Genomic DNA, 278,596 nt, shown 5'->3' on the forward strand with positions numbered 1-278,596 from the left:
AAACTTAAGTCTGCACAAAAATTTGTACAGTAATGTTCACAGTTAGCTTAATTCATAGCCAAAACATAGAAGTAACCCAAATGTTCATCAGCTGATGAATGGATAAACAAAATGACATATACCCACACAATGGAATATTATTCAGTCAAAAAAAAGGAATGAAGAACTGATGTATGTTTCAACATGGATGAACCTTCAAAACATTATGCCAAATGAAAGAAGTCAGCCACAAAAGACTGCATACTGTATGATTCCATTTCTATGAGGTGTCCAGAATAAGCACATCTGTAGAGATAGAAAGCAGATTAGGGGCTGGCCCCGTGGCCGAGTGGTTAAGTTCGCGCGCTCCGCTGCAGGCAGCCCAGTGTTTCGTTGGTTCGAATCCTGGGCGCGGACATGGCACTGCTCATCAGACCACGCTGAGGCAGCGTCCCACATGCCACAACTGGAAGAACCCACAACGAAGAATACACAACTATGTACCGGGGGGCTTTGGGTAAAAAAAGGAAAAAATAAAATCTTTAAAAAAAAAAAAGAAAGCAGATTAGTGGTTGTCAGAGGCTGGAAGAAGGGGAAAATGAGGAGTGATTGCTAATACTTAGAGGATTTCGTCCCACAGTGATGAAAATGTTCTGGAATTTAATAGAGATGATGATTGCACCACTCTGTGGATACAGTAAAAGCCACTGAATTGCACAATTTAAAAGGGTGAATATTATGGTATGTGAATTACATCTCAATTTTAAAAGACAGGATGAAGGCATGACTAGAAGAACTCTAAAGTCTAAGAGACTTCCTCCCATACCCTGCATCTCTCACCTGGGCATGTATAAGTTGCCTTCCTGCCATCACCTTGAGCCCCTCTTGGTGAGGAAATATGTATAAGGATATCGAGTTCAGACCCTGGCCAGCCCAGGGACTGAGGATGTCCAGGTGAGGGTGACTGGCGAACACCTGCTGAGATGGAGAAGCTGAGAGTCTATGGTTCTGTGAAGAGTGTGTGGTCCCCAAGCACCTAACCTCTCTCTGCACTGACTAGCACATGCCCAGCTCTGTTAGAGAACTGGATTAGTACCCAAAATCCGATACTACACCCTTGCACAAAGGACTTCATTGTCTCCCATTGCATTCTAAATAAAGAGCCTAAGCTTTAGTCCAACATTCACATCTCTCTAGAATATAATCCCAATTTACCTGTCCGGTCTCCTGTGCAATTTTCCCCCAGCGTCGCCCATCCTTCTTTGGTACATCTGGCCAAACAATCCAGTGAACCCGGACTTCTCCTTCATGCATCTAACGTGTCATTCAGCACATTACAGCAGAGAGGATGGACTTGGGATACAGGGAGACCTGGTCAGGAAGACCAGCTCTGCCACTGACTAGCTGTGTGACCTTGAGAAAGTCACTTTGACTTCCCAATGCATAGTTTTTTCATTGGTCAAAATGGAGAATAAGTCTACCTGTCTCACTCAGTGGTTGTGAGGTTTAAAATGGGGCATGTGAAGAGCTGTAGAGAACAAATTTTGCTTAGTCCCGCATTCCTCTCCCTGGGGGAGAGGCTTCCCATCCTACTTCCACCCTTTAGTTCTGTGGGCTGTCAATCATTGCAGCTTACCTCCCTGGACCAGAGCTGGGGACATGGATCCCATTGGGCCAATCAGACTCCTTCCTGGGAGTTTTCAAATTGGAGTTAACGGAAGAGAAGTAGCATCTTTCAGCTGGGAGAGCTTGGAAGATGTGAGATGGGAGTTGGTGGTGTCCAGGTGGCCCCGAAAGCCAGTGTGTAACAATGAAGCCTAGCAAGAGCTCTGGAGGTGTTTAACTTTGGGTTCTGGTTATTTCTGAGCCAGCTGCACCTCTTTGCATATTAAGCAAAATCGTCCGTCAGTTATCCTTTTCGGCCAAGCTGGATTACAATAGATTTCTGACTCTTGCATGAAGTCACCTGACTAACTCAGGGGTCAGGGATTGGGTGACCCTCACATGAGGTCATTTTCCCCCTCCATTGTTCCCTTCCTCAGAGCCTTCATCCTTCCAATTTTGTATTATCATCCTCTGATTCTTGTCTTTCCACCAGATCCAAGTCTGTGAGTGTGCAGAGAAATAATCATCTGTCTGGTCTTCCTGGAGAGCTGGCTTAGGGTTCAATCAATGTTTGAGGATGTGTTTATTTACTCACAGGCTAAGGCAACATCAGCAGAGCATCAGAATCCTTGCTAAGGGAGCGAAGCTACTTAGAAAGCTCCAGTATGGTTGCCAGAACTTCTGCCAGCTCCCAATGAGGGCTGAATTTGGACTTCTATGAACGCAATGGCCAAACCACCTTCTTTTCCACTCAGACCCACCAAACCCAAGTTTCTGGAAGTGGGGCGCGTTTGTTAAGCATCTGGGAGATTTTAATGTGACTAGAGAATCTCTGGGCTGAGTCTTTTAGGATGCCCTAAGTTAATAGTTTTACTTCATTGGACTCCTGAGCAGGGCAGTTTAGGGACCAAAACAAGGCAGAGAGCTTAGTTTTTTATGCTAATGGTCACAGACGCTTCATAATTACACGACAACACAAGTGTCCCATAATTAGCGTCTGCTGTTCTGTTCCTGGGGGTCAATTGTTCTGCAACAATGGCCATGCTCAGCACTGGACAGCCCATCCCGCTCAGCTCACTCCCGTCCACATTCCATTCTCATGAGAGAAGAGCCCAGAGTTCTCAGGACGTTAACCCTCTCCTGCCGGGACCCCAAGGACCAGCACTGAAGTGGGAGGGGTTCGTGATCTGGTGCTGGGCGTCCAGGGGGAAGTGGAAGACAGATTTTGTAAAATGATCGAGTGTTTGGGGCCAGCTAGCACTTTGCACCTAAGGCTGTGTTTCTCACTCGGATCTAACGAAGCAGAGTTTTTGGGACTAAGACACGGGAATCCTCCCGGGGATTCCGATTGTACCAGGATTTGAGGCGCATTGATTAAATCCTTACCTCTTGCAGGCTGAAGAGTTGGCTAAGAGGGCAAGGGGACTTACTCCTCATGCATGTGTGTCATTCCTACCGTCAGAATGGCCTTCTCCCTTCTCAGCGGGATTATGAGTGACAGAGCAGCAGAATGATGTGGTGACAAGAACATGCATTTGGCTTTAAAACCGATGTCAAATCCTGGCTGCCAGTCACCATCTATGTGACTTTAGGAAAGTTGTTTCATCTCTGAGCTGCATATTGCTCATCTATAAAATGAGGATAAGACTCATCTTTATTATTTGGATATTCAGATTATTTCCAATTTTGCTCTTCTTTTACAGTATTCTTGGGATTATGAGTTTAACATTCAAGGTCCTGACCAATGGATGAGATTTGGGGTGTCCATGAAAACCATCTGGGGGGCTTTTACAAAATAAAGACCAAGATCCATTGAGTTGGAATCCACAGGGGCATGACTAACTCAGGAATGGGTATTTGGAGAAAGTTCTGCAGGTCGCCCTGATGGATACTGTTTGTTCACACCCCCTATGAGAGGCCTGGAAGGACTTTGACATGTAAACTATGCGTGATTTTGCAGAGGCATCCATGTAAGTTGTGCACACTGATATGCTGGAGCAAGTTAGCAGGCAGCAAGCATAGTGCCCAGCTCAGAGCTGTCTGTCTCTTTTCTAAGCTTCACAGTGCTCTGAACACTTTACTTGATTCTCTTATTTAATCCTGAATTTGTGTTGCTTATCTGGGCCACTCCGGAGCTTCTGACCCATATATCCAGCCACCTGCCTGCTCTCTCGTCTTGGAAGTGAACAGACATCTCCAGTGGAATTTTTCCCAACTGAATTCCTGATCTTCCCCAAACCTCCTCCACCCTCAATCTTAACGGCAGCTTACTTAACAGCAACTCAGTTCTTATAATTTCTCAGGCTGAACAGTTTGAAGATATCCTTGCCATACTCACGGTTCCCCCTGGGTCCTAAGGCACCATCATCTCTCTGCTGAATATTTGTCATTGCATCTAAATGATCTCCCTGTTCTCACCCATGACCTGCTCTAGTCAAATGTCACCTTGACAAGAGTCGTTCCCTGAATACTCCACTTTAAATGAAACCCCTTGCCTCCATTCCATCTTCCTGTTTTATTTTTCTTCTTAGCAGTTACTACTAGCTCTGATAATTTTGTTTATTTTCTTATTGTCTGTTTCTCCTGGAATATGAGTTCCATAAAGGCATGGATCTTTGTCTGTTTTATCAGTGCCGGGTCCCCAGTGTTTAAAACAGTGCCATGCATATGACAGGCACTCAATATGTATTTGTTGAATGAATAAATGAATGCCCACAACATCTAGGTATTATTGTCTTCCTTTTACTGACCAGGAAATAGAAGCTCAGAAAATGTTAAGTTTTTCTCCCCAAGGCCCCACCGTGAGTGGAGAGAAAAGCTGAGTTTTGAACCCAGGACTGGCTATTCCAGAGATCATGCTTCTACCTGTGGAGGAGGGGCCGTTTTTGCAGTCTACCACAATTCCTCTTAAATGTAGCTTCTACATTTGCATTTCAAATCAAGATTGCTAGACTCTTGGGTCAACATAGAAGCTTAACTTTAAAACAAGCGAGCTTTCTTAGCCCAGTCTCCCAGAGCTCTCTGTGCTGGGCCAAGCTAACCCTCCAGAAATCCAGGCAACCATTGTTGGTACTGACATGATAAGGAATTGTACCCTCCGTGGCTTTTTTGCTCCATGTTCCCACTGGTGAGGAATCATAAGGAGAAAAATACTCAAACCATGGGAAGACCCATTTGCACAAAGATATTTGTCCCTGAATTGCTTACTTATTCAGTAGAATCCTTTAAGGTTATAAGCCTGAGCTCTGGGGCCCAATGTCAAGAGATCTGGGAGACGAGAAGGAACCAGCAAAAGATATGAGGAAGGAGCCACCTGGGAGTTGGAGAAAAGCAGGAAAGCCTTGTCTCCTGGAAGTCAAGTAAACAAGTGCGTGAAGGAGGATTCCTAGAAACATGATCAGGAAATGGTCTTATACGGAGAAAATAATGAATCACCACTGACAGATATCAAATACAACTTTAATAAATATACTAACAAATAAGTAATAGGACTTCCTGTCCCAGATTGGAAGATTTAGTATAGTAAGGATGTCCATTCTTTTCAGATTAGTCTTTAATTCAATGTAATCTCAATAAAAACACATCCTCTCAAATTAATGGGCATTTAACAAGATTATTATGAATGTAGAACAATGGGTATGAGAGAATAGAATGGCATTTCCTGAAAAGGAAGCATAACGAGTGGGACTTGCCTAGTCCTTTTACTAAAACATGTTGTAAAGCAGAGTAATGAAAACTGAGCGGAGGGAATGGAAGGGGCCAGAGAGTAGACATAGACTCGGGGACCCGTGGCTGTTCGGCACATACAACAAAGTTGATGTTTCACATTCAGGAAGGAAATGATGAATTATTCATTAGATTGTATCTAAATCAGCTGGCCATTTGGATAAAAAGTTAAGCTAGTAACTATCCTCGGGTTTTATTCCCAAATAAACTTCAGAGATAGATCAAAGATGAAAAGAGAAAAAAAATCTGTAAATCATACAATATAAAAAAACCCAAGAGAATGTTTTAGTGATCTTTAGAAAAACTAAAGGATGAGATTGACAGATTTAATTGCATGAAGATAGATTTCTATAGAGCAAAAGAAGATATAAAGTTAAAAGATAAACACCAACGTGGACGAAAAAAATACATATGAAAGAAAGGGTTAATAACATTAATTTTAATTTTGGGGTAGGAGTAAAATCAGGAGTTAAATACATACTTAGGAGGAAGAGCCTTAGACTGTCCAGCTCCTCCTTCATGCAGGTGTTCACGGCCCTGAATGCCCACTAGGCAGGGGAGCTTCCAGGTGTGCAGGCTGGGCCATGGGGAGGTTCCTAAGTGCCAGGAGCTAGAGACCCCTGGCCTCCACCACTCCTAGCTAGATGGCCCACCCTGAGCCCTCCTGCTCCCTCCCCTACCAAGGGTAGTGAGGGGGGCATCTGAGCTGGAGGGTGAGGGGCTAGGACTGGTGGTTTGGAGGGGAGCTGGGGCGTGGAGTCCGAGGGTAGGGTGGGGAGGAGATGTGCAGGTCATGAGCAGGAGCTGGGAGAGGAGTCCTGGAGGGGAGGAATGGAGGGTGAGAGCCTCAGACAGGTAGGATTGGAGGTCAGAGCAGAGGCGGGTGGCAGAGGCGGGCGTCACGGGCCCCAGAGCTATCATTCTGCATCTGCCAATCCTCCAATTTGCAATGAGTTCCCTTGGCTACAGGGAAGTTAAAAACATGTCCTGTTTTCAGGAAATAATGTGATGTGTGAAAGCCCATCTTGAGACATTAATTACCTAACTGGTTCATTCATTCAACAAATGATATGTTGGTTATTTACTCTGAGCCACACCATGCTAGGCACGGGGAATACTCTCCATGCTTGTGCGTTTATAAATTTTAAGGCAACGTGAGAACACTTGGATTTAAAATGGAAAGCCACAGAAAGGGGTTTCTTGGCCAACTCTAATTCGCTGTCTTTCAGGGGGGTCAGAGAAACCCCAGGTGTGAGTTTCCATCTCAAGTATACAGAACCTGCTGTGTGCCAGGCACTGGGCGGGGCGCTGGCAGTACAGTGCTGATGATCCTTCTGTGTGTATTAACCTAATATGAGGCCCTAACACAGGCTCACAGTGTCCAAAGTGAAATCACCTGTGGAATGACACAGCCTGTCTCAAAGCAGCTGAGATCAGTGTTTAGCATTTGATATTTGGTGCTGGGCTAAAAAAAAAAAAAAAGAAGCCATGAGGGTCGGGGAGGAAATCTTATCATAAATGCTGCTATTTAATCCACTGTCACTTTGTAAGGGTCCTGTTGAATTTTTGATGGAAAAGAGGTTTTTGTCTGGGTCCAGCTTCAGGACGGAGGGAGAGGAGCAAACACAGAGCAGAGTTGATAGTGTTTAAAAACATGTTCAAAGATTTATACTTTGTAACCCAGTTGCTGAGCAATAATGGAAGAATTCCCGACACAGCAGGGTGAGCCTGACCAAGCCCCGCCTCTGGGGGCTGGGAATCGAGGCCCCTCCTCCAGCTGTCAGTGAAAGAAAACGCACAACCCTGATGGCCACAGGCTGCTCTCTTTGTGCTTGGGGACAAGATTGAGATGTGCCCTGTGGTACGCTGTTTTTCTGGAATAACACAAACATCTGGGTGGTGTTCCGGAGAATCAGTTTTGATACAGTGGACTAGATGGGCCAACACAGCCCTGGGTTCTAGTTCTGGCTTCACCCCGGGTGACTGCTCAAGGCTCTCTGAGAACCTGTTTCCTCACATGTAAAAATGCGCAATGAGCTGAAGAGCTCCATTTTCCAGGACTCAGTGAGGATCAAATGTCGCAATCAGGGTGGGAGAGGCACTCCCCGCACACACGACTCCTCTCCATGTTCCAGTTAGAACCTCCAGCAAGGCCAAGAGCTGGATTCAAGGCTCACCTGGTGGCTTCTTGTGTCCTTGGCCACTACCACAGATCTGTACCCCACCTTCTTCACACTCCCGTTACCTTCTATGTCAGCGAACCAAAAATCTGGGTTGCCCTTCCATGGTGTAACATTGTTTTCAGGAGGCATCTTTCCAGTGTGGGACTACACTTCCCAGCCGGCCTTGCAGCTAGGGTGAGCCATGGACTAGTTTTCCTCAAGGGAAGGTGAGCAGAAGTGATGTGTCACTTCCTGGTTGGGGCTTCTGCACTCTCCTGGCCTTTATTTGCCAGCTGGATGCAAAGGACTCCAGGGCCCTGGGGGATGGTGGAGCCCAAGATAGAGGAAGCCTGGGCCCCTGAGTCACCACGTGGAGGAAAGCTCTCAGCCAAGGAGGAACAACCAGGTTGGACTCTGCAGTGAGCAGGAAACAGACATCTATTTTGAGGTTAACCCAATAAATTTGGGGTTTATTTGTTACAGCAGCTAATGTTACCCTAAAAGATGCACACTCTCCATGTACCCACTTCCCCTGGCACCCCCTCCTCTGTTTCCTTCCCTTCCAAACCTCTCAGGCATTCATAGATGACATTCAGGATAGCCGAGTCACTGATGTCATCAATTCAGTCATTGATCGAACAAATATTTATAGCTCATCTACCATGTGCAAGGAGCAAGGCTGGGCACCTGGGACACAATGCACATTCCATCGCTACCCTTCCTTGAGGAGGTCTGGTTACTGCTTCACCCCCAAGCCCAGCTGTGGGCCTGAGGCCTCATTCTCCCCCCTCGAGATCCAGCCCATTGCCCAGTCTTCTGGTCTTGGACTTCCCCTTCTCCAAAGACCATCCCATCCTCACTGCTGAGGATGCACCCCAGAGACAGTCTGCCCCTTAGTACTTCTGCTCCCTCATCGTAAATTGAAATGTCCAACTTGCAGGCCTCCTGTACATCTTCAGCCTTCTCATGGTCCCTCCAGTCCCATCCCATGGAGACCTCCAAAGCCAGAATCTCTTCCCTGTCTCATAATCTGCGCCCTCCTGACTTCCCTTCTCTCTTAATCTAGAATCAGCTCGAAGGCTGAGAGTGTCCACGGCTCCTTCGCAAATGCCTTCGCCTCTTGGCGCAGGAGGCTGGAGAATTTGGGTGGACTGGAGGGTGCAGGTTCAGACATCCCTGGCAGCCCAAGTAGCCCCTAGCGATTCTCCAGGGTCTGCTCGTTTATTCTGATTCTGGCCTGGCCTGCTTCTGGACTTGGCACCCCTCCCCCAACACACGCTGCCTGAAGTTTGGCCTGAAGACACTGTTGCCCATCCCTGGGAATAGACAAGTGACCTCACTGCCTCTTTAAGTGGAGGGATTCAGCCATGGCCACAGGGATTGGCCAGCAGAATGCAGGCTGGATTTCAACTCTACTCACCCACTTTACACAGGACACAACCTATACAGCTGCACATGGTCACTTTGGCTTTGAGCTCCTAAGCCTGGCTCACGGGGTCCTCCCTCTGGCTCTGCCTCTCCAGCTGTACCCAGGCCCTCTCTGCCATGCTCTGTATTCTCTACCAATAGCCAGCTTCATGGGATGCCCTGCACATAACAGGCTACTTCACACCACTCTGCCTTTGCTTTTGCTGTTTCTTCTGACTGAAACATTTTTCTTTGCTCAGCCAGCTCCTGGGCATTCCTGAGACTTCGTTTGGGAGTGTCCTCATTCTGGAAGCCCACCTGTACTCCTCCCGTCCTGTCTTCTTGCCTCCTGCAGCCTCCACCCTCAGCTCCTGCAGCCCCTGGATGACCTCCATCGGGCGCTCACTGCCCTCCACTGCTGTGTCTGCACACGGGTCTGTCTGAATGCAGCTCCTCTCGGGAAGAGACGACATCTGCCCTCTTGGTAGCCTGCCCCAACCCTGGACCTGGCAACAGAAGACAGCAGGAAATGAGAAAACGGCTTCAACCTCAGAGAGTGGCTGATAGGATGAAATGAGTCTATACGGACAGATTCATTTACTCATAATGCACTGGCTCAACAAGAGTCTCTGAGTACATACCATGTGCCAAGCACTGTGCTGGTGTGGTGCACAGTGAGTAAGACAGACACTATTTCTGGCTGTGCCGGAGCTCCCGGTCTTCGCCACCACATACATCGAAAGAGAAATGTGAAGATGATTCTGGTGGCAGCAGTGATAGAGGAAAGGACTGCAGGTGGTGGGGGTGGAGCCCCAGGGCTCTGGGAGCAGAAAGAGGGCCATGGGCTGCAGCCTGGGCCTGGAGCTGTTCTCCACTCACCTGTGATCTTAAAGAGCCTAGGCCTAGAAGTTGGGGCGCTGGGGTCCTGGCCTTGCTCTCAGGTGACCAGCTCAGCCAACTTGGGCAAGACACTGACTCCCCAACTGGACTGGAAGTTTGAGACAGAGGAGAGTCCAAGGCTGAATGAAACCTGAGCTCCAGATCCGATCTGAGTACCTGGGGGGACTGCCATTAGTGCGAGCCCCTTGCTCTTGGATACAGAGGCCACTCCAGAGCCAGGGCAGCCAGGACCCTTTTTGGGACCAGGGCCAGGCTGCTTGGTAAAAGTTGAAGAACCTGTCTGCTCACTCACTGCTGCTGGAGTTGCCATTTTAATAACCAAGTTTAGGAGATTCAATTAAGATTGGGGGCCGCGTCCCTCTTCCAGGGGGGCCTCACAGTCAGTGCTTTTCTTTGCAAGAGCATGAGTGGGGCCCTTTGCAGGGGTTTTTGTACGGAAAGCAGCACAGAGAGAGAAAAAAAGAAAAAACAACTTTGGCTCAAAGATGCCAATAATAGGGGATTTCTTTTCCCGGTCTCCCCATGGAAGGTTGTCAACAGTGCAGGCATAATCGGGCCGGCGGCTGCCCTGCTCAGAGAGGGGGACGTGTGCTCCTTTGTTACGATGGGCTGAATAGGATGTCCCTGCACCCAGACCTGGCCTCCCGGCTAACAAAGGGCCCCTTTGTCACCCCGGGCAAAGAGTGCTGCCGAGGTTGCCACAGCAACTCAGGGACACAGACTTAACGTGCAAGTGACATTTCAGATGGGAAGCGGGCATTCAAAAATTCAAATTTCTTTATGTACAGTGGTTTCCTTCTCAGAATATTTTAAAGGAACAATATGGCCAACGAAAGAAAAAAAATAAATAAGCCAACAATAAACAGAGAGCCGAGCAAACAAGCAGCATTGCAAGTCAGCATGCGCGGTCCTCCTCTCTGGAAAAACTGGGATGAAAAGCCTCGTTGAGGGCATCGTTGGGGCCCCTGGGTGAGCTGTGGGTTCTTCTAATCCAAAAGGCAATCAGACACCATTAAAGAAAGTTTGAAAAAAATCATCTGGAATTCCACCTGCTCGACACAGGACACTTTTTTTCCCCGTGTTTCTGTCTCCGCATTCCCTAATCGATCTTGGACGATCCACCGCATGCCAGGCCAAGAGCTGGGGTGGAGGATGCGAAGATAAACCAGGTTCTTGCTCTCCGAGGCTGATGGCATAGTGGGGTTCCCGTGGGTGTGTGTGATCTCCATCCAACTCTGCGTTCAGTCGAGGTCTATGCAGACACCCATCGGGAGGGAGTAACTGTTGCTGCGTGGGGAAGGCGGTGAGCAGGCCTTGGGAGAGATAGGGAACTGAGAAGGGATTTGCTGCCAACCGAGTGTTGGCACTTTGTTTCGATTTGCTGGATGAAATGAGGGAGGAAGGGAGGGAAGGAAGGAAGGGGGAGGAAGGGCTCTCTCTGCATTCTTTTAAAGGGGAAAGCATCGTCAATGGCAGGATGCCGGCAAACGTGTCAGACACAAATGTCTTTACACAATTGCCAGCACAACATACACGACATTTTCCTTCAACAATTTATTATGACAGTTTAATAAACAATGTTGAAAGAATATTATAGCAAACACCTATATATCCAACACTCGGATTCGGCCCTTATCATTGTACTGTCCTGGCTTTATCACCTATCCATCTAGCTTTCTCAATCCACCGATCAATCCATCTTATTTCTTTTGACACATTTCAAATGCAGACATTCTTTAACTCCCCCTAAAATACATCAGCATGTATATCATTAATTAGAGTCCAATATTTGTTTACATTTTTTCTTTTGATTTGAAATTTACATGCAACGAAATGTACAAATTTTAAATGCACCTTCTCTGAGTTTTGGCAACTGCATCCACCTGTGTAACCCCAACCTTTATCAAGATATACAACATTAGGATCATTCCCGATAGTTCCCTCATGCTCCTTCCCAGTTAATTCCACACATACACACACACACATCTCACACACCATTTTGTCATTTGTTTTTCACTTACCATTATAGTTCAATAATTTCCCCACGTTGCTTCTTAGTCTTTATGTTAATTCATTCTCCTTTTCACTCATTCCATCCTTTCGTCACCCAGGGCCTCACTGTCCCAAGCACTGGGGATGTGACCCCATATGAGACAGTAGGTAAGGTCTCTGGGGCCGTGCGGTCTGGCATTGAATCTCAGATCCGGAGTTTTCTAGGGCAAGTTACCTAACCTCTCTGAGCATCACTTTCCTGATCTGTAAGCTGGCAATGGTGACAGCAACAACCTCACAGGTAGCTGGGAGAATTAGGTGAATTCTCACCTAATTTATCTATGCTCAGTAAATAGTTTTCTTGAGAGAGTCCACAGCTGAGTGGCTGCTGTCAGCATTCCAGGACTGTGACACCCTTCTTCTTTCTCATGGCCATTAATCAAACTACTCCCTCTGTCCAGTTTTAGCCATTATAAGCCCCACTTCTCTGAACGTCTTTGGACCAGGAAATTTAGACTTCTGCTAAATAGATCTCCTGAGACCCCAGGGAAGAGATTTGGAGGGGAGTGATCAGAAAGTTGAACATCTTTTATAGTAATGGACTTGTTCTGATGTTCCCTCTAAGGCTGGGCCTGTTTACAAAGCCACCAGCAGTTGGGGAGAGAATGTCTCTATAAGGGACTTTGTCAAATGTCTTCTTCAAGGTGAGAAGTAAAACCAACTATATCTTTATTCTCCTTATCCCAAGCCTGTACATCACTGAGGCTACTAGAGGTGATGGAGAATATGGGACAGAGAGGTGACTAGGTCCTCTCTGGATATACTGGAATATCCTTATCCTTAGAAGGAGGAAACATTAGCAGACATTTTCTTAGAGAAATGAAGGAAGCTTAAGATCACCAATTCCTGAGTCCAGGCAGTCCACTCCTGCTCAGAGCTGTGTCAACTGAAGAAGGGCCCAAGGGTAGGGCCAAGAGACACCTATCTTCTTCACCTGCCTAACTCCTACTCATCCTACACTGCCCAGCTCAGCACCACCTCCTTCAGGAAGCCCTCCTTTGTGTTCCCATTCCACTTTGCACTAACCTCTATACGTTTATCACACTGTACTCGATTATTCATTTGCCTGTCTCCCAAGTTCAACTGTGAGCTCCTTGAAAGCACAAATCATGTCTCGATCATTGTTGAGTCTCGAGTCTCTGGCATGTGACCAAAAGTATTTTTCATGTACTAATTTAACTAGTATTTGCCAAACACTTTCTAAGTGCCAGGTACTTTACAGATATTATCTTTGTTTTTAAAAATGTTAATTTTTTTACCCAGTTACTGTAGAAAATTTGGAGATTAGAGGAGAATATAGAAAATACAGATTATAGAAAAAATATAGTCTGATGACATAGACAAACCTTGAGTATGATTGATTAAGAAAAAAGAGTAAAGGCATAGATAATATTACAGTAGAGTTGTTAAAACCATAAGATAATACAAAAACACCTTTATACCAATACATTTGAAAAGTTAGAGGAAATGAACAACTTTCTAGAAAAGTATAATTTACCAAAACTTGCTGAAGAAAAATATAGGACATCATGATCCAATTTTAATTAAGAAGTGGAATCAGTAATCGAAATTCTTCTTCTTCAACTCATTAGGCAAAATCAGTTCAGTATAACCTTGACACACAAAGCTTGGCAACAATGGTACAAAAAAGTTTAAGACCAATTTCAATTATTAACGTAGATGCAAAAAATTCTAAATGAAGTAATGTAAATGGAATTTAGCAGTGTATTAAAAAATAAATTATGACCAAATAGAAGTTCCAACAGTTATCCCAGGAATTCAAGGATGGTTCAACATGAAAAATATCTATTGATATAATATACCATATTAATAGTTAGAGATAAAATCCAGATGATTATTTCACTATATGCTAAAAAAAATTGTAAACTATAACTAACTCATGCCCCCCAAAAATAATCTCTTAACAGACTAGGAATAAAAAGAAACTTTATTAATTGATAGAGAGTATTACCAAAAGTTTACAGTAAGTATCTTACTCAACAGATTAATGGTGAAATGTAACCAGCGTGTTTATTGAGACCAGGAAGAAGACAAGAATGCCTGATATCAACACTTCTATTGAACATTGATTCTAGAGGTCCTGGACAATGCAATAAGAAAAAGATAAAGAAAGAAGTAGTAAGATGATTGAAAGGAAGAGCAGAATCAATCTTTCTCTCCTGATAACTTGATCATCTAAGCAGGAAAATCCAAGAGAATCTACAGAAAAACTGTTAGAACAAACAAGAGAGTTTAGTAAGCTTCCCAGATATTACAGAAATATTCTAAACTTTAATATTATTCCTGGACATCGACATATATATCAAATCTCAATGACTGAAAGACTTTTTATCAAAGAAATTAAATTCTCCCCAAGTTAACTTAATAATTAAATGTAATTCTTCTCAAAACATTAGCAGGGTTTTCTTTTTTGCTTAAGTTGAAATTTAAATGTAAGGTCAGAGAGATGCAGTGAGGTCTAGTGGTTATAAGTGTGGGCTCTGGAGCCAAACTGGCTAGTTGAAAATCCTGGCTACACAATGTACTAATGCAGATAAGTTACTTGGCCTCTCTGTGCTTCAGTTTCCTCATTTGTAAAATAGAGATAAGAGTAATAGCTACCTCATGGGGTTGTTGTCAAAATTAGTAGAAATAATAGATGTACCACCACAGTGCCTGGCACACATCAATCACTCAGTAATTCCAGCTGTTAGAGCATCTTTTTTATTTCCCCTAGGTGGCTGTAAATCATGATTTCTTTTCTTATTTCTTTTTGGAGTGGGGTTCATTTGCATTTAATTTTTCTGATTTCTCTCCTTATAATCCAGCACACGCTAATATGCAGGTGTGCACATGGCAGACAAAGGCAAGGAGACTTTGAGAGTTCTCCGGGAATATGTTCCAGATAGCTCACCCATGACAAGCTCTTTGTATTGTAAGACAATTTGCACGATGTAATTTAAACTCAAGTGTAGTGCGTCGTTGTAGAAGGAACATGGATTTCAAGTATGAATCCCAGCTCCACGACGTCCTGACTATGTGGCTGAGGTTCAGGGAGTTTTTGCTAAGCCTCAGTTTCTTCACTTGTAAAAGGTACTTTGATAATAACACCCACCTTGAAGGCTGGTGAGAGGGTCCCAAAATAAGGTGCAGGTTCTCCATGAACTTCAGTCCTCTCCCAAGGACTCTCCACCCTCCCCCATTCCTTCCCACCCCGACTTGTTCTCCCCATGAAACTCCAAAGGGTGTGAAGTCTCCCAGATGGACCTTGGCACTGCCCCTCTGGAAAGCTGGAGAGGGATTCAAGGGTGGGACATGAGGGAGAAGTCCCCTTCTTTAGAACTGTTGATGAGAAAACATCTTTTTATAACAACGAGTCACAATTTAATAGTGCTTCAGGGTTTTAGAAGTGCTCTATTATCTATTTCTTCATTGCTTCTCACAGACCAGTGGAGTAGGCATTACCACCCCATTTTGCAGAAGTGGAAACTGAGGCTCAAAGAGGTGCGGTGACTTGGCTAAGGTTAAACAAGGAGTTGAGCAGAGGTCAAGACTTGAACTCAGAGCCTTTGAGGTCTCGTGCTCTTTTGTGTGCCAGGGCTTGAGCAAATCATCTTGTGCCAACGTTTCTGCCACACATGCATTGGTCCATTTGATCTTTGTTCAGCAGACATTTTGAGTGAAAGTTGTGGGCTGACTCAGCCCTCAGCCAGTTGTCAGAAATCATGGACAGGCTGGAAGGCTGTTGGTGGGGGGGTACAATGGCCAGGACCCCAGGAATGCCCAGCTGCTTCCTCAGACAATAGCCTCCCACCTCAACCAAGTTCCCAAAGGAGATGCGCATATGTGCGCATGCACACACACAGATGGAGCACATGTGCACACACACACACACACGAAGCAAGAGTGTCTAAGGAAAGTTGCGTTCTGCTCTGTTATTAGATGGACCTGAGCACTGTCGCAGACACTGCCAGCTCTCCGTCCACATCCCTACAAACGGCACCATTCCAGCACACGAAGCCCCGGCTACTGGCCACTGGTACCTGCATGTCTTTCTCTAATGGGCTTCTCTGGCTGCCAGAGCCCCGCTCTGCCTGCCAGGCTGAACTGCCTGGGAATTAATGCCTCTGGGAGCAGCCTTCAATCAAGGCTGTGAGGAGTTGGTAGGTAAAGATGTCAACTCCTTGCCACTCAAGTGAGATAACTCTGAGGCAGCGTTCCACATTATTTTCCAGAATTCCTCGGTGGAGTTAGGCTCCAGGTGCCCGCGGTGGTAATTTGCCCTTTATTGACTGTCTTCCTTTCTTTGTCTCATTTCCCCACTGTGTGTCCTGGGATCACTTTCCGATCAACTACTTGCAGTAGGATCCTTGCCTCAGGATCTGCTTTTGGAGGACCCCATCTAAGAGAGGTGAGCTTTTCCCTGGGGACCTCCATTTTCCACACTCTAATCTGGCTTAACATATCCCACCAAATCTATACCTGAGTCAGATCTTATGCACGTTGGGTGCTGGGAAGGAAGAGACAGATTTGACTGGGCCTCACCTACATGCTCTGAGTTGTGATTCCTCTCACCAGCAAACGAGGCCCATCTGTGCCCTGGAATCTGAACAATTCAGAGGTTACCTCTTCCTGAGGAGGTGTGGTGTAGACAGGCTGGTCCTTGCAAGTGCTGCCTCCCCTGGAGGAGGGCATAAAGCAGCCCTGCCACGTCAGCCCTTGTGCGAGTCACTGGAGGCACCACGACGAGCGAGCCATAGTTTCTGTCCTAGAGATACTCATAGGGCAAAGGTGTTACTACGCTCGGGTGAAATCGACACTAATGGTCCTGTGTGCAGATGGTTATTGGAGCAATGAGTTGGAGTCTTGGAGAAGTCATCACCAAAGAGGTGTTACTTGAACTGGGTCTTAAAGAATGAATTGGAGTTTGTTAGGGTTTTCGTGGGTGAAGGAAAAAAGAATAGGGTGAAATATGTCTACACTCTTAAAGCTCCCACCTGGAAATGACACACATCACTTTGGCTCATGTTCCCATGGCTGAAGCAAGTCATATGGTCACACGTAAATTCAAGTGAGAGGGGAAGTACAATTCTACTAAATGCCATCAGGAGAAAGAGGTGGAATATTCATGATGAGACCCAAGGACTCCCACAGTTGGGTATTTAACTCCTCAGCCACAGTTGTCTTTTAGGGGTTGGTCATTTTGATTGAAAGCTGAGACCTTCCCCAGGTAAGGGGGCCATAGTTGGAGTAGGACTCATTTCCCTCTGCGATCCCATGGGCAAGTGGACGCATCTTGTATTAACCATGTCTTTTCTGTATTAGACGCTGTGATGTCTGGGGCCTTACAGACTCTGAAGGGCTGCCCCTTCTAGGGTTAGCCATTTCCTAGAGATAGTAAACAACCCACCTGTGCATGTGCTTTTCAAATATAAACCAACCAATCCAGAGCCCACATGCCCTCTTATCAGATTCTCACACTCCAGGCCACTAACCATCTACTCTACTCACCCAGGGCCAGTAACAGAAAACTAGGGACAGTCCCTAGTCCCCAGAGCCTGCTGAAATTGTTCAAACTAGCCAATCCTAAGTTTGGGCCTTGCCTGTTCCTTCCTGCGGAAACCACAATGAATGCTCTTGCCCACAATTCTTCCCTCTCTCTCTGCCTCCTGAGTGACCTTGGTGCTTCCCTGTGTGGCCCCCCCATGGTGTGGCGTGCCCTCTCCCCTTAGAAACTGTGAGTGACAAACTGTCTTTTCAATGGCAATTGTCTCCTGATCTGTTTGCCTTACCATACCTAGATAATGATAAAACATAGTAAGATACATCTATATTCTGATATCTCAGCTATTTATGATACCAGAAGCTGAGAACCGAAAGATGCACAAACAGATATCCTGGGTCCCCAAACTGGGTTGCTGTAGGCAGGGTGTGATCAAATTGGCCTGAGTCAGCTGGTCACTGGCTGAAACCTGAGACTGTCTTCTCACAGATGCCACATGGGGTCAAGAGGAAGAGAGGAAGGCTCAAGCCCCACTCCCATCCTGAGGACAACAAATGAGGCTGGGGTGTTTCTTTGGGGGAACCCAGTCATCCACTTCCTGTCTGAACAACTGCCAACACGCAAGGGGAAGCCCAAGCTTGGGGTCCACATGGCTTCTCTGCCAGGCTTCCCTGCTGGCCTTCCCAAAGACTGCCTTGGTGCTGACCCTTTCCTTAGGAAAGGGAGTGGACGTAGGTGACAGGGGTGGTGTTTGCTGCTGCTGGCAGACCCCAGAGAAGCCAAATAGCTGCCTACAGCTGCCCCATTGCCATGGGCCTCCGTGCCCTTGTAGATGTTGTTCTATTGCTCTGGACAGAGTTAGTGAGACCGAGACTGTGGTGGGCAGGGGGAAGTGCTCCAGATGGGATTTCCAGGTTTAGGTACTGCTAATTAGTCCTGCTTCTAACACTGTCATGTTGAGCATTCCTCCCTGGGCCTTATTCTTCTCATCTGTAAAACGGCCACAGTGGTCTTATTTCCTGCCCCTGAGGATTGCTGAGATTAACCTCCCTGACCCACAACAGAGATATCTACAACAAAACAAAACAAAATGAAATTGAACAAAAAAATAAATTAAAAACTACATCAAGCTACAATTAAAGGTGGAATATTGATAGATTTCCTTCTGAGATCAGGAATGAGACAAGGATGCCTGCTATTATAACTTCTTTCGAATGTTGTCCTGGCAATACTAGCCAGTGCAATGAGGCAACAAAAAGACATAAAATGTATAAGGACTGAAAAGAAAAAGTTAAAAATCTTGTTTTTACAGATGAGATAGAATATGGTATATTTTTTAAAAAGCCAAAGAGTCTACAGATTGTTAGATGTTACAGATTATTACAAATTGTTATAATAAGTGAGTTTGGCAATGTCGCTGGATACAATGTCCATTATACTAGGACATTAAATCTACTTCTATATATGTTCCAGATCTATATTGTCGAGTAACAAATCACCCCAAAACTTCATGGCTTAACTAAAGCCATGGCTTCAATTAAAATAACAAGAATCACTTATTACCTCTCATGGTATCTATGCATTTTGGACTCTGGAAGGGCTCAGCTGGATATTTCAGAGTTTTTCATGTGGTTGCAGTCAGACGATATCTGGATGGAACTGGAACATAAGGGGGCTGGTCCAACCAGGGACTGGCTGGCTAGTCATCTTCCTCTTCTTCTTCTTCTTTTTTTTTTTGGTGAGGAAGATTGTCCCTGAGCTAAAATCTGTTGCCAATCTTCCTCTTTTTGCTTAAGGAAGATTGTCCCTGAGCTAACATCTGTGCCCATCTTCCTCTATTTTGTGGGTCACTGCTGCCGCATGGCTGACCATGGTATAAGTCTGTGCCCGGGATCAAACTTGGGCCACTGAAGCTGACGCAGGAACTGAACCACTAGGCCACCAGCTGGCCCCAAGACAAGCTTTTAAAGGGGAAGTTTATTAGACTCAGCCCCTTGGAAGGAGTGTCAAAGAATTTGTTGACTTGTTTTAAAACCACCACATTGTACTGGCAACAAACAGAAAATAAAAAACCATATAAAGAGACCATTTATAATAGCATCAAAAAAATAAAACACCCAGGACTAAATCTAATGAAAGATGTGCAAAATGTCTACATAGAAAACCATAAAACATTGCTGAGAGAACTTAAAAAAAAAAAAAAACCCTAAATAAATGAAGGGACATAGCATGTTTATGGATAGCAAGACAAGATTGAAAATGTCAGTTTTACTCAAATTGATCTAAAGATTCAATGTGACAGCAATCAAAATCCCAGCGGACTTGTGTATGTGTAAACAGACAAACTGACAAAATTTTCTATGAAAGGGCAAAGGTCAAGAATAGCCAACGAAGTCTTGAAGAAAAAAGTGGGTAGACTTTTCTTTGGGACGTTACGACCTTAAAAAGCTACAGTAACCCAGACAGTGCGATAATGTCACAAGGAGAGAAAAACAGGCTAATGGAATAGACTAGGGGATTGAGAAAGGGTCCCATGCACACGTGGAGTACTTGATTTATGACAAAGCTAACACTGCAGAGAAGTGGAGGGAAAGGTGATCTTTTCGATAAACAGTGCTGGATCAGCTGGATGTGCACATGGAAAAAAAAGGAGAGGGGCGGGTGGGAAATTCCTTCTGAAGAGATACGGCAATGTATTTCTAGAAACAATGACTGCTGAAATGTATTTAGACGTGCTTTCCTTTCTGAGCTGTAATTTCCCTCTGTTGTTCCCAAACCTTTAGCGAAAGCCTGTTTCCCACACCTGTCTTGTGTTAGTGGATCTTTATGGTCATGAAGAGTGGTCCTAGATCTAGGCCAGGAACGGCAAAGCCCAAGTCAAAGTTGGGAGCTGAGTTCCAAGCTGGCTCCCCAGTGGACAGGAGGCTCACCCCCTCCTCTCTAAACAGCAGCCCATGTCCTGCTGCTACCCAGGAATCCCGCTCTGACCTACTTCTGCCTTCTGGCCCTTCCCACCTGGGTGTGTAGGAGCCAGGTACCAGAGAGCGGCGAGGGGGGCGGTCAGTGGGACGTGAGGGAGTAGAGACTGCCAGTGTAGACCATTCACGGATGAAAAGGGGAGGAGCAACCGGCCAGCCGCCAGTAGGTGACGCGCAAAGGTAGGCGGCCTTTTCTGTGGGAGAGGGAGCCTGTTTCGGTCATCTTTCTGCCCCACCATGGGAGCCAGCCCATTTCGGTCCTTCTCTCACTCCAGGACAACGTGAGGCGGGGCAAAATCTGGCCTTGACCTCAGAACTTCAGTTTCTAGGACATTTTTATGGTCCTCCTTCTCGGTATCATTAAAGGGAGGCGCGGTCCTTCTGCCTTCTCCGGGCGGTTTCAGTCCTAGATCCTCTCCAGGCAGCGGAGCCCACTCACCTGGAGCTCCCTTACTGACGCCACAAGTCCCTGCCTCAGTTTCCTCATATGTAAAGTCAGGGTTTAAGCGGAGCAGTCCCGCAGGGCCCCTCTGGAAGTGACTCAGACCAGTGGGACAGGAGGGAGGGCATCCTAAGATCAGCCTCAGGCGCTGGGCTGCGGCCCCCGGGGAAGGCAGCACCCATCTCCAAAAGCGTTCCTGTCACTGCCTTCCGCCCCCTCCCCCACGCGCCGCGTGGGGCTCAGCGACGCCCTAAGTATCTAGGGTGGGGAGGGTCCCACTTCTGGGGAGGGGCGTCGCAGGGGCTTCTCCCTCCCCTCACCCTTGGTGCCGAAGGGAGGGACGTGAAAAGGCCCTCTGGACAAGCGCGCGACCCTCCCGGACCCCCAGCGGCGGACGGCCAGGCGGGGGACCCGGTGGCCCGGAGGAGGGACCTCCCTGCGGGGCTCGGGCCCCCGGCCCTCGGCTGCGCCGGCGGCCGGAACAATAGCGCGCGGGCGGGCGGGCGGGCGGGGCGGGGGCGGGGCGCTCCTCCGGGCACCGCCCCCGGCCCGCCCCCCGCGCTCGCACACCCGCGCGCACACCGCTCCCACCCGCCGCCCGCCCAGGCACTGCCCGCGGAGCCGCCGCCGCCGCCGCGCCCGCCATGGACGTCCGCCTGTACCCCTCGGCGCCCGCGGTGGGCGCGCGGCCCGGGGCCGAGCCGGCCGGCCTGGCGCCCCTGGACTATTACCACTGCGGCAAGGTAGGCGGGGGCCGGGTGGGGGCCGAGGCGGGCGGGGCCTGCCCGCGCCTTCGGACCCCGCGCCAGCGCCGGAGCGTCCCGAGCTGGAGCGCGGGCCGGGAGTCCCCCGGCGGCTCGGGACGCGGGCACTCTCGGGGACACACGGGGCGAGACGCCGGCGGTGCCAGTGCACGGGGACACGCACACCTCAGCCCCGCCGACGGGCACATGCCACTCACACCGATACCCTCGCGGTGACGCTCGCCCTGAGTTGTTCGGATCCCAGGCAGAAGTCACCCGACAGTCACTCACACGATGGCACAGTGACACTCACACTCACCACGTCCCCCGATAGCCGCACATTCATTCACAAGCTGACACACAGTGACCGACCGTCCTACGCAGACAGCCGTGCACCTGCTTACACTGTCTGACCGTCCCACACAAGTCCCCCTGACAGTCATTTATGCACAATGACACGCACTCGCCCACGTACTGTCACACCGCCACATACGAGTCACCCATTTACACACCACGATGCCACACACCCCGTTACATGCCCCCATCCGCTATCACACCCAGTCACAACTAGGGACAGTCACACAAAGAAGTCGTTCCGACAGTCACACGCTCGCACTCGCAGTGACTCACAGGCGCACACTGTCGCCCACAGCCACCCCATGGACGGTGAGCCTCAGACACACTCATCGCCCTGACGGTCACACAGTCACACACGCAGGGCAGCCACCGCCTCCGCACCGCCGTCCCCGCCTCGGTCATCTACACTCGCGCGTCGGGGTTTTAACTTCCCGGCGCCGCCGCGCACTAATTGGGCCGTTTACCAATTGGCCGTCCCTGCCCGCGGGGCCTGGGATCCCGAGTTGGTAATGGCCAATCGGGCCTGTCCCCTCCCGGGAACGGTGAGCGGGCGTCCCTCCAGGCTGGGGCTGCCGTGAGGGCCACCCGCGCCGTTTCCGAGGTCGCCGCCCCCACCCCCGCCGGGTTTCCGCGGCGCCGCGCCGGGCGCGAAGGCAGCGCGAGCGCCTGGATCCCCGGACAGGGGGCGTCCGGCCCCGCGCCCCGCGCCCAGCCCGGGCGGGAGGGTTAGGTGCAGCGCGCCGTCTGCGTCCTGCTCCCGCCCGGGAGGGAACTTTCAAACTTAGTTGGGAAGCCAGACGGTCCGCGCGTCCGCGGGTCGGCGCATCGGTCCGGGCCCGGCGGGAGGCGAGCGCGGCTTTTCGTCACTCGGAGCCCGGATTGAACGGCGCGCGTGGGTTTCCCCGCGGCCGTGGCGCAGACGCGCGGGCCCCGCGGCGCTGCGTGGTGAGTGCGCGTCGGGGGTGGGAGGGGCGGCCCTCCCGGGGTCTCAACTGCACCCCGCAGGCGTTTCGCCGAGCCCTTTGCTGTGGGGCTGCTGCGGGAAGGGGCCGTCCCCGCGCGGAACGCGGGACCTCCCAGTCTGGGCCTCAATGAGTGCGTCCTCGGCCCTGGGGAGAGGCTCCTGGGGTCGCGGGGCAAAGCCCTCCGCCGTTCTTCCGGGGCGGGGGAGTGGGGACCAGGGCCACCGGGGCCTGGGGCGGCGTGGGGGCGGGAGTGGGCGGCAGGCGAGGTCTCGCGGAGGGTGGGGGCGATTATCTTTTGTCCGGTGACCGGCAAAGTTAGAAGCCGAGGAGGGGGATGGTGTCCTTAAGAGAAGGCCGGTTCTTGGGCTGCGTCCAGTCCGATGGAGGGAGAATTGATTAAAAGTAGCACGCGGAGTCTCAGGGAGGGGAAGACGGCTGGGTGTGGGGGCAGCTGGTCTGTCTTCTACCTTTGGCTGTGCTATTTTTTAAAATATGAAGTTGGCAAGGTTCCAGCCTCTGGTTTAGGGGCATAGTTGGGGATTGGGGATTTGTGCCTCGAAGTCTGGGAAGGTGGGTGTCCCTTGGCCTGGAGTCTTCCTTTTGGGGGTGGGGTTTCCGTAAACCCCGCCAGAATGGGGCGTCCCATCCGTGGGCCTTTGGGAGGCGGCGCTCAGACGAGGCCCCTGCTTTAGTCTGACGCCCTATAAAGCTCTGACTCAGCAGCAAGAATCAGTGTCAAACCTGGGCAGGGACGGAACCACGCAGGGAATGAGAGGCTGTTGATTCTGGTCTTCGTCTGTGATCTAGGACCCCTGCCCCAGAGCTGAGGGTGTGTGCAGGTGGACGAGGGTGGCAGGTGGGCCACCAGGGTAGGTAAAAGAAACGTTTGCCCCTGCACTTGGATGTGAGACCTGCTTGTCAGTCCTTCAGGCTCATGGCAGCGTGAGGCAGGGGAAGTTGCCCGGCTCAGCTGGGGGTGGGTAGGAGGCCTGTTGGTAGATCCCAGGTGGGTAGTTGTCTTCAGTGATTATGGTTGCAGGGTGGGCGTGTTGTGACCAGGAGCTGATGGGGAGGGATTAGGGAGAGAAATGCCCAGGCTTAATCCTTACAGCTGGTCACTATCAGAACTGGAGTGGAAACTGAGGCCCAGGTTGTAGCCATGACCAGACTGGGCCCTATAGACTGGGCTGCGGAACCAGGACACAGCCTGCACATGGGGGCCTTGGTCCCTGGAGTCCAGACAAGAGGCTTGTCTCACAGGGACCCAGGTCTGAGAAACACGAGGCCAAGCATTTGCCAAAGTGATGCCAGACAAGCTTGGGGCAGTTGACCTGGAAGGGCCCTTGGCTACCGTTCCCTTGGTGACTGTCCCCTTAGCAATCCTCTACACAGAGATTCCAGCCTCTCTAAACCAAAGTCATGAGCTGTGGCTGTTCTTTTGGTATCTTTTGTCTGAGAAAATACACAATGACAAAAAGCTGCACTGGTTTCATTTTTGCTTTGAAATAGATGTGTTTTTATTAGTCACCATGCTATTAGCATGCATTTGAAAAATAGCTTACCAGATATAAGGCAGGCACATTGCTTATTTCATGTAATAATAGTGCCTGGTAAGCACAGGGGCTTGTGGCCCTGTGGTCCCCAGGATCTGTGGCCCAAGCCTGGGAACCATGGATCCCCTCCTTCTTCCTTGCTTCACAGAAGGAGAAACTGAGTCATGGAGTAGCATACTCGCAGGTTAAAAGCCAGCGAAGAGCAGAGCTGAGGCCTGAATCCAAGTTGAATCCCAGCTTGACACTTACTTGGCCTCCTCACAAGTCTCTGTTGTGGTTTGGGGTTTAGGGGGCTGTGACATCCTTCCTCGGGTAACCGGATTCCCTTCATTTGGATTTTGGCAAGGCACCTTACCAGGCTGGGGGCATTGCCCAGGGCTCCCCGCTCAACTGTGGCAGACTAGTATGCCCTGGCCATTGGAATTGGGCAAACCTGGGTTCAGATCTCCCACTATGGCTTTGTGACCTAGGGCAAATGATTTTTAGCTCATTTTTTAACTGAGATATGATTTACATGCATTAAAATGCAAATTTTAAGTGTACAGTTCCATGAGTTCTGATGTTAACCACTCTCCCAATCCAGATATAGAGCATTTCCATCTCTCCAGAAAGTTCCCTCATCCTGCTTTCCAGTGAACACCTCCTGTCGTCACCTCTGGAGGAGACTACTTGTCTGATTTCTATTATCAGTGCTTTAAGTTCAACTGAAGTAGACTAATTATATTGAAGTTCTAGAACTCCATATGCGGCATATACATTTTTGTGTCTGGCTCCCTTTTGCTCAGTGTCGTGTCTATCTGTAGTTTGTTCCATTTTGTTGCTAAGTAATATTGCATTGTCTGAATATAGCACAGTTGGTTTATCTGTTCACCTGCTGGTGGACATTTGGGTTTGTTACCAGGTCGGGGCTATTAGAAATAAAGCTGCTGTGAACATTCTCAGACAAGTCTCTTTGTGGGTAGGGCAGGTTATTTAAAGGCTCAAATATCTCTGAGCCTCTTCGTCTCCTGAGGACAACACTGCCTGCCTCTGAGGTCCAGGAGGCTAAGACGGTTCTTGGCACACACCAGCTGCTAATTAGATATCCACAGCATCAACCACCTAGGCCCTATTCTAGTAAGATCCTTAGCATCTCTGTGTTCCAAGCATCCTTCATCCCTGGTCCCAATATCCTCAAGGCCAACCTTGGTACCACTTTCCCCAGGCAGTGCTCTGTGGCCAGCCACCTTCTCTTTCCCTCTAGTCTCCCCCAAGAACTGGCACTGCTTGGGATGTGGCATGTTCTGCCATCCGTCATTCAATCAACAAACAGTTATTGAGCACCTCTTTGTGCTAGGCACTGTGCTAGGCAATTGATGCTACAAAAGCGAATAAAAGTAAGTCAAATTGCTGCCCTCTGGATCTTATATGTTAACATGGGAAATCATAAATATATGGGTGAAATACATGGTGCTATGACTGATGGCAATACAACTGTGGGGAAAAGTGAAGCAAGGAAGAGAGTTAGTGGGTGCCAAGGCCAGGAGCTGATTTTCAGTTTTAAGTAGGGAGGTTGGGGAACGCCTTGTGGTCTAGACCATGTTTCTCAAACTGATATACACATTAAGAATCATCTGGCAAGATTTTAAAAACAGATTCCTGGGCTCCATCCCAAGAGATTCTGACTCACTTGTCTGGGTTGGAGCCCTGAGAATTTGCGTCTCTAACGAGCTACCAGGTGATGCTGCTGCTGGACCACTCTTTGTGTAGCAGCGGTTTGCTTGTTTGTATACAGGTTTTTGTGGGCTCCCAGCAGGCAGGAACCAAGCCCAGCACCTGGCACAGTGCCTGACCCATAATTGCTCAGTAAATATGTGCGGGTGGGTGATGATTCAACTCTCCACCCACACAGCTCTGGGCACAGCATCTGGTACCTGGATGCGGCTCTAGACAAGCTTAGTTAATGAATGACCGGAGTCTCCTTTTGACGAAAATCCATGAAGTGGGAGTTGCTGTTCCTGCCTCACCCGAACTTGGGATATGTGAGGGTTGCTTAGCATCCCTGGTGGGTGAGGTCCTCACAGCTTCTTTCTCTAGGGACACAGGTGGCTGTGGGCGGGTCCTGTGGAAGGAGCCCTGGGCTGAGTGAGCTCTGAGCTGAGATGGCTGGTCCTGGGGATCTCTGCATCTCTGTTAGGAAGCCTTTCTTTACATTCCATCTAAATGTGTTCTCTGTGCCCCTCCCTGAGCCTGTCCTGAAGGTCCTCTAGGACCACACGTCTGTATCTTCTCCGGGCCTCTGTTCCTCTCTGTGCAAAGGGAAAGAAAATCAGTGACCATTAGCCTTGTGAAATATGAGAGCTGTGGTATGGAAATACAGTGAAATAAAGGCTGGGCCTCTCCTTTATCACTGTAGAGAGTGGTGCACCCAGCAAGGATGAGGATGAGGATTTTGGGGGAGATGGCCCCCATATGACTCAGAGGGTAGAAACCACTGTGTCTCCCTTTACTTTGTGTTCCCAGAGCTGGCCTGTCTCATAGGTGCTCTACCGATATTTGCTGAATGAATGAATTCAAGGCTGGCCTGTTGTCCCCTGTGGCTTCAGTAACTTGGCATCTGTTTGGCTCATATAATCAGAAGATTCTGTGGTGAGCACTTGGAGTCCAGGGTAGGGCAGGGGTCCAGAGTCTTTTGGCTGACTTGGCATTCCCAGAGGGCCCTCCCTGAGTAGGCACAGAGGACAGAGCCCAGCACGGAGAGCAGCCAAGAAGCCGGGAAGAGCAGCCCTGAGTCTGCGCACGCAGGACAAGGCCCCACGTCTCACCCTTGGCCAAAGCATCCCCCTGCAGCACGGCAGCCAGCACTGTGTGATTCTGTAGGGCCATCTGTTTGGTTTCTCTGACATCCTGGAGCTGGTCTCAGGATATAAAGGCAACGCAGATAGTGGAACCCGGCAGACCCGGGTTTGAACACTGCCTTCACCATCATCAGCACAGGCAAGTTGTTTCCCCTCCCTGGGCTTCAGTCTTCTTATCAGCAAAATGGGCACATCGACACCTCCCGACCTCCCCACCTCCGCGTGGGGGTGCCTGTCTGGAGGTTTGGAGATCTGCATAGACAGCACTTGGCCCCAGCAGGAAGTGCTTTCATCTCTATTGGCACAGAGCAGCATAGTTGAAAGTTAAAATGTGAGGGGAACTTGGTTCCAGCAGGGGCTGCTGGAGGCCTGGCCACCCCAGCAGCTGCAGAGGAAATCTTCCTAAGATGGGCGTTTCCACGCCGTGGCCTCTGGATCTGATTTCCCAGCGCCTCCATTTGAAGAGGTTGCTTGTTGGAATGTTCAGGCTTCTGAATCCACAGGCAGCTGCTCCTTTGCTCTGTGTCTTCTGTTTCCTTCTCGAATCTGTGTGGGAGGGAAGGTGGGCTTACAGGGCAGAGGAGACTGGTTCAGATCGCAGCTGCACCGTTCACGGACCGAGCGGGGGGACCTTGTGCACATCATTTAACCGCACCAGGTCTCAGTTTTCTCATCTGTCCCAGGGGACAGCAATGCCTTCCTCATATCGTTGCTGTGAAGCTCAGATTAAAGTAACAGATATGGAAGTTCTCTTTAATACAGAACAGTGTTTCCCAAGTGCGGCAATACAGACATTTGGGACCGGATGATTCCTTTTGTGGAGTTGTCCCATACATTATAGGATGTCTTGTAGCATCTCTACCAACTAGACGCCAGGAGCACCCCTTCCCTAGGCATGACAACCAAAAATGTCTCCAAACTTTGCCGGGTATTCCCTGGGGGGCAAAATCGCCCCTGTCTGGGAACCACTGATCTCGAAAGTTCGGTGCAGGTAAACTAGGAGATGATGGTGATGAGAGTGGCAGAGCTTTAGGGCTCGTGCTTTCTGCCCAGTATTTTAGTCCGGTGTCTCCCTGTCGGTAAATCCCATATCCACATGGTTGGCAGTCATGTTGTTTACACGGACCAAAAACCTACATAGTGATTTTTCTGTGTGGTTTGGGAGCAGCAGTAAAAACATATGGTAAGTAATTATTAACTTAATGAGTCGTGGTAAATTGTAATTTTATGTCTTAGTGAAAACATGTTATCTAACGGGGGATAATAAATTTCAATCAGTTATCCTGATGCTTAAACTTGCTACTGTACAGTTGCAATTTCTGGAGCTTACTAGAATGAGCAACAGGATTGTGGTTTTTCGACATATAATTACCTGGTTACTGCTGGGTTTCTCAGATGTCCAGCCGGTTTCTATTGAGGGCCTACTGTGTGCCAGGGGGTTCAGCCCCATCCTGAAGACTCAGCGACTCAATGGGAAACTTTTCTTCACTAGATGAAAGGCTGTGTGGTTCTGTAATATATTGACTTAAAATTCAGAGTCATAACTAAATATATCATTGTCTGGGGAAGGGACAGTGCCAGGAGTGTGGGAAGGTTTCACACACAAGAGTCTTACAAGAAACACCAGGTGGGCTACATGGCGTGTAGAGTGGTGGGAGAGTGTTGGAGGCAGAGGGAGCAGCCATCGCAAGGTGGGTTGGCAGGTGGTTTGGAGACATGGTCAGCCTAAGGTAGGGCACCCGGCCTGCAGGGGAGCTGGGGCACCAGTGGAGATCGGTAGAAAGAGTGTCTCATCCCAGCCAGGTGGGTTTTAAGCAGAGAGGTGCCTTGGAGCCAGAGGGGTGGTGCAGAGTATGGAATACGTAATGTTGCTGGCTCAGACTGTTGTCAGTGGCTGTCTCTCTTGGTCTTCTGCTGATGCGCAAGTTTCATGACGTGTGTTTGATTCCCGCCCCCTGTAGCCAGGGATGCTCTGCTTCTCAGACTTTAGTGCAACAGAATCACCTGGACAGTCATGAAAACACAGATTGCTGGGCGCCACTCCCATAAGTTCGGATTCAGTAGGTCTGGGGAAGGGCTGACAATGTGCACTGCTAAAAAGTCAATGACTCTGGTGCTGCTGGCCTGGGAGGCACACTTAGAGAACACGGCTCTAGAGTAGAAGATGGGAGGATTTCCCCGCTCGGCCAAGGGCAGCAGGGATGTATGGCTGGCCTGGGGCGTGTGGCCTTGGCTGGGACGCAGTCATGTGTCCCAGAGTCTCTTGCCTTCCTCTGCCTCCTCGTAGGTCGTGGAGAGAGTCTCCTTCCCCTTGGAGAGAGTCTTACATTGGGTTCCCTGAAAACAGACTCTGAGGTGGAGAGTTGCCTGTGGAAGGGTTTTTTGTGGGAAGTTCTCAGGAGGCGCACCTGTAAGGGAGTGAGGGAGGCATGGTGGGGTAGAGGGAGAAGTTGGCCCGGAACGTGGCTACTGGTGAAAGCCATCCCACAGCGGGCTCTGGAGCTTTGCTGGCTCTTCAGAGTTGTTCCAAACTGAGGCTAGGGGCTGCCCATGCCCTTGATTCTTGTTCATTTGGTCATTGGCTGCAGGCAGTCCCCTTGGGTGAGCTAGTTCCCTGTGGCAGAGAGCAGGTCCCGGTGTGGGGTGCAGCCGAGAGCCCAGACACAGATATTCCCAGCAGTTGGGAGATGAATGCATCAGAAGGGGAGCACCACAGTATCCATCTCAGGGAGCTGTATCTTGGGGAGAAAACTCACCGTTTGCTTCCCACAAAATCAAGGGCTGGCATGTTGATGATTTTGAGCAACTTTGATTCACTGGCTGAAGATTCTTCTTTATCTCATGATGTGAGTGACAGCGGCAGGATAGCTACTTCTTAAGTCCAGTGGGTGAAAAAAAATTAAAATTAACAGAATGTTCTGGGGCCCAAGGAGCTTCTCTTACACATTCCAGGGTAGGATTCCCGTGTTCTTGCACTGAGATGTCACACATTTTGCTGTGCAGTGGGAAGGACTCCAGATTCATTTCTGAGGAGCTCCTGGGCCAGGCCCAAGGGAGTAGCCTCTGGGCGGGGGACCATGGCTTTCTCTTTGCACTGGAGTCACCTCTGGGCAGGGGACCATGGCTTTCTCTTTGCACTGGAGTCACCTCTGGGCGGGGGACCATGGCTTTCTCTTTGTGCTGGAGTCACCTCTGGGCAGGGGACCATGGCTTTCTCTTTGGGCTGGAGTCACCTCTGGGCAGGGGACCATGGCTTTCTCTTTGGGCTGAAGTCCTGTCATGTTCTTCAACAAGAGGCTCGTGCCCTGCCCCCGCCTCCATGTGGGTGAGTGTCCATGGCTGCTTCTTCACCATCCTCTTCATCTTCTCTGAGCTCCCAGGAGGCCCAGAGAAGTGAGTGGGTCACTTGTAGCCATAACATGGCATCTTATGCCACTCTTCTGCTTATTAACTCACTCTCAAATTCCTTTCACTCCTCTTTCATTTTCCCCTTTTATCTTGAGTCCTGCCATTCTTTTCTTTTTGTTTTTGTTCTTTGTAACATACACAGAAATATGTTAGAATATGAAGGAAAGAAGTGGAGTCCCTCTCATTCTCTTTTCCTTTCCCTGCTGCACCCCTCTTCTCCCTGGGGCTAACCCCTGAGGGGAGTTTGGCGGGCATACTTCCAGTCATAAGCGTACTTCAGTTTAACACTTCTAATAAGTTTATTGTTTCTAGTTCTGTAATCACGTTTTCATTTCACAGAATTCTATATTCTTTCTTGATTGACCTTATATCACAGTAGCCTATATTTTTTATGGATATGTGAATATCTTGAATCTTTTTGAAGATGATAATTCAATTTTTGAAAAATTATCTTCTGTTTCCTGTATTAACTCTGTTTTCTTGGTGGTTAGTTCTTCTGTTCACTTTGAGGTCTCTCTTTTGTGCTGATATTTGCTACAAATGCCTAGTGATTCTTGGTTGACATTTATTTCTAAACAGAGTCTATGAATCTGTTTTGTACTTGTGAGTTTCCTCAACACCTGTGAAAGCCACGATGGTGTGGGTAGACAATGTGAATGTTAATTTTAGGTGCCCTGGGTGTGATTTGTGGGTGCACACTCGAAGCCGGGGACTTCTATTAGAGCATAGGACAAGCTCTCGTGAGGTTGGGGACGTCTGTCCCTCTTGGAGGCCAGCAGGAACCTGTGGGCGCTGTTGCACTTTGGTTTTCCTGCCCTGTGCCCATCCCTGGGGGATCCTGAGGCAGCTCTCTCACTTTAATTAAATAATTCTTCTCCCTGGCTTTAGCCTGGAGGCCAGACCAGCCGTCAGCTTATAGGCTAACACAGAGGTCCAGTCACCTCCTCTACCCTCCTGCCTCTCTCTTGGGATGTTCTGGGGTTCCGTTAGGAAAAGAGCTTCTGCAGAGTTCTTGTGTTGGTGTGCTGGCTCCTTAGAGCTGCTCAGTTTCATTGTCAGTCTGTCTCTTTGACTTTCTACTTTTCAGCACACTCTCGATGTTTCTCATCCCCAGGCCTTTCTTGTTTTCTTATGGGCGCTTATGGAGTTATTGTGTTTTCATCAGTCTATCTGAATTATGAATATATATGTATATATTTGAGTTATGAATATGTGTATATGTGTGTGTGCGCATATCTCCTTTTTATTTTTATTTTTTCCTGGGTTTAGAAGAGAGGAGAGGTAAAAAGTGTATGCTGTATCTACCATCTGAAACAAAAAGTCCCCTCTCACTGATTTTTAAATTTTGTGCTATTTTATGGAGAAAAGTAGGGTAGAAAAAAGCACAGATTGTTCCCTGGGCGCTTAGCACATCTCAGGCTCATTCACTCATATCCTCTCATTGATTCTTCATAAGAACTGTGCTAGGCACGTGTGTCCCCATTTTGTAGGTGAGAGAACTAAGATCCGAATAGATCAGGCCACCAAATGCGGCAGAGGAGCTGGTTGGCAGAGCAGGGGTTCACCTGTGCCCTCTCTGCTCCTCTCTCCTGCAGCCTCCACGCTGCCAGGCGAGCTCCTGCCCTCTGAGAGAGGGGAGAGTGGGTCAGCTTGCCCCTTGTGTGTACTGTTGATGTGTTAGCTCTTCTGGGGACTAGGGGATTCCCAGCAGGGCCTCCTGCCTCTGTTTTCAGCTTCAAACATCATTTGCTAATAGAATGCCTACATATTACAGCTAATTAAAACGTGCTTATCTCGAAGTCGGGCGTAATTTGCAGGAATGATTTAGAAACTTGTTGGAAACGAATCCAACTCAGTAGTATAACCCAGGGTCAATTTCATGCATAAATTTTATTGTTCCATTGTGCTGCGATTTGACTTGAACTGAACTTGATAATGTGGAAGATGGACCCTGGGCCTTTTGTTGCTCATTTATTCTGCACATATTTACTGAGTGCCTATTAGACGCTACCTATATTATTTACAGAGGCCCCTCCCCCCCCAGCTTTCTCTGTTCTATGCGTCCACTTGAGCTGTAAGCTAATTTTTATGCAAAACCAGACGTGGATTCAAGTGTGATGACTTTGAGTTCAATGGAAGTGCCTGGGCTCACATCCTGGCACTTACAATCTGTGTGACTTTGCACCTGTCACTTAGCCTCTCTGAGCCTCAGTTTCCTCACCTAATCACACTTGCATCTCAGGTTTGTGATGAGGCCTCTGGGAGATCAAATGAGTTATCTCCTTCCTCATTCCTGCTGCCAGGTGCTGTTTGGGTCATCTGGGTCCTCTGTAGGACCGAGAGCACAGGCTCACCCCAGGTTTTTGTCTTTTGTAAGTGATAGAGTCTAGGGAGCTTTCCAGTTCAGAACAGGGGTGATGGTGGTTCTGGGTGGGACTGTCTCCTTTCGCTCCTGTATCAGTTCTGTTCTTTCTCATTGCAGCTTCCACAGGGACTCTTTAAGGTTCAGTGAAATGTGCAGATGCGCAAGACTCACACAGGCGACACTTGGCACCTGTCTCCTTGAAGGAGTTGGGACAGGAACCGCCGGCTGCCAACGGGGCACAGGATCTGTTCCTCTTCCCGGGGATAGTTCTCGCAGCGGTGTCTGCACTTGTCTGCGGAGGTGGCCAGCAGCTCTTCTCTTTGCCCGCCCCCCTTCCCCAGGTTTTAGTTCAGTTGCAGGAGAATGAGAGCCACCTCGGGTGGGTTTGGAAGCCACCCAGGCTTGGAAGCCTCATTCCCCAAAGGACTTATATTTTTGTAACAATTCCATAGTCTTCGCTTCAGGGGTCCCTGCAAGGGGCATGTCAGTTAGGAGAGTCACTGCACTCAGGAAAACCCCAAGTATGGCTTCTTTATCAGATATTTATAATTTATTGAGAGTTCCTGCAGTCCAGATGCAACTTCCGAATCAGGGGTCATTTTGACCATAAGCAGAGTTGCCTAGTAACATAGTTAACATCCTCCCTTCATCTGGTTTCCAGGAGACTTATTCGAGACAATTAACAAGGGTGAAATTCCCTTGCAAAAGGGAAAAGGGTTTGGTTAACCCTTTATCCTTATTCATCATCCTGTTTTCCCGAGGGGTGGTCCTTTTGGTATCTTTGTGGAGGGATGACTGAAGCCCTCAGTCTGTTGTGTAATGTATTTCATGCTTGTGTACATTTTTTGATTGATCTATCTAAGACCCTCACAGACTCTGGAGTCATATTGGCCTGGCATCAAATGCTGGCTTTGCAACTTATTAAGAGTTAATTCATTTATTCATCCATCCGTTCAGCCATGCAAAGAACATCCATTGGCTGCTGTGTGCAGGGCTTTGTGGTAGGTGCCAGGCATGAACAGGTGATTAAGACCTGGTCTTGTCCTTGAGGAGCCACAATCTTATTAGAGAGACAGGTAAAAATACACAATTCCAAATGGGTATAAGACCACCAGGCCAGGCTGGGGGTAGGCAGAGGAGGGGACAACTAGCCTGTGCTTGCAGGTGAATTGGCCAGGTGAAGAAGGTAGAGAAAAGCATTTCAGGTAGAAGGAACGGCATGTGCAAAGATATAGGAGGGGAGGAGAATGTTGAGAGATGAGGCTGGAGTGGGAAAGCTACTTAATATCTCCGGGCCTCAGTTTCCTCATCTACAAAATGGGATTAACAGTGTTTACCTGTTTATGCAAGTAAATGAGCTAATAATGTGTGTTTAAGCACCTGGGACAGTTCAGTTTAATTCCCTTTCCAAATGCCTAAGGGCCAGGCTTTGATTTTAAATGAGACAAAGAGAAAAAAAATACTGAAGGGCCCAACCGCCCACCTGTGCAACGGCAGCCTTTCCTCCAGCTGCTCTTCTGCGAGTCGTGTCGCCTGTCTTTTGGATGGAGCGCTAAATGTTTGCACGCTGTCGTGGATTATGTCTTACAGTATCGCTGAAGCACATAATTGTGTTTTCCTAATGGCTCGACATTAACAATAAGCCACGACCCTTGGAGGCGTTCTCTGGGACAGTTTTCCATCTGCTGACACCCGTGCGTCTGTCTGATGCCCTGTCAACATATCTTGTCATTTACTGCTGTGTCTTGCTTTTCTGAAAGGTGGCCACCTCCCACATGCCAGCTGGGGATGCTTAGCTCTTGGGGACGTTTACCAACCAGTGACGACCAGCCACACATCAGGATGAGCCGAGGAGCCATCCTGTCCATGATCAAGATCTTTCAGATGCAGAAATCAAATCCTGTCGTTTCTCTGTGCCGAACTGCTCAATGGCTCCCTGTTGTAGCTTGGTGAAGTCTTACCAACCTGTCACACTTCTGCTTAAAACCTTCCAGTGGCTTCCCCTGGGGTGTAGTTGGCATCAAATGCCTTTTTTGGCTTATAAGTCCTGGTGTCAGCTAGCCCCTGCCTGCTTGTCCAGTGTCACTCCTGGCTGCTCTGTCCCAGCCACCAGGCTTTGTGCTGGGAACATGGTGGTGAGCACAGCTGGCCTCCCCTCGTCGACTCATGCTAGCACCCTGGTTTTCCTGCTGTTTCCCAGACACTCCCCGCCTCCCCCCAGTGCCTTTTTTTTGCTTGACGGCTTTGCCCAAGCTGTTCCCTTTGCCTGGACTGTTCCTGCCTTCCTTCTTCACATGGCTGGCTTCTGTTCACCCTTGAGGTTTCAGCTTTATCCTCTCCTTCTCAAAGATTCTGACGCTCTCCTCTGCGCAGTTACCATTGTCCTCTATCACAGCTTCTAGGGTGTGTCTTTCTCCGTTGCGTGGGCTATCTGTGAGCTTACTTGAGTGTCTTTTCTACCTTCAGGACGGTACGCTTTCAAACCACTGGGGTCGTGTTTATTTTCTTCACTACTGAGTCTCCAGCGCTTTAGGTTGGTGTCTGCTGTGTGGCAGGTACTCAGTAAAAAGTTGTTGAGAGAATGAATGAATCAATGTGGCAGTTATATTTCCAGAGATGGCCACCATAACATATCCTGGGCTGTGCTTCCAAGAATAATTCACTCACCCTCTCTTGGCCTCACTTGTCTTATTTGTACATTGTTGCAGGGAGGATTAAACACATAAAGGTGACAGACTCAGCGTCTGAGGCTGCCAGTGTTAATAAATGTGAATTCCCGTTGTAGCAACATGCCACCCTCACTTCCTGCCAAGCCCAAGGAAGAAAGCTGAAATGGGAGTCAAGAGGGTTGATGTTTGAAATCCTCGCCCTCATGGTTTTTAATCAACGCTCGACTCTCTGGGGCAAGGGCTGGCAGACCTCAGCCACCTGTTTTGTCCACTTCCCTTCTCCCTGCAGTGGTGACCTTGCCATTTTCAGAAGGGAGGCGTCGCTCCCGGTTGCTTGGGCTGGGGTATCTGGGGCACAGTTGGGCTGGCCTTCGGAGATAACGGAATCTCTCCGGTCCGTGGGAACGTTTCTGCTGAGCAAGGACTTTTTGGTGCCTTCTCTCCTAATGTTATCTCCCCTTTGTTTTTGTTAAACTGTAATTTACGAAGATGATGTTACCTTCCAAAGAGTTTAGAAAATGGGGGGAAACCCCCCTCCTGTCCCCCATGCAGACTCCAGAACAGTGTTTATTTGGACGCTTCCCTTTCTTAATATTCAGCGCTGCAGACGGCTCCACCCCAGCCTGGTCCCTGAGAAATCCCTTCCCCATCTTTCTCTTTCCCCTTTTTACAAGGTATGATTTCCCGATTCATTATGTTTATAATTTATGTCCCACCCCCACCACTAGGATGTCAGCTTCACAAGGGTGGGGCCCTCGGCTGCTGGCTCAGAGATATATCTGTCAGAGCCGCTCTGATTGCTGTGCGTCTGGTTTTGGCATGCCCCACCTCCCTGGCAAACTCCTACATACGTGTCTTGTGAGTTTCTGCTCAGGTGCCACCCCCTCCTGGAGGCCTTCACTGCTGTCCTCTGTGCCGCTGTCCTTGCCTCTCTGGTTCCTGGAACACCATAGGCTTCCTGAGAGCTGGGATGCTCTCTGTCCCGAGGAATCAGGGCCTCGAAGGCTGTGTCCAGGAGCTTGGGCTTGTCTCAAGGGCAGTGAGAGTTGAGGTGTGTTACATTTTAGAAGAATCTTTGTGGCTGTCTTATGGGGAAAATATTGGATGGGGGCAAGAGTGGAGGCAGGGGGACGGTTGGGAGGTGACTGCCATGGTTAAGGAGAGAATTGATAATGGCTTAGGGCTATCCTATCCCACATGGTAGCCACTAGCCACACATGGCTTTTTAAATTTAAAATCAAATCAAATCTCATTCCTCAGTCACGTTAGCCGCATTTCAAGGGCTCTCTAGCCACTACGATAGCCCCTCTTGGGCCATGGAGATATGGAACATTCCCATCATTGCAGAAAGTTCCATTGGGCCCCTCTGGCTTGGACTGTAGTGGGAGGGTGGGCGTGGAGAGAAGTGGAGGGTACGGCAGATATTAGGAAGTAGAATATACGAATTTGGGGATGGGTTGGATGTGGGATGTGATAGAGAGAGTGGCTTGGGGCCACACTAGGACTCCTGGGTCAAAAGGAGTGAGCATGTTTATGGTTTTGATTCAGGTTGTCATGCCATTTTTCCAAAAGAGTCATCCATGTTCCCCAACAGCATAGGACGGCACCCATTTTATTGCACCCTCCTGGCACGGCTTATTATCTTTTGAAAAACCGTCAATTGTGTCTATCCCTCTTGCGAAATCTGCCTTCACTTAGGGTCTAACATGTGGACCATGAGGTCTTTGTGATCAGGGAATTATATGTATATTAATGCAGATTTCAATAAAAAGAGTTATGTTTGCCATTGTGGTGCCGTCTGACGCTGTTTAAATGCCTTTGGTAATATCTTCAATCAGACGGCAAATAGAAAACAGGAAAGTTAGTAATAAAAAATGAATTAGGGCGATTAGCGAAAGGTGAACCGCTTCCCTCCTCAGGCGACACACAGAGTTGACCGAGCTTTGCAGGGTGCCTCCTGTCCAAACACACGTCGGGATTATTGCAGCCTCCGGGGCTGGCCCTGGGGTCCGCTCGGCTCGGAGGACTTGGTTATTGCATTTAGTTTTGCAAAGGTCACGGACATCCCCTCAGAGGGGCTCTGAGGGGCTCACACCCTGGGTGGGCTGGAGTGGGGCCTCTGAAGAGGGGCTTCTGACTCAGGGAAAGCTAGCAGCTGCTTCCTCCAGAGCAGAGACATCAGTGGCCTTGCTCCCCCTCCCTCCCTCCTCCAGGGTCTTGGAGAGTCAATCCCATTGGCCCCTCTTTCCAGCATCTTCCCCAGGGGTGCCCTGAGGGAGCCTTTCCTAGACTGTGGTGTTGGGGGTGGGGTCCCTTCAAGGAGGAAGTAGAAGCAAAGGCTTTAATTGACTAATGCAAACACTGGGACCAGTTCCTATGGTGTCAAAGAGAAACAGAATTCTGGTGACTGAGTAAGGTGCTTGGGGTTGGAGCTCAAACCAGGACACGGAACTTCTACCTGGGTGATGATGGAACATACAGTCACCCGGAGCAGAGACCGTGAAGATCACACAGCTGGTGGTGGGGCTGGTTGTGTCCATACCAGCTGGCTCACCTCACAGTCCATGGTCAGGTTGGCTAGCGCCCATGCTAGGTATATGATCGCCACAACAGATGGGCGGTTTTGGTTAATACCGTGTTAGTTAGATGATCCCCACGGTGGGCTCGGAACTACCTACCTTAAGCCAGCACTTCTCAAACTTTGACATGCATGTGAATCACGTAGGGTCTTGTTAAAATGCAGATTCTGAGTCAGTAGATCTGGAGTGTGGGGCCAGAGACTTTACATTTCTAACAAGGTCCAGGTGATGCTGAGCTGTGGGTCAGTGGACCACAGGTTAAAAACGAAGGCCTTTGTGTCAGGCTGAGCTCCATAGAAGCAGATTCTGGGGAAGGAGATTGAGTAGGGAGTGCTCTTATGAGAAGGGGAGTGGGGGCAGCAGGACAGGGCCAGGGGAGAAGGTGAGCAAGGAGATGGTCTCAGCTGGGCACCTGCTTAAGCCCGATCCCACGGTGAGCCCTGAGCATGAGTGATACTACAGAGCTGGTCCCATATGGAGGCCGGAGTGGGGGTGGCCTTTGGTACACCCCATGTCAGCTGGTCATTGGCCGTGGGCTTCCTCAGGGAGGGGTGAGGGAGAGGTGTCATGCTTCCTCTGCTTTTCCCCCATCAGCCAGGGGCAGCTCTGCAGAGAAGGGGCAGCTGTGGGCATCAGCACTCACGGCCACTGGGGGATGAGCACACTGCCTGAAGAGACGGATCTGAGTGGGAGCCCATCAGCGTCCACATACTGTACCCTGGCCTGAGAATGGCCTTGAGGAGTGTGGACTGGGAGACAGGACTCTTGGCTCTTGTTTCCACTCTGCTGTGTGACCTTGGGTAAGCTCCTTCTGCTCTCTGGGCCCTGTTTGTGCCCCAGCCTCATGAGGTTTTGGTTGTGTTTGGTCCTTGGTCCTTGTCCTTAGGTTGTGATGGAGCCTGGGGGTAGGGATGAGTGGATGGGTCGGGGTCTGCGCAGAATGAGGCAGCTCTTACTTCAGAGCCCAAGGGAGAGGGAGGAGAGAGAAAGGAGGAGAGAGAGAGAGAAGCCCTTAGACCGGCAGTGTTCCGGGAGGGCTTCCTGGTGGAGGGAGGCATTTCGGCAGGACCTCCAAGAAGGGTAGGATGGGGACATGTGGAGGAGGGGAGAACAGAACAGGCATTTATTTAGTATCCATCACAGGATGGGTATTTCATTTATGCTATTTATTTAACCTTCACAACAACCCTTGAAACAGAAGCCGTCCCTGCTGTGGAGATGCGCTGAGGCTCCAAAGGGGAGGTGACCGGGCTGTGGTCACACTGGGATTGGAACCCAAACCTGTTTGCCAGAATCCCCATTCTCCTCCTCCAGGACCACAGCGTGTAGGGAGGGGGCGTGGTAAAGGCAGAGGGAACATCAGGCTTTGGGAACCACTGCAGACCTGGCTGGATGGGTCCAGGCTGGTGTGGAAGAGGAGGCCCCCGGGAGCTTAGAAGAACCTTGAGTGCCAGACCCTGGAGTTGGAGTCCTGTAGTGGGGAGCCACGGAGGGCTCTGGGGCAGGCGTGATGTGGGCGGAATCCAGTGTTGTGCCCCTCTCCTCTGGGGCCCTTCCCGCCCCCACGCTGGGGCCATCTTCCCACATGTCAGGCCCCCTGGATTCAACTTCTTCATCAGTGTATGTGTGTGCTGGGGGCTGGGGGGAGTCCGTCCTGGACCCTCCCTGTAGACCACTTTCTTGGCATGTGGGGTCCTTCGGGCAGAGGGGCTCCCACTTTTGTTGTAGCTGCTTGTGGGACTGAGGTCCTGGAGTCATACTGCCCTCCAGGGATCTCAGTGTGGGTGAGAGCTGGTCGCCTTGCCACTGAGAGGAGCCCACCTTCCTGCCTCGCTCCTCCGTGGCCGCCAGCCCCATGCTGTGCGTCGGGGCCTTGGGGCGAGTGGAGGAAGGACTACAGATCACTGCCCCAGCTGCAGGCAGGTGTGGGCTTCGGCTGTGTCAAGGCTTTGTGGTGAGGACTCATCTTCGGTCTTCTTCACTCTGTTCCCCGTGGCCTGAGTTTTCTCCCCCAGTCAAAGCTGGCAACACCCGGCTCTTTCTCATCCTCAAGTAAACCTCTCTCTCTCTCTCTCTCTCTCTCAGGATGTTACATAAGCTACAGTCACAACTTGGCACCTGGCACGAGATGCTGATGTCCAACACAGAAACTCTTACTGCCAAGCGGAGCGCTGGGGCTAAGATGATAGTGTGAGAAGTACCAGTGAAGTGGGGGTGGGGATGGAGGAGGAGCTACTATTTATTGAATACCTACTATGCGCCAGGCACTGAGCTAGGTGTCTTACGTATACTGTCTCATATAACCCTCACAATAGCCCTGCAAATTACGTATTATTGTTACCATGTCACAGACACCTGAAGCTCAGAGAGGTTGAGAAACTTGTGTTTGGTCACACAGCCTGTAGGTGGCAGAGTGGATCATGAACCGGAATCTCTCTAGCTCTGAAGTATTGAGCTTTATTCTGCAGCGCATGTCCCATATGCAGAGGGTCTTCAGCTTCCTCTGGGAGGTCCTTTCCCGTGTGTTCCCTGTTTTGACTCAAACCATCCCCACTGAGAAGACTTGGCGTAGGGTGTGTTATTCCCACTGCAGGGATGGGCAGACCTGGGCACAGGGTGAGTGCCCACCATGTCCAGGCTCAATTCAAAGTCATAGGCCAGCAGGGCTCAAACCCCGAGGCCTGACCCTCACGCCCCAGTTGCTTTCCACCTCCCAGGAGGCTTTGTTCTCAACTTATTGTTGTACAGACCGGACACGTGTTCTTTGGCTGTGAGCTCCTGGATCAGTTATCTATTGCTGCCTAACAAGCCACCCCAAATTAGTGGTTTAAAACTACTATTTTATTTAGCACACAATCTGTGGGTTGGCTGGGGGGCTTGCTGGGCCGGGCTGGCTGGCCTCTGCGGGGCTCTCTTCTGCATCTGCGGTCAGTTAGTTGGTCACCTGGCAGCTGGGTGATCTAGGATGGCCTTGCTCACAGTCCAGCAGTTGGCAGGCTGCTGGCCAGGGGCTGGCTCAGCTCTCCCCGTGGCCTCTCGTCCTCCCGCAGGCCAGCGCGGGCTCGTTCCTGGCGCTGTGGGGTTCCCAGCACCGCACGAGCTCCAGTGCACAAGTGCGGGTCAAAGCTTTGCTTGTGGCACATTTGCTGCTGTCTCATTGGCCAAATAAAGTAGCCTGGCTAAGCCCGCCTTCCAGGCATGATGACACAGACTCAGCTCTTGGTGAGAGGAGCAGGAACATCACTGGGCAGAGAGCATGGTGCAGAAACGGGAGGACCCATGGTCATCTTGGTAATCTACGACAGCTGCCCTCGCTCCTTCAGACAGACATTTATGGACCCCTGCTGCGCACCAAGCTCTGTGGCAGGGACTCCGGAGTGCACAAGGCAGACCCAGTGTTGTGCTTCTGTGACCTCTAGTCTAGCTAATAAATAGCCACCTAATTCAGCACACAATGTGAGTGTAACAGGTGTGACTGGGAGAGCTGTGCAAACGCAGGCGGGAGCTCCCTGACCCTTAAGCTGAGACCTGTAGGAAGACTAGGAGCTGCTGGGACAGGGGAGGCATTCTAGACAGGGAGAACAGTGTGTGCAAAGGCCCTGTGGAAGGAGGGACCTGGCACGTTTGAGCACCCAGTGAAGTGCCAGTTCCCTTGAAGGGTCAGCAAGCTTCAGCTGAGAAAGGAACTTTGGGTTTGTGGCTATCCTCTGAGCATCCCCTGTGTACGCAGTCTCAGGGGGGAGTGGGAATAGACCTTTCCACGGGCAGCTCGCTCACAGGGCAGTGGGGCTTGGTGTCCTTTGGGAGGAGGGAGAGATTCGATGCTCGTGTGGGCCCCAGAGAAACCTTTGCAGGCGAGGAGGGATTTGGGAATTGGAAAGGGCAGGGAGGTGGTGAGGGAGGGGTCAGATGTGCAGGATTGGAGGGGGGTGTGGTGTGAGTGATAAGCAGGGCTGGGGTGCTGGGTTAAGTAAGAGTTTTGGATTTAGTTCTGTTGGCTGTGATCTTTGATCCGTGAACTGAGGGCAATGGGATAGATCTGGGTGGGGAGACCTGTGGGGAGGGTGCACAGTAGGAACGCTTGGGGAACTCTCCTGACCAGCGGAACCCCAAGCCCCTATCCCCAAGCCAGCCTTGTGTCCACATGTCAGGCCTGGATGGGTGTCCTGAGGGGGGATCTGAGTGTTGAGTCCCTCTGGGGTTGGCCTGCTTGCTCCCAGGAGCTGCCTTTGATGTTCCATAGCATCTTCAACAGCTTCAGTCAAGGGGGCGCGGTTTTGGAAAAGGCACAGAGTCCCAGGGAACCAGAATAATGACCATCAGTGAGCCAGCACAGAGATGGAAAAATGGGACAGGTTAGACAAATCTGAGTTTGAATCCCTGCTCCTCACTGATGTCGCCGTGAAACTCTGGGCAAGTCACCGCCCAGCCCTGAGCCTCGGTTTCCTCATCTGAAAATGGGGCCTGTCCCGTCCCCCGTGGGCTGAGTCAGCGTTAGGGCCTTTGCATCTGCAGGCGGGCTCTTGCCTGTGGCGGCTGCGGCCGGTGCGGGGACCTCCCTTACTGTACAGAGCAGCACACCATCCCCTGCAGCAGCCCTGGATGTCAGGGAAGCTGTCTTCCCCAGAATAAACAGAAACCATGGCAACCAGCATGCATCACATGGCCGACGGCCCATCCCGCCGCCATGACCACGAGAAGGGCCTGTCACAGATGCCACCAGCAGTGGGGTGACCCATGGAGACCCCCTTTAGCCCTCCCTCCCTGCCTGAGATCGGACTGAGAAGTTCTAGAAAAATCAGTCCTGACTCTGGGTTTCTATTCAACCTCACATTTTATTATTTGATTTTATTCTTCCGTCTTGTCCCAGAAAGCTTGTCTTGAGTGAGATAAATTCGAGCGAACCTCCCTCTGTCCCCCTCCCTCTATCATCTCCTGATTGACGCCCTGGCAGGAGATGCCAGGACGCTGCTGGAGGCGGGCACTGAAACGGTGGCAAATCTACTCTGGGTGGAGGGCATGGGGCCAGCAGGCTCTGCCAGTCTCTGCAGACATCCAGCGAGTGGTGGTGTTGATACCCCACTATGGAGAGGCCACCCTCACCCGGGGTTCACCACTGGGAAGTGGCAGAGCTGGGATTCGAAGCTGGGTCTTCAGGCTTCAGAGCTCGTTTCCACACTGCCTTTGGCTGAACTGGGGCTCAGCTGCCGGTGCAGTGGGAAAAAGCATATTTGTCTGTTTCCTGTGTGGGGGCAGCTGACTTATGATGCCTGACCCCAGCGCAGGGGGGTCCAGGGTGGTGGGGAGGGGAGCTGAGGTGGCCTCGGAGACCGGGAAGGTTTTCCAGTCCTTGCGTTTCTGCCTGGCAGCCTCCTTGTGCACCTCTGGCAGGAGTGCCCTCGTGCCTGTGCTTCTAGAAGCACGGCCTTGCCTTGGAAGTTGGGAGTGGGGCTCCCTGGAGCCCCTGCCTTCTCGCTCTGCATCTGCAGCCATCCAGACTGGACAAAATCCAAGCTTGGGTGAACCCCTTGTCTCTTGGAGTCTTGGATTCTTATCTGTAAAATGAGGGCCTTGATGATTCTCTTGACAGTCTTGTAGTGAGCATGGACGGTAGGACCCAGAACCTTGGTTCCAATCCTTTCTGTGATACTTACTAGCTGTGCACATCTAGTAAGTTACTTAACCTCTCTGTGCCTCAGTTTCCACCTCTGTAAAATGGGCATAATAATTGTTCCTACCTAATAGGGTTGTCATGAGGACCAAAATTTGTAAACATCCCTGGGACAGCGTATGTCCTACTGTTAGTGTTACCTCCTGGAGTCGTTGGGAAGTTAACATGGATGTGGCAGGACCTGTCATGCGTTGTGCTTGGCAGATGCTCAGAAACTGCTTTTGTGGTTGAGGAGGGGACGAAGGAGATGGGGTCAGTGTGGAGGGCACTGGGGTAGACAAACCACTGGGCTGGCTGTGGGACCCTGGGTCATCTACCTAACCTCTCCGTGTCTTGCTTTTGGTGATTCTTTATTTATTTTTGGCCATTCATTCACAAGAACACATAACGATATAAAAGTATATATAAAACATTGCAAAATTAGAGCCAAGGAAAATATAAAGTAGAACAAATTCTAAGTGGAAAACAAAAACAGATATGTTGGCCCTGGACTCTATTATAGTCTTTGAAATTGTCTTGCAAATCTGGCTCTGGGCTTCCTGGCAGACAAGCAAAAAGGGAAATAGATTGCATGATTTCTTTGTTCATGGGAAGAGGCTTGGCAGCTCCTCATGGGAAGTATAGACTTAACCGACATTTGGAGCTAAAAGAAATTCCTCTTACCAGCCTCATGGAAGTTCTCAGACCTCAGTTTCCCCAATTGTAAAAAGGGGGGATGAATCCCTGCTCCGTTGCCTCTCTGGCTGATTGTGGGGATTATGTGGGTGTCAAGAACCTGGTGCCTGCCTGGGTATAGTGGGCGCCTGAGGACATAGTTCTCATCCCTCTGCCCATCATAGCTAGCTCCTGTCAATTTCTGGGTGGAAGCTGAAGTCAGCACAAAGTCAGCCCAAACAAATCCAGCTGTGCCAGAGTACCGTCTGGGTCAGGACCCAGTCAGGAGGAGGGTTGTGTGTGTGGTGGGTGGAAGCTGTTTAATCATAGGACAGATGCCAAGGCCAATGGGGCACTTTGACAAAATGAGGCTGGAACATGGCGTGTGCATACGCCCCACGAACGAGTACATGCAGTGGGGTCGGAGGACTAGTGAGGGCCCATTTGGTGACCACCTGTGCCATCAGACGTGAGTTCAAATTCTGGGAGGGCTGTGGAGATGGAGAGGGGAAATGGAGGCGACTGCAGAGGAGGAAGAGAGGCTGGGCTCGGTGCCCGCTCCCGTGCGCAGCGTGGCCCTGTGGTGGTCAGCGTTTTCCTCGAGGAGGCACGTGGGACTAAGCATCCATGATGTCCCAGTGGGCGTGAGGATCCAGACAGGGCGCCCGAGAGGCGCAAAGCGGCTGCAGGCACTTCCCTCCGGCGAGATTTGTTTAAGAGAAGCTTGTAGCTTCTCAGCATTTACAGGTGCTGACGGGGGCATCACAATATTGTGAAGTTAAGCAGCAGAGCCGGCTTCATTAGCAGCTTACCTGGCGAGGCTCTGCCGCCTTAGTTAGCACCGATGGCTGGATGTGACAGAGCTAAAATTGCACTTGGCAATTACCGCTCGCGAGAGGTTCTCGGAGCTGTGAAGGGAAGGTTCCATGGAAATCAACCCTGGTAATCACAGGGTTTAAAATTAGTCAGTTACTATTAAGGCTGCTCTGTCAGCATGTGTTTCAGGGTGATGCGAGGGGTGGGGGAAACTTGGGTTTTGACCGTCCTGGGTTATCTTGGGTTCACCTGCAACAGATTTTCTTTTTACGTTGGTTCCAGGACAGAGGTTTGTGAGACCCTGTGTTAATGTCATGGCACAGGGTGGCCATTTGAATGATGGGTTGTTTTAAAGTCCTTTTCTTTTCATCTGTGTGAGCTCACACCTCTTTCTAAGCTTTTGGGTTTTCTCTAGATTTGTGAGGCGGTTTTCCCAACAGCTTCGTGCCTCTCCTTGGGATGTTGTGCGTGAAGAGCTCAGCTTTTCGTTGACTCCTTGTCCCAGAGGAAGGAAAGGTGTGATATTATTGAAGGTCCTGAGCCCTTCACAGAATAATTTTTATTAATCCTTGACTAGAATATTTCAACAGCCTCAGAATGTTGTCCCCATTTTGCAGATAAAGGCAGTGAGGGGCCAGTGTGCATTTGGCTGCTGGTGCAGAGAGAGTCAGATAGAAAGAAAAAGCTTGTACACATTCAATTCTAAGTTGGCCAGGGGTGTGTAACACGGACCTTCACAAATGGGAAGATGGAAGCTCGGGTCAACTCATGGCTTTGAGCCTCAGTTTCCTCATCTGTAAAATGGGAACTTGTGCTGGGCAGGTGTGAGGATGAAAAGAGATAATGTAGGCACAGCAGACCCTCAGCGCAGGCGGCTGTTGTTATTAACAGTGGTATTTATTGTCCCCCTACTTTGTGCCAGACACAGGACCAGACCTTTCCCATAGATGATGGCTGCTTCCACAAAGACCCACAGGGAAGTCTTAAGATAAGTAAATGCAGGCTCAGAGAGGGTATAAGTTTGTCCAGGTCCTCTCAGTGAGTAAGGGGTAGGGCCAGGATTCAGACTCAGGCCATCTGGCCCCAGGGCCTGTCCCTTCTCCCTGCCCCTCACTCTGGGAACACTTGAACATCGAGACGACAGGCTGCCCTGGATGACTGCCTCAGTGGCCGAGAAGGGAGAAGCGTTAAAACGGAAGAATCTTTTCCAAAAGGCTGCAGCTCCTCCACAGGAAGCTGAGTCATCTCTCTTTGTTTTGAACCATCACCATCGAGATGCCTCAAAATCCGAAAAATGAAAATAAAAAATGCTGAGTTTTGTCTAGATGCAGTGGCCCCACCCTGGCCCCACCCCAGAAGGAACTGAGCAGAGGGTCCATGGAGCTGTGGCTCCCTCCACCCCGTACTGGGCTCCTTGGCCCAGATGTTGAGTGCAAAGCGAAGAACACTTCTTTTGGAATCCCACATGCAGGGGTTCGCCTTGCTGAGCCGCAGTTACCCCACCTGCCAGGTGGGCATACCTGCCCCAGCCCTGGCTGCCCGTGGGGCTGGCACTCTCGGGCTGAGTGAGTCGTGGTCGGGAATCTGCTCTGTCACTGCACACCTGTTGACAGCGTGAGCACAACCCCAGAATTGCTCCTTCCAGCACATGTGGCCAAGTCAAGTCCAGAATCTTCTGTTCCCAGCTCAGCTCCCACAGACTCCCTTGCCCGCACATGGTGGAGTTCCGTAAGTGTTGGATGGAGAATGCAGGGGCTTCCTGCACTTGCCCTGGATTGTCCCACCTCTCCCTCTTAGCCTACTTTCTTCTTCTCTGTTTACTTCAACTCTGCCCCTCCTTCAAATCCCACTTCAAACAACACAGACCCTTTTCCATGAAACCCTTGGACCCTTAGCTGTGAGCACTGTCTCTCTTGATACGTAATTTCTCACCTCTGTGCACGAGCTGGCATATCTTTGAGGGCAAGGAGAGTGTCCTGTTCAAACTTTGCCCTGGCGTCTGGAACTGTGCCCTGCAGGGAGCAGGAAGTAGGCAGAGGGAACAGAAAATGCTTGTTGAGGGAATGAATGAATAAATGATATTTGAAGGATTTTTACCTTCACACTTCCCTGTGACAATCAGTTATACCTTTTGCTTATCAGAGTCTCTGGTTTCCAATTAGCAAGTGTAACATTCAACAAGCAATAAGGGCTTCTTTCCATGTCAGTAAATGCCGAATGTTTTTCCTGGCTGCATAGTACTCCATGGTACAGACAGCTGTGAGCTGTGATTTATTTAATTAATCCTCTATCAATGGATTTTATTGACATTTCCATTTTCTTATAAATAATGTCGCAGTGAAGAAATAGATGTCCTTGTCCATATGAATTTGGCTTAGAAAGTCCTTTCCCATCTTAGGCTTATATAAATATTCATGGATGGTTTCTTCTAGCACCCTTCCAGCTTTGTGCATGTGTTTCCAAATCTTCAGTATGTCTGAAATTTCCATCCATCTTTCTATCACGGTGCAAAATCCGCATCTCCTTTTCCTTCAGACAAACTCCGTGTGCTTGTTCATGGCCTTGGATCTAGATACTGTGCGTACTTTCTATTTATTGAGCACCTACTGTGTGTCAGACCCTGTGCTAGGAGCTGGGACCCAGAGATGAACAGACAGATGGTCCCGGCCATCGAGGAGATCACAGCCTAGTGAGGAAGGCGAACAATAAACAGAAATGAAAAACATCAAAACAACCAACCAGAAACCATTGGCTGGAGGAGTGTGCCTCGACGGCGCTCTGGGCGTTGGCCCCCCTCGTCACGTGGCATTGGCCCCAGGCCCTTGTCTCTGCCACTTAGTTTATTATTGTTGTAAGTGTTCACTAATGAGATGATTCCCCTGAACTCTCAGTCCTGGGGACCCTCAGCTCTGAGAGGCTTCCTCTGGGACCTCTGGTGTTTCTGAAATGTCCAAAAGGGTTAAAATTGGTTCAGTAGTGCCCAGCACAGTACATGGCACTTTATAGGTCCTGTCATCCCCATTTTACAGTTGAAGAAATTGAGTCTCAGGGAAGTTAACTGCTCCAACAGGCAGAGCCAGGATTTGAACCCAGTTCTGTCTTGTTCCAAAGTCCGCACTCTTCACGGAGCCCTAATTTAACTGCACTTGTGTGAAAGCTCATGCTGGGGGATCCACAGGGCCTCGGGCCAGCCCTGTCCCAAGCCTGATGCCGCCTTGTGGAGGGTGACCTTGGCCTTTGGCCTGCTGGCTTCAGAGGAGTGGGAAGGAACCAGGGAGGCACTTACATTTTTGTTTTAAATTATAAATGTAATACATGCTTGTGGAAAAGAAAAAAAAAAAAGAAGACAAGAAAGAAAAAAGCAGCAACTGAAAATACCTCCTTCTCCTGCTCCCCAGGGTAACCACCATTAACAGTTTGGCGTCTTTTACTGTGCACATCCACACACACACAGTTACTGTTTGTATAATAATGGAATCACGTTCTTGACTTTTCCTCCCACCCGATTCCAAGTCAGCACCTATGGACCTTCCTCATTCCATCATATTCCATGAAGTGGATGTATTTCAGTCTGTTCAACCTGACCCCAGTTTTACGCATTTAGCTTGCCCCTAATTCTTCTCTGTAACAAGCAACATCCATGGACATGCACTGTGCACACGAATACGGGTGTTTCTGCAGGACGGATGTTCAGAAGTCTAATTGCCAAATGAAGTGGCGTGCAAGTTTCACACGTTGACAGGTGCTGCCAAATTGCCTCCCAAAAGCCCTGCCAGCTTGATACCTGCTCCCAGGGTGGGGTGCCTGAGGGGGGATGGCCCTTAAGCCACAAATGATGCAGAGCTGAGCTCCCTCCCCTTCCGTTCCCCGAGACCTGGCGTGGAGACCGCCTCCAGGAGCTCCAAACACACAGGCCCAAATTGGGACAGAAGATGGATTTTGATAAAAGAGGTTAAATAACAGGTTTTTCCATTTCACCTTATAGGAATGGGATGGGGGGCGGGGGTGCCGGGCCTCCAGCCAATAGAGGACCAAGAGTTGTCAGGAGGGCTTATAAAGCTTGCTATTTCTGGCATTTTTTCTCTTTCTCTGCTGATTATGCAGCAGAATCGCACAGAGGCTGTCGCGGGCGCGTTCTCTCGCTGCCTGGGCTTCTGTGGAATGAGGCTCGGGCTCCTTCTACTTACAAGGCGTTGGTGCATTGCAGGTGTGTTTCGGCAGAAGGTAAGCAGCGGGCACCCGCCACCTCCCGGGGTGGAGGTGGTCAGACCGTCGCTGCGGGGTGAAGACAGACGAGGCCGGGGTAGGGGCAGGCAGGGACCTGGACTCCTGCCTGTCACATTGTAGAATGAAGATGCTGTGCAAGGTCCAGGAGGCCCGCAGGTGACAGCCCCTTCTTGAAAAGGAATTCTGTAAGTGGCTGAGATTGGCCCCCAGAGAGCAGGTCTTGGTGCCCAGAGCATCTTAGGCACCCAGGGTGCTCAGGAAGCATTTGTTCTTTCATTCATTCATCCATCCATCCATCCATCCATCCAGCACACCCTGCAGTGGGCCTGGCCAGGTGTGGGTGTGGGGGGTGTCTGACCGACTCAGACCAGAAGCCATGATGGAGATAGCCCATGGCGTGGAGGAGCCGGGAGAGGCCTGGGTGAGGAGCGGCTGCGGGCGTCATCAGGAGTAAAGTTTGTGTTGCCTCCTCCATTGGATTTTGGAGTTTGTGGAATCAATAAAAATTCCTCCCAAAATTTGGTGAGTGCCCCATTTTCCTTTTGTCCGTTAAGGATACTGAAAAGTAACCAGTTGGGATCTTCAGTCGCCATACTTTCGTAGAAGAAAGGACAGCAAAAATGAGGAAGGACGTCGTCCCAGATTTGAGGGCAACCACATACACGCATAATAGGTGACGGAGATTGTGAATGCAGAAACCTGACTCTAATGGCATTTTCCAGCTTTAATGGCATGGTCCCTGGGGAGAGTGGCTTCGTCCTGGGAGTTGGCTGAGTTGGGGGCGGGGCTTGTTGCTGTTGCCAGGGCTGCACCAGCCGAGCAGGAGGCCCGACCTCTTCTGGTGCCCTGATTTATCACAGTCCTTGAAAATCTGGCTTTGTGCACGTGTGTCCCAGGAGTGGAAGCCGCCCTCTCAGACCTGCCTTCCCTCCCTTGGAATATCCAGGTGGACGGAGAGAGACCAAGAAACAGGAGCTTCTGTGCCCCGCTTTCAGCACACTGGGTCTGAAAGCAAGAGGCCACAGGTGCCCGGTCTGCAGGGGAAGGCTTTGGAGCCAGCCAGCCATTGAAGAAATCGCTATTGAGTGCCTACTGTGTACTGGGGTCTGGGTTAGGTCCTGGTTTCAAATCTCAGCTCTGCCACAGGTACAGTCTGTGATGTAAGGCACGCTTCTTGAGCCTTGCCCGTCTCAGTCTCCTCACCTGTGAAATGGGGACGCTGATAGCTGTCCCCGGGTTTGATGATTGTGTGTGTGTATGTATGTACACACACACACACACACACACACTCTGTCTAACACTTAGCCTAGCATGTGGTAGGACCTCCACAAATGTTGAGTGAATGAATGAGCAAATGACCCAGAATATGCAGCTCTGCTCAGGAGGAGGATTTCATGGTTCCCACTGTGTGTGTGTGTGTGTGTGTGTGCATGCATGTGTGTGTATAACCTGGGCGCTCCCCTCTTTGTGTATGGCCAGAGGCTCTGTGATCTGCTTCTCTTCTTCGGGAGCCTGAATGCAGGGCCCCAGTCTGCCTCCTGGCCCTGGCTGGTATGGATTTCTGTCTCTGGCCATATCCGTGGGCTCTTGACTGGGAGGGGAGTTAATTACAGGGACTTACTGGCTGTCTTGGAACAAATCTGACTCTTTATTTTTAACATTTCCTGAAGAGCTAACTGGATGCTGGTCACCAGTGTGGTATTGGTGGGGTCTCAGGACAGTAGCCATGGATCTGGGAGGAAGGGTGTGGAAGGGAGGAGGGAGTGGTCCTGGAACAGAAGGTGTGTCTGGAGTATTGCTGCCCCGACACACCTCCTGAGCTTGGAGAACAGAGGCTGTACCCAGGTTTAAGACTGGGCTTTGAGCCCCTGTCTCTGCTCCATGCCCGCTGTGTGATCTCAGGTGGGTCTCCTTACCTCCCTGAGCCAGTATTTCCGCACCTACAAAATGGCAGATTGTTAGGAGGATTAAACGGGACAAGATATATAAAGCACTTTGTTGGTGCTCAGTAAATAAAATACCCTCCCCTCTGGGGGAGCTTTGACTGGGGCCCGGGATGTCTGCTGGCATACAGGGTCTGGCACACAGCAGGCACCCACTGAATATTTACGGAAAAAACAAAAGTGCCCAGGGAGCGGGAAATGAGTTATATGTATGTATCCTGCTATGTAATTGCTTTGCGATCTTGGGCAAGTTCTTCACCTTCTTTTGGTCTCTGATTCCTTCAGAAAAATAATTCAGGCTGGTCCCACCCACTCCTGTTCTCCGTGTTGGAAATCAGGGCTGTGTGCGGAACGTCCAGAGGGGGACGAGCTTCACGTTGGAAGTTAATTTCCTTTCCGCAGTCAGTGGCACCCATGACGACTCTCTCCCCTGCTGCCTCGTGCATTCACAAACCAGTAATTAATGAAATCAGGAGCAGAGGCAGGGATTCGGGGCTCCTGAGCAGGCAGCCTCGGTGGCACGCACGGTGATCGCCTCGGGGGGCCTGGGGGCCACCCAGGAGTCGCCATCTCTGTCCAGCCAGGGGGCCTGGCAAGTGTGCACAAGTGTGAACAATCACAAATGAAGCTCATCATAGATGGGGAGTGGGTTCTCCAGCTTCTCCCAGACCCTGGGGGGCCATTTTCCAGGGAGGGTGTGGGGCCTCCGCTGTGGGGTGTCTGTCGAGATGGGCATTGGAATAGGAGCCAGGTGGGCCTGCGTGTGCAGGCTTCGCTCTCTTGATTTCTGGCTATGAGACTCGAGGCAAGCTACTGAGCTTCTCCGGGTCTTTCTTGCTGTGCAGAACAATTGAGGCCATGGCAACAGCAGCCCCTTAAGAGTGGGGGATCACGTAGCAAGGCAGCTTTGATTGCACGTCCTCATCTCCAAAGGTTCATCCAGAGGAGACAGTGGCTCTGAATGGTCCTTGTCTTCATTCACACGACCCCACCCCCAGACATGCCCTCCCCCATCGCACCCATCGTGGTTAACACCATGTGTCGACCCCTTGGCTTAAGTCATCATTGACCTCTCTTCCTCACTTCCCACAGATCGCTGCTCACCCCCACTGGCGGCACCCTCAGGGTCCAACCACGTTTCCCTGCCTCACGATCACCTGTCTCCTGGGCGATCCGGGGGCCTCCGCCCTGGCCTCCCTGCCTCCACCTTCCCCCTTAGCGTCTGCTCGCCTCAAAGCAGCCAGTGGATTTCTGTGACCACTCCCCTGTGAACGCTATAGGCTGGATGGTCGCTGGTAGCCCGCTGAATCAGTTCTGATGCTTTCAATATGCCCACTTGCAGGGCTGGGACCCTGTCAGAGCGCCTGTTTTGCAGTCAGCAAGCTTCTGCCTCCTCCTCCCTGCTGCTCCTTAGAGCCCCTCCTCCACCCCCCAAGCTATCAGGCTTCTTGGTGTTGTATATACGGACCTGCGTTTTGTCCAGAACGTTCCTCTACCCCTCACACTCCTGCTGATCCTTGCAGACAGAGTCACGGCATCACTGCTTCCCAGAGCCGCCTCTGATTGCCCACTTGTCCCACCCCAGCAGTCTGGGCCGGCCACCCCTTCCCTGTGTCCACCCCGTTGTAGTCCTCCCTGTCAGGGCTGTGGTGCTCTGGGGTGACTGGAGCCATCCGCGTGTGAATCACCTTTATCCTCATGCCCGCTGGAAGGCCAGACGGCACAGAGTGTCCGCTTGGGACACATTAATTAGGCAGTAAGTGCAGAGAACTCCCTGCAAATTAAAGGCCTTCAGACTAGACAGACTAGGTTAGAATCCTCTGACTGTGGTTTGATTTGTCTGTGTGACCTCAGACAAGCCATCTAACCTCTCTGAGCTTGGGAGGTCATGAGATTGACAAAACGACTCCTCTAACAGGTTTCCTCTTCATTTTCATTTGCTGGACAGTAAATGTCCCCAAAGACACCTGGAATATTTAAGTGTCTCCTCTCCTTTGCTCTGAGTGAAGCAAACCCCAAGAGGGGCCAGGCCCAGCGGCCCCCAGTACCTGCACAGAGGAGCCCTGCATAGAACCCCAAACAGGAGCAAAAATAGCAACCCCGGGGGCAACCTGCGATGTGGAAGCCACAGGAAGGAGCCGCAGGCCGAGCGGATGTCAGCTGCTCTGAGGCCCCGCTGAGGTTCCTCCAACGTGCGGGGCTCTGCAGCCCTCACGCCTGCCCTCGCCGGCTCGTCGACCACAGCATCAGATAAGGCAGTGGAAAAAGTGCTGCCTCCCTCTCTATGGGGAGGGGTAATCTCTGCCATCTGTGGGGTACACTCCATCCCCTGCTGCCTCTCTGCTTTCTCCTCCCCTCCCCCCTTGCTTGTTCTGCCCACCTTACTGGTCTCCGCCCCCCCCCCGCACACTCCCACCTTAGGGCCTTTGCACGTGCCGTTTCTTCCCCACCTGCCTGGCTCACTCCCTCCCCTCCTTCCAGTCTTGCTCCACTGTCCCTTTCCCAGTGAGGCCCGCCTTGACCATCCTATGTAAACTTGCAGACCCTCCATCCCTGCACTCCTGATTCATCTCACCTGCTCGCCTTTGTCTTCTTTCCGTAGTTCTTACAACCTCTTAACGTGCTGTGTAAGGGACTTCTTTCCTATGTTTGGTCTTTGCTTTCTGTCTCCGATGTGAGAGGCAGTCTCCAGGGATCTTTGGTCACTTCTGTATCCTGGGGCCCTGGAATAGTGCATGGCACCAAGTAGGTCCTCAGTAAACGTTCTTTTAGGAAATGGACGCGTAGGTGAAGGTGAAGAACCAGCCCCGCAATCAGAAGAGGGTCAGGCTGGGTTTGTTTGCATTCTGGTTTTGTGTGCACGCTCACACGCCTGAATGCCCACATACGTACACATGCACGCACATGCACATGCCCTCAGCCACTTTTTGAGCCTCTCAGTGTTCGGGACAGGGCTGGCCCAGGGTCGGTGCTCCTCAGTGTTTGTGGGAAGGGAGACCGACGCCAAGCCAGCGTCTGGGAGACCCTGTGCTCCAGACAGAGGGCCCGCCGCGTGTCAGGGGCGGTTCACCGGGCAGGAGAGCAGAGGTCCAGTGGGAGATGGTGAGGGGGTGGGGCTGGAGAAATCAACAGCAACCAGATCAAGGAGGACCTGGGGACCAAGGGAAAGAGGTCGGTCTTCATCCTGGGCTCAGTGGGGAGCCTGTGAAGGATTCTGAGCGGGGCAGTGACTTTGGATGATTTAGGACTGGGTTCTCCTGGCTTGATTAGATGGGAAAATCCAGTCTTTCTTCTTCCACCTTCTAAGAGTCAGCTGTGTGCCAGACATCCTTGGCTGTGCTTTTCACAAGATTTCTCACGAACCCATTACATAGATGAGAAAATGGAGACTCAAGGAACGGAGTCTCACAGAATCCATCCTCCATATGGCAGCCTGAGTTGTCTTTAAAATATAAATCAGAGCATATTACTCCTCTGCAAAAACTCTCCAAGGGCTTCCCATTTGGGGTAACATCCAAGTCCCTGTCATGGCCTCGGGACCCCACATGCCCTGGCTTCCGCTGAGCGCTCTGACCTCATCCTGGTCCCACCCTCTGCTCACTGTGCTCCAGCCGTGGTCCGTCCCCTGTAGTGAGCTTTCTGCTTGCTGACCCCAGCGACTGCACTCGCTGTTCCCTCTGCCAGCAGTGCCCTCCCTTCTTCCTGTGTGGCTGGCCCCCTCTCCTTCTTCAGGGCTCCCCCCATTTAACTGTCACCTCTAGAGAGAGACATTTTTAAATATGTTTCTCTCCCTCTTCTGTCTCTGCACTCTCTTTGTGTCACAGCATTTGTCACAACTGTAGCCAATTTTGTGTGTTCACTTGTTTGTCGTCTGCCTCCCTCGGTGGACTCTGAGTCCTGCGGAGCAGCCCGACTCCTGTTGCACATGGTTTTGACCCCTCCCAGTGTGGGGCCCACATTCCCTGGAATCCTAACCACTCTGCCTGGCATTTCAGTAGTCTGGAGGATCCATGGTGCATGTGGAAAGATGTCAGATCTGGGTTCAAATCCCAGCTCAGCCACCTAATAGCTGTGAGACCTTGGGCAGCTTCCTTCATCCTTCTGAGCCTCAGTTTCCTCATTTGTAAAATGGGCATACAGAGGGATGGTCTTCCGATGAGGGCCGAGTACATGTGTGCCCAGTGCTTGGTTCAGCTCTAAACTCCCTTATCTGAAATCCAGAAAGCTCCACAACCAAAAGTTGTTTTGTAAAGATGCTGCAAACTCATCTGGCCTGCAAACCTGACCTGTGCTGACATGAGTCTCTTTATACTTTTTGCGTAACCCACTTGCCTGAATATTCATAGGATTTGCTGCAGAAATATGAATGCATTGACTGCAGGTGTTGCCTCAGACCACACTGTAGTTCCAACATAATTGTAGAATCTTTGCTTCCTTACGTTTCTGAAATCCAAACAAATTCTGAATCCTGAAACCCTATGGGTTCTGGCAGAGGGGCTATGGACCTGCGTGTGGGGCTGCCACTGAAGACCCTCCTGGAGCACAGGAGGGTCCATGGGGGCCTCTGACAGCCGTCGCAGAGCCAAAACCCTCTTGTTTCCTCTCAGTTTCTCGGCAGCCAGAGTCTTTTCAGTCACCTGGGGTTAAGCTGGGTTTTGTTGGCTCAGGGGCAGAGGTTAGGCCTTGGGCAGGGTGAGCCCAGGTGCACAAGCATTTCTGGTTTGAAATGAAAAGGGGAAATTTTTTTCTTATGAATCATCAGAAAAAGAAATCAGAAGAAAGTGTGTGACCAAGGAGAGGAAATGAGGGTTTGTGAGCGGTGTGTCACCCCTTTCTGCTCCTGGGTGACCCCTTGCTCTTGGCAGTTTCCATTCATCTCCGAGAGACTCAGTTCCATATGGTGGAAAACATACCGGGCACTGTCGTGGTTTTATGCTGGCTCCAGTCCTGCTTCCCTTTCTAGCCATCAATAGAAATGTCTATTTTTGAATCACTGCCACTCTCTTTTACTTGTTATTGTCTCATCAAATGTTTCTTCCCTGTCCAGGCTCTGCTCACAGTCCTGCCTCCTGGTCCCACCCCTGGATCATCACAGCAGCTTCTGCTTGGCTTCCTAGATAGGCTCCAGTCTCACCTTCCCCAATCCGTTCTCCACCTGAAGCCAGAGGCCAGTTTCTAGAATGCAGCTCACCATCCGGGCTTCAGTCTCAGCCCCCCAGTGTAGCCCTGAAGCCTCGTCATGATAAGGTTCTGTCTGCCTTAGCATCTCAGCTCTCCCTGCCTCCTTGCTCAGTGAATGGCCCCTTCTCCAGTTCCCAGCCTCAGCAAATGCTGTTTCCCCTGCCTTCTCCCTTCCATCTGGTGCCTTCTCCCCTCATCTGGCTCATTCTGCTCAGCCTGCAGGTAGGTCTGCTTGGAAGCCACCTCCTCAGAGAAGTAGCTAGGCTCCCATATCCTCTGGCTCCCAGGACACTTACCACCCATATTATAATTCCTGGTCCTGTCCCCCTCACTACACCGTAAGCCCAGGAGGACAAAGACTGTGTCCCATCCATCACTGGCACCATCCCCAGTGCTCAGAACAGGAGGCTGTTTTGAGCAAGACTGGATGGATGGACTTGAAACAGATGGGCAGTGTGGTAAGGGGTGACTCCTGAGGCAGCAGGCAGAGGTCTTGGGTCCTTGTCTCCCCTCTTTCTGACTGGCTATCTGCCCAGGGGTGGCCGCCATATTGCTTTCCAGTAGGCTGGAACTCTTTTCCATGTCAGCGGTGGCATGGAATATCCCGGTTTCATTATGGTAGGTATGTCTCATGCACATTTCTCCCCTTGTCATCGAATCAAGTATACATTTTTCCTATGTGTTTGTTTTGTGGTAGATCACCTCTTCTGTGACTTTCCTGTTGTGTCTCGTGTCTTTTTGTCTGTTGGCGTCTTGCTCTCTCTAATTTGACTGAGTCTTTTCTACATCGTATATATTAACTGTCTCATAGTTGGTGCTGATATTTTCTTAGTCTGATGTCCTTTTCATTTTGGTTTTATTATGCTTCCTTCTACAGAAGATATTAATGCGTATATATTTGAATCTGTCAATCTCCCTTCCTCCGTGATTGCTTCAAGGGCTGAGCAAGTTATCCTGCTTCCATGGATCCGATAAACATTCTGTTCTGTTTTCTGATATTTTCGGATAACATGACTTTTTATACTTAACTCTTTAATCTGTTTAGAGTACATTTTCGTGGGTGCAGTGGCTATCTACTTCAGTGTTCCTGAATGGGAACAGGATAACCCTGTTCTCCCCATCCTGTTTATTAAATAATTGGTCTTTGTCTCTTTGTTTCCAAAAGGAGAGACAAAATAGAGTAGTTGTTATCAAAGTGAGCTTGCGGAGTTAAGATTTCAGTTTTGCCCATTGTGGCCATGTGACCCTTGAAAGGTTGCTTAAACTGAGCTTTTCTCTTCTGTAAAATGGGATCATAATATCTCCCCCAGAGGCTTATTGCAAAGATTGGGTGGAATATTCTGTGGAAAGCATGTCCCACAGGACCTGGCATATAATTAGTGCCCTCCTTAACCATACTGTGTTTCCATACATAGTTGGGTCTAATTCTGCACTTTCGCCTCTGTTTCATTGATTTAAAGTTCTCCTTTGACGTCACTACCACACTGCCTTAACTGTCGCTTCGCAGAATGTTTTTTCTCTGGCCAACCTGGGCAGCCCTCCATGGCTCTTCTTTTAGGACTATTGCTTCGAACTCTCACCTGTTTTTCCAGTGGCTGTTGATTCCTCTCGCCCACTCTGCAGTATAGCCCACCCCCGTGACTTGTAGATACCCCTCCACACCCTAGTCTTCTCATCCTCCCAGCTGCCTAGCCTTTGCTCACTCTGCTCCCTCGACCTGATGGGTGGTCTATCTCCACCTGTTGCCTTGTCGCCCCTGGGTGTCTTCGGTGCCAGTGCCTGTACTCCGCCTGGACCCCAGGCTTCTGTGGAGATCAGCTCTGTGTCCCCAGTCCTTTCAGAGCCTGGCACATGGCTGGGTACATCATAGGTGCTCAGGCCAGGGCTTGGGGAAGTGGAGACGTTCCCCATGTGCATGGGCTTTGATGTTAACCAGTAACTCTGGCTTCTTCTGGAGGTCTAGCTCAGGGGACCTGGTAATGGGGTAGTCATAACCCGTGGGATGCTGTTGCCAATAACTGTGATCCATCTACCAGCCCTGGCCTCGGTTTCCCAAGTGGGATAATGAGAAGGTCTGTGAGGCCTATCAGCCCTGAGGCCCTGTGATTTGTCTTGAACTGGGTGATTCAATAGTGGAGATGAGTTAGAAGAACTCATTGGCATGTGCTATGTCTTGGAGCGCGGTTTACTCTGTTTTCTGGGGAGAAAAGGCTGGTTAGGACAGAAATCCCCCCACTACCCTCCTGGCCCCTGTGCTGCAGGGTCCCCAGGGAGAGCCCATAGGGGCATAAGGGTTCCGTAGTCAAGAACAGAAGGCAGCTGGGTGAAAGGAGGGAGCTGGCCTTACCAGGGCACCTTGGCGTGTCTGCACACTGCACACTGCGGCATGCACAACCCTGCCGGTTCCAGTTCCAGTTTTCAGAGGAGTCTGAGAATCAGAGAGGTGTGGTCCCTGCCACACCGCACCTGAGTGCTGAGCCAGACGTGAACCCAGGTCTGCGGGCTTCCCAAACTGTGCTGCCCCGGGGTTCTCTCAGCTCCCAAGTCCAAGGGCTGACTTTAATACAGCCCTTGGAAACATAGCAGCAGGGTTTACAAATATCACTTCCTGTGGGATCTGGTCCTGACAGAAGGAAGTGAACTTGGTACTCCGTCTGTGTTCAGCTTTGGGGTTAGGTGCGCAAGTGCCAAGTTCAGGTGACCTAGAAAGCCTTTCTAGGTCAGATTACAATTTCAAAAGATTTTTTTCTTCTCTTCTTTTTTTTTTTTAACCGCCCCATGATTGAACGCTGTCGTTGACATATTTCCCTTCCAACAACACCAGCCCTTCGTGGCGTGATTGAGGGCTTGTTTGCAGCGCTGGGAGAAAATATCTCCCAAATCATCTGCTGCTCATTGTCTCAGTCACACTCGCTCCCCCCAGCCACAGTCCCGGCCGGCCAGCGCTCATGTGGCTTCTAGTTAATTGTCTTTGGCAAGGATCCGTTTTAGGCCTTGTTCCCAACCGCTTGGATGATAGATAATTGTCAAGCGCAAATGCTGGCAGTGCTGGGCGACCTGAGGCTCCAGACCGCTGACCGCAGCCCAGCCTCTGGGGAGGAGCCAGGAGTGGACAGCTCTGTGCCTTTGGCGGGTGGAGGCCAGGACCATAGGAGGAGCACGGCCTGGTAGTGACAGCCTGGGCTCTGGAATTGGACTCCCTGTGTGTGAATCCTGACTCCACCGCTTCTTAGCTGGGTGGGCTTGGGCAAGCTCCTTGACCTCGGTTTTCTCATCTGTAAGATGGGAGCCTTAGTACTGGCCACTTACCTCATGGGGTTGTTGTGAGAATTACATGAGTAAAATTCATAAATCAATTAAAGGAGAATGTGGCTGACAGCAAGCACTCTGTGAATGTTACCCAGATTAGCTAAAATGAAGAAATGACCATAGTGGATGCTATTGTGAGTCATCCAGATCCCTCCTCCATTGAGACTCTCGCTCTCCCCGCTGTTGAGAGTGTTGGCTGCCACTGCCTCCCAGCTGAGTCTCTCTGGGTGTTGCCTTTGGTGGAAGGAGGAGGCCTTGCCTGGGGTTGTCCCCCTCCCCCGGGGAAGCCTGGATCCAATGGCTGGCCCACTTGGGAATGCAGTGGCTCCCTGCCTCAATTTGGGACATTTCTGCAGAGCCACGCCAGCTCCAGAGCTCTCCTAGGGATAGGCTCAGCCTCTGATGTGACTGCATCACAGTTCACCTTGTCCGTCTGCTCAGCCCTGCTTCTATAGCGCTCCCCGGTAGACTGCCTGCCTTTGCTCTCAGGGTCTGCTTCCGGGGACCCCCCCCCACCCCGCCCTAAAACAGCAGGTAGCTGTCAGTGCTGAATGGATCTTGACGTCCATTTAAAAATCACGCTTATGTCACTTGCTTGTGCTTCCAGGAGCTCTGTGAGGAGTGGCCTTGGGGGTTCTGCACCGTCCCTGTCCCCCATCTCTGGGTGTGCGCCATTTACACATGACGGACATGGCTTGGCGGGCTCCCTCTGCCCCGGAGGGTCCCGGCTGAATGTTTGAAGGCAGGTCGGTGGCTTCAGGACCCTCTTCAGGTGGGAGGAGAAAGGTCTAGCTCCTGGACAAACCACAAAACTTAGAACTGACTGAACTGCCACAGGGCCAGAGAGCCTCTCTCTGTCAACCCCTCCACATACAAATAAGGACACCTGAACCCAGAGAGAGAAGGCTGGCTCAAGGCCACACAGCGAGCAGACATCTCTCCTCTCAGCCCCTGGAGGAGATGGTGCTTTGGGGAAATAGTGGAACAGCCTAGCCTTAGGAGTCAGACGTGTGGCAGTCGGTTACGGCGTTGTGGTCCAATAAATGCTTTGGTAGATGCCCCCAGGCAGAGGGGCAGCCAGTCTGGTGTGGGAGTGGGCATCAGCAGTGGCTTCCTGGAGGGGTACGGCGTGGGAGTGAAGGGGAGTTAGCCATAAAGAAAGGGAAGAGAAGGGAGGTTCAGGTGGAGAGTGCAGAGCTGCAGAGGCTAGACATGTGGGAGAACGGGGTCCTGGCAGGGAGCTCGAGGCATCTTGGAAAGGCAGAACAGGGGAGGCGTGTGAGTGAGGGCTGGGAGCCCAGGTGGATGGTTAGGTTGGCAATGGGCAGGTTCTCAAGGGCTTTCAATGGTATTGTGAAGAATTTGGACTTTTCCCCAGTGGGGAAGATGGGGCTTGAAGGAGGGTGACTTGGGCAGACCAGATAGGGGCATTAGCTTCCTGATCCCCACTGGCCCCCAAGTGCCTGAGCAAGTCTACACTCAGTAAAGAATTGTGGAGTAAATGAGTGAACGAATGAAGGAATGGGAGATGGTGCTGGAGAAAGATAGCTCCAGCTGTGGTGGGTGTAGGGGGTGGGTGGGAGCAGAGACAAGCCCAGAGGCTTTGAAGAAACCAGCTCCTGCAGGGGGCGGTTTACTGTTCAGAGCTGGGAGTGTGGGTCCCTATGCTCCCTGGCCCCACCCCAGAGAGGGCCTTTGGCGCCAGCTTTAGATGAGACTCTGGGCACACTGGGGGTGCAGCTGGGACCAGCTGAGAACACACGCATTGGCGTCTCCTGTAGCAGAAGCCTGGTGGAAGGGCATTAAAGTCATGAGCCAGAGTTGGTGGGGTCCTGGCCTTGCCCTTGGACGGTCTCATCTGACCACACCCTGACCCACTTCCCAGGCCCCAGCTCCCTCCACCCACAGGCAGCGTCTGCAGCCCCCTTGGAACCATTCCCCCTCACAGCGGCCAAATGAAAATGTTTGTTGAAAACAACATGTGCATAATTAAAGCTTAATGAGCGCTTGTCTGTTTGGAATGTGCAATTAGATTTATAATCGGGGATGGGAGCGAGCTCCAAATGGCTTTAAATGGAGCTGAGAGAGGATAATTTTTGCCATAAATCTGCGGTAATGTGGACGATATGTAAGCTACCACCAGTGGTAGATACACAGGCCTGCCAGGCAGCCGTGCTATGCCCACTGAGCTACCCTGCTTGTTGGGCCCACTTGGCAGCTGCAGCTGGCTAATGCCCTGTGGTGGGACTGACCAGTGTTCTTTGAGCTGGATCTGCTCTGGGTTGGAGAGGGAGCTCCCGTCGGTTTCCATCTGCAGTTTCTGAGCTCTGTGATTGGCTGACTGTGGGGAGATGAGGGGTTAGTGCCAAGTCCAGCTGCCCTGGTCCCCAGGGCTCTTGGCTAGGCAAGGAGTTCTGCATCATCACCATGTCATGCCTGGGCTAGGATGTGGCTCCATATTTTCTTCTGTGCTGGATCTCAGCACCTAGAACTCAGTTGACATTTCTTGAATGAGTGAATGCCTCTGTAGCAGCCTCTTTCCTTAAACAAGTCACTCTCCCTCTATGGGCCTCAGTTTCCCCATAGCTATTACAGAGAATTGGATCAGCTGTTGCTGTTGTGGACTCTTCTCTCTCCAAGGTTCTGAGTCTGGCGCAGAGGGTGAGACAGCATCTCGACCAGTGCTGTCCAGTGGAAACAGAATGCAGACCACATACGTCATTTTAAATTCTCTAGTAGCCCCATCAAAAATGTAAAAAGGAACAGGTGACATTAATTTTAATAATATGTTTTAGTTCACCCCATATATCCAAAATACTATTATTTCAGCATGTAATCGATGTAAATATATTGATGAGGCATTTTACATTCTTTTGTTGTTGTTCTAAGTCTTTGAGAACTGGTGTGTATTTTACAGTTAAACGCATCTCAATTTGGACTAGCCAGGTTCCAAGTGCTCAGTAGCCGAGTGTGACTGGTGGCCACCACACTGGACAGACAGGTCTAGCAGGAGCATGGTCAGAGCCAGGTGTGAGGGCTCTGTTTCCTCATGTGTAAAAGGAGGGCAGTGATTCCCACCTCCCAAGAGAGCCAGGTGCCTGGTGGCACTCCATCCCAGAGCTGTAGTGACCACTGTCATTTTACACCACCTCCTAATGTTTTCTGTTGACCAAAACAGGTGGCACCATCCAAGCCAACTCTGGTCAGCAGTAGGGAGGTGGGTCCTGCTCATGAGACACGCTTCCAGCCCCTCTGGCAGGCCCTGCCCAAAGCATTGTCTCCCCTTACTGGTTGATAAGGCCCCCAGCCCAGAGGTCACTGCTCTGGTTCACACAGGTTGGAAACAGTGGGGGTGGGAAGCCAGTGTGGACTTTGGGGAGCCAGCAACCTGGACTGAAGAATCAGCTTGGGTATATCCTGGCTGTGTGGCCTTGGGCAGATCCCCTAAGCTCTCTGGGCCTCAGTCATAGCACTGGATTTCTCTTTGGGCAGAATAAGAATGTGCATTATGCCCAGCAAAGCAGGAGCATCAATAAGGAGCAAAACTTTTTTTGGAGAGACGTTGATATTTGAAATTTAGGAACAAAGCATGAAAGTCATCCTTATGGGAAAAATCAGCCCTCAGTTGGACTCTTATGAAGATTTTAATTTACAAATTTTATTTCAGACTACATATGGTGGGCAGAGGCCTCAGGGGTCTTTCCCACTCTTAGGACCTCAAAGGCTGGTCTGAAGCCCCACTCAGTTTCTTCATCTACAGAAGAGGGGCAGTTACAGCAACCTCACAGGGTTGTTTTGAGGATTAAATAAGAATGAGTGTAACAGCTAACAATTATTGAGTGCTTTCTCTGTACCAGGCAATGTTAGAAGCGCTTTCTGTGTATTCATTATTTAATCCGAATGGTAGGCATACCCGTTTTCCAGATAAGGAAACTGAGAAATAGTAACTTAGTTAAAAAGTCACACAGCTTGGAAAGCAGGCCCGAGATTTGAGCCCGGGCAGCCTGGCCTCAGCCCGTGTGTGTTCCTGCTGTGCTCTCTTCCTTGCCTCGGTGCTGATGGGCCCGGAGTTGAGCACACAGCATGCTCTGCCCCCTCCCCCAGCATCTCCCTGGTCCTGATATGCATCTCTCTGTGAGACTTCCACATGAAACCGCACTCTCGGCAGGGCCCAGGGTGCAGCTGCCGCATTCACGGCCTGTATCTTCTGAGCCGCGTTTTATCTGTGCAGAATGAGTGTTCTCACGGCCCTGTAGGGGTGGGCGGGAGCAGTGTATGCTGCTTTGATTGTTTCCTCTTTAGATCTCCTTGAGGCGTGTCTCTCCGTGTCTGCAACTGGCTGGGCTGAGGGCTGTGCATCCTTGGTCTTTGATCTGTGTCTCTGTGCAGAGGGGAGGGGCAGCAGCTTCCACAGAACAACTGTTGCTTTGGTGCCTGGGGTCAAGGCCAGGTTCAGAGCTGACTGGGTGCTTTAGGCAAGCTCCCCAAGCACCCTGAGCCTTGGCTTGCTCATCTCTATAGTAGGGCAGGTCATGCACCCTTGGAATTTCCAGGGGGCTTCTAATGCGACAACCAAGTGCAGCTCTGGGATGAGTTCTGGTATACAGTAGGTGCTCCCAGCAGCCTTGAATGTCATTTCCCTGCTCTTTGCCTGGCCAGCTCCTGTGTGTCCTCTATCATGGAGCTTCCAAGTTACTTTTGAAGATGCCTCTCTGGAAAGGCCCTTCACCCTGCTTCCACTCCCCTGTGATAACCTTATCCTGCCACTGTCACATTTGTCAAGGATGAGGCCATCATTCGATGTCTGAAACAAGATGCTGAATTCATTGCTGTACTTTGCAAAGCTAATCTATCCAAAGCAAGCAAGAGCTGGGCTTCGCAGGGTTTGGGAATCATGGGGTCCTGGGATAGCGGGCTTTCAGAAGCAGGAGGTTCCGGACTGGCTGACCTCCAGCTGTGGACATGTGGCTATTGGAGTGAGACTGTAATTGATCACTTGACTTTCAGAGACTGAGTGATGGGAAAGCTGTCACTGACCAATTGGGATGGGCTTCATACAGGTTTTGTGGTTACTTGTTCCCATCCTGGGACTATGGCCAGAGACCAGCCTGTCTTCCTTTCTCAGATTTGGAGAAGAGGGATGTTTGATTCGCCCAAACTTCTCCCAAGGACTGGGCACTCCTTGAGGGCAGGGGCTGTGTCATAATCATTATGCTGTGACTGGGGTCAGGAGAATGTCGGCACATAGAAAGCACTCACCAGGTACCAGTCAATGAACGAGGACTGTTGCCCCCTCTATAACCTGCAAATCCCTTTGCTTTTACCTCTTCTCTGCCTCGTGACACACTTTATTCATGGTAAGTCCCCATGGGAGTCCATCTGGGAGCGTGTCACTCAGTACATTGTGGGTGCTTGGTCTGTGATACAACCAGGGCATTGACTGATTTCATTTTGCTTCAGCACGTTTAAATTAGATCTTAGACCCAGGACTGAGGCAGTGGGAATGAATGAGGGGACAACACGGGAGGGATGGGGTCAAGGTGAAAGGGCTGACCTTGAATAAGAAGGAGTCACTTTACCTTTTCAGACCAAAGGAAAGGAGTTCAGGATGGGTGTGATATAAATAATATCAGGAAGGGGAAAGAGTTGGGGGGGATATTTGATGGCCTTAGTGACATAGTAGACGTGGTCCTCTGCTGGACTGGGGGGGATTGTGGCTGATGAGGGGATAAAAGTTTAGCATATAATAACAATAATAGATATTTATTCAGCACCTGTTAAAAATCTTTACCATTGTTAAGCACAATGTTGCGACGTTAACCCAAATCTGATATCTGATAACAGAAATCCAAAACCTTATGGGGTCGGAATAATTAATAACTGCCATCATTACCATTTTACAAGTGAGGAAACTAAGGCAAAGAGATGTTAAATCCAAGGTCCCAAGTAACTGGTGCGGCCAGTACTCCAATTCAGGAATCAGTGTGCTGCCCAGTATATCACACTACACACAGAAGTTGAATTGAGTCCAAAGGCAACCTGGGGTGGCAGCCTTAAGCTTAGGCCCAAGAGCGCGAGTTTATAGAAGCAAGCAAGACTGTTAAGTTGGAGTGCGTAGCCAGAAAAAAAGACCTCGGGAGAGCTGGATTTCAGTAGGTAGAGAAAAGGAAGAGGAGGCCGCTCCAGGCTGATGATATGACAGTGTGTGCAAAGGCAAGGGCCCTGGAGGTCCCTGCAACATTGAGGGATGCTGTGGAGACGAGGCTCAGGCCCACTTATCCTGGAGGGTCCTGGATGCCAGGGTTAGTGATGTGGAGTCACTGCAGGGTTTTGACCTGAGCAGTTACATGATTGCCAAAAGATCACTAGTGATAGGCAGGGTAGAAGATGAATTGGTGGGGGAAACTGAGCAGAAAGTTTCTGCAGGTGACTGGATCAGGAGGATGTAGGAGCGAAGGGGTCCAGAGCCACGGGGTACTGACCGTGGGATTGCAGGGAAGGTGGCACCTTCTCCCATGATGGTGGAGCACTTGAGAAAGAGCAGGTCCATACATGTGTCATGAGTTCAGTGTTGGATGTGTTGAATTTGAGGTGGTCATGGACCAATGGGAGAGATGTCCAGGGAAAACTGTATATTGGAATCTTGGCTGAAGATGAACATTTGAGAGATGGTGCATGTTGCAACACTGAGAAACCAGGACATCGTCCATGGAAAGTATAAATAGAGTGAACAGGCAATACCAGACACACTTATCCACCACCTATCCATCCCACCCACCCATTCAACCCATTCTGTCCAGCCAGGCATCCTACTCATTCAGGCGTCTATCTGTGAATCCTGCATAACCATCCCGACCATCTGTTTGTTTGTCTCACCCACCATCCCAATCATCTTTCCACACAGCTGTCTCTTCATACTCACCCAGCCATCCCATCTCATCCATCCATCCACTCATCCCTCTCATCCCAAACATTCAGTCCACACATTCCAACCACCTATCTGCCCATTCATCCACTCACCCACCCACCCATCTCACCTTCTGATTCCATTTATCCAACTATGGTGTCATCTGTTTATCGACCTACTGGCCCATCTATCCCATTCATTCCCCAAACCACTGATCTTCTGCTCCTGCCCATCTGCCCATTTATCCATCCATCCATCTATCCATCCATCCATTCCTCCATCCCACCCATACACCTGACCAACCATCCATTCATTCATTTCACTCATTCCAGGTATTTACTGCTCTATTCACTATGGCAGTCACCAGCCACATGTGACTTTTGAAATGTGGCTAGTCTAAATTGAGATGTGCTGTAAGGTAAAATACATGCCAGATTTCAAAGACAGTGCCTCCCCCCCAAAAAGAATGTAAACTATCTCATGCATGATTTTCTATTGATTATGTGTTGAAACCATAATATTGTGAATATGTTGGGTTAAATAAAATATCATTAAAATTAATTTCACCTGTTTATGTTTACTTTTTTAACTGTAGCTACTAGAAAATTTAAAATTACACATGGAGCTTGCATTTGTGGCTTGCATTATATTTCTGGTGGACACTGCTGATTTGTACCATCCGTGCATCCGTTCCATCCTTCACTCTCTCCCTTCCTTCCATCCATTCATCCACCCACTTACCATATTTGTCTGCCCCACAGATATTTAATTTACACCTATTGTGAATCAGTGACTGTGTGGCTCATAAGAATGAGGAAACTGAGGCTTCAAGCAATTAATGAGCTTGCCCAAGGTGGCATAGATGGAGCTCGCACATCTGACTGTCTAAGATCAGGGCTCCTCAGCTTTCACCTTAGCTGCCTATTTGCTAAGTTTCCTTAAAGATAAAAAATGGATCTAGGTGTGTGTGTGGGGGCTGTTGGAATTAGGGACCCAGGACCCCTCCTGCCAAGGGGACCACACAGCATGGGGAGAGACAGCCCCTTTCAAAGCCTCTGTGAACGGAGTCCCTGTGGCCGTCATGAAAGGGTTATCCCCACGCATCCGATATTTGCAAAAATGTGGGTTCTTTCAGATTCCAAAACTCATTTCCATGACAAAACTCTTGGGAAGAGAAGATGAAGGCCTGGCTTTTGCAGAACAATCTTCCAGCTGTAATGAGGACTGAAGATGGCGATGGGAAAAGGAATTATAATTAGAATATGAAATGGGGAAAATTAATCTATTCCAGTCAGTGGTAAGAGGATGTTCTCCTGGCATTTCATGGAAATTCTTAGGCCGATATTTCCCCCTACATTTTTTTCCCCACATTTTAAAGCATACAGAAGGTTATGTGGTGTGAAAAAAGATGTTTGGCTGAGGGACTGATAAAGTGTGAAGTATGCGTAGAATTTAAGTTCTTGTGTGTCTTTGCTTTGTATGTCTGTACATGCTCACGCCATATATGTTTGCGCGTGCGTTTGTGTGAATTATATTTACACAGTTGCAGATGCACGGTACACATCGGGCATCCCCTCCTTCCTGTGGGTGCGTGCTGTGGGTGCTGTGTATCCAGGCATGTAAAGGGTCTGTGATGTGTGCACACTCATGTTTGTGCTGTGAACACCTTTGGGTTGGTTTGTGTCACCCATGGGTGTGGTACATGTGTGACCTGTGCTGTCTTGGACGCTGTGTTTTGTGTGGCATGGGCCCCCACTGGTTTGTGGGGCATGAGCTGTCCCCATGCTTGGGCACATTGCATATGTCATTGATCTTGTTAACTTACACACTCAGATTCGCTGTGGGGTGGGTATAGATGTGGGTGTTTTCTGTCTTGTCTGTGCACATGGAGGAGGATGTGGCCTTGTAGTGCCTGAGCACAGAGGCTGGCTTTGTGACCTCTCTCCTTGGCTTACAGTTTTTTTCCTCCAGAAAAGCTTCCCCAAGAGGAGGGCTGAGAGGGGAAGGCCCAGGCCTTGGTGCCCTGGAGGACAAGCCAGGGGAAGCCTGGGAGCCCTCAGGGTCTCTCTCTATCATGCCGTCCCTCTCCAAGGGCTCTGACATGGTGGAATCCTGGGGAGAGGTGGACAGAGAAGACCCCCGCCACCACCACCTCGGGGCCTCTGTTCTCAGCTGTTCAGTAAGACGGTCCTGAGCCCAGTGTGCTTCCAGGGTACCGTGCCACGCACCCAGGGATGACCTAACGGAGGCTGACCCAGGCCCTGCCTTGTGGACCGCCGCCAATTTCTCAGGTCCTCCTTGAAAGTGAGAGGCAGGCTTTACTCCGTGTGCGGCAGCTCTTTCTTGGTTGAATAAACGAGTGAATGAATAAGCCCACTTGAGTGAGGCTCTGGTGACCTCAGGGGCCCCACTGCCCGACCCCCTCCCTACCCCCAGCGTACCCACATCAAAATCCAGGTCCCTTTTCCTCATGTCTCCAATGCCATCCCCCACAGCTCGCTGTGGATAACCCCTCCCTCCCTGAACCACCAGCACGTCCTCATCAACACTGTCATGCGCCAGACCGAACTAGTCCTTGTTTATATCAGGGGGTGCAGCAGAGCCTTGATCCCCGCTGTTGAGGAGCTTCCAGCCCAGTGGGAGACCAAGCAGAAGAAGCAACAGCCCCTCTGAAGTCCAGCCTCTCCCTCACTGCACCGTCTTGGCAGCTGCTCATCCTCTCAGCCTGCGTCCTCGGCTTTAAACAGGGAAGATAAACCTGCTCAGTGGGTTGTTGTGAGGATTAAATGAGAACTTCTGTGGAAAGCGTTCTGCTCAGGCCAGGTGTGTTCATTCATTCACAGCGTCGGGGGAGAGAGCAGACCCGGGCCCCTCCTCATGCGTCGGCTCCCTTCTAGCCAGCGTTTGATAAATGGGCTGTGACACAGGGTCTGGGGGGACATCCTTCCCTCTGCTCCTTTGATACATATTCCTATATTTTTAACTTATGCCATGCTGTTGGATTACTATTGCTTAATAAAATGTTTTAAATACATGGTTAAACTTTGTCCCCCTCCGTTTCCAGTCATTTTTTCTTTTAGAGCATACTTCTAAGTTGTGTGTAGTTTTTAAAGAAGTTTTGCTTTTATCAAAGTAATAGATGGCCATGGTGACACGTCAAATAGTACCCAGGAGCTTTTGTTGAAAGCGCCCCATCTTACCCAATGCATAGTCCCGTCCTGATGCCAGCTTATGCCAGGGGCTGGGGGATTTGGAGATGACCAGGTCACAGATCCAGCCTCCATGTTGTCCCACTCTGGGGTAGAAGGCAGATGTGGAGACAATCTCTGTTGTAAGAGGGACAGCCAGAGGAGGCAAGAGAATGGCAGGCCTCCTGGAGGAGGTGCTTTCTGAGCAGGGTCTTGAAGCTTTAGCTCTAGGTGCAGGGTGGTGGATGGAGCCCTGCATTTGGGGTCAGTGCCCAGACTCCAGGCATGGCCTGGCCTTTTCTTTTGCTCATCCAGCGGTCACCAAAGGACTGTCATCCCTGGGCTGGGAAGGCACTTGGGTGTAACCACCAATCCCCCTGCCTCCATGGAGAGACTGGCCTGGTAACAGACAATGTGAATGGTGTAGTGGCTGCTTCATTCATTCATTCAGCAAGCATTTCTCCTAGGTGCTTGGGAGGCATCAGTGTATAGAGAGCCTCCATGTTAGTGGGGGAATCCAACTATAAGCAAAGAACATGGCAAGTAAGTAAATTATGTTGAATGCTAGAAGGTGAAAGGATGTATGGAGCAGAGAACAAGGTAGCGTGGAGCAAGGGACTCAGGAATGGTGGCAATGTGGGCCCTCAGCCCACGGAGATGGGGGGCTGGCATCTGAGTGGTTGTTGAGGAAAGCATCTCTGAGCGCAGAGGGTCTGGATGAGCTGATGTCATGTGTGCGTGATTGTGGGAGTGTAGATTTTTATAACCTCCACCAGGGCCACTTGGCGATGTCCGTCAAAGTTACAAATGCACACACAGTTGGTCCCAGCGATGAGACAAACTAATCCTGGAGATAAACTCACATCCATGTGAGATGATGGATGCACAAAAATGTTCGTGGAAGCAATGCTGGAATGGCAAAAGACAGGAAAACAACTCAATTGCCCATGTGCCCATCCTGTTAAATATATATGTTATGTCCATGCCGTGGAATCCTAGGTACCAGAAGACAGAATTATGTTCTGATATAAAACACTTTCCAAGATGTGTTGCCAGGAAAAAAATAAGGGGCAAAACAATGTGTATAGTATGCTGTCGTTTGTGTGAAAGAAGTGACTCTAAAATGTATATATATAGACCATCTCTGAAAGGATATCAAGGAAACTGGTGGACGTGGTGGTTGTCTCTGGAGAGGGGCAATGGATGGCTGGGAGGTGGATGGGAAAGAGACTTTTTACTCTGTTTCTTTTTATCCTTTGGGAATTTTGAACCATGTGAATATAATCTAATAAAGAAATAAAAATTTTCAATTAAAATAAAATGGGCCATGGCCGTTGGTGCCCCACCTGGATCCCTTTACTAGCCTGCACAGCCGTCTCCCGTCTGCTTGGAGCGCTGGCTGTAGATGGCTCCCAACTGGCATAGTTCTCTGGAGAACTGTCCTTGGCCAAGTGGGGGCCACTCTGCTCAGAGGGTTATGCCTCTTCCTGTCCCCCAGGGGCAGCCCAGAGCCAGTGACTGACTCACGTGGGCTACAAAAGGCCGGCCCCTTGCTTCGTGCTGGGACTAACTGTGGTGCATTTCGTGCCCCAGACTCCCCGTGGGATCAGGCTGCAGCAAGTCTCCAGCTGAGACCACATCCTTGCTTAGCTCCTTCCGCTGCCCTGTCCTGCTTTCCTCCCTCCCTTACAGGTTATTCCTAAAGTGCGCTTCTCAAAGCTCACATGCGTCTGAATCCTTGTCTCAGGCTCTGCTTCCGGGGAGCCCTGTCCGAGACACCTGTCTCAAGGGAAGGGAACTAACTGGAGTTGAGCTAAGTGCTGTACAGGTGTCAGTGCAACATCCCGTGGAGAGGGGACTACTATCATTATCCCCATTCAACAGATGAGGAACCTCAGAAGTTCAGACACCAGCTCATGACATGTCATGGAAATGGGGAGCTGGTGGTCCTTGAGCCTACTTCTCCCACTACAGCTGCTCCCTGTTGCAGGGAAATCTCCCTGAATCCAGACTGGGCAGCTTCTCAGAAACAGGATTGTAGTTCCTATACATGGTTCTACCACTGTCCTCACTGCCTGTGGCCAAGGGGGGCCTAAGGGGCAGATGTGAAGGGGCAAAGCTTCTTAGGATGGTAAGACCTGGAGGGCATGTCTGGGGCAGGCTGTCAGGACTCTAAGACTGCCGATCTTGCCTCCCTCTATCATGTGGAATTCTGGCTCTAGCTGATAGCCTGTTGGCATTTTGGCCAAGAGAGATATTTGGGTACTTCCATGGGTGGGGAGCTCAGTATCTGACAAGGCAGCCTGCCACATCTATGGATGAGGTATAAAGGGCATCCTAACTGTGATTGATGGTGCTAACCTGAGCCCTCGGGACCACAGAACAGGGCTCCTCCTCCCGCCCTAGAGGGAGCCCTGCTGAAATGGGGACTTAGGCACCCTGGGCTCCCATCTTTGCTTCTCCAGGCCCCAAAGTCCTTTTCCTTCAGAGCATTCAGTCCCCTGACCTCCTCTGGCATCTTCTCCTGGGGCCTTCTTGAGAATGTTTTACTCAGAGCCTCTTGTCTCTCTCTATTCCAGTTTGATGGTGACAGTGCCTACGTGGGGATGAGTGACGGAAACCCGGAGCTCCTATCAACCAGTCAGGTGGGTGCCCCATCCTCCCTGAGTAGGGTCTTGCCTTGGGCCGGCTGGAGCTGAGCTGCTTAGGGGTGGGGGTGGGAGGGGTGCAGAGTCGGGGGCACAGCCTACCACTGTCCTCGCTCAGAATGATCAAGAATGTCAGTGGAGTCCCCTTAAAAGGGACAATCAAACTGGGACTACAGTGTTTTCTGTAAATTATGTACCTGGCTGTTGGCTTCAAATGGACATCATTGACAACTTGATAAACCTCAAAATGTGTTGCCCACATTCCCCATGCACAGAGGGGAAACTTTCAGCAGCATTGAGCAGAAATGTCACGTGCTCCCTGGTGCTGACTGCCTCTTGCTGTTACACAGCACCCATGGGACATACATTGGTGTGGAGGTGAGCACATCCACGCAAAGGTGTGCAGGGTTCTCCCGCCCACCTGGAGTTGTCTGATGCCACTGGGGAGGGATGTGGACATGGCACGAAGAGGGGAGAGCAGAGGCTTCCTGTGCGGTCCTCCCTGGGGGCAAACGAGCCTAAGTCATCCCTGAGTAAGGCTGGCCCCAGCCCCAGCCCAGCCCTCTGGGAGCCCCAGATGCCAGCTGGAATCTGATTTCCCACTGAGAGCCTGGTCTCTGAAAATGAAGGTTTGTCTCAGCTGGGAGCATCCCCACTATAGACTGTAATACTAGAGAGGGTCCTCACTACAGACTGTGGCATCCTGGAGGATGGTTCCCTAGGCAGTGGTGCCTGCAGGGTGGCAGAAGCCCAGGGTGCTGGATGGAGAACCAAGGAGTTTCATAGCTACTGAGAAACTTGGGGAGCTGGAGGTCAGCTCCAGGGACACCTCTGTCTATGCAGTCGTGATGGTTGTGGCAGTCCAAGTTGGGCGACTGGGCCCACATTTTCCAGCTGGTGAAACAGAGGCCTGTTAATTCACAAACATTTTATGTGTCCTACTATGTGACAGGTCTTGTGGGGGACATGGTGAATAGGACCTGGGCCTGTGGCCCTTAGGGAGCACCACCAGTGAGGGGAGATACTGTGGTCCCACTGCAGTGTGGCAGCCCCACTGCAGACGCTACATCCCCTCCCCTGCCTCTGCGGGGGTGCTCGTGCTGGGGCTGCCACGGCAGGCGCCTTCTCTGGCGTATGGCCTTGTGAGCAACGTGCTGCTGCTGCAAAGCTGCCTTTATAGTGCATCCAGAAGTGCCAACCTGCAAGAAGCTGGTGGGCAAGACTCCAGGTCTTGGAAATGCTCATTTTGGAAGAGTCCACTAAAGTTATTTAATTTTCCATAATTTTCTTGGAAATGTGGTTGTCTAAAAAGACCAGAGCTTACCCCTGAACATCTCCTCTGAGCCCTTTAGTGATGTTTAAGTTGCATTTTGTTAACATTCTGAGCTTGGGCTCTCACAACCATACTGTAGTGGAGTAGGTGCTGGTTCAAACCCTGATGGAGAGTGTTGGCTCTGCGTTTCCGCCAAGAAAGGAAAGGGGGGCTCAGTGGCACTCCAGGTCTGCTCTAGGGCTTGGGCAGAGGGGTGCACAGTCCTTTGGAGAGGAGGTGCAGGGCAAATAAATGTCCCCCCCAAGTTGTTAACAACAACCTCAACTGTTCACCCTATACTCTACAGTTTGCAAAGCCCTTTTCTCAGTGATTATTTCGGCTGATCTTCACAACAGTCTGGAGAAGTAGTAGACATTATTGCTAACCCCATTTTGTAGATGAGGCAACTGAAGCTCAAGGTGGTTGATTGGCAGCCAGGAAGGAGTACAGCTGGGATTTGAACCTGCACAGCTGGGACTCAGGGCTCTACCTGTTACCTTGCTGTTTGTGGAGAGCTCTGTTCCCACCTCAAGGCTGCCACCGCCTCGCTCCAGCCCAAATATCATTTCCTCAGAGAGCTCTTGGTGACCCCCAAATGCAAATTAGGTCCCCTCCCCGTGATTCTCTCTCATGGCACCATGTCCTTTAATTCAGGGTGTTCGTCCCTATTTGTGGTTGTCTGTTTATCTGTGTGATGACTTGGTTAACATCTGATTTCCATCCTGGACTGTAACCTCCATGAGGGCAGGCTCTGGTCTATCTTCTTCATGTTGTGTCCCCCAGTGTGACACAAAGCCTGTGCATAGAAGGCGCTCAGGAAATATTTGTGTGGTGAGTGAGTGTGGCTCCTCTTCGCTGGACTTCAGTATCGCTAACAGTAGAATGAGGTGGTTGGACTCCTCAAGGATCCCTCCAGGTCTCTTGGCTGTCACTAAGAGAGTCTCCCTAACTTAGAACTTAATAAGGAAGACAGCGGGATTCCCTGAGATTGACTAAGTCCACCTGGTGGCCTGAGCCAACCTTGATGTAAACAGGTTTAGCAATTATAATCTAGACTTCTTATAGTGTATCAGTTAGCTTTTGCTGCATAGCAAGCACCCCAGAACTTAGTATCTTAAAACAACCAATATTTATCCAGTTCCTGATTCCATGGGTGGGCAGTTTGGTTGGGTTCAGCTGGGTGGCTCTTCTGGTCATGGCCAGGATGATTTAAGTGGCAGCAGGAAGTTGCCAAGTTGGCCATGGGCTGATTGGTGTGATGGACTCACTTCTACTCCAGATGGTCCCCAGCCCTCCAGCAGGCAGCCTGAGATCGTTCATGTGGTGGGAGAGGGTTCCCAGAGCAGCAAGAGCAGAGGCTGCAAGAACTCTTGAGGTCGAGGCTTAGACCCGGTACATGAGTACTTCCAGCACATTCTGTTGGTCAAAGCAAGTCAAAGGCCAGTCTAGATTCAAGGAATGGAGAAATGGCTCCATCAGTTTATGGGAGGAGCTGCATTGTTTTGCGATCTGTTAACAAACTGCCATGTATGGGAAACACATGGGATGTAGTTCGTGATTTTGCTGAGGAATCGCTTCGACTCCTCTGGGACCTGCAGCTCCCTGTGGCTTGGTGGGCCTCCACTGGCCCCTGGTTCTTCATGGCAAAAGTTCTGTATGTTTCCTTCTAATCTTTCCCCTGGAGTGCTTGCTGGAACCCACACACACGCACATATGCACAGGAACAACCTGTCACGGGGTGTGGCCTCATCAGCTGCAGAAATTATATTGTCCCAGTTACTGCAGGATTGACATAAACATGTGGGCAAACTGAAGTTCTCATGGCCAATAGAGGATTCTGAGGATAAACACTCTAACTGGCATAAACTGTATTTTATAAATACAGTTAAATATTAGATTCACCCATTCAGCAAACGTTTATTGGGCACCTAATATGTGCAAAGCTCTGGATATAGTGGGAAGCCGTTTCTGAAAGACGTTTGCTTTCAGAATATCCAGTTTCCTCATGTTAAAAACCTGCTCTTTAATGTAACCACCTCCTGAAACACCAGCTTCTTTGTTTAGAAACTGCAGCTGAGACAGAGGTCTCTATGGGATATGTATCAGCCAACTGTGTCTCTTGTAAAAACGTTCCAGCCAGCTCTTAGGGGCTTGAAGTTTCTTTTGCACATGCGCGCTGCATTGTTTGCTTTATGTAAGTCTCCACAAAATTCCTGCATAGCTGCCTTAGCTTTCACAAATTATCACTTTTTCCCCTTCCCTGGGCCTTGTGTTTCTTTCGTACCCGACTTACCTGGGTGGGCTGAGACTGGGATGCTGTTCTCAAGTGTGGCTTCCAGCCCTTCAGCAACTTCTGTGGGTGGGAGGCCTGGTGGAGATCAGCTCTTCCTCCTTTTGAGAGGAGACCCTGTCCAGGAGTTACAGGGATGGGTACTTCCTGGTGATGTCGTCTGGGAAGAGGCTCCTTCTTCCTGGGATGAGGAAAGGAACTGGGCTGGAGTCTCAGCAGACCTGGATGCAAATTCCAGCTCTTCCACATCCCAGCCAGACCCCTTATGCATGGTCAAATGGGCAGAGTAACGCCTGCCTCCTGGGGTATTATGAGAAGTATGTGAGGTGTGTGTTGTAGATTCTGTTGGTGCCTCCCCCAGATTCCCTTCACCAGGCCAGGGTACCCAGCATCCAGCTGTTGTGAATGTTGGCTGCTGATTATTCATAGCTGCCCCTTCTCTGGAGAATTGGTCTTTGCCAAATGGGAGCAGTGAACTTGGAGGGGCTGTGGGGGATGGTCTAGAAGGCCAGGTGCCTTGTCTCAAGTGGGGAGCAGCTCTGCAACTCCCCACAGAGCCCCAGCTGACTCCAGCAGAGACTACATCCTTGCTCAGCCCCCTCTGCCCTGTCCTGCTTCCCTCCCTTCCTCTCTCCTGAGTCACTCCTCAGTAGGTCACTCTCATAAGAATCCCATCTCAGGCCCTACTTCAAGGGAATCTAACCCAAGATAGTATTTAAAGTACCAGTGTTTGATGAAACTAGCTATGACTTATTTTTATTACCATAAATAATGTTTTGGTTACACTAGATGAATCTGGTCACCTCTTGTGCTCATTTACAACTCAGCGCCTTTGTATGCACTGTTTCCTCTGAGAGGAATCCTGTGGCCATTTTCACCCAACAAATGCCTATTTGTTCTTTCAGGGGCACTGCAAATGTCACCTCCTCAGTACAGCCTTCCTGGCTGTCAGTAGAGTTTTCCACTGTCACAACTCTAAGTACCACTTCTTCTAAAGATTTCCAACTTTGTCCTAAGAATTATTGAAAGAACTTGTGTGTATGTATGTGTGTGTGTGTGCGTGTGCATGTGTTAGAGAGACAGAGAGAGAGCGCACAAATGAACTGGCACGAATGACCATTTCCAGCACATTCTGTTAGTCAAAGCAAGTCACTGGGCTTTGTTAATGAGAAATAGAGAGATTGAGATTGAATGAGTTTGCTGTTTTAAAAGCTCAAAGGCAAGAGTGGATATGGGGAGATCACATGGGAGAGTATGGTAATAGGCCAAATGAAGAATGATGTCCTAGATTGTGGTAGAGGCAGAGGAGATGGGAAGAAGTGGATGGATGTGAGATATGTTTTAGAAATAAAGTTGGTGTCTTGATGATGGTGGATATAGAGGGAGAAAGAAATGGAGGAGTAGAGGATGACTCCTAGGCTTCTAGCATGAGTTCATTTTCCAGCATGGAGGTACCATTTTCTTAGTTGGGGAAGGCCTGGGGAGGTCCAAGTTTGATGAAGTCAGACTTGGACTTGTTACATTGGAGATGTTCGTCCAAGTGGAGATGTCCAAGTAGGTAGATGGTTGTATATGTCTAGGGCTCATGGGGAAAGTGAACTTTGAAGTTCTCAGCCTGTGGCATTAAAACCTTGAAAGGATGAAATTTATGGAGGGAGAGAAGAGTAAGAGGAACAGAGGACCAATGACTCTTAAATGTTGAACTCCAACATTTGAAAGCAAAGTAGAGGATGAGAAGAAGACTGTGAAATAGGTTGAGAAGCAGTGGCTAGAGAAGTAGGGGGAGAACATGGCATCTTAGAAGCCAAGGGCAGATTGTTTCAAGAAGGAGCAAGGAATCTGGGAAAAATAATGTTGGATCAACAGCTCCTTCCCTATCAAAGGATAAATTGTAAATAAATCAGAGATTGAAATGTGCTCAAGGAAGCCATAAAGACACCTGAAAAAAGCCTTTAAGGTATACTTTACAACTTTGGAGTGAGAAAGGTGTTTCTATGACTCAAAGTCTCAGAAGAAATGATTTAAAATTTTGACCATAAATTAAAATGAAAAACACCTTTTGTATGGCCAAAACAGCATAAGTCAAGTCAAAAGACAAAAATGAAAAATTGGACAAGAATATTTTCAACTCACAACATAATCAAAGACTAATTTCCCTAATATATAAAGAGTTCCTAGAAATCAATTCACAACCCTGGCAGGAAAATTGGCAGGGGATGGCTTACATAAAAGAAAATACAAATGGATCCTAAGTATATGGAAAGATGCTAAAAATAGTTCATAAGAGAAATAAATTAAAACTACCATTTTCATTTATTAGATTGGGAAAAATCTAAAAGTTTGACAGCACACGCTGTCAGAGCCCGTGTGGGAGAACAGGCACTTTTATACATCATGGAAGGGAGAGTAAATTGGTGTAACCCCTATGGAGGGCAAATTGGCAATGTCTGTCAAAATTACAAATGCATTAACCTTCAACCCAGAAATTCTCCTTTTGGAAATACGTCCTACAGATATATTTGCCCACATGAGAAATTACATATTCAGGATTATTCATTTTGGTATTGTTTATAATGACCAGAGATTGGAAACAACCCAGATGTGCCACCAGATGGGACTGGTTAAATAAATTATGTACATCTGTCCAAGGCAATACTTGGGGTGGTAAAGAAGGAATGAGGAAGCTGAAGTGACGTAGGAGTTCTTTAGATACATTATTTACTGAAAAAAGCAAGGTAGAGAACAGTAGATACAGCATGTTACCATTTTTGCAAAAAAGATAGTAAGAATGTATGTTTCTCTGTGCTTCGATTTGATCAAAGAAACTCTGGAAGGATATATGGAAGCTTACCACGGGCTGTGTACATTGTGTCTGTGTATACGTGTGTGTACCTGCATATGTGTGTTTGTGTTGGTGCATGTGTACATGTTGTGTGTGTGTTATAGAAACTAGGCAGGTGGACAGGGGTAGAAAAGAGACTTTTCTGTGTACCTTTTTATATGTCGGGGTTTTAACATGGGGATTTGTTGTAATTTCAAGAAGTTGAATAAAATTTAAACAAGAAGGAGGGGTCGGATGCTCCTGAGGGGTTGGTTGGGATGAGAGTTGAAATCCATCCAATAGTTTTAGGAAGAAGGAAGTCTGGATCTCAGAAAAAGCAGCTTTGATGTGTAGGGGTGTCGTGCAGGTCCCAGGGTAGATGGAGGAGCCGGTGTGAGTGAGGATGCAAGCAGTGAGCACAGACCACCTGCGTGAGAATCTGCTGTGGAGGCCAAGGGTGAGGGCTGTCATTCAATGAGATGAGGATTCCGCAGAAGGGATTTTTTTAAAAGATGAGAGAATCTTTAGAATGTTTAATGGTTGATGGAAGGCATCCAGGAGAGAGGGTGAAGTTCAGGGTTCAGGAGAGGGAAGGGTTAACTGATGGTTTAAGTTTGGGAGAAGGCAGGAGGGGGTGGGTCCTGCCCACAGTGGAAGCTCTGGCCTTAGCCAGGAGGCAGATGGAGGAGGAGAGGAGTGTGGTTTTGTGGATGTGTTGGCTGGGAGCAGAGGGTGTCTGCACCTGGAAGCATCTGTCTTCTCGGGGAGGCTGTTGGGCAAGTCACCTGCTGACAGTCAGGGCACTGGAGGCCTGAGGAGGTGGAGAAGGTCTGCGATATTGTGATGCTTGGGAGACTGAGCTCCTGGTGCAGGTGCTGTGGGGGCCAGACAGTTGTGTGAATCCAGGGCAAAGATTAGTCAGGCAGGTGTACCAGAAAGACACTTAAGCCTTTTTGCCCCAAAGAGATACTGAAGTAAAGGACCAGAGCAACCAAGCTGAGCAAGGAGAGAAGAGAGGAGGGCCCTGGGTCCAGAGAGTCCCCAAGGGAGGAGCTAATGGGGATGCCTTAGTCACAGAGTGGGGAGTAGGGTGGTGATTGGAAGGTGAGCAGCCGTGGGCATTGACGGGGTCCTGGGTACATCTGGGGAGTGGGAATCTCTCACAGAGTGGAGCAGAAGCTCCTGGAGCTGAGGAGCCAAGAGCCCAGGATCAGCATGGTGGCTGAGCTGAAGGGACCCAGGATGATGCTGGGGTGGGATAGAGGGAAGCCAGAGCCCAGAGCCGAAGGCTGGGAGCATGACAGGGGAGGCCAGGCAGGAGGTGGGTGGGCAGCATGAGCGGCTGGATGCTGATGGAGCTGCATGGGGCGGGGGAGGGATTTGTAGGGAAGGTGGATGGTGGTCTGGATGGGGCAGTGGAGAGAGAGGAGGATCTCAGTCCTACCTTCCAACCTGAGATACATGGGCAGTGGGGGAACGGGCAGCTCACCCGCAGAACGTGTGCGGGAGACAGGTTCCTGGTGAGGCAGGAGGGGAGTGGAAGGCATGTTCTAAGATGCGGCTGGGGAACGAGGAACTTTGTTGTTCTTAGAGTGGGAGTCCCAGTGGGCCCAGGGGCTATTTGGCGGGGGGAGTATGGCATGAAGGTTCAGGGGGCTTCCACTTGAGGTGCTCCTTGGGGAGCCCTAGGGCCTGTGGAGCATGGGGAATACCACCAATTAGGAGCACTGCCAGGTGTGAGCAGCACCCAGCACCCAGTAGGCCCTGCCTACCCACTGCTCCTTCAGCATCCCTTCCAGGTGGACCAGTAGAACGTGGGCTGGAGTGGAGTTATTGTGTCATAAAGGCCAAGATTCCCATACTACAAAACGGGCCTCCTAGCACCTCTCACGTCACTGGCACACAACAGGCACACAAGGACTTTGATTGAAGTGGATTCTTGCTCTTGGTTCTGAACACCACTGTGTTTGTGCAGCAGCCGTCCTTCATAGATAGCCAGGGATGCCTGGTCTGTTTTCTTTTCCCTTGGATCAAGTGTAGGCCTAGAATGGGTCGATGGTATAACCAGGAGGCCAGAAGACCAGGAGCCGGTCAGGGCCCGGGCTCAGACCTGCAGTCCCCGGGTACTGTCCTGTGGCCTTGAAGGCACAGCCTCCTTCCAGCAGGGGGCCTGTGTAGGAGGCTTGCAATGGGGAGAGAGCCAGGAGCTCTAAGTTCCAGGTTCTGCTCTGCTCCATTCTTTTCACCTGTGTTGGTATCTCGCTGAGCCTCAGTTTCCTCATGGGAATAACGAGGGTGAATGGTCTGTTGGCTTTTTTCAGCCGTAAGTACTGATGATGCTGATGATAACAAACATTTACTGTGGGCTTCCTTGGGCTCAGGCACTGGGGCTGCATGTTTCCCATGGCTGGTCTCATTTCATCCTCACATTAACTCTATCAGGCAGGTCCTGTTGCCGTCCCATTTTACAGGCGAGGAAACTGCAGTGCAGACAGATAGAGAGGGAGTTGAGTCTTTGAAACCAGCAAACAAACAAAAATGCTTCCCAGTAAATGCACTGAGGGGCAGGAGGCCCCCCTGCCATCGTTGAAATCTAAGATTCTAGGAGTAGTAACTCTGGCCTCTGAATCTGTGTACCTCGTAAAGGGCAAAAACGACATGGCTTTTATTGCTTTAATTAAAACCTGGGTGAAGAGCTCACGATTCATATTAAAATGAAATTGTGTTTCGCCTGCTGTGGTGCAGAGAAGGGAACAGCAGCGATTACTGCTAAGATTACAAACAATCAAAGAGAAAAGGCCTTTTGCAAGCATTTCCTATTAAAGCCACAAACATCACACTTTAAAAATAATTATGGTTGTGTTATCGGAACATGATTCATGAATTCTGAATAAATATGAGGGGCCTTAAAGGAAACTGTTTCGAGACCATAGATTTTGTTCAAATCTGATGAAATTTAATATCATTTCGCAGCTGGAGAATAAAATGCAAGGAGGGAAAAAACCCCATCCGATGTCTATGGAGGGAGTTGAGTATATGTCAGACTGAACTAATGAGCCGCCCCCCATCCGTCCCCTGCACGTGCTCGGAAAAACGGACGAGCCTCTCTTGTTTTCATTGGGAGAAGACTGCCTGGAAGGACTTGGTGCTCACACCTCACCAATCTTAATGCTGCATTCCAATGGCTAAAAGCATGTTTATTTTAAAGTTCTCGAGGCCTGGCCGTGAGATGTTCAAATATTTGAGGGCGCAGGCATGGAAGCATTAGGGAATGTTTTTGGGGTAGAGGGAACTTGGTATGCATTTTATTGCACCCTCTCCGTAATAAAGATATTTTTCATACAATGCAGTGAATGTTTACAGCGTATAGTTTTGTTTCCTTCCAACTATTATGAGAGAAATTGAATCCCTGGAAACGTTCACTCTCTCTAAATGGGATGGAAACAATGAGGATGGTGCAGGAAGTTTATGGGTTGGGGGAGGGAACAGTCATGGGTTGGAAATGTAATTTCAAGGATTTTCTTTAAAACAGCACCCCTCTCCCTCTCCCACGCCAGCCACTTTGAACTCAGCATCTTCTGTAGGGCTTTCTGTAGGGTCTTTGCTGGTGGGAGAGCTACTGACGTAACACGTTTGGTCATTGCTACATACGCATGAGCTCACCCTGCGCTCAAGAAGTAGAAATGAGGCCAGATGTGGGGCCTTTCCAGAATGGTGCTGGGTCTGTGGCTTTTGGAGGGTCAGGAGCCTGGGACTGGCTCTCTTCAGCCCCTCTCAGTGTGTGCCCTTGGGTGGGTCATTTGCCTCTTGGAGCTCTGGTTTTTGCATCCGTGAATGGAGGCTGAATGGGTATCTATGAGAGACCTTCTAGTTATGTCTATGGCCAAGGGATTGGCCTCCTCCACCCCCTGCCTGAGTCCCTAGGAGGGACGGTGGTCTGTCCAACAGGCCAGAGACTGACCTCTCCCACCTGGCTGAGTCTCCCCAGTGCTGAGGGGGCCTCCGAGATGGAGGTCAGTGGCTCTGAGCAAGGTTTTAGCCCACCAGTAGCGACAGTAAAAAGATGCTGTTGGTCAGATGGGTTATAAGGGTAATGACACGAGAAGACAGACAGACCAGGGCTCAAATTCTGGTCTTGACATTTCATGGCTGGGTGACCTTGGACAAGTCCACCAACTTTTTCAAACCTCAATTTTGTCTTTAGGAGTTCCTCAAAGTGATGTGGGGAAAATAGATGCATTTATACCCAAAGTTCTTACTCTAGTGCTTGATACATGGCAAATGGTAGTTAGCATGAGGTGCTATTAAGATATCCATTACAGATGAAAAAACTGATTTTCAGGAAAGTAAAACAACTTGCCCAAGGTCATCCACCCGGATCGTGGTGAGCAGAGGAGTCAAATGCAGCATCAGAAATATCAGGAAAGGGGAGGCCAGTCAGCTATTATATCTAATGCAAATCAAATTACATTGAGGGTTGAAATTGAGAAGATGATATTGGAACTATCTTGCTTTTAAAATGTGCCAATAAATACTCTTGCAAAATAAAAGTAGTAGAAGATGCCTCCTGATAATCGCCAACCCTCTGAAGATGCACGACCCCTCCCCACCTCTCTCCATTTGATGGCCCTCCAGCCCAGTGCCCCAGGGAACAGCTGGGCTTGCCAAGCCTCCTTGGTTCACGTCTCATTAACGTTAAGAGGCCTTCATGTGGTCCAGACAGCCAATTTCTCTGTCTCTCATATACACTGAAAGCCTGTGGCTCTGATGGGGAGCAAAGGTCCAGGCCTGTGGTGGTTGCCCCTGCCAGGCCTGTCATCCTTCATCCTGCCAGCTCCTGGGAGAGTGTGGAGCACAAGGGACTTGAGTGAGAGTGAGTTGCAGGTCTGTGCTCCAGGTCTCTGCCTTGTTCTCATTGTGTGACTGTGACCAAATTACGTAACCTCTCTTGGCCTTGCTTTCTACTTCCGTAAAATGGGGATCTTATTACCTACTGTAGGTTAAGAAAATCAGAAGTGGGTTCAGTTTAGTTAAGTAGTTTAGTTTAGTTAGACTAGTTAAAGTGGATGTAGGTTAGTTAAGAGGACTAGTTAAGTAGGTATAAGGAAACTGGCTCGGCCAGTGCTGCTTATGATAGGAGCTTGATAAAGTTTTTATTGTTGTTGGAATTTACAATTTAGAGAAGAGAAGCCAAATAGTGAAGAAATGAGGGGAAAGTTTGGTAGCTCCAGTTTTCTGTGCACACTTTTTACATAGGACTGGGGTGGAATGAATAAGGTGAGGTTTCAGGTCAATGGAAATCCAGCCCAGACTCCCTCAAGTCAGGCCAGTGCTGCGGGCCTTGGAGATGCGCCTGTTTGCCTGGTGACAGAGTCTGAACAACCACCCAGGGACACCGAGCTGGGGAGGTGGGGTGTTGGTGACTCACAGGAGCCTGGGGGAGCGGGGCTGCATGGCCTTGAGAGGAGCGTGTACCAGGCTGGGAAGGACGGGCAGAGGGACCGGTGAACCACTGTTGGCTTAAGAGAGGGGGATGGGGAAGGAGGGCCTTGTGGAAGTCTTGCTTTGCCTGGGAAATGGGATCATCCTCTTCAAAGTCCCCTCAAGAAAACCTTAAATAAGATTCTCTGTAACAGCTCCAGGCCCTTGGAGCTGCTCTGTGCCACTTTGGGCTGTTCACTGTGCTGGGATGGCCCTTGAGGGTAGGTGGGTTGTGGCTGGAGGCTGTATCTGTGTGCTGTCTAAACATGGAGCAGTTGTAGCTTTATTCTTGTTGCTGGCCTTCATAAACGATTGCCAGAGATGGCAATGGGAGAAGGACAGCAGGAGAAGGGTGAGGAAGCATTTTGAAATTTGTGAAATACTCTTCCTAAAATGTAGGAAATGGAAAAGACAGAAATACCAAGTTGGCAAGGATGTGGAGGAACGGGTGCCCTCATACATTGCTGTGTAAATTGGTACAACCACTTTGGAAAACCGTTTCTCAGTCTCTAAAGCTCTGTGAGCCAGTAATTCAGCTCCTAGGTGTTCACTCAACAGAAATGCATTCATCTGTTCACCAAAAGACACGGATAAGAATATTCACAGCAGCACTTTCCATAAAAGCACAAAACTGGAAACAATCCAAATGCCCATCAACAGTAGACTGGATAAGTGATTGCAGTATATTCTCGCACAGTGGAATCCTGTGCAGCAGCGAGAATGAGCCATTTATAACCACGTGCAATAGTATGGATGAATCTCTCAAACACCAGGTTGAGTGAAAGACGCCAGACACCAAAATAGAACATCCTGTATGATTCCATTCACATAAGGCACATGCACAGCAAAACTAATCTATGATGATAGAAATCTGAATTGTGGTTACCCTGCTGAGGGGGTGGGCAGTGAGGGGCCTTGAGGGGCTGGTAAGGTTTTCTCTCTTCATTTGGGTGCTGTTGATGCAAGTCTGTGGACTTTGTGAAGAGTCATCATTGAGCTGTACATTGTGACTGTGCGCCTTCTGTTGGTACCCTATGCTACAATAAAGAGTAAGAGAATTATCAAGGTATTTGTACAGATGTCTCCCTTTTTAGAAAGCTGGCGAGATGGGGAAAGGAACTATCCAGATTTGGTCATTTGTATCTTGTGTCTATCAGCTCACTAAGTAATGTGTTCCCACTGGGGATCTGGATGGACTAGCCCTTTACAGCCTGAGCGATTTATTTAACTTCCTGGGTGGGGAAGAATTATTTTAGCCTCATAATGGATGATGAGCTGTGAAATTGCCCGAGCCATGGCTCACCCCAGGGAAACAGGTGGTGTGGGCTTCTCTGCATCTGCTCAGCTCTGCGGGCCCCAACCTTCACTCCTGTTTCTCTGTGGACAGAGTTTTAAGAAATGTTTGAAAATATGAACATCTCAAAAAAAAATGTTTGTACATGTGCGTGCCTGTGTGTGTTTTTGTGATGCTATGTTGTGATGCCAGAAAATGTTATTTATGGACTATTTGAAGATGTCTGTGGAAAAGTGCCTCCAGGTTCAGGCACAGACACGGACATGCTTGTACACAGACATTCACGCACAAATACAATCACAGGTGCATGTTGTGCTCACCCAGGCGTGCTTGCTGATAGACATCTTTTCACTCCTTAAGCATCGCTCTGTGTCTCTGGGCAAGTTACTTAATCTCTCTGTGCCTCAATTTCCTCAGTGAAATGGAGATAATAATAGCAACTAGCTCTTCGGACTGTTGTGAGCAATACTCACACTCACACTCACACACGAATGAGATTTTTATTGTGTGTTTATTTGTTTAATGGCTGCCTCCTCCTAGACTGTTGGCTTCATGGGAGCAGGATCTGGCACATAGTAGGAGCTGTGTTAATATCCTGCGAGTGAAAGAGGGAGTGAATGAATGAACAGCTCTCGCAAATCCACTGGCACACGTGCTGCCATTTAGCCACTTTCACCTACGTGTTTGTGCACGTGCAGACGCGTCGTTCGTGTGTGTAGACATGCAGGGATACACACGTAGACAAGTCCGGAGCTCAGGAGTGTGGGTTTTGCTGCAGTTTTGAGCCTCTGGACTGGATGTCAGAACACAGGGTTCTGTGTGTGGCTCAGGTAACTCTCGTTTCTTATGTGACCTTGGGTAAGTCTTTCTACCTCTCAGAGGTCAAGGACTCCTAGCTGGGATGTGACAGAACTGGAATTTGAACCATGGTCTGTCTGGGTCAGTCTATGCTTTTAATGCCTTGTGATCCACACTGTGATCCATGGACCAGCAGCATCACCTGGAGCATCTCGGGTCCTACCCTGACCTCCTAAATCAGAACCTACATTTTAACAAGGTCCGGGTGATCTGTGTACGCACTACAGATTGAGAAGTGTGGCCTAAAGTGTACTGTGTCCCCTAAGCACTAAGAGGAATTAGGGTCCGTGCTCAGGGGGTTCATAAACTGGGAAGGACACAGGCACATGCCCTCCCTGAGGACCACCAGAGAGAGGCCATCAGAGAATGGGAGAAGAGGCAGCTGGGAGCTGCCTATGGAGACAGAATCCACATGGAAGCTCAGCATCGCACATGAGGGAGCCCAGTCCCTTCTATTTATAAAGAATAATACAGTCCTTAAAAGTACCAAGTCATGAGCTAAGCTTTTCAGTTTAAAAACAGCATGCATTAATTGTCTCGTAGTTCTTGTGGGTCAGAAATCCAGGTGTGGCTTAGCTGGGTGCCTCTGCTCAAGCTCTCTCACGAGGCTGCAGTCAGTGTGTTGTTGAGGGCTGCCGTCTCATCCAAAGGCTTGACTGAAGGAGGATTTGTGTCCAAGCTCATTGGTGGTTGTTGGCAGGATTCAGATCCCCTGAGCTAGACTTTTGAGTTGGAGACCTGGCCCCATCCCTTCCTAGCTGTGTGACTTTTAGCAGGTTTTACATCTCAGTGCTTTCATCCTCTGTGAAATGGATATAATAACACCTGCCTCATAGAGCTATTAAGACTAATAAATTCACGTATGAAAAGTGCATACAACAGGGATGCACTTAGCACATGGTAAGAAGCATTTAAATTCTTGCTGCTATTATTATTATTTTGAACAAAGCTGCAGAGAAGCAGGACAGCACAAGCTTGGCTCACAGAGGGGCCTCAATAAACCTTAGGGGAGTGGATGAGCTGTGGGTTGCAGTCTCCTGATGGGACTTCTGGGGCATATTAACAGGAACATGGGGTCCAGGCTGTAGGAGGAGGCCTTGCTCCATTCTGCTCAGAGCAGGCTTACAGTGCTGGGCCTAGTCTTTGGTGCCAGCACCTGGGAAGGCAGAATGGTGTTGTGGTGGTCCTGGAATGTCACTGGGATGAGGTACAATGGCCGGAGGAGAGGGTCCAGCACACCCCGGGCTTGCTGATACCAGAGCATGCAGTATTTGGGGGCTGCAGTGGGCTCACCGTGCCTGGTGTCAGGTGATGTTGCAGGATCTGGTCCAGGAGGCCTCGGATGCCAAACAGATATGGGACCCTGCTGTGAGGGCGGCAGGCCTGGGAAGGGTCTGAGCAGGTCGGTGTCCCTGGAGCAGCATGGACTGGGGGACTTCCCTCCTTAGCCCTGTGTCACAGGACTTCAGAACACTCGCAAAGGCCAGTCTCTCAGAACTTTGGTGCCTTCATCCCCAGGCAGCTGGCTTGGCACATTTTTAGACAATGGTACTTCTGTAGTTTTCAAAAGGTAGAAATGGAAAAGAAAAAAGCTTCAAATAGACATAATTTTTTTCAAGAAGCTATTTTAACACGGAAACAACTGGAGAGCCTACTCATCATTTTAAAATGCTTTTAAAATCAGCACTGCTTGATGTCTTCCTGTGTACCTGCAAACTGGTGGCACATACGGGAATTAAATTTGGGTTTAAAAATCTCTTGGCCCAGCACAACCAGAAGGACCTACAACTAGAATACACAACTATGTACTGGGGGGCTTTGGGGAGAAGAAGAAAAGAAAAAAAAAAAAAAGAAGATTGGCAACAGATGTTAGTCAGGTGCCAATCTTTAAAAAAAACCAATAACAGCTTTAAAAAAAAATCTCTTGGTCCGACTCCCTCTTTTCACAGGTGGTGTTACTGAGGCCCAGAAAGGGGCAGTGACTTTCCCAAGGTCACACAGCCTGTCAGAGGCAGAGCTGCGGCTCAAACACCTTCATGGGAAGATGATTTCCAAGAAGAGGACAGGGAACCAGAAGACTCTTATAGGTCAAGTTAGAATTTTGCACTGAGCAGCATCTCTAAGGGGAAGACCACTTCAGACCTTGGCTGACTTCTTAGAGCTTACAGGGTGCAGAGCCCGGCCCTATACCACAGCAGGCCATCAGAAAATGGATTCATTCAAAAAAGTATTTACTGAGTACCTACTGTGTGCCAGGCAACGTTCCAGGTGCTGGAGATGCAACTGTGAACACAGCAGTCCAAAACCCCTATTCTCATTCATTCATGTATTATTTCATTCAGCAAATGTTTATTGAGGGCCTACTATGTGCAAGGTACTTTCCTTGGTCCTTGGAATAATCAGTGACCAAACAGCAGAATTTACATTCCAGTGAAGAGAACAGGCAATAAGTATGTTTTAAAAGTCAAGAACATTGTGTGTTAGATGGTAAAAGTGTCTATGGGGAAAAAAAACATCTCTAGGACAGGGGTCAGCAAACCATGGCCCATGGGCCAAGTCTGGCCCTCCACTTGTTGTTTGTTAATAAAGCTTTATTGGAACACAGCTACCCTCATTAGTGTAAATGCTGTTTGTGGTTACTTCCGTGCTACAGGAGCAGAGTCGAATAGTTGTGACAAAGACTGATTGACTCACAAAGCCAAAAAGATTTATCATCTGGACCTTTGCAGAAGAAGTTGCTGACCTCTCCTCTAGGAGATCCAAGGGAAAGTGTCAAAAAGGCAGTTGGATACGTGGTTGTAAAAAGTATGTTATTAAAATATACAAACTTCTGCCACTTATTGGAAAAGTGAGTTTCTTTATCTGCAAAATGGGGTAATGCCTGGTGCTCAGGCCGCCCCCTCTCCCTTAAACGCTGTCCCAGGTTATCCCCAGCCTTTTTACTTAAGTTCTGCTTGGATTGCTTCCTCCTAAAGAGGAAGGAAGCCCCACCACTAATCACTCATTTTTCCAGAAACAACCCCCCTAGCTGTATCAGTCCAGAAAATGGCTTGAACCTTAGAGTGACTCAGATAACTTCCTGAGCGAAAACACAAGGGGATTATCATGTTTGTGCCCAGATATAGTTTTAGTAAACAAAACTCATGTCTAATATGACTGGCTGTCATCGTCACATTACGATACCTCCCTCTGTCTCCTCAGATCCAAGCATTTCAGGGTCAGGACCACCAGCGGGAGGGTGTCATGCGTCCTCCTCCACCCCTGTTACCATGGCTTGGAGGTTCTGCCTAGAAATAAAGGCTTCAAAAGATATTACATCTCCCCCCTCCTCCTCCAGAATCCACATTCAATTTTAACAGTATGGCTTTTTCACTCCCATTTCATTTATAGACGGTATGGGTTTTTATTTATTTATTTATTTTTAAGAAGCATTTTCAGGCCAGGAAAATGATAGCCCAACAAGAAGGCATAATTGTGCTGATTTTCAGAAGTGTGGCAATACTCCAGATCTGATGTGCTGCGAGACATGAATCAGAAAGATTCTATTAAACATCTCTGGGATGGGTGACACAGGGGTATTAGCCAAGATGATTAGTTTGACTGGGTCATTATGGACACAGACAAGCCTGACAAAATTGCATTTCATTCCCCACTGAATTCATAAAACCACTGTACACATAATAAGAAGTTATAGTGCTGGGTGCCCTGCTCCAGTTGATGGGGTTTCAGGTTTGGATAAGATGCCATTTTTCTTGTTTTGAGAGTCAGGAAACACTGAATTGAATGACAGTCCTTTAGCTGAGATGTTCTTGTACAGTGTGGGTTTTACTTGTCAAAATGGTGGGATGGTGGGGTGGCCATATAATTGTCCAAACCAGGATGATTTTAGAGTGAAAGAGAGCACTATTAAAAATTACCCCGGGACAAGAGGCATAAACCAGGACTGTCCTGGGCTAGTCAGGATTAATGTGCGTGTATGGAGAGCGGCATGAACAGTGGGAGAGCACGTGTTGGCTCCAGATAGTCAGGGCTTCTCGTTCTTGTTTCCGTAAATGCCACCCACGTGACTTTGGTTAAGCCGTTTTTCCTTTTTGAGCCTCAGTTTCGTCATCTGTAAAATGGGAAAGATGTTTAACACTTGCTCTGTTTACCCCTGAGGTCTTTTTTTTTTTCCCTCCTTGGATATGGGAGAGGGGGTTGTGTTGACTTGCTGTTCGTGTGTTTTCACATCTGTTTCCTTGTATAATTCCCTCAGCTGTTAGGTGGGGTTTTGTAGATAAGGACACTCAGGAGTAGGCAGCTGGATAAATTGCCAAAGGTCCCTCAGCAAGTAAGTGGCAGGACTGGAATTCCCCCAGGTCAGTCTAACGCCAAAGCCAGCATTCTTTCTGCAGATCAAAAAATAGTACTCGCTGATTATGTATTCCAAGAATCTTCAAGCTTTTATGGGAAAAGTATTTGAAATACGTGAAAGCATTTGGAACCCGAGAGTCCTGTATCAACATAAGGTGTTGTTGCTGTCATCCTGGGTTATTGAGTAGGCTGGACTCCGCAGGGTACAAGACAGCATGGTCCATCCCGTGCTCTTTCCTCCCTGGTTCATGGGCTCGGAAAACTGTGGTGGGGATGGGGGTTCTGTTGCCTCTCCCTGCACTCCCGTTTCCTCTGCTGCTGCTGGAGACTCTAGGATGAGGACAGGGTGAGGTGGAGTTAAAGGAGTAGAGTCAACATCTTGCTGACTAGTTGTGTTGATCTTCCACTGGCCGTGCCTGCTCTTACAGCAGGCTCTCACATGCTGGCTCTTTTCCATGAGGCACAGGGAACTGGGGATTCACTCTGTGGCTCGCCTCTCGTGGCCTGCTCTGCAGGTAGTCGTATACCTGATGACATACCTCCTGCTTCTCAGGTCCCCCTGCCCCATCAGGCTACCGTCTTGGGTGGAACCCCTTTCCACGCCGTCAGCAGCTGCCTTCCTTAGCTTTCACTTGCCTCCCAGCAATTCACACATCCCTGCCTTGCCAAACCAAGTACATGCCAACTGCTTTCTGTTTCTCTCTCTCATTCTCTCCGTCTCTCCTGGCCCTGCCATTTCAGGCAGCTCCAGCTATCGTCCTATCTGCCAAAACCTTCCAGTGACAGTGACCTCCTAAGGCTCGTAACTCTGGAGACACAAGTTGGGTGCTCCCGAGAACTTTCTCATCAGGCTTCACGAAGGAGTGAGGCGCCACTTCCCTTTTGTGCTGCACCCCTAGTCCCGACAAGCTGTGCTGCCGGGGGCTGTCTCACTTGGCCTGAAGGGGGGGGGCCAGGATGGGAGAAAAGTCACATCGCCCCCTACTCCTAGAGACTCCCCCTTAGTGAACCTTCTGCCTTTCTCTTCTACAGCGTTGGGGTGGGCAATGGGAATGGACAGTCCAAATGCCAGTCTCAGAATTTTCTGGTAAGCATTAGCTGGAAAAAGTAGAAAAACCATCGAATAATGAAAGGTACACTTCCTCAAGAAGATAGGATAACCATTAATTTGTAAATACTTGACAACATAGCTCTGAAATATCTGAAGTAAAAACTGGACAGAAAGACAAGAAGAAATTAATAAAATCACAATCATGGTGGAAATTTTTAACATATCTGTCTTAGAAACCAATGGATTAAGCAGAAAAAGAGAAATAATAGTTTTTTAGAAGGTTTAAACAACAGAATTAAGCCGGAAATAATAAAAATTTATGAAAATTAGCCTTATACTGTGTTAACAAAGGAATTCTCAATGACTTTCAAAGAATCAATATATTTTTCATTCCTTTTTGGGTATCCTCTTTTTTTTTCTTGTCAGTGGTTGACTATTTTGTTAGCCTTTTCAAAAAATCAGCTCTTTCTTGTATCTATCTAAAATTTGTTTTCTATTTTATTACTCTTTCTTCTACTGACTTTTTGTTCATATTGTTTCTATTTCTGGCTTCTTCAGTTGAGTGCTGAGTTCATTTATTCTGTCTTCTAATAAATGTGTTTAGGCAAAAAGTTATAAATCTTCCATTGTCCACCTCTCACAGGTCTTGTCAGGCAGTGTTCTCGTAATTTTAGTTGTGATTTCCTCTTTAACCCAAAAGTTATTTAGAAAATTGCTCTTAAAGTGTCCATATATTTAGGAGTGTCTGCCTCCCTCCATTTTTTTCTGCTGCCTCTTTCTTTGTTTAATAATTAGCTTGGTACATTTGGATCCTAGAATGTGGTCTATATCATTTCTACCTTTTGAAAAATGTGAGATTACAGGCACGTGCCACATAACGACATTTTGGTCAATGATGGACTGCATATACGACGGTGGTCTCATAAGATCAGTACCATGTAGCCTGGGTGTGTAGTGGGCTCTACAATCTAGGTTTGCGTAAGTGTACTCTACGATGTTCGCACAATGACGAAATCACCTAACAGCACATTTCTTAGAACATATCCCCATCGTTAAGCAACGCATGGCTGTATGGGAGTATTTAGTTCATGGTCATGTTTTTTCACTGTTCCATGGACATTTGAAAAGAATGTGTATTCTTTAAATATTGGGACAAATCAAGAGGGTAAATGGTGTTATTCAGATCTTCTATCCTTACTCATTTCTATCTGATTGATTTGTCAATTTTTGCGGAGATGTGATAGTGTCTCATTATGTTTATGGTTTTGTTAAATCTTCTTTGTATTTCTAACGGTTTCTTTTTATGTTCCTGTGGTTTATCAGTCTACATAAAAGTTTATGTCTGTCATTTCTTCTTAGTGCATTGTATCATTTATCAACTTAAGTATTCCTCATGCTCTCTTTAATGCTTTTTGCCATGAATTGTACTTAATTTGTTATTAATTTTGCCACTTCTGCTTTTTATTTGCCTGATATATCTGTTTATTTTTAACCTTCCATGTCATTTTATTTTAGGCATGCCTATTATAAATGTCATATCTTAGATTCATTTATTTTAATCAAAATATTAATTTTTTATCATTTAATAAAAGAATTGAAATCATTCGTATATATTGTGATTACTAATATTTATTCTTAATGCTGTCAGTTTGTGAAGATTCTTTATTATCGTGTTTCATAGTTCGTTCCTATTTTTTTTCTTTTCAGCTTTCCGTTAGATTGATCAGATTCTATTTTCTTTTCCCTTTTTCTTTTGTTCCTCCAATGGTGTAGAATTTCTACTTTCCCTTAGAATTATAATAAATAGCTAATAAATGAATTCAGCAAAGTTTCAGGGTGTAAGATCAATACACAGAAGTCAATTGTGTTTCTATACACCAGCGATGAACAATCCCAAAAACAAACAAGGAAAACAATTCTGTATGTAATAGCATCCAAAAGAATAAAATATGTAGGAATAAATTTAACCAAGGGTGTGAAAGACTTGAACACTGAAAACTATCAAACGTTGCAGAAAGAAATTAAAGGACACCTAAATAAATGGAAAGACATCTTGTGTTTATAGACTGGAAGACTTATTATTGGCAAGATGGCAGTACTGCCCAAGTGAGCTACGGATTCAGTGCAATCCCTATTAAATTCCTCCCGGCCTTTTTGGGCAGAAATGGAACAGCTGATCTTCAAATTCATATATAATTGCAAGGGCCTCTGAATAGCGACAACAATCTTGAAAAAAGAAGAGCAAAGTTGGATAACTCACACTTCCCAATTTCTACAAAGCTACAGTAGTCAAAACTGTGTTGTACTGGTATAAGGATAGACATATAGACCAATGAAACAGAATTAAGAGTCCAAAATGAGCCCCTACACCTATGGCCAATTGATTTTCAGCAGGAGTGCCAAGATAATGCAATGGGGAAGAAACAGTCTGTTTCCCAAATAGTGCTGGGACAACTTGATAGCCACTTGCAAAATATGAAGTTGGAGTCGACCTCATGCCATATACAAAAGTTAATTCAAAATGCATCCATGACCTAAGTGTCAGGGCTAAAACCATAAGATTCTTGGAAGAAAACATAGGGGTGACTCTTCATGACCTTGGCTTTGGCTGTGGATTCTTACATATGACATCAAAAGTATGAGCAACAAAAGAAAAAAATAAATGGATTGGACATCATCAAAATTAAAAACTTTTGTATATCAAAGGACATTATCAAGAGAGTGAAAAGACAGCCTACAAATGGGAAAAAAATACTTGCAAACCATATATCTGATAAGGGTCTAGTATCTAGAATGTATAAAAAACTGTTTTTTTAAAAAAAATTGGCACCTGAGCTAACAACTGTTGCCAATCTTCTTTTTTTCCCCCCAAATCCCCCAAGTACATAGTTGTATATTTTAGTTATGATCCTTCTAGTTCTGGCATGTGGGACGCAGCCTCAACCTGGCCTAATGAGCAGTGCCATGTCCGTGTCCAGGATCTGAACCCGCAAAACCCTGGGCTGCCAAAGCAGAGCACGTGAACTTAACCACTCGGCCATGGGGCCAGCCCCTAGAATATATAAAAAACTCTTACAACACAACAACAAAAACATGAACAACCCAATTAAAAAATGGGCAAACAACTTGAATAGACAGTTCTCCAAAGACGATAAACAAATGGACAAGAAGCACATGAAAAGATGCTCAACAACATTAGTCATTAGGGAAATGCAAATCAAAACTACAATAGGATACCACTTCACACCCACTAGGATGGCTGTAGTAAAAACAGTGAAACATAAGTGTTGGCGGCAAGGATGTGGAGAAATTGGAACCCCCATACATTGCTGGTGGGCATGTAAAATGTGGAGGCACCGTGGAAGACAGTTTGGTAGCTCCTCAAAAAGTTAAAGAATTACCATATGACCCAGCAATTCCCACTCCTAGATATGTATCCGAAAGAAGTGAAAACAGGAACTCAAATATATGTACATGAATGTTCATGGCAGTACTATTCACAATAGCAAAAAGACAGAAACAACCGAGATGTCCATCAATGGATGAATGGATAAACAAGTCATGTATGTATGTACAATGGAATACTATTTAGCCATGAAAAGAAGTTAACTACTGATACATGCTACAACGTGGCTGAACCTCAAACACATTACGCTAAGTGAAAGAAGGCAGACACAAAAGGTCATATACTATACTGTTCCATTTATATTCGAATATCCAGAACAGGTAAATCCATAGAGACAGGATGCAGCTTGGTGGGTACCAGGGATGGGGAGGCCAGTGGGATAGGGAGAAACTGCTTAATGGGTATGGGGTTTCCTTTTGGGATGATGAATATGTTTTGGAATTAGTTATAGTGATTGTAAAACATTGTGAAAGTACTAAATGCCACTGAATTGTTCATTTTAAAATGGTTAATTTTGTCATGTAAATTTTACCTCAACAAATGTTAAGAAGTTATAACAAATATATTTAAACATATTTTCCTTACAATATAAATAACTAATCGGTATCTGTAATTTAAGGGAGACACAGCTTTTAGTTGAAATCCTCTAGATTTTTAGTTTGTGATCATTCTTAATTTTATAGTCCTATCCCCTTCTACTTTAGGAATCCTTATAAGACACATTAAATCCAGCAGCCCCTCCCCAGTCACTATTCTGAATTAATATAAATGTAGTAGTTTTCCTGCTCATCACTCTTTCTAGAATCCCTTTCTTGGGTTCACTTTTCATTCTCTAGGTTCTAGCTTTGAGTCTTTGTTTCAGAAGGTATTATTTAAAAGAATACAGTATACATTTTTCCTTCCTATGGGTGAATTTTCAGATTCGTCTGTCATTTTATTTTCTTGCTGTAAGTGAATGAGTTTATTCGGATACTTTGGTAGATCATCAGCTTATCACCACAACGGGCTTCTGGTCCGTTGGCTGTTCTTAGACTGCTTCCTCTCCACCTCCTCCTCGAGGCCCAGAGGCCACCCCTTTGCCTGTTCAGTCCCCTGCCTCAAGGAGCTGCTGCCTTCACTGTTTTATGAAGACCCTTCCTCCTAGGAATTCCAGGAAGAGGCTTACCATTCTCTGATCCAAGGGCAAGCCGCAGGTTGCTTGAATCCGCCCAACATTCTTCCCTTCCTGGAACCAGTGCGTGAAGAACCTGACAGCCTCCTTCCGGATGCCCCTTCTACCCCGGCCGTGCTGTGCTCTCAGTTCCCATTCCTGAGCTGATTTGGAAAGAGAAGCACAAATGGAGGGATTGAGGGACGGGGGACTCCAGCAGCCTGAGAACAGCTCTCTATGGTGGGGGGACTCTCCCTGCTCGCGTGTTGGTAAACCCTCACCTCCTAGCCCTGCCGTTTGCCTCAGTGCCCTTCCCTCCCCGCACCTCCCTCCCCGCAAAGGACAGTCAGTTATGATTTTCATGCCCTGGTTCTGGGAAGGGAGGAATGCGGGACTCATTGAGACAACCTGTGTCCTACCCTTGGGTCAGAGCCAAGGGCAAGCAAGCCCTCTCCTGAAGGGGGGTCTTCATGGGCTGCCATCCATTTTCTTACCACTGTTTCTACTGGCATTGATGAGTGGTTTGTTCATTGATTCATTCAGCACTTTTTGAGCAGTCATTACATGCCAGGTGTTGTTGAAGAAACTGGAGAGAGAGCAATAAACAAAACAGATGAAAATCTCCTCCCTTATGGGGCTGACATTTTATTATGTCATAAATAAATTAATAAGTAATAAATTGATAAAATATGTGAGATGTTAGAAGGTGCTAAGTGATAAAAACAAACAAACGAACGTGGTTGATGGTTTGCAGTTTTAAATTGAGCAGTCAGGGTAGACGTTATGGAGAAGGGGATGTTGGAGTAAAGACCTGAGGGGCGAAGGAATGAGCTGTGTGAATACTGGAGAGAAGTGTGCTCTAGAGAGAGGGAACAGCCAGTGCAAAGGCTCTGAGGCAGAAGCATGCCCAGTATGGCCAGAGTGGCACGAACAAGGAGAAGAGTAGGAGGTGATGTCAGGGAGGTAAAAGGGATGGAGGTGGAAGTGCAGGAGCTAGACCATGTAGTCATTGTGAGGACCCTGTTCCTACTCTGAGTGAGAAGGGGACCACTGGAGGGAGGTGAGCAGAGGAGTGACATGATCTTACATTTTAACAGGATAATTGTGGCCCCTGAGTGAGAACAGATCACAGCAAGGGTGAAGGCAAGGAAGCCAGGTGGGAGACTGGCACAGTCATCCAGGATAGAGAGGATGCTGGGTGTGGGCACATCTTATACCTATTCTGAGGGTGGAGCCAATAGGATTTCCTGACAGATTTGGTGTAGGATGTGAGAGAATGAGACGAGTCAAACATAGTACCAAGAGTTTTTGGCCTGAGTAACTGGAAGGACGGACTTCTTTAACTGAGATGGGGAAGACCACGGATGGACGGATTCTCTTTGGACGTTTTAAGTTTGAGATGTCTGTTACAGTCCAAACAAGGGTGTCAAATAATGGTGGGCTGTATGAGTCTGCAGGTCAGGGGAGAGGTTCGGGCTGGAGGTATGAGCTGGGGAGTTAGCAGCATAGAGATGGTTTGTAAAGCCACGAGTCCGGATGAGATCACCAAAGTGGTGAGTGAGGGGAGTGAGTATATTTGAAGTCTAGAATCTGAGCTTGGTGACATGTCATTGTTCATAGGTTGGGGAAAAGAATGGGAACCAGCAAAGGACATGGAGATGAAACTGCCTGTGATGCAGGAAGATCAACATCTATGATGTCCCAGAAGCAGGTGAAGAAATTTACTCCCAGGAGGAGGGGGTGACCAGTTGTGTCAGATGCTGCCGAGATGGTCAAGGTGGTCAGGGGAAGACTGAGATCTGACCATTGGCTTTAGTAAACAGAGGTTATTGGTGACCTTCCCAAGCAGTTTTGGTGGATGGTGGGATGAAAATATAATTGGAGTGGGTTTGAGAAAGAATGGGTGGAAAGGAAAAGACAGCTCTTTCCAGAAGTTTGCCCGTAAGCTTTTGCTACTATTTTTAGCTTCTAGAGCTCTTACACTTTGGCATCTCTTTCTAAGTTCTTATGAGGATGCTGGTGGTATAGAGCAAATTAGGCACCATGAGTGGCCCTTTTCTGAGTTAGGAGAAGTGAGAAATAGGAATCTTGAAGAGGCCTCTGACTCAGTGTGGGAAAATGCTGGATTCAGAGTGCTGGGTTTCAATCCCAACCAAGACTTACTAATGCTTACTTAAGCCTTGTTTTCATCTGCAAAATGGAGAGAATAGTCACTTCTTTGCAGAACTGTTCTTTGAAGAATCTGTTCTTTGAAGAACAGATTAAATGGAGAACATGTGTGGACGAGCTGGGTCCAGCGGCTGGCATACAGTCGGTGCTCACTGCATGCATCAGTAGCAGGATGGGTTGGTATTGAGGTGTTGTGCGTTTAGGGTTTGATTGCCTTTGGAGGAGGTACTTACACGTTTGCATGTTTAGTTACTTTGAAGTGTGCTAATTGCCTCTTTAAATAAATTGTCATAATCGTGTTATTGCAATATTTTGATACAGCATATGCTTATTTTTGCAAAAGGCTTCTGGTCGATTGGGCTGGTTCCAGTGTGTTGAGCTTTGGTTTTTAAAGGAGGGAAATGGACTTGTGTATCATTTAGCATTCATTGGGCACATGCTCACATGCTATGTGTCAGCACCCCCAGTTCTGAGTGCTGGGCAATGGACAGCAAGATGGCGGTGAAGAGACGTGAACAATAGGTGACTGAGGGACTTACAGTCTGTCGGGAGGGACAGACGTGGAAACACCTAGGCGAAGTCTAAACTTAGAGCCTGGCACCTTCCCCATCTCATGTGCTCATTCATCCCATTCTAACTGAGCACCCACTGTGTGCCAGGCACTGGTGAGAAGACAGCCTTAACCCTGCCCTCATGGGGCCTGTGGTCTGGGGAGGAGACACAAGCAAAAGGTCAGCAAAGAGTCAAAAATAATTGCAGGTGGTAGTGATACTGTGGGGAGCACATACGAGGGGCTGTGGAGGGGGAGTGAGGGGCGGGAGTCTTGCTGTAGGATGGGTAGGGGACCGGGGAAGGCTCCCTGGGACTCTGCTTTCTGGGATGATATGGTGCCTGTGGCTGAGTCCCACCCAAAGGCCATCAGCCCCCAGCCCGTCTCGGTGGTCAGGCTGAAGACAGACATCACAGCAGACCTGCGGTGTGGGGAGTTCGGAACATTCACAGTGGGAAAAACGAGTAAGGATGCTGAGCTCGTGAGCTGCCGTATACTTGCTCTTTGTCCTCGGGGAAGTCCCTTAATGTCTCTGAAACTCCAGGCAGGGACAACGATGACAGCAGTAACGACAGACACTGAGAGGGATGGCTGTGTGCCAGGCAGCGTCCTGAGCAGTTTGCACATGTTGATTCATTTACTCTTTACAGCAACCTTGTAGTATGTTATTACCCTCTTTGCCCAGATGAAGAAACTGCGGCACAGAGAGGTTAAGTAATATGCCCAGAGTCACACAGCTAGTACATGGCAGAGCCAGGATGCAAACCCAGGCCCTCTGGCTCTTAACCACAACATCGTGCTGCCTCCTATACAATAGGGACAGTAACACCTGCCTCCAGGGTGGTCACCAAGGTTGAGTGAGATGTGTGGTTGTGGCATCTACTCTAGGACCTGGCTCATTCATCCATTCAACTAATTATTTTGAGCTCTTAGTTTATGCCAGGTTCTGGAACACAGAACCTACAAGGGCTGTCCTGGCAGAATGCACATTAAGCATTAAACAAATAATAACACAAGAAGTTAGTTAGCTGCAAGTTTGATGAGTGCTTCTAAGAACCGTAGGGCACCCGGGCCTAGTCTAGAGGGTCTCAGGGAAGTCATTTAAACAAAACCTATTGCTGAGGGATGAGTGAGAATGAGCCAGATGAGGGGACAGCGTGTGGTGGGCAAAGCTTTCTAGCAGAGGGCACATGTATGTGAGGTCTGGAGGCAGGAAGGATAACGGTGGCCAGAGGGGTGGTGCGGGCCAGGCCCTGCAAGGACTTAAGGGCCGCAGTCCAGTTTGGGACTGTAGACTTTATCCTAAGGACCATGGGGAGCCGTCAAAGCATCATCAGCATGGGAGTGATGTGATGAGATGATCCCCTTTCTGGAGACCCCACTGGCTCCAGGAGGGAAATGGATTGCGCGGGGGCAGGAGTGGGCTGTGGGAGACCAGTAAGGAGGCTGTTGCCGTTGTCCTGGTGAGAAGTGGTAGTGGCCTGCTCCAGGACAGTGGCAGCGGGAATGGAGAGAAATGGACAGGTTTAAAACATATTGAGAAGAGTTTCATTGGGTTTGAGGGGTGACCAAGGGTGAGCCCTAAGTTTGTGGCTTTATTAACTGTGTGGAGGACCCAGTGAGGGAGACGCAGGTGCCAGGTGGGGGAAGGGGCGACGTGATAGCACCTTTGCGCGTGTTGACTTTGAGATGCTCGTGAGACATCAAGTGGGAATATTGAGGGATGTTTAGATGCTCAGATCTGGAGCTCCAGTGAGTGACCAAGATTGGAGGGGGAAATGTGGCATCTAGATGGGAGCTGAAACTGACACTGGGTCAGCTCCCCCTGGGGAGAGAGTGTAGGGCAGGAAGAGAGGAGAGCTCAGGACTGAGTCCGAGAAACTCCAACACGAAAGGTTGGGGAGAGGAGGAGGAGGTGGCATTGGAAGGGAGAAGCAGAAGTGAGAAGGTGGGCAGAACATGAGGACAGCATGCCGTCCTGGATGCTAAAGGAGGGGTGTTTTCAAGATGAAGGAAAGAGATCAACTGGGCTAACATCGCTGAGGGGACAAGTGGGATGCGATTTAAAAGAAGCTGATTGGATGTGGTGCCATGGAGGCCACTGGTTGGTGAGGGCCCATTGCATACGGAGGAGGCAGCTTGCAGTGGCCTGTGGAGTAAGAATGGGAGATGAGAAGGAGGGCCACTGGGTGAGGACAGCCTTTTCAGGAACATGAGTGTGACCTGAAGAAGAAGAGATAGCGGTAGCTGGAGAGGGATGGGGGAAGCGTGTAAGACTCGAGAGAGTTGAGCATGTTTCTGTGCTCTTGGGAATCGTCCAGCAGAGGGGGGAGGCCGAGGAGCCAGGCATCAGAATGGTTAGCGAGTTGGCTGAGGTCCTTGGGACAGGAGAAGAAGGGAAGGGGGGATAAGACCATTCCATACGCAGGCAGGGAAAGTGGCCTTAGGAAGAAGGAGGGATGGCTCTTCTGGCCCCAAAACAGGAAGCAAGTTAGTGCTGATTGGGCAGGTTTGTGGTCCTGGTTTCAGGACGTGGTTGGAGCTATTTTTCTGTTTTCCTTGTGAAGTAGGCAACTGGTCATCTGCAAAGGGTGAAGGAGCAGAGAGGGAGCTAAAGGACTGAGGAGAGAAGATGGGGCTGGAGAGAGTCATCATGGAAACTAACGAGCTGGGAGGGAGTGGTTTCCAGGGGCATGGAAGACCCCACAGAGCTGATGAGCGTGATTTCTGGTGGCATTTGGCCAGAGCCATGCTCAGCTCTCTTGGTCAGGTGCAGAGGGGGCGGATGGTTGGGTTCACATCAGGGTGGGGGTTTTACTGGCCAGGTTCCAGGCATAGAGGGGCACAGAGCGCTTTCTCTCCTCTACTCATTTCTGATTACTTGGGGGTACTCCTCCCATTTCCCCTCTCTGTGCTCCCCTACAGCAGTCTCCCTTCACCAAATCGTGCACCATTCATATCGGTAACTACAGTTTTATCATTTGACACATGGGTGTGTTGTCTTGAAAGAGATGCACTTAAGGGTGAAATTACATTAACACCCACATATGTGCACCAAAATGCATTAAAATACAATCTGAAAAGCATTTCCATCACCCTTAGGTGCCATGTTAAGATGTTTGGAAGGTTTTCTTTCTCTCTCTGTTTTTTTTTTTTTCGTAGACAGGTACTAATTTTTAAGCAGGAGTGTTCGGAATGTATTTATTTGTGGAAGGGCGCTGGGAGCAGAGTGGACAGAGGCTCCTTGAAGAAGTTGCTGCTGTCACAGCAGCAGGAGAAGATGTGGATCAGACCCGGTTACCTCCTAGTGTTGTAACCTGGGCGGAGCCTCCAGACCTTGACTTTCTGATCTGTCAAATGGGGATGAATACAGGATTCTTTTAAGAATTAGAGATGAGTTATAAGTCAGTTATATCTTAATAAACCCGGGAAGAAATAGTTCAGGGTAGACCTACCTGGGGAATTAGGGAGACATGTATGTCAACGTAGACTTATCTAGGGAATTAGGGAGACAACCCACAACAGGGTAGACACAGCTGGGGACTTAAGAGACATCCCGGGTCAGTGTAGACATATGTGGGGAGTTAGGGAGACATCCCAGAACATATTAGACACACATTTGTAATTAGAGGGACATAGGAGGTCACGACTATAGACACACCTGGGGTATTAGGGACACTTACCAGTTCTATGTTATACACCTAGGAAATCGTGGAGAAAAAAAATGAGTTAGGTGTCATGCACATATGAAACACCCAGCATGAAGTGGGTGGCCCGTAACTAGTCATGAGGATTATTATTCAAGGTAACAGTAAACGTTGGATCAGTGTCCTGTGTAAGAAAATGTGCTTTTGATCCTCACAATATAGAGCGAGGGGTTACTTTCTCAAACTCATCAGTAACAAGGTCGGACCAAACCTATTTCTTGGTGCCCAGGTTCTCACCTTGGCCAAGACTTGGTGCTGCCTCTAAGGATATAAGGACCCAGATTCCAAGGATCCGTGTCACAGACGTGAAAATGTTGCCTTTCTTTGGAGATGGTGTAAATTGTGGGGGAGGGAGACCTCTTTCTAACTCTTCCAGTCCACACACCTCTTTTCTTCTGGGTCTAATCTCTTGCAGAGTGTAGAAGGTAAAGAATGATTCCCCAGGTTCACATAACCTTGATGCCAAAGCCTCACAAGGGCAGTGTGAGAAGGGAAAATCGTAGCCCAATCCTGCTCATGAACTAGGTGCAAAAATCCTAAACAAAATATCAGCAAAGAAAATCCACCAGTGCATAAGGAGAATAATACATCATGACCAAGTTGGGTTTATTCCAGAAATGCAAAATTATTTTAACATTAGAAAAACCAAGTGAAGTAATTTACCATATTAACTGAATTGAAGTCATTTGAGCCTTTCAGTAGATGCTGGGGAAAAGAGTTCAATAAAATTAAAAATCCATGCATAATTAAAAAAAAATAAACACCTTTTTGACAAACTAGGAATGCCCTCCACCTGCTATTAAATGCTTGTAAGAACCTATGGCAGATGTCTTGCTTAGTGGTAAAATATTGGGGTATTTAAGATAAGGAAAAAAGCAAGGGTGCCCACGCTCACCATTTCTATGCAACATTGTCCTGGAGCTTCCCGGCCGGTGCAGTGAGGTGGGGAAAATGAACAAATAAGGATTGGAAAGGCAGGTGTCCAGTATGGCTCCTAGCTTGTGCTCCTGGGGAAATGTTTGTACTATTTACCAAGACAAGAAAGACCAAGAGAGGACCCGCTTGGCCGGGTGTTGGGAACTGACGAGAGAAAGTTGTCCAGCTGCCCTGGAAAACCACCAGGCAGCGAGTTGGGACTCTTCATCTCCACTCCCAGCTCTTCTCCTGACCTTGCCTGGGCGGCTTGTCTCTTGGACCTGAGTTCTCCCATCTGTAAAATGAGTGGGTGTGGAAAGATGGATTCATGGTGGGCTGCAGTGGCCAGATCTGTTGGGAAAACAGAGAACAGGTGAACAGGAGCTGTCCCTACTCTGCAGGAGGGCAGGGTTTTGCATCCAGACCCTGTAGTGGGAGAGACCCCCCTGTATTGGGGGTGGGACAGGAGTCAGGTCATCTGGACTGTCTGCTTTGCAGACGATCATCTCTTCTCTCCTTTGCCGAGGGGCTTGTTATCGTGGTTGTTCATACTATTGGTCTCGTATCTTCTGCAGTTGTAAGACACTGACCCCCGACAACCTGCCCTTTTGATGTTTTAGACCTACAACAGCCAGAACGAGAGCAACGAAGACTATGAGATCCCCCCGATAACACCTCCCAACCTCCCCGAGCCATCCCTCCTGCACCTGGGGGACCACGAAGCCGGCTACCACTCGCTGTGCCACGGCCTCGCGCCCAACGGACTGCTCCCTGCCTACTCCTACCAGGCCATGGACCTCCCCGCCATCATGGTATCGAACATGCTGGCCCAGGACAGCCACCTGCTGTCAGGCCAGCTGCCCACGGTGAGTCCCTGTCCCCCACCACGGTTCCCACTGGTGATGGGGGGGGGGGCTGAGGGGGCTCAGGATGCCAGTGCCTTGATGAGGACCCTCTGCTTCTGTGCAGAGTCCAGGCTCAGTCAGTGGCTTCCATGGGGGTCTGCAGAATATGGGGGGTAGGCGCGGAGGGAAATTTATGTCTTCACACGACTTACTTCTGGAGCTCTGTTTATAATATCTTGGTATTATTTGTTTTATTATTTTTTTAATAGTGTAATCTCGTCTTTTAAAAAAAGTTTACTGGCTTTGAGATATACTTCACATACCATACAGTTCACTCATTGAAAATGTACAACTCAGTGGTTTTTAATATATTCACAGAGTTGTGTGACCATCAACACAATCTATTTTAGAACATTTTCGTTACCCCAAAAGAAACCCTGCACCCTTTCGCCATCATTCCCAGTGCCCTGCACAACCCCCTGCCCTAGGCAACCACTAATCTACTTTCTGCCTCTATATATTTGCCTATTCTGGATCTTTCATATAAATGGAATCATGTTATTTTTAAAATATTGTATCTTAAAACAGCATGTACAAAAACAGGAGGCAAGAGGGCTCATGTTGTGTTTGGGAGCAGCATGTGGTTCATTCCTTTTATTGGGCTGGAGAGAAAGGACCTGAAGCCAAGGAGGGAGAGGGGAGATAAAAGAGCTAGCAGGGCCTGGATCGTAAGGGTCCTGAATCCCATGCTAAGGAAATGTATGGTTTTCTAGCATGAATGGCTGATTGAACAATCAAGACCTGTAGAAAGTCAGTAGAGATTTTTTGTATAATAAGAAAATCTCCTTAAGGGAATTCTAGTACTTCTCCTGAATGACTATGACTTGTGTTTATTCTTGCTATTTCATTGATAGTTAGTATTATATACTAATCACAACTCTTACATTCATTCCTAAGTGTCAGGAACCAAACTAAAACTAGCTTAAGCAAAAAAGACTGAAATATCCAAGGATGGACAAAGGGTTTCAGGCATGGTTAGATCCAGGAAGTCCAGGAGTGTTATTAGGGCCGCATCCCATCCCCATTTACACATAGCAGGCATCATGGCTACTGGCAGCCAACATCTTCCCTGGCATCTCTCACGGGTGGCAGTTTGGATCTTCCAGGGAGGACCGTGATGGAGCATAGCTGGACCAACCCCTGTGTCCAGGAGGAAGCACTCCTTGATTTTGTCAGTTTGGGTCACAAATACACACACCTGTGGCAGGGAAGGAGCGGCTGCTTAATTGATTTCCTCTCAGAATCGCATGGGGTTGGGTGGATCATATTTACCTCTGCAGAGGCTGCTCAGAGGCCACAGCCAAATTGGTGGCCCAATTCTAGCAGATGCCTGGGACCTTGGGCATACAGTTTATATCCTAACAATCTTGACTGTATTTCACTTGTTTATTGTTTACTCTCATTACCACCAAATTTCCTTGCTTAAAAGAAGCTGGCATACTCTATGTGTTCTTTGTAAGCCACATCACATTTTTTGTTATTTGAAGCTAAGTGAGAAGTAAAAGGAGAGAAGGGAGGGAGGAGGAAGGAAGGCAATTCAAGCTCCACGTTTTATAATGTTCGGGGTCTGACTAAAGTGCTCGGTGGAAATTGATGTTGCGTTTCTCGAGGAATACATTCCTTTTGGGCCCATCAATAATGCAGATCCTCAGCTTCCTCTGCTCTGAGAGACCTGAAAGATTTCACAGCCATGTGGTTTTAATTCCACTTCGTTAGCATGCTCATACCTTATCTGCTTTCCTGGCTGATTTCCTAACAAAAACTTCACTGCTCCAGACTGTCCCGGTTCGGGGTTTATGGTACCACAAGCAAGGGCAGGGCCCCGCTGATGCCTCTGGGGAGGGTCGTGAGTGCAGGGTGCATATGGTGCAGTTCTGGGCCACAGCGTCACTGGCCTGCCGTGCTGGCGGTTAATGGAGACAGTGTGGGGTAGTGGTTTGTGCGTGGCTCTGGGGTCCCAGGGACCTGCCTTAGATCCTGGCTCCACCTCTCGAGCTTCAGTTCCCTTGTCTTGCAGTCATAATAGTACCCACCTCCAGACTGCAGTAAAGTGTATCTGAGATACTGTATCTAAAGCCTTAGCAAATGTCTGGCAGATAATAAACAATCAGGGAATATTTGCTATTATTATTATTAGCAATAGAAATGAATTCCCACTGTAACCAAATGGCAGTGTTTTCCTATAAGTCTCGTTTACCTAAAGGAACAGACTACAGATACCCCCTCTCTCAGGTACCTTCGTAGGGCAGCTGGTTACAGTAGCTCTGATAGTTACAAAGGACGTTATCTGTTTATCGGCGACGACCCCCTGATCGCTCCTTCTAGGAAGTGCTTTTGTTGGGCTCAGTCCAAATAGGCACTTTGCAGCCATTTTCCAGATTTCTTTAAGGCTAGCTCATGTTAAAGATGCTTCACAAATTCAGGTAGCTTTCCTTCTTCCATTAGTCAGAGTTTTCAAAGGTTCGCTGCATTTTATATTCCCATGTTATGTAATGAAGGATAAGCCAAACCATTTGACCCAGGGGAGGGCTGCTAGACCAACTTGGAAACTGGGTAAGTGCATGTCCATCTAGTAGGACTATCTGGCGAAGACAGACAAGGTGCCCATAAAGACAAAACGTTTTAAATTTGAGCTGCAGGATGCAGGGGTGTGTCTGCGTGTGGACGTGCGCGCTCTGTGGCTGATGCTGGAATTGTGTCAGCACCTGCGAGGTGTCCAGCATCATGCAGAGGGCCTTACAAACGCTTTCTCTTGTAATGCTCCCGAGAACCGCGCAAGGCAGGTGTTACCGTCATGAGGAAATGGAGGCGCAGGCCAGGTAGGTGATGGTATAGTTTCCTGTGGCTGATCTATGAAATTGCCACAAACTTGGTGGCTTAAAACACCCAGACATTGATTCTGTCACAGCTCTGGAGGCCAGAAGTTGAAATCAGTATCACTGGGCTGAGATCAAGTGTCAGGAGTGTCAGGAGGAGCGAGCTTCCTCCAGAAGCTTGGGGAAGAATCTGTTTCTGGCTTCTTGCTTCTAGCTTCTTGTGGTTGCCAGCCGTCCTTGGCTTGTGGCCGCATCACTCCAGTCTCTGCCTGTCTTCACATTGCCTTCTGCCCCTCTGCTTTTCTTATAAGGATGCTCGTGGTGGCTGTTAGGGATAATCCAGGATCATCTCCCCATCTCAAAGCCTTAATCACACCTGCAAAGACACTTTTTCCTCCAATACAGTAACATTTTCAGGTTCCAGGGCTTCGGACCTGAGATCTTTAAGGGGCCATTTTTCAACCAACCTCGGTGATCAGCTGTACAGCATCCTTTGTTGAGAGCCTGCTAGGTACCAGGCATCGTTCTGAGCTCTGGATCTGTGAGATGCCCTTGAGAAACTCCTGGTGCAGGTGGAGAGACAGGTGAAGAGCCCATTTCTGAAAATGTAGTAAATGCTCTGATAGGATCAGTGTGTAGTGCTGTGTGTGCCTAGAGGATGCACCTGGCTCAGCTATGGCGTGATCGCTTCCTAAAGGAAGTGATGACCTGATACATAGTAGGTTCTATAAGTACTTCAGGAATGAATGAATGAATGTCACACAGCTATTAAGCAGCAAAACCAGAATTCAAGTCCAGTTTTGTCCCCAATCCAATCCTCTACCACCTGCCCCAGGCTCTCCCAGCAGTTTCTCTGGTCTCACAGGAGGTGCAGGTTCACTGAGAACTTCTCTGGGAGCATCACACTGTCTCCCTTCCAAGGATACTTCCTCTCCAGGATAAGCCAGGACCTCTCAGTTTTAGCAGGTGCACAAGGGACAGAGCAGCTGGGCTGCAGGGCGACAAGTGGCACAGAGGATGCTCTGATGGCCAGGATGCCACAGATGCTGTTTGCATAGGCTGAGATGAGAAAAGGATGTCATCCCTGGAGAGGTGGGTGAGGCCAAGGCATTTAGCAGCCATCTCATTAATGCCAAGCCCCCTTGGCTCTCATCTCAGAGGCCACTGATTCCTTCTGGTCCCCTGCCCTGCCCCATGCCACCTCCTGACATGCGTGGGAGTTGGCCCTTCTGCTTTAAGGGTATGGCTGCTGGCAGGAATCATGTGCGGTATTGGAATAGGGTCCTTTCACAAAATTAAATATGCTTAAGGCTTCTCCCTCGACTTCATCGTCTTAACTGATTAAACATTCATTTCCAAGACAAAAAGAGTCAATTTAGTATGAAAGATATATTTTGCTGGTCTAATTTAAAGCACTGCACCTCCATCTGACCCCTATTTTCATAACTCAATAATTTTATCCTGTGTTGATTGTCTCATTTTGAGAGAGATATTGTATGTATAAATCAGTTTCTAAAATATCCAAAGAAACTAGAAGAGTGGAATGTATTAAGCAGCCTCTGTTAAGTCTGAAATAATTTATTTTGGAGTCGTCCTTGGGAAATGTTCGAGCTTATGGTCCTGGCTTACCCTGGAGAGGAAGTATCCTGGGAAGGGAGACAGCGTGATGCTCCCAGAGAAGTTCTCAGTGAACCTGCACCTCCTATGAGACCAGACAAACTGCTGGGAGAGCCTGGCGCAGGTGGACACGGGGCCCGATGGAAGATGAGTTCTGGCGAAGCTCTCCCTGCACCAGCCATGGGCTCTGGTGATTCGGGAAATATGAGGTTTCCCAAAGCCGAGCCCTGTGGGTCCCTGGAGCTGTGTGGTCCAGCCTCGGCCTCCGTTAGCGCAGGGATGGTACACAGCTGTCGTTCAAGCCTGCTCCTCCAGCATCAACTCTTTGCTTGCTTTCTCCGGGACCTTGGACAAGTCACTTGCCTCCCAGCTTCCGTTTTCCTGTCTATGGGATGGCGACTGGGATTCCAGCTCTGGTGAACTCACAAATAGGAATGATTGCTTTATCAGCTGTGACACACTGGACAAGTATGTGGGTTTGAATTTGGATAGACCCTCCACTGCCACCACCACAACATGCCACCGGCCTGGTGGGCTCAAATCTTATCAGCTTGGATCAGAATCCTGAGTGCTCACTGGTAGCACTTAGTCTAGATGCTCTAGGTCTTTGTCCCAAAGCACCTGGCCAGGACTGGTCCTTCTCCCCACAAGGACAGGGCAAGGGGCTGTGGTCCAGGGACCCCCATGCCAAGTGAAGGGTCTTTCCGGGCTAGTGTTCTGGGGCAGGCTATTGGGGAGAGGGCTGGGCAGTACATTAGTTACCACCTCGCCCCCTTGCTTTAGAGATGGTCCCATGAGAGAGCCACAGCCCTGGGTTAGGGCCTAGAGCCTGGGGGCAGGGCTCAGAGCTTAGGGGCAGGGCCTGTGTATTGACTCTGGAAGGTCCTTAATATCCCCCCTAACACCTACCCCCTTCTCTTCCTCTTCTCTCCTCTTCCCCTCCAATCTCCTCTCTCTCCCCTTCTCCCTTCCCTGACTTATCACTCCTCCGCCCGGAAGACTTGGTGCACCTCTATTTGAGTCTCACAAGTGGGGATGCAGGGGATCCCCTCCCGAGTCTGAGCAAAAGGAACCAAAGACCCCCAACCCTTGGTCCTCTGGACTTAGGAGCCACAGGACGCAGTAGAGACCCCTCAGTCCAACCTATTCATTTTATTGATCTTAATGCATAATTTTTGTTTTGTTTTTGTTTTTATGATTGTATCAGTTAGTTTTTACTGTGTAACAAACCATCCCAACACTTAGTGACTTAAAGCAAAAATGGAACTTTAACTATTTATCATGATTCTTTGGGTGAGTTCTTTTGATGTGGACTGGCTTGGCTGGATTTCTGGGGTCAGCTTACAGCTTGGCTGGGGCTGCATGGTCTAGAACGGCCTTGTTCGCAGCTCAGCAGCTGGCCCGATGTCAGCTGGGGTCAGTGGGGATCGCTTGGCCACAGGTCTCTCATCACATGGTGGCCTGGGCTTGTTTACATGGGGATGGTCACAGGGTTCCCAAGAGCATCAAGAAAGGGTAGACCCAGTGTGCAACCGCTGAAAAGACCTCTGCCTGCCTCACATTTGCTAATGTCCCATTGGCCAGAGCAGGTCACATGGCCAAGCCCAGAAAGAGACCCCACCTCTTGAAGGGAGAAGTGGCAGAGCCATGTTGCAGAAGTGGTGTGGATGCAGGGGGGCACGAATTTGTGGCCCTTTTGGTAATGTATTGTGATAAGGCTTTTGTGTGTGTGTGTGTTTTCTTGACGTAGAGCATCAGCCAGTAGTTAGGAGCACGGGCTCTGGGTTAGGCCAACCTAAGTTCAAAACCCAGCTCTGCCATTTGTTAACCTCCACCCTATGACCCAGAGCAAGGAATTAATTGCCCCTGAGCCTCAGTTTTTTCATCTGTAAAACGGAGGTTATGTTACTTGGCTCATAGGAACTTATGAAGATTCAATGAGCAGTGTAGTAAAGTACTCAGCCCAGTACCCGGCATGCAGTAGGCATTTAATAAATGTAAACTACTCTATTTATTAATCTATTCATTTTGCTGATGGGGTTTGGGTCGCTTCAGCCTTGAATCTACATTTGTCCAGCCTGACCTGCTAGGGATCAGCTCTGCTGGGGCAGTGGTCAGGCTGGCTTACCCGTGGGACTCATCCAAAAGGTAGAGGTTGGGAAAGGCAGGCAGAGGCTGAGGTGATGTCACTGGGGGTAGGTAGAGGGCCCCATCTTGGGGGTGGGCGGGGAGAGGGCATATTAATTACACCAGAACCTCAGTCAGAGCTCAGAGCTTGAGAACAACAGCAGGGTGACAGTTCCATGGCTTGCCAAGAAAGCAAGGGCCCCAAACCCAACTTTCTTGGCTGCATGACCAGGGGCAGGATCCATCTACATAAAACCAGGGGTTCGCAGGGGTACGTACCTCCAACTTGGGCTTTTCCTGGGTGCCATGTTTTTGTCTAATTTCCCTCTGGGGGTGGGAATGGGGGCGCTGATCTCCCAAACAGGCTTCTGAGGATCCTAAGTGGGGGTGACCGGAGGCCCAGAGGTCCCTCGTATTCAGCAGAGTCCAGATGAAGCTCCCTCCCCTTGTTTTGCAGAGGCAGTAAGCGAAAGAAATATGTCTTTTTACATTTTATAAAACTCAGAAAAATGGCTTTAAACAGCTTTTGCTCCCCTGCTATAATTATTTATTTTCAAACACTCCTGCAGGGGACTGCTCCGTTTTCTTATCCTGCACTCCTTTTTCTCATAAATGAACCATCACTTCAATAAATCATTATGAAAACAGAGACTAACACCAGCTCTGAAAGGTTGAAAGATTTATGTAACACATTTATGTTTCCCATTTTCTCATTCTGGTACTCGGCTGCAAAAGCTAAGCTAATAAAAGCTGCTATTAATATTTCTTGTTGCCTAGCAACCCCAGAGCGGGAGTAATAGCTTCAGCTAGAAAAATAGATGACCGATAAGGAAAAATTCAATTCTTTTATTATCTCAGGGGGAAATGGCCTTTTACTGGAACATTATGATGTACGAGTGTGAAGTTGAACACAAAAGATTTTTTTTGTGTGTTTGTTTTTCTATTTTTAATGAACATTATTTTACCTCCACCAACTCTTTTTAGGGCACTTTTGTTTTCTTTCCCCCACCCCATCCCTCATGCTTAATTTAGTAGCTATAGTAGTTAAGAACCTGTCAGCGTTTTTTAGTTTAAAAATGGTTTTTGCAAAGGTTTATAACTCGGTCGTAAAAATTCACTCCCTGTTAAAACTCAGGCCGGTGATAAGCCAGCGCGCAGGCTGGTTCAACGCGAACAGGCTCATGTTTGTTGAGAGATACGGCTCCTGGTTTTCACTAAGAGAAAGGTCGGAAAAGAACAAAGTGTATTCTTTTCCGTGTCCCAGTTTTCTTTGGAACACGGGATGCTGTCTCTTTTGAGACCTGTTTGCTGTGAAGTTTGAGGCGTTTTCAAAGCAGGAAAGGAGGGAGCATGGACACTGATTGAGCACCTCCGGTGTACAGACTTGGAGCCATTCCCTCCTCCCAACAACCCTCTGAAGTGGGGACCATTGTTATCCCCATTTTTCAAATGCAGAAACTGAGGCTTAGAGAGGCCAAGGAATAGGGAGCCTGATGCCACGGTGTTTCACAGCTTTGTGCTTTATTAGAATTGGGTTTCTCAGCTTTGCACTACTGACATTTTGGAGAGGGTAATTCTCAGTTGTGGGGGACTGTCCTGTGCATTGTAGGATGTCTAGCAGCATTCCTGGCCTCTGCTCACTAGTTCTGGCTTCCAGTAGCACTCCTCAGTCAAAATCAAAATAAAAAATGTCTCCAGTCATTGCCACATGTCCTCTGGGGGACAGAATCGCCCCTGCTTGAGAACCCAGCGTTCTGTTCCTTCTTCTAGGAAGGCTCTTCCCCCTTGTCAAGCCAGTGAACTCCTATTCCTGTGTCAGGACCCAGTTCAGAAGTGCTCTTCTCTCTGAGGCTCCCTGGATCCTCTGGCCTGGGAATAGGGTGAGGCAATGAGGCACTCACCCCAATCACAAAAATAAGGGAGTGCCAAAACACTCGGTAATCAAGATAAATAATATTTTCATGTTGTATTTTTAAAAGTCAAAATTTTTATCAAAGTTAAAAATCAATAAACCATGATGAACAGTAAATCAAAAATTTAAATAAAGGTGAGATCCGTCTGAATTCATGGAAATACATGGTTGTCCATTCAGATGCCCATCTGCACTACCAGCCAGGGACAGCCTGAAGGCAGGTCTGCGCTTTAAGCCTTTCTCGGTCGCCAGCATCTGGCAGGGGGCCTGGCGAGCAGATAACCCTCAATGTCTGTTTCTTGACTGAATGAATAGGAGAAGAGAGAGTCCAAGGTCACATAGCGAGAAAAAGGGTAGAGTGGGAACTTGACCCTGGGCCTCTGACTCCCAGCCCAGTGCTCTCTGCACCCTTGAGGCTGTGTGGGTGAATGGGGGTTGCCTACAGGGTGGTACCCGCACCATGGAGGATCAAAGATTCCCTGGGGCGCTCACAGCCTGGGGCAGAGGGACAGGTAACAGCAGCCATGACTTCAGCTGGGTATCCTTTTGGCTCTCCCTGTGGCTGTCTCGTTGCAGCCTCACAACCCCCGTGCCAGGCAGGAGCTGGCAGCTCGCTGATGCAGAGCATCCCCACCAACAGAGTGGTGATGGCCAGTGCCTCGGAGCGCTGCTCCTGTTCCCTGTGGCCAGAGATTCCTCATCTTGGCCTTTGGAGAGCAAGGACCACACCTTGTCCGGCCCCATATCCTCCAGGTGAACTTTTTCTAAATGAGTGGATGAATTATCTGTAACTGTAATCTGCTCACATTTATTTAGCACTTACTATGGGCTTGGCACCCATGTAAGCCCTTTATATTGGTTATCTCATTGCATCTTTTACCCTGAGAAGGAGGTACTATTATTGTTGCCATTTCACAGGTGAGAAAACAGAGGCACAGAGAAGTAAATCCTTTGGCCACACAACTATGAAACTGTCAAGATTTGAACCCAGGCAGGCTGACTCCCCAGCCTGTGTGGTCAGTATCTAACCTGTACAGCCTGCAAAGGAATGAAGGAATGAATAAATGAATGAGTGAGGGAGGGAGAGAGCCAGGATCGAGACCCACTTTATCGATTTGATTCTGAGTCAAGCCTTACTTGTTCATAAGTAACCACAGTATGAAGTGTGAGGTGCTAGCTTGGAGCTTGGAACGAGAAACAGATAAATACTGAGGAGCTCAGAGGAGAGGAGTAGCAGGGAAGGCTTCCTGGAGGCAGTGGCTTTGGGGCTGAGCCTTAGGAGCCAGAGAACAGCAGCAGAAGCCTGAGAGGAGGAAATGTCACACCTGCCTGGACTTCCTTGTTCAGACCCAATCGCCAGCCCTTCTGCTGAGATTCTGAAACAGAACAGTTGGTGATGTTTTATGATTGCTGAGGCGCCCTCTGGTACCTGTCCTCTTCATCCCCTGCCAGGCTCCTAATTGGAGCCGTGACCCTCTGGCCACGAAGTTGCAAGGGCCAGGCATTTAACTTCCAGCCCGGGCAAGATGCCAGGTTCAGCAGAGAACCTCTCCTCTGAGACACACTCTGAGTCATAAGGGAGAATTCAGGGAAAGTCACAGCAGCATTCGTCAGCCGCAGCTTCCATATTACCCGGGATAATGGCTCTTTCCTCCGAGTGCATATTCAGTACCATGTTTGGGAAAATGAGCTTTTAATGTACCGTCGGCATTGCTGAGAAGCCATCTCTGGCTCCGCAGAGTGTCTGGAGCACATAAAACTTGAGATCTATTGGAGTCATTTTCCCCCTGCTCTGGCTGGATAATAAAAAGTCAGCCTCATGCGTTCTCTCCCTCATCTTACAGCTTTGTCCATTTAGAACTCAGGGTCTTTATAAAAAGCAGCAAGACAAATAAAACTCATCTAAATAGTAAGGCTCCAGAAGAGAGCGTCGATGCACGTTGAGGCCGAGGAGCCAGGAGCGTTTCGAGGAGAAGAGCATCCTCTTGGAGGTTTCAGCACACCAGCTGGGTTGGGCTGTGGCCCCGGCTGTGATGGTGGCAGCCTGGTGTCCACGTGATAGCTCTTAACATGGCATCTGGGCTCGTGGGGTCCCTGTTCTACCCTAGTGCGTGATGTGGGGGTTTGCTCTCCCTCTCTGAGCCTCAGGTAAGATAGAGCTGATGCTGTTTACCCCACGGGTAGTTGTGAGAGTCACATGTGCTAATAAAATACTCCTGGTGCTTAGCTTTGTGCGTGGGATGTAGCCGATGTCTAATGGGGTTTGTTGAATGACTGGCTGACTGACTGGATGAATGAGTGAAAACTGTGTGGATACTACATAAACTGTAGAGTGCTGCCTGCATCACTGCAGGTGAATAATCCGGTGGGGACCCTGTAGCCTCTCTGTCTTATGGGGCAGTCCATCTTATCTCATCTAAGCCTCCTGTTGACTCTGGAGGGTGATGGAGTCCTCATTTTATCGGTGTATACCTGAGACTCAGAGGGCAAGTGGCATGTCCAGAGACACACAACCAGGAAGTGGTGGAGGCAGGACGGGAGCCTCGATCCCTTGAGCCCAAGTGTCTTGTGCCCTCAACATGGTACAGAAGCATCCCTCGCTCCAGCCCCTGACCTCAGGCCTGTGAACTAGGGGTGGGGCTCATGCTAGTCTTTCCTGTCACCCCAGAAACTGATCAAGAGATGTGGAGTCAGGAAACCCGGTTTCGTGTCCTGTCCCTTTCACCACTAATGGATTGTGAGAGGCAAGTCACTTTCCTCCCAGCCTCACTTGCCTCCTGTGTTGAATGGACAAATCCCACACGACCGCAGGAGTCGTGGAGAGGATCGGGGAGAGAGCGTCGCTAAAGCATTCATGTCGTGAATGGGCCCCGCAAAGGGTTGTTGTCAGTAGGATTGCAGATCAGGAGAGCCCAGCGGGTTGGGAAGGTGTGCTCTGGGGTCAGACAGCTGCATGTATAACCAGCTGTGTGACCTCAGCCAAGCCACTTAACCTCTCTGTGCCACAGTTTCCTCTGTTGTGGGGTTGCTGTGAGGAGTAGATGAGAAATCACAGATGGTACGCAGATCTGTGTTAGAAGGCATTCCACCTGGTCCCACAGGGAGCCTTCAAGCCTGAATGAGACCACAGAGTTGCTGGTGTTAGTACCCCTATGTGAGGTGTGAGTCAATCATGGTCACAGGCTGGGGTGGGGGTGGGGCTCCTGCTGGCCAAGGGCAGTTCTTGGAACATGGGCAGCTGTGAGCCCTTGGCAGCCAGCTCTCCAGGAGCTGATCCAAGCGGGGCTCCAGCAGCATCTGCATCTAAGGTGAGGTCCTCCGGCCGGCTGGGTCATGGCACCCGGGGCTTGTTAGAGTGGCACTCCTCAGGCCCCACCTGAGCCCCTCAGCCTGCGTTTAACCAGCACTGCAGGGGACTGTGCTCCTGCTCAGAATGGGGGTGGCCATCACCCGCAGCTGCATCCCCAGTTCTCCAGTGGTTTCAGGACACGTGGAACTGTCACTTGTGTTTCTGTTTGCCTTGAGTGTTTCATCACACCAGTGACAGTTGCAAACCTTTTCCCCAGAGAAACCAGTGGACCCACACCTCTGCCTGTGGTTCTGACTTGCCTCCTGTTGGCTCAGGCCTTGAAGCAGACGCCCTGGCAAGAGGACTGTCCCCAGCCTGTGATGAGAGGGACTCCAGGCCACATGTCCTCAGACTGTAGAAGGTCTCATCCTTGTGAGGCCTCCTGGTAATTGTGCACGAAGGGCCTATGCAGAATTGGAAACAAAATGCAATCAGGAAAAGAAAGGAAACCCCGGGCAGGGGAGGTCACGGGGTTCTGCCTACTGCCTGGGGGGAGCGTGCCTGTGTGCCAGGGAAGGGCGAGACTGAAGCCCACTCTCCGAGAGCAGGAGAGGGCAGAGTGTGAGCAGCTGGGCAAGACTCAGACTGGACGTCTGCAGCACTGGCAACAGCTGGACCAGAAGAACCGGGCCTTGGTCAAGGGCACAGGGTGACAGCAAAGAGTGGGGTCCCCGCCTGAGATCCTGGGCCCAAAGAGTCAGCCTGAGGTGGTCACTCCCCCATTCCACAGCACTCCTCTCCTCCCTGGAGAACCCCAGACCTCAGGCCCCTATGCCTTTGCACATAAGACCCATCCTCCCCTCTCGCTTTCATCTCCTTGTGAACTTGATGTATTCTTACTGCTGTGTCCCTGCCAGAAGAAGCAGATAAACTGCAGCCAGAAAATTGGGTGCCTCTTCTCTGCACATCCCCACCATTGTGACCTTGGTCGTAGTAAATGAGAACTATATTTTCCCATAACCCTCTGCAAAATGATTCCCAAACATGGTAGGGACCAAGCTCTAGTTCCCCAGCACGTGGCCTGCCACCCACGCAGGTGTCCAGAGTGTGAGTGACTAGTGGCCAGCCAATGACACTAGAGACAAAAGTGTCCTCTAGGAATAGGGGCCTGGCCTCCACTGCGGCCCCTCAACCTGGATGCTCACACTGCGTCTCTGGGCCCAGTGCCCATGGCCTACTGAGAGGGGATCAGTCCTTTGCCAGAATTAATATCACTGTCCTCGGACTTCAAGAGACTGGGTTTAAATCTGAGTTCCTCCAGCTGCTTGCCGTGTTGAGCAAGTTACCCCCACCCGCTCTGAACTTTAGTTTTATGTGTAAAATGGATATGTTAATAATTCTTACCTTACGGGGTGGTTTGGAAAATTAAATGCTGTAAAGCTTATAAAATGCTCAGCATGGTAGCCATAACAGTCTATTATTTGTCTCTAAGGACTTTGTGTGTGAGCTGCCTCTGTTTTTCTTCCCTGCCAACCCACGTGGAGAACTCTGCGTCCTTTCTAGTCTCCCAAGAAATCTACCTGCCCAAGTATTGGTGGACAAAGTCGGGTCCCTGGGGTCTCATGGGGGTCTCACCACAGACAGTTTACACATGTCTATGCTGCTCCCAAGTCCCCTTTTGGTCACATGGACAGCGTAGTGACCTCACACTTATCCCTGCCCCCATGGCATGGTCGGTGTCCGGCTCCTCTGGGTCCTGTCTCACAGTGTGATTCCCTCAGCCTCAGCATCTCCTCTGAGACGTGCAGAGCCGGATGTACCTCTGAGCTCAAGAGAACACAGGCTCCTTTATTAAAAGGACCCAGCGTCCTTAGAGGTTGGTTTAGGGCCCCCTTGGCTTGGACTCAGCATCTTTGGAGTCCACCCTCCACCCTGACTAGGGCATCGGTGTATTTCTCAATACAACCTGAAGAGAGATCTGGTTGCATTAGCTGGAGTCCACCAAGAAGCGGCACTAGACAGAATTAGACATGTAAGAGATTCGTTGAGGAGGGAGAAAGAGAAGGTGGGAGGTGGGGGGAATTTCAGACCATGGTGCAGGTCTGACACCTGTGGGAGGAGGAAAGGAAGGCAGGAGGATTGGGAGGGAAGAATCTTGGACTGCAGCACAGTTCCGAGAAAGGTTTGGCCGGTCCAATAGGGAGTCTTCAAACCAACGTCACCCCTTGGAGGAGCCGCATGTCTCACCAGGTGGCCCTGCCTCAGTAGCCTTGGTATGCTCAGTCACTGGCTGAGGGTGTCCTGTGGGAAGGGTGGCCTCAGTGAGAGCGCATTCTTGGGGCCAGAAGAGCAGCAGCTGGGCTCTCAGCACTGGTGCTCGCAAAGCGGGAGAGCTGAGCAGTGCATTTCCATGGCCATCACACAGATCTGCTTCTCCATGCAGGTGAGGGAGCACCATCTCCATGGTTCCCTGGGCCCCTCTTCCTGAAGGAGACTTAGTGGAACAAATTACAGCCCCCATTGCTGCCTTTGATCTTGGGGCTATAACTCGTACTCATCCTTTCCTGCTTTCCTTGTTAAATTCCCCTCTCCCTTGGCTATCAGCAAGGCAGATGTGGTGGCTTATGTGTCTTCCTTGCTCCTGGCAGGTCTGAGTCCTTGGCACTCATACTTGTCTCAGGTCAGAGTTTCTGCACCTGTCCATTTACAGTTGCAGTGGGGAAGGTGGCAGGAAGCCCCCAAGAGGGGCACCTGGCTTACATGTGTATTACACTCTGCCCCCACTGAGTCACAGCAGCCCTCCCTCCTCCTGCTCATCGGCATCAGTTCCTCCTACCCTGACGGGGAGTCCTCCTCTCTCCTGCTGGTTCCCAGACATAAGAAGTCCAAGGCCCCTGGCAGCAGCCATACCTATTGTGTCCTCTGGCAAGAACACAGCCCTTTTGAGGACCAGGTCCTCCAACCCAACAGAGCCCAGAATTGCAGGGTCAGGGAGCACAAGATCCCCCGGGGGACCATTGGGAGTGATGCTCAGTGGGGCCACTCCTGCTTCCGCCTCTTGGTTCCTGTACACAGGTATTCTTCACAGAACCATGTGGAGGTCTCTGACTTAGTGCAGGCACCACATCCTGAAGGACAGCAGCCCATCCTTCCAGAGTGTTGTCTCCCAGCTAGCACTTCATCTGCACCTTAGAAGGCCGTCCCTGCATTCTGTGCGGCTGGTGGCTTCTGTCGGGTGTGATATGTGACATGACCAATAGATTCCATGGGGATAGGGGCCCATTCCCACACTTCGGTCCCTGTGAAGCAGAGCCTCTGGTTGCATACTCTGCCCTGTGGGATTCCATACCTGTGGACCAGCCTTTCTGTCAGCCCCCAGGGAGTGGTGCTGGCTGAGGCTCTGCTGATGGGAGAGGCAGACCATGCCCAGAATATCTGTCCTTGAGAGGATGACCTGCTGGCCCTTCCACGATGGAAGGGGCCCAGTGTAGTCAGCTGCCCATCCAGGGGCTGGTTGGTCTCCTCAAGGAACAGCGCCATGGGGGGCTCAGCATTGGCATCTGCTGCTGACAGGGTGGGCATTCAGAGGCAGTGGTTACTAAATTGCCTTGGGAAGTGAGAGTTCATGTCGTTGGGCCCATATGTAGCCTCCGTCTTTGCCACCTTGGCTACTCCATTCACATGCCCAGTGCCGGTTGTGGGGTGGCTGGTGATGAAGGCTGGCTAACGGCAATGGGCCGAGCCATTCCTGTCCACGTGGTAGTTCAGGGCTTCTTCCGTGGTGAATGCCTCTGATTGGCAAACTGTGATTCAAAAATCACACCTTGTGTCCACTCCCATATCTCCGTCCATACCCCGGACCTCTACCCCAGGCCCAGCTTGCCTCCAAGCTCACAGTCCTTTTCCTCCCAGGCCCCTGACCAGACAGCCAGGCCCTTGGCCACTGCTGTGAATCTACATGCAGTCCATCCTCCTCATCGGTGGATTTCTGTGTTTGCCAGTGCGTCTACTAGCTACAACTTATTTATAACCCCAAAATCAATGCTCATGGTCATCTGCGGACATGTGCAGAGCAGCAAAACATTCCAGTCACCCAATGAGTACCTTCCCAGCTGAGGTCGAATGAGGCGACACTCCGCCTTCGCGTTTTGGCTCTCATCCATAAGCAAGTATCCTTTCCGTGGTCTATTTAGTGCCACGTTTTTTGCATTTTTGTGCTTTTTCTGGCTGATTTCACTGTCTGAAATGGTCCCCAAGTATAGTGCCGAAGTGCTGGCTAGTGCTTCTAAGCAAGAGAGCTGTGCTGTGCCTCGGCATGAATTATAGTGCCTTCAATTCAGTGTTGACGCGTCAACAATATATACCAAACAGCCTGTTTTTAAACAGAAACACACATAAAACAAGGTTATGTATTGATCGGTTGATGAAAATGTTGTGACCAGAGGCTCACAGGAACCTCACCCTGTGTTTCCCCTAGGAGAAATGGCTCAGTATTCGCTAGTTCAGTGTTCAAGGCAACTTTTTGGAACATAAGTACCGTGAATGATGAGAATGGACTGTGTAGGCTCCCCTCAGGCCGCTTCTCCTTCCACACAAATGAATGATGGTGGGCAGGGCTCACAGCTCCACCCACGGGGAATATCCTTCCACTCTCTTCCCTTTCAAAGCCCCCCGGGAATATTGCTGTAATGAAGTCACTGCCCACTTTTGGCTTGTGCCCACGTAGGGGACTGACCTATCTGTAAATTATACTTGGCCTTTTCTTCTTGTTTCACTGGTTGAACAAGACCTTTCCCGTTTATCGAGTGCCTATTGAGTATTATTGAGGTCATCATATAGTTTCTCTCCCATGGTATATTGAGGTGATGAACTTTATTAGTAGATTCCTCAGCATTAATATATTCTGCTTGGTTATGGGATGCGTGTATGTGCACATAGTTAAACATACATACATACACATGTGAATTTTTAAGTATGAGGCTGGATTTAAGGTACTACTTAAGATTTTTCTTTTACATTTTTTATAGTGAAATGGCTCTGTAGTTTTCTTTTCATAAGATCGCTTTCTCATATTTCTGTATCAAAATATAAATTATACTATCATCTATAGAACCATTGTACAGGTTATACCGTCTTTATAAAATGAATAGTTCATTACGCTGAGATCTGTACAGTCATTACCACTGAATTGTATTTAGTATTATCTTATAATTTTATAGTCTTTGTACCTATAATTAGACCCTGTTCATATTCCTAAAGTTGTATATTGTGGTTTCTCTCCTTCTTCATGTTCCATGAGAGGTTTATCCGTGTTATTGGTTTGTCTACTTTGTTGTATTCATTTTATTCGGAGAACTAACCATCAGAGTTATGTTTCAATTCTGTTACTTTTCTTTTTCCTTAATTTATTCATTTCCTCTTTTATGTTTATTAAGCCCTTCCTCTTTCTTTCTGTAGACGTTTAAATTTTTCATTTTAGATTCTTTAGTTCATTTACTTTTATTGTTTATTGTTTAATAATAAAAAGTTTATGGCTGTACATTTTTTCTGAGCATGGCTTTGGCTGCATCCCACAAATTTTGAAATGGAGTGTTTTTACATCTTTTACTTCTTTCTTCCAAAAACATGGCTTTATTAATCTTTATAAAAATGGCACGTGTTCATTGTAAGAGATGTTAAACACCAGCGAATACGAAGAAGAAATAAAACATCGTTAAAGTTGCTGCATCCACAGCTAACCATTATTAACCTAACTGTGTGCTAGGTATCTTTCCAGTGGTATCTTTGTGCATTATACACATAAAATTTACATAAATGGGACCATAATCTGGTGCCTTTTCCTGTACTTTTTCATCTGTTCTGTTGGAACTGTTCTGTGACCTGATGATTTTCTGCAACTGTGTTAATGGATGTATTTCCATGTCCATAATTATAGGTCATGCCCTTATTTGTGGTGGCTGCATAGCATTCCATCGTATGGATGTTTCATCGTGAACGTACACAGTGTTCTATGGACAGACAGACAGGCTATTTCTCACTTTATCGTGAAGCTCTCTTGGGACGGGTTCCTCAGGAGGTGGGAGCATGAGTTCTTGAGGGCGTTGTCTCAGGAGAGGGCGGAGAGCGGAGCTCTGCCCGGGTGAGCTTCGTAGTCCTCTAAGCCTCAGTCTGCTCGTCTGTGAGAATGGGAATCGTCATCGTGGCTGGCCTCGTAGGATGGATGTGAGAATTAACAAGGAGCCCTGTGTGGAGGCTTCAGAACTATTTACAGGTTGGGGGGTCCCTAAAGCCACGGCAAGGGGAGGGAACACGTTCCTGGCGACATGACCTGGCCATGGAGGGGTGGGAACTCTGATGGTTAAAGGTGGCGCCAGCCTGGATTCTAAAACAGCCCGTTGCCCTGAACAGCTGTACCTGCTTTGGCAGCATTTGTCCATTGCCCTTAGGAGGCTAGGCAGCAGGGGCTCGATGTTCCTAACACTGTCTCAGTGCCAGATGTCCCCAGACAGACCCCCTTTGCCAATTAATTTGTGGCAGATTAGGCAGCAGGAACCACACTAGAACTCCAAGTCCTGGGTGTGCCTTGGATCCACCATGTGACTTCAGGGCCAATCCTTGCCCTCTCTGGGCCTCCCATCCCTGCACGCTTCCAGCCTGACCACCCGCAGCTCTCCTGAGAAAGGATTTTGGAAGCTTTGCCTGCTGCCCCCAGCCGCCTCTGGGGCATTTCAATCTCAGCTTAACCAGGGACTTCAACAGGCAACGCGTTTCTCGAGAGTTCATAAAAACATGTAAACACGGGTGGGGATACAAAATATTGAGCGGGAAGGCAGTAAAACACGCCAGTGTTTGTTGTGTTGATTGAATATTCATGAGCTGACTGTTTAAATTACAGTTCACAACTGTTGCAGGGCCTAATGAATAATTTAAACGAGAGTGGCCAAAGAGATTTCAACACTGCATTAGCAAACTGCTCAGGACCAGCAACAGAGAATTTATAATTAGCTAGGAATGTCCTATAATAAATTCCTTGGAAAGGTAATTTTAATTAGCACATGTACTAATTCAGAGCATAGGATATTAAGCGTTAAGGGGGAGGGGGTGAGTAACCCTTCCTCTTCCTCACATTTCTGTCTCATGTGGGGTCCCACCACCTGCTAGGAATCTCTGAGCCCACCCTGAGAGCCCGCCAGCCCGCCACCAGGCTCTGCAGAGCCTCCATCCAGAGTCTCTCCCCCCGCCACTGCCCTGCTCCCAGCTCACTGCCCAATCCCAGCTCAGACATCCCTGTCGTGGCCTGGGCTGCCTCAGAAGCCTCCGAACTGGTCTCCTGCTTCTGTCTCTTCCCCTCGGGTTCAGCCGTGAGCTGGTACATTCCCACTGGGGCAGCCAGCGTAGCTTTCTGAAATGCAACTCTGATTCCACTTCTGCCCCTTTTAGAGGCCCTACTTTGAGGAAGCCCAGAGAGATGAAGTAGGTAATCAAGGTCATTCAGGTCCCTAGGGACACACCAGGACCATCTGACTTCAGCCAGTCTCCAGATGTGTGGGGATGGGAGAGGCATCGTGGCAGAAGGAACAGCATAAGCAAAGGCAGAGAGGCAGGAATATGCAGTGTGTGGACTGCCAGCAGGGAGCAGGATGAGCAGAGGCTTGAAGGAAGCAGGGGCCCAGCCATAGGGTGCCTCAAATGCCTGGAGAGCAGGTCCCACTTAGGGGGTCAGTATCCACGGGGCTGACCTGGAGCTTGAGGAGGCTGCCACTCTGGGGCCCAGAGCTCCCCAGCCTACCTGCTTCATTCCTTCCACATTTACTGAGTGCCCACGGGGTGCCAGGCCTGGGGCCGGACACCGGGGAAGCGGCCCCGAGCAAAGCAGCTATGGTTCCCATCTTCACAGATGGAGCGCACACAGAATCATGAACACACGCAGGGAAATGTGTAATTACAACCGTGATGAGGCCGATGAAAAAAATAACAAGGTGCCGTGAGAGGCAATCACTGGGGGGCCCTGGTTTAGGTGAGAGAGCCAGTGGGGGCTTCCTGGAGGTGGTGACATTTGAGCTGAGTCCTGGAAAGTAAGTATTGGTGAGGGAGGCAAACTGGGTTCCAGGCAGAGGGAGCTGGGCCAGCAGGGTGTCAGAGCTGCCCCGTCCCCAGAAGGAGGTGTGAGGACAGGGGTCTAGCAGAGTCTTTGGCAGTGGCCTGGGGGGCTGGGCTGGTAATGGGAAAGAGGTGTCTATGTTTGGGCGGCTCATTGTTGGAAGGGGAAATAACCCCCTTTTCTGGTCCCAAGTCTGGTCTTAAAGCTGCAAGACCTTGAGCAAGATGTGGAGTTTCTCAGCTTCTCTTCATCGGGACTCACTCATGCACGTATTCATTCATTCTATAGAGTTTTATTGAGTCCCTACTATGTACCAGGCACTCTCCCAAGCCCTGCTCCATGGACCTTACATTCCAGCGAATAGACAGGCAGATGAGATACAGAAATAAAGTACACCCTACCCACCACTCGGATAGGGAGGCAAAGGCTCGTTGCCGGATAAGTGGACACATCCTGCCAGAATGTGGCTCAGCCCCAGTGCTGCAGGCATCGGGCTCCCTTTGGAATAGGAACTGAAGATCAAATTCAGGAAGAAGGAGGAGTCACAGGTCGGACAGGTCATTTTGCTTATCGGCCTCCAAGGGTGCTGTCTCTGTCTTCTCAGCTCTCTCCTATCCATCAAGTCTGCCCCATGTGCCTCCTGACCCCCCTCTGGCCTCTTACCTTGAGCTGGAAACCTGCTGGGCCATCCTCCTCTCTCAGCCACTCTGGCTCCCCAGTGCCTGAGGACCAAGCCCTCCTCTGCTGTGATCTGACCCTCGGGACTCCCCCAGCTTTGTCCTTGCCTTGGCCTCAGTGCGCCCCAAGTCTCAGCAGCCCCTGATACTCGAGGGTGACCTCGTGCTGACTCTGGACCCCAAGCCTCGCCTCCGGTTCTGATTTAATCCCGGCAGTTTCCTGTGGTTCATTATTGCTTTTGTCCAGCGGTTTTGTCCTCTCAGTTCCTCACAAAGATATGGAAGAGATCAGCGGTCGCAGAGACAAGGTGGAGGAGCTGTGCTGACGCCGCCGTGCGGTGATATGGGCACTCTGTAACTGCAGGCGGGAGGGTGGCGAGGCCAGCCCAGCCCACGCGGTGGCTCTCTGCCTCAATAGTGAAAAGATCTCAGGCTGTGGGGTCAGGCAGGCCTGGGCTGGGATCCTGGCCCTGCTCTGTGCGAGCTGTGGACAGGGAGCACTTGACTTCACCTCTCGGAGACTCTGTATGCTCACCTGTAAAGGGGGAAGAGCAGCATGTACCTCACAGGGCTCTTTTACAAGGACCACCCGAGACTGAAGATGAGAACGTGGCCGTGTTGCGGCCCATTGATTTTGCAGTTAAAGTCCCCATGGGGGCATAACGGTGACAGGAACACCCACCTGCCACAATTGTACTTTCCCCTTAGCATCTAAATAGAAAGTCATCCTTCGGCACCTGCCTGCTGTCCCATCTCTCCCCTCACGGTCGCGGCGGAGCTTCCAGGGAGGGGTCATCGACCCTGGTTGTCTGCATTTTCTCCCCTCCCATTCACTCTGGCTTCTGCCTCCCCCTGACTGTGAAACTGCTCCACTTAGGGGCCCTGGTATGTTCCACATTGCCAAATCCACTGGGCATGTGCTGTCTCTGTCATACTTGACATTTGGCTGTGTTAGACCAGCTGGCCACCCCCTTCTTCCTGAATCTCCTCTCTCCTCTGCTCCCTCGATGGGATAATCCTGGCGTCCTCCACTGCTCAGACCACCCCTTCTTGTCCCCCTTGCAGACCCCTCCTGCTTCTGTCTCTCTCTGCCTGATTCTCCACCATTGTGTCCAGGTGCCACTGGGGACCCCAGGCCAGGTTCCACTGCTCAGTCCCTTCCTGTAAGCACCAGACCATGTAATCAACCTTTCCCCCCGCTGGAGACCCCACATGGATGATGTGCCCAAGCTCAGCCTGTTCAGAGCTGACCACCTCTCCCCACCTGGCTGGACGTGTCTCTTCTCCCATGTGACTAGCCTGTGAATATCATCAGTGATCTGGTGTCATCCTTAACCACCTGCCATGACCAGTCCCAAATCCTGCTCTCTCCTATGGCATCTCTCGTACCCATCTCTTACTTGCCATCCATCCAGATCTTCAATGGTGGGTACATCGCTTCTCACCTGGAAGCTGCCACCTGCCACTTTGCAGCCAACCTGGTCTTTCTAAAATTCAAGTCACTGCTCTGCCTAAAACCTTTCTGAGTTCCCAATGACCCTCAGGATAAAGTCCAAACGTCTTCCCCTGGCATGCAAGGTCCTCCCCGGCCTGGCCCCTGCCTGGTTCTCTAAGCTTATCCTTCTCCGCCTTCCTCACCCCTCCCCACTATCCTTCACTCCAGCCAGACTGAGGCCTTTCCAGACCCCCAGTCTGCATCTAACAACCTCAGCGTGGCCTGTGGCTGTCCTTTCAGCGCTCATCACCACTGTGACTGCATTTTGATTTGGGTGTGGAGTTGATCAGTGTCTGTCTCCCCCACGACACTGTCAGCTCCATGGGGCAGAGACCATGCCTGCATTCTTTACTGGGAATCCTTGATGCTCCACGCAGTGCCTGGCACATAGCAGATGCTTAATAAATGCAGATGTTTCTCTACATTGCGACAGATGCAGTCCTGAAAAACCTGCAAAATCCTAAAAGTAACAGAGCTTCCAAGAAAAATGGAGCTGGGGCAAATCTCTCAAGGTCTACACAACTTCGAAAACAGAGCACTAACAGAAAATCGTAACAGTCCTAATGCATGTCCTGCACAGTTTAAAAATATGTGTAAATTCATACAAAATAAACTCTCAGTAGGAAGTAGGAAGATAGCTTGATGGAAGGGGTGTAAGGACACCTTGCCATTGCTTGGTTATGGAGACAAGGACAAAAAGCACAAAGATTGGGGAGACGCATGTGGTGTGCCTTCACGCCAGAACATGTGGCCAGACAGGACGAGAGGAAGAAGTGGGGCGAATGGGCTCGGGGAATAGCACAGATTCTTCCACCGCTTGCTGAGTTCAGCTGGATTAGCGTCCTCTGTGTCCAGCGGCTGTTCCTTGGCACAAACTCTTAAGGTGCTGGAAGAATCACATGTGGCTGATGGGGACGTCCATGTGGTGCAGCCTTCCGCGGCTCACAGGGATGGGCTAGTTTTTGTCCCAGGAACACAGGCCACAGTGGAATACACTGCATTTGTCAAATGAGTGAATTAATGGTGCATTAATAGTATGTGTTGGGGTCGGCCCGGTGGTGCGGCAGTTAAGTGCGCACGTTCTGCTTTGGTGGCCCGGGGTTCGCTGGTTCGGATCCCGGGTGGAGACATGGCACTGCTTGGCACACCATGCTGTGGTAGGCGTCCCACATATAAAGTATAGGAAGATGGGCAGGGATGTTAGCTCAGGGCCAGTCTTCCTCAGCAAAAAGAGGAGGATTGGTAGCAGTTAGCTCAAGGCTAATCTTCCTCAAAAAAAAAAAAAAGTATGTGTTGTGCTGTACTGATATGGTTGGCTCACTTATCTCTCTGGAGGCCACCAAGAAGGGCCACCAAGACCAGTGGCAGTGCCTGTGCCTGCCTTCTGTGTGTCCCAGGGCCTGTGGCTCATGGGCAGTCATCGTGTAGGGCCTGGGGCTGTGACAGATCACAGGCCTTGTTTCTGCCTTCAAGGAACCGAGGATGTACCAGGTGGCATGTGGGAGTTTCCCAAAAACGCTTGCTGGAGAGATGTCTCAGCTGTCCATTAGGAGACTTTTCGTTGTTTGGGAAAAAGAAATGGGCTCTGTATTAGTCAGGGCTCTCCAGAGAAACAGAACCAAGAGGATAGAGAGAGAGACATATAAGAGGAGATTTGTCATAGGAATTGGCTCCCGTGGTTATGGAAGCTGAGAAGTCCCACGATCTGCCATCTGCAAGCTGGAGACTCAGGAGAGCCGGTGGGGTAATTCAGCCCAAGTCCGAAGGTCTGAGAAGTGGGAACTTCAGTGTCCGAGGGCAGGAGAAGATGGACGTCCGAGTTCAAGAATAGAGAATTTGCCCTTCCTCCACCACTTGGTTTTGTTAGGGCCCTCAAGGGGTTGGCTGATGCCCGCCCACGTTGGTGATGACATTTTCTTTACTCAGTCTACTGATTTCTTTGGAAACACCCTCACAGACACACCCAAAAATAATGTTTTACCAGCTCTCTGTGCATCCCTTAGCCAAGTCAAGTTGGCACCTAAAATTAACCCTCCCAGGCTATAAAGCTGGGCAAGAAGGGGTGGATTTGGGGTGTCATGAGGAGGTGGCATGTCCCCAACCTGGAGGCTGAGTGGACATGAGAGGTGAAGGAGGGAGGGGTCCAGGCAGATAATTCACTCAACAAACATTTGTTGAACTCCTGCTCTGTGCCAGACACTGTTCTGGGTGCTGGCAATAATCGGTGAACCAAACAAAGATCTTTGTCCATGTGGATCTTACATCCTGGCAGGGACAGCAAGATAAGTACCAACAAACTAATAAATAAATCCTGTAGTGTGTGCACAGGGGATCAGAGCTTTGGAAGGAAGGAAAGGGGTGGCAGCGTGAAGAGCACTGGGAAGGGGGGCGTGGTGGGGGCAGGGCGCAGGCTGCAGTGTTAGTGGGAGGGTCAGGGAAGGCTTCAGAGGAAAGGGGAGATGTGAACACAGACTTGCAGGAGGTGAGACAGTAAGTGGGGTAGGTGTCCCCCCAGGTGGGGGCAGAACATTCCATTCAGGGGCAACAGCTGACTCACAGGGTTCCCCACACTTGGCACTATTTTGAGCTGTTGTGGGGCCTGCCCTGTGCATAGTAGGATGTTTAGTAGCATCCCTGACCTACTACCCATGAGATACCAGTAGCATCTCCCAGTTGTAACAACCCAAAATATCTCCAGATATTGCCAGATGTCCCCTAGGGGGTCAAATCACATGGTGGAGCTATCGAAGGGCCCTGAGGTGTGGTGGGAGCATGCTTGGGTGTTCAAGGGGTCGCAAGGAGGTGAGTGTGCTGGAGTGCAGTGAATGGTGGGAAGAGCAGCAAGGGGAGAAGGCCAGAGTACCAGGTGGTGGGGCTTGTTCCAGGGGCTTGTGGCTTAGTAAGGACTTAGGCTTTTACACGGAGTGGGCGCTAGTGCAGGCTCTGAGCAGGGGAGTCAGGCCTGCCTCCCAGAGATGGGAAACCTGAGGACCACAGCCCCCGTCCCAACCTGAGCAGAAATCTCACACCCCCAGCAGGGCAGTCGCAGACCCAGACCCAGTGACTCAGCCACCGAAGACCGAAGTGTTTGCAAACCTTTCTTCAAACACAACATCCGCCCCGGAGGGGGACAAATTGCCTTCCATTTACATCCTTCCCTGCTGGTGTCTTCATATTCATAACAGGATGATCAGTCTAACCAGGAACCAGGCTGCTGCTTTAAAGGATAAATTAGTCTGACTCTTAACTCAATAATTAAAACTGTGATGGCGCTCGGCCTGCAGGGATAATGTACTATTATTATAGTCGTTTGTTTCAATTAAATGCTTACTGATTTTACAATAGCAGCTGGGCACCTGGGCACCACAGCTATTACTCTGAACAAGACATCTCAAATTTCGGGAGGAATTTGTCAGCGTGCGAAGGATCTCCCGCCAAGCGTGAAAGTTTATTAGAAATACTCACTGACAGGGCTTCGGGGCGAGGGGCAGGCACTGGGGAAGGCTTCCCATTGGCTCTCTTTTCTTCTCTTCGGTGCTGGAATTTTTTTCCTAAAAGGAAATAATTTTCAAATAGTTGACTCCGAAAGCCTGAGGACGCCTCAGAGAGCAGTGTGCCCCAAGGAAGGCTGGCATGGGGAGCTTTCCTTGTGACTTCTCACATGCTTGATTCTGGGGTGCCTTAGACTGAATGATGCCACACACCCCCAAGATGGCCTTGCCCTAATGCCCTGAGCCTGTGAGTATGTTACCTTCTGTAGCAAAAGGTATTTTGCAGCTGTGATTAACTCAAAAATCTTGAGATGGGGAGATTATTCTGTATTATTCCTTACAAGAGGGGGCGGGAGGGTCTAAGACAGAATCGCTGATGTGACGATGGAAGCAGAGAGAGAACAGAACATGTGATGTGGGACCAGGAGCCAAGGAATAAGGACAGCATCCGTCCTAAAAAAATAACAAAGAGACAGGGCCTCCCCTGGAGCCTCTGGAGGGAGCCACCCTGCCCACACCTTGCCTTTAGCCCGTGAGACTCAGTGCACTTCTGGCCTCCAGAGCTGTGGGGCAATACGTTTGGTTCTTTTAGGCAACAAAGTGTGTGGTCATTTGGTACAGCGGTGATGGGAAGCTACTCCCCAGGGTCTCTGCTGCTCCTCAGAGAGACCTAAGACAGCTTTCCCTGGGGAGGGGGTTCTGCTGTGCATCACAGGACTCCATGACAGTGGTCGGCACACAGACCTGGGTTCTCGCCCTCCTCCTCTGCTTAAAGCCTGTGGCCATCAACTTAGCGCCTGCAGGCATGGTCCCTCCACCTCTGCCCAACACACTGGCCCTCCGAGTCCTAGCCTCTGGATGCCCCTTGATTCTCATCTTCCACTCTTCCGACACTCCAGCCAAGCCAGGCTAGGGGTAGCTTGCAAAGCTCATCATCTCATCGTGCCACTTGTATTAGTCAGAGTTCTCCAGAGAAGGAGAACCAATAGGGTGGGTGGATGGATGGATGGGTGGGTGGGTGCATGGATGGATGGATGGATGGATAGGTGGATGGATGGGTGGGTGCGTGGATGGATGGATGGATGGATAGGTGGATGGATGGGTGGGTGCGTGGATGGATGGATGGGTGGATAGGTGGATGGATGGGTGGGTGCGTGGATGGATGGATGGATGGATAGGTGGATGGATGGGTGGGTGCGTGGATGGATAGGTGGATGGATGGGTGGGTGCGTGGATGGATGGGTGGGTGCGTGGATGGATGGATGGATGGATAGGTGGATGGATGGGTGGGTGCATGGATGGATGGGTGGGTGCGTGGATGGATGGATGGGTGGATAGGTGGATGGATGGGTGGGTGGATAGGTGGGTGGATGGATGGGTGGGTGCGTGGATGGATGGGTGGGTGCGTGGATGGATGGATGGGTGGATAGGTGGATGGATGGGTGGGTGGATAGGTGGGTGGATGGATGGGTGGGTGCGTGGATGGATGGGTGGGTGCGTGGATGGATGGATGGGTGGATAGGTGGATGGATGGGTGGGTGCGTGGATGGATGGATAGATAGATAGATAGACAGACAGACAGACAGATAATTATGAGGAATTGGCTTATATGATTATGGAGGCTGAGAAGTCCCAAGATCTGCAGTCAGCAAGCTGGAGACCCAGGAGAGCTGTCGTGTAGTTCCAGTCTGAGGGCAGAAGAAAGCCAATGTCTCAGTTCAAGCAGTCAAGCAGGTGAAGTTCTCTCTTGTTCAGCCTTTTTGTTCCTTTCCAGTCTTCAACTGATTGGATGAGGCCCACCCACACTGGGGAGGGCAGTCTGCTTTAATCAGACCACAGATTCCAAGGTTAATCTCATCCAGAAACATCCTCACTGACGCATCCAGAGTAATGTTTGACCAAATGTCTGGGCACCCTGGGGCCCACATAAAATTAACCATCACACTGCTCCATGCCTCTGTGCCCTTGCCTATGCTGTTCCTGCTCCTGAACATGCCCTCCACACCCTCCTCATCTTCTGCAAGCTTCCCCTTCAGAGTCAGCTCAGGATGTTCTCCTGTGGAAAGGCTTTCTGGCTCTCCAGGCGTTGGAGGTGCCCCTTCTCCGCTGAGCCCCCAGGGCCCTCTGTGCCCCTGTGCTGCTGCACAGGTTAAAACTGTATGAGTACATCTCTGCCTCTCTCATCAGACTGTGCTCTCTGGATGGGTGTTTTTAGTCTGTTCTTTGTCTCCTGCATCCAGCTCAGGGTCTTAGACAAAGCAGCCCTCAGGGAATGTTTGTTGACTGAATTAGTAACAGGAGCAGGCTTGGGGACCCGGGAGGACTAGAGAAGCAAAATGACCACAGAGGCAGTTCTGAAGAGGGCAGCTCAGGTCAGAGGCCCGGTCGAGAACATGAGAAAGAGGCTCAAGACAGCGATGGAAGCTCAGCGTTGGAGGACAGTGGCCCACTTCCAGGTCTCTGTCACCAGTCCAGGCCTTTCTCTGGGCTCTAGACTTCTAGGCCGCACCCCAGACCTATGACCTCTTCTTCTCCCCCCTGGACTGGCATTGGGAGCCCTGGCATTGACTTCTCACATTATTGCCTCTCTTGCTATGTCTCCACCTCAGAGAACTGCAATACCCACCCCTCATCACCACTTTGTCCCAAGAGTCTCGTTCAACTCCTGGTCACTACTCATCTTCCACATCCCACTCAATCACCCAAAAGTCTTCCTCAGGGCCTCTCAGACCCACCCAGTCTCTCCCTGCCCTGGGACCACATTCCGCTATCGACTATCTCACGATCCCCTCTCCTGGACAGCTGCTGTGGCCTCCTATCCCAACTCCATCATTCACAGGCAGCCAGAATGGTCTTTCCAAAGGGGCCTCCTGAATACGTCTCTCCCCTGCTTCAAACCCTTTGATGGCTCCCCATTAGCCTGGGAGAAGCGTCCGATCCTAGCTCTCCGGGCTCATCACCGTCAACCTCTGCTGACCTCCAAAGTCTCACAAAGCCATGCTGGGTGCTACCAGGTCCATGTCACCTCCAGGGCTTTGCGCAGGCTGCTCCCTCTGCTTGGACATCCTCTCCCCTCTTCACCAGCTACCCCTGATCAGCTGCAAGACTCAGGTGAGACTCTGCTCCCTCTCGGTAGCCCTCTTCTTCTCCCAAGTGGTTGGGGAAGTGTCTACATGGCTGTTGCACCGCTGCCTGCCCCCATGCAGGCCTCTTGAAGGGAAGGCCTGTGTTTCAGTCACCCCTGCATTCTCTGAACCCAGCATCTGGGCTTGGCCTCTGCTCCTGATCAGCTGGGTTGGCTGAAGGGCTGGTGCCTCAGGGAGAGGCTGGTCCTTGCCCCTTTCAGCAGGACCTTGCCCAACGCATGGGGGGCACAGAGAGCTGGACCGTGCTGGGTGAGGAGTTGGCAGGGCCAACAAGGGGCTGTCGTCAGCCAGGATCCCTGGAAACATGCTCTGAGGTGGAGACTGTGGGCAGGAAGTTTCCGGGAGCACTCTTGGGAACATCAGCTGCAAGGGGTAAAGGAAGCAGGATTGGCAGAGAAAGAACAAGCACCAAAATGCCTTGCCCCAGAGGCCTCAGCCAGGCCCCTCGGGAGCCCTGGAACCAGGAGGCCCATTTGGAGATGTCCTCAATTGAGTCAAGGGGGCTGGGCCTTTGAACCCCCGCATCATTGAATGCAGGCCGCTCCTTGGAAGAGGTTGTAACTGGGGGAGGCAGCTCCATCAGCCGAAGTCAGTTCCTGGAGAGGGCTGCAGCTGTGAGCTGTCAGCAGCCAACACTTGCAGCGTTGCGACCCTGAAGTGGTTACTGGGTGGCTGCACGGGTTTTAGAGAGAGGCTGCGATGCGAGTCAGAGCAAGAGCCCAGTTAGTGCCAGCGCAGGGTTTAGCCGAGGAACAGCTCACTGAGCTGAGCTGGTATTTCCTAGGCTGGGGCTGGACGGGAGGGTGGGCTGATGGTGTTGGGCCTGAGGACACAGGCATGGGAACCAGACAGCCTGTGACTCGAATCCCAGCTCTCCCGCTTACAACTAAATGACCTTGGGCACATTGCTTCCCTTTCTGAGCTTCAGCTTCCTCATCTGTGAAATGCTGATGATAAACATACCTTCCTCCCACGACTGGGTGAGAATTAAATGTTGCCACGTCAGCGCCTGGCAGACGGTAACTGCCAAATAAAAAGTAGTGCTTCCACCATTCTTTCTGTTTACTTAATATTCAGCTAACACAGTGGTTGGCAATCTATGACCACAGGCCAAATCTGGCCCTCTGCTTGTTTTTGTAAATAAAGTTTTATTGGAACACGGCCACATCGTTCATTTATGTACTGTCTATGGCTGCTTTTGTGCTACACAGCGGAGTTGAGTAGGTACGACAGAGACCATCTGGCCCACAAAGCCTAAAATATTTAATATCTGGCCCTTTACAGAAGTTTGCCAACTCCTGACCTAATAAATGGAGCAAATGTTTGTGAGCACCACCCCCATGCCGGCCTTGTGCTACTATTTTTATTCTCATTGGTGCCTCCTTTCTGGCTTCTCTCTCATTTCTCTCATATCCAGAAACTTCCATTGTTTCTGACCTCTTAGCCCATGTGGAATCCAGTTCAAGCTCACATCTTGAGCAAGTTCATGAGGGGATGAAGGAAAGGAAAACTTGGTTTGAACACCTACTATGTGCCAGGCTCTGGACAAAGAGCCTTCTCACTGGATCCTCACAGCTGCCCCATGTGAGCAGGTTCATTATCACCCTCCACCTGTGACAGAGCCATTAAGATCTGTGCGGGTGCAGTGAAGAGTCAGCCAGAATTCTGACTTTCCCACTCCAGCTGTGTGACCTGGGGAAAGTCACTTAACCTCTCTGAGTTTTAGTGCCTTTTTGTAAAATGGGAGTGATGAGAGCATGTATGTCAAAGGTTTGCTCATGAAGCTCCTGGCACCGTGCCTGGCACACAGTGAGTACTCACTAAGTATAATAGGAGGTATTATTATCCTTATGACTGTTGTTCCATCCTTTGTGAAACAGAGATATTGGCATCTGTTAGAAAAGGCTGCTCTGAGACTGTGGAAGGGGTTGTAAAATGCTGGTCAGTAGCTTGTGAATTTTCCTTTGGGGTCTGATTGTGCTCAGAAATTAAGGAGAAGTTTCTGGACCCCCTGCAACTGCGGCCCGGGCTTCCGTGAGAGCACGCGGTTGAGTAGAGCCGCACTCGCCTACAGGAGGAGCGTCCCAGTGCCGCGGGCAGAGTGTGAGGCTGTTTTTGTGACTCCCGTCCCGGCCTCAGACGCGGCGGTCGGGGTGTTGGCTCTGTGAACCCGCAGGAGGCGGGAAGGCGAGAGGTGCGATGTCTTATCCTCGCCCCGCCGTGTGTGTGCGCGGTGCCCCCGGCCCCTGGGGCTACTCTCTGTGGAGACGGCAGCTGGGGCATCTGAGAAGAACCCCTCTGCGTGCCTGCCTCCCCGAGGATCTGTTACGCCAGGTGAACCTCGTTATATCCCCCTCGGCGCCTCCTTACCGTTTGCTGCGCTCCATCCTTCCTGGAGAGGCTGCAGCTGTGGCTCCTGGACGTGTCCCTATGTTTCCAGGAGGGAAGCGGCGGGCTTGGTTCATTTCGTTACCAGACAGCTTGTAAGTGCCAGCTGTGTGCTGGGCCACCTGTAGGGCCGGGGAGGCGTGCTGTGTCTCTGCATGTAAGCAGATACTTGATCCACCCTGGTGAGCCCTCGGAGAGGCTGGGGAAGAGGGTGTGGCCAGAGGAGGGAGGAGAAGAGTGAGATTGGGGAAGGCTTCTCTGAGGAGGTGACGTTTTAGGTAAAGCTCGAAGGACAATGACACAGAGCCCACAGGGGAAAAAGTCTCCATTCTAGAGAGAAGGCCACCTTGCCCGTGGGGAGCTGTGGGAAGGGGCTGGAGAGGTCTGCAGGAGAGATGGTGCAGGTCTCCCTGGGGCATTTTACAAGGCGGGGACAAGGCAGCAGACCACAGGGGAGCTCCTGAAAGGTTGTGAGCAGGGAGTTTTATATTCCAGAAGGGTCCCTCAGGGCCCCCGTGGCCTGGACTCAAGGAAGCCATGCTGGGGGCTAAAGGAGGGCTGGTGTCCTAATTTGGGACCCCTACAAACAGACGCTGACACAGAAGGTTGGGTGCAAGGACTTTGTTGGGGGGGTGATCCCAGGACACCCTGTGCAGGAAGAGGGGAAGCGAGACTGGGAGGGAAGAAAGCCAGGAAAGGGCAGGTCGGTGAGCCGTGACCACTGTGGCAACTGGAACACCGTCCTGCCGTGGACCCTCTGAGAGGCATCGGGAATGCCACTCAGAATTGTCCCATTGAGGGGAGAGGAAGCCGAGGTTTTGTCCACAAACTCCTGCCCCTCAGTGGTTGAGGGTCACTCCTGGGGCCTCGGTTCCTCAGCAATTCCAGGCCACCTTGGGCAGAGAACGCCTTCTGGCAGAGCAATGCAAGAAGCCGTCAGCAGGTGCATTGACCCTCTGGGGGGACCTCCAAGGTAGGGCAGGGGCGGACGGGAAGCCCCTCACAGCATCTGCTGTAGCCATTAGGATGAGGCGACGGCTGCTGAACGTGTTGGGCAGAGGGGGCTGGATTCTGATTGGGGAAGGGGTCCTGTGAACCGATAGAGTGTTCTAGAATGCGTGGAAGGATGGACATTGTCTAACCACTTCTGTCTACCTCTGCTGTGAGCTCCCCTTTTTGTACAGCCTGAAATTGGCTTTAAATGAAACTCTTTCTTAGGTGGGACTTATGAATTTAGAATCATCACCAGGGTGGCAACCCCTATTTATAGGCATCCATGTGGCAGTCGCAGACTCACCCAGGGGGAGTGTGAGAAAGGAGGGAAGGTTGCATAGAAGCTGAGGAGGTCTAGTGTTTAAGGAGTGGGCTGAAGAACACCAAGAAGGACCGGCTAGAGAGAGAGCTGGACAGCCAAGAGCCAGGCGCCGGACAGAGGGAAGAGGGCCGGTGGGGAGGCAGCCGTCCCAGGACTCGGTGACTGGGGAGGGTCTTGTGGAAGGCATCGTAGCTCAGGGAGAAGGTGTCACAGTCTGGAGAAACCCAGCTCCACCTTTAGCAGCTGTGTGAGCGTGGGAAATCTCTGAACCTCTCTGAGCCTTGACTTCCTCAGTTGGGGATGACTATGTCACTCACCTTCTACAGTGGCTATGGTGATTAGAGGAGTCATATATGGGAAAGCTTAGCACTGCTTCTGGCACATAGTAAGTGCTTAATACAAATGTATCCTCCTTGATTTCTCAAAAAATTAAAAATAGAAATACCATGTGATCCAGCTATTCCACCTCGGGGTATTTATCCAAAGAACATGAAAATGCTAATTTGAAAAGATATATGCACCCCTGTGTTGATCACAGCATTATTTGCGATAGCCAAGACGTGGAAGCAACCCAACTGCCCATCAATGGATAAATGGATAAAGAAGATGTGGTATATACACATAGTGGAATACTACTCAGCCATAAAAAAGACAAAATTGTGCTATTTGGGGCAACATGGATGGACCTGGAGGGTATTATCCTAAGCAAAATAAGCCAGACAGAGAAAGACAAATACCGTATGATTTCACTCATATGTGGAGGATAAACAAACAAACACATAGATACAGAGAACAGATTGATGGTTACCAGAGGGGAAGGGGGTGAGGGGAGGGCAAGAGGGGTAAAGGGACACATATGTGCAGTGATGGATGGAAACTAGACTTTTGGTGGTGAACACGATGCTGTCTGGAGAGAAGCTGAAATATAATGATGTACAGCTGAAAATTACTCAGTGTTATAAACCAATGAGACCAATTTCTCCTCCTCCTCCTGACAAGGATGGTGGTGAGGACAATGAAAATGATTATGGTGGTATAGATAGTAATGAGGACACATGCCGGATGAGTGCTGACGGGAGGCGGGGTCTAGTGACAGTAAGGATGGACAGTTCTCTGAAGAAGCTTAGCCATGCAGGAAAGAAAGTTGGAACAAGTTTTTAGGAGACCTGGAAGCAAGGGAGATTTTCATTTAAAAACAGGAGAGAAGTTGGCATGATTTGATGCTGTTGGGATGCAGCCCACAGAGAGGGGAGGCCAGTTGACATGATGGAGGATGACTTAGACGACACCCCTAGAAGCAGAGCTTGAGACAAGGATTCTTGTGAACGTTGTTTATTGAGGGTGTGCTCTCAGGAGAAGAGGGCTGCAGGATTCAGGGTCCAAAGAGGAAGGAGCCAAGCAAGGATATGGCCTCAGCCAAGACTCGCTTCAGCCTGATCCCGCAGGGAGGTCTGGAGCACACCTGCACCGCAGAGGAGAGGGGCTGGCCTTTTGTACCCCTGTGTCAGTCACGCAGTGTTGGGGTCTGCTGCAGGCCTGGGCGTCAGGGCTGTGGGGTGTCACAGCCTCTTGAGGGAGGCAGCTCCCGTTTGGCCAAAGGCACTTCTCTGGAGAAGGGGACAGGTGCTGACCCTCCCAGAACACTGGGGATGGGTGCAGCCGCCTGGTAAGAGGGATCTGGGTTAGGCGCCTATGGTGTCTACATCAGTGGCATCCTCGAGTAGCAGGCCTCAAATTGGGGGCATATCTTTCACTTTGGGGAAATTAGGACAAAATTTTTTTAATGCCCTAGAAAATCTGGTATGTGGCTGTTCCCACATCTTGTTGGATTGTGTCTGCCAATAACCAGTCATATGTTATCGTTACATAGGGGTCTGTCTCTCTAATGAACTGTGGGACCCTGAAGGGCACTTGGGGCGGCTCTCTCGTTTCCACAGCTCTCTTGTCTGCTTATGTCCATCACAAAGCAGACGTCATGAAAGGTCTGACAATTGTTTACTGAGAATATATTTGTAACTATAGCAGGAGTGAAGTGGCTCAGCTCCCTACCCACCCTCCATGGGCACCCTGGACACAGCGGAGCCCAATTTGACATCATTCCCAGATCACACCCAATCCTGCTGTTCTATCTTTAATTTTATTCAGTAGGTCGAACAAGCATGTGCTCTTGCTGTGTGCAACATGCTAATCTAGATATTAGGACTATAAAGAAAAATCACTGGACAAATGTACAAAAACTGTCTATCTAAAGAAGGTCTATTCTGAAGATCCTACACCAAGAAATGGGGAAAAACTGACAAACTTCAATTATATAGTGTATCTATATGATGAGAAAAAATTGACATCAGGAAAGATTGCTTTTGGATGAAATATGTGATTATTGGATTTAAAAATGCAGTGAAAGTAGTGAACAACACTGCACATAATTAAATAAGCAAAAAAGATCAGCTCAAGATTTTCTCCCAAAACTCCAAGGAAGAAGTTAAAGAGCTCAAAATTATGACTGAAAAGATAAAAGATCTGGATGATTCAATATGTGTTTGATAGGAAATTCTGACCAAAGGCCAATGGAAAAGAGGAAATAATGAAAGAAATAGTAGTATAAAATATCACTTCTCTGAAGAAAGTGGAAAGTGTTCAGCTCAAAAGAGCCGACCAAGTCTTGGGCAAAATTAAATAAATACTGCCTGCATACAAAAATAGCATCATACATATTTTTCTTATTTCAAAGAAACTTTGGGATAAAAAAATTACTTAAGCAGCACATTTGATTAAAAAAAATGAATGAAAATAGATTAAGTATGGGAAACATATGGTATAAGAAACAGTGGTGTGAGCAATGAAAACAGCAAAACCTGGAGTCAATGTCTAAGTACTATTGTCATCATGGTTATGAAACTTACTGCAACTGTAAAAATAACGATTGAAATAGATGATTTAATGAAGAAATATAAATTAATAATAGCAACCTGTAACACAAACCACTGATGGAGGGAAAAATTAAAAGTTTAATTTTTCTTCTTACATGAGGAGGCAGAAAAATGATACAGTGGCATGACAATCACTAGATAAAATTGATCAACAAAAGAAAGATGGGGGAAAAATCAAGGAAGCAAAAAAATAAGCTGAGATAACTATGAACAAATAATTCTGTCTTCACAATAAATACGAATGGATTAATTTTCCTGATTTTTAAATAAGATTCTTTATATACATAATTGGATAACTATTTTACTTACTTATTCTTACTTATTCTATCATTTTATTCTGTGCTGTTTTTTGTTTGTTTTGATTATTTATATTATTTGTGCTTTCTATGCCAGGAGGGTGAAGGAAACTCCAAAAAAAAGATGTAGAGAAGATCGAGTCTTATCTGGCTCATAAAAATCTTAGGAGATTGTCGATCCTACAGGGAATGACTATGTCCTAACCTAAGTCTGATTCAAAGAAGGAAATACCCAACCAATGGTACATCTCCTCCAATCCTCTACCAATTCTGCCCCGTTCTATTACCATAAACAACTTGCATTCCATCACATTCCCAAGAAAAGAGGTAAGATGGTACTGCCAGGAGTACCATCCTCCCCTGCCTTCCTTTTTCCATCCTTCAACGAATATTTATTAAGTACCAACCTGCTATGTTCCGGGCACTTTAAGTCACTAGGAATGCAATGGCCAGCAAGATAGTCCTCCACTCACAGAGCTTCCAGAGGGGAAGAGAGACAATAAACAAATAAATGAACAAGATAATTATAGCTTGAAATACCCATTATGAAGGCAACAGTATGATGGTGGAGAATAATAGTAGTGGGTTAGGTATTTTCAACAAAGTGTCAGGGAAGGCTTCTCTGAGGAGGTGACATTCAAGAACTTAAGGATGAGGAGCCGGGTGCAGAGGCCCAGGGGAAGAATGCTCCCAGCTAAGGGAGCTGCAGGCACAGGAGCCTGAGGCAGGGAGAGCCTTCCTGTATCAGCTGAGGGGCTGAAGGAAGGAAGTTAAGTTGAGCTAGAGCCCGGTAAGTGAAGGGGGCAGTGCGCAAGCAGAGCTGCAGCATTAGCCTGGGGTCCAAGAAGGCGCAGCCTTGAAAACTGTGGTGAGTGGATTGGACTTTGTTCTAAGGAGATCAGGAAGCCGATGAAGAATTTTAAGGAGGGGAGTAGCATGGTCTGATTTACATATTTTAGGGATCCCTCTGGTGATTGGTTGGGAAATAGATGGGTAGTGGGGATGGGGAGCAGGGCAATAAAATAAGAAAAATAAGAAGCGAGATGACAGTGGTTTGGGAGGGAGAAGTGTGTAAGATTTGGGATTCATGGCAGAGGCAGAGCCAACAGAGGTGTGTCTGCAGGGGAGGGGGTGTGCAAGGAACAGGGAGAAATCGAGGTTGATGCCCAGGTTTGTGACTTGGACAATTGCTTGGGTGATGCCATTTAGTGTTTTGGTAAAACAAATTCAAGGAGAATTAAGAATTCCATTTTCAACTTGTTAAGTTTGATGTGCTTGTGGGGCATCCAAGTGAAGATGTCAGTTAGGCAATGGAACGTAAGAGTTTGGAGCCCGGTTAGAGATGACAGGGCCAGTCACACCTTGTTTCAGGGTGCATTACATAGCCAGTGATGCAATGCCAGCCATCTCCCCTCATCTCAGACTTCCCAGGACTCATCTCATTTGAGTTCAGCACTATACTTTGAAGAGCCCATGTTACTTTTATTATTTTTCTGCTTCAGATCTGTTTTTGAAGAAATAAAATATAACAGATATAAGTTAAGCACCCTTTGTATCCATCTCTTTTCCCGGAAGGAAATAACCACTATTCTGTAGTAGGTGTTTTTATGCCTTTACTATATTTTATGTGTCCTTAAATACTTTATAGTAATGTTTTATGTTTTTAACATGTACATAAAGGTATTGTGTGTATCCTTACGAAACTCTTTCCGCTCATTATTGTTTGTGAGTTCATCCACATGGGTAGATGTAGCTCCAGGCCATTTACCTTAACTCTGTCCAGAATCCCATCATGTGAAAATATCACAGATTTTCACCATTTCCCAAGTGGTGAACATTTAGATTATCTCCAGTTTTTCTGGAATCAAAAAAATGCTGTAGTGATCATCTTTTTTGTAATGTATAATTTTTGAAAGGTAATGCCATGATTCATACAAATGTAAAGTGAAATGTGTCAATTTATTTAACTCAGTTAATGAGGACACCCATAAGATATTACAGTCAGCTAAAAGGAGAATCTGATCAATAGGCACATGGATAGGCAACCAAGAATGCTAAAATAAATTTTCTATTAAATGCAAAACTGGTTGATATCTATAGAGCAAGAGAGTATAATTTTGTAACAACTCATAGAATGTTCTTTTCTACAGGGTGGTATCAATTGTACCTCTACCAGACCACGTTTATTTGCATTTTCATGGACAAGAATCAGTTGCATTCCGCCTCAGCCCGTTAGGATGGCTACAATCAAAAAAAAAAAAAAAAAAGAGAGAGAAAACAAGTGTTCACAAGGATGGAGAGAAATTGGAGCCCTTGTGCACTGCTGGTGGCAATGTAAAATGTTGCAGCCACTATGGAAAACAGTGTGGCAGTTCCTCAAAAATTGCAAATAGAATTACCATATGATCCAGCAACTCTATTTCTGAGTATATACCCCAAAGAACTGAAAGTGGGATCTTGAAGAGATATTTGTACACTCATGTTTATAGCAGCATTATTCACAGTAGCCAAAATGTGGAAGCAACCCAAGGGTCCATCAACAGAGGAATGGATAAACAAAATGTGGTATACACATACGTTGGAATTTTATTTAGCCTTTAAAAAGACATTCTGACATATGCTACAGCATGAATGAACATTGAGGACATTATGCTAAGTGGAATAAGCCAATCACGAAAGAACAAACACTGTCTGATTCCACTTACAGGAGGTACCTAGAGTAGTCAGAGTCACAGAATAGTGGTCAGATTTCATAGTAGTAAAAGGTGGTTGCCAGGGGCGTCATGGAGGGAGGAATAGGAAGTTTTTGTTTAGTAGGTACAAAGTTTCAGTTTTGCAAGATAAAAAGAGCTCTGGAGATGGATGGTGTTTATGATAACACAGCAATGTGAATGCACTTACTGCCACTGAACTGTACACTTAAAAATGGTTAAAATGGTAAATTTTGTGTTATATGTATTTTACCACAATTGTAAAAAAAATTTTAATGATAAAAAATGTTTCACTAATATCATTTTTCTACAGCTTACAAAGTTGTAAAATAGTCCAGACAAAGAGAAAGGCACACGGGGCCGGCCCCAGGGCTGAGGGGTTAAGTTCGTGCTCCGCTGTGGTGGCCCAGGGTTTCACTGGTTCAGATCCTGGGTGTGGACATGGCACCACTTATCAGGCCATGCTGAGGCGGCGTCCCACATGCCGCAACCAGAAGGACCTGCAACCAGAATATACAACTACGTACTGGGGGGGGGCTTTGGGGAAAGGAAGAGGAAGAAGAAGAAGAAAAAAAAAGATTGGCAACAGATGTTAGCTCAGGTGCCAATCTTTAAAAAAAAAAAAAGTCAAAGGCACAGATTCCTATAGAAACAGATAACCCCACAGGTGCTCTAGCCAATGCCCAGCATTCCACTGAAAGGATATTCATTTGCCCATTTCAAAGTCTTTAAAAATTTTCCATCAGTATATACATACATATATATATATATATAATCTTCTTGTGTGGGGAAGTTCTTTATAGTATAGAATATCTTGGAGTAGAATTACTAGGTTATAGGATATGTGCATCTTCAACATCCTGGCTGTTGTCAGATTATTTCCTAAAGTGTTTATCTTACTAGTTTACACTCCCAACAGCGGGGTAAACAGAAACCCAAATAGCCGGCAAACTTATGAAGAGGTGGCCAGCCTCTCTGGTAATCAGGGCGGGGCAAATTACAACAGTTCGGAGAGCATTTCACACTTAGCAGATCTGCAAAAATTCAAGTCTGCCATTATCAAGTGTCGACAATATATTAAATTACCGAGTCAGGAATATCTGGTTGAAGAAATCTAGAGCAGGCAGCTGGGAAGAAAAAAAGTGAAATGAAAAACAAGCCCTAACCGCGGAGCCCCAAGGCCCATTTGCCCTTGAGGAAATAATGTCAGATTCTTACTTTTAAGACTCATGGAAGGAAGACTGTGTACATTTTGGAGTGGAAAGGAGGATGTTTAGAGAATAGATTTAAAACCTACTCGTTTGGTTTTTGAGAGTTTTTAAAACTTTTTTCCAGCTTTATTGAGATATTACTAACATTTAACATACGTGGGCTTAAGGTATACCGTATGATGATCTGATGCGTGGATGTGTTGTGAAATGATTACCACAATAAGGTTTGTTAGTACCTCCAACCCCTCACATAATTGCCTTCCTGTGTGTGGTGATAACTTGTTTGTTTGTTTGAGGAAGACTGGCCCTGAGCTAACATCCGTTCCCATCTTCCTCTACTTTATATGTGGGACGCCTGCCACAGCATGGCTTCATAAGCGGTGCCACGTCTGCACCTGGGATCAGAACCGGCAAAGCCCGGGCCACCGAAGCGGAACTTGCGAACTTAACCACTGTGCCACTGGGCCAGCCCCTGGTGATAACTTTTAAGATCTACTCTCTTCCCTTTCAAGGATACAGTACAGTATTGTTAATTATAGTCACCATGCTGTACGTTAGATCCCCAGAACTTATTCGTCGTATGGCCGGAAGTGTGTTCTCTTTGACCACCTTCACCCATTTCCCCCACCCCGCTGGCCTGGCCACCACCAGTCTACTCTCTATTACTTCGAGTTTGGCTATTTTGGATCCCACTTATGGGTGAGAACATACAGTATTTGTCTTTCTCTGTCAGACTTATTTCACTTAGCACGATGCCCTCAAGGTCCATCCGTGTTGTCGGGAAAGGCAGGATTTCCTTCTTTTTTATGGCTGAATGACATTGTATATACACACCACATTTTCTGTGTGCATTCATCTGTTCAGGGACACTTAGGTTGTCTCCAAGTCCTGGCTATGGTAAATAATGCTGCAATGAACATGAGGGTGCAGAGAGCTCTTCAAGGCAGTGATTTTATTTCTCTTGGTTGTATATCCAGAAGTGGAATTGCTGGGTCATATGGCAGTGCTATTTTTAAGTTGAAGAACCTCCATCCTATTTTTCCATAGTGACTGCACCAATTTACGTTCCCACCAACAGTTCCCAAGGGTTCCCTTTGCTCCGCATCCTCACCAACACTTGTCTCTTGTCTTTTTGATAATAGCCCTTCTAACAGGTGTCAGGTGAGATCTCATTGTGGTTCTGATTTGCATTTCCCTGATGACTACTGATGTTGAGCTCCTTTTCACGTACCTGTTGGCCATTTGTATGTCTTCAAAATATCTAATCAAGTCCTTTGCCCATTTTTTCATAAGATTGTTTGTAAAACCTTCTACTCTTTAAAACAGTTCACTTTAAGCCTGTTTCTCAGGTTTCTTTATGAACAATATAATAATAAAATATATATTTCACGATATATTATATTAAGAACTCAGAACCCAAATCTACCTAAATGCTGTTTACAAGATGCACACTTAAAAGGATGCAGGACAAAAATAAACAGTGGAAAAGTAAAGAGAGGGACAGTGATCCCAGATAAAGCAAGATTTAAAATAGAAGCATTGATTGAGGCAAAGATACTTTTTTTATTAACGAGGGGAAGCCGTAATGAAAATATAGCCTTCTGAGACGTTAATGGGAATGAGTAGCTTCACGTCAATGTATATGAAGAAAACCTGTTTAAATTCTATAGTGAAACTGATGGGAGCACCATGGTAGTGGGAAGCTTTGACTCATCTTTCTCGAGATTTCTCAGCTAAAGCAGTCAAAACAGTGTATTGAATAGACGCAGAGAGAAATGTGTACATTACAGAGTAAACATTCTTTCAGATGTCCATGAAAATTTTACAAAAATTGATCATATCCTAAGGCATAATGAAACCCTCAATACCAAACAGATAAAATTCTAGGAGTCATGTTCTCTGACCCCAATAACAAAAGGATACACCCATAAAGACTCTTTTCCAAATAACTTTAGGATAAAAAGGAAAATCAAATCTTCAGTTGTAGAATATTTTTAAAATATTTATATGACGCATCTAAAATCCTTCTCAGGGGAAAAAAAACTCATAGTTACAGAGCAGGGCTTCTCATCCTCAGCACCACTGACATTTGGGATACATAATTCTTTATTGGGGGGGGGGTGTCCTGTGCATTGTAGGATGTTTAGCGGCATCCTTGGCCTCCACACTAGATGCCAGTAGCACCCCCGTACACACACCAGGCACTTGTGAAACCAATGTCTCCAGGCATTGCCACGTGCCTCCTACACACCAAAGAACTCTGCCCCAGATACTTCTGTTATTAAAAAAGAAAAAGTGGAAATAAGTAAATTGTTTAATTTGAAAAGCTAGATAAAAAGCAATATTTGATACCTGAAGTCAACATTAATAGAGAGGAAGGAAAAATTTAATTAATCATCAGAAAAGTTGTTAAATTGGTTTTTTTAAAAATATAAGAACTGGTTCTTTGGATAGACAGTTAAAAATATATAAACTTTTCAGAAGGAAACATTTAAAAAGCAGTATACATTCACAATACTATAATTGTAAGTGGGGATTTAACTACAGATGCCATAGAGAGGTTAGAAATATGTATGATAACATTATCCCGGTGGTGTGCTGTTAGTGTTAAAATCTGGATGAAGTAGACAATTTTCTGAAAATATATATATAATTTACCAAAACTAAATCATGAGAATATGGAAACTAAAATAGACCTATTAACCATGGAAAATATTGTGAAAATCAATCTTTCAAGAAGCACTGGACCTCAGATGGTTTTATGGATAAACTCTTTTATTTCTTTAAGAAAAATCGAATTTTTAGGTTATTTTTGCTGTTCCAGGACATAAAGAAAAAGGAAAACATCTCAGTTCTTTTTCTAAAGCTGACTGTAACACAAATGCCCACATTTGACAAAAATAACCCTAAAAAAATGAAAATTCAGAGAAACGTAAAAAAGAAAGTTCCTGAGAAATGAAGACACGCCAGACAAATTCAAACAAATACATATACAGGCAAAGAGAGAATGTTAATATCAAATGCCACTGAATTCAAGGCAAAAATGAGACATTTTATAGTAATATTAAAGTTCATCCCATAATGAAGATATAATTGCCAGTTTTCTTTTTGTGATAAAAACCAAGATCAAATTCCTAAAACAAAAACTTCAAACATTAAGGGAGATTTTAATGGAAGCAGAAAAGTTGTAGGCAACTTAGATAAGCCAAAAAGTAAGACAGGAATCGAAATACTACCATCCCCACTGATCGAATAGATAAACACGATACTGTTATATTAATCTGCCGACACAGCTTACCCTTTGCTTCCCGGAACTGTGGCATAGATACAAAATTTGGACATTTTGGGGTCCTTAGGGAAACCTTAATAAATTCTCAAAGGTGCAAATAGTACAAACCATATTCTTTGATCACTTTTATTACTAGAAATTAGTAGCAAAAGGAAGAGAAACAAACAAAAATTAACCTCTTAGAAATTTCAAAACTTCTGAAATGACTGTTGGATAAAAGAGAGAATTAAATAAATTAAATAAATACATAAAAAACAATAATGAAAACCTTACATGGTAAAGTCTCTGAGAAATGTTCAATCACACTCAGAGGAAAATGTGTAGGAGAAGAAGAAGTGATAAATTTGAGATTTGATTCTTTTGAGGAGAAAAAAAAAATCCCACATAATAAAGTGGAAAACCCATGTGCTTGCCTAATGAAGAAAAACTGAGAGGAAAACACAGATACTCGACATGAGAAATTAGAAGGGGAAAATAGCCACAGATGCAGAGGAAATAAAAATAATTATGAGCATTCAAATTGGTATGCCTCACTGAACAGTGTGTGTGCGTGTTTATAGTGTTTAGGTGAAAAGTACACACTATTCTAAATATGTGTTTAGTGTGAAAAATGCCTGTGTGTAAAAAATAGCCAATTAGAAAATATCATAGGGAATAATTTTAATAAGAAAATTGCTGACCTATAGGAAGAAAAGTGCAAAATTTTATTAAGGAATTTTTTTATGTTATGTATTTAACAAACCTTTATACGATATAGGACTTACTCTGTGCCAGGTGCATTTAATCCTTAACAACACTAGAAGGTAGATTTAATTATTATCTGCACTTTTCAGATGAAGAAACTGAGGCACAGAGAGGTTAAGTAACTTGGCCAAAGTCACCAAGCTGTCAAACACAGTCGGCTTCCAGCATCTGTGCTCTTTGCTCTCATGCTGCATAGTGAATAAATTCAGAGACACACTGGGTTCCAGGAAGGAAGACTCAATATCATAAAATGATCCATTCACAGCTGGACTGAGCTCTCTGGCAAAGGCCGGAATGCTGACCACCTGTGCGGGGTGAATGTCAATAGGATGGTAAACCGTCAAGGAGCCGTAGGCCCCCCGTACGTGCACTGAATCGTGCAAAATAGAATGGGGGCTCGCCCCTCGGGGATCCATGGGGAAACCACAGCTCAGAGTGGAGCCAGCCACCCACCACTTCTCATCCACATGCCCCTCCTCTGGGCGTGATGTGCAGATGTGATGGGGTGGCAGGGCGGGTCCTTTCTAACACAAAATGCCCTGTCTTCCTCTCTTAGATCCAGGAGATGGTCCACTCGGAGGTTGCTGCCTACGACTCGAGCCGACCAGGGCCCCTGCTGAGCCGCCCGGCGATGCTGGCCAGCCACATGAGCGCCCTCAGCCAGTCCCAGCTCATTTCTCAGATGGGCCTCCGGAGCGGCATTGCCCACAGCTCCCCATCACCTCCAGGGAGCAAGTCAGCGACCCCCTCTCCCTCCAGTTCAACTCAGGAGGAGGAGTCGGAAGCACATTTCAAGGTACTGTAGCGGTGGAAATGCAAAGCCTTAAGACTGAGCTCTCCTGTCAGCAGGGGGCTGGGCCTCTAGAAGAGTAGAGGAAGCAGACGTAGAATGGGGACAGCTAGTGGAACCCCTGGTCAGCGGGAACGGCACCTATTGGGGTTTGGAAAACCTGGCTTCAGCTGCTAAATTTGCGGAGCATCCTTGACGAGCTTTGCCCCTCTGTGCTCCCAGGGCCTGAGTGTAAAGCAGAGACAACACCAACAGATGTCAAGAGGATGGGTGAGAAAATTCTGTGAAAACATGACGTCTTTTTCCTGAATGGCCAGTGGGTCATTTCAGTGGCATAGATGGCATGGGAAAGATCCTCAGGGTCACGTCCTATGGCCACTTTGGCCTTTTAAGCAAAAATACTCTGACAAAAATGGGCAATCCAGCAGAGGGCACCTCTGGGCAGCACTGACCACATGACAGAGCACTAAAAAAAAAAACCCTCATTGAGGACATGCCCCCCCCCCCCCCAGCAGCCCTGAAGCCGGGATCATCCTGCCTCTTCAAGCACACGTCAGGCATGAGAGCTCATCACCGTCCAGGCTCTGGTCCTTTCTTTGCACTGACCCCAAATCTGCCTCTCTGTTGGAGAGCATCTTGCTTTACTGGGGCAGAAAACAGGGGCCCAGGAAGGCCAAGGATGGAAGTGATTGCTGGGGGTCTCCCACGGGGCTAGTGGCAGAATCAAGACTTGATCCCTCAACGTCCTGCTGCCCTCAGTATGGTGCCCTTCCTTCTTCATAAGGGCTTCTCACCCTTTTCCGTGGCCTTGCAGAGGCCTGGGCAGTAACCATGGCACCCGCACCATCTACCAGAGGCCCTAACCTCGTGAGCTGGGGTGGGCACCTCTGGGTCCTGGTCCAGCTTCATCCCCAGGATAAGTTGGTCTCTACGTAGGCCACGCAGGGGTGGTTTTTATTTTACAAAAATTTCTAAAACATTTCCCACGGGCCAGACACTGTTCTAAGCGCACAACAAGTAGGAGTCCGTGTAATCCTCATTGCAACCCCATGTGGTAGGTGTCATTAGTATCGCTGATTGGCAGATGGGGAAACTGAGGCACAGAGAGGTTAAGTAACTTATCCAGTGTCACAGAACTAGGATTCAAACCGAGGTGGTTGCAGTCTGGCCCCAGCATAGGTGCTCTTAACCACCTGCAATGCTGCGTCTGCTCAGCTCTACGTCACTTACAGGTGCATTGTGTCCCTTATCCTGCGTTAGGGCCTCCCCACGGTGCTGACAGCACCGAGGCTTGGAGAGGTGCTGGCTGCGGAGGAAGGCTCACGAACAGAACCGCCCTTGCTACAGACTGCCCTTCACTCTCCCTCAGACATGGAGGCCGAGTCTGTCTGCTGGCCACGGTTTCCTTGGGGTCACCTTCATCTTCTTGGTGCATAGAGCCAGTCTTCTCTGCAGCATGCAGGACCTTTGACCAAAGCCCCTGATCCCTGTGTGGCCTGAGGGTCCTGTCAGTGAGCCCCCGAGGTCTGTAGTGAGCGTTTCCATCCCCTCCCCACCCTGGAAGCCCCAAGTCAGGTGCTTGCACAGTTGTGGTCTGGAGCTGGACTGCTCCAGAAGCCAGGTGTCCAGGGTGAGGCCACACCAATGACAGTCACACTAACCTCACTGCCATCCAACCACTTCACAGGGGCCGCAGCGGGCTAAGCCCCCTGCCCCAAGTTGCACAGCTAAAATGCGGTGGAGGAGACTGAGCCTTTGTAATCGAGCATAATATCTGGGGGTTATTTTTGATCATAAGAGGGGTCAACTGTTAAGAAAAGGTATCTATCCAAAACTTGGAAATAGGTCAAAAAACAGTGACTGCACATTATTTCGATGGTGTCCCACAGCATTGTCTAGCAGGCTCACTCAAGACTTCTCTGATTCCCGCGGAGAAGGTACCTGTGTTTTGATTCGTTGTTCGTTATTGATTAGGGGGTTTCACACTCTATGAAGACAGACGTTCACTTGGGGAAAAAGTGACAGAGAGGTAAAGGATTTTTGTCTGATTACAAGGCAAATTAATTTTCCCCTGTAGAGATGCAAATGACTTCTCTCCAGTAGAAAAGATTAAAAATTCCTAAAAGATATTAACCAGTTTCTCTTTCTCTTATGTTTCTTTGGATCAACTTTACCATCATGCTGATTCTCAATGAGTTAAATAAAAAACCCAGGACTCCTACCCAGGACGTGTGTGTGTGTGTGTTTGTGTGTGTGTGTCCATTTCCGCCCCCACCGAGCGGGTGGTTAGCCCTACACTGTGGCCCAAGCTGCCTGTGTTCAAGCCCGGGGTGGTGGCCAGCCAGCCCCCCGTCATTGCCCGTGCAGTGGGCTGGACAAGCCTGTGGTGGGCCCGCTGAGAAAAGTCCAGCTCTGCCTGAGATTCGGTGGGTCCCACTGGCAGGAGGCCCTGGGCCTCTCTGGTTTTCTGACTCCTCTCACCCTGGCAGATGTCAGGAGAGAAGAGACCCTCGGCTGACCCAGGAAAAAAGGCCAAGAACCCAAAGAAGAAGAAGAAGAAAGACCCCAACGAGCCCCAGAAGCCCGTGTCAGCCTACGCGCTCTTCTTCAGAGACACCCAGGCTGCCATTAAGGGACAGAACCCCAGCGCCACCTTCGGGGATGTGTCCAAAATCGTGGCCTCCATGTGGGACAGCTTGGGAGAGGAGCAGAAACAGGTGAGTCTCCGTCCTTTTCTGAGCCATCCCCTGAGGCTTTGAGGCCCTGGCACCAAAGACAGACAGGAATGTCTGAAACAAGACCTGGCCTCTGGAACTAGCCTCTTGCAGAGGTCTTTACTGGGCTCAGTTTCCCCGTCTGTAAGCTGGGAAGTTAGGTCCCTTCCAATTCTGCTTTTTCCAGCTGCGTTCAGTAGTGACCTAACCATCCTGGACCTCTGCTTCCTCATCTGTCAATTGAGAACAAGCATCTCTATCTATCTTGTCCCTCCAACTCTGACAATCTGAGGTCCAGGCCGGAGCCTTCCTGTCCCCCTGCCCATATGCCTCTGGCCCCCTCTGAAGGGCCTCTGGGGGGAAGAGGGAGCAGAACCAGCTCGTAGGCAAATGCTGGGTGCCAGCTGTGTGACCTCAGGCTCGTCACCCAGCCTCTCCCCGGTGTTGCCCTGTCTTGCATCTTTCAGGCCTACAAGAGGAAGACCGAGGCGGCAAAGAAGGAATATCTGAAGGCTCTGGCCGCCTACAGGGCCAGCCTTGTCTCCAAGGTAACACCTGGGGTTCCTGGACACGGTGCTGGTAAGAGGGGGCCCCCTGCAGGGATGGAGCAAGAACTGAGGCCCACTGAGGTCAACACCATAGGTCTTGGAAAGGATGGGTAAGACCAACGTGGTCACTTCTCAGTGTGCCTACTGTGTGCCAGGCTCATGTGGGGTACTTGACATGCATGTCATTTCATTTAATTTTTCCAACAAGAACCCAATACTCAGAGGGGTTAAGCAACTTGCCTGAAATTCTCCAGCCTGTTAGGCGCCTGTCCTGGGATTCAAACCCAGTTTTGTCAGTTTTCAAATCTGGCCTTCACTCCTGACCACACCATCTGCCTCCTCAGTCAGCACCAGCGCCACAGGAGGCTCAGTGCGATGGTGGATGTGTGGCCCAAGCAGGGCAGGGGTGTTGTCTGGAAGCTGTTACAGAGGACATGGCTTCTGGGCTAGGCCATAAAGGGCCAAGCAAAGAGTGTTCCATGTCGAGGGAACAGCTCTTGCAAAGGCATAGAGGCTGGAGAGGAGCATCAATAGAGGGTGGCCCAGTGGAATCATTCTGCCTCACTGGCCAGGCTGAGGAGCGTGGGCTCCCCCGCAGGCAGGGGGGCCCCTGGGGTTTAAAGAAGGGGTGGTTGGATGGTCAGAGCCAAGCGTCCTGAGGACCCTGCATGATCTCTGGTTAGTCCACAGCTCTCCCCCAAGGGGCCAGAGAGCCAGCCAGGGGCCATGTCAGTGGCTTGCAAAGCCAGCTGGCCTCACGGCCCACATTCTGGCTCATCCACCTGCTCTGGAGTGACTGGTGTCTGTCTCCCTTCAGAGCTCCCCGGACCCGGGGGAGACCAAGAGCACGCAAGCGAGCCCTCCGGCCAAGATGCTCCCACCCAAGCAGCCCATGTATGCCATGCCAGGCCTGGCCTCCTTCCTGACTCCATCGGACCTGCAGGCCTTCCGCAGCGGGGCCTCTCCCGCCAGCCTCGCCCGGACTCTGGGCTCCAAGTCGCTGCTGCCAGGCCTCAGCGCATCCCCGCCTCCGCCACCCTCCTTCCCGCTCAGTCCCCCGCTGCACCAGCAGCTGCCTCTGCCCCCCCACGCCCAGGGCGCCCTGCTCAGTCCCCCTGTTAGCATGTCCCCAGCCCCCCAACCCCCTGTCCTGCCCACTCCCATGGCACTCCAGGTGCAGCTGGCTATGAGCCCCTCACCTCCAGGGCCACAGGTAAGCAGGGCGCAGTAGGAACTGCCCTTCTGGGACCCCCTGTGGAGAGGGGAGGCAGCTTGGGATTTCACATACTGGGCCTGCCACTCACCACCTGGGTAACCTTGGCCAAGGCGCCTTACCTCTCTGAGCCTCAATTACCACATCTGTGAAATGGGTCTAGTACATCTCACCCAAGATGGACTGGCTGCAGTGAACAGTTGACGAGTTGCCAGACAGACTCTTGACACTCTTAGGGTGTCCCAGGCCTGCCTTCTCTCATCCTCATCCACTTCCGCTCTCTGGCCCGAGGGGCTGGGGCCACTGTGGCTTCTGCCAGATCAGCCCCAGCCCCTGTCTGAGCCATCCACAGACACTGTTACAAGACTTGCATGGCCCTGGGAGGTCATTCAGCCCAATAACTCCATTTTACCGATTGGGAAACTGAGGCCCGGACTAGGAAAGGCCCTGAAAGCAAAGTCCTTCACCCACTCCTGCAGCTAAGGGCTGAACTTTTCAAAAGGTGCTCTAGTGGGAAAAGGAAGACGCCTCCCGGTGGAGAGGCAGAGTGGAGATTTTGTGCAAGGGAGGAAGTGTCCCTGCGAACCCCTCAGGCGCATGCACCTCCTGCGCTCTCTCCTTGGCTCACCGGCCTCCTTTCCCTGGCAGGACTTCCCTCACATCTCCGAGTTCCCCGGCGGCTCCGGCTCCCGCTCCCCTGGCCCGTCCAACCCCACAAGCAGCGGAGACTGGGACAGCAGCTACCCCAGCGGGGAGTGTGGCATCAGCACCTGCAGGTCGGTCCTCGCCCCAGCCCCACCACTGTGCGGCCCTGGTCCTGCTGGTGCCAGAGAGGGGGACATGGGATGGGAAGGGACATGCCAAGGGATGGGAAGGGCCAGGTCACTGTCAGCCCCGCAGGAGAGCCTCGTGTGTGCTTTAGGAGAGGACGAGAGTGAAGCCAGGCCCCAGGCGGACTCAGCTGGTCTGTGCAAGGCCCGCTTGGGAAACTGAGGCCCGTCTTCCATCTTGCTTTTTCTCCTGCCATCCTGGTTTTTTCCTGAGGGGTTCCGTGTGACATCTACAGAATGTTTTCTGTCTTCGGTCAGGTTCCCTAGGAGCAGAGCCTGAGGCTGCAGGGGTTTGGGTGCCCTCGATGATGATGATGACATGTTGAGGGAGAGCTGGCAGGAGGAAGGGAGAGAGGGAAGCAGAACTGGGCAGGGGAAGGAGCTGAGCGAGGGTGTGGCCTCAGCTGGAGACTCGGTCAGCCCCATCCAGCTGGGAGCTCTGGGCAGGCATCCACCGGAGACGCCATCCCATCAGGAGCCCAGAGCTTCTGTACCCTGTGTCAGTCAGCCATTGGCTGTGGGCTGCCCCAGAGAGTGTAGCCCCCCAGGTAAGGCAGGTCCCATCCAGCCAAGGGTAGAGGGCAGCTGCGAGGGCAGGAAGGGATCGAGGTGAGCCACCAGGCAGTGTTGACCGCAGCCTGGGAGGAGAGGCCGACTACTGAACTCAAGGGATCGCCGACTTTAGTGGTACCCACACCAGCCCTGCAGCCCAGCATCGCCTTGACACGCAGACTCCAGCGCCACTTGGCTTCTCCCTGGTCCTCATCCTCAGGACATCCTCTCCCCTTCAGCCCTCTTAGCCTTTCAAACCCACGCTAATTGCCCCTCCTCTAGAAAGTCTTCCTGGATCCATGCGACACCTCCTCCCAGAGTGACCTCATTTTGGCCAGCAGAACAGCAACACAGAACTGAGAGACCAGGCTTGCTCCCTAACCCCACCAACCCCCACTCCCATTCCCCTGGCAGGAACTAATCCTGCGGCTGTGCCTGGGAACTGTGGTGCCAGGCTGCTGCCCCTGCAACAGCTCCACCCCTTGGGAGGTGGGACACTAACGTTTGGTGGACAGGTGGCCATCTCTGCCGCAGGCCAGCTGCCCCAACCCTAGCTCTCGGCCTTCTGGCTCCTCCCCTGCCAAGCCTGCCAGCGAGCCAGCACACCTGGCACGGGCCCCAACTTCTGTGCCCGGCAGGAGAGTCTACCGGCAGGCGGCCTGAGCTCAGCAGGAACTCCCATCCCCCCCCTCCCCCTCACCGCAGTTTCCCTCCCGAGGGTCAGAGTGTGGAGGTCGGGGGGCTCCTTCGTGGACAGCCCAGAATGTCAGAGCTTCCCCAACATGGAGGGGCGACGACAGCAGTGCCCTATTTCATTCATTTATTTTAATTGACATATAATCGACGTATAGCGTTATGTTCGTTTCAGAGGTACAGCAGAATGATTTGCAGTTTGTGCACGTTGTGGAATGATCACCACAGTAAGCCTAGATATCATCCATCAGCACACATAGTTAATAACTTTGTTTTCTTGTGATGAGAAATTTTAAGATCTACTCTCCTGGCGAGTTTCAAATAGCAATACAGTATTGTTACTGCAGTCCCCTTGCTGCCCATGACACCCCCAGGACTTAGTTATTTTATAACTGGAAGTTTGTACCTTTTGACCCTCTTTTCCTGTTTCACTCAACCCCCACCCCACCTCTGACAACCGTCAATCTCTTCTCTCCGTCTATGAGCTTGTTGGGTTTTTTTATTCTCCACATAAGTGGGAACATAGGGTATTTGTCTTTCTCTGTCTGACTTATTTCACTCAGCGTAATGCCCTCGAGGTCCATCCATGTTATCACAAATGAGCGCCCTATTGCAAAACATAAAAAGCACCTGCCCGTCTTTAATTCTGTTTGAAATTTATACGTGAAACACTGTGACCAAAAACTGAGCTGAGAGCCCTGGCCGTGTTGGAACTGGCTTCCATGAAGGACAGACACACTGCTGCCACCTTCCCCCCAGGGTCCCGGGAGGGGTGTTAGGTTCTCCCCAGTGCACAGTCAAGGAGGGACCAGCACCTGCCCCTCACTCATCCTCAGGGGGGCAGCGGAGTCCAGGGTAGGGTGAAGGGCTAGTGAGCGGGTGTCCTGCGGCCTTGGCTCTGACAGCCCCTCCTCTCTCCCACAGCCTGCTCCCCAGGGATAAATCGCTCTACCTCACCTAATCCCGCCTCCCCCTCCTCCCTGAGGCTTGCTGGAAGGGCACTGCTCAGAGCCGGAAGGGCCAACAGCAGAGAAAAGGCCTGGGCAGAAGCAGGGTGACAGAGAAGAGAGAGCAGTGACATGCCAATGCCCCAGGGCTGAGACTCTCCCTCGACCTCCCACCAGACCGCAGAGGCAGCCCGCCGCCCGCCGCCAGCCCAGAGAACCTGCAGGAACCTTCCGCCCCCTGACCTGCTTGCTCCAGGGTTACTGTGGCCCCCGCTCCTCGCCCTGCACACCGTACCCCATGTCTGGACGTCTGGCCCCAGCCCACGCGCCTGTGGGCTGCCCCTGGAGGGGTCGCTTACCGACAGAGACCCACCCCGAGATGCCTGGGGCCGGGGCCAGCCCAGCCACGGACGTGCAAATGCGGTTTTACAGTGTGAACAAAAGATTATGACCCTATGAACTGTTGGCTCCGTGTAAGTAGTTGACTAAGTGTTTTAGAACTGTGCTGAAGACATCTGTAAGATTATTTTGTGGGGGGAGAAAAGTAGTTTCCTTTAAGGTAAAAAGCATTTTATATGACCCTTAGCACATGTTTTTAAGTTTTATCTTCAGGGAGAGGTGCACAGAGCGGCTGCCAACCCGTTTCATCGTCTGTATGGCAAGAACCGGACAATTTATAGCCACACTCGGAGGCATTGTGTGTGTGTTTTTTTTTAAACCATCTATTTAAAATTGCCAACAATGACTTTTGTCTATTTAAGAAGAAGACTCAAGAACAGAAATGCAGTGTGCCCTAAAGCGTGTGTGGTTTGGGCTTTGGTTTGGGTTTGGTTCTTGGTGTTGTTTGCCGCTGTTTCTTGGCCCTGGCGAACGTGTGTCTCGGTGCCCAGTGCTTCTCTCAGACTCCTTTGTAATAAAACGTCTGAAAAGCTGAAAACAAGTCTGTTTCCTCTTGTACTGGCTCAGCCGGGGCCAGGCCTTCCGAAGTGCCATTCGCTGGTGGCTTTGCCAGGACGGAGCCCCTGGCGTCAGTCAGATTGAGGTAGAGGTCGTCCCTGCCGTCTACCTGCCCCTGAGGTGGCTGTGGGTGACGGAGCCTCGCTGGCCTCCATCTTGCCGTCTGTAGAAGTGGCATAGTAACGGGTTGAACACGCAGGGTTCTTGTGATGGTTGAAGGGGCTTCTGGGCATAGAGTGCTGGCCGGGCAGGGAGCACTCATCAGCAGGTGACCGCAGTGCACCCTCCCACCACCCCCGCCGACGGGGCCTCTGTCTTCTGGAAGCTTCCAGTCTGTTGGAGGTGAGGGTGGGTTCAGGGTGGTGGGAGCCCAGGGGTTGGGGTGGGGGGGTACTTCTCCAAACCTGAGCACAGCAAGCATCCCAGACAGGGGACTCTAAACCAGGTTTCCCGACAAATGTTAGGTGGTGATACTTCAAAAAAATAATAGTAATTATGTGACTATTTTAACTGTATCTGGAAAAATAACAATTGCCTGGTGTGGGGGAGCTTTTGGGAGGCTCCAGCTGTTGGGCCCCATGACACTACTATTTCAACATGGACACATCCACCGGCCCTCTGAGCCAGTCCTGTGATCCTGACGGGAGCCCCCCATGGACGGCAGCCCTCAGGGCCGCTCCTTCATCGAACCCCGCCTTCTCCCAGATAACAGCCCGGGGGTGGGGAGGGGCACCATTTCTCTGTGAGCAGTTTCCTCACTGGAGGGCATTTTGTAATCCACTTTGGAAAAAGAAACAAGAAAACCCAACCAACAAACACAAGCAACCCACTGCCATGTCAGCAGCATCCTTGCAACACAAAGCATCAGTATTTCATGTGGCTACAATGTCCTCTCCTGTGGGGAGCTGGTCAGTAACACGGTGATGACTTAGTTTAATATTCGACTCTTGCTTCTACATTTGAGAAAACAGCATTATTGGAATCCGTGCAGACAGCCTGAAATAACAAGAGTGCAAGGCCATTGGGTTCTTGCTTCCAAGGCAGACACATCCACCTGCATCTCGTTGCTGTGCCAAGAGCTCAGGAGTCCTTTGGAAGTGCCTGCATGCCGAGGCTGGCCTCTCAGCTGCAAAGGATGCTCAGATGCCCAAGCAGTCTAAATACCCTGCCTACGGATATCAGGGATTGTCAAGTGGGTGTGTCCTGTGGCCCCAGACAGTGGGACAGAGCCAGTGGTCGATGGAAGGTACAAGAAGGCTGATTTCAGGGCCATGGAGTGGACGCCAACTATAGTGGGTGCTGTTAGCACCCCAACCAGATCCCTTTATCGGCCAGTGCCCATCCCCCAGCTCCTGAGTGTTGGCCGCTCACAAAGCTGCCCCCTTTGTCCCAGTCATTGCCCTGGCCAGGACGTGATGCCTCATCTCCCCAGAGCTGCCCTCCGCTAATGGAGCAGCCAGCTCTGTGGTACCGTTCACGCTCCAGAGCTTCCTCAGGATCAGGCTGCAGCAGCTCTCCAGCCACAACAGCATCCTTGCTTAGCTTCTTCCCGACCCTGCCCTGATCGCTTCCCTCCCTTTCCCAGCATGCCCCCTCAATAAATCACTCGAACCAGAGTTCCCATCTCGGGCTCTGTCTATTTCTAGAGAAATAGACCTGTGGTACTCACTGAGCACAGTGGGGCCTCATCAGTAAAGTTTCGTATTCTGTCACTGGCTCTGGCCCTACCTGCAGGTGCAAGACTGTCAGCCCCTGAAACCCACCCAAACCTCGCCCAAGGGGGACTGAGGTTCCCACGTGTTTGCAGAAAGGTTCTCCCTCCTTGGAAGTAGTGTCTGCTGCATTCTTTGTATTCCATCCTGTGGTGGTGACAGCCACAACCCATGGAGCCACCGAGAGCCCAAGGCCACAACCATGGTAAAAGCGCCAAGGCCTCTGCCACAGGTCCCACCCCCATGCTCCCAGAGCAGCCACCCTGGTTGCACAGCCTCAGAATGGACCGGGTACTGCTGTGGCCGTGGCACCCTCAACCTGCCAAGGCCAGTCTGTGGTCTGGACCCACCACACCTCGCGCACCTGTTAGCCCCTGGACCCTAGAGCAGTGCCCCTGACATTGTGAGGACCCTCAGCTCCTGCCTACAGCCTGGCCCACTGTCCGTGGAGCTCGCCCAGGGACCAAAGCCCCTTGTCCGTCCGAGTGCCAAGTGCCTCCTTCAGATTCCTCCATCTCACACCTCCCCCGACAAACACAGTGGAATCCTCGCAGGAGGCACAGCCTGGACAGAGGCCAGCCCCAGGCCCAGGAGGGAGGTATGGCAGGTCCTAAGGTTGCCCAGCGGTAATCCATCCCCAGAGGGCACCGTATGAATTTCCACATTAGACTGGAATGCGGGCATCATGGCGCGGAGGGGCCTTCCACTTAATCCTCAGAGTCCATGATGCTAAAATTCAATTTGCTGACTAAGCAAGAACACGCACGAGTGAGCAGTCAACCTCTGCCAGGCCCTCGGCTGGGCACTGGGGATGCCAAGTGGAATCAGACGCAGATTCCGTCCTCCAGGAGCTTCAGGTCTCGTTGGGGAGGCAGAGAAGGAAAATAATAATATTTAAAATTATAAAGTTGTACTTTATATTATAAATCATAAAAATATAAAAAATACTACGTGACCAGTGCTAAAAGAGGGAGGCAGGAGAATGCAGAAGAGGGGCCCCCACTCCAGCCGGGGTCCGTGGAGGCCTCCTGGGTGAGGTGACATCAGGGCTGTGCCCTGCACAGTGACCAGGACTGAGCCCAAGGACTGATGGGCTTCTAGAGGGCTGTGCTTTCCTGATCCCAGACCCCCAGAGGCTGTGGCTCTGTGCTGGTAGTCTCGAGAATTCTCTCCAGAAGAAAAGCTGAGGCTGCATCCACATAGCTGCGTGAGGATCTCTGAGTCAGGAACGGGGGCGGCCACCGTCAGGTTGAAGGCGAACCTCAGGCACGGTGCTTATTCCTGAGCCCTTGACCTCGGCATCCACCTCCTGGGGTCCGGCCAGCCCTGACTCCCGGTGTGGTGGGGTGGTGGAGAGTGGGGGGGGAGTGAGTCATGTGCCTGTGTGTTTCGCGTGTGGGGTGGATGAGGTGTGCATGTGTGGTGTGTGTGTCTGTGTGTAGTGTTTATGCATGCATACTTGGGCTGTGTATTTGTGTGTGGTGGTGTGCATCCCTTTTTCTGTGGTGTGCATATCTGTGCATGGGGTACTTGGTGAAAGCAAGAGACATGTGGACACATATGTGGTGTGCATATGTGTAGCTGGTGTGCATGTGAGCGAGCATACACTTGTGCAGTGCACCCAAAACACGTACAGATGCATGCATACACGCACCACACACACCACACACATCAAATCCACACGTGGGCACGTTTCGTACCCCCACACCACACAAAACATACACATTCACATCACACACATGCATAGCACATCGGCATGCCCACCATACACATCACACACCACATGCACACAATGCCTGTGCACACATATATGCCATGTGTGCATGTCATGCAATGACACACCACACATGTAAAAACATGCATACATACCTTTCACACACACAAGCCTTCCACACGCAGCTACCACAGGCACACAAACATCCCCCATACACCCACCCACTAGACACACGAGTGCATGTTGCACACACATGCCCATCACATGCACGTGCACACACACAAACCACCCAACTGTGCATACCCGTGCGCAGCACATGCATGGACACGCCTCAGTTAGTGTGGGAATAACGTGTTCTTGAAAGTTTGAAAGCACTCACATGCAAAAAAATCTGACAAGCTATTACAGACTCAGGGGTTTTAAAAAAATTGCCCAACCCATCAGATATTACTCAGCTCTGCTCCCCAAATTGCCCAAACCAGTAACCTCAAACCAACGAGAGGCTGGAGGGCTGTCGTGCAGAAAGAGGCCGGCCGGCGCGGTGGTGAGGAGCGGGCGCCGAGGGCACAGCCTGCCTGAGAGCGTCACTCTGCTGCCTCCAGGTGGGACGGCCTTGGGCAAGTTTCTCCCCTTCTGCATTTCCTCAGATGTAACTTGGGGATAATAATAGGCTCCTCTGCAAAGCGTTGTTGTGAGTAACAGAGTTAATACACGGAAACTTCTTAGAACAGTAATTATTATTATTGTTGTTGCTGTTGTTTAATCTCCACCCCAGAAGGCAGGTTTCGTGCATTCTGCACCAGTCAGGCTGGGCCAGGCTCGGCTGCAGGGACGACTCCGGACATCTCAGCAGTGTCACTCAACAGAAGCTTCTGGCTCCCTCTCGGGGGCTCCTCCTCCAAGCCTTCAAGCCGCGGGGAGCCAGGCCTCCTCTCCTGGATGCTCTGCAGCCGCCAGGGATGAGTGAGAGGGGGTCTCAGGGGACACCTGGGAGCCAAGGCCTGGAGGTGGCCCGCATCGCGGCTTCCATGCTCATGGTCAGCAGGCTGGAGAGGCGCTGTCGCGCTGTGCCCCGGGCAGGGAGGGGGCTGCAACAGTCTGTGAGCTCCTAACGAGGCTGTTACCATATATTATAACAGATTTTCAGATGAGGAATGTGTTGCCCAGAGAGGTCAAGTTACTTGCTGGAGGTCACATAATTTGTGGGGAGCTGAGAGTTAAGGTGACGTCTGTCAGACCCCGAATCTAGCCTCCCTCCGGGTTTCTCACACTCGCACGTGGGAAGATCCCGGGAGGCTGAGAGCTCAGGCACGAAAGCTCCGGGGCTTCTCACGAAGTCCCCCAGACCCTCGCTTTACACGCAATCCCCGCACACTTTACTTTCCGGCCCTCAGCATGCTGGGAAGGTCAGAAAACCGCTCTGGGGGCCAGCACACCAACACTGAGAAGCGACGCTGGGCGGGGTGAGGAGGCGGGAGACCAGGAGAGCAGATGCCAGGACTCGAGCATTCTGGGGACAGCGGGTCCAGGTCAGACCGCCCCACACACGCCAGCCGCCCCGCAGGCAGCAGCACAACCCCTGGGTTCAGTACACGTGTACTGAACTCAGTACGCAGCTTTGGGGAAAGAATTTCACCCAGCCTGCTTACAATTTTTCTTGTTTCGACATTTATAAATGACATAGGTGAATTATTGGACATATTTATTTCTGCAAAATGGTTTCTGTCTTGGTAAAGGGGACCAGGTGAGCTGTCACTGCCCTTGGAATAGAGGAAAAAGAAGACGACATTGGAGTCGGGGCTGGAGAGACGCCCTGGCTTAGACTGTGAATCCCAGCAGGCCAGGACCAGAGAGGCTTCAGGCACAAGGGAGGTTGCACAGCATCTGGGAAGAAGCAGAGACTGGTGGCAACAGCTTTGGGTTCTAGGACCAGCCCGACCCTCGCTGGCTCTGACACCTGGGAGACTTTCCACCTGGAGATGTGGTCTCCTCGTGTGAAGAACGATGACAGTAACAGCTCCGGCTCAGCCTGATGATTAAATGAGGAAATGCGTGCGAATTGCTGGGACGATTTAATAAATGTTTTGCACCTGCCTTTCTCTAAGCCTTGCTTTCCTCATCTGAAGAATCGGAAGACTGTTATGCATCCCACTAAACGGTTGTTAGGATCACAAGGGATCGTGTGTGAGGAAGTGTCTGCCTCCTAAAAACACAACTCACGTTCGCATTTATTATCATTACATGGTTACTTTAAGAATGTGGGCGTGAGAGCCTAGAGACCAGCTGGCCCTCCATCTCTCTGCCTCAGTTTACTTTATGCGCAGGTTGCCTGGGGCTCTCTCCTCCCTCCCCTCCAGGCTTGCTCCTGCCCCCGGAGGCACCGCAGCCCCACCCCCAGCCACTGGCCCACTCTGCCCATCTGGCCAGGCCTGCGCTGCCCCTCCACTGTGACAGCCAAAGGCTGACCTCCAGAGGTGCCTGGAAAATACAAAACAGGCTAATAGGCATTCCTTCAACAAATGTTTAATAAACTCCTATTAAGTGCCCGGTTCTGTGCTTTGTGCTGCAACAAAGTGATGAAGAGCACAGGCCAGGCCCACCCTCTTGGAGAAACAAGCCTGAAACAAGGACACCCGCCAAGACGTCTAAGGCTTGGAACCGTCATAACGCTCAGAGGGCCCGGTCTTCTCAGAGCGGCCCTGGGCAAGAATAGTAGGTGGGCCTGGTTAGATCAGTGGAAGGTGGTGAAGGAAGGGACTTTGAGGAGGTGACCTGGTGGCCCTCTGCCTGCTCCAGCCGTCCCCTTCTGTGGGAGGGGGTGTGGATGGAGCCAGGGGCTGCCCTGGAGGAGGCGCTGGTTCATCCACTTCTTCGGGAGCTCTGGGTATGTGTGTGTTGGGGGTGGTGATGTTTGGCCCCAACTAAGAATCAGTTTCTTCAACACTCAGACCCTCAGGGTGAGCCCTGGTCACCTGCACTAGGCGACCGGAAAGGTGCCAGTCAACATTTTCAGACAAACGAACAAGCAGGATAGTTTGAAATGGTGACAAATGCTCAGAATACTGCATGATAGGGTGACATGACAGTGAAGAGTGCAGGGAGCTCGTGGCCACTTCAAAGAGGGGATGGAGGCGGCAAAGCAGAGCCTGAAGGAAGTAAAGGAACAAGCAATGACAACATCAGAGAACAGAGTTCCAACGGCACACAGCAAGGCCCTGGGGCAGGAAGAGGCTGGCTCAGCAAGGAAACCAGTGTGGCTGGGGAAGGAGGCTCGAGAGGGGTGTGAGGAAGCTGGCAGGGGCACATCCGGGCCACATAAGGAGCTTGGACTTTGTTCTAAGGGCAACGAGAAGGCAAGCAAGCGAAGGAGAGCCAGGATCCCAATTGCATTTTCCGCAAACCCCCCAGCTGTTGGGAGGGGAGTGGAAGTCGGGGGCTCCTCAGGGGGCTGAGCAGTCCTGGGGGAGAGAAGGGGGTGGAGGAGCTGGCGGGCTGGTGACAGTGGAGGAGAGGGATTCGGGCGGCTTGGATGGCCTGTGCCATGGGAGACTGGACAGGGCCTCGCGGGGCAGCGGGGCAGGACAGCTGCTGGTAGAGAGATGCAGCACTGGGTGAAGTGCCCATAGTCCTGGCCTCAGGGACCTTGGCCCCAGTCCCTGCCCCAGCACACTCGCCTAGTGTCGCAGGGACCGTGAGACTAGAGGGGCGGGGAGAGAGTCAGGGAGAGTGCTGGCCAGGAAAGGCCATTCTAAGCCGCCGCAGCTGCGAAGCAGTGAAAGAAAACACTTGAAGAAGTTCTGGGGGCGGGGCTGGGCTGGCACGGAGGCCAGGGGACTCTCTGTCGCCCTCGGCTGTGGACTGAACTGCATCGCTAACCGCCGTGTGAGGGGATCTGGAAATGGGGCCTTTGGGGGTGACGAGGTTTGGATGAGGTCAGGAGGGTGGTACTCCAGGATGGGTCAGTGCTCTTGTAAGAAGAGAGCCAGCAGACAGCTGGCCTCCTCCCTCTGCCTGTGAAGGAAAGCGCTCTCGCCGGAGACTGGAGGCCCCTCCGTCTTGGACATCCAGCCGCCAGAGCTGTGAGGAAATAAATGTCCCTGTTCCGGCCGCCCAGTCTGTGGTACGGTGGCAGCTCGGGCTGACTGCTGGACCCTCAGAATTAGGAAGAGCTCTGGAGGGGCAAGGAAAGCTCCCGCAGCGCTGGGAGCATGCAGGACTGGGCGGCGGTGGGGGGAGGGGGGCGGGCTCAGAGGATGCACCACACTTCTGGGACACCCAGCTGGCATTCGTGCTGCTGTGTGACGGCAATTAGCATCTGTCCCGGGAGGAAGAATGTCAGTGCTCAGGCCTTTGATTTCAACTCTAAACCTCAGCAACACATGTACTTGCTATGCAGTCTGTACCCACACAGGCTGCCCTCCGCTTTCCACACCTCCAGCCCCCGACTCCCACCTCTGGGGTGACACTCTCAACTCTCAGCTATTTGCTCTGTTTAACAAATAAATAAATATGCATTTACTGCTATTTCTTCACTTGTACATTGAAAATATTATTTATGCATGTCTTTTTCACATCTAAGGAACACTTATAATACTAATTGAGGACCTACTGTGTGCCAGGCATGTTCCATATCAGGCCCATTTTATTTCTCACATAAGCCTGTGTCATAGTTGTCATTAAGCCCATTTTACAGATGAGAAAACTGAGGCACAGAGAGATGAAACAACTGATCCCAGAACAAGTCAGTGGCAGAGTCAAGGTCTGAAGCCCTAGTCTGTTGACCTCCACACACACGTGTATCACTGGGTTTCTCAATCTTGGCACCAGGGATATTGGGGCTGGACAATTCTTTGTTGGTAAGGGACAGGGGAGGTGCCATCCTGGGCACTGCCGGATGTTTAGCAGCATCGCTGGCCTCTACCCACCAGATGCCAGTGGCACCCCTCCCCCAGGCGTGACAACCCAAAGTCCCCAGACTTTGCCAAATGACCCCCGGAAGGTAAAACCACCCCCAGGTGAGAGCCACTGCGGCCTCAGAAGCGTTGGCTGGGCTTCTGGTTGCTGCAGACCAGTGCTGCCCCAGGCGGGAGACAGGGCTCTGCCCAGCGTAGACCTCCCAGGGTCCTGCTCTGGCTGCTGCCCTCCCTGAGGGATGAGGGGACTGTGGAACCGAGGAGATGTGCCCACCCAGAGCACTCCACCTTTCTGAACCACATTCCATGGTCTGGAACCTCGGTGGGCTTGTGGCCAGCTCTCAGAGCTGCTGGAGCGGGGCGCTCCTGCCCCTGAGAGGTGGCCAAGGGTGTCACCCGGAGGGGAGGGAGGTAGACACAGCTGGACACGTGAACTAGGTGGTCTGGACACAAATGTGCATGCTGGGCTGCAGGATGGTGGTCAGCGGTGGGAAGAAACACATGGGGGGGCTATGGACGGGGCCCTCCATCTGTGTCTTGACTCGGCCTGCCAACCTCAGGGCCAGCCTGCCCGAGCCCCCGCTGCCTGTGTACCTGGTGGGAACATGAGTGTAGGTCACACAGCTTTGACACACCAGTTTGAAGAATTTATTTACTTCTGTTTGTGGAAAAAAGAGGATTCAGGGCTTCTACGCCTCTGCCTCTGCTTCCCCTTCCCCTCTCCTCCCAGTGAAGCTCCATAATAATTGTGGTTAAATCAATTTCCGTGTTTACATTATTGTTACATAAACTAGTGTTCACTGATGGGCCAAGATGTGGACTTTCATTACGTTTTTGGCTGGAATCATTTTGTTGTTGTTTTTTGTTCTTCATGTGCTGAATTTCCCCCTACCACTCATTCTTCCCCAAATCTCACAGGGTGGGAGCTCCCTCTGCACATGGTTGGACACCCGTGGGCCCATTTGCTCTCCCTTCTCCAGGTAGCCTCCCAGCTGTCATCTGGAGCTTCCTTTTATTGTTACTGAGCAAATCCCTTCACTTTCTCTGCGGAAGGGTCCTCTCTTTTCTGGATCCCTCTATTCCTCTTTCTTGCTTTGCGCCTTTGTGGTGGTGGTGCACATCCGCCAGTAGCTTTCTAAGAAAGGTAGATGGGAAGGAAACCTGCAGTTCTGCAGACATCGTATTCTTTCTGCACACTCGATTGATGGTTGGACTGGGGAAAGACAGCCAGGTTGAAAGTAACTTTCTCTGTGAACTCCAAAGGCATCACTTCGTTGCCTTCTAGGATCCACATTGCTCTTGAAGAGTGACGATACGCCGCTTCCCATTTGTTTGTCTGGCGCTTGCATTGTGCCCCTTCTCCGGTAGCTTTCAGATTCCCTCTTTGCTGTGTCTTGAAATCGTGCCGGGATGTCCATTTAGGGGGGTCTTTTTTCATTAGGCTGGCCCTCGGTAGACCCTTCCCATCTGAAGAATGCTAGACGGCATCCCCCCTCCAGCTTCTTCTGTCTTACTCGTGCACCGTACTTTTTAACATAGAGGCAAGAATTGGGCTTTTTTTGTTGTTCTTTCTTCTCAGTGAAGAAATGATGTTTGTCATCACTAATAGTAAAGTGTTTAGTCCAGGGCCTGGCACATAGTAAGTGCTTAATTTATAGTAGCTGTTATTATTGTGGTAAATCAGAAAATAGTGATGGTGACGATTTAAAAAAAAAAAAAAAAGTCTTTTCCAGCAAGTGCATGAGTGCACTCATAGGTGGAGTGGTGGCGCCTCCTGGTGGTCGTAATCAGGAACTGCAGGGCAGTATAGCTGTCCTGGTAGAATGGTTAGGCGCCAAGTTGGGCTGAGGGTCTAGACAGACAATGGCTTTGACTCCAGTTCTGCCGTATCCAAGCAGGTAACTTAGGTCATTCACTTCCACTCTTACCCTCCACCTCCCTCAACAGTCACGACCCCAGGGAGCGGCTCTGACAATTTAATGAGACAAGATAACATCACGAGGCATGCAGTAGGCCCTTAATAAGTGCTGGCTGTGATGCTACATGATCCTAATTCTCAGAACACCGCCGGCCTCATGTTGCCAACATCCTTGCCTCTTGCAAGAAGGTGAAACGGGTAGGCACCCAGTTGTTATTTATTTTTTCTTTTATTGCATGGGGGTAAGGGAGGGTTACTGGGGCTTGGAGCCCCTGACCGAAAACACAGATCCCCTGCGGATATCTGAAATTTTACTAGAACAAAATATTCCTTTGGATTATGCATTGCTCCACCCAGATTTCTCTTTTAAGGTGAAGACTCCCCATGGAAGGATGACCACTAGTGTCAAATACCCATGGGAGATGAGTTTAGGAGCTGCTTTCCTCCCATACAGCAAGGGCACACTGGGGTGTGACACTTTGCATTGTCATTATCTCCAGCGGGACCCCCCACTCCACCCACACTCCTCTGCCCCACTTGCTGTTTCTGCCTGGAGAGGTGACTTCCTTCCTTCTCAGAGGCCAGGAGGGAATGAGGAGCCCCCTGAGGAAGGCCTGTTTGGGGTGGGAGAGCCTGCCCTCTGGCTGGTGGGGCCACCCCCAGGAGACGGGGGACTGGAGGCCAGTCCTGAGCTCACGCTGCAGGGCCTCCCGCCCCTATTTCTCTCTGGAGCAGTTGCCCCCATGTCAGCCATGCCCCTCCTCCCACACCCTGCTCACGTCTCCTTACAAGATCCTGGGGTCTTTTTCCAGCAAACCAAAGCCCCTTCTATCTGGCAACCCACGAAGAGAGGCCTCCACTTGCTCCCTGCATCCTTTCCTGCTGCCAGGCGAGAAATAAGAGCAGGAGTAACAGCTCACGTTGACGAGGCTGGCCTTGAAGGAGGCAAGCTGCCCTGTTGTCAGAGAAGCCACACGACCAAGAACTGCTAAGATGGTCTCTAGGAGCTGAGAGCAGTCACTGGCCATCAGCGAGCCAGAAAACAGGGACGTCAGTCCTACAACCACAGGAAATGAACTCTGCCAATAACCCAGGGGAGCTCAAAGCAGATGAGCCCCGAGACGGGGACGCAGCTAGCCGACACCCTGATTTCAGCCTTGAGAGCCTTGAGCAGAGGACCCAGTGAAAATGTGCAGGGCTCCTGAGCCACAGAAGCTGTGAGATGATAAATCGGTGCTGTTTTAAGCCTCTGTGTCTGCGGTAATCTGTTACACAGCAATAGAAAATTAATACAATCTGAAAACCAGGTTGTGCTAATGGTGGCAGTTAGACAGGGTTCAATTGCTAAAGACGACTCGCAGGACCCCACATGACACTGCCTCCAATCTAAGGTTTATTAAGAAAAGAATTCAATGGAGCAACAGCTTGAAGCAAGGATAAACATCACAGCTGAAGGCCACCTCACAGCTGGGTCTGAGGGCTGAGTGTGAGCTCCACTGTCCTCGCTCTGCAGCCTGCACTGTGTGCTTTCTCTCTCGGATCAGAGACCAGCAACACAGACCTCCCAACCATGGAGCCTAAGACGGAGCTTGTGCCCTGCTGGGCACGTTGGCACATTCTTGCTACGTAACCAGCCCCAACAGCAGAGCCTTTTGGGGTCCCCACCAAGACCAGGTGCCAATCATCAGTCTCACTGTTACCAACAACCAATGCCGACAAGCTGTCATTAAACTGCCCCCACACTGGCCTTGGACCTGTTCCTACAAAGAAGCACAATTGATCAGCGCATTTCATGCCTTGATCCGGGCTCAGCTCTGTGCAGGTGCCTCTCTTTCTTCAGCCAAACAGGCTAATTCCAGGCCTCCTGGAATTAACCCTCGAAGCACACAGGTTCGAGTTTTTTCTTCTCCCACCAGCGGGAACTTCCCTGGGACCAGACCTGCGCAGTGACGGACCGGCAGCAAAGCATCCGAAGCAACAGCCCTGGGGGCCTGCCCTCCCTGCTCACGCAAAACTTGCCTGTACCTTGAGGACCAGAGCGAGCCCGACCCGGAACGCGCCATTTCCTCCTGATGATGGGCTGCTGTTGTCCACTCCCGAATGTCTGCCTCGGGGGCCTGATGGCCAGGCTTTTAGTCTCTACCAGGACCCAACAGCAAGTCCTGATGTCTTTCTCTGGAGAAGAGGGCATGTCTTTGCCCCGGAACTCAGGGGTCTGCACTGTGATTCTCCTGCTGGACTTGCCAGAGGTTCCACACTGCGCCGTCTGACGAGGACTCTTCAAGTACCATTACATCTGGGCGCAAAACCCTTACACACACACAAAAGCGAGGCCTCATAAAGCCCTCCTCCATGAGTCAAGAAACCAATGCCTATTCCCAAGTAACTTGCTTTCAAACATTTTAGCAATTAATTCCAATGAAATGCCAGGAGCTCCAAGAGGGCTATGGGCCAAGCCCGCCATTACTGCCAGAGCTGACCTCTGACCACAAGGCCCCGCTGACTGGCCTGTGTGCTTGGTCCCCACATGCAGGGGGCCCCCTGTAAACTCCTTGCTCTCTCCAGTCCTGGCAGGTCTCCGACTGTCTTAAGTGCCTCACTGAACTCGTCCGTCCTCTCAAGTCACCACTTTCAGCTCCAGCTCCTAGACCCCCATCCGTTCTCCTGGACCAGCTCCTAGACCCCCATCCGTTCTCCTGGACCAGCTCCTAGACCCCCATCCGTTCTCCTGGACCAGCTCCTAGACCCCCGTCCGTTCTCCTGGACCAGCTCCTAGACCCCCGTCCGTTCTCCTGGACCAGCTCCTAGACCCCCGTCCGTTCTCCTGGACCAGTTCTTCTCAGTTCCGATCACCTGCTTCCAAGTCACCCCTTCGCCCACCCTCTGCTGTCTGGTCCCTGTTGTTCTGTCTCCTCTCCTTGTTACAGTCAGAATCACGGAGAGGACATTTAGGGTCCGGTGGCTGAGAGCAGGTTTGGAGCCAGTCTGCTCCAGGCCCAGGCCCAGCTTTGGCCCATACTGTGTGTCCACATGCAAGTCACTTCCCCTCTCTGAGCCTCCATTTCTTCATCTGTAAAATGAGAATAATAAATACCAACCTCACAGGGTTACTGTGTGGCCCATATTAAACGATCCAATTTATGTCAGTCTCCTAGGACACTGTGCACACTCCATCAACACTGCCTTGTCCTCTCACTGCCCAAGGCATCACCAGCACACAGCCACCCCCCCTTACCCTTATGGGCCAGAAGCAAATCTACACCAAAAAGCAAACAGTCCTTTTCCTTCCTCCACGCTGCCTGTGCAGGGGTTTAATCCAGGACCCACCCCACCCCCGTGTGACTCAGGTGAATCCTAATTGGTCAGAATCAGTCCACTTACCAGTGATTGGCTTAGGAACGGGCCAATGAGATGAGGGGAGAACTCTCCCAGGGCGAGTTTGGGCTCTTAGGGAAAGTTTCTTGGCAGCTAAAAATTAAATAGGAAGAACTTGTTCTCTTCCGCCTCTGAACTTGGGTATAGGGAGCCCAGACACCTGGAACAGCAGCAGCCATTCTGTGACTACGAAGAAAGTTTTCTCAAGTGTACCTGCTGTGAGCCGGGCAGAAGAAAAAGATGGAAGGAAACTGGGTCCTTGATGAAAGTCACTGTGGACCATGCAGCCCACCTCCAAACCTCATATTAGATATGATTTTCTAAAATCGTGTCCTTAAAGCTTTTCATGACTTTGGTTTTCTGTTACACGCAGCCTAAAGCATCCTGACATTGTGTGCTTAGAACATGGTTTTGCGTAATCCACTCGGAGGGTGCCCTGGTCGGTGGGTGAATTCTCAGAAGCTGGCCGTCCAGGAAAAGAAGGAGGCTGGTCGTCCCCCTTCCGCCCACTGATATCTCATTCTTGGGGGACGCTGCCCCTTGTGATCCTCTTCCTCTCTCATCCCCTTTTCCCACTGGAGCCACTTTGGAAACACGAGCCTGAGTGGGTCTCAGCACCAGCCACCAGGTGGCCCAGAGCCCAGGGCCTTTCCCCAGGGGGTAACATGGTGTCACCCTTATGAGGACATTTCCGAAGTCAGACTGCGCAGGTTTAAATCCTGGCCCTGGTTAATGTACTCAACATCTTTGACCGTCAGTTTCTGCATCTGTAAAATGGGCACAATAACAGTAGGTACATGACAGATACGTGTCTGGCACACTCGAGCCCACTCCCAGTAGATGGTGCAGGAGGAGCTACGTGATGTATGGACCCAGTGTAAAATGAGAATGTGGGGCCCCTTGTTCAAAAATTATTGAGAACTTCAAGATGGTGACAGCAGAGCATTAAACTAAGTGTGAGGACCATGAAGCTAGCTGGCCCTGGATGGTAGCACTTTTTAGTCCTCATTCTGACAGAATCACTGTGTGATTTTGAGACACTCCGTTCACTTCTCTGGGCCCGTCTCCCCACCTGAGGAGGGGCTGGATTAGATAGTCTCTGAGCCTCCTTCCAGCTCTGACAGCTACTGCTCATCTCATTGATCTACTGGCCCAAAAGGTTCATCTGGGCATGGAGCTCCTGCCCCCTTCTGGACAGCAAGCACCCCTCCTCCCTCCTCCAGCTGCCCAGTTCCCAGCAAGCCCCTCCCCCCAACCATGCCCTGCCGGGTCAGTAGCCACCTGCCCTCAGCTGGCTCATCTTCAGTGACGGGGAGCTCACTCCTGCGCTGTGGGAGGCAGTGTGGTTCTGCGGAAAGAGCACAGGCTCCGGGTTTCCATTGCAGCTCTGCCCTCCCCTCGCTCTGATACTTTGAACAAATCACTCCATCTCTCCAGGCCTCAATTTCCCCATCTGTAAAATGGGGTGATAGATCTATGTCGGAATTGTTGTGAAGATTGAATAATGAGAGCTTATTTATCATGTGCTCACTCCACGCTGGGCCTTGTTCTAAGTGCTTTATTCATGTTTTTAATGTTAAGAGGCAGGTAGCATGGTAATCATCATCCTGGAAAAGGAAATAGCAAGGTTTGGAATGTCACAGGACAGACCCAGGATTCCAACCAGTGACCCGACCTCAGAGCTCCTGCACCGAACCACACTGCTGCTCTGCCACCACCCAGAGGAAGTGGAGGGCTCAGCATGGTGCCTGCCCAGCGCCGCCTGACTCCACTGAGCGTAGGGTTTCCCTCCTCTTGGTGGACCAGCAAGACAGGGGCGGAGCAAGGGGGAGGGAGGGAGAAGTCCAGCCTCCGTAGGCACAGTCAGAATTTTGCACAAAGGAAAAAAATTGAGCTGTTTTAATTTCAGCATACATGCAAGTTTTCTGTTTTACGGTTTAGGTATTGTTTTTATTTTGAGTTACATATTAAGGCTGCTCCATATAACTCTTTCAGGCTTGAGGCCCCCAAAGGCTTCCGACCATCTGGCTGGTTTTCTGTTACGTGCAGCCAAAAGCATCTCGAGCGTCTCTCCCAGCACAGCCCAATCCTCTGTGGGTCCATCAGAGATTACAAAAATTCCCTTCTTACCACCAATCCCACATCTGAATCCCACAGCTGCTGGGCCCTCTCCCTTTCTCTGCCCTGGAAGAGCCCTGACGAGACCCCAAGGCAGCGGTCAGTGTTCACAGGCCCCGGCAATGCCCACAGGGTGGTTTCAAGTTCCCCCAGGGCACAAGACACCTTACGTGGATCCTGGACGTGGCAGAGGACGAGGACAAACTTCCTAGAGGGGCCAGTGGAGACTGGAAGGGGCACCAGCCAGGCTGTGTGCTGTGCCTGAGCCACCAGGGGACGCCCGACTCCAACCAACCTTCCAGGACGTGGAGGTTCCAATGGGGGGCTCCAGCAACGAGCCTTCTTTTCAAGCCATCCAAGATGGTTCTAATGTAGCCATCCCGCTGACCCCACCCCTCACTCCCACTTTCTGCACACACTTGCACACGCACACGCACACACAGAGCCTGTCTACAGACCAGCTGACTGGGCTCCCTGCCTCTCCCTTCCCCTGTGGGTTTTATCAAAACATGTGCAGATGAAAATGACTCCCTCCTCATTCCCACTCTCATCACTTCCGAGGTCCCACCAAACCCACCCTTCTTCCTGGGGATCCCTGGACCATTCTAAGGTTTTGAAAACTCTTTACTGCCCATAATCCACCCCATTTGATTCTCACATCTGCACTACTGTGACGAAGGCAACGGAGCAGGGATTATGGTCTTTTGGCAGAAGAGGAAACTGAGGCACAGGTGACTGACACACAGCAAGTCAGTGGCAGCAGACTCCTGCTCACCAAGCCCCTCCGGGACCTGCCTGAACTCAAGCCTGTCGATGGGCGAGGGACCCTCCCCGCCAACCGTCTTGGGGGCTGCCAGCTTTGAGAACCTTGGTGAACCAAGTCAAGACAACTGCTTTCCCGCCACTGACGTGTAGTGTGACCTTAGGCAAGTCTTTTCTTCTCTCTGAGCCTCTGTAAAGTACAAAGATGGTCTCCGGGTCCGGTTCTGACTGAGACATTCCAGACTATCTGACTGGGCCTGAATCATCTCAATCCCTTGCGGGCTTCCGGGGTCCTCCATCAAAATGTGAGAGGGCTACTGACAGTAATGCAGTCTAACAGCAATAATGATACAGTTTCCATTTCTCAACTGCTTTCCATGGCTCGGCTTTACACACATTGCTTCAGTAGTCAATGTAATCCTCACCATGACCCCAGGAAGTAGGTACTGTTATTTTCCACATTTCACAAATGAGGAAACTGAGGGTCAGAGAAGTGAAGTAAGTGGCTGAGGAGGACTGGAGCCCAAGGAGACCCAACCTCAAAGGGTAGGCTCTTTCTTCTATCATATGCTGCTCAGGGAAGCTTCTGGAAGTCTGCTTTAGAAACTCAGGGTCTGCCCTAGGAGGTCTGCGGCCTTTGAGCCACCCCTCCAGGACCGACGCCCTTCAGCTGCTCCTCACAAGGTATTATGGGAATTATAAGAGAGAGGGGAGGGGGCCTGGACCAGCATGACCCAGAGGCCCCCAGCCACTGTCGCCCTCCCTCAGCCAGTCCCTCATCCTGGGCCCACAAGCAGACACCACAGCCCAGCCAGAGCCCGTGAGCAGATGCACGTTTATTATTGCACAGACTGCAGCATCCTGAACCCTCGCCCCAAACACCAGCCCCAAAACTAGGCCTGGGAGCTCTGGCAGCAGGAGGCTTAATCCTTAGCACTGGGCCAGGCCGAAAACCTGGAGCCTGTCAGCCTGAGCAGTGCCCCCGGCCATCCCCCCACATTCCCTAGGAGGCCAGAAAAGCCCAAACACAGATGCAGAGCCACGGGCCCTGGTGGGGATGGGAGAATCCGAGAAACGCAGTCCAAGATTCCAGCCACGCCCCGAGTCCCCAGCAGTGCTTGAAACAGCAAGTGTGAAGCTGGAGGAAGGCTGCCAAGAACTGGGGGGAAAGGGAGAGCTGACCCCATCAGAAGCAAACCGCAGGTCGTAGAGCTGCCCCCAGAGGCCAGGTCACCACGCCAAAGGCCCCAGGTCCAGAGAAACCAAGGCAGAAGGGCCACAGTTCTCCATACCTCTGCTTGGATGCTGTCACCACATCCTTCCCCCAACTGAGAGGGGCTGCTCCTTCTGTCCTCCCGGGGGCAGGGTACCATAATCCCTCAGCCTCCAGCCACCCCCAGCAAGCACAAGGGCCCAGTGACCCAGTGTGGTACCAAACATCTGTAATGGGCTACATGCAAACACTCTCTTCTGCCAAACAAGCCAAAGGGCTAATTATTGCACAGACTGCACCCAGTGGGAGCCCAGACTTCCTCCTCCCTCCCCGGGAAAGGCTGTTGACAAGGAGCCTGTTTAGCACCTGCCTGCTAGTCTGCCCCAGGGAGGTCTGCCTGGGCTTCCGAGGGCTTCCACTCCTGCTCCCCTGAGCTGGGGTGTGGACAAACCAGTTCACAGGGCCTCACAGGAGCTCTACCTTGTCAGCCCCGGGGCTCCCCCAGGGTGACCCTGAGCACTCTGAGCACACTGGGAGCCCTAAATGCAACGCCAACCTTGGGCTCAGGCACACTCAAAAACAGGGGCCATCCTAATGGCCCCTTAGCCCGTCTTCCCACTCCCACCCCCCACCACCTGGTCAGTGGCTTCCCAGCTAAAGGTTCCAATTCCTTACATCTCCCCCTCTTCTATTGGTCCAGAAGGGAAGCTAACTGGACCGGTGGGAGGAGATGGGAGCACTGTCTCCTGGGATATTGAAACTGAGCATGTCCATTTCCTCTATTGTCATCCAGAACATCTGTAATCAAGGGACAGGTGTGTGCTGGGTCAAGCCTGCGAAGGAAGGGCCCCTGTGCTGAGAGTGCATCCCTTGCTGGCCCACCACAGGAGTCCTATCACTCCCCCTGCTTGCTTGGGGGCCCCGGCCCTGCAGCCAGAGGCTAAAATAAAGCAAGGGAAGGGCGGAAGAAGGGGGCTGGGATTTATTATTAACATCCTGATTTGGGGACTTCCCCCAAAACACACAAAAGCCTGGGGTGGAGGGGACCTACGGGTGGGGTGAGGGAGCATGGGAGAGGGAGGGACGGGAGCAGGTCAGGGAGCTCCAGAGACCAGGGCTCTTCCCTGGGGGCCTCCCTGTGCATTCGAGTCCTCTGGGTGCCTCCGCCACCCAGTGCGGGCGCCACGGGAGGCCTCCTTGAACGCCTGCGGTGTGGAAGTGAGCTGGACCCAGGGGTTCCAGTCCTCCTTGGCCACCCTGCGTGGCACCACAAAAAGAGGGGTCTTTGCGTCCTCAGCAGGAATTCCTGGCTCTGCAAAGAGACAGCAAGAGTGTCAGGCGAGGGAGCAAGGGAGGGAGGGAGAGCTGAGCCAGGTTCAAGGCAGAGTTCAAGCCTCAGGCTTGATCTTCCCTGGGGTAAGATCCCACCTCCTAGGCCCCCAGGGCAGCCTTGCCCCTTGGCTGTGACTCAGGGTTCAGAGACAGTCCCTGAGGCCTCCCTGGGCCCTCAGGCCGGCTTCATTCTGCTGGGGATGCTGCCTCTGCTTGTCTGCAGTGCCGTCTCCTTTGCCTGGTTCCCTCTTCCCTCCCTTCCTCCTCCCCCACTGCCATCTGGTTCACTCTTCCCATCCTTCAGGTCACTCCATCCTCAGTCCCTGCAGCCATCGTTCCCAGATCCCCTATGAACCAGGGACCCCTCGGGGCTCAGCATTCACCCCCAGGTCGGCACCGACCAGGCTAATATTGTCATTGGCTATTTAGACGGTGACAAGACAGGGAGCTCTTCTCCTTCTCTGGGACTGAGGAGGACCCTCCAGCCTACACTAAGCTAGGATCCATGAAGGGGGCCTTCGTGGGGGGCGGGGCAAGAGGCAGAAACTCCACTGGCATCATGAAGCAAGGGACTGACAGTGTAAAGGCTGGGCCGGGCAGGAGAAGGACTCCGTCCTGTAGACACTTCACCCTGAGGTCAGTGGGGGCCACTTTCCTTCAGCCCAGCCCACCTCACCTTCTTGTCATGGGGCCTTACCTAGCACCCCTCCCCCCAGCTCCATCATGGGAGAAAACCAAGTGATGGAACCAACTGACTGACAGCAGGGTTACCGGAAGAGAGGAGGGCAGAGAGAAGAGGATTGGCCGTCCCAAGTGGACTCCGTCTGGACCTGGAGGGCCGGGGGGAGGGAGTCAAGAACTGCTTTGCTTGATGTCTGACCTGCAAGGCTTTACCAAGTAAGCCGGAGGTGAAGGGTTTACTCCTGTCATGCGCTCCATTTCCTAGGGCAGGACGGAGTGGCTGCTGCACCCCTAGGTCTCAGCAGAGTGGCTGCTCAGTAAATGTTGGTCAAATGAATGAACGAGTGAGCGAATGAGTGGGTGAAGCCCCACTGCTCACTTGACAGAGGACAGGTGCTCTGCAGATGTGAGCTAATGTGGGGTGTGTGTGTGCATGCGCATGTGTGTGCGTGTGTGGAGGGCACAATCTATCAAGCTCACACTCTAGGCCCCTGCCTCTGCTGGGGGGTGGGTCTCAACTAACCGCAGGACAGACGCCCAGGAGGCAGCAGGCCCGTCCCATCACCCTGCCGCCCAGAGCTCTGTGTGCTCCCAACGCCTCCTCCCGGCCGCACCTGGTAGCCGAGGGTCAGGTCAGGAGGTGAACGAAGAGGATGGCCAGGCCGATGTTGAGCAGGATCACCATGCAGATGAGGACGGTGTTGGGGACCTGGGAATAGCGCAGAGGGGCCGCCTGAGTCCCCCAGCCTCTGAAACATGCCCCCCACAAGTCACAGCAAGGCTGGACACAGCAGCAGTAACTTACAGAAGGCTCCTCCTGAGAGTACCCCCCCCACCCCGTTTTGCTCACTGCTGTGTCCAGCAGAGGACAGCAGACCATCAGAGCCAGAGGATTCTGAGAAATAATTTACCAAATGGCTCGAGGCCCAGAGAGGAGCAGGAGCGTGCCCCAAAGTACACATTGGGCTGGGCTGCGCCTGGAACCCAGGAGCTCGGCCTTCCCCACTGCTAATTCCTCTGGAGCCGCATTCGACAGTCCCTCAGAGCCTAACTTCCCTCTCTGTCGCTTCAGTTCCCAGCTCCCAGCCTCCCATAAAAAGCCGGGAGGACAAGGACCCAAGCCCCCTTGGGCCCTTCCTCCACCCCCAGGAAGGCCTCCCTGCTACACCGGGAAGCAGATGCTGCTGGTGCCCAGCCAAGATCTCTCTGACCCGGCAGATGCACCCACCCCCAGCTGCCTAGGGCCCCTAGCGCCCCATTCTCCAAAGAACTGCCCCCTGCTGACTAGACAGCAGGTACAAAGGCCTGCCCCTGCCCGGAAGAGGCGGCGCTGCGGGGTAATTGATGCTCCCAGGTTCTCCGGGATCAGACTACACTTGACTGAGCCCACATCCCTGCTGGGGGTTGCCCCCGGCTCTATCCTGTGCCATCACCCTCTCCCTAGTCCTCTGCACGGAATCCTGCCTCAAGCTCGACCCGTCGAGGGAACCGGCCTCACCTCCTCTATCTCCACCTCGGCCTCCGCCGCGGCCGCCGCCTCCTTCCGAGCCTTCTTCTTGGCCCCGCCCTTGGTCAGCCCCCGGGCCTCAGTCTTGCGGGCCTTGGCCCTGGGCTCGGCTTTGGGGACGATGGGTTTGGGCTCCAGCTTGGCGGGGGAGTCGGGCGCGGCGGCGCTGGCCGGGGACGCGGGGGCGCTGGCCGGGGACGCCGGGGCCGAGTCGGACCCGGCGGCGTCGGGCTCGGGCTCGTCGTCGAAGGGCGGCGGCGCGGGCGGCGCGGTGCGCACGGCGTAGCTGTGGTAGCCGCGGTACAGCGCCACCTCGGGCTCCCGCGACGGCGCGGGCGGCGCCTGCAGCGCCTCGATGGCCATGTGCTCGGCGGCGGGGCGCGCAGGGCTGCGGCGGCCAGCGCCCTCGGACGGCGTGGCGGGCCGGCTGCCCTCGGGGCCGGACTCGCCGTTCCAGGCGCCCGGGCTCAGCAGGCCGTCCTTGGACGATGCTCCGGGCCGGGGTCGCTTGGGCTGCGGGGGCGTCCCGGCCGGCGACGGGGGCCCTCCCTCCGGCCGAGGGGTCTCGCGCTCATGCAGCTGCGGGCTCTCGCGGGGCCGCTCCGGGAGGCCCGCGGCGCCCGGGCTCCGGTCGGGGGGCTCCAGCAGGCTCTCCGAGTTCTCCAGGATCTCCTGGAGCAGCCGGCGCTTCTGATATTCCGGACCTGCCAGGGACAACACGGAGGAGCCGGGTCTGAACCCCCGGGCCGCCACGGGGGATCCCGGGCAAGCCACTTAACTCGCTGAGCCTCGTGTATTCACTCAGCCAGCTCTCACCTACCGTCTCCCGTGTGCCCGGCGCTGGTCTAAGCAATGTCCAGATAGGAACTCATTCAATCATTTTAATAACCCTACGAGGCTGACGCTATTACTTAACTTCCATTTTACACACGAAGAAAGGGAGCTCAGAGAGGTGAAATCACTTGTCCAAATCACCCAGCTGACAAAGGGCAGAGCCAGGACCAGCACCCAGTTTATGCTCTTAACGGTGACACTGATCTCTTTCCATTCCCTTATCTGAAAAATGGGCCTAATCATACTTAGTTCATAAATGCAAATAGAAGGATTAATTGAGTGGGAAAAAATGCATGTAAAATGCCGAGCTCAGGGCCTGGCACATAGTGACAGCTGCTGGTACAACCACCCAAGACAGAGGTAGCCGCCAGTGTCACTCTTCCTGGGACCAGCAGGGGGGCGCTGTGACCAGAAGCGACTTAACCTCCGGGATTTGTGCTCCAAGGCCTTCCATCTAGTCTCCCTTTGATCTCTTTGCTGCAGCCAGAATAAGGCTTAGAAAATACAAATCTAATCATCCACTCACCTTAAAATTCTCAATGCAGAGAACACCTGTCTCCCACCCAGAGAGCTCCCACCACTCAACCCAAGTGCAAAGTCTGCATGAGTGCCGCAGGTACTCCTTACTCTGCAGCCTCATTTCCCAGAGCAAAGAGCCTGGGGTGAGGCTAGTCTGCTGGGGGCCTCCATACCCACTCCGCAGTCTCAGCATGAGTCCCTTTGTGTCATCCCATCCCATGTTCGCACCAGGCCCCACAGTTTCTAGAACTCACAGGCATTCATGAATCTATTAGGCATCTCAGCTTTCCAGCAAGCAAAGGAAAAAAAAGTGTCCACTCCCCGGGACCTTCCCCACCCTGTCCGGCCCACCCTCTTCTTGGCTGGCCCTACCTGGCTGGTAGAAGTCTGGAGCCAGCTCCCTGGCCAAAGTGCGGGCAATGTTGGACTCTTGGTTGGCAGCCACGGCAGCCTGTTCCGCTGCCTCTGCTTTGGCCTTGGCGTGGCTTGTCCTAAGGAGACAACATGGTGGAGATTCAGGATCCCTCCAGAGAACCAGCCCTCTGCTCCTCCTCCCCAACCTACAAAGAGATACCTTGGACAGACCATCCATTCACTCAGGCTGTCAATGAGTATTTATTGAGCCCTGTGGCCCAGACTGCTGTGCATCCCCCAGACCATTTCCTTTTCTTTCTGGGTACACAGATAGACTACATTTCCCAGCCTCCCTTGCAGTTAGATGTGGTCAGGTGACTGAGTCCTGGCCAATGCATTGTGGGAAGACATTTTGTAGGCCATTTCCAGGCCTGGTCCATAAAAATCTCCCCTGTAATCCTCTATGTCCTCTCTTTTCCCCCACTGCTGATAAAATGCAGAGGAGTCCAACGTCCCTAAACAAGGCATTTAACTTCTTTTGTGTCACAGACCCCTCTGGCATCTGGTGATGCCTAATGGACCCCTTCTCAGAATAATGTTTTGAAATGCATAAATTACATAGGATTACAAAGGGATGCAATTATACTGACACACTGTTACCAAAATATCTAAAGGAACAAATTTGTAATATAATAATATATGTCCTTCTTTATTAATACATTAAACAAAATACTAGCAGGTCTATTAACTACCACAGTTTTAAAGTATACATTAGCATAAAGGATATTTCAAGGATACTGCAACAATAGTAACGTGACATGAAAATATCTGTGATTTCTATTGGTGACAAAGTCACAGATACTTCTAATACTACTGTGGTTTATTGCCTGCTTCCATAATTAAAGAAAATGCTAAATTTCAGTTAGAGGTTAAGAAAAATAAAGATGTAGTTTTCCCATCTGATGTAGACCGCTGGTACCCTGCCCAGATCCCTTCACTGGGCAAATGCACCCACCCCCAGCTGCTCAGCCGATTGCTAATGGCTCATTGCTGTCCCAGAGAATTGCAATCAAGAAGCCATCTTATTCCAGAGGTCAAAACCCCCTAGCTCCCCCAACCCAGAAAGCCCAACCAATGACTAATGACACTGCCCAGCCCCCTCCTGTCCCAGGAGGAAGCAACTCTGTGGTCTTATCCTGGGTCCAGAGTTCCTGTGGGATCAGGCTGAAGCAAGACTCCACGTAAGACCACACCCTGGCTTGGCTACTTCCCGATCTCATCCCACCTCTCTCACCCCCCTCTCTCCTGAGAGTGGTCCCTCAATAAACACCTGCACAGAATCCCCATCTTCGATCCAGCTTCTAGGGAATCTAATCTATGACAGCATCCAAGTTCATGGACTCCCTGAATTATACCCAGAGAATCCCCTGCGGACCCAGGTTAAGAAACACAGTGGAAGGAACCTGGATCCATAAGTGATTACTGCATGGAGCAAAGTCCCGGGCCCACAGACCCACTGGAATGTGGGACATTTAAGCATTAAATTTAAACACTAAATGTGGAACATTTAAACAAGTCTTCAACGTTTATTCCGTTAAGCACCTGAGATTTGGGGCATGTTTGTTTCAGCTGTTAGTCTAGCCTGACTAATAACACTAATACTAATAACTATTAGTAACTACTAAGTAGTCACAGCCCCTGACTGATGGGCCAGGCACCGCTCTAAAGGAGTTGCAGGGATGAGCTCACGTAATCTCGTGATGCCTTAGGAAGCCAGTGCTCTTACTATTTTCCCTATTTTACAGAACAGGAAACTGAGGCACAGACAGCTTCAATAACTTGCCCAAGCTCTCAGAGTCATTAAGTGCAAGATCTGGGATTCTGAACCCAGGCCAGATGACTCCAGGGCCTGTGTGCTTGAGCGCACTCTGGAGCATGTGCCACTCACGTGGCCAGGAGCTGAGGACAGAGATTCCTGTGGACGAGACAAGCCTGGTGCCTGTCTCACTGTCCAGTGAGGGGGGATGGGGAGTAAATAAACAACAAAGTTATTTAATGAAATGTAATTAAATAAAAAATTCTTCACTGCAGTTGTGAGACGTGTCATGAAGGAAGAGTACAGAATGCACTGAGCATGCAGAACAGGGCGACCTGATGCAGCTCGGCAGTGGAGGGGGCAGTCAGGAGGACTCCCGTGAGGATGTGACATTCAGGCTAAGACGGAGAAACACATAAAGTAGGCCCATAGAGGTGAGGAGGGGACAGCAAGCCAGGTAGAGAGAAGAGCATGTGCAAAGGCCCTGGGGGGAGTAAGAGCTTGTGCCTTTGGGAAACTCAAAGGTCAAATCAGTGCCCACACATGCAGACGAGTTAACTACTGGGAGAGTTGTGCGTGTGTCTGTGTGTGTGTGTCTGTATCTCAGTCTCCAGCACAGAATTGAGCCCCTGATCGGGGAGATAAATTTTATTAAGCTCCTGCCCCGTCCCAGGCCCTTTACCTATGTTATCCCTTCCAATCCTCACAACTGCCTGGGAAGTAGTTTTCACTGTCCGTACTTCACAGGTGGGGAAATTGAGTCTCAGACAGGTATCTTGGTCCAGGATGCAAAATGATGCTTAATAACACAAAATGATGCTTTGCTTACAAAGCATTTACCACATGCCAAGGGCTTTACGGAAATCCTCCTTTAATTCCCACAATAACTCTACGTGGCAGATGTTATTACTATCATCCCTCTTTATAGAGGAGAAATCCAGGCCACAGAAGGCTCGAAGGAACTCACCCAAACTTATACGGCTGGCATGCGACAGAGTGAGCTTTCAAACCAAGGCTTTCTGGGATCTGGAGTCTGTGCCCTTAACGACGGGCAACACTTCCACTCAGCAACGAGGAGTGCAGTTCCAACCCAGAACAGTCTGATTCCCAAGCCCCCGCCCTCTCCACTCTGCCACACTGCCACAACGTTTACTGGAGGGAAGAATATTTTGCTGAATGAAAGAATGCGTAAGTGAGCGCACACGCGTACGTGTACGGACCAGGGCGCAGCATCGGCAATAGCTACAAGCACGGCTTTGGCGTCAGCAGCCCTGGATTCCAACTGTGGCTCTGCCGAGGCCGCGGCCAGGGTGAGGCAAGTGAGGCATTCACCTGGGCTCAAAACTTAGGGCGATACCAAAAAACTCAGTAATCAAGATAAATACTATTCTATCGCATTATTTTTAAAAGTCAAAATTAGTGCAAAAACAATCCCTGATGAACAAGCTATGAACAAAACGTGAATAAAGACTGGATCAGACCCTGCATTTGTGTGACTCGCCTCCCTTGCCTCAGCCTAGTCCTGATCCCACTGGGGCTCTAGGACCTTGGTGAGTAGCTGTGCCTCTCTGTGCCTCAGTTTCTTAATCAGTACCCCGAAGACAATACTTCTCCCCTCAGGGAGTTGCTGTGAAAACTAAAGAGAGGCAGCATATGACAGTGTTTAGCCCATCATGGGGCTGAGTGGTGGTGGTGGCGGTGGTGGTGGTGGTGGTGGTGGTGATGGCGGTGATAATGGTGGTGGTGGTGAGGGAGGAGGAGGAGAAGGAGGAAGATGCCATTTATGACATCAAAACTGCGAGTCGTACATGCATATCCCCAGGCTCATATATGCCTGTACATGGGTATGTGTGATTCAAAGTCCTGAACTTTCCAGAAACACTTCCCTGGAAACCTGAAACCCCAGGTGGGGGGAGGAGGGAAGGGGCTGGGCAAACCTTCAAACTGAGAAAATGTCCTTTTTTGGTAACGCAAGCTGGATGAGGCTTGTTTCCCAGTGCCCGGGAAGCAGTGTTGCAGGACTCCGCAGGCCGGAACGGCAGCCTTCACCCAAAGCCCTGGAAGATTCTCGGGGATCAACTGTGAACTCTTCAGGGCAGCCAGAACAGGGCTGAGAGGGGGGAGGCCACACAGCCCAAGGCAGTGAGGGCTGCTGTGCTGGAAGGAAGCTCACTCCTGCCCGCGTCCATCAGCCTGGCTGACCGATCGAATCCCTTATCAGCCCTCCCCTCACCAGTGGCTCTGATTTCAGGAATGGCTCCCCGGCTCCCCAGCCTTCCAGCCAGAATCCCAGTGCTCTCCCACACGCTCCCTCCTCATCCCCGTCCACATCCACAGCCACCAGTCACCTACTGTCCCTTCTACTCCCTCTAAGCTCTAGAATGTGCCCACCTCTCCATCCTTCTTCACTCCTCCTGCAAAGCCCCCACCCCCATCTGCCACCTCCTTGCCTCCAGGCTCGCTCCCTACAATGGATCCTGCACGCAGCGCCACCATGAGCTGGCTTACCCCATACATCCAATAGCCTCACCTCTTGCTCAAGATCTTTGCAAGGCTACCTACCGTGCTCAAAATAAAGTCCCAACTACTTAGCACAGCCTTCAAAGCTCTGCAGACCCTCGGCCCGAGGCAGTCCTGATGGGGTCTATCTGGCAGCTCAGAGGGTGAAGGGCCGGCCAAATTGCTGTTGCCCAGAGGCCACGGCTTCCAGTCCAGTGCCACTCGCAGTGTGGTCCATGCCCTCCCAGCCCCCTCATCACCTGGGAGCTTGCTAGAAACGTAGATTTTCGGGCTCCACCCCAGATCTAGTGAAGCAGAATTTCTGGGGGAGAAGCCAGGAATCCATGTTTATAAGCTCTCAAGATGCTTCCACTGCTCTCTGAAGTTTGAGAAGCATGTGCTAGACAGACAGAGAGAAAATCCAGCTCTATTTTCGGCAGTTCCCAGCCTGCTCAACCCCCCAGAGCCTGGAGCAGTTCTCTTTAAGCACCAGGACCCTCCCCGAGTTTGGCTCCTGGAAGGGAAATGCAAGAACCATTTCTTCTCCCACCACCGGTCCTGGGGTCTGGCCTGGTGCCTCTGGGGGAGGGTCTCCTAGGAGGGCTCTGACCCTGCTGGGGGGAAGGCAAGGAGCAGTAACTGGGGCAGGGGGAGGGGCAGGGATCAGTCACTCTTCTTGATTTCATTCGGATTATCTTTCGTCAGCAGGGTTAAAAATAAGGCTGGTGGTTGAGGGACAGAGGGAGGGGGCTAACCCTAACTGAAGCACGTCTGAGAGCTCCCGCCCCGCCCCGGCCCTCAACGCCCAGTTAGAACCTCCACTAGGCACTGATGGCTTCATTGGGCCAGAGAGGGACCCTCGCTGGCCTGGCCCCTGACTCCATGCCTTTGCTCCGGCTGTTCTCCCATCTGGAAGGCTCTTGGCCCTCCGTCCACCCTCCCAGCCTTAAAGGCCAGCTCCAGACCCGCTTCTGTGTATTTAACGCAACTCGACAGAGTGCCTACTGTGTTCTGGGCACTGTGGCTACAAGAGGAAACCAAGCATCAGAAAATCCCCTGTAGAGCCACATTCTATTGTAGGGGTGGGCAAATTACGGTGGGACACCAAATCCGGCCTGCTGCCTGTTTTTGTACCACCTGTGAAGTAATAATGGTTTTTATATACTTAAATGGTTAAAAAAAACCAAAGGAGTAATATTTTCTGACATGTGAAAATTACATGAAATTCAAATGTCAGTGGCCATATAAATAAAGTTTTATTGGAACACAGCCACGCCCACTTGTTTACATATGGTCAGGAGTTAAGTAGTTGCCACAGAGACTGTATGACCTGCAAGGCCAAAAATATTGACGTTCCTGTCCTTTATAGGAAAAGTCTGCCGACCCCTTTCTAATGCACTCACTCAACAACTGTCTCTTCTACTACTCTTATTAATAATATTAATCTGTTATTTGTCGAGCACTTTGTGCCCAGCTCTGTGCTATGGCTTTACACATACGATCTCAGAGAGGGGGAGTCACCTTCTCAAGGTCACACAGCTAGAAAGTGAATCTGCCCAAGCTCTTCCCCATCACACCAAGCTGCTGCCCTGCTGGCACTGACTCTGGGCCAGGTCCTCCACATGCGGGGACCACGGATGGAGAGGAATAGGACCAGCAGCCACCTGGGGAGCTCGCAGCCTAATGCAGGTCTGCCAAGACAATCATGCAACATCTCTGAAAATCAACGGATGAACAGGGGTGCAGAGCAAAGCCCATACGCCTCATGGTGGAGCAGCTGAGGGGGCCAGGCTGGCCAGGCTGCCTCGGTGCAAGTCCTGGCTCTGCTCCTTAGACCCTTGGGCAAGGCTGAGCCCCCGGAGCCCCAGTCTCCTCATCTGTAACATGGGGATAACACCAGCACCAGCCTCGGAGAAACAGTGCAGGGACTGAGAACAGAGGCCAGGACAGACGAAGTGCCAAGAGGGGCTTGGGAAATAAATTAAATAACAAGCACAGTTTTTTGGAGGAAAAAAATCCTGAATGTACTAAATGTCACTAATTTGTTAAATGAAAATGAAAAAATACAATTGTTCAGAACAAGGAGCCCACGGCAGGTTTGCAGGACAGAGGCAGATAATCCAAGTCCCCAGCTCAGCCTCTCTGGAGGCTGCTGAGGTGGCTGACAGGGACAGTGCTGCCAAGGGTCTTCCTGGGGGGCTGCTTCCCATGCCACTGGCCTGCCCTCTCCCAAAATGGCCCCTCGCCCCGGCTCTGGACGGCCATGGCCCTTGCCCCCAGAATAATCATGGTCAGAGGAACCATGAGGAGGAGCCACAGCTGGCCACCCGCCCAGAGGGCTCCCTGGAGAAAGACCCCCTGCCCCGGCCAAGGATGCAGGCAAGGGCCCAGTTAGGGGGCCCTGACTGACAGGGGCAGTCCTCCCCACCCCACCCTCAGGACTCCATTCACTCGGCAAACGAGTGCTAAGCCCCTGCTGGGAAGCCCCTCACATAGAGGGTTAAGGGCCCAAGCTCAAGCCCAAATTGCAGACCATCACATTGTGGGTATCTGACCTTCGCTCTCCGGCCTCAGTTTCCTCAACTGTGAAATGGAGATAATAATACTTACCTCATAAAATTACTAAGAGTCCGAAATGAGATAATACAAAAGTGCTTAGCATAATAAACCAAGCACTTAACAAAAACTAGCTATCATCATTATCGTGGTTTTTGTTATTATTATAACAATACTCCCAGCAATTCCCTTTCAAAACTCTATGGACTGCCTACAAATTGGGATGTAAATATGCATTCTTGTAGAAGGATAGGTCGTCCAAACATTGTTTAAGGTTCACCCACGCTATAGCACGTATCAGCACTTCATTCCTTCCTCTCGCCAAATAACGGTCCACTGGGCGGATGAACCCTAGTTTATCTGGTCATCAGTTGATGAACATTTGAGTTGTTTCCACCTTTTGGTTCCTATGAATAATGCTGCTATGGACATTTGTGTACAAGTTTTTGTGTGGATGTGTGTTTTCACTCCTCTTGGGTAGACACCAAGGAGCGGAATTGCTGGATCATATGGTAACTCCATGTTTACCTTCTGAGGAACGGCCAGGCTGGTTCTGAAGTGGCTGCACCATTTCACATTCTATCAGTAACGTATGAGGCTTCCAATTTCTCCACATCATTGCTAACATTTGTTATCATCCATCCTTTTTATTTCAGTCACACTAGTGGTTTGAGAGGTGCCATCTCATGGTAGTTTTGATTTGCATTTCCCTGATGCCTAATGACGTTGAGTATGTTTTTATGTGCTTAATGGCCATTTATGTATCTTCTTAGGAGAAATGTCTATTCAGATCCTCTGCCTATTTTTAACTGTTTTTTTTTTTTTGGTCTTTATATTATGAGTTGTAAAAGTTCTTTTATATACTAGATACAAGTCCCTTATCAGATATATAATTCGCAAATATTTTTCCCATTCTGTGGATTGTCTTTTCACTTTCTTGATGATGTCCTTTGAAACATAGCAGTTTTTAAATTTAATGAAGTCCAATTTATCTATTTTTCTTTTGTTGCCTATGTTTCTGGTGTCCCATCTAAGACAATGATTTACTCCTATATTTTCTTCTAAGAGTTTTATAGTTTTAGCTTTTACATATAGGTCTATGAGCACTGCTTCCAATAAGAAAAAATGAGAAATAACCTAAGGGTTCATACCAGCCTATGAGGTGGGCAGCACAACCATGTTACAGATGAGGAAACTGAGACACCGACAGCTTAAGTCACTTGCCCGTTATCATCAGAATGACCATTGAGCCAGACACGGCTCCCACTCTGGAAGGATATAGAGTCTGGTAGGACAGATAAGACAAGGTGAAAAAGTCTTGAGAGCAGAACAAATAGAAGGCTAGAGGAGCAAGCCGATCTGGTGGGTTACAAGCTCATAATTCGTGTTTTGTTATTTTTATGCTATATATTATAAATATAAACGTATAAAATATATAGTATAAAATAATATGGCTGCTGGGGCCAGCCCTGTGGCCAAGTGGTTAAGTTCACGGGCTCTACTTTGGTGGCCCAGGGTTTTGCCAGTTCAGATCCTGGGCGTGGACCTAGCACCACTCATCAAGCCATGCTGAGGCGGCGTCCCACATGCCACAACCAGAGGCACTCACAACTAGAATATACAACTATGTACTGGGGGGCTTTGGGGAGAAGAAGAAGAAAAAAAAAAAAGATTGGCAACAGTTTTTAGCTCAGGTGCCAACCTTTAAAAAAAAAAGAAAAATAAATAAATAAAATATTTTTTAAAAAATTTAAAAAAATATTATGGCTTTTTGTTGAAAATTTTGGAAAATAGATTTTTTTTTTTAAGAAAAAATTGCCGTTAACATTTGGCTATTGTGAGGTGGTCAGGAGCACAGCTGCGTGACTGTGGGTGATTCGTGTAAATTCTCTGTGCTTTGACTCTTCCATCTGTAAAATGAGGATGTGAACAGCCCCTACCTCACAGGGTTGTGTGGATTATAGAGCGAATTTGTGTACATAAAGCATTTAGAACAGAGCCTGGCTGACAGCAAGCTCTATGCAAGTGTTTGGAAAATTCAGAAAGAGGATTTGTTCAAGTCAAAGTGGGGGGCATGGGTTCTGAGTCTGGGGGTCTGTGCCACCCAGAGGCCCTACGCAGAACCTCCTCACCCTGAAATCCCAGCCTGAAATCCCCAGGGCTCGGAGGCAACCTTTTCCAGATCTTGTTTTATGGTGACCCTTCTCCCCTTCTTAAGGAGGAGCCGCCAGCCCTGCTGGGAAGTGTCCTCCATGTGTGAGTGAGTGCATGAGCCCCAGCCGGGGGGGGGGGGGGGGGGGGGGGGTCAAGGTAATAAGAGGTGCTGTTTAATGAGTGCTAACTATGTGCCAGACACTTGACCTATGTGGTCAGCTGAATAATGGCCCCAAAGATATCCGAGTGTGGATCCCTGGGACCCGTGAATGTTACCTTATATGGCAAAGAGGCTTTGCAGATACCATCAAATTAAGGATCCTGAGATGGGGAGATTCTCCTGGATTACGCCACAGGCCTTAAGTGTAATCACAAGTGTCCTTAAAAGAGGGAAGTGGAGGGAGATGTGATGACAGAAGAGGAGAAGGCAAAGGACGGGAAGACAAAAGCAGAGCCTGGAGCGACACTCTTTGAAGATGGAGGAAGGGGCCACAAGCCAGGGAACGGGCAGCCACGAAGAAGCTAAAAAGTCAAGGAACCGGCTCCTCCCATCAGAGCTTCCAGAAGGACCAGCCATGCCAACAGCCTGACTTTAGACCAGTGAGACTAATTTCAGACTTTCGACCTCCAGGACTGTAAGAGAAGAAATTTGTGTTGTTTTAAGCCCCCAGGTTGTGGGAATTTGTTACAGTAGCAACAAGAAGCTAGAACAACCTGTGTGATTGCACGTCAACCTCAAGACAACCTACTTTACAGGAGAGGAAATGGAGGCTCAGAAAATTACCTGCCCAAGGCTCATAGCTAGTAAGTGCCAGAGCTGCAGGCACCTGAATCCAGGCCCGTGTGGGGCCGCAGCCTGCGCTGACCCACACATCTGCATGCTGCCGCAGGTCAAGCCCTTTCCAGAAGGGCCCAGACACAACCCAGCTTCTTCCCCCAGGGGCGTTGTGAGGCCCTGAATTTTATCCCCAGCATTCACCCTGCCTGTCTGAGAGGGCCCAGGGCTAGTGGTTACTAGCAGTAATGTCCCCTACATCCCCAAAGAAAGGCTAGTCCATCGGGGCCTGGGAATTGCCTGGCTGACTACGTATGACTGAGGTCTGGCTGCACTTCAGCAATCAGTGGAAGCACAGTTTGCTAAGAAAGTAGGTCCTGGGGCCGGCCTGATGGCGTCGTGGTTGAGTTCACACGCTCTCCTTTGGTAGCCCAGGGTTTGTGGGTCTGGACCCCAGGTGCGGACCTACACACCACTCATCAAGCCACGCTGTGGCAGCGTCCCACATACAAAATAGAGGAAGACTGGCACAGACCTTAGCTCAGTGACATTCTTCCTCAAGCAAAAAGAGGAAGATTGGTAACAGATGTTAGCTCAGGGCCAATCTTGAAGGAAAGAAAGAGAGAGAGAGAAAGAGAGAGAGAAAGAACGAAAGAGAGAGAGAGAGAAAGAGAGAGAGAAAGAGAGAGAGAGAAAGAGAGAGAAAGAGAGAGAGAGAAAGAGAGAGAGAGAGAAAGAAAGAAAGAGAGAGAGAGAGAGAAAGAGAGAGAGAAAGAAAGAAGGTCTTAAATATTACCACCAGAAAAGAGAAATGGTAATTATGTGACATGACAGCGGTATTAGATAATGCTAAAGTGGTGATCATTTTGCAATATATAACTGTATCAGATCAACACATTGTGCACCTGAAACTCACACATTGTTATATGTCAATTGTATCTCAATAAAGTTGGAAAACAAAACAGTAGCTTCATTAAACTCTCTTCAACTGAATCTTTTGAATACACCCCTTCCTGCCAGGACTCTGACTGATACGACCTCTTCAGATCTTTTGCATGTGCATATAGGATGCCTATTCCAAAATAAGTAAATATATTTTAGAAACCTAGCACCTATCAGTGGGAGGACTTTTAGAGCTATGGTTTAATGTATTCCTTACAACAACTCTAAGGCGTAGTATTGTTATGGCCACTAAATAGGCAGGGAAATAGGCTCCAAGAGGCAGTGTGACCCAGGGCAGCCACACAGCTGGGAAGTGCAAGGCTGGGGCTGAGCCCCTGGTGGCCTGATGCTGAGCCTGTGTCATCCAGTGCAGGGTGGGCCCCAGGGGACATTCCAGTCTAAGCCTTGTGTACCCCACAGGAAGAAGGCAAGGACTGGGTTAACACCCAGGTCTCCTGGACTGGTCCTGCTCTGTGCTGTGTTCTCTAATGCTTTCTTGGAGCTGGAAGGCTTGACTGAGATGGAGGCAGCGGGGTGACATTAAAAATATCCAGTAACCGCATAGGGGCGCCAACCAATGAGAATGGTGTGGAGGCCCTCCTGTTGTGCCAGGTGGTTAAACATTTAGTTTCTGGGTCCTGGGGAAGACAAGGTTCTGGGCAAGAGGCCACGAGTACAGGACAGTAACACGGGGTGGGGAGCACTTAGGGGTCTCAGGGCAGCTGCTGGTCACAAACTGGTACAAACTGGAATCTTTCAGAACTTTAACAACTGGCACGATGTTACAAGAGTGTCCGGCCAGACACTAACCCTGCACGTAAGTTTTCCTTCTTATGCCCCATCTGGTCCAGGAAGCCTTCGCCACAGGCCATCCCCAACAAATATGATCTTGACCCTCTCCTTAAGACCGCTCAGTGCTGTTCCCAGAGCTTGGAGGATAAAGTGGAAATGTGTTACGATGTTACACGTATACCACTTCATGACCTAGCTCCTGCCAGTCTCTCTGGTCTTAATCCAAACCAGCCCTCCAGACAGCCAGAAACTTCCAGTTCTTCACACGTGCCCTATTGTTTCCATTTCTGGGGCTTTTACACAGGCTGTTCCCTTTCCTGGGAACTCTTCTCCCCAGTCTTATCCTTTACGTCTTCATCTGGCAAACTCCTATTCATCCTTCAGGACCCTTCCTCAAGAAAGCTTACCCTGACTGCCGGCTCTCTGCTCTTGCAATCCCCTGCACTTAATTGCCAGACTACTTCATCTTCCTGCAACTAGTCTGTGGGCCCCACAAGGGGCAGAAGCCTCATTGCTGTGCGCCTGCCACCAGAACAGAGGCTGGCACACAGCAGGAGCTCATGGGCATCTGTTAGGTAAATGTTGTGCTGTGCGGATCACATTTATCTGACTGTGAGACTCACAGAGCTGGAAGGACCCTTAGAAACCATCTCCCCTCATTTAAGAACAAGACGGTAACAAGGAGGAGGACCCGAGGCCCAGAGAAGCCTGTGTGATCGTTTTCAATAATTGAAAATAAATCATTGTGATTGTTCCTCTGTTACAGACATGTTGGAAGGGTCACTTACCACGCGACAGGCCCTGGTCTCCTGCTTACACACGCTATATCACTCACCCGGACAACACTGGTAAGAGAAATACCAGTACTAAATCCTCAGTGACAGAGGGGGAACTGGGGTGCTGGGCACTTCAACAACCTGCCCAACGGCACACAGCCAGCAAGGAGGGGAACCCAGGCAGCCTGGCCCCAGAGTCCCTGTTTCTCCAACACCATGCTCTGCCGCCACTCCACAGTGTGGCCACGGGCACCCCGAGGGAGGCCAGCTGGCCCTGCTTCTGCCTCCTCTAGGGAGCTGGCCCAGGCCTGGGCACATGGCCGGTGCTCGTGGAAGCCTTGAGCAATCAAGTGACACAAGAGTGTGATTGCCTACCAGGTATGAACCGAGGGTAGGACCCCAGATCCCTTCCAGCCTCTTGCTCTGGGAACCGGGGAGGCTTCAGACAGCCTGGGAGTGGCCCTCTGCAGAAGGCCACGATTGTCACAATGCTCCAGGAGGGGGTGGAGCCTGCTGGCGAATGGCCTCACCTTTTGCCCACTCTGTTGCTTGGGTCCCACCCCGCCAGGAGGATGCTGAATCCCCTGGGGCACGTCATCATCACCATCACCATTACTAACAGGCGATACTTGGGGAGTACCTACTGTGTGCCCAGCACTCTGCTACGGCATTTGCATGTGTCATCTCACTTAATCCCCACCACATTCTCTAAGGTAGAGTGCACTATCAGTTCCCATTTTACAGGTGGGAAACTAAGCATAAGAAGGTATATATAACCCAACTCGCGAGCCAGCAAAGGGAGAAAGCCAGGAAATCCAGAGTGGCTACACCAAAGGAAGAAGACGGGGGGCCGGCCCCGTGGCTGAGGGGTGAGGTACGCGCACTCCACTTCGGCAGCCCAGGGTTTCGCTGGTTCGGATCCTGGGCCTGGACATGGCACCGCTCATCAGGCCATGCTGAGGTGGCATCCCACATGGCACAACCAGAGGCACTCACAACTAGAATAGACAACTATGTGCTGGGGGGCCTTTGGGAAGAAGAAGAAGGAAAAAGAAGATTGGCAACAGACGTTAGCTCAGGCGCCAATCTTTAAAAAAAAAAAAAAGATGGAAGTATCAGTTAGTGTTTGGTAAATAAATGAACAGCAATGGGACATACTGGAGTATCTGAGGAAGCCATCTGGTTTAAAGCTAATTCGGTCTGACTCTATTTTTTCAAAAGGGCCTGGCGTGGCCTGTCGAGCATGTGTTGTACATCTGCTTTAAACATTTACTATGCCCCAAAGACAAGAGTGATGCCCTTAAAGATAGGGATGTAGCTTCCCCCCGATATCGGCATTTCGTGAAGGATAAGCATCTCTTTCTGGAAACTAAGGATTAATTACTGACCTGCTGTGCTCACCTTGTGACCACCGACCTGCTGTGCCAGAGAAGCATCTCCTGACAGTAGTAACAGAGACATTCCTGTCATATGTGATGGATGCTCTTTGTTCCAAGATGGTGTATAACCACTCTGTACACCCCACTTCTTTGGTGCCCTTCCTTCCTTAGGGAGGGAAGGCCCCGGGCTACAGTCCTCAGACCTGGCTCATAATAAACTCACCCCAATTTTGATTTGTAGATTGATTATGGATTACTTGCGTTGACATGCTGGAGTCAGACGACCTGGTTTCAACCCCCAGCTCCTCTACTTTCAAGTTGAGGGGCCTTTGCCAACTCATGGAACCTCTCCAAGTCTCAGATTCGCCATCTATAAAATGGGTTAGTAGTAGCACTGAGCTACCACTAGGCTTATCGTCAGGATCAAGTGGACTGTGGCATGTGAAGTGTATATCCATTCCATCTTGACAAGTATTTTCTAAGCACCTACTGTGTGCCACGTCCCGGACTAGATCTGGGTGTACAACTATGAACAGAAGAAACCCACCTCCCGGCGCTTACCGACTAGCCTAGCTGGTGCCCTGTGTGTAGTAGGGACCCCATGAATGGGACCTGCTATTTGTGTTATTATTACTTAGAGAGTGATTTTTCTTCCCAAGGGTTGGACTTCCCACCCCAGCGAGTCTGGGTCTGCAGGGATCGCCTGCCCCAGAGCCCGCTGACTTGGCTCCAGGCGTGCTCTGCCCCCCACCTCAGCTCACTCCGGCCAGTGAGCTCACCCCACAATGGCATCGCACACGGCCAGAGTCAGCAGGCATCTCCTGCCTAAATAAGGACAAGGCGCCCAGGAGAGCTTTCTGTGAGCCGAGGAATGTGACAGCTGAGCCCGCCCCGCCCAGCACCCTCCCCCGCCTCCGGCCCCTCCCCAGGTGCAGCTCTGCTCTGGCACTCCAGCTTTTCCCAGAGCAGCCCCCAGTGGCCCTGACACCCCCCTCGCTCCACCCCAGGCTGCTCTGAAAACTGATAAGGAGCCTTGGGAAGGAATTCCAGGCAGCTACATCTGCTCCTGGGGGCTGGCACCCCTGCTGCCACACAGGGAGGAAGAAGCCACAGGGAGGGCCAAACCCAGCCCCAGCCCTGGAAAATCGCACCCCTTGTTTCAAAAAGCCAGAGACTTGACTTGGCCCCGGGCGCAGCGCCAGACATGAGGGCTCCAGAGGAGATTCCGAGCCCGCGACTGTCTTCTTGTCACCAAACCATGTCCCAGTGGTCAGGGCGGGGATAAGCCCACAGCTCCTGGTGGGGTGGGCGAGGGGGAGAGATGTCTAGCCCTGAGCATGGGATCAGGGAGGACCTCTTAGGGAAGGTCTCACTGGGGTAGTGGTTAAGGGGGAGAACTCTGGCACCAGCCTACCTGCATTCAAATCCTAGCCCTGCTTCTTCCTAGCTGTGTGACCTTGAATAAGCTACTTAACCTGTCTGCACCTCTGTTTCCCCATCTGTGAAATGGGAGAATAACAGTACCAACCTCACAGAGTTGGGAGGACTCAATGCACTGGTATTCACAAAGCGCTTAGAGCAGTAAGAGGGGTCCTGTCCTCAGGTCTTGTCTGGCCTGACCAGAGAGCTTATCACTCAAACCAGGGCAGCTGGGGCCGAGAGGGAGGCTGGAACCTAGCAGGAACCAGTGCTGTCGCAGGCACACACAACCATGTGGTCATCTCAGCCTTGACCACACTAAGATGCCAACTGAGGCTGAAGATCAGTGACTCAGTCTGTCATCTTTTTTTTAAAGATTTTATTTTTTTCCTTTTTCTCCCCAAAGCCCCCCAGTACATAGTTGTATATTCTTCGTTGTGGGTTCTTCTAGTTGTGGCATGTGGGATGCTGCCTCAGCGTGGTTTGATGAGCAGTGCCATGTCCGCGCCCAGGATTCGAACCAACGAAACAGTGGGCCGCCTGCAGCGGAGCACGCGAACTTAACCACTCGGCCACGGGGCCAGTCCCTCAGTCTGTCATCTTTGTAAGCCCTGCAGCACCGAACGCCATACCCAGCACACAGCAGGTGCACACAAGGGCTGCTGAAGTTTTGTTTGTTTTAAAGGATCTGACCTTCACATTTCCCAGGAAGAATAAATAGCCCTTACGATGAAGACATTTAAAACCAAGACTTGCCCTAGAGGCCAGAGAAAAACTAAGATTTCATTGCATTAAGAGGTATTTATTGAGCTCTTCCTGTGGGTCCATGCCTGGGCCCTGGGGTGGCAGGGGGAGGGGGAGGAAAAGAAGTGTCTCAAGGGAGCAAACTAAAGAAAGATTCCATCCCTGGTGACCAACCATGGCTGGTGGGATAAGGAGGAAGGATCCGGAGACAAGGCCCGAGGTGGAGAAAGACAGCACCAGGGAGGAGTCAGGCGGCCGGTGGGGCTGACGGATGTGTTCTTGGGAACAGATGGGATGCAGAGAGGGCACTGGGGGAAGGGCGGGGACGGCCCCAGCGAAGGCAGCGAGGTGGGCAGGAAGGGGGCATGTGGGTAGGAGAGGGCATGTCATCATGGCTAAGAACCAGGTCCTGGGACCGGCCGTCTCTACCCTTTATGCACTGGCTGACCTCTGCATTCCCTGCATCCGCTTCTCCTCACTTCCTGCAGCGCACAATGCGGCCAGCGATGCCTCCACCCTCCGGGGTTACCCAGGGACCAAACGAGGTGCCGCCTGTGGAATTCGGTCAGTTTGTAGTTCACTGCAAATGCAGAATGTAAGCTCCACGTGGAAGGCATTTTTGATGGTTTTGTTCATGGATGAATCCCCAGCACCTAGAGCAGCGTCTGGGCCACAGTAGACGCTTCATAAAAATGTGTTGAATGAGTAAACAGTAGCCATGACTATTATTATTGTCAGAATTATCACGCAGTGATAGGCCTGGTCTAGCTGGAGCAGAGGAAAATACAGGAGCCTGTTTCACAGATGAGGAAACAAGCCTAGACAGGTGAAGGGATTTGCCTGAGGTCACACGGCCAACAAGTCACAGAGCAGGAACTGACTCCCCGCCAGGCTCTTCACCCCCACCTCCCTCTGTCCTCCTTCCTGCCTGCCTTCTCTAAGCATTTCCTGGGTGCCGACTAAGGGTGGGCATCCGACAATGGAACAGGCACATAAAGAAATTTAAAACCAGAATTCTGGCCGTAAGGAACTTACAGACGAGTAGAGAAGATCTGCAGAAGAACAACCCAATCTGGAATGTTCAGGCTTCTAAAATAGGAAGCCCATAAGGAAAAGGAACATGGTTAGCTTCCCTACAGATAGGACCTCTGAGCTACAGCCTGAAGCAGAGCAGAGACGGGGAAACCAAGGCCTGGGCTGAGAGCGTGCCGGAGCCACTCACACAAGCTCTCGGCTGCTCCCGAGAGCCCATTATTCACACATCTTCCCGGCTCTGCGTTCAGTGACTGCACAGTGGCAGCCTGAAATCGAGCATAGGGCTGTATTTACACCGTGGAAATCGGCAAACCCAGGGAAGCAGGGTTCGCGTCCTCCCCCGGCCCCGCACCCCACAGCTATTTAATCAGCACGTACATCTCAGAATAGACAATAATTAGAAAAAAGTTAACTGTCTCAGCAGATTCAGACCCTTATGTTTTACCTCCTCCCTGGGCAATTTCTGCAACCCGCCCCCCGGCCCCGCCCTTTGGAAAACCAGCTACTCGCTCTCTTGACAAAAAGCTCCTGAGGTTTGCCGTCTGTGACTCCAAGTCTCCCCTCCCCTACTTAGCTGAGCAGGTCTCAGCAGTCATCTGCATAGAAAGGAAAACCTGCAATCTGCTCTGTGAAGGACTGGGGGAGCTGACGAGGACCCCTCCATGCTGCGGACACACGTCCTCCCTTCTCCGTGCATGTAGTCTTAGAAAACGATAAAGTTTTATTTTAAATTCTGAGGCTGTGGTCTTATTTCCACAGCTGTGTGAGCTGGTTAGAGAAGAAAAGAAAGAAGTGATGAAAAGGTGTTCTAAATAGAGGGAACTGCAGGAGCCAAGGCACAAAAGGGTGTGAAAACAAACGCACACACACGTGCACACACACACTTATGTACTGGGTGTTTAAGAAACTGAGAAAAGTTCAGCCTACAATGATGTGAGTGAATGAAGAGATAGGATGGAGGCAGATGATAAAGGGCCTTGAATGCATGCTCACTAAGCATGGCTGGGACTAGGTAGCAGTTTCCGCTTCTTCCTGGGCACACGCCTAGACCATTTCCCAGCCTCCCTTGCAGGAACACATGGCCATGTGACTGGATTCTGGCCAATGGAATGTGAGAGGGAGGGATGTGCCCTACTTCCGGCCTGGCCCATAAAAACCTCCCACTTGCATCCTTCTATATGTTTTCCCTTTTCACCAGCTTGATGCACAAGAGCATGACGACGGCAGAGCCACAAGACAGAGGGAGGCCGGGCCCCTGAATCGTGGCTTGGAGGAGAGCTGCCCACTGATGAGGGCACCCCACTTTGCACTTTACATGAGTGAGAAATAAACCTGTGCTTGATCTGCGCTACATCTGTGTGTTTGTTTCCCACGAACAAATGAAGGATGGAAGAAGGTGAGGGAAAAGCGGCAAGAGAGGTTCTGGGCTCCTATCCACTCTGGGCGTCTCCGATTCCAGCGCTCCCCCAGCAAGCATCAGCCGTGAGGGAAACTGTTTGTCACAAGAGGACAGGAGAGGAGGACGGTCTCTTTGGCAAAGATTCAGGAAGGCACCTGTTAGTGTGAATGCCTGACTTTCTTTCATAAGAGCCCCTCAGGCTCACTGATGGTCAGTCACTGATGAGCATTTAGTGAGTGCCCACTGTGTGCAAGGGCTGTCTAAGCTTGGGCTCCTCTCAGCTCGAACTCTGGTTCCTGGAGCATGGGCCCTTCCAAAGACTGACTTCTCTCTCTCTGAGGCTCTGTGAGGAGGGAGCAGAGAAACCTGCCCTTCAGGCCAGTGTCTCTACAGAACAGGGTGCCTACTACTGGTAGGACCAAAAATGACAGGTACTGGACACTCACTAGGTAACATTGTTCCTTTAAAATATGACTTCAGCCACCCTGATTTCATCAGTGAGAAACTCTCATTTGGCGCTTATATGTCTTTAACACGTGTCTTACACAGCCATACATCACTTAACACAGGGACACATTCTGAGAACTTCGTTGTCAGGCGATTTCGTCGTTGTGAGAACATCATAGAGTGCACTTACACAAACCTAGATGGTCGAGCCTACTACACACCTAGGCTCCATGGTGCTAATCTTATGGGACCACCGTCGTATATCCGGGCCGTCATTGATCACAATGTTGCTGTGCGGCTCGTGATTGTATTTCCGTTTTTAATAGAGAGAGAGCAGAGCAGCAAGCAGCCTTGATCCGAGCTTTCAGGAGGCAGCAGTACTGAGGGATGGTTTAATGATGTTTTGTTTCAGTGTATTTTTCTCTTTTTCTGTGTCTGTGTGTGTGTATTTGGCTAACTTCTCTTTATCTAACTGGATTTCTATTTATGGTAATAATGTAAAGTTCCTTTATAAAGATAAATTTAAGTCTAAGAAAATTAAAATGTTTTTTAAACAGTAAGGAAACAACTACCCAGGTGGTATGCGGTACATGGCTCAGGAAGGTACCTCAGTGACTGGCATTTGGGAAATCCTGCCTTACCCCATGCCGTCACACCACTGTGCCTTTGCCCATGCTGGTCCCTCTGGCTGCTCTTCCATGCTGACCTCACTGGGCTGCCTTGGCCTCAGTCGGGGCTGAAGTCATCTCCCAAAGAAACCACGGCTACAATAGCTGCACGTGGCTGGGGCATGGGAAAGGCCAAGCAAGGAGGCGGGTCTGGGACGGCTGTTTTTCCAAGGACAAGGCAAAGACAGCTCAGTGCCCCAGGAAACAGAGACCCGCAGGGGGCAGGGACTGGCCCAAGGTCATTCATCACGTGAGTGGCAGACGCCTTCTCCCCCTCACATGATGTGGATGGGAAGACAGAATGGGACAACCACCCCTGACAGCCTTTGATCCAGTAATTGTCCTTCTGGGAATCAATGCTTGAGATCTACGGATCCATGGGTGAAATGAGGTGTGTACAACTTTATCTAACACAGCAAAATTCTGGAAACTACCCAGACAATCCTGTTCAGCAACGGGGGCCTGATTAAATAAATTATGATGCAGCTATATAATGGAACACTACGTGGGTGTAAAAAAACTGACAAAGTTCTTTATGTGGAAAGCTATGAAAAGATCTCTGATATATACAGAGCAAAGAGAAAAATGCAAAGTTCAGAAGAGTACATATAATCTGCTACCTTTTGTGTAAGAAAGAGAAAAGTAGGAATCCAGATATGCCTTTGCTGAGGTTACGTGGAACTGTATGAAACCACCATTTTGTCAAAATGGTCAAATATTAGCAATTTCATAAGTTCCCCCTTAATATATGTGTAAAGTAACTCTGGAAGGAAAGGAAAGAAACAACAAACAATAGTTGCCTCTCAGGAGCGGAGGTGTTGACAAGAGGGGAACGGGCAGAGGAGACAGACTTTACATATTTATAACTGTGGGGTTTTGAACCATATGAATGGTAACCTATTAAAAAAATACAGGAAAAAATAATCCGGGCTCCAGGCGGCTTTTCTGCCGCAGGATGCGTGTCTCTCTATCACCCCGGCTGGGGTGGTCAGGGAAGAGCTGTGCAGCCCTGGGGCCCGGGAGGCTGCCCCAGGTTAGCCTCTGACAAGCCCCCTTCTAGATGACCTGCTCTGTGGCATTTCTGACCCTCTACCTGGTGGGTCAGAGCTCCTGGGCACCCCCCCACCCTTGGCCAGGCTTCCGGCAGGACCATACCAAGTCCCATGGGGTTACGGTCTGGCAGCGGGCTTCCCAGATAGGCTTGCAGGAGCTGGGCTGATGGATCAGAGCTTCAGCAGTGATGTGACAGCCCCACGAGGGATGCGGCTCAGCCAAAAGTGGCTTTAGGGATGGTCCACACTGCAGCCCCTCCCTCCCATCTGCGGTCCCACTCCACACCCCTCCCCAAGACATAAGGAGAGGCTCTCCCTGGGGTGAGTGCTGGGATTATGGTGACACCTAGGCGACCCCGGCAGAGCTCACCCGGTCTGCGCTCTCTGGTTGTCCATTCACCAGCACCAGAAGGAATCACTGACGTAAGAGCAATATTAGTTATAATAATAAAAATGACAACGGCCACTACTGAGTGATTACTACGTGCCAGGCACACGTGGGTTATCTCATTTTGCCCTCACAAGGCCCTCAGCAGTCAGCACTATACCAATTTACACCACGTTCCACAGTTGGGGAAAGTGAGGCTAGGGGAAGTGACGTGCCCAAGGAACCAGCGTTATCCGACCCCCAAACCTGAGCTCTTGGTCGCTAAATGATGCAGTGCCTCTGTTTCTCCCGCAGAAAATGGAGAAAGTGAGGAGACTTGAGAGCAGAGGCCGAGGGAAGGGCCTGGAGAGGCTGAGATGGAGCAGACTCTTGGGGTTGCTAGGATCACAATCTTTAATCTTTAAATCTCAGGGACAGACATTACTAGCTGCTCCCCAAACTTCCACTCTCTCCTTCTTCCCTGCTGATGGAAGCCTAATGTCATTTAGGGAAGCAATGTGCCCGACAGAAATATTCACCTTCCCGGGTTCCTTGCACGTAGGGGAAGCCATGTGACCCATTCGGGAGGAGATGTAAATCCCTGCTTCGGCTTCACTTCCCCGTGAAGAAAGGCTGTTGCATTTTTTTTACCTCTGCCCTGGAACGCAGAGGTGAAGCCAGGAGTGCAGTGGCCATCTCTGAGGACGAGGACAGAAGTCTCACTCCAAAGAGAGTAGGAGGGAAAGGCAGATGGAGGTGGGTCCCTGAGGGCAGCAGGGGGCAGCCACAACAGCCCTGCACTGCCTCTCTGATCTTCTCACGTGAGACGGTGAGCCCAGTGGTTAGGACACAATGGACAGGTTCCGTTACCTGCAGCTGAACACAGTTCTAACTGATACTGTCCCCGAGGGCAGAACTGGGACCAACGTGTAGAAGGTATGGAAAGGCAGAACATTCTTCTGGTTTTAGCAAATCCAAAAGTCAAAGCTGTCCAAAGTTGGCCTGGACCATCTGAGAGGTGGTGAGTCTCCCATGCCTGGAGACACAGAAGCAGCCACTGAAGGACAGCTTGGCAAGGATGACGGGAAAGGCATTCCGACGTTGGCTGGGGCTGGACCAAATGGCCTTGCATGCTTTAATCATACCCACTTTGAGAGGTGAGGAAAGGACCCCAGGAAGTGTGCCCAGTTATGTGGGGGCAAGGCTGTCGCCCTGCAGTGACCTGCAAGGCCCTACCGCGGCCTGCCCAACGGGACTTCAGCAATGAGGGATCTAGTCTACGTCCGTGCTCTCCGATACGGTAGCCACTGGGCACTTGACACGTGGCTACAGCGACCGTAGGACAGAACTTTTAATTTATTTAATTTCAATTAATTTACATTGAAATTTTCACATGTGGCTAGGGTCTCCCACATTGGCTAGCGCCCTGTCCCTGCCCCACCCCGCACTCTCCCTGGCCTCTGTCGTCCTCCCCTCTCACGCCACGTCAGCCATGCTAGAGCACTCCAAGCACACGCCCACACGGCACACAGGGTCCCTGTCCTCCAGGAGTGTAGAACCAAGCAGGGAAGACAGACGAGTAGGACAATGAGGGGGTCGGTACAGTTGAGGCAGGGCACATAGGGTACCAGGAACAATAAAACAGGGAACCCAGATGAGAAGGGAGCTCAGAGCTGCCTTCCTTGAGGAAGAAACATTTGAGTTGCAGGAGGCCTGATGAACAAGAAAGTGTTAGCAAGGTAAAGAGTAAGGGAAAAGCATTTCAGGCAAATGGAACAGTATGTGCAAAGGGCTGTGGGCAGGAAAGAGAATGGCCTTTTGGAGGAACTGTGGCTGAAGGTGAGCGATGGGGAGAGGGGTGTGAGATGGGGCTGGGGGGCAAGCTGGAGCCAGAGAGGAGGGATCTTGCGGGATGAAGGAATCTGAAATTCCTCCTACAGGCAGATGCCACTGATGCCCATATTGCAGCTCCTCAATCTTCCAGTTTCATCCATAGCTGTGGAGGGCAGTTCCACATATGGTAAGATTCCCCCAGCACCACCAGCGAGCATCCCACGCAAGCACAGCTCTCCGCCTTCTGCCCAGAGTCTGCTCAGCTGCTGCAGGAGGCTCCTCACCCCCACCTCAAGTGCAAGCACGCCCAGAAGTACAGGGGATTTATGCTCCCTGGGGAAATCTTCACTGAATGGGGGACTGGAGCCAGAGGAGAGAGTTTTGCCCACACCTCCCTAACCCTCCATGTGCACAATCAGGGTGGCATTCTGGACCAAGGTCCCTGCCCAATCCAGTCCCCGTGGCCTGCAATGATGACTGGATAACACACACTCATATTGGCTTTTCCTTCTTCCCCATCTCACACTCCCCACTCACTTCCTCCGTCCTGGCGTCACCTCCCACATGAACTTCCTGCACCCAGATCCTCCTCTCAGGCTGTGTTTTCAGGGGAATCCAAACTAAAGACCCCGTGAAAGTTTTGTTTGCCAGAGTGGCATGGTCAGGCTTACATTTTTAGAAGCTCACTCCAGCTATGGTGCAGAGAAGAGCAGAGGGCAGGAAGGGGAGTGAAGTGCTGATGAGGGGCCCTCACAGTGGTGCGGTGAGAGGTGCCAGCGGTAGTGGAGACAGAGAGAAAGGGGTAGAGACGAATAATGGGCACTTGGTCCCCCCTCAGGACCAGAGGCTCGGTGGCAAGGTAGGGTGACGTGGAGGCTTGGCCCGGACCCGCCTGGCTGCGACAACCAGCCTGACCAAGCGCCATCGCTTAAGCCCGGCCTGGCTCCGGAGACCTGTTGCAAAGGTGCTATTTTTAGAGAGCTGGGTGTTTACTTGAAGGATTTGAAGGCTGGGCTTTATTTTTAACTCCTCTCCCGGGGCAGGGCCTCACTGGTGTGGACTTAGGAAGTCAAGTGGAAGCCGGCCCGGGCTTTGGAGACCCGGGGGAGCCAAGCGGCCTGCACCTGGGGGAGGAGGAAGCTCGGAGGAGGAGCCTGTTGGCCTCTCCATGTTCCGCTCGCCCGCGTCTCTGGGTAAGAAGAAAGACTTAAAACTGCCCACAGCCTCTACTTACCCAGCACCTGCCAAGCGCCAGGACCACGCAGAGCCCTCCACACACATCATCTCACCACAACCTAGAGGCGCGGCTGTTACTGTCCCCATTCTGCAGACGAGGAAAGTGAGGCTCAGAAAGGACCAAGGACACATGGCCAAGGAACAAACAGGATTTGAACCTCAATTTCTCCATCTCCCCAGCCTATGCTCTCGGCTGCTCTGCCATTCAAAAGCACAGACAGGCCCCACGGTCCAGGCACGGACCATCAGGCTGGCAGGCTGGGAACCTGAAATGTTAGAGCTGAAAGGCCGTCCCTTCCAACAGCGGTAAGGGGGGCAGAGTCTGGATCCGAGAATTGCAAGTCTGCTTGTGTCAGTTATTTTGGGACTTTGGGTAAGTTTTGTCATCTGTGAAATGGGTTAATATAATAAATAGCACCTCCCTCATGAGGATTAAATGAGAAGATGCATATAAATGGAATTAGCACAGAGTCTGGCACCTGGCACTGAGAAAGGGGCACTGATCTTTGCCAGGCACTGTCTTAAGCACTCAATCCTTGCATATACCCACGAGGCGGGTTCTCTCATGATCCCCGTCTCAGAGATGAAGAGATGGAGGTTTAGGGGCAGGTCACTCGCCCACGCAGCCAGCAAGTGTCCAGGCCTAGACCCCAGGCAGCCTGACACTCCAGCACTTCCCCGACGTCAGCCACTCTCATGCTCGTCACTGTTACTCCAGCACCCTGTGTCCGGCCCTGCCAGGGCTGACCCCTGAGCCCCTGGCACTGCTGGGGCTCAGCTCAGGTGCCGGGGACAGGGCCACACATGGCCTCACTTGATCAGACCTTTCACTGGCATGTAGGGAAACCCTTTCTTTTGGGCAAAGGGGCATTTTTCTCCGAAGGTGCAGGCTGTTAGCCTGTCTCTTCTCTGATTTTGCTATTTATGCTGAAAAATCAAGCTGGCAAGGTTCTGGAGCCGGACTGTAAGCACACTTTACAGGGCTGAGGGAGGGGGAGACAGAAACCTTTCTTCCCACCTCCCACAGCCCTGGCCTCTGCCCAGCTGATTTATTCAATGCGACCCAGGAGCCTCCCCTGCTCCGCCCTCTGGCCACTCTCCTCTCTCTGCTCTGACCCTGAGTCACAGTCCCTTTCGAGGCCTCAGTTTCTCCATCTGTGAAATAAGCACATTGGGCAGCCTTCGCTCCAAGGTGTCCTCCAGCTCTGATCGGCTGTTTCTGAGGACTGAGGGGAGCATGTGGAGTCTTCTCTCTGGCTCTCTACTCTCCTGGTTTGGAAGGCCTGGCTCCCCCAAAAGCATTGCCCCCGCATTTGAACATCTCCCTGCTGCCAGGGACCCAGGCAAGCTCTCCTCTCTCTCGCCAGACCACTCAGCCCAGAGGCCAGCCGTGGAGTCACAGCTGCCTCGTGTATGTCACGAGAATCCAGCTCTGACAACTCAGGAAATTCCATTCACCCGAGTCTTCAGGCTCCGGGAGCAAAGGGATTGTGTCCATCTGGCAATTCTGCAAGGAGGGATGTGATGGAGGGCAGGAGCCGAGGGTCCAGGGTCTTTCTAACCTTTCAAGGCCATCCTCGGAGAGCTTAATCCCCCTCCACGGACCCCTATGTCCAGGAGGAATCTCAGGAGGTGAGCCAGAAACAGAACAGGGGCAAACTTTGCCCATCTGAGTGTGCGCAGTTGATGGTGGTCCCTGGGTTCATAGAACACCTGATCGTCCCAAATAATTTGGCAAAAATGCAAAAGACTGGTAGTGCATGGTATTGGCGAGGGTGTGAGGAAAATGGCCCTCTTGTACACTACTGACGGTGGGGGGCTTATAAATTTGGTGCAACCCTTTTGAAGGTTAATTGGGGTTCTGATAATAATTAAAATGCACACTCTTTTTGACACAGCAATTCCCCTTCTAGGAATTTAACCCATAAATGCAGATCTGTGCAAGCAAGGATAGGCAGAGACATGGGAGCACTCCAGCAAGCTAATAATTTGGTACCTCTTGCACCAATTATTTTTACATATCTATTGAACATATGTGAGGTAGGGGCATTAGACAGAAGTGGCGTGGAGTTCTGCTTGTTTGGGCTAGTCTACTTAAGGGTACTGCCGACCTTGTCAGGAGAGCGACCATCAGAATCACATTTTGACAGTGAATGTCAGGAGTCAGTCCCTTGCAAAGACCCGGGTTAATTGGTGTTACATTTCTAATGCATACCAATGATGCTCAAATGTCCCCAGAAGAATAAGGTGCCAGACTGGGCCATCCCTTTAACCAGCTCTGTGAGCAAGAATATGTATGTGTTCTTGCTCAAGCATGTTCGTTGCAACCTCATTTGTAATCATGAAAACATGAAATGTTTCAATCTCCATCAAGAGAGATCAGTTAAAGAAATCACAGTATATCCAATGGATGCATGGACTATTACGCAGCTATTAAAAAGAATAAGGCAGACTATGTGCACAAGATGAAAAAATCTCAAAACACAAGTCAAAAAAGCAAGCTGAAGAAGATCACACAGGTTCATTATATATATTAGATAGGCAGTCCCAGGTGTGAAAAAAAAACAAAAAACAAAACTGGAATAGGTAAATGGAGGAATGCCGTGAGTGAACTGTTAATAATGGTTATTTCTGACGTGCAACTGACATGGAAGGACGAGAGGGATTTTGTTGCTTCTTACTTTTTATTATTCTTAGCTTCCTTAGATTTTAAAAGTACGTTGTTTCAAACAACGTAAAAAAATGAAAAAAGATAAAGAGAGAAGCTTACTGTACGTGAAGTGGCAGAAGAGCATGGTGGCCAAGGATAGAAACTCTAGGTCAGAATCTCAGCTCCATCACTTCTGGCTGTGTGCCTTGGGACACGTTAAAAAACCTCTCTGTGCCGCACTTAGAATGCAATGAGTGAATTCTGCCAAGCACTTAGAATAGTGCCCACCACAGAGTAAGTTTGAGACTCCTTAACCTGGCATGCAAAGCCCGCCCCAAGCTGGCCCCAGGCTGCCTTCCAGCCTCATCCCTAATCTCTTCCCCATCCACTCCAGCATCCCAATGACTCATCACTCCCAAAATACACCACACACGTCCCTGCCTCCACGCCTCTACCTGGAACGACCTTTCCCTCCCTCTCCTCCATCCGGCAAACTCCCAACCAGAGGCGCCCACCACCTGCAGGGGGCCGTCCCAGACCACCCGGGACAGTCAGGCACTCTTTGCTCCCTCTAACCCCCAGTGACCGTGTCCAATCCCAGTCTATCTTCGCCACTAAGCTGTGAGTCCCCGGAGGATGCTGACCATGCTCCATCGGGTGCCCAGTGCCCCGGCCCCAGCAAGTGCTGAGCAAAGTTTGTGAAAGAAAACCAGCCAAAGGTCAGATCATGGTTAAGAGTATCTAGAACCAGGTCTCCCAGCTCTTCCATCACTCAGCTGAATGAGCAACCTTGTCTGAGATACTTAACCCGTCTGTGCCCCCAATTTCCTCATCTGTAAAATGGGAAGAATAATACCTTCCTCATAGGGTTCTTTTGAGGGTTGCTTTAACTAAGTTAATAGATGTAAGGTACTTAGAATGCTGCCTGGCTCCCAGAGATGAGGACCACATAGATGCTTATTAAATAAACAGGCTCAAACCCGGGCAATACGAAGACCTTCCCTGAGACCTAGTCCAGAGCCAGGCCCTTTCCTCCGGGGTGGGCTGTATACCCTGGTGGTGCTGGAAATGAGTGTGGGCCATACAAAGTCGCAGCCTGAAACAGCACCAGATCCATTACTCTTGTGAGTCAAAGGCAGGGTCAGGTGCTGACAGATCGTTCACGTCGGTCGGTCTCGCCAATGTCTCCTTTAAGCAAAAAGCGTGCAGACTCCAGGCCCCGCGCCCCTGGCATCAGTGGTTTGGCCTCAGACGTGAATAACACTGCTCTGTGATCAGAACTTCCCAAGATATTGGTCCCCCTTTTGTAACAGGGACACAACAGTCTTCCTTTTCGATAAATGTACATAAGTATTTTCGAGTAAGTGGATTTAAAGATTGAGATTAAAACGGTAAGTAGAAGTGTTACAGGGATGCAGCAAACATGGGACTGCGGCACGCAGAAGATGCACGTCTGGGAAACCCGGCTGTAGGGACCACAAGAGGACAGGGTGACCTCATTCCCAGGGAGACTCTCAGATCAGCCCAGAAGAAGATACGACTCAGAACGACAGCCTACACCAACTCGCACACCTTCAAGGCACAGGCCCTTCACCTGGGCTATTTCTTTGACTCTCTGCAACAGTACTTTGAAGGAGGAATTAACACACTCCCACTTGACTCAAGAAGAATGTGAGGCCCAGAGAGGTGAGGTAATTTGCCTAAGGTCACACAGCTTATAAGAAGCTGAACCCAGATTCAAACCTACATCTTTCCAACGACACAGCCCAAGCTCTTAGCTACCATGCCACGTGGGCTCCTGCTCACCTGAGAAATTCACCTCCCAGCAACTCACAAAGCCGACTCTAACCCTGCACTCAACTTGGGAATTTCCAGGCCAGTCTGGGGAGAGATGGGGGTGGAGGAGCAGAAGACAAACCATTTCAGGGGCCCTGTCTTCAGGGCCACACTGATGCCACCTGGTACAAAACCTGAGATGTCTCGAACCTCATGCCCCTGGGCAGCTGAGAACTCCCGCAGGCGCAGACACAACAACAAAAACAAGGAGAACACGAGACAGCGAAAAGAGCAGCCAACACGGATCAAGCACTTCGTCCTCCCAGCCCTGTGCTGAGTGCTTCATATCCAGTCTCTGATTTGACCCTCGTGAAAACGTTATTGTCCTTTCAGAGATGAGAGAACTGCCATCTGGAGAGAAGACGAGATATGGCAAGCAAGCAGCAAAGCCAAAGTCCCACTCTTAACCGCTCACTGTGCTCCTTCCAGAAGGGAGCCATTTATCAGGGTGTTGGCATGACAACCAGAGAAGTTTAGACACCTCCCCAAACATCCCAGCTTGCCTCCACAGCTCAGGATCCATGACCTTAAAAGGCGTTACAGAAAGAGTTCTTATCCACAAAATCCAAAGACACGAGGCCAGCTCCCCATCGACCACTTAGCAGCTATGGGGGTCTCTTTGTCCCTTTCTGCACCTCGGTGTCCCCATCTGGTCAGTGAGGGAGCTGGACTATCTCCTAGGGCTGAATGGGTCTAGGGCAACACTGTCTGGCCCGGTAGCGTAGCAGTTAAGTTCGTGTGCTCTGCTTTGGCAGCCCAGGGTTTGTCAGTTTGGATCCCGGGTGCAGATCTAGCACCATTTTTCAAGCCATGCTGTGGCAGGCGTCCCACATATAAAACAGAAGAAGATAGGGGCTGGCCCCGTGGCCGAGTGGTTAAGTTCGCGCGCTCCGCTGCAGGCGGCCCAGTGTTTCATTGGTTCCAATCCTGGGCGCAGACATGGCACTGCTCATCAGACCACGCTGAGGCAGCGTCCCACATGCCACAACTAGAAGAACCCACAACGAAGAACAACAAAGAATACACAACTATGTACGCGGGGGGGCTTTGGGGAGAAAAAGGAAAAAATTTTAAAAATCTTAAAAAAAAAAAAAAAAAACAGAGGAAGATGGGCACAGATGTTAACTCAGGGCCAATCTTCCTCAAAAAAAAAAAAATATATATATATATATAATGTGAGTCACATATGTAATTTTTAAATTTTCTAGTATTCAAAATTATTGAAAAAAGGAAAAAGAAACAAGTAAGGGGGCTGGCCCAGTGGCACAGTGGTTAAGTTCACGCACTCCGCTTCAGCAGCTCAGGCTTCATGGGTTTGGATCCTGGGCGCAGACCCATGCACTGCTCATCAAGCCATGCTGTGGCAGCATCCCACACACAAAATAAAGGAAGATTGGCACAAATGTTGGATCAAGGCCAATCTTCCTCACCAAAAACAAAGAGAAAAAAACAGTGAAATTAATTACAATATATTTTATCTAACCCAATATATCTAAAATATAATCATTTCAACATGTAATCAATATGAAAAAAATTAACCCGTTATTTTATGTTCTTTCCTTACTAAGTCTTTGAAATCCAGAGTGTGTTTCACATTTACAGCGCATCTCCGTTCAGAGCAGCCACACTTCAAAGCTCAGTAGCCACATGTGGCTACTAGCTACCATATTGGACAGCACAGGGCTAGAATCTTTTTCAATCCATAGCTCACCTTAGGGGGATGAAACTTTCCTTCCCCCGGGAAAGCTGTCCTGATCCTAGACACGGAGTGACAAGTTCCCTGTAAGCCCAGGGCAAGGAGCCCAAGGCCGCAGTGGAGAGAAACCCAAACCTGCCTGGGCCCAGGAGGCTGGTGGCTGCTGCGAATGCTTCCTGCCCCTCTGCTCCCCATTACTCAGCAAAGCCCTTGGGAGGGAGACAACTCCGCTTTTCCTCCTAACGCAAAGTTTCCCTTAATTGGAAATTCAGTCTAAGCTTAAAACCGAGCCAGGCAGCCGCCCCCTCCCGCCAATGGCACCAGCCCTGCGGGCCTAGGGAACGCATTCCTCAGACACACGAGGACTCCAGGTCTCCCCAGTGCTCCCCCGGAGCAGCACCACGTGGAGGAAGCTGGACACCACCCTCTCGCTCCGGAGACTCAGTTCCCGGCTTGGGCCTGGCAGACTTCTAGCAGGGAGCTCAACACCTTCACATTCAAGGGCTTAGGCGTTACAGGAAGCACAAGAAGAGAAGGGAAGGCAAGGGGGCAGGCAGGGGCAAGATTGTGTCCCCAAGAGGCAAGAGCTTGGGAAAATCCCTCCTTCTCCCCAAGCTTGCACAGTCTCGCCTTTAAAATCGAACACATCAGGTGATGACAGTGAGTGCTGTCACTGCTGGCTGCTCTGTGCCAGGCACTTACAGGCATTCGCTCACCTACTCCTCAAAACAACCCTAGGAGGAAAGAGGATCCAGGGTTCAGAGTGGTGAAGCAACTTGGGCTAGGTCCTACAGCTCCTGAGTAGAAGAGACAGAATTCCAACTCATAGTCTTCTGAATCAAGAGCCTAACCTCTACCTACTCTAAACTGTGCCATGTCCCGGGCTGCCCAGGACAGTCCTGGCTTGTGCCTCCAATAACTTTAGACACTGAGCATAATAATTTAAAAGGTGCCCTTTGGAAGAAGGGATAAATCGTCCTTACAGGAGAATTCCACACAATATATGTTGACACCCCTCCCTCTGGAGCTTAATTCCAGACCCTTCTCCCTCTCAAGTATGGGCTGAACTTAATGTCTGGATTCCAAAGAACAGAGTATGGAAAGGGGAACATGGCAACTTTGCAGCAGAGAAACCTGGCAGACACCACCTTAACCACGTGATCAAGGTCAACGTCATCTGTGATAAGTCACGTCAAGTTCATGGCCCTGATACGATGTGGTGGAGGGGCACTTTACCTCTGTGGTCTTCTTCCCCAAAACCTATAACCTCAGTCTAATTATGAGATAAACATCAGACAAACCCAAATTGAGGGACGTTCTACAAAATAGCTGACCAGTACTCCTCAACACTGTCAAGGGCACGAAAAACAAGGAAAGACTGAGAAACGGTCACAGGCCAGAGAAGACTCAGAAGTGACCTGTTTATAAGCCTGGCTCTGCCCCTAACCAAGAAATCTTAAAAAATTCACCTCTACCTTCTTTCTGCCTTAAGGATACTACCCGCTCGCACATCCGTGGCAATTTATAGTTTACAGAGTTTAGAGACAGCAAGATGCGCTGGTCAAAGCTTTGGGGCCAGAAAGCCGGGGGCCACAGCCCTGGTTCTCCCACTTGCTTGCCAGGTGGCCTCGGGCATATTACACTCTTCTCTGGGCCTCAGTTTCCACATCTGTAAAATGAACTCACTGAATGACGACAGTGACTAGTGATATTCACAGAGCCCTTGCTAGGTGTCCAGCACTGGAGTGGACACTGGGACGTGCCACCCAGTTTCAGGATGGAGGCCTTATTTCTCCCTGCTCCCCCAGCTGCTGCGTGCTCCCGGCTGTCAGCCCTGTCCAGCGATTGCCCCTGGCTGAGGAGGACTGTCCAGCCCCAGGACATGGTCCTTTCTGGAGGGTAGCCGGCACCCAGCGCAGAGGGTGGAAAGACCCAGATCCCTCACCTCAACCTGGGACAACTCTGAAGGGCGTCTGCACCGCAGAGCCCCTGAGGTGGGCTGAGGCCTTTGCGGAGGCTGCCCTGGGGATGGTCTCCCTCTGCCCAGACCTGCTCCCTTCCCTTCCCCACAAGCGTAGATCCTGACAGCATCCTCACAACCTCCCCGCACGCTAATCTCCATCTCAGAGCCGGATTCCCAGGGAGCTGGCCCCGTGACACGACCGTGAAGCGCTGGACCTGCCCCGTCTTTCTTAACTCTCAGGCCAACCCTATTTTTACAGATGAGACAACTGAGGTTGATTTAGCCAAGAACATACATGTGGTTGTGCCACAGAGGGGGAAACTAAAGAACAGACGGATAAACAGATCGGCCCAGGTCTCTGAGCTCAAAGACGGCAGATCCGGCCCTGAGTCTGCTTAACTTTGAAGACTGCAATGTCACAGCCTCCAGCCCAGGCCATCAGAGCCACCTGCAGGACTGCTATGGGCACCGGGACAGGTGTGTGCCTTTCACCGCCGTCCTACCACACCTGCTGTTGGCCCTGCAGCTCACTCCACATTGGCCAAAAGAGCATAATAACAGCACCTACTTCATCAACATCTTGTAAGGCTTCAACGAGTTAACATAAGACCTCAGAACAGCGACTGGCACATACGGGGCCCTTCATAAGCAGTAGGTTGAAAACAGGCCACATAAGCAACATAGAGCTGCAACAGTGAGACATCCTAAGAAGACGGCCACGCAGCTGAGTGAGAGGCAGCTTGTGACGGGGCCTGGGCCTCATCAGCTCTCTAAGGGAGTCAGGTCTGACTTGAGTCCAAAGGAGCAGTCGGAATTAAGTGGGCAGCAACAGGAAGGAAAAGCAGTCCAGGCCGAGGAACGAGCAGGAGCTAAAGCCGTCTGGCAGGAGGAGCTACAGACGGATGCTCAAAGCCCAGCGTGACTAGCACAGAGAAAAAAATCCAGGTCCAGGGCAAGAGCTGTGGAAAATGAAGCTGGAGAGGGGGGTAGGAACCAGATTACGAAGGGCCACTCACTACCTGGGTGATTTGGGACAAGTCACTTTATTTCTCTGAGCCTCATTTAGCCCATCTGTAAAATGGAAATAAAAACAGGACTGAATCTTATAAGGTCATTAAGGAGATTGAATGAGTCCATATTTGTTAAACACTTAAAATAGTGCCATGCACACAGTAGGTGCTATAAATGTTTGAAGACAACATTAGAACTTTTCTGAAGCACAATGAGAAGACACAGAGGGGTTTGAATATGGATGAAAGGGCGGGTGCTGAATGGATGCAGAGCTGGCGGATGGGCAGGTGGGAGGGGTGAGTGAATGGGCAGTGCAGATGGTTGTTGGATGGAAGTGTTGGGTGATGGCGGTGGTTAGAGGGATATGTGGTTGGATGACTGGGCAGGTGGGTGGGAGCAGATGTTGCTTCAGTGGATGGAAACAAGGTTGGAAGACAGGGTGGTTGGATAAATGGAGGTGGCTAGGGGCACGGATGCATGGTTGGATGTTAGGATGGGCGGCTGGGGGGATGGGAGCAGTTGAGTGAATGCAGGTGGTTGGTCAACGAGAGGATGGATGGGTGGATGGATGGTTGTTCAGGTGGATGTTAGAGAGGTTGAGTGACTGGAGGCTGTTGGGTGAATGGACGGGTTGTTCAGGTGGGTAGTCAAGAAGTTAAGTGAATGAAGGAGTTGAGCGGATGGATGGATGCCTGGATGGTTGATGGGTAAACAGAAAGTGGTTGAGTGGGTAGGTGGGTGGTTGGAAAGCTGGGTGGAGAGATGGTTGTTCGGGTGGCTATTAGAGAGGTTGGGTGAATGGACGGGTTAAGCAAATGGAGGATGGATGGGTGAACAGGTTGGGCGCCCGCGACCTACCACAGGTGATAAACACACCACCATATCCTGAAGCGCCTCCAACTAACCAACCCTCCAAAGGTCATGGGGGGAACACCTGACCTTGGAGACATGACCTCCTGGGTCGCCCTGCCCCGGGACCCCTTCGGAGCGGCCCTCCCCTCTGCCCCACCCCGGGCTCCTACCTTGAGAGGGCGATCTCGGCCTTCTGGCGCGCGATGGCGGCGGCGCGCTGGGCACCCTCCACGCCGTGCTCCACCTTCTGGCGGACCTTGCTGCTCTTGAGCGGCAGCACGCGGCGCTTGGTGCCCTTGACCAGCACGTTGTGGCGGTACTTGCCCTCCTCGCGGCGGCCGTCGGGCAGCGTGGTGCAGCCGTAGCCGTGGCGCAGGTTGTCCAGCCACTCGCCCTCGTAGCGCAGGCCGCTGGAGCGCTCGCTCACGCCGAAGCCTGAGCGCTTGTCGTTCTTCCACTCGCCCATGTAGGTCTCGGTGGTGGTGGCGTCGATGTCGGCCTCGAAGGGCGCGGCGTCGTCGGCGCCCTCGGCGCCCTCGCCCAGGCTGCCGGTGGAGGCGGCGTCGCTGCCCGAGCTGAGGTCGCTCTTGAGGAAGCTCACGCGGCTGCGCTGGCTGCCCACGGACGTGCGCGACTCGGTGCGCCGCAGCCGGCCGAGCAGCGCGCCGCGCGGGAACAGGCCGCCGGGCCGGGCGCGCGGGGCCGCGTCGGCGTTGGCCAGCAGGCTGAGCGCGAAGCCGCCGCGAGGGATGGCGGGCGACGGCAGCGGCGGGCCGTCCGAGGCGGGCGACGTGGGCGAGTCCGGGCCCACCGTGCCGTTGCTGTGCTCGCTGCGCAGGGACGAGAGCGACGTGCGCAGCGGCGAGCGCACCACCACGGCCATCCCGTAGGGCACGCTCTGGCGCACGCCGTAGCCGTGGCGCATGCCGTTGGTGAACTGGCCTTGGTAAGTCCCTGCGGGCGAGGAGAGGGCGCGTCAGTGGGGCAGCACGACGGGGCCCCCGCCTGTGGGCGGCGACCGGGGTGGGGGGGGGGTGCCGGCAGGAGGGGGCCAGGCCGTCCGAGGGGCGAGGAGTTTGAAATTAGGAAAGTGGGGGAGGCTCTGAGTGTGTGAGGTTACCCGAGTGTGCAAGATAGGCGTTTGCGCAGTGATGTGAATATTTCTGTTGGTGGGAACATGGCAAGGTCACAAGTGCGCAAAATAGAGTGAGGTTGTGCAAGGCAGAGCATCAGTGTATGAAGTTGTGTGAGCAGGTGAGGCCCTGGGAGTGCACGAGGTTAAACGAGTGTTCAAGGACACGAGTGGACAAACCAGAGGAGTTTGCATGATGGATGCATGTCTGTTGGTGGGAACACACCAAGATCTCTAGTGTGCAAAACAGGGCGAGGTTAAGTGAGTCAGTTTTAAAGCGTGAAGTTATATGAGCAGGTGAGGCTCTGTGAGAGTGAACTTAAATGAGTGTGCACAGGTTTTGAACCACACAAGAGAGAATGAGTGTGCAAGAGCATGAGTGCCTAAGACAGTGAGTCTGTGTAGTAACCTGGATATTTGCATTGTGGGAGTGTGCAAGGTAGTGGAGGCCCAAAGTCATGAGTGTGCAAGGCAGTGCATGCACAGAGGGTGACTGAGATCACGCAAGCGTAACATAATGGGACCTTAACATAAGGTTATGAGAGCATTCGCGGTCTTCAGTGTGCAAGGAAAGGCCAGGTTGAGTGAGGGTACAAGACCTTGAGGGTCAAAGGGTGCAAAGGTATGTGAGCAGGCCAGGCACTGTGAGGTTAAACGTGTGCATGGTTATCCTAGTGTGCAAGGTGATGCAAATGTGGAGGCTCATGAATGGATCAGACAGTGAGTTTGCACGGTAGTGTGAATGTTGGAGAGCATGGAACTGGGTTGGAAAGCATGGGAGAGTGTGTATTTGTGCAAGGCCGAGTGTATAGAGGACTTTTATGGGTGTGCATGTCAGTGTCTTTTGACAATATGAGATCATGAGTGTGCAATGCAGTGTGAACACAGTCGGGTGAGTGCCCAAGGTCCTGTGGAGGTGACATTATGGTTGTGTGAGAGGTTCTGAGTGTGCAAGGCCATCTGAGTGTTAAAGCACAAAGTAGTAGGAGGCACTTGAGGCTAAATGAGTGTGCGAGCTTGTGGGCATTAGTGAAGCAGACCAGGTAAGACCATGTGTATGCAGGACTGTGGTGTGTACAAGGAGATGTCAGCAATGAAGACCTCGCGGTCCATGAGTGTGAACATGTGACCTCCTGGGAACAAGACTCTGTAAGTGTGCCACGGTGTGAATAAGAGGCAGCACAGGGTAGTGGTTAGGAGCATAGACCCCAGAGCCAAGCTGCTGGGTCCAGATCTCCCCCCTGCCCTTACTAGCTGTGTAACCTTGGGCAAGTCACTTAACCTCTCTGTGCCTCAGCTTCCTCATCTGTCAAACAGAGATAATAATTGCTTCTTACCTTGTAGAGTTGTTTGAGGTTTAAATGAGTTACTATCTCTGAAAAACTCTGGAAGGAAAGCTATGTGTGTGATACTGTGATTCTGCAGAGTTGTGCTAGTGTGTGAGGTCACCTGAGTTGTAGGAACAAGCTGATACAAAGCTGACAAGATATCTTCCTACTCCACCCCCATCCCACCCTGCTGTGCTCCCCAGGGCTCCACCCAAAACCTCCTCCCCATCCTCCTGGGTGATCGCGTCACCTCGTGTTTTTATAACTGCTGTCTGTGTCCTGCTGACTCCCCCGCATACATCCCAGCCCCTTCCCTTCCATTCTGCAGCTCCAGACGTCAACGTCAGCCTGGAGGTGGAAGCCCCCTCGAAGTTACACAGTCACCTCCAGCTCATCATCCCCCACCCCACACACCCTTGTGCTCCCTTCTTGATCTTTCTTTCCCACTGCAGCTCCCTGGAAAGCCAGGCCTGGCTTCATCTTTGCAGCTCCCGCATAGAGAACAGGGCCGGACACATAACGTTCACTGAATGGAGAGGGGAGATTCAGAGCCTTTGTCATAAACACAAGCGGAGACTTTCCCCTGGTTAACCACAAAAACCCAATGGCCTTCTCAACAAGTCCTCTGACCCGGGGTGGCTGGGTACCTGCATCCGTCAGCCAGGTAAGGGACTCCTAAGCTCAGCCCAACAGACACGCTTCCCTTTGGGCCTTTGCCCTGGCTGGTCCCTCTGCCTGGAACTCTTTTCTCCAGATATCCTTCAAGTCTTACTGTTTTTCTCCCCCATCTGGAGTGGAAGCCCCACGAGGGCAGGGATCTTTCCTGTTTTGTCCTCTCATGTATCCCCCTCACCTGGAACAGTGCCCGGCACATACAGGTGCTTCATGAAGATTTGCTAATTGATTGGCTGAACCTGTCCAGAAACTCCATCTTGTTGTGTGACCTTGGGCAGCTCTCTTTTCTTCCGGCCTCGATTACATCGGTCAGTGACAGGTTGGATATGAAGCTCTCTAAGGTTTCGTCTAACTTTGGGACGCTGGGTTTCTAAGAACTGGGGCACTGTGACTCTGGAGGCGAAGGAGCACACGTCCACACTGCCTGGTCCCCCCCAGCACTGGCTGCTCCAGCCCAGGCTCCCACTCCTCGCCTGCCCAGCCCTTTCTGCATGCAGAGCCCCGTGAGGCTCGGGTACTGTGCAGAGGGCTCACTTACACCTCTTGGCAGCCCTGTGAGGCGGGTCCCATGATGATGCTCATTTGCAGGAGAGGAAGTCGGTGGTTTGAGAGGTTAAGCGGCTTGACCAAGGAAGCAGGATCCAAACCCAGGTCTCTCCCATGCCCAAGCTCATGCTCTGAGCCCCTCATTCTCAATCCTGGCGGCACCTCAGAAGCACCAGGGAAGCTTTAAAAAAATACTGATCCCTGGGCCTCACCGCCAGGAATTCTGGTTTAATTTGTTGAGGAGGCCCCTGGTGCTCCCAGGGAGGCGTACAGCAGGCGGAGCCACCGCGAGTAAGAGGGATGTCAGGTCTCTCCTCCCTTCCATGACCAGCCATGAAAAACCAATGATCACAGAATATCAGCTATGAAAGGGCCCGAGAGAAATGGGGAGAGACAGAGAGAGCGGAGATCTCTGGGAATGATCTCATAGAGGAAGACGCAAATATGACCTCCATTTCCCCAGTTTGGACTGATGTTCAGAGAGCTTATGTGTCTTGTCCAAAGTCACACAGTGAGGAAGGAGCAGAATTGATATGTAGATTGAGGTCTGACTCAAGCTGAGAAAGTGGGAAATGGGACTGCGTGGCAGTGCAGAACACAGAGAAATGAGAGTGTGGTGCAAAGGATGAAAAAATGGGGAGATGGATAGATGGAAAACTAGTATGTTCCAGTTTCCCAGCTCATGCACATGTGGTCACATTGTATGGGAGGCGGGGGGACAGAAAGAGACGTGGAGTCAGACACAAACTGGCTTCAAATAGCATCGAAGCCGGGGAACCTTGGACAAGCTACTTGTTCTGATTCTCGATTTGTTTATCTGGAAAATGGAAAAATAATACCCACTTTCCAGGGTTTTGGGAAAGATTAAAAAGGAGACAACAAAAAATGGAAACAATTCAGATGTCCATCAACTAGCAAGTGGATAAACTGTGGTCAACAACCACACAACAGAATACGAGTCAGCAATAAAAAGTAGCAGACTCTGACACCCACAACGTGGATGGACTGCTGATACGTACAGCATGGGAGGATCTCAGAAACGTGCCAGTGAATGAAGCCAGAGGCCAAAGAGTACAAACCGGATGATTCCAATTACGTGAGAGTCTAGAAAAAGCTAATCTGTAGTGACAGGAAGCAGATCTCTGGTTATCAGGCTGGAGTGGAGGGATCAGGGTGAACGGGCACGAGGGAACTTTCTGAGTTGATGGAGATGTTCTGTGTCTTGGTTGTGCTGGTGGTAACACAGGTGTACATTTGTCAAGATGGTGCGCTTAAAATGCATTGTATTGCATGGGAACTATACCTCGACAAAGTGGATTTAATAAATAAATAATTTGTAAATAAACTTTTAAGAAAAAAAAAACCACCCAGCACAGTGTCCTGCACATATCCATCAGGAGATCCTGGCAGCTCTCCTTTCCAAGGGAGTCTAGAATCCGGCCACTTCTCACCACCCCCACTGCTACCGGATGGCTACCGGAGCCCCCATTATCACTCACCTGGATTTTCATAACGGCTGCCACACTGGGCTCCTGCTTCCGCCTTTCCCTCTTCCATCTATTCCTAACACAGCAATCAGAGGGAGTCTGTTCAAACGTAGTAAGTCAGATCACAGCACTGCTCTGCCCCTTCTCACTCAGAGGAAAAGTTGAAGTCCTTAGTGGCCCACAAGGCCCTACCTGACTTCATCTCCATCACTCCTCTGTCCTCACCTCCTTCCGTTCTCCCCTTTCTCCCACTGCACTCTAGCCACAATGGTCTCCTTGCTGTTCCTCCCGCACAATAGCCATGGTCCTGCCTCAGAGCCTTTGCATTTGCTGTTCCCTCTGTTTGGAATGCGCTTCCTCCAGCTTTCTGCATGGCTCACTCCCTCACCATCTTCAAGCCTTTATTCAAATGCCATCTCCCTGAAGGCTCCCTGACCACTGTCTTTAAAATGATAACCTCCACCTAAGATCTTATAGCTCCCTTCTTTGCTTTCTTTTTCCTCATAGCACATCTAATATAACGTAGTTTGCTTTTTCTCTTGTTTATCGACCGTCTCCTCCCTGGAACGTCAGTTCCGTAGGGGCAGGGATTCCATTCTCTTTCGTTCGCTGCTGTATCCTCAGTGCCTAGGACAGCACCAAAGAGGTCCTCAGTATATGTTTGTTGCATGAATGCATGCATGAATGAATGAACAGTGTGTATTCTATAGCTGTTGATTCTCTCCTTTCTGCTCTCTCCATCTGAAAACAGCTCTGTGAACATGACCAGAAAGGTATCCTGTCAGAGTCACCCAAGATGACACAACTAGTTAATATGCCAGAGCCGAAACTTACATCCATGGCTGGCTGTGCTCTTTCCACTCGTCTCAGAAAAAAGAAAAAGTATGAAAGGGGAAAGCGAACAAGAAGAGAAGATGGCAGAGAAGATAGTAAGTGGGGGGAAGAGAGAAGACATCTCTGGGTTGGGAAATTAAGTCAATCAATCCACCTTCAGCTTAAATTTGGTGTGAATGGGCTGACACGGTCCCTTTAAGCCCAAGAAAAACTGAGATTGCAACAGGAGAGCGGCTCTTGGCCACCAGTTGGGAGGAAACGGCCAGTCTATATTAGGAAACTTACGAGCAAGTGGCAAGAGGCACAGACACCCAGGGGAGGCTGGGAATGGCGGGGCCCTGGGAAGGGGAAAAGCCAAGTGCTGGGGCCGTCCCCAGCCTGACTGTCTCTAAGAGAGCACAGTTCTCCCTGGGGACAGGAAGAACGCATCCAAAGAGGGAGAGAAGGAGGACCCTGCCCACAGCTGTCTGGCTAAGAAGGGCCCCTGTGGAAGGACATGCCTTCTGATACCCTTTTGGCTGTCCCCCTCACTTGGCCTTTTAAACCCTGCAGGGCTTCCCACTGCCTTCAGGGTGAGGAGCAAGACCCTCAGCAGCCTACTCGGCCTGGCGTGGGCTGCCCCTGCCCACCTCTCCTGACTCGTCTTGCACAGCTCTCCAGTCACACTCGCCTTCCCACCTCAGGGCCTTTGTACCTGCTTCCTTTCCTCTTCTTGGCATGCTCTTCTCCCTCTTCCCCTGGCCAACTTCTACCAATCTTTCAAACTTCAGCTTAAATGTGCCTGCATCCAGGAAGATTTCTTGAACCCTACACCCTGAGTACTGCCACATGACGTCATGTTACCCTGTACTTCTTGGCACTTTTCCCAATTGCAGTTAAATAATTATTAAGATCATTTGTACACCGTAAGCCTTTCCTACCAGACTTTAGCTTCCAAGAGGGAGGGAGCCATGTCCAGCTGCTTCCCACTATGATCCCAGAACCTAGCACAGTTCCCAGGCCCAAGGAAGCCCACAGTAAGCATCTGATAACTCCGAGTGTCTTCTCCTGGATGACACGCTTCCGTTCTTCCAGGGGCAGGACTCAGCCCGTGGTCACTGCTCCATGGTGATGGGCAGCGGCGGCCAGAGTGTTCAAGTCTAGATTCAGCAGCCAGCTCGAACCCGGGGAATTATGGGGTACGTGTCACAGGCTGGTGAGGGCTGCACCCATGGTAGCTACCATTCTGTCCCTCGGAGGAGGCTCTTGAATTTAATAAAACCTGCATATCGCTTTCTCTCTGCAGTCGCCCTTCTGCTTTGGATCAAATAACCTGGGTTTTAACCTTAACCTTGACACCGAGTAGTTCTAAAACATGCATGAAGTATTCAAGCCTGCTGAGCCTCAGTTTGTCTTTCTGTAAAATGGAGGTAACGATACCTATTTCCTATGGTCATTCGTTCCTTTGAATTCAACAAGTGTTTGCTGTGGACCCTGCCTTCTTGGTGCTGGGTGTGGGGGACGCAGCAGTGAACAAGTAGACAGATCCCTGCCCTCAAGGGGCTTGGAGTCTAGTGCCAGGAACAGTCTAGATTTAATCAACCATCACAAAAATAAACATTAGGCAGCCCCAGCCATGGTCCAGAGTAATGGTGGTCCAGGTCCTGGGTGACAGGGGAGTGGGGAGGGTTGGTTGACCAAAGATTAAGTGAACTATATATGAGGCAAGCAGCATATAGTCGGTGCTCAGTAAAGGCTAGCTTTTTGGCAGGTCAGAGTCTTTGCTCAGAAAAGCTGGCCCAGAAAGGATTAACTGGAAACATGCAAAGGAGCCAGAGAGGACAGAGAGAACTCAGATGGAGGGAATGAGACCAGCCCCGATTTTCTGCCTCTGCCTGGTGGCTTGTGAGGGAGCAGGCATGTGCCCGGAATGCCCACCCCTGACTCAGGAGGCCTTAGAGCCTGCGTCCTTGGGAGGAAGAAGATTTGGGGGTCTGTTCATCAGTGAGACCTGCCTGCACACCCCCTGAACACACACAACAGAGCAGTTTCTGGAAGCCACGTCTATAGTGCAAGACCCGCCCTCTGGCCAGAGATTATGACTTGATTGGCATGGATACTGGACTGTTTAGAGGACCTCAGGAGACTGTAATATGCAACCTGGGTAAGAGCTGTAAGACGTGTCCACCGACCTCCTATCAGCCTCCGGACGTCAGTGTCCCTGGAGGACTGAACAGAGATGGAGAGACGAGGAATCAGGCCCAGCTCGACTCCAGGGTCCCCACTGCCTATGGAAGTCCTCACCTGACAGTCCAGTGTCTTCATGACCTGGTCCCAACTCCCCTTCCCAGCCTTGTCTTCCCAAACCCTCCAAAGCCCAGCTTCAAAGCCACCTCCTTCAGGAAACCTCCCCAGGACTCCTTCCTCCCTCCAAACTCTCATTGCTGGAGACGTCTGTCTCTTCTTCTCTCTGATGGCAGCTATCTTGCCTAGATCTTGTCTGTTTTGTCTAACAGCTGTCCCCGATCCTTCTCCAAATATTCTCACATAGTCTCAGATGTTAGCACAAGAACTTTGGGCAGGACCATGGAAGTGTCATCAACAGATTTCAGACTGGATTTAAGATGGAGCCTGGCAGGTAGGAGAGTGAGCACCAGAGAGTCCGGGGGTCAGTGGCTTTCATCCAGGCATACCAAAACCGGAGCAGGTAAACCAGGAACGCACATGGTGGCGAACATTCATGCCCGTGCCACAGACACCCATATAGATGCCCCTGGGTATACGGGACCATCCCAGCTTGGCTCTAACCCATCTTGATAAAGACCATGGACCCAGTGTCCCAGAGCAAGCAAGTCAAGCCTGAGACATCTTTAGGGGCGGTAAAGAATAGTGGAAATTGCTTGGGCTTTGGACACAGATAGACCTGATTTGGAATATCTCTTTAATCCCCCACTCCTCTTTATCTGCACCCATCCATCTGGTCCAGGCCGCGGCAGTTCTCCGAGGCTCACCACACAGCATCTTCCCCGCTCTCCCACCTCCACTGACATCTGCTTCAATCTACTCTTCGCTGCTGCCAGAGTCGTCTCCTTTATAAGATGCAGATCTGCTCAGGGTGCCTCACCTAAAACCCTGCAATGGCTTCCCAGTGCCTGGAAGGGGGACTGTCTTGGGTCCCTAGGAAATGTCGTCTGCGACTGAGATTGCATGTGGGTGATTTTGTGGGGAGTGCTCTCAGGATGGGCACCTGTAAGGAAGGGAGCAGGCTTCAACGGTGGAAGAAGTTGAACAGTTGCAGCTGAGCCTCAGCTGACCCCACGGGATCTCTGGAGCTGGGATGGCCCTTTGGAGTTGTCCCAAATCAAAGCAAGGCGGCCAGGTCTGTGTGCTCCTGTATCAGCCAGTCATCAGCTGTGGGTTGCCCCCAGAGTAAGGCATCTCCCTTTGACAGACACCAATGCCCAGTTAGGGGCCATCAGCAGCCAACACTCCCGGCAGCTGGAGGAATGAGGACCCTGGTCCTGAGGGGTGTCTGAGGGTGTCCAGCAGAATCTACCATAAGGATAAAGTCAGAACTCCTCACTGTGACCCACGAGGCCCTCATGGTCCGGTCCCAGCCATCCCTCCATCCTCATCTACCCCACTCTCTCAATCTCTGTGCTCCAGCCTTTTCTGGAACATAACATGCTCCATTCCCACCTCCAAGCCTTTGCATTTGATGTTCCTTTTGCCTGGCACAGTGTGGCTCCCCTGTCACCTAGATAACCTTTCTTCATCCCTCAGATCTCAGCCTCAACATCACTTCCTCAAGGAGGCCTTCTCTGATTACCCCACCAGGCTAGGTTCCCCCTTATCAGCTCATAAACTCTTCTACTTGCCCTTCCAATTACTTATCCCCTGTTGTAAATAGCCAGCTGTTCGGTGCTGGTCTCTGCTGTTAGAATGCGTGTCCTGAGGGCAGGGACTGAGGCTGCCTTGCTCACCACAGCATCTCCAGCGCTCGGTGCGATGCCTGGCACATAGGAGGCATTCAGCAACACTGTCAGGTGAAGGAGTACAAGGCCTTGGACGAGTTCTCTGTGAGTCTCTGTCGGCTCAGTAAAGTAAGCACGGCAAGCGTATTTTGCCAGGTTGCTGTGAGTATTACGTGGGTCGTCTAGCAGAGACCTTAGACTCTCGACTGATGCTGGGTCCCTTCACTCAGGGAAGTGAAGTCACCGCAGGGACCAGTCGTCTCCGTTTGCCTGAGACTGAGGGGCGTCCCGAGATGCGGGACTTTCAGTACTAATACCAGGATGGTTCCCAGGCACACGGGGATGGTTGGTCGCCCTAAGCGTGGGTGAGAAGGGAAGAAGGGCTGTTCGTATTCACACACTGTTCACTGGTACACTGGTAAACAGCTCGTTGGAAAAACAATCAACCCTGATTCATAGTGTTGGCCAATTTCCATCATAGAATTATTCGCACCATTGCCAGTCAAGCTACCAACAGTGGAACAGCCTACTTGCAAAGTCTCTAAAAATTTAACAGTGGGCTCTCATGAGCCGGTAGGAGCTGGTGCCAGCACCCCATACTTCATACAGACTGTCACGTGCCTGGTATCTGCAAATGGTCACCGTGGTCATAGACAACCTCAACTCGGGTAGGTGAGAATATTTCAATCCTCAGAAGGTGACAGTGGAGTGGACCTTGGAGACCATCTAGCCCAAGGCAACAAGTAATCTGTCACATGAACCGTCTCTTCCCCATCCTGTGACCACAACAGACGTTGCTAATCCATCCTGATGCTGAATACTCATGTGGCCAAGCAGTCTCCCCTCATCACAACTCCAGGCAGCCATAGTCAATGAGCTGGTGTTGCTTGTGAAAGAAAATCAGCTTACTATTAGGAGTAAGTACAGTTCAGTCATTTCATTATACAAAGGAGGAAGCTCAGGCACAGAGAGGTAGAGGGACCTGCCCAAGGCCACACAGCCGCCTGGTAGCTCAGTAACTCAGCTGGGACTAAAGAACAGATCTGCGGCCTTGCTTGCCTTTCAATTCTGCCTTGCCTTGAAGAGCTGAATACCCCAGAGTGCGGAGGAACAAAGGGAGATCATTTGGGATCTGAGCCTAGATTCTAGAGAATTCTGCTGAGAGCCCCCAAATGCTTTTTTGTACCCTAAGACTTCTTACCATGTCTGTATATAAATGTTATTTATGTGTTGGGACAGAGGGCACTTTTTAAAAAATTACAAAAGTCACATGCTCATTGCATAAAATTCAAAAAGAAAGGAGTATTTAAAATAAGAAAACCCTGTACTGTCTCCCCAGGGGTAATTGCTGTTAACAATTTAGGTCCTTCCAGGCCTTTTCCATTCATTTACAAGCCTATGAATGAAACAAATAACAAATAGACTAAAAGGTCAGCTGTTCCCCGCCCTACCACTATCCCCATCACTCAGAACACTGCGTAGCAGGCAGTAGGCTCTCAATAAGTATCTGTCTAGTGGCTCTTTTTCAGTTAAAATGTCTTCCATTCCTTTCCGTGTGAGTAGAGTGGGTCTGCCTTTGTCTAAGGGCTTCAATACTTTATGGCGTGGTCTCAGGAGCTCGTGTAACAGTCCCTTTGGGTGGGCATTTAGACTGCACTCTGTTTTTCCTGTAACAATCCCAAGGCCTTGCTCTGTCCCCACTGCAGGGTGGCACCAAAGTCTCTTCCCATGGCTCCAAATGCTGCCGCCTGTCAGAGCGCCGCTGTCTCCGGTTTCCCAGGATCCCCCATCAGCGCCCCAAAGCAGAGAAGCCGGTGGCATTTGCGACCAGCTCCTGAGAGCAGGGTCGGGTTGCAGCAGGTGTAGGACAAGTCCCTGCAGCCTGCAGGGTTCCACCACCCCCACGTCCCGAGGCTGCTGCCCCGGATGACGCCCCACAGCTCCAACAAGAAGCCAGGGATTAACCAGGTGACGCTGCCTGGTGCTGACAGCCCAGGGGCCCGAGTCAAAGCCCCTTCGCCAGGCCCCGGGTCAGCTCAGCAACCCTGAGGGCCTTGGAAACCAGAAATAACTGGCTGTTGGGGAGGCAAAAGGGATCAAGGGGAGAGGGTCTCGGTTCAGAAGGAGGCCCCTCTGTTTGCGTACAGGGCTGCCCACAACCCTCATGCCCACGTGGCACATCTAACAGGCCTCTGTCACCCACGATGTCCAACACCAAGCTCCAGACCTTCCCCCGCACCCCTCATCCAGTCTCAGTTCAGGGCAACGCCATCCTTCCATGGCTCAGGCTGAAGCCTTGGAACCATCCTGGATTCCTCTTTCTCATGCTCCCCCATCCAATCTATCAGCAAAATCTATCAGCTCCACCTTCAAAATGGATCCGGAGTTCAACCACTTGTCTCCACTCCTGGTGACAAGATGGTGGTCCAGGCCATCACTGTTTCTCACCTGTTTTATTGCCATAAACTCACTAAGTGGTCTCTCTGCTTCTACCCTTTTCTGTGTCACCTCCTGTCCCCCTGTCTCTCAACACAGTAGCCAAAGGAATCCCTTTAAATGAAGTCAGATCATGTCACTTTGATGGTCCCCGTTTTTCTCCAAGTAGAAGTCAAATTCTTACAATGGCCTGCAAGCCTCTGCATGAACTCCCCCTGCTCTACACGTTCCTGGCACATACTGTCTTCTGTACGTCCCATCATGGGCACATACTGTCAGGTTGTCCTGCCATCAATGATAAGGAATTGGATGACTTTGTTAAGGGATTCAAACTTCATTGAAAATAAAAGTAATAAAAACATTGTGCATGCCATACAGCATTCCCGGCACAGCTGTGTGTAGCCCTCAGGCCTTGGCGTGTGGTCCCCATTCTACACTGTCCTTAGCGATGGTGTCCAGAGCTTGAACACCTCTGGGCACAAGGTACTACCTTGCATGAGGGGAAGGGGTTCAGGAGTTCCCACTGCCCCTGGATGGCTCTATGGATTTTGCCAGGCGGGTCTTGGCCACTCAAAGCAGTTATGTGGGAGCCAGTTGGGGTCCTGGATGTTTCGCTCGTTACCGGACCCAACTGCCCACCTTCTCTGTAGCTCTAGCTTGGAAAGGGATAGGAGAGAACAAGGACAGCCCCCGGTCCTTGGCAGTCAGCAACCCTGTCCCCTTACCACACACGGCACCCTCAACCAGGGCCCTCAGAAGATCAGACTGGACATTCCTCACAAGGGTGTGGCCGCAAGGGCTGGTCCAGGGAACAGCTGCTGGGGACATGGAATTAGCAGACCCTGGAAACAAGCAAGCTCAATGAATCCCGAGGGCCTGGCCTTGGACAGGGGCACGTCTGCAGACACTTGGCCAGCTGGACTCACGCATTACAGAAAGGAAGGCTATAGAGAGGAAAGGCTAATTATGTCCACTTCCCTGTCTTGCTGAGGGTCCACTCTGCTCCCCAGGGTCCCAGAGAATGCCAAAAGCTGCCACGACAGCAACTCAGCTGGCTGTTGTACTGACCCCTGGCTGTGATCTGGGATGAGATTTTCAAGATGAGGTTAAATTATGCTGATTCTACATTCGAAATGGAACCGTGCCTGGCATGGGTTCCATCTACATTGGCAAGACTCAAGGCAGAACGAGGGCCGGGCTGATTAACTGCTCCAGAGTCAAAATCCAGTTTTTGTGCTGAAATATTCTCTCCAAAATAGGGACAGCTGAGGTTCAGGCCATCCTGAATCAGTTCACTCTTTGGAGTGTGAAGGAAACACAGAAAAGAAAAGATCTGTTTCAGCATTTTCCATGTGCCAGGCATTATTTAAGTGCTTCTTCTGTATCAGTTCACTTCATTTTTCAATCATATTTTGAGGGAGATTCTGACATCCCTAATGGAAAGAAGGAAATGGAAGCTGAGAGAGGTTACATGATGTGCCCATGTTCATAGAACTGAGAAGTGGCACAGCTGGGATCTGAACCCAGATCTGGCTCCTGGAAGCCCCGGGTGCTTAAGTACCACGTGCCTCCTTCGGTATCACCAGACTCTCTTAGGACGTCTACACTTGACGTTTAATAGCAATCAAGAAGTTTTAAGTTGAAAGACATTCTTTTTAAATCTAAAAAACAAAAACAAAAAAATCACACTAGAACTAAAAAATTAATTTAGCAAGGTGAAAGGCTTCAGAGTCAATATGTAAAAATAACTGTATTTCTACTGCCTCACGATGAAAAATTGGAAAAATGAAATTTAAAATGTAATTTACAATGTCATAAAAAATACTTAATTTTACTCAACAAAAGATTTGTAAGACACTGAAAACTCCAAAACATTGCTGAATGAAAACTAAAGAAGACGTAAATAAATAGGGATATTTCCCTTATCTATGGATTGGACGGCTCCCTGCTGGTAAGATGTCCATGCTCTCCAAGTTGATGTATAGATCTAATACATTTTTAATCAAATTCCCAGCCAGGCTTTTTTGTAGAAGTCAACAAGCTGACTTTATAACGTCAATAGAAACGGAAATGACCTAGACTAACCCAAACAGTCTTGAACAAGAAGAACAAAGTTGGCAGATTTACTCTGATTTAAAAACTTAATATAAACTCCAGTAACCAAAGCAGTGTGGCATTGGCACAAAGATAGACAAACAGATCAATAGAAAAGACACTTCTTCGGGGAGCAGATAAATAAATAAATATGGAGGTTAAGTTGCTTCAAGAAACACACATCACAGACCCAGATAATGTGACAGCAGGTACTGCGCAGGCCCCGATCCTGGCAAATTCGTTCAGCTCCCATGTTCAGGCAGTGGGGCTAAAATGAGCTTCAGTCATCAGCTTTGGGCAGGAGAAAGAAAACTGTATCCAGAGCCCAAAACCTTGGGTTTTTGATCCATTTATCATAGTTAAACATAAAAATATCATCTTTTCAGCATGTAATCATAATAAAAGCACTAACCACACGCCAAAATCTGTTCCAAGTGCTTGACATATATCAAGGCATCATTTAATTCTCTCCAGAAGATAGAATAATAATTCTATCAACAAGATCAAATAAAAGAGAAAATAGCAAGTCCCACAATAGGAAGGGAAATATTGTTTTGTAATGATTTGTTTCAGTTTTACATTTGTGTGCGCGTATGCATAGAATTACAATGTGAAATACGTATCTTACAGGGTTGTCATCATAAAAATGTGAAAGCCATGAGTGTAGTAGATGAGAGAGTTGTTCAGTCTAAATAATGGGATGCATGTAAGAGTCTTAGCACAGAGCCTGGTACATAGTAAAGACTCGATAAGTGGCAGATACAGTCATCACTGTTGTCAGGGTCAGCTTCGTGGGCATTCACTCCGTGCTGTCACACAGGGCTCTGCTCTCAGAAGGAAGTGCACTTGGTTTAATGTTCTGTCGCCATCTTGAATTCCTTAATGATTTTGAAGATGGAACCCTGCATTTTCATTTTGCGCTGGGTCTTACAAATGACATAGCCAGTGCTGACTATTTGTATAGTTGTTTATCACTTATGAAAATATTTATAACGTGAAATATTTAATAACCATTTCTTATTATCAAATTCTATCTCTGCCTCTTACTGGCCAGAGGACCATGAGTGAGAATACTTAAATGATCTGTGTCTCAGTTTCCTTGTCTATAAAATAGGGATAATAACAGTACCTCCCCATAAAGTTGTTGTCAAGGTTTAAATAACACAGCGTATGTCAGATGCCAAGGACAGCACATGGCTCATGGTAAGCACTCCAAAAATGTTGGCCATTATTATTATTAGCTTTATGAAAAAAAGTCAACCTTGGGCCTGGTTTTCCCACTGCACATCTTGGGGGGCATTACTGAACCAGATCAGTGGTTCTGGAACTTATTTGAGCACCAGGTTACTTTGAGAATCTGATGGCTCTCCGAGGAAATGCCCCTAAGAAAACCACAGGCTGTCCATGCGCACACGCCCACATCTTGCCTGCACGCGCACATCTTGCCTGCAATTTCAGTGCGTTCATGGGCCTCTGAGGCCAAGGCACAGGTCCCAGATGAAGAACTGCGGAAAGCAAAGATCACTAATGGCCCTTCTAGTCCCGGGGTCTGTTGGTCTCTGGGGTGGGAACAGCCAGGCAGCCACGCAACACATTACAGGTTACTACTTAAGGGTCTGGTGTATGCTTGCTTTGGCACTTTAAGTCAGTGGCTATTTTTAGCTTTGCTATATATGGCCAGGGGAGGAATAAGCACTATAGGTGGGGGAGGGGGCCCAGGAGGCTCACAGCAGAGCTGGGAAGCCGGAGCTCCTTTGCCTTCGCCACCTTCCCCTTCCTGCCAGAGAAGTGGAGAGCTTAACCTCCAGCCAAAGTGAGCGCGGAGGAGAGGGAGGGGCTGTGGAGGTAGGAATGGCAGGGGCTTCGATGAAGATGCCAGCTGAAGTCACTTTACAACAGTGCTTTTCAAACTTTTTGAGCATGACCTGCAGTAGGAAATACATTTGACGTCGTAACACATACATAAACACAGACACTTGTACACACACACACACACACAATATCTACATATATCTCCAACTGAACAAATGTTTCAGGATACAGTGCCTTACCTTATTTTCTGTGAAACACTCTGATGTTTTCTATTCTGTTCTGTTCTGTTCTGTTCTAATCTGTTCTCTTCTATTTTTTCATCTTAAAAAAATGCAGGTCATGACTCACTAAATTGTTTTCACCACTTATTAATGGGCGACACCTCCAGTTTGGAAAACTTTGGTTTAGAGAAGACGGTCACCGGCAACATTTGACTGCGAGGTAACGTGGGGAGTGGAGGAAATGGGACATATTGTCCCTTTGATCAATACTTCTCAAAACTGGAGATAAGATGCCAGTTTCAGCTTGCTCTCCCAGCTGCACTGCAGAGTGTGGACGTCCTGGTTTTTGTACGCTCTGTTCTCTCCACCTGGAGCATCCGTCCTCCACCCTTGTTACCTGGCTCACTCCAGACTTCAGAGCCCGGCTTGCCTCTTACTCCAGGAAGCCTCCCTTTACGCCTAAGTCTGGTTAGGTGCCCGCCTCTTGCTCCCTTCATCCCCGGTATGCCCCTGCCTAGCATCCAACATGCTGTAGTACAATTTCTTGTTAGATTCTCTGGCAGGCAGGGGCCTTCCCCATTCTGTTCATTTCTACACCCCTCTGCCCCCAGTGTAGTATAGTGCTGGCTTCATAATACTCACTCAACAGTTATTGAATGAATTGATGATAGTTAATAGTAATAATAGCAACTACCATTTATTGAGTACTCCTTTATCCCACGAGAAATCTTATGAGAGATTAGTACAAGTCCATTTTATTGACGAGGAAACTAAGGCTCCAAGAGATTAAGTAATATGGTAAGGCCAGAGCGATAACCCAGGGCTGCCGACTCGCAACTGCTCCTAATCTCAGGATCTCATTTGTCCACATTCCCCTCAGCACTACACAGGATGGGGCAAAGGGCAGGTCCTTAACAAACCCTCAGGGTACTGATGACAGGTTGATTAACGAGATTTTCCGAAGCAGTGGCCACATCTAATTTTGGAGTGCTGCACCTCGTGTGTGGCTTTGGAGAGAGGATCTGTGAGCTTTCCTGGCCCCTGGATGTGGGGCCGTCTCGTTCAGCAGAAGAATCTGGGCCTCTGACAAACCAGAGGAGCAGGTCTTCCAGTTTCCTGGCCTGAGGAGCCCCTGGACACACCTAGGATAAAACCCAGGGTCCTGCAAAGCCCAAGTGACCCGGCCCACAACTCCACCGTCAGCTCCTGCCTGTTCCTTTCATTCACTCTATGCCCACCCCTCTGGCATGCTTGCTGTTCCTCAAACATGCCAAGCCCAGTCCTGCCTCAGGGTCTTTGCAATTGCCATTCCTTCTGCCTGGAAGTCTTTACTGCCTCCCTAGTCTTCCCCATCCTGCTTCTCAGACCACCCTATTCAAAAATATCACCCTCTTCCTTCTCTGCTATTTTTACCATCATATCAGTAACTTCTGGAAATTACATGTATATTTGTTTTCCAGTTTATTTCTGTCTTCTTCACTAGACAGGGAGCTCCCTGAGGACTTTGCTTGCTCCCTGCCCTGGCCCCTGGACCTTGCTGCGGCATGGTGCCTGACACAGTTCTTGCTCCATAATGTTGGTGCATGAATGAATGAATGGGTTTCTCCTCTTTCCGACATAGTGGGAGATCAGTGCAGAGTTTCCCAGAAATGTGTGTCCCTGTGACTCACATCCAGGCCCTCACACACACCCTGGTTTGGAGAGGGGGAAGAGGGAAAGGAGGGAATTGTCGGCACGTGCAGACTGTGCACCACTTTGCTTAGGGAACTGACGCCTGCCGGGCCTTCAAGGATTATCTCCACTCTATAGCCAGAGAGACTGAGGCTTGCTCTCTGCTTGTCCCCAGGGCTTGGCGCAGTGTGGGGCATACACATCTCCTGAGTTGAACTGCACTGAATTGCAGAGGTTCAGCAAACAGCTCGAGGTCACCGAATTAGGAAGTGGGGAGCCAGAAGTTGTCTTCACCTCTGTCCAATTCCAGCCCATGCTGTGCAGCCGCCATTGTGCCCACAGAAATTCCAGGGACAACCCTGTTAACATCCAGACACATTCAAGGAAGGGTCCTCGCCAGACACTCACCAATTGGCAGCCCGGTCAGGAGCCCATCCTGCACCTGAGGCTGCTCTCTGTACGCCCAAAGGCCTCAGTGTGAGCAAACCTTCCACCCTGGGCTGGCTATGCTCTTTCCTGCCCCACCCCCAGTGCCCTCCCAGACTGCCCACCTCCTGCCCTCACCATAAGGAAGGGAGACTCGTGACAAATATAATATACCACAATGCCTTATGATACCAAATATGTTTTTGTAATTAGCCATAGTTTCGAGTTATCTGCGTCAGCTCCTCTTCCCAATGGAGCACGGGAGGGAGATTTCACAGAATGATCCTGAGCTGGAAGGAACCTGAATGAACATTTGAAGTAGGACCTGGCAAACGCTTCCTGTAAAGAGTCGAATAATAAATATTTTAGGCTTTGTGGGCCAAGAGGCAAATTTGAGGCTGTTACATAGGGACTTTCATAGAATTTTAACTTGTCACAAGATAGTGTTCTTCTTTTGGGTTTTTTTCAAACATTTCAAAATGTGAAACCATTCTCAGTTCACAGGCTGTACGAAAACAGGCAGCAGGCCAGGCTGGCCCACTATCTGTAGTTTGCAAGAACCTGATTTAAAGCAATACTGCTTCACCTTTAATGTGTATAAAGATTGCCACATGGGCTTGTTCAAATAGATGCCTTGGCCCGCCCTCAGACAGAGTCAGAATGCTTCTGAAGGCCTGAGTGGGACCCCTAGATTTGCTTTTCTAACTGGCGGACAGATGATGCTGATGCTGCCTGTCCACTGACCACATTTTGAGCAGTCCTGATATTCTAAAACACCCCATTTATGGATGAGGAAACTGAGGCCCAGAGAAGTGATATGTCCAAAGTTACACCCAGTGGAGGAGGTGCTGCTGTCTGCTCTGCCCCTTCCCAGGGCTCTTTTGCCGCAGGAAATTCCTCTCCATGTCCTTAACCCTCTGAGCACTCATGCTTCTGAGCTTTTCACTCCTTCCTCTCTGTCCCACTCCCACCCCCACAAAGGAGATGTTCCCATCGAGATCCAGCTCAGATGTCACCTGTCCTAAAGCATTCCATGATCTCCTCACATCTAACTGCCCTTTTCTGCCACGGCACTCTGTACATACAAGTGTGCAGTTGTTTGTCCAAATGCCTATCTTTGAAGCCACGGGCTGTGTCTTATTCACCTTTATATCCAACCCTTTTACAATGCCTGGCAAATAGGAAGTGCTATAGAAATACACACTGAACAAAAGGACACATGGATGGATGCTTGGATGGAGGGATGAGTGGGTGGGTAGATGGATGGATGGATGGAGGGATGGAGGGATGGGTGGGTTGATGAGTCAGTGGGTGGGTGGGTGGATGGATGGTCAATGGATGGATAAGTGGGTGAGTGGATGGATGGATGGACGGAGGAGTGGGTGGGTGGATGGATGAATGAATGGACACTTCATGATCTATTGTTTGAAAATAATTTTCATGGCAAAGTTGAGCTTAGCAAACTCTTGTAGAGCACAAGCGAGAGTATATTCCCCAGCAGTTGGTATACCCAGCATGCAAACAGTAGCAGTTACATCTTATTGAATGTGTGTTGAGCGTGTATCTCTACGGCAGGGCTTCTACTAAGCACTCCTGCCAGTCTTCTCAATAGCCCTGGTTATTGGCACTGCCTTTACTAACAAGGAAATGGATGCTGAGAGAGGTAGAGCAGCTTGCCCAATGCCACACAGCAAATAATATCCTGGCCCCTCTGATTCTGTGCCACACTGCCCCTTGCTCTTCCCATCCTCCACCAGTGTTCCTCACCCCATCTGGCTCCTGCCCCAGCTCTGCGGGACCCAGGCTGGGCTCACCTCCATCCGCATAGGTCTCGGTGCCGTAGCCGTCCTGCAGACCATTGTTCCAAGTGCCCTCATACTTGGCACCGCTGCTGCTGCTCTGCCGGGTTCCGTACCGCCCCTTGAAGCCATGGGTCCACTCGCCCTTGTAGAGCCAGCGTCCCTTGGTCTCTATGCCCAGCCCGTGCCGTTTGCCATGGCTCCAGTATCCCTCGAAGGTGTTTCCGCTGGGCCAGGTGTAGACGCCCGCCACTTCAAAGCCAAAGTTCCAGGAACCCGAGTATTCGCCCTGGCCCTTGGGGCCAGTGCACAGTCCATGTCCGTGGGCCTTTCCCCCCTCCCAGCCCCCACAGTACGCCCCGCCATCATCAAAGTCAAAGCGGCCCCCGCTCATCTCATCATAGCTCCTGACGACCTCGCCGTCCTCCAGCTTGGGGGAGAGGGCGAAGGGGTGCCAGCGACACGCTCCAAGCACACTCAGGGCGCAGGGCTGGGCCCCCCACTCACCACTGCCACAGAGCCCCAGGAGGGGGCACGCGAGATGCCAGCAGAGGCTGAAGCAGCCCAGGAGCCAAGTCAGCACTGGGTCGGCTGGTCAGTGCCATGCCTGGGAGGCCCCCACTCAATCAGCCAGAGGAAGGCTGCCAGCTGGGAAGGAAGCAGGAGGGAAAGATTCAAAGTCTGCACAGAGCGTCCCAAGTCTGGATTCCATGGAGTCAGAGGAAAACAGTGTGATCCCTTTAAGAAGGCACAGTGAAAGGGGTGGGGTGGGAGGGTCCCCAGTCCGGTTCAAAGAGGGGAAATTCCCCTCGGTGACAGCCCCAGCCCGAGGCTGAATTCCTGTAGCCGCTGGCCCCCTTCTCCTCCACCCCAGTGGGTGTGCGGGGCTGTCGATCTCCGGGCCGCCGCCCCGCCCCCTCTCCAATCCTGCCCTCCTCCTGGGATGGAAAGGTCAGTGTTGCCCTAACAAGGCCATTGGATCTCAGAAGCTGCTCCCAAAATAACCCCCTGGCCAGCCCAGCCTCCTTCAAAGCGGGAGGGGTGTTTAAAATTGGGCTAGTGCTTCGGACCCAGGGAGTGGCTGGCGGGATGAGGAAGGGACGCTGAGAACTAAGTATCAGCAGCTGGGGCAATTTGGTGGCTTTTCTCCCACTGGGTAAGAGCTCCCTTCCACCTTCATGGTCCCGGGAGTCTGCGGGGAGGGAAGGGGCAGAGGAGTCAGGGAAGGGAGGGGAAAGGAAGACTAGCGGAACAGCCAGTCCTGGACACTTAAAATCCCCCAGAGCACAGAGGTTGGCAAGTCACAGCCCCAGCACTACTCACATGCCCTAACAGGACCTGGGGTATCGCACGCTGCCAACCCCGCAAAGGAATCTGGTGACCTAAGGAGAAAGGAACGGGGCATGGTTTCACGCAGGCTTTTGAAAGCAGAGGAGGGAACTCGGAAAGAGAGGTGAGGCTCTGGAAACAGAGTCTGGAAGATAGAGCAGATCTGAGTCCAGCACTCACGCACAACCCCAAATTCCCTCCCACCACCCCAACCCTGGGAAAACCCTGGGAGGAGCCCAGTGCAAAAGGCAGCCACGGTTCCCTGTCTGTCTCCTCTGAAGAGCGAGGAGCCCGCCCTCCTCTCTCTGCCTCTGAGACTCAGGGTTGCCCGTTGTGTTGGAATGAGGTCGTCTCAGAAATACTCAAGGATTGTGATATTTTGAAAATATTCCCTTGCCAAGCTCCCTTTCGCTCTGGTGTCCTAAGAGGCTGTGAGGCCAGACTTCAGGGAGCTCTTGGGGCAGGGCAGGAGCGAAGGGCCTGGACAGATGCTCAGCACTCGGGTTCCCACAGACTCCAGAGAAAGGGACGAGTAAATCTCTATGACATGAAGCTGTGGCCAAGGCTAATGACTGGAAATCCCAGCTGAGCCCAGGGTTAACAGGAGCACAGGGCAGTTCTGGGAAAGGTAGGGGCCGCTGAGAACAGGAAGCCGGGTGTGTGTGAGAGAGAGATGGGAGAGGGGGAGGAGAGAAAGCACTAGAAAAAGGCACTTGAGAACATCAGACTATTATCTGACATACTCCAAATCCCATGGCGACTTAAGACTCTGCAGATTTGTTCTTTCAGGAATGGAGAGGAATGTTCTCTCCCTTCATCCCAGCTGGTTCCCAGTCCTCACGACACGGTTCCTCTGTGGTTCACAGCCCCCTGCCTTGGAGAGCCCCTTCCGTGTCCACCTTTCATCCCAGGTGGAGACACCAGCCTCTGAGCTCACTATCCCTGCTTGTGTGCCAAGCTGACAGGCAGCAAATGGCAGTGGGTAAAGACTGTATCCTCTGGGTTCTGACTCACCACGGGCCAGGCTGGCCAACAGCCTGCTCACACGATTCCCTTCTAAGAACTCTGCACTGTTGCCCCCGGAGAGTTCTGCTTTTGCCGCTTCTCACCGAGGCCTTTGGAGAATCACACGTTTCTTTCCAGCTCTGCTCTCAAGGGGAGAGGAAAGAGCATCTCACACTGGAAGCTAGAGGAGTTTGAGTTGCCCGAGTTCAAAACCCTGTGTAGCTAAAGACCAGGCGAATGCCCGTAATCCTGTGCTGAGGCTGAGTGGCTGCTCTGTCCTAGTGAGCGGTTCCACCTATGGAAATCCAGCCACTGTTCATCAGTGCAGCTCCCTGTGGGGTTCCCACCACCGGTGGGTACACACAGGAATCACCTGGAGAACTTAAAAATCAACAGATTCCAGACCCCGCTCCCCACCCCCAACCTACTGAATTAGATGGTCCTGGGAGAAGCCTTGGACCCTTGCATTTTCTTAAAAGCTCCTCAGACGAACCTGCCTTTCACTCCTGGTTAAGAACCACTGCATGCTTTCAAATTAAGAAACTGTTTCTTAATAATACTTACAAATTCATGAATCCACTTATTTACCATCGGCTGTGTAGGGTAGATAGTTGTGGAGTTAGATGTGTGTTCAACTCCCAATTCTGTCCTTCACAAGCTGTGTGACGTTGGCCCAATCATTAATTTCTCTAAACCATAAACTCTTCATCTCTGAAAGTACCTATCTCAAAGGATTATTACGACTTGGGGTAACTATCTACCTTACACGGCTGAGTAAGGATTACGTAAATTAACAGTGTGAAAGGCTTAGAACACACCAGACACCGAATAAACGTTAGCTATTATTAATATTCTTCTCACATAACAAGTTGCTTTTCAAACTAACATGCTTAATAAAAATAGTCACCAAAAAGGGAAGAGAGACTCACCCCTCTTAAGTTCCTTGATAGCGAAGCTCTCCTTACTCTGCAATCCGTGTTTACTCAACATTACCTCGTGGTTTTTCATTTTTTTTAACTGATAAACTCTTATTGGTAAAGGGACACTTTAATTTCTGAAGTTTAAGTAAACTCTTTGCCAAATTTGGTCCTGCCTTACCTGACCAGTGAGCTTTGTGACCAGCCTTCATTTTTGCGCCCCGCCCTTTAAAGAGGTTCGGGTCGGGGAAAGGGAGACCCCTTGTGGCCATATGTGTATGACAATGGATTTTCCTTGAGAAAACCAGGTTCTTCAGACTGGATGGAATTGACTAAACTGGGAAAGAAGTTGACACTGTTTTTAAACTAGCTATCGCACTCTCTCTCTCTTCCGGGTCTTTCCTTGCTCTGTGGTTCTGTTCTGTGGTCAGAAGGGGCGGTCACTTGCTGCCTCTCTTTCCTTCTCAACTTCTCAGGCGTGGCTGCTTCCTAGGGAGCGCCGAGGGGAGGGAACTGAAAATCCAGAACAGAGAGGCCTGAGCACAGAAACCCACTTGAGTTCTTCTCAGCCATTGAAGGCTCAGCTGAAGCAGCTTCATCTCCCCAGACAAGTTTCCTGGCTGGGTCAGGAGCCTTCCCACATGCTGGCTCCTCCTCCAAACTATGAAGTGTTTCAAGCAAGGATTAGCTTCATTCCAAAAAAATGCATGAACACCTACTAAGTGCCTGGTACTCTGGCTCATCTTTGTAGGCCCAGGGCTTGCACATAGTGGGTGCTCCTCATCTTTCGTTCTCCACGGTATTTGGCAGCTGACATGTCCCGTCTTGAAATGCTTTTTCACTTGGTTTCTAGGACTCCTTGCTTGGATCTGCTCCTGGCTGTTCCTATTTAGTCTTTTGCTGGTTCCTCCTCATTCCCCTGACCTCTAATACCTTGGGAATATCCCAGAGCTTGGTCCTCTAACCAATGCTTTATCCACATTCACTTGCTAAGCAATCCCCTTCGGTCTCATAGCTTTAAAAAACAAGCATATACTGATGGCCCCTAAATTTGGATCTCCAGCCTGTACCTCTCTCCCGATCTTCAGTCATGTATGCAACCACCAACTCAACATCTCTACATGGTATCTCATAAGCATCTTAGACTTAACAAGATCAAAACCAAATTCCCAATTTCTCCTCCCAGATCTGCTCCTGCAGCCAACTCCTAGTTTATTAAAAGCTTTGGAATCCTCCTTAATTCCAGTCTTCCTCTCACACCCTGTATCCAGCAGCAAATCTCTTCAGTTCTACCTTCAAAATAATTCTGGAATACACCTTCTCTACTGCCAAGTGTCCAAGCCACTAAAACCCGTGCCTGACTTACTGCAATAGCTCCTAACTGCCCCCCTCATGGTCCATAAGTGGAGCTAGCGCTCTGGGTAAGGGCAAGTCTGATACCACACCCTCCCCTCCAGGCCTTCCAAGTGGCTCCCTATCGTCTCTGGAGTCAAAGCCTTTCAAGTGGCCATAAGGCCCTCCATGGTCTGCCCCTGTGCCCCATGCTTCTGTGACCTTGCCTGCCTCGAGCTACAGATGTCCTTGCTGTTCCTTCTGCCAGGAATGCTCTTCCCCCAAATAGCCACATGGCTCACTCCCTCCCTTTCTTCAGGTCTCTGCTCAAATGTCACCTTGTCACAGAAGCTTCTCTGACCGCCCGGAATAAAATAGCAACCCCTCCCCCTGCCCCAGTCCTCATTAGTTCCTAATCCTTCTCTCTCCATAGCATTTCTCTGCTGAGGACAAGGATGTTGCTCTCCTACTGTTCTATGCCCAGCACCCAGCATAGCGTGCCTGGTGTTGTAAGCACTCAATAAGTATTTGTTGAATAAATGAATGAATATTCAATGGATAGTTATTAAATAAGGGCACGTCAGGATACTACTTTTCAAAACATCAGAGTAAGAATTGCTCAATCCACAATCTAAATCCGTTTTCCAGGATGCGTCAGAGAAAGATTGGTTCCGTGAGTCGCTCACAAAAGGCCAGCTGTTCCGAGGAGGGACACGTGTTAAAGCTGGTCCAACTGGGCCTGAGCCAAGTAGTTTTTAGCTTCAAGATTCATCTTTTGAGGAAGATTCTGAGATGTAAATACTCACAACTTACTCCCGCGGATGTGGAATGCCTGAGCTCTCATCCACGTTTGGATTTCTTCAGTAGGTTACTCAGCCACTGGAACTTGGTCCTTTTCAATCCTGACACCCCTCGCCCTAACAACTTTGTATGAAAGGAACGTGCATCAGCCTTTACTTTCTGCTGACTGTTCTGTTAATACACAGAATTAAGTAAATAACCAGACCACTGGGTTGAAAAGTGAACTAAAAAGGACTTAGAGACTTAGGAACCAGCTTAATTCACGCAACATGCTAAGGCCGGTTTGCTCCACTACTCTCTGGTAAAAAAGGTGAAGCAAAACACTAGTTGTGGGGGTGAGGGTGGGGTGGTAGGGACCTAAACCAGCTCTCATGGCCTAGGTTAGCGGTTCTCAAAGTGCGGCCTGGGAATCCACTCTTTCAGGGGATCTGCGTGGTCAAAACTAGTTTCATGATATTAATGTACGATTTGCCTTTCTCGTGCTCATTCTCTCATGAGTGTGGTTTTCCAGTGGTCACGTGACATGTGATGTCACAAGAGACTGAAAGTAGCAGGTAGGAGAATCGAGCTGTCTTCTATTAAGCCAAACATTAGACATTTGCAAAAATGTACAATGACATTTTTCTAAATGTTTTTTGTTTTGGAAGTTATTTTCCAGTTAAAAATGTTATTTATACTAACCTAAATGGATTTATGGCTTCATTATCTTTAAATGAAGTAATACATATTTTTAAAATTTCTTAGTTTTAATTTCTAATATGGTAAATATCGATAAATATAATCCACATAAACAAAAGCTCTTTGGGATCCTCAATTTCTAAGTGTAAGAGTCTTGAGAACAGGAAGTTTCAGTGCACCCTCTCTAAGCATTAGGAAATCCTCAGGGGCCAGCCCGGTGGCACAGCTATTAGGTTCGCATGTTCCGCTTCAGCAGCCTGGGGTTTACCGGTTCGGATCCCCAGTGTGGACCTAGGCACTGCTTGGCACACCATGCCATGGTAGGCGTCCCACATATAAAGTAGAGGAAGATGGGCATGGATGTTAGCACACGGCCAGTCTTCCTCAGCAAAAAGAGGAGGATTGGCAGTAGTTAGCTCAGGGCTAATCTTCCTCAAAAAAAAAAGAAAGAAATCCTCAGTTTCTAGTGCTGTGATGGCATGGCATTTTGCTCCCTTTCTCAAACCAGAGCCTCCAAAAGTTACTAAATCCATATTAACCTAGTAACTAGGAAGGGTCCCTCATTATTCAGCTGGGGACTTTTCTGCTAAATACCCTTCCCACCTCTCCCAAGTACAAATCACCTATTTGTGAAGCCCAGACCCCACTGTCACAAGTCAACCCCATAGTCAACGGGATGTTTTAATAAAGAGTACAACTTTTGGGGCTGGCCCTGTGGCCGAGTGGTTACGTTTGCGTGCTCCACTTTGGCGGCCTGGGGTTCGCAGGTTTGGGTCCTGGGTGCGGACCTAGCACTGCTCATGAAGCCATGCTGAGGTGGCGTCCCACGTAGAAGGACTAGAACTACAACTAGGATATACAACTATGTACTGGGGGGCTTTGGGGAGGAAAAAAAGGAAGACAGGCAACAGAGGTTCTCTCAGGGCCAATCTTTCTCACCAAAAAAAAGAGTAAAACTTTTGTAATCTAAATAAAAGTAAAACAGACTTTCTGTTAACATGTTAAAATGGCTGGACAAATTTTCACTAAATTTGATAGGTATGCTTAGGATGGTCTCAATTAAAATAAAAGTTATGTGGCATACGTAAAATTCACTTTGGAGCCACTAGAAAAAGATAAGGATTCATCCTGCAGCTAAAACTGAGGATAGAATTTTTTACCAAACTTTGAAGAGAATTTTGGGATGGTTGACCAGAAATGCAGGACATGGCATGTAAAAAATTCTTTTGGGGTTGCTGGGGTAGGAGGGCAGGACAAAGAGATCCATGCAGAACATTTGAAACTGAGGTATGAGATCCACATACAACTGACTGAAACATGCCAGATATATTAAAATGCCAGAGGTGGAGAAGACGCACACTAGTGTCAACTGTGACAGCCCCTCCCTCCACCTGAAGCAGCCCCCTGCAAGCTGCTCTTACAGGAGAGACCTCATGCGCCACGCCTCAGGGCGAAGAGCACCAGCAGGGGTTTATTTAGTGATGCTTAATGATTCTCTCAAACAACAAGCAGGCCAGCTAGTTTATTCATATTGAATCTAGACCTTAGATCTCTGGCTTAACAATCACATCAGAAACCTTTAAAGACACAATAAATCTTGCGTTAGATGAGAGATGGTTTAAATCAGTCATATAACTTCTAATATTCTGGGCTGGCAACTACAGCATGACAAATGTTCAGTCCAGTTACAAAACCACGTTTCACTTTCCTTGGCCACCAAATCTTAAACAGATCTTAAAAACGCACTGTTTCACAAAGGCCTTTACCATGTATCCACTGCTGCCAGTCAAGCAATCAGGGTTTCTTCATCCCCCAAGGACATTTCTAAAAGAGAGGAATACTTCTTTGATCTGCTTGCCTTGGTGGGTATGTAAGAACTCAGAGAATAAGTTTAAAGAAGGAAGATTAACTGAGATGCCAAGAAAAGTTTTTATTGCAAGCACAGTGAGCAGAAGGAGATGTCTTCGCACACAAAGTGGCCACAAGGTCTGCCATTAACTCAATCTCTCTGACAACCCTTCATTGGTTTAAAGCATGTTAATTAGCTTCTTGCTATCAGGTGTACATCATTTCTGCCATGTGGGACATTTTCTTTGGAATATACAAGTAATATTCCATGTAGCCCGACAGGTCCTCGATGGTGACATCATCCACATAGACTCGAGCCTGCTCAGAGCAGGAGCGGGGGGAGCCAGACAGAGTTCTGGTGTGAAGCGACTGAGAGTAGTCCTCAAGCGTGGATCTTCGTTCTGGGGCCAAGGGAGGCACATTCTGCAGGCCTGAAAAGGAATAGACTTCCATCTCATGCCACCTCTTACACTGGCACTCCTTGCCTAGGCATGAACATGGCTTGCCCTGGTTTAGCTTGGACACAGACTGAAAGTCAGAGAGATCATTGGCCTGGAGACTTGCTTGGGAGACTTGGGTAGCAACAGAGGAATCTTCTTCCTTATTCTCTGACGGGAGCCTTGGAACCGAGGTTCTCAAAGGCTCAACAACTGCCCCTGTGTGGTTAGTATCGAGGGAAGCAGAGCACTCTCCTGCAGTGAACTCTTTAGGGGTTGAAATCCCCAGCCCACTGCTGCCATCAGGGGAGTCAGTCTGGCTCTTGTGCTTGAGCTGGCTGCTGGGAGCAGCAGCTATTGTACTGCAATGTATAAACTTTGGAGGATGAAGGACAGGAGACTTGGAACGCCGACGACGCTGGGTTCTCACTGCTCCTCGTGAAGACTTCCTCGTAGACCTAAGAGGAAAAAAAATGCACACAAAGATGTTGGGACACAGAGCGCTCCTAAACAGATTCTCTATGATAGCTGGAAATTTGCCTCCTCTCAGGTTTACGGGTCTAAGGTCATAAGTTTCCCCCAAAAGATGTGCCTGCCTCCATTTTCAAGCTGCCTAAGTTTCTGTGTCTCCAAAACTTCAACACCTCCTTATTAGCAAGCTGTAGAAACAAGAGAGGTAAAGGGCAGTTTTTAATTGCATGTCTTGGACCAAACATCTGGTGCAGAACACCTGCCGTATCCCAACCCTTGGCTTGGGCACCTGTGACCAGTGGGTCTAGGGAAGCAGCCTAGACAGCTTAAATGATGCTGTAAAACCTAAAGGTTGTGCTACGCCCTGAAGACAGCAGCTTCGTGCCACTGTGAGGCTAATACTACAAACGGCCACTCTGTCATGACTACTAAACAGAGCAGCAGACTCAGGATTCACTTCTATCACTGGCACAGCTGACAAAGAGATTTCAGACATTGGGAATTATCAGACACACTATATAATTTTTTATAAAATATTTAAGTAAATAAAAGAACTGAGCAAAGAACGAGACTCAAAACTGCCAAGCAAATTTAAAAACCGAACCAAATAGATCTTTAAGAAATAAAAAACTTTCTATCTGCAATTAAACTAAATGGTCTAAACAGCAGAATACATACAGCTAAGGAAAAGAAAAACTGAACTGGAAGATAAATCTAAATTATTTATAAGAGGGGTCAGCAAATTGCAGTCTGTGGGTCAAATATGGCCCCCCACCTGTCTTTGTACAGCCCATGGATGCTGCTCCTGTGGGCTAGCACTGGGAGCCATGGAAACCAGGCTGGGCTGTCTTCCTTCACCCTCATTCTCCCCTCCACTCCCTGCACTTGCCTTCCTGGCCAGCAGACGCGTCACACCACTGCTGGGGCCCCCGCTGGCTACCATCTACATGTTGGGGCTCTGCTCTCAGCATTCACTGGGCACTGACAGTTAGTATCTCAATTGAGAGTCTGGCCTGTACTGGGCGCTCTGCAGGAGAGAAGGGCATGCTGGAACCTGGGTGCCACTGGGGTAGAGAGTAAAACTGAGCCCAGCACTGCCCCTACCTACCCATCCCTCCAGACTAGCCATTTCATCCTGAGACTGTCTCAGCAACTGAACACAAAGTGTGTCCACCAGCCAGGATGGTGCACATCATGCAAACGGGGCAGGGCAGGAGTGTTCTTGCTTATGTAAGGACCTACATAATATCCTCAGGTCTTACCTCTTGGCTTCCAAAGTCTAAAATATAAACTATCTGGAAATTCACCAAAAAAGTATGCTAACCCCTGACCTAGAATGCAGCACAGAGACTTGGAGACTTGGAAAAATATAAAAGCTAAGAGATATGTTAAACAGAATAGGAAGTCTCAAGTCTCTGAAAGAAAGAATACAGACAATGGAGAACAAGTGACTTTTAAAAAGATAATGGCTGAGAAATTTTCTGAATTGACGAAAGAAGAGAATCCACAGATACAGGAAGCACACTGATGGAGGATAAATAAAAGAAATCCACATCTAGACACACTGTAGCAGAACTGCAGAAGACCAAAAACAACAGGGCAACTTAAAAGCAGCCAGAGACTTGATGGACTGCTTCCAAAAGAACAACAATTAGACTGAACGGAGGCTTTTCAACACCAACAATGAGGCCAGAGACATGAATAATCCCTTCAAGCGCTAAGAGAAAATAACTGTCAACCTAGAACCTTAATTTCAAGTATATCAAATCAGGTATAGCTTTCAAGAACAAAGACGAAATAAAGACATTTTCAGATAAATCAAAGCAAAGTACATTTACCAATAGAACATGTTATACAACTCCAGGGAGCATCATTCAAATTTATTCTATGTGGAGTTCTATAACACAGACGCCCCGTTTACTAATAAGAGACCTTTACTAAAGGAACTTCTGAAAGAAGTACTTTAGGAAGGAAGAAAGTGACACTATATGGAAGGTCTGAGATACAAGAATGGTGAGAGCAAAGAAACTTTAAATGAGATAAATCTAAACAAACATGGTCTATTTAAACAACGATAAAGTAGGCTGAATAAAACCTATTTTGTGAGATTAAAGAAGCGACAGAACTAAAGTATCTGGCAACTACACGCTGGAAGTCAGGAGGTCAGAGTAAAAAGGTTCTAAGGGGGAGGGTTAAAATATTAACTTTTGTCTTGGTAGCATACATAGTAAAATTTCAAGGCCAACCACTAAAAGAACAGAAACAAAGTATACAATTTCCAAGCCAGTAGAAGGAAAGATGGTAAGAGGAAAAAAAAACCAACTCATTTCAAAAAATTCTGTAAAAGGTGGGGAGGAAAGGAAGGGTGGGAAGAAAAGAGAAAAAAAGAAAAACCCCAGGAAAATAGCATAAAATAAAATAGCAGAAACAAGTCCAAATATATCAATAATCACAATAAAATACATGAATTAAACCCAGCAGTTCAAAAAAGATGATCAGAAGCCAGTCTGATGGCTTAGTGGTTAAAGTTCGGCGTGTCCTGCTTCGGCGGCCCGGGTTCAGCTCCCAGTCACAGACCCACACCACTCATCTGTCAGCAGCCATGCAGCGGGGGCAGCTCGCCAAGAAGAACTAGAAGGACTTATGACTAAAACACACAACTACGTACTGGGGCTTTGGGGAGGAAAAAAAAGGAGGAAGATTGGCAACAGATGTTAGCTCAGGGCAAATCCTTCCCAGCAAAAAAAATGATGATCAGGGGCCGGCCCCACGGCCAAGTGGTTAAAGATGTGCACTTTGACAGCCCCAGGTTTCACTGGTTTGGACCCTGGACGTGGACATGGCACCGCTCATCAGGCCATGCTGAGGTGGTGTCCCACATAACACAACCAGAGACACTCACAACTAGAATATACAACTATGTACTGGGGGGCTTTGGGGAGAAGAAGAAAAAAAAGAAGATTGGCAACAGCTGTTAGCTCAGGTGACAGTCTTTAAAAAAAAAAAAGAGGCTCAGATTGAATAAAACAAAACAAAATAAGCCATAAGTATTTATGAGACACACCTAACATTTTAAAACACAGAATGGTTCAAAATAAAAGAATAGAAAAAAATACACTAGGCAAATACTAACTAAAAGACGACTGGATTAGCTATATTATTTCCAGACAAAATAGACTTTAACAAAAGCCATTATGAGGGATTAAGAATATCACTATACAATAAAAATCTCAATTCTCCAGGAAGAGAACATTCTAACCTGGGATGAACCTTGGCAGCATGACCCTAACAAAATAGCTTCAAAATACACAAAGCTAAAATATAGAACTGAAGGGGAAAACAAAAGAACGCACTCCCACATGGGAGATTTCAACATACCTCTCTCAATTATTAAAAGGTCAAACTGACAAAAAAATTATTTGAAAAAAGATTCAAATAACACATTTAAAAGCTTAGTTTAGTGGACCTATATAGAACCCAAGAATGATTAGAGAAGACCCATTCTTCTCAAACACACACAGAACATTTACAAAAATTGACTATGAACCAGACCATGCAGCCAGTCTCAGCAAATTCACAATTAAGAAGAATGGGTCTTGTCTAGTTGTTGGGTCTTGGGTTCCATATCATAACATACTCTTTTCTGGATACTCAGGAAAGAAAACCCAAGAACATTTTAAGGTACTGAGATAAAAATCATCTGCATTAAGCAGCTCTTACCCATGCCAACTGTCCTTAGACGCACATGTGGTTTTAGGTTTGGTTTCATCTGCTGCTGCTCTGACTGATGCTCTGACACCTGCACCTTCTCCAACAGACAGAGATGCTATGGACCTGGAGACAAGAACAAAGTTTACTGCTACAGAAAACTGTGCAGCAGAATTCACTGCTCTTGCCAACCCAAATACAACTCGTATTAATACCTTTATTTTCTTTCTAGTTTGAGTTTCTCAAAAGTTGCTCAGTTTTTATGCAAACTTTCCTCTGAAACCAAATTTAGAGGATCCCGAAAAGCCCACAGTTGCAAAATCATAAGCCAAAGAATGATTCTTAAGTGTAATCAGCAGCAGGATATAAATAGACTTTTAGGCTGTTTATCTGGGGCAGATCAGGCCTTACGTCCAGGCAGAATGCTAATAACACTGACCACTTATTTTATGTGGGCAAATCAGAGCTGTGGAAACTAAGTTAGGAGCAAGCTTTAGGACACTCGATCTAACTTGAAAATGAATACATTTTCAAAAATTATACAACTTTTAGAAAAATATTCTAATTTTTACAACCAATAAACTTGAAATATTACTCAGAGTTAAATCTTTGCAGTTTACAATTACACAAGTAATATGGGTTCCTATGGCGTAAAGAAGATGAAAAATTTTAAAGAGAAAAAAAGATCACCTATAATCTCACAACTCAGAAATTATCAACATTAACATTTTGGTAGAAATCCTTTCAGACCTTTTCAATACACACACACTGGGCTCCTACCATACATGCTGTGATATTGATAAAACTCCTTTAGAGACAATCTGCTAAAGTAAAAAGACATTCACTGAAATATAATTTAAAATAAAAAGTAACTGGAAATAACCTAAATGTCCAATAATAGAAAATACTGTTATCATATAAATTATGGCATATCTATACAATGGAATATTAGGAAGTTATTAAAAATTAAGTGTACAAAGAACTTTTAATGACATGAGAGAATGTTTATAATATTAAGGGGAAACAGCATGAATAAACACCTCTACCTACATTATGATCTCAACTATGTAAACAAGTATACGGCATTATATACAGATGGTCTAGATGTTAACAGTGGTTACAGTACATTGTGATGTTTACTTTTTTTTATGCTTTTTTGTTTTTGTGAATTTTTCAATAATAAGCATATATTATTTTATATTCAGATAAAAAGGATTATACTGTTTTATAATAAACGTAAAGAGATTTGTCCTGATAAGGATCAAAACCTGTTGATAGCAATCAAAACCTGTTGAACAGGATCATGCTAAATTCCTGGCAAGGCTTGGTTAGTTTATGAGTCAGTACCTCAGATGTCCCTTTCGCAAATCAGCGACAATATGAAACGACTAGAAATGTATGCTACGCTATACAAGTCTCACTCTGCTTAGTCATGGTAATGACTCACCCCTGCTACCCTTATGTATTTGGTTTTCTCAAATGTTTTCCACTGTTCCTTCTCCTTCTATAATTTTACTCAAAGCACATCACATGCTACAAATATATATTATGCGACCATGTATTGTACAGATATTTTGAGAGGTTTTTTAATGTTCTAAGTAATTTTTAGGGGCACCAAAATAACTTACTTTTATGTTCCAACTTCTTAAAACACCAGGAAAGGCGTCTGTGTATTAAGTTACTTATATGAATTTATATACTAAGGGATTCACGTGTGTATATACATTCCTAGCATTTTCCTGATTTTAAAAAAAAATTATTTCCACACCAGAAATCACAAAGGAATACACCATAACCACAATCTGGAAGTGTTTCTCTGCTGTGTTTCCATTTCCCAAAATGGCTCATAAAATACTGATCAATTTTAATGGCAAGATGACCACGATATTGGAAAAACCACTGGAGGAGAAACATACTTATTTGAAGTATGATAGACGTAAATGTGAGCACCTGTAACAGCTACTCTACAGTTAGTATAAATCAGTCTATTAGTACAAACCTTCTCATTCGGCATGTCAAAACAGTATCAGTAATAATCAGATAGCTGGAACAACTACCAACATCTATTTTATTTTTACCATGTGCCAGGTACTGCATGCATTTCTTCACGTTGTCCTCAAGGTACCATATAGGGAGATAGTTAAGAGTACAGGTTCTGGAGACAAATTGCACTCACATCCTGGCTCCACCACTTCTTACCAACGTGACCTTTAGCAAGTAACTTAATTCATCTGTGGCTCATCTGTAAACCGGAGTAACACTAGTATCTACTAAGTTGGTGGTGAGGATTAAATATGTACGGAGTTTTTAAGCCAGTGTCTAGGAAATAGTGAGTGAGTAACATATTTTAGTCATTATTATTATTACTTGTTGTGGAGTGTCCTACTCTGAGCTTCCAGTGTTTGGTTTCCATTTATGAAAATAAATCTTTTTACATCCATTAAAAATGGGAGGTTTCTTCTGGCCTGGCGCAAAGAATGGGGATGAGAGGAGTCTTGCACAAAACATTGTGCAAAGGGTGAAATATTAACATTCAGACAGCAGCTGGTCTGCAGGTGCTCTAATTAGTTTGGCCAAAGGGTCCAAGATTATTGATCTCTGTGACAGAACCCTAATGAATAGAGGTTTCCATAGTGATAGGCTCAGCAATCAAAGCCCATGAAATTGACAATGTCTGCACAGACTTCTACTGAGCCAATTCACTTTTAGTGAAAAATACTGTGATTCCCTAGAGATGTGTAAGGAAATCTCCAATACGACACTGCTTAATAATGTTTGATTAAAAAGAGAGTGGGGGAAGCCTTCTCGGAGTTAAGGAAAACCAAAACACACAATCTTGGAGTACAAATAAGGTGCTACTTTCCAAAATTTAACAGATGAGTTTCTTTTATAAGTAAAACAACACTGTGCAAAATTTGGTAGAACGTCACACTATTGACATTTATATCTTCTACCAATAATGAGGAATTTTAGAAGAGAAAGAGCTCTTCAGAGGAAAAGGGTATTTAAATCTAGTAACCAATTCCCAAATAGTATATTACATATTTAATTACCCTGATGCATCCACTCTTAATTTCTTGAAAGCAGTCTGTAGACTCTCCTCCTCTCCATCCTTGGCTTCCGATTTCATTGTGAAAGGTTTTACACTACTATGGATGTTCCCGTTAATACTAAAAAGAAAATAAAAATAAAATGAGCAAAGTGAAAACAAGTGGGTTCAAAAGTATACCTCTTATTAAAATCATTATTCCTGACACTATTACTGCTTGTTGAGGGACAAACACAACTCTATTTCTAAAAGGAAGTTCAGTGTAGATGATTAGGAAACCGCAAGTTTTATTTCTTAAGAGGAGATGAATGAAATGATATAGAAACTGTCTATTTATTATGATAGAATTTCAACTGTCCAAATCCTTGATGCCAATATCCTATTACACAGTTTTACAAACAAGATCACCAGAAGTGTGTGTTTAAGTACACTTTTTAACAAGGGGAAAAATCTCTCCATTTGTAGAGGTCTAGAAACCTACAGACAAAATGACATTTGCACCAGAAATAAAAGGGAAAAGCTCAACCTATAGGACTCTGACTCTTTAAAATGCTACTGACTATTTGTCTAGTCAAACCCCCAAAATTCCAGTTAACTTCCAGACACATGATAGCATTTCTCTAGAGCAATCCTGACCCAGATATCAATTTCATATTCATATTCATACTCAGCTATCAAGATGTTCCCATTGTTAAAGGAGGATTACAAACGTTTCAATGATTACTGATTATTCTACACTTTATAAGGTTGATACTTTTGTCTATTTTTTTAATAGCTTTGAATACTTTAATTATTAAACAAGAAAGACAGAAAATACATGAACTTACTTTCAACTCAAAAAGATAAACAGAACAAACTCAGTCAAAGATGTAGGAGGTAAGAAAAAAATAGAAAGTATTGTTCTGTAAATGCGACTTTAAAAGCTCTCTGCTTAATCAACTAGTTTGATTAACTCAAGTTCTCCCTTTCTTCCACCCTGATTTTTATATTTAAACAAAGAAAAGGGGAAAGGGGACCAACCAAAGCAACAAGAGACACAAGAGAGAAGTCTGTTAGTAAATTTTTTGAATCTAGTTTCCCAATTATTTTTTCACTCAGGGTAAAAAATTAGTTAATACTAAATCCTGAACAAAAAATTAACAAATCAGTATCTATGAACATATCACAAGGAATCAGAAAGACAAGAGTTAGACAAAAAATAGAAGATGGAGAATTTCTGAAGCAAAAATTCCCCTCACCTCTTCTTTATTTCTAACCTGCTACACCCGCCCCCATACCCCCCGCCCCCATACTCCCACCCCCTTTGGCCACTCCCCGAGGGAGCAGTGCCTCTCTGTGGACCCTTGAATCCTCTGATTCCGCATCTGCTCCCTCCTCAGGGGTGGGTTTGAGGTTATTGTGAGGCCTCTAAAATTCCAAAGGTCAAGCTGTCATAATATGTTTGATATAATGTAACGCTGTGGTACCAGAGGCAGAAAAAAGCAGCAAGGAATCAAGACTATTCATCTCATTTATTTATTTTGTGTAGAAGAAGGGATTTTAGGCAGATCTCTCCGGGGAACACTGAAAATAGTCTCAAAAGAATTTAGCTAGCTTTCGCCTCAACCTCCTAAGAAAAAAAATTTAAACACACCCCCCACATATATTGTGCTGGTTTATTTCACCAGAACAGAATCTGAGGAAACATTATTAATTCCACACTTCTATGGTCTCTAATTCTTCTGGATTTAGAGGAGGATCCTGCCCCAGCTACACAGTAACGTCCTATACATCTGGGGAGGGGGTGAGCAGTCATCACATATTCAAATATTTCTGAAGCTTCACAGCATCTAAAGGGGTGCTGTCATAGTTATAAACCAATTCTTCCTGTTGGCAGAACTAAATCAAAGTTTGACTTATAGTTTTCCTCAATTACCTATGACCAGTCAAACGCTCAGACTATTGGCCTTTAGAGTGAAATCATCTGAGCCAGTCTCCCCAACTCTGCAGACCCCACATAAATCCTCTGTGGGCCTCTATGGAAATGAGTACACATCACATCTAAATGTACACTGCTGAGTTCTATAGACAGAAATTCATTCCTTCTCCAAATATTACCACATGCTGTAACACTACACTGGAAGCTGGGGATCTAGGGGTGAACCTGACACATACCAGGACTGTGAACCCCATTCCTGTAAGGACTAGAACCTCATTCCTGCCCTAACACTGTGCTAAGAAGCTTTGCACCCACTTAACTTTTAATTACATAGTGCTAACTTGATAGCACCGCTGGTGATCTCTAGCTGTTAATACAAACTTAGTTAACATTCTTGTTGACACGCTAAAATTTCAATCTATCATTTAAAAACCAAAACAGACCAAAATAAAAACTGGCTAACGACTAAAACTTTAGGAATGAAGTTCCATCTATTTTCAGACTTCCAGCATTTTGACCACTCATCCTTTCCCTTAGTTATATTAACCCAGAGCAAAGGTGAGTGCTAGGCAGGACCTTAAGAGCAAAATCAGAGCATGCCTGTAATTACAAAAGGCTATGTTTCTCTGTGTTCACAGCTTCCGATTCACTCAAATCAGGAGCTGTACTAGTAACCCTGGGAAACTGGGTTTGCTCTTCCTCATTAAATTTCTGGAAGACATTCTTCCCATTTTCACTGCCCTGACTTCTTCAAGTTGAACAATCCTCCAAAAGATCAAACTTTTAAAGGCTTATTAAAAGTTATTTTGTATTGTTTTAAGTCAAAATCACGCCGAGCAATTTAACTTTGCTTCGGCTTTTCCCCAACCTTTCAAAAACGTCACGTAAATTTCTTCTAAGTTCCTCCATCAAAAGGGCAAATTCCTGGTTCTCTGACTTTCAACGAATAGCATGTGTCACAATCTTATTTATATCTTGCAGTTTTAACCAAGACCTCTTTGAACCCCAAGCCTAGGGCCAAATTTCCAGCACCTGGACAAGACCTGCGAACGATCACTAAAGGATCCGCGCGTACGCGTGTCATCACAATGTTAAAGATTTAGAAACTTTCCCAGCCCACCAGGAAGTGTGGAGCCCGGGAAAGAAAACCCTGTCCAGCAACTCCCGAAGACACAAACAAGACTGGATCGAAACAATCGGCCCCCGGGACAAAACACGGTCACACCTCTCTCTACACACCCCCTATTCAACCCCTACGCTCTCGGTGCTAGAGCCGGAGCACGAAGTTAATCCTTTTCACCCAGAATCTGGATCGGCAGCGCTTAAACAAGATCGGGGGAAAAGTCAGAACCTGGAAGGGCTCGGAGAGGGGGTGCTCTGCCTGCCGGGGGTCTCCAGCTGGAAAACTGCCCCTTCTGGATACTCCCCGGGGGCAGAACGAGAGGCCTGAGTTGGCACCAAGGATGCAGGAGGAGGCGGGAGCGGAGCCGAAGGGGTACCACGAGACTGGGGCTCAGAAACGAGCGGGAAAGGGCGGGAAGGGGCAAAGTGCGGCCGAGGAGGGAGAAAAGGGGAAGCGACGGCGGGGCAGGAGAGGGCGGAGACGCGGCGCGGGGGCCGCGAGCGGAGAGGAAGGCGGGAAGGGGCGAGAGCGCGGGGCTCGGGCAGGGCCAGGCCGCAGCGGCCGAGGGGGCGCCGAGAGGCGCAGGCCCGGCCCGGCCCAGGCAGCCAGCGCCGGGGGACGAGGCGACGAGAGGCAGGCAGGCCCCGAGGAAGCCGCCGGCGGCCAGGCCGGGCCCAGAAGCCGAGACGCGGCGCCGCGGCCCCTCGCCGTCACGTTAGGGCACCCACCTCCTCGCAGCTGGGGCGCTCCGGCGATCCAGTACCGTCAGTTCAGATCGTCGGTCCCCGATCGCGGCGCCTGACTGACCCGGATCCAAACCCGCGGAGGGGGCGGCCCGCGCCTCCGGAGGCGCACTGCGCCTGCGTCACTCGGGCGCGTGCCCCGCCCCCTGCTCATGCTCCTCCCACTCCAATGACTTGGCTGCGCGGCAGGCGGTGGCTGCGCAGGCGCAGAGCTGTGGACGCGCCTCTTAAACGCCCCGCACCCGCCCCTCTCGGAAGCACGTGCGCCTTACGTCATTTCCTGTTATTCTCTTCGTTCCCTCCTCTGTCCCCTTTGGGTTCGCGCTGGACCGACTCTTTTGGGGCGTGCCTGCTTCCTCCTCTCAGTCAGGTGAGTGAGTAGGCGGTGTTCTTCGCAGTCGCCCGGCGAGCCGCGTCTGCTTCCCGGGGTCTCCCTGGGCTGGGTACTCTACGTGGAGTCACCCAGCCGACGGAATTCCGCAGGGTGAGGCCAGGGTGGGGGAATTTTCGCGGCCACGGACCCCCGTCTGAGCGCTTGGCCCGAGTCTCCTTCATGCTAGAATCTGGACCGCCTGCGACAGCCTCGGGGCTCGGACCCGGGGAATCCTTCAGGGCCTGCTGAGAAGCGAGGAGAGATCGGACCCGGCCAGGGCCGTGAAAGTCAGGCCAGAACTGGAATTGAAATGCCTTCTCTTTACTGCCCCTGTCGTTTGACTTGCGGCAACTGGTTTTCCCTCTCCGGGCCTCAGTTTCTCCATCTGTGAAGTGAGGACGTTGGACTGTATCATCGAATCTCGTTTTTTTCCCAGCATGGACTCCTTTGAGAATCTGATGAAATCTATAGACCATTCGACAGAGAAATGCACAGACGCGCTAAATTTTGCAAAAAGCTTTAGGTAGGTCACCTAAGTAGGTGATCTTTAGGGCTCTTCCATTTGTTTGACTCTGATGGCTGCTCAGACGGCAGGCAGAGAAGGGGTGAGCTGTGCACCAGCTGCTACCCCCTCTGTCACCAGGAGTGCTTCAGATCTTCTGTGCCTCTCCTCACTCACCACGCCCCAGCCCCACGTCGGTGTGCTTAGAGTTTTTTTTAGCAAAGATGGCTTTCTTCAATAGAATTGGCTCTAATTTGTTCTGGCCCAACCCTGGAGTGAGGGTTGTTACCTGAACCCAAACTGGACCCTTCCACCCACACTCCGCAACACCTTAGGTATAGTCGCCTACCTAGATAGGCTGCTGAAAGTAGTTTAGCATATCCAACTTAACTACAGCCAGCCCTTGGAATGCTGGACCCGTGTCCGGGAATGGAATCTTACAGGTCATTGCGTAAGGTTGTGAAACATAAAGATGAAGTGGGCCCTGGGTAAAACATTTAAATTCTCCTTGTTCATACCAGAGGCTGAGCAACTGATGGGATGAAAAAACACTGTTAAAGTTCCAACATAAAACCTAATGATGCTAATAAAATGGCTCCCTTCTGCCGTGCAGCAGCTGTGTGCACGTTCGTTCCTTTGACACCCTGTGATTTTACACGTTTTAAAGATGAAGATGACTGGGACTCAAAGGTGTTAGAAACTTGTCCTAGCTCTCCTTGGCCTCTGTCACACAGTGCTGGTAAGTGACTGAGTCAGTCTCAAAAGCCTGTCTGTCCACTGCTGCCCAGCTCTCAACATCTCTTAGAAAACGATAAGAAAGAGGGAAATGTGATGCGTTTTTTTCCTCAGAAGTTGCCAAGTGGATTGCATCCAGCCTAAATATGTGGTTTTAAGCTGTCATTTGACAATACAGCTTCAGATAGAATTCACACATCCTTGAGGGCAAGGACTGTATCCAGACAGATCAGTAATAAATTCGCAAAGCCTAATGGTTCCTGAAGGTTAGTGGGTGCTACATGCAATTGTGGTGGATTTTACAGTTTACCTTATTTCCACCCATTATGGCATTAAGTACTAAAAACTAAAAAGTTTTAAAGTGCTTCATTTTATGTAGGCATAGTTCCGTCATAAAGTTAGATGCTTTCTGAGAATGTGGCTCATTACTCAGGGCGTACCCAGAAGGCGAGACCTCTTGGGAGCACTGAAAGCTAATTCAGCCCTTGATATGGCCTGAACTCTCAAGTTGTTATATATAGGCCTGGCTTACTCTGTGCTGTCTTATGACTTAAGATGAGATAGAGAAGCTACAAAACTCATGATCTGCGAGAACAAGAAGCCAGACCTGCCTGCTGCACCAGCAACATAGGATCTCTCCAGTCACAGAAAAAATCCCTGAACTTATTTTACATTCATGAAATTGACTTGGTGTTAGTTTAATGCACGTAGTAATGGCATTTAATCAGAAAGCTATGGTAGCTGTAAAATTCTTTAAAACAGCACGTCCTTCTTGTTACATGTACCTTATAAGCGATTGAGTAGGGGACACTTAAGTCCACCAAATTATACTGCAGAAACATCCAATTGATATAGGAAGATAACTTCTGATTTTAAAAAATAACTTCGGAGAAGGCAAGTTCAAAGCCTTAAAAAGATTTATTTTGGGGCCGGCCCCATGGCTGAGTGGTTAAAGTTCCATGCACTCTGCTTCGGTACCCAGGGGTTTGTGGGTTCAGATCTGGGTGTGGACCTACTCCGCTCATCAGCCGTGCTGTGGAGGCATCCCACGTACAAAGAGGAGGAAGATTGGCACAGATGTTAGCTCAGGGCGAATCTTCCTCACAAAAAAACCCGATTTATTTTACCAACAGTATGGCTACCATCCTACCAGTTGGTAATCTGGAAGAGTAGTCTTATATTTTAAGTTAACTTATTCCTTGCCTTGATATAATTTTAAGAATGACTTTGGAGTAGAAGATGGTGATTATAATGACCATTTGTGTCTTGATTTACGAGGATTGTCTCATTTAATTTTCATAACCCACTTGTAATTTTGTTATGTCCATTTTACAGCTGCAAAAACTAAGGCTCAGCACAGTTAGATAACTTGTCCAAGGTTACAGAGCTTGTAAGTGGCAGAACTGGGATTCAGATCGAGGCCGTCTGACTTTACACCCGCCTCCCTGATCAGTGAGTTACACTGCTTTTCTTAGCCTCAACTCCACTACCCCTCACACACCCTAACTAGATCAGAGGTGCCTGCTTCCACCTGGGAAATACCACTGTGCTTGAGGAGATTGGCTGCCCAGGGTCTGGGACTGTGCTCCAGCTACGCTTGCCTTGCCTGTCCTTGAACTCATCAGGCATGTTTCCCTCTCCGGTCTTTTGTGTTTGATATTTCCTCTGCTTGGAACCTTGTTTACCCAGAACTCATCTCTTCCTTCAAGTCTCTGCTCATATCAGTTCCCCAGAGGGGCCTTCCCTCTGTATCCCTTTGCCCGGCTTTATTTTTTGTTATCACTACCTGACAGTGGATATTCCCTAGACTAGAAGCTACCTGAGGACAGAGACTTTGTGTCTTTTGTTTATCGCTCCTTTTCTCATTCAGTCTGAGATGCACTTTTCCCACAATTTAGTGCTCTGAAAATCTCGATGCGTCTTGGAATCAAAAGTGTGTCCTAGTTTAATTGCTAGCATTTGTTTGTTTCTTAATTGTACCTACAATTAATGGTGAATCTTTAAAATGATGGCATCTAAGAGTTGAAGAAAATACAGTATATCCTTAGGGCCTAAACTCTCGTCTGGCACAGAGTTGGCGCTCAGTAATTACTTGTCAAATGAAAGCATTGAATGTTCACTGTGTGCTAGAAACGTTTACGTATGCTTAATCCCCACAGTTATCCTGTTAGGAGAAACTTTCTGTTCCCAAAGCAGTGTGGTAGCGGGACTGAAACGTGTGTTGATCATTGCAGAAGACGGGAGCAGAGAGAGCTGCATCCCAGGCTGCTCTCTTGGGACCTCGGTGTGTCAGGGTGCCTTTCCTGTCCTCAGTTCCCGCTCGTTCTTTCTACAGACCTTAGCAAGTATCTGCCAGTTGCCCGGTGTTTTGTGTAAGCAGAGGCACAGGACACCATGTGGACACCCAGAAGGGTTGCCTAGCCCAGTCTGGAGGTGCAGGGGGTGTCTCCGAGAAGGCTTCCTGGAGTAGGTTCTGGCTAAACTGGGGTTCGAAAGTCAGGCATTACCCTGGGCAGTGGGCAGGGGTGGGATGAGGCTGCAGAGAGGGCCAAGCCAAGTCAAGGAGAGAGTCGTGTTAAGGAGCTTGGATTGTGTCCTTAAGCAAAATAGTGATGTGCCAGTGGGCAGTTCATATCACTCTGGCAGCCTCTTAGAAAGTAGATGGGGCGGGAGAGGAGTGTAAGAGAGGCCAGTTAGAAGACATTGAAAGTAATCTAAATGAAGGCCAGAAGCAGAACAGCGGCTGAAGGGTGGTGAGGAGGCTGTGGAGTCTGAAGAGGTTGGCGGGACTTGAGGGGCATGCTGGTCAGACATGTCCTCCCCAGCGAATGAGTGGCCTGTAGGTGGCACCATTCACTAAGGAGGGAAATCCAGAAAGCCAGCAGCTGTGGGGACTGGGGACAGAGTTTAGTTTGGGACATAAGGAGTTTGAAGTGCAGGTGAAAGCAGGAGTCAGGTCATGACCGGTCTTACAGGTCATGTGAGGGGGGTTATTCTGAGAACCATGGGGGCTATGGAAGAAAAGAGAAATGACCATTTTAGAAAGATTGCTCTGGTTCCAGCCTAGAGGGCACAGTGATCCAGGCCTGAGATGGCAGGGGTCTGAAGAGCAGGTGGCCATAGGAACGGAGAGCAAGTTAACAGCTTGGAAGTGGTGCAGATCAGGCTTTGGTGAGAGAACAGGAGGGGCAGTGAGAGAAAGTAGACAGTGACAATTTGCTTTCTGGTTTGACCAACTGAATGACTATTGTTGCCTATTTCCAATATAACTGTTGAATCCCGTTGGCAGGGAACTGATGAGGAACAACATTTGAACGAAAGATAATAATAAAAGCTAGTACTTTTAAAGCTCTTAGTATGTGTCAGAAAACTCATTCAACAGTCCTCATAACAGTCCTATGAGATGACCGTTATCATCTTCATTTTCCAGATGAGGAAACGGAAATGAAGAGAAGTAAAGTAACTTGCCTGAGGTCATACCCCTAGGAAGGAGTGGAGCTGGAATTTGAACCAAGGCAGTCTAGCTAGAGTCTGTGGTCCCACTGCCTACCTCTGATGAGATGCCTCTTGCGTGGAGGTGTCCAGGGGGCAGGAAGATACATGGGTCTGAAGCTGAGAGACTCAGACTGGAAATAAATTGTGCACTCAACATGCAGATGGCCATCGAAGCCACTGGAGGGGGCCAGGGCCCCCAAGGAGAGGGTGGGAAACAATGGGAGGGAAGAGACGGGGAAGCCTGGAAGGCAGGCACAGGCATTCCAGTTGTGGGGAACATCTTCCCTTCTGCAGTTAATAAATTGGCATCTGGTTTATGCATCATCAGTCAGCATTTATGGATCCGCCCCCCCCGAGTTTGATCAGCTCTGGGTACCCTGACAGGGTCGAGTTTTTGGACCGCAGCCCTGGGTGGTGGTAACACTTCCCACTCTCTCCTGCCGTGAGATTCTGCTTGGTGGCCCCCTGGCCTCCCTGGACATCTGATTTTTGCCCCTCACCACAGCTGAAGAGCTTCTAGCTCCTGTCTGCCACCTGCCAGCCTTGTCAGCCCAGGGCCCCTCCCCATCTCCAGAGCTCCAGAAACACGTCGCTTGGAACTTCTTCAGGTGCGTCCTTAAGTTATTTTGAGCCTTTTACCCATACACATTCGTGTCTCCTGCTGATTCTAAGCTACTGGAGGGCAAGAATCATCTGTTACGTTTTTCCGCCAACTTTCCCCGCCTCTTCCCCTCAGTCCCTTTCCCCTTCTGTAGGTTAAATGCCCCTGCACTCTGTGCTCCCACAGCACTTCACACTTCCTCCGTCCTAGCAGGGCCGCATCTCGTGTCCCTGGTACCTAGCGCAGCGTCTGCTGCCGAATGTATTGAATGAGCGAGTGTGTCAGTGAGTCCGTCAGTCAGTCAATTGATCCTCTCACTCGGCGAATAATTACAGTTGCCCACTGGCTTTTTAGAACCATACTGGGGCTGTTGACTCCTTTGACAGTTGACTGTAGCAGCAGGGCCTTTCACAGCAGTCATTTGTTTGGGGGGAAATAGGCAGGAGTTGGGAAGTGGAGATTAACTGCTCTTGCCCATCATTCTCTTTTTAGCCCCAAAGCTGTTATGGTCTGTTATTGGATAGTTGCTCTCCTGAAATGTTGGGTAACAGAGTGGGGAGTGGATGAGGACTGTGGGAAGCCTTGGTAAGGGGCCTGGCCATATCCCTCTGCGCTGGATCAGTCAGTCCTGGCACTCAAGCCTCAGAGCTCTAAGGAAAGGGGGGGCTTTTCCTGGTGGCTACCAATCGCCAGCAGGGGGAGCCCTGGGACCGCCAATTCTCTTCCTTTAATAATTGTAGAAAAGCTCTTTACAGAGAGGGGTTTGGAAACTGATGAAGACCCAGGCTTAGTGAATCCCCTGCCTTCTATCTCAGAGTTCATTCGGCTTTGCAATTTGAACTGGATGATGACATCAGGAAGGTGTTAAGGCCAAAAACCAGAATCAAGCAGTAAAGCTACAGGAGAGAAGAGTCTGTCAGAGTTGAGGACTGGAGGCGAGCGTTGAGCGGAGCTTCTGGGTGCTGGTAATATTCTGTTTCTTGATCTGGTGTTGGTTATAGGAGTGTGTTCAGTTTGTGAAAATTCATCAAGCTATGACATGCAGTAAGGTACGTTTTTCTGTATATGTATTAAACTTCAATAAAACATCTTAAAAACTTAAGAAAACAGACAAATCTCTGTCTGAATGCCACAAGATATGTATCAGATTAAGATGAGCTGTTCTTCTTTCCCTGTAATTCTTAACCTTATCTGAATCACGAGACGCTGGGAGAAAGACCCCAGGTTAAGAATTTTTGCAGCAGGAGAGTGGAGAAAATGAGCAAAGGACGTGAGCACGTGGTTCACAGAAACAGAAATGCAAGTGGCCTTTAAATGTTTGAAAAGATGCTCAATCTTAGTCTTTAATAGATAAATGCTTATTAAAAGAGCAGAGATAGCAATTTTAATCTCTCTGGTTGGCAGCAGTCCCAACGTGTGACAGCCGTTGGATGGGGTTGAGGTGGGGGCGGGGCAAGAGGCAACAGGCACTTTCAGACATTGCTGGTGGGACTGTGAAATGTCAAAATGACAAGTCCAGGAATCCGCCCTGCAGATGACATTCTTACAGACATGTAATAACTTATATAAAAGGTTATCCATTGCCACATTGATTGTAATAGCAAAAGATTTGAAACGACCCAGGTGTCTGTTGGTGGCGGACTGGGCACATGCACTGAGGTGCAGCCACACACTGAAAGACTGCAGCTGGGAAAAGAGGACACTCTCTGTGGACTGAGGAAAGATCTCTAAGATACAGTAAGTGAAAAGAGCAAGATGCAGGCTAAGAGTGTATATTTGTATTGCTTGTATCTGCATAAAGAAACACTGAAAAGCTAAACAGAACACTAAGAGAAGTGTTTCAGAGAATGGTGGGGGCAGGGCCGGGGCAGCCAGACTTTGTAACGTGGACCTTATGTCCTGATTTTTGAATCCTGACCATATATTACCTGTGCAAAACCACAGCAGCCAAAAATGGAAGGAGCCCCTGCTCTAAAGCTGTTGCCCTGAGGCTTTAGGCAGGCAGGATGTTATATCTGCCCGTTCCACAAGGGCTGGGTTTGGTTTTCTAAGTGTGAATTAAGCTGTGTCTTGATAGGCATCTTCAACTTAGGTCCTACATCTGAGCTGTTGTGTCTCGGTTTCCTGGCTCAGCCTAACCCCCAGGAACTGTTCCCTTGCCCAGCATGTGCTCGACACCAACGTGCCCTCTCAGCCTGTGCTCAGGTTGACATTTACCTATAATTCATGAGCATCTAATTCTGCCAGAGGGAAAAAGAAAAGGTTTCACCAGAAAGGTGGGCCTGTATCCTCAGAAGCCAGGCGATAGGAGATCTTGCTCTGCGTCCTTTCATCTTTGCCCATCTCTGCAACCAGGCACCCTCTCTCTTCCTTGGAGGGTCTTCCCTCTAAGACCAAGCCTTGCTCTCACATCACTTTCGTTCCTATCTCTCCCACCTTCTCAGGAAACTCACATTGTTTTTTCCATATATGCAAACACACATCATGTTTTCTCTCATCTTTTAAAAGACAAACGAACCACAAAACCCAAACCCACGTGGCCCCCTTCTACCCAGATTCCCCCAAGCTCCTGTCCTTTTCTCCCCTTTAGAACCAGAGTCAGTTTCTCTACTTCAATTCTCATTCTTCAGTCTACCACAACCAGACTTCCACCCCCACTGCAACGCTTCTTGCCAAGGTCGTGAGTGACTTCCTCGTTGCTGAATCCGGTGGCCTGTTTCTCGGTTCTTATGTTGCTTGAGTCCCAAGTGCTGTCTGACACTGGCCTTGGCCTCATCCTTAACTCACCATCCTTCCTGCTTCTGTGGCCCCTGCACACAGGGACACCCTCTCGGCCTCTTCTTTTCAGGCTCCTCTTCTGCCCATTTGCTGGTCCTCAGGGGCCTCGCCTCCCTACTCTTCTCATCTCACATTCACTTCCTGGATGATCCTGTGTCAGAGAACAGAGAAATCCACTCTGATTGCTTGAGTGGAAAAGGAATTTACTGGAAGGGTATCAGAAAGCTCACTCAACAAAAGGGAATGCTAAACAACCAGACCTTATCCAGCTGGGGACCAGAGCCTTTCCCAGGTGCTGGGAATGCACAGGCAGCCTGTCTGGGCATTGCCATCAGAGAGATGCAGTTCTGCACATTTCCCATCCTTCCGTGTCCCCCTGTACAAAAGTCCCCAGGAGAGACGCTCTGGTTGTCCCTGGGGCTCGGTCAGATTTTACCCACTGCTGCTCACAGGTAAAAACTGCAACTTTTCTGTTCCAGCTGATCTCATCTTGCTGTCAAGCTCCCGTTCTCCCGATTTTAGAGGATATTTCAGTCTCTCCTGGTTTACAGCACTCTGTTTTGCATAAATATTCAGTATTTCAGGGTTTTCTCCATTGCCCCTCTCCCTCCTTTCTCCCTGAGTGGCGTCTAGTAGGAGGGACAGAGGACGAGCGTTGTGGGTCTGAGGCTGTTCTCTACCCTTTGCTGATCTTCGCTGCCACGTGGCTGTTCTAGACTTGTCCCTAGGCATCATGGATTCTGGTGGAACCCACCAAGAAGGGGCTGACCTGCTTCAGTTCCTGAGCAGAATCATGAAAATTGCCAATGTTGGGGCCGGCCCCGTGGCGTAGTGGTTAAGTTTGCATGTTCCGCTTCGGCAGCCCGGAGTTCACCAATTTGGATCCTGAGTGTGGACATGGCACGGCTTGGCAAGCCATGCTGTGGTAGGCATCCCACATATAAAGTAGAGAAGATGGGCACGGATGTTAGCTCAGGGCCGGTCTTCCTCAGCAAAAAGAGGAGGATTGGCAGCAGATGTTAGCTCAGGGCTAATCTTCCTCAAAAAAAAAGAAATTTCCAGTGTTTCTAGTCTTGGGGTCCTCATGTGCCCCAGCCCTCATTCCTGGCCGTTCCTCATCCATCAGCCCACTTAACACATCCCCAAGACCCCTCACGGGGGCATGTGTACACTTCCAGATCGCTTAAATGGCACACAGGTCAGGGGACGGGGGAGTCACTGTTGTCATCTCCTGAGGCTGCTTTTATGGTATAGTTGCCAACTTGGTGCTGCGGCACAGCTGGTGTGGGGCTCCTTTGAGAGGCCAGCGCTCTCCCTTGGCTTTGCTCGGGGAAGGGAGCGCGAATGTCCTCCAAGCCTGTCTAGTTGCTCCTGAGCCCCACGCAGGGGATCTGACCTTGAAGGAGGGTGGACCGGAAGCCTTGTGTCTGAACTCCTGTCTTGTGTTTTCTCCTGGGCAGGCCGCCAGGCCTGTCTCTTCCTGCTGTCTGGGAACTTCTCTTTAATCTTACAGTGTGTCATCTCCACACTGTGGCTTACAGAAAATCTCTACCTCTCACCCCCAAGTTGTGTTCTTGATCTGCAAAGAGAAGAGTTTGAAAAATCGGAAACATTTTTCTCTCTCAACAAAGCCAGATTTTAAGACTCTTGTTATCTCACTGTGGACTCAAGAAAACCAAATTTCAGACTCAGAGCTGTGCAAGACTCCCTGAGCAGCCAAGGCCATTCATTAAATGGCTGGGAGCTGCAGGCTTCCTAGGAATCAGGAATTGTCAGCCACAAAAGTACGCTGGTTTTGACCTCAAGAAATGTTCTCCTTTAGCTTGACAGATGTGCCCACCTCTTGGATGGCAGGGCACAAGACCACAGAGAGTGGGAGGGGTACTTCTCCAAGGGGAACATTGGGTTGCTATTACCCAAAGAAAAGGGTAGAGGGGAAGGGAAGGGCAGGCTGCTTGCTGATGACACATCTGGGTCTCCTCAGCACGGCTCTGTGTCCTGTATCCTACTGATTGGCTTTGTGAGGATGTCCCTCAAACGCCTGGTGAAACACCGTGTGTTCAGAATTGAATGGGTCATCTTCCCCTCTGAGGCTGGTCTTCCAACTTCTCGAGTCCCTTTCCATTTAATTGAATTTCATTCACCACCTCCCATCTGTCTGGCTCCCAGGTTACATAAGACCTCCCTGTACTTTGGAAGTATTTTTAATGTGTTAATGTGTTATTTTTATAATGAAAACTAATTTTAACAAAAGAAAAATATACCTCTGTAGAAAATTTACCTCTGTGAAAAAAAGTAGATATATATACCTCTGTAGGAAAATGAGAAGAAGAAAATTGCATGTCGCTCAACCCCAGCGCTCGGGGATGGCCACTGTTAGCATTTTGTGTGGTGTTGCAGGGCGCCTGAGGGCCAGACTGGCTCTCTGAGAAGTCCTGCTTAACCACACCCACCCCTCTCTGAGGCCCTGCACATGCTGCCTGAGCCCCTCTGCCTCCATTTACTCCTCTGAAAAATGGGTGTGACGATAGTACCCACCTCCGAGCTTGGAGAGAATTGACGAGTAATGTGATAGGACACGGCCCGGCTCATAGTGAGCGTCTGAGAAATGTTAGCTGCTCTTACTATTATTATTGTCAATGTATATGTTTTAATTGCTGATAAACTCTGTATACAATTTTATGTTCTACTTTTTCTCAACTATTGTAAGCATTTTCCATGTCACAAAATATTCCTCAAAAATAGGATTTTAGTGACTGTGTCATAGTCCACCATTTAAATATATTCATGATTTCTTCTATAGTTAACCATTCTTCTGTGTTTGAACAGTTGTGTATGTGTGTCTGCTATAATAAAGAACTCTAAGCTGAAGACTCTTGTTTGTGTGAACTATATGTACACATATAAAAGTGTGTATGTGGGGCTCTGTATCTACATCTGACCATGGGTCTGATTGTTTTCTTAGAGTAGAAGTGTACACCTGGGACTCCTGGGTGAGAAGGTATGAACTGTTGAAAGGCTCTGCTAACGCTCCAGTAAATTGCATAAAAGAAAGGTTATCGGCCATTCGTACACACGGGTCCCCCTCTCCAGCCCTCCAGTGAGGGTGAGTGAGCCGAGCTCGCTTAAGTCTGCGTGCTGTGCTGCCTTTCCTTTACGAAGTCCCTTTTACCACATTGCTCCAGGATGGTAGGAGATGGTCCCATGCCCGACATGCTTGTGCGTCCGTTACTTCTGATGATGCTAATGAATTAACTGAGCGGACCCGTAAGCCCTGGATGAATGCGGTCACTTGCTTCCTGCCCGGTCCGTTTTCCTGTAGGTGGAAGTATAATCTGTGGTGCTGGTCATACCTTCGGTTTTCTTGTTTCCCTGTCCCCCTGCCCTAAGATGTTTAGCGTTATGGCATCTCTCCCTGGGGACAGCTCAGGTCGCAAAGCCCAGTAACAGGTTCTTTGGGAACCTGGCTCAGGTGAAGTACAAGCTTAGATGGGCTGACCCATTATCTGAACTCTCTGTGTGGCCCTCTGAACTCATATTGCCAGTCTTCATGCCACATTTCAAAGTCACACTTCCGTTCAGTGTGCTCACTTGCAGCTGCCCTGGCTTTCTGTGGAGAATTAGAGTTTGATTTTGCTAAAATAAAATCAACTAATATTTTTAAGTGGTTTATATTTTCCAAAATGCATTCACACTCGTGATTGCTTTGAACCTCAAAACAATTCTGGGAGTCAGGTGTGTTTGTCTCCGTCTTACGATGAGGCCCCCAGAGGTAAAGCCACTCATTGAGCCGGTGAGTGACAGGGTTGGATCTCAGATCCCCACGCTTCCTAAAGCATGATGCCTTCAGCAAAGTGGGGGCAGAACGATGAAAGTTCCTTTGGGGAGATGAATACCAGCCTTGGTTGATGGGATAAAAGCTGAAGAGGAGTGGAAGGAGTAGAAGCCGCAAGTAGGAGCCCTTGAACCAGGCAAGCACGTTTGGCCTGTGGGTGTAAGAGCCTGTGGCTGGACCTGCTCCGGTTACTTTGTAGGGCAGGGGTGCAGCAGCCTGGGACTCCAGAGACCTGGGCTCCGTCTTTCTGGCGGTGGGCTCTTGGGCAAGTCACTGCAGTCTGAGTCTCAGGTTCCCCATTTGCAAGACGGAAATAACCACCCCTCTCTGCCATCTTAGAAGAACTGCTCTGAGGATCCAGGGAGGCAGGGCATGTGGTGCTGCCTTGGGAACTTGACAGGGTGGGGCACAAGGAACCCCTTAAGCCGGATTTACTTCCTCCAGGGGAGGACGGCGGGGGGGGGGGGGGGGGGTGCTCCAGGGAGGGTTCCTTTCCTTTTCTTCTTATTTTTATCTTTATTATTTTATGATGTCCTTATTGTGAAATTATGCAAGTGATGCTGAAATATTTAAAGTAGATGTGGAAAATTCCGCGTGCTCCCCCCGACCCTCCATCCTGCTGTGCAGAGAGAGAAGCACTGTTTGTTTAGTACCCCTCCTTCCAGGCTTTACACACACACACACACACGTGTATATATATATATATATACCTATTTCTGTGTATATATTTTTTGACTATATTTACACTCATGCACTTGCTCATACAATTTTGTTCTTTAACTTTTACAAAAATGTTCTCCACACTGTTCTGCACCTTGCTTTTTCCCCTTAACAATTTTATCTTGAAGACCTCTCTACATCACAGCTGCCTCATTATTTTCTGTGTCTGGGCATTTTGCAGGTATGTATCTGCTTAACCAATTTTCTACCAATGTCCTCTGGAACATTACACATTTTTAAAATATTACCAATAGTGCTGCATTAAAATTCTTGTCAGACAAGTTTGTACTCTGTAAATGTATTCTGAAGTGGAATTGCTGATGACACAAATTTTAATATTTGACAAGTCAGACTGCCAGATTCCACTCCCACCAGAATTTGCCACCAGTGAGTCTCAGCTGGGGGGTCATTTTGCGCCCCCTCCCCGCAGGACATTTGACAGTACTTGGAGACGTGCTTGGTTGTCACAGCCTGGAGGGTAGTGCTGGAGATGCTACTGGTATCTAGTGGATAGAGGCCAGGGGTGCTGCTGAGCACCCCACAGTGAACAGCACAACCCCACAACAGAGAATTGTGTCAGTAGTGCCGCAGTCGAGGAACCCTGGCCCACACTCCTGCCGGCGCTGGATATTGCCGTTCTTTTTTATCTTGCCAATCTGGTAGTTTGAAAAATGATACCTTATTTCATTTTGTACCACTTCAGGAGGATGGAGTTATATTTACTTCCTATTTTATATATTATTTGCATTTGTTATGATGAATGTGTTATTTATGTAATTTTCTTGAAAAGCCACTAGAGATCTTTTTTCAAATCAGCACCTCTTTGATTATTACTCTGCAGTCTGTTCTTAAGAGTTAATCATGTAAGTGGCCGCCTGTTTTTCCCTGATAAGGTGTAGAAAGAAAGTCCTTAAGTGGGCCTTGACAAGCCGTCAGCGCTTCAGGTTCAAGTCTCCGTCGTCTGGCCTTCAGAATTTCTCTGTTGCCCTTGCAAAGCTCCTTCCCCAGTGGACACCAGACCCAGGAACCCCCTGAGAGTCCTCTTAGCCCAGGATACTCCTCACCACAGAGCAGGGCCCCAAAACAGCATGTTTTCTGTAGCTGACCTTAGGGCACCTGGAACACCTGCCATGGACTCCTCTGCCCAGATGCCAGAAGAGAAAATCCTCATGCTCATTTTTCAGCTGTGAAACCTGAGATCCATTCACCCCGTGAATTTCCCAGGCCGGCACAGCTGAGCCAAGCCCCGGGGCTTCCGCGGAGGCTGGAGCTGCTGGCATAGGCTCTGGCGCCGCATAAACACATTCACAGTCCCTCCAGTGCATCCTGTTGATGAAAAAGGAGTGGAGCCCGGGCCTGAGCCCTGCCCAGCACGGCAAGGACTGCTGGAGAAGTGTCCTCCTTTCACTTGGCTCCAGCAAGTCAGAGCCAGCCTGGAGAAAGTGTCCGTGGAGGACTTGTCAGTTTTACCTGGATACTCCCGGGAAAATGTCCCACATGGCAGAAAGGCTATCGACTTGCCTACAGCCTTTGCAGATGGCATGGTAGAATTGCTCAATAGCAGACTTTCAAAGTGGGTCGACGGTGCCGGCCCTGGTGCCTGGGACAGGACTCCTGCAGCATTTGTGCATTTGATGTGCAGCTCGCTGTGGTCTTCCAGGAAGCGGAGGCATATGCGGAGGCGCCCTGGTCTCTCCACTCTCTGGAACCAACACAAACCGTGTCCCGGGAATAGAGTGTCCAGCCGCTGAGGCCGTGGATGACTGTGACAACCCTGCACTGCTGACGTGGAGGGAGAGAAAGGAGTGAGGCGCACAGGGGGAGGGGAAGGGAGTGATGCAAGGGGAGGAACACCCGTCTGCAGGTCACCGACTGCGTTCTGCTCCTGCCCTGCTGTGTGCGCAGAGACAGGTTAATCACTGTCCTTCTTGGGGCCTCAGCTTCCTCGCTAACTGGTTATTGGAAGGATTCACTTCATTTTGCAATTTGCAATTTTCTCAAGTAAAAACATTGCCAATTAGATAAAGCTGGCTAAAATGAATTAGAGATTTGAAATAGAGTTTAGAAACAATTTTCTTACTTAAAAGAAATAGATGCTCAGAACAGAAAAAAAAAAAAACACAGAAGATACAGCCAAGCAAAAAGTAGTTCATAGAGAGCACCTGTAATTCCATCTACTCAGAGACCAAGCTGTGGGTGTCTTGTTGGGATCCTTCCAGATAAGGTGTTCCTAACTTGGGTTGGTGGGTGGGCTTTGGGGGATAGCGCCCCTAAACCACTAAAATTGTCTGTGGGTTTGGATTTCTGTCTCCCATTAAATTCTCAGAGAGCTTCCTGACTCTCCATGGTCCAAAACAAGAACCACTGTTTTAGATATTTTCTAGGCATATATTTAAAATATATATATTTTTTATATATATTTATATATATATTTATATATATATATTTTTTTTGGTGAGGAAGACTGGCCCTGAGCTAACATCTGTTGCCATTCTTCCTCTATTTTGTACATGGGACACCGCCACAGCAAGGCTTGATGAGTGGTGTGTAGGACCACACCTGGGATCTGAACCCACGAACCCCAGGCCACCAAAGCAGAGCATGTGAATTACACCACTGGACTGGCTCATTAAAATATTTTTTAATGAGATCTTAACATACAGGCTCTTCTGCAGCCTCTTTTCACTTACTGATATAGTGAACTTGTTTCTTAATACTCTTTGGCAACTTCTCTTTCATTGTTTAGCTAAGCATGATTAAACCCCCTTTTGTGGGCCATTTAGGATAGTTTAGTTATTTTGCTGCTATAAAAAATGCAGTGCAGATATAAACTGGATGAAAAAGAATTAGAACTTAATGAGAAAACAAGAAGAAAAACACAGAAAATTTGAACACCTGACAAAAATGTTTTAAAGGGCACGAAAGGATGACAAATTATCCTCCAGTGCACAGACATGATCAGTGAGAGAGAAATAAGGCATTGATACTCATTTTCAGCCAATTTAAGTCAACAAATATTTATTGGGCAGATACAGTAGTATATCAGACCCTGTGCCACATGCTGTGGGGTCAACAGGGGGCCCAGCCACTGACCTGGCTGAGCTTTGAGACTAGTGGAGGCCAACACGGAAATTATTTCATACACAAACAGTAGTTGGCACAGTAGGATCCTGAGTTATCTTGCTTCCTCTGCCCTCCTCACTTCTTGACCCAGCCCCCCAGCCTTTGAGGGGCCTGTATGTTTTAACCTTGAGTAGAGGCCTCCTTCCAGTTTACATCTAATCCAGAGATTGCCTCCAGATTGCCCCTAAATGTGAAGGCCATTCAACTTCTGCTTGTTCTCTTCAAGGAATAGGAAACACTGCCCTCAACTCTGCCCCGTCTTGCTTGTCTGAAACTTTTCCTGCATCCTCCCTCCCTACAACTTCCTCTGATGGGTCCCAGAGCCTCAGAAAACAAGTCTGTCTTCTTCTCCAACCTGCAGATCTAAAGAGCTTTAGGTCTCCGGGTGAAGCCTCCAATCCCATGGTCTGGACCTCAAGTCAATACTCAGCATCTGTGATGTCCTTCCCTGCAGGAAGGGCCTGCAAGCCCCTTGTTGAGTCATCAAACCGTGCGCATGCCCAGACCTTCCAACAAAGTTTCCCTGAACAGATGGCCACAGCATGGGGCAGCCAGGCACAGACCTTTGAGGACAGACTATGCTGGTGACACTAGAAAAGGTTCTGCACCTTCAAGAGGGTGGATAGGGATGGGAGAGATGAGCCAGCCCTGATCTGAGGACATAGTCTGCTGTCTTCCCCAAAAGAGCCCATGTGCCTTAGAGCAGTGCCTCTGACACTAACGTGTGTGCTCATCTCCTGGGGATTTTGATTCAGCAGGTCTAGGGTAGGGCCTGAGATTCTGCGTTTCTTACAAGCTCCCAGGGATGTGCTGATACTTCAGACCACGCTTCGAGTAGAAAAGCCCTAGGGCAGTGGCATCGAAATCCCCTGGGCATGATTTAAAAATACAGAAAGCTTGGCTTACCCCAAACCTACAGATTCAGAATCTTCTGGTCCATTTATTCATAGGTCTCTACCCAGACTGCATACTAGAATCACTTGAAGGAGTTTTAAAAATGTTGATTCCCAGGGTAGAGAGTCACTCTTTGATTCCCCCCACCCCCGCCTCCAGTCTCTCTCAATGCTTTAATTTGAAAGCTCCCCCAGGTGACTCATGACCAGTCCAGTTTGGTGTGGGAGCAGAGGCAGTGGTTCTGAGTCCTGGCTGCACATCAAAGTCACCTGGGAGCTTTATAAAATGTCACTGTCAGGGGCCCTCCCTGAAAACCACTTGAATCAGAATTCCTAGGAGTTAGCACCAAGAGATTAGCATTTCACAAGGCTCCCTAGACGATTCTAAGGGGCAGCCCCTGGTGTGGAGCCTGATGCAGGAATCATCTGAGATTCTTAATGGAAACACAGGTTACCGCACTCTGCCCTGAACATTGAGATCCAGCGTCTGGGGTGAGGTCCAGGAACCTGAATGTTTAACAAGTGCTGTAGGTGATTCCTGTGAGATGGCAAGATTGGGAAACACTGAGGTAGAGAAAGATCCCTGGATTGGAGTCAGAGGACAGTGCTCCCGGCTGTGTCACTTCCAACAGGTCACTTAGCATCTCTGAGATTCGTTTTTTCATCTGTAAAATGGAGATGATAATAATTACATGAGGCAGAGGTGGGCCACTGTCCCTCAGAGATCTGCATACTCGTCCATAGGACAGAGTTGTTGGAAAGTGCCTGCCGCAGGCCAGGGGCTGCATTTCCCAGCTCTGCTGTGCATTTAGGTGGGGTGGAGGGAGTGATACGACTGAGTTCCGGCCAGTGGCATGTGGGCAAAGTGACAAGTGCTCACCTGGTCCTGGACTCACTCTCTTCACTGCCTGCCCATTGGATGTCAATGTCCATTGAATATCCATGCCCCTTGTATATCCATGCTCAGTGGATATCAGTGCCCATTGGATATCCATGATCACTGGATATCAGTGCCCGTTGGATATACATGCTCACTGGCTATCAGTGCCCATTGGATATCCATGCTTACTGGATATCAGTGCACATTGGACATCAATGCTCATTGGATATCAGTGCCCATCGGATGTCAATGCCCATTGGATATCAGTGCCTATTGGATATCCATGCTCAGTGGATATCAGTGCCCACTGGATATCGATGTTCACTGGATATCAGTGCCCGTTGGATATCTGTGCTTGCTGGATATCGGTGCTCGTTGGATATCAGTGCCCATTGGATATCCATGCTCGCTGGATATCAGTGCCCGTTGGATATCCGTGCTCACTGGATGTCAGTGCCCAGTGGATATCCATGCTCGTTGGATATCAGTGTCCATTGGATATCCTTGCTCGCTGGATATGAGTGCCTGTTGGGTATCCATGCTCTCTGGATATCAGTGCCCAGTGGATAACCGTGCTCACTGGATATCAGTGCCCACTGGGTATCCGTGCTCACTGGATATCAGTGCCCATTGGATATCTATGCTCGTTGGATATCAGTGCCCGTTGGATATCTGTGCTTGCTGGATATCAGTGCCCATTGGATATCCATGCTTGTGGGATATCAGTGCCCATTGGATATCCGTGCTCACTGGATATCAGTGCCCACTGGGTATCCGTGCTCACTCGATATGCGTGCTCGTTGGATATCAGTGCCTGTTGGATATCCATGCCCATTGGATATCAGCGCCCGTTGGATATCACTGCCTGGGCTGTCTTGGAAACCACATGGGAAGATTAACATAACTCCCTCCTCCCCTCATGTGCTGCTAATTGGACTTAATGTGAATGAAAAATAAACTTCTACTGTGTAAAGCCACTGTGATTTGGCAGTTTATCTGTTATAGTAGTTAATACTACATTAACATACTGCCTCCAGGATTGTGGCAAAAATTAAATTTTCTAATGCAGAGGCTACAAACGGACAATGTGAGGGCTTAGATCCCACCCACAAATATGTATTGTTACACCTGCACCAGTGTTGTGTTTCTTTTCTTTTGTCAACAAATCTTAAAATGAGTGATTTTACAACAAACATCTGTATTCCCAGGTTCTTGAAAACCCAGAATAGCTGGCAACTGGGTTGCGTTCCAGCAGGGCAGTAATGGGCTGGAGCCAGGGACAGCTGTCCCCAGAGGGTGGGACATGTGTTCTCCTACTCACCACAGTCTCCGCTCACCCTGTGGGTTCAGAGGTGGTCGGCCTCACATTTAGGGCATCTCTCTGGACTCTAGCTTCCTGAATCAGCGGGCCCCGATGTAATAGATCTCGAAGTTAGATGCATTAGCTGTTAGGATTTTTCACAGCAAATTCCTTCAGGCAACTTCTAACTCCCAGGAGAACCATCCATCCTGCCCAGAACTTGGGAGCAAGACCTCCTGAGTGATTGTTCCAGGCTGGCGAGACCTCTCTTGTGGCTTGCAGACAGTGCCTTCTCATTGTGTCCTCATGGCCTCTGCCTGGTGCTTGCTCGAGGAGAGAGAGATCTCTGGTGTCTCTTCCTCTCATAAAGACACCATCCTATTGGATGAGGGCCCCACCTTGTGACCTCATTTAACCTTAATTACCTTCTTCATGGCCCTATCTCCAAACACAGTCACATTGAGGGTGAGGACTTCAACATGTGGATTTTGTGAGGGTACAATTCCATAACAGCAGGAAAACTAGAAAATCCAATCAAGGAAAAAAAAAAATCACTCATGATCTCCTCTAGCCCCTGTCTCCACTGACCCCAATCTAACCAGATAACTTCTTTTACTGACTATCCTTCTATAATTTATCTGTTTTAAAAAGTGAATTGTACATACTTTTCTGGTAACCTGCTTTTTTTTTTTTCTTTTTACATTTGGAAGATTATAGTAACCTAAGCTAGATAGGATTTCTAGAGTAACTTAAATAATTGTAACCTGTTTTTTGCTAACTTTCCTCATTTGGTGGGTATCACTTGTTCCACGGTATGGATTTACTCTAATTTATTTATCTAATCCCCTATTGTCTGGACACTTAGAATGCCGTTTTCTATGGACGTAGGTGTTTGTTAGCTCCTGGCTTTGGGCTAAGAACAGCTTCATCCACCTGAGCATCAGTTTCCTCATTTGTTACCAGAATAAGAACGATATCACCTCAACTGAGATAATGCTGTAAACTTCTCAGCACAGTAGGTGGCACGTGGGGAACCTCATAGCTGTCGTGATAACAACACATCTTTTATAGTCGACCGGTAGTGGGCCCAGGTGAAATGTTTCCCGGAGGCTGCCCATCTCACTGTCCCCTGAGTTCACACTCAAGGGCAGCCTCTTGGTGGCTGAGTCCATCCCCAGACTCATGGAAGAAGGGAAAGAGTAACCCCATCAGTGGCGAGGACCAGCTAGCCCCCAGCGTGAATTAATACGTTGGAAAGGACCAGCTAGCCCCCAGCGTGAATTAATACGTTGGAATGTCCATATATGTACTTTAGACTTTTTCAGGTTTCTGGCACCCAAACTGGATGTTATTTCCCCACCTAAAACTCTCCAGTGACTTCCCAGTGCCCTCAGCACGATGTGAGAACTCTTAAAGGGGGCTTAACAGGCTTGGCACCACCACTCAGCCTCATCTCTCACCTCTGCCTCCAGCTGGATGAACGGCCATCAGCCCTTCAAACACACCCCCTCACTCTCACCTCCGGGCCTTTGCACATGCCCCTTTCTCTGCCTGGACCATGCATCCCTTTCCCCATCTTCTCTTCATCCTTAAAGCCTCTGCTTGAGGCAGCTGAGCAATGCTGGAGGTGCCCCACCTGTGTCCCCAACCTACCATTTCAGTGCACACTGGCTGACCCCCAGCTGGCAGCACCACATTTATTGCCTGAGGGCTTTTTGTTGTCACTGGAACCCACTCCACCAACTGCAGGGCAGGTCTGAAGTGCTCGAGAATTAACACTGTCCCCAAGCAGCAACCCTCAAGCCATGACTGACAGGACTTGATGTATAAACACCCCGGCTCTCTTCCTCCTCAGGTGGGCTAATGCCGAGGTATTTTCCACCAGCCTCGGGATGTCCCTGTGGGATTGAGCTCCAGTGGCCCGCAGTGCTAAGTTACTTGACAACACACCTTCCTTGGCTGCCTTTCCTGTCTCATTTCCCAGGATTTCCTTCGTCTCCCAACTTAACTGCCTGTCCTTGAATTCTTGTCTCAGGGTCTGCTTTGGAGGAACCCAGCCAGAGAGCCACCATGTCCTGAGAGCCTTCCACAGCATGTTCAGCATCTAGCAGGGCAACCCCGATGTCCCTTCTCAGCTCGACCATAGCCCCTGTCCTTCCCCAGTCACAGCAGTTATCGTGCTGCACTGTAATTGCCCAGGTCCCCATGGAAACACAGACAATTTTCTGGGAAAGAAATTAAAATGGCTTTCAAACATTTGAAAGGATGGTCGACTTCACTCATAATTAATGAAATTCAAATAAGGAATGCCAGCCGTTAAATACAGATGAAAGGACAAAAGTAGAAAATCATTTTACAACCTCCGATAATTGATTCAGTCAAGGGCCATCAATGGATGAGGAACAGGTTACCCACAAGGTTCTGGTGGGAAGAGGAAAAATGGACATTTATCATGCAGAGACGTGGTTATCACCTTAATTCAGTAATCAAGCTTGGCATCATTGATAGCAAGACAACAAGACCTAGGGACCTCCTGACATGAGGCAAATGAAGCACACGGCACCACCCATGAAGTATTAATGTTGGACCTGAATCTAATCTGTCCTTTAGATCTAAGGACTAGTGTTTAGGAAGGACAGGAGAGAGTGGCACAAGTTGAAGGACACCACAGGGATGAATCAGACGCATCCCACAGTAGCACACTGTGCAAGACAACCAGCCCAGTCTCTTCATGAGTGAATGTCATGGGATAAAGGGGAAAACGAGTGGGGACCATTCTAGACTGAAGGAGACCTGAGATGTCACAACAGAATTCATCACATGGTCCTTGATTAGATCCTGGTCAAAACCAGCCATAAAGTTATATCTGGTACGACAGGAGAAATTTGAATATGAACTAGATATTAAAGCCTTATTCTCGATTTTTTAAATGTGAAAATTGTGTTGTTTATATAAAAAAATGTACATTAGTTATAAAGTATCTAATACTAAAGTACTTAGTGGGTGAAATATCATGATGCCTATAATTTATTTCAAAATACTTCAAACTCTCCCCCCAAATTAAACAAATACATATGGCGAGTTTTTAACAATGATTATGTCTAGGTGATGGATATATGGGTGTTCATTGAACTATTTTCTTTGCTGTTTCCTATATTTGAAATTTTTTTATAATAAAAAGTCAAAAAAGAAAAGCAAATGAAAACTACAAGACATCGTTTTTCACCCATAGATTCAAAAAGAAAAAAAATATTAAAAAATATGCTGTGTTGGCAAGGGTGTAGAGAAATGGACACTTTCGTAGATTGTTAGTCTCTTCAGAGGGAACTTTGGCAAAGACGTATTCTTTGATCTGGCAATTCCACTTGTAGGAATTTATCATATAGACCACACCCAAACATGTCCACAAATATAAGGAGATGCACTACGGCATTGTTGTTAGAACAAAAGACGGGAAACAGCTTATATGTCCATCAATCGGGGTTGCTAAATAAGTTTATTATGATGTATCCAGAAAGTGCAGACTGTTATAAAGTACGGGTTAGATGTGTGCCTAACAGAAAACTCTTTCCAAGATGTATTGCTAAGTGAAAAATGCAAATAACAGGCCAGCGTCTGTCTTATTTATCACCATATCTTGGTGCCTAACAAAGCGGCTTGCACATAGTGAGTGCATGAATAATAAGTGCTGAGAGAAAGAATTCCTGTTGGAGCGTGACTCCTGTGAGTCTGTCTCCCTCAATGCATTCAGGTCAAAGACACAGAAGGGGCCAGATTTTCTACCTTGATCAAATTTCTAAGGTCTCGCTTTCCCGAATTCGCAGACATTTGAATTTTCCCTCAAGACACACCAAATCCTTCTTTGCAAAATCAAACTGAACAACAAGCCACTCTGAGGAGAAAGAAGAAATAAAGATTTCATAAAAGGAGAATTTGCTGAACCCAGGAGGCTAATGTGGCAACTGGGACTTAAAAGAAAAATGTACCTCCAAGCTTCCTGGCTACCAAAGCAAAAAGGGAAACCCGTGGGCCACAGAACTTTTGTCATGTAGTAAAGGAAGGATACTAATTCCTTAAAGAGCCATGCTTATCATTCTGGGAGGGTGACATGCCCAGGAGTCCTTGGTAGCATGACATTGGGAGAGGGGGTAAACTGAGTGCTTATTTTCCTGGTGCATTGATTTGCTCAATGGTAAGTAAATTAAAACACAATATTTATAGTAAGGAAGCAAGAGTATATTAAGGAACTTTGTGTAAGGTTCCTGTGAATGTTTAGGATAGACTATGTGACAGCAAAGGCCTTACAGGCTTTCCCTGGGCTCCTCTAGTTATGCCTCAGTCTCCTGGGCTGAAGATGTGACCTTGGACCAATGACTTGACATCTCTGAGCTTCACCTTCCTCATCTGATAAAAATGATTACTGTGCAGATGAAATGTGATGATGCATGTAAAATACTTGGGTTGATAAATGTTTATGGTGCTGTTTGTATTATTACCATACTATCATAACCTTATGGCTAAGAGCATAGACTCTGGAGCAAGACAGCCTGGGTTTGAATCTCAGCTCCACCACTTACTAGCTAGGTGACCTTGGGCAAGGTCTCTTAGCCTCTCTGTGCCTCAGTTTCCTCCTCTGTAAAATGAGGCTAACAGGATTATTGTAAGGGCTAAATGAGCTGATAGTTATAAAGCCTTAGGATGGCGCCTGGCACACAGTAGGTGCTATGTAAGTGTTTGTTCAACAAACTGTAGTTTGTTCCCTTCTGCCCTTAGAGGTCCTTCAGGAGAAAAGTTAGGAAATAGCTTCAAAGAGAGACAAGCTATTTCCAGACACTAATTTATAAAACTAACATCTCTAAAACACCAGTTGTCCTAAGTATTTGCTTCTTAGAAGATTGAGAGGC

The 278,596-nt window shown here is 49.5% G+C and overlaps 3 protein-coding genes and 1 long non-coding RNA gene across 12 annotated transcripts; 2 read left to right on the plus strand and 2 right to left on the minus strand.

The window, feature by feature from the left end:
- Positions 1–21,323: 21,323 nt before the first annotated feature.
- On the plus strand, positions 21,324–173,017 carry TOX2 (TOX high mobility group box family member 2). 8 transcript variants are annotated; one of them, XM_014845925.3, is made up of 9 exons: positions 21,324–21,497; positions 72,706–72,771; positions 104,752–104,997; positions 149,148–149,387; positions 151,871–152,098; positions 152,563–152,643; positions 153,461–153,856; positions 154,505–154,632; positions 156,856–173,017. In XM_014845925.3, exons 1-9 carry the CDS (start codon positions 21,399–21,401, stop codon positions 156,890–156,892), a joined length of 1,521 nt encoding a protein of 506 aa, XP_014701411.3. In that variant the 5' UTR covers positions 21,324–21,398; the 3' UTR covers positions 156,893–173,017. The 8 variants fall into 8 exon arrangements, with proteins under 8 accessions (XP_014701411.3, XP_044604280.2, XP_070342069.1 ...); XM_044748345.2 differs by having other exon boundaries at positions 21,326–21,497; positions 157,056–173,017; XM_070485968.1 differs by lacking the exon at positions 21,324–21,497 and adding an exon at positions 22,420–22,799.
- Positions 173,018–175,164: 2,147 nt separating this feature from the next.
- JPH2 (junctophilin 2) lies at positions 175,165–236,324 on the minus strand. Of its 2 annotated transcripts, none has more exons than XR_011494647.1 (6): positions 235,114–236,324; positions 214,855–215,638; positions 180,806–180,924; positions 179,072–179,784; positions 178,097–178,282; positions 175,165–176,872 (listed from the first exon to the last, which is right to left on the minus strand). XR_011494647.1 is itself a non-coding variant. In XM_044748214.2 (6 exons), exons 1-5 carry the CDS (start codon positions 235,490–235,492, stop codon positions 178,202–178,204), a joined length of 2,076 nt encoding a protein of 691 aa, XP_044604149.2. In that variant the 5' UTR covers positions 235,493–236,305; the 3' UTR covers positions 175,165–176,872; positions 178,188–178,201. The 2 variants fall into 2 exon arrangements, 1 of the variants encoding a protein (XP_044604149.2); XM_044748214.2 differs by having other exon boundaries at positions 178,188–178,282; positions 235,114–236,305.
- On the plus strand, positions 180,932–210,208 carry LOC139040327 (uncharacterized). The gene is made up of 3 exons (XR_011494648.1): positions 180,932–183,791; positions 193,088–193,169; positions 198,873–210,208. It is a non-coding gene; the product is annotated as an uncharacterized lncRNA (long non-coding RNA).
- Positions 236,325–243,070: 6,746 nt separating the features above from the next.
- Positions 243,071–254,592, minus strand: OSER1 (oxidative stress responsive serine rich 1). Its single transcript, XM_014845923.3, has 4 exons — positions 254,443–254,592; positions 250,678–250,794; positions 247,637–247,750; positions 243,071–243,903 (listed from the first exon to the last, which is right to left on the minus strand). Exons 2-4 carry the CDS (start codon positions 250,752–250,754, stop codon positions 243,216–243,218), a joined length of 879 nt encoding a protein of 292 aa, XP_014701409.1. The 5' UTR covers positions 250,755–250,794; positions 254,443–254,592; the 3' UTR covers positions 243,071–243,215.
- Positions 254,593–278,596: the final 24,004 nt, after the last annotated feature.

This window comes from Equus asinus, chromosome 15 (assembly GCF_041296235.1).
Source record: "Equus asinus isolate D_3611 breed Donkey chromosome 15, EquAss-T2T_v2, whole genome shotgun sequence".
Lineage (NCBI taxonomy): Eukaryota > Metazoa > Chordata > Mammalia > Perissodactyla > Equidae > Equus > Equus asinus.

Bases quoted from the DNA above. Each gene is read 5' to 3' on its own strand.
- TOX2 (XM_044748344.2), top strand. From the start codon at position 49,470: ATGCAGCAGAATCGCACAGAGGCTGTCGCGGGCGCGTTCTCTCGCTGC. The intron at 104,998-149,147 runs GTGAGTCCCTGT...TTCCTCTCTTAG, and splicing joins TGTCAGGCCAGCTGCCCACG to ATCCAGGAGATGGTCCACTC. The intron at 149,388-151,870 runs GTACTGTAGCGG...TCACCCTGGCAG, and splicing joins AGTCGGAAGCACATTTCAAG to ATGTCAGGAGAGAAGAGACC.
- JPH2 (XM_044748214.2), bottom strand. From the start codon at position 235,492: ATGAGCGGGGGCCGCTTTGACTTTGATGATGGCGGGGCGTACTGTGGG. The intron at 215,639-235,113 runs GTGAGCCCAGCC...CCTCGCCCGCAG, and splicing joins CGAGACCTATGCGGATGGAG to GGACTTACCAAGGCCAGTTC. The intron at 180,925-214,854 runs GTAGGAGCCCGG...TTGTCTCCTTAG, and splicing joins GCCGAGATCGCCCTCTCAAG to GACAAGCCACGCCAAGGCCA.
- OSER1 (XM_014845923.3), bottom strand. From the start codon at position 250,754: ATGAAATCGGAAGCCAAGGATGGAGAGGAGGAGAGTCTACAGACTGCT. The intron at 247,751-250,677 runs GTAATTAAATAT...TCTTGTCTCCAG, and splicing joins TTAAGAGTGGATGCATCAGG to GTCCATAGCATCTCTGTCTG. The intron at 243,904-247,636 runs GTAAGAGCTGCT...TTTTCCTCTTAG, and splicing joins TCTAAGGACAGTTGGCATGG to GTCTACGAGGAAGTCTTCAC.